Source organism: Sphaeramia orbicularis, chromosome 17 (assembly GCF_902148855.1).
Source record: "Sphaeramia orbicularis chromosome 17, fSphaOr1.1, whole genome shotgun sequence".
In the NCBI taxonomy this organism is placed as follows: domain Eukaryota; kingdom Metazoa; phylum Chordata; class Actinopteri; order Kurtiformes; family Apogonidae; genus Sphaeramia; species Sphaeramia orbicularis.
Genome location: NC_043973.1, coordinates 1,528,193 through 1,779,759, shown reverse-complemented (window position 1 = coordinate 1,779,759; position 251,567 = coordinate 1,528,193). Strand labels below are relative to the sequence as shown.

The window sequence follows — 251,567 nt, the reverse complement described above, 5'->3', positions numbered from 1 at the left end:
TTTTGTGCCAGATACAAGATATTGTTCTAAGCTACAGGTGGATCCAATTGGAGGCTAATCGGAGTGGTTTTGAATTTTTTATGAATTTTCGAAAATTGCTCAATGATGAGAGATAGGAAAATTGTAGATGTTGTGACCTTGCTGTGACCTTGAACTTTGGCCTTCTTGGCCCAAAATTTACTGGGTTGGTCCCAGGGCCTAGGCCTATCTGTGGGGAAGATTTGGGAAAGATGGGTGGAAGAGTTTACCTGTAAAGTTGCTAACAAACAAACAAACAAACAAACAAACAAACAAACACACAAAGCAAAGTGACCACAATACCTCCTGGTGGAGGTAAATATCAGATACATATCAGATTTAGGACCACATATGAAAGTGGTCCGGGTCAGATTTAGGACCACATATGAAAGTGGTCCGGGTCAGATCAGTGCTGTTCAAACTGTCTTTAACAGATCTGATCCAGGTCAGATCACTGCTCTGTTAACCCTTAAAAACCCACAACTATTTTTGTCACAACTTTCAAATGACTTCTTTGTCTTTCCCAAGTGATTTATCATCATATATTATAACATTATCCTCTGCATTTTGCATTTTTCCAACAAAAATCATGTATTTTCCTAAATTTAATTCACTGATCCTGTAGATGTTCAATGGAGCTCAGAGTAAATTCAAAGGTTATTGTATCAAAACAGAAAAAAATGAGGAAAAAGTCACTTTTTCAGTCCAATCTGTCATGAACTGAACATAAACCCAGTGTGTCCATCCACTGTCACTGATCCAACTCCATGGGTTTTACTGGTGAATCAATGTTGTAGAAGATGACGTTGTTTTCACGGTAACTACGGAGCCTCTGAACGTCCAAATGGGTCATATCTGATAACCATGAAAAGATGAAGAACTGTATTTTACACCAATTATTGACATGGATTGATAGGATTAGTGGATCAGCAGGTATTAAACAGATTAGATCAGTAGATGGTTTTGGTCGGTGGTGGATGTTTGGGTCTTTAAGGGTTAATTCAGTTTAAATGTGAAGTCTAATATATGCTGTGAAGGCAACAATGACGGAAATAATAAATTGTCATAAAAAAAGCAATAATATTACAAAAAAAAAGGACTTAACAAGTGAAACCAAGTAATAAATAGGTATCACTCGTGGCACTAAAATGCAAATTGTTTTGTTCCATAATTTCATGTTACAAAAGTTTTCATTTGTTCATTTATATAAAGAAATTTCATGCAGATAAAACAACTTTATTCTTGCATTATTATGACCCTTTTCTTTGAAATACTCTTAACCTCCTGAGACCCAGGAAATGTCAGTAAAGTACCAGCTTTTTTTTTTTTTTTTTTTTTTTTTTTTATTAAATCAGTGCCTATATTGGAAAAATCAAGATGCAACTGTTTTTTCAGATGCAGTTTTTAAAATTTGTATGGAATGTCCTTTGTGGTGGACAGTTGTCTTTTCTTTTCTTTTCTTTTTTTGTATAAAGTTGTGAAACTCTTGTCCACCAATGTGGACAGAAAACCCATAGCTGGGTCTGAGGAGGATATATTAGGACTTTATTCAAGTGGTGTTTTACCCAGAAATTATGATTTTACTGTCATGACATAGGTAATGGTTGTATTCTTATATTATGATTTTAACATCTTCATAGTTTCATTAGTAAAATCAAACAAAATGAGTTTAAAGTGAACTTTATTCTTGCATTATTATGACCCTGTTCTTTGAAATATTCTTAACTTTTCCTCATAATATTAGAACTTTATTCTAGTGGTGTTGATGCATTTGTTTATCAAAATCTTACATCTTTATTTTTGTAATACGATGGCGCTAAAATGTCAAATGTAAAATTCTGACTTTTTCTCTAAACATTATATCCATATTTTCATAACATCACAGCTTTTTGTGAAAACAATACAACTTTATTCAGATAATGTTCTGATTTTAATAATATGGCCTTTTTTCTCATAACTGAAGGCTGTCATTCTTCTAAAATTTCAACTTTATTCTTGTGATTCAATGATTTTACTGTCAGACTTATTGAAATAGTACAACTTTATTCTCTTAACATTCAGACTTTTCTCTTTAGGAGACTTAAGGACATCGTTCTGTCATATTACGACTTCAGTCTCACAATATTGCAACTTTTCTTCTAATAATTTGACTTTATTCTCTTAATATTGTGACTCTATTCTTGTAACTGAAAGATTCATTCTTGTAATATTCGGACATTATTACCTCAGTATTAGTACTGTCTCTTAAAATATTTATTTATTCTCATATCATTTGGACTTTATTCTCTTATTTATAAAACTTCATTCTCATAACTTTTGAATGTCATTTTTGCCCAGAAATTCTGATTTTATTGTCATGACATAGGTAATGGTTGTATTCTTATATTATGATTTTAACGTCTTCATAGTCTCATGAGTAAAATCAAACAAAATGAGTTGAACGTGTCCGTCTGTCTTTGCTCCTCTGTCTTTGGGTGAACTGGTCCCTACATGTTGATGTTGGAGGTACAGTTTTGGCTGCTGCCCTGACGCAGATCTGGACTTGAGTGTGTGAGTGAAAAGGCCGAGCAGTGGGAGGTATCGGAGGTATCAGGTGTTAAAGACACCTCGACTCATTACAGTAACACCGACGCCTGTACAAAAAAAGAGGAAGTGGAGAGCAGTGATGTCACCATGGTTACGGGGTTGTGTTGTTACAGCATCGATCCAAATGACATCCTTTAATTGAGGAAGTTTCATGTTCAATTGGAAAGGCATTACACAACACACACCCTTGATTAATAACATCCACCGACGACTAAGACCATCTACTGATGGAACTGTTGAATACCTGCTGATCCACGAATCCTGTCAGTCCATGTCAGTAATTGGTGTAAAATACAGTTCTTCATCTTTTCATGGTCATCAGATATGACCCATTTGGACGTTCAGAGGCTCTGTAGTTACCATAGAAACACTATCATCTTCTACAACATTGATTCAGCAGTAAAACCCATGGAGTTGGATCAATGACAGTGGATGGACACAAATAATAAATAAAATGAACAAAACTTTAACAAAATAATATGTAACGTGAATAAATAAGCAAAAAATAACTGAAATTAAGTAAAAAAAAAAGCATAAAATAAGCAAGAACATGAACAAAAACAGCCAAAATGATCAATGAAATGAACAAAATGAATAAAAAAATTGACAAAAATAATAAGCAACAAGAACAAAATAAGTCACAAACTGAATGAAATTGAAGAAAAAAAATAATAAACCCATGGAGTTGGATCAATGCCAGTGGATGGGCACACTGGGTTTATGTTCAGTTAATGACAGATTTGCTGATAAAGTCACTATTTTCTTCAGTTTTCTCTGTTTCTGATAGAATAACCCTCAACTTTAACCCATAAAGACCCAGTGCTACGTTTGTTTCAGTTCTCACATGATTTTCTTTTTCTCTATTTAACCTTTTTAAGCTATTTATCACCATTCATTTTAATATTATCCTCTGTATTTTCAATTTTTTTTTCAGTGAAAATCAGGAATTTTCTTATATTTAATTCACTAATCATGTAGATGTTCATAAAAGCTCTGATTGAAGTTGAAAGTTATTATATCAGAAACAGTGAAAACTGAAGAAAAAAGTGACTTTTCAGTAAAATCTATCATTAACTGAGTATAACCCCAGTGTGTCCATCCACTGTCACTGATCCAACTCCATGGATTTTACTGGTGAATCAATGTTGTAGAAGATGACAGTGTTTCCATGGTAACTACGGAGCCTCTGAACGTCCAAATGGGTCATATCTGATGACCATGAAAAGATGAAGAACTGTATTTTACACCAATTATTGACATGTATTGGTAGGATTAGTGGATCAGCAGGTATGAAACAGTTTAGATCAGTAGATGGTTTTGGTCGATGGTGGATATTTGGGTCTTTAACAGTTAATCTGAGCTTTTATGAACATCTACATGGTCAGTGAATTAAATACAGGAAAATACTGGATTTTTGTTGAAAAATCCAAAATACAGAGGATAATATTATAATAAATGGTGATAAATAACTTGGGAAAGACAAAAACATCCTTTGGAAGCTGTGACAGACATAGTTGTGGGTCTTTAAGGGTCAATATTTAATTTGTAAGGTGTATTTTTTTTTCTTGTATAGCATATGTATGTACTGTATTTTTTCAATATATCTACTGCTAACTTCCACTTTTTACTTGGCACAGTCTAGTCTTCTTTGGCTGCAGGCCTTCTGTTCAATACTTACTATTTACTCTTTATTATTGGCTGCATGTGCCACTTTGGTCTGTTATAAAACACAGCCTCACTCTGTTACACATGGAAATGACTATATGAGCAGAATTTACTTTATTTAGAGATATTTCCATTCAGTGTGACTTTTTAGTTCTAATGCACAACAATTTACTCAGTTACTGTGTTTACCTTGTGATATTACAAATTGCTGTTTAGCATACAACCATGAATATGATGTAAGATTAGAGAATTGCACTATTGACAACATGGAAATCCAATACAATTGTATTTATCCCATCAGGGAATGTCATGTGACCAGCAGCTCAATAAAACAGAATGACATAAACTAAATAATTAATTAAATTAGTCCATAAAGCATTAATGTTTTCATTATACAGTGATGTTATATGTAGTTGAGGGGTTGGATATGCTCAAAAATGTTAACAATTGACCAATAAATGTTAAATCATTCCTTCTTTTAAGTCTTAATGCTGATGTTGTGAGTGAAAGTTGAAGAGGCCAGATGGTTTTTGAGGTTTCAATTATTCATAAGTGGTGCCACAAGACAGAGAAATGCACTTAAAGTCTCTGATTTACCGATTATTTTGTTAATTTAGCTTTAATTTATTGTTTTAAGCCAGCATGTTAAAGGGGAATAAAAAAATCTGTAAAATCTGAATTTGTATTCAACATATGTAAATGATGTAACAGATGGACATTTGTAGTTTTACACTTCTTTATGGTGAGAACATGACAAACACTTTCACTTTAAACATTCAATGCAGTTCTAGTGATGAAATGTGTATCATCAAGATATGTATGAGTAAATTCAAGCAAAAAAAACACTAAATATTAGACATTTTGTCAGTGTTTTAGCCAAAAATGTGAAGAAGAGAGATGAAATAAAAATATTTATCGCAAGTCCTAAGTACAGTCTATATATAGTATATATCCAGAAAACACTTATTGTGCATAATTGTGGGGCTGGGCCATTTCAAGGGTCAAAGTTTAAGGTGACTTTATTGATACCTGTTGGTATATACTGATTTGTCCTGCAGTCTAGAGAGGACATCTCAAACGTTATACACACAGGAACAGGAGACTGAATACTGTGTTTCTGTTCCTTAAAGGTATTTGTATTTGTTTCATGTATAAATATCAAATGCTAAAATGAATTGTTTTGGTGATGATGGTTTTTATTTCTGGTACCATATTTTGAATTGAGATTTTTGTTATGTGAGGATGATATCTCAAGTAAGTAAGTAAGTACATTTTATTTATAGAGCACTTTTCACACACAGTCACAAAGTGCTTTACAGTGCAAAGTACAAATAAACAGTACAAATAAAGTACAATTAAAGTACCATAAAAACACAATACAATACAATTAAAATACAGTTAAAATATGATAAATACATAAAGTGCAATCAGCCCTAAGTCAGTTGGGAAATTAAAAAGCCTGCTTGAAAATTTTCCTTTTGTTATAATTATTAGAATAATAACAATAAATAAATAATAATTATTATTGTTGTGCAATTTTGTCAGTCTAATTTCAGTATTTTCTTCTTTTTTTTAAGCCTTAACAAAGAGACTGTTTTGTTGTGATCTACCGTATTACATAAAGCGTTAAGTACTTAACCTTGATTTAGAAACACATTATACAGTATCAAGTGCTACTCACTAAAGAGAATAAAAACTATGTGTTATGAACAGAGTACGGGCAAATCTGTTAAAAACTGCGATGTATTTCCTTTAAAGGGTGTTACATGTTGCATTTCTAATCAAAATCAAACAGATTACATATATTCATAAATTCACTAAAACAATATTACAATATCTTCCAAATGTTTTCCCATATTACTTACATAACTCTGCACTTAAATCATACTGAACATTACCATTTATTTTACACCTTACAGTTTAATTACTAGTTTTTTGTTTGTTTGTTTGTTTTTTTAAATCCAGGTCTATGTTTAAACTTCTTATTTAATTTGCATAGTGTGTTTATCTATCTATCTATCTATCTATCTATCTATCTATCTATCTATCTATCTATCTATCTATCTATCTATCTATCTATCTATCTATCTATCTATCTATCTATCTATCTATCTATCTATCTATCTATCCATCCATCCATCCATCCATCCATCCATCCATCCATCCATCCATCCATCCATCCATCCATCCTCAAAGACCCAAACATCCTCTGACACCAGAAGCATCGTCTGATCTAAAATGATGGATAACTTCTGAAACATTAAACTTATCAATACATGGAAAAAAACTGGTATAAAATGCAGTTGGATCAATGACAGTGGATGGAGACACTTGTTTACATTCAGTTATTGATACTGAAAAAGTCACATTTTCTACAGTTTTCTCTGTTTCTGATATAATAACCCTCAACTTTATCCTGAACTTTTATGAACATCTACATGATCGGTGAATTGGTTGCGTGTCTGTGTTTTCACCTCAGTCTCTTTGCCTTGTTCACTCTGTCAGAGCAGGTTAATGTGAACAACTGATGTTGTGCGGATTAGTTACTGGTATTATTTGGGTGGATGTGGTGTATGATATTCTGTTCATGATTTCTTTTCTTATATTCATCATTTAATAGGTTTTATGTATTTTATTTTTTTTTATTGTAGTTTTGTTTGTTTATTTTGTGTTTTGTTTTTTCTCTCTCTCTTCTGCCCAGTTTACTCAGTTCTGGTTGTACTTATTGTTACCGTTATAATTATCACCATGGTTGTTACTGTTTGTATTGTTGATACTTTTTTGTGAGGGTCTTTGCCACCTTCTTCTTTCTATCTATCTGTCTATCTATCTATCTATCTATCTATCTATCTATCTATCTATCTATCTATCTATCTATCTATCTATCTAAATATGTGATTTTCACTGCAAAATGCGAAGGATAATTAACAAATACTTAAACATCACTTGCTAATGGTTAAATGTAGTGATAAATCCATTTGGAAGTCTCCACAAAAACAGTTCTGGATCTTTATGGGTTAAGAAAGAAATATTAAAAGAAAATGGAGTTTGTTTGAGGCATAGAAATGAACTCTTGTGAGATTTTACAACACAAATCTTGTCGGACAGTGGGAGACTAAAACAAGTGATAAATATAAACACAAATGTTAGTTACCAGTAAAAATGTGATGTTAGTGTGTAATAAATGGTGATACATCACTTTAATTTGCTTTTTAATGTGGACCATGAGTCTGAAATAAAGCCTATCTATCTATCTATCTATCTATCTATCTATCTATCTATCTATCTATCTATCTATCTATCTATCTATCTATCTATCTATCTATCTATCTATCTATCTATCTATCCGTAATGTTTAGATTTCTGCCGGCATAGGAGCATTTACTTTTATATTTCCTTTTTTTAATCACCTTTTTTTTTTATCCTGGGGGGGCAGACAAAGCAGGCTCCTGCTCCAGAGTAACGGGACCACCGTGTGGTCATGGCTCCCAGTGCGGCCAGTAGGAGGGGCCATGTGCTGAGGTGTTCCAGAAGGTGTTGCCGTAAAAGCGGCCAGCGTGTCGCAAACCAGGTGTTCCTGCAGGGGGAAGGTGATGTCGTAAAACGGTCGGAGGAGGGGGGGGCGCGGTGAGAAGGAGGAGGAGGGGGGGAGGAGGAGTAGAAGAGACGGGAGGAGGAGGAGGAGGAGGAGGAGGAGGAGGAGGGAGGAGGTGACTTGCGAGCGGCTGCGTTTCAGACTCAGCGAAAGGATCATGGCGGATGGCCCCAGGTGTAAGCGCAGAAAACAGGCGAACCCGAAGCGGAGCAGCGGTAAGTACCTACTCCTCCGCCGCTGCCGCCGCCGAGCGGGCTGCTGCCGGGCTTTGGACTCGGTAAAAGTCCTTGTGGAGACTTTTCCGGGAGTGAGATGGAGCAGGTTTGTGGGAGTTTAGTGGGAAGTGTCGGTGTGTTCCTATCCCAGTGCGGTGCTGGACCGTTATACCTGGGCTGCTTCTCTCTCTCTCTCTCCGCCTAGCGGTGCGCGAGCCGCCCCGTCCACCCGTCCGCGTGAACCGTTATCCGTCCGCTAGCATAAACCTCCAGTCCGAGCATTATTTTTAACTTTCATACACTTTTCCTCCGCTTTGTTTCCACACTTTTCAGTCACTTTCCCACCCGTTGCAACACTTGGCGGCAGACTGCGGGGCTTTCACGGAACAACGTGGCCCGTGAAGCGCAGTTTTGTAGTTGACTGAGTGTTTTTTTGGGGCGAGGTTCGGAGCTGACTTCTTATGCTAACTTGCTACTCGGTTTCAGGTTTTTGACTCGGGTTTGAGGTGGATTCAACTTTAGCTGGATGGTTTTGTTTTGTTTTGTTTTTTTAACAGCAGTCCGTCCGGTTGAGGTGAATGCGTGGGCTTTTTTTTTTTTTTTTTCTGTTTCTCTGCTGCTCCGGTGATGTCAAAAGAGATGGGATGTTTATTTAATCTCCGCTTCTCCCTCCCTGCTTTACAACTGCGGTACCACATGTTTCATGGTTAAGGTAAGAGTGGAAACTAGCGCTATTTTCTCAAGGAATATCTACTTTTTAACACACTTATTTAAACAAATACGTGTATTTCCTCTTTGCACGCGCTGTTAATCCTGCTTTTACGTACACTCGACGTGGTTTTACTGTGAATTTTCTGCTAGCGCGTGCACCTGTAAATACATGCGCAGTTTTATCCAAGAATATTATTATTATTATTATTATTATTATTATTATTATTATTATTATTGACACATTGGACTCAGTCGTAACACTTATGTAACAAACTCGCTATATCATCTCTGAGAACGACGAAACCTCCGTGACGCCCGTTTGAATGTTATTTAACTTATTCTGTGGGCTGAGGCTTTTTTTTTTTTTTTTTTTTTGCGCCCACCTGTCATGAAATAAACCGAATAAAAATAGACTTAAAATATAGTGAACCAGCGTTTCTCATTGGACGCCGTCTCACCTGTGCTCTACCCCCTCTTAGATCGCATCAGCCAATAAAAAGTAAACCTATAAATACATATATTTGTATGAGGCATGATGTGTGTGTGAGCTGGAGGGGCTGGAAAGCACCTTTTTTCCTCCTTGCTGACGACACGACGGTGACTCGGTGCGTCCGTACAGGAGCCATCATCATCCCCCACCACCACCACCTCCACCACCACCATCATCATCATCATCATCGTCATAATGTTTACCTGAACGCGGATAACGGGGCTTGACCAATGGCCTAGAAAACAAAGCAGAAAATAACACCTGCGGCTCTCGACTAGTAAACGGATCCGGATCTCGCCTTTTCCGTCAAGGCTCTGCGTCTCGTTAGGAGCCTGGAAAAACCGCTCCAAATGTCAACTTGTGCAGGTAGAGATGATGATGTAGTTTTTTTTACTTCGCATGGATGCTCGCCTTTTCTCCTTCTCCTTGTCATTCTCGCGGGATTTATCTCACATTCACGCTATTTTGTGACACTAGTGCATGCTTTTATATTCCCCTTTCATTATTATGTGCTTTCTTTTTGCTTGATCGCTTGTCTGGTTTAATCGAGTGCAGCCTGCAGCTCTTGTTGTGTTTCTCTGACCGGAAAACAAGCCGTGCATAAGGTGGTTCCTCCTTTCATCCCCCACCTTGTGCACGCAGAGTAGTGCTTAGGTCTGACCGTCAAACCTCTCCTTTTCCATCTATTGTGTTGCGGTTAATTCGTTATACAATTTCCTCAGCCCTGTGCGGAAGGGAATGGCGGTCAGTACCATTACTGCAGTGAAGGCGGGGTTGCTGCTTTTTTTTCTGGACCGTAGACAGCCCAGGTACGCAAGGTGATGCAACACCTATAAAGGTGTATTTTTTTGCACATTTTCCTTTGATTTCGTCGCAGTGCAAGCCCCAGAGGACCCCCCTCCCCCCTGGAGCATCCTTACTGCCCCGTGTGGTTTCATTTGCAGACATGTACCGTTAAATGGACTTATCACGTGAAAGCAGAGCATCCTGATCTGTGCATCGGCGCACGATCAAGATGGCAAAAGGTGTTGAGATGCAGCGCGCCGCTTTCATCTGCTGCAAGTGGGACTCATCTGCCTCTCCCTTTCATTTACTCCCCCCTTTGACAAAGCAGAGGTGTATTTTTTATGAGTTTGCTCACCCCCAACCCGTTATTTCACTACTTTGAATGTGAAAGGAGCCAAACATTAGCCCCGTGCTAATGTACCATGACCTCCAGTCTATGAGCACTGTGACCATGCACACAGCTGCTGATGCTCCTACTGGACTGACACTAGAGCTGGAACCTGGAATCACGCTGAGTTTTGTTCTATAAAACTTATGAAGACATTACACTTGTGTTGCACATTAGACATGTCTACTTCAAATACTACCACATCCTTGCATTTGCTGCTATAGTGACAAGAGATGCTGTAGCTTTCATGTTTTTTTGCATATCTTTTACCACCTCACATGTCACATGGACCCATCCCCCCCTCTCTGAGTCGTAGGAGGGTTTAGTTGAATCTTATTTAATCACTACGCAATTCAGCCTCACCTATCATGAGGCTGAGTGCTACAGGTTTTTTTTTTTCTGTTACGTATAAATTATTTGAGCATATGACATATAAAATACTTAGCAAATAAAAGATGTTTAGTTGTATTTGATTTTTTTTTTCTTTTTTACAAATCAAAATTCAATTAAGCATCTGTGACAAAAGATACAATATTTGTTTACATGTGCACAGTTGATTAAAATTCAGTTCAGCTTTGCACAACTCTGTCATTTAAAGGTTCAATATGTCACAGAGTGGAGAACTGTGCAGTGTAAAACATGCAAAATTCAAATTTGCTTTCTTGCACTTTATCGTACCAGGTCATGTTTAGAAAGAAAAAACTTCACTTATGAGTTGAGCACGGGTGATAAAAGTGGTTTGTGTTGTTTGGGTAGAGTTTTTTGTCCATGTCACACTTTTTTTTATCCTAAACATGTGTAAGGTAGGCTTCGTATAATATGAAGTTAATAAATATACTGTAAATATGTTTGAACCCCATCCTTGCATCACCTGATTTATAGATTCACTTTCACATCTGGGATGGTTTCAGCTGGTCTTTAATCACCTCATGCGACAGGGACCCATCCCACTTTATGACTGTTACTGTTACATGGTTTTGAGGAATCTTATGTAATCACTATGCAGTTCACTCTTGTCCTGTTTAACTGAGGTTGACCAATAGCAGATGTAATATAATCATTATCATTTGGAGCAAGAAAATGCTGCCAACATCTACCAATATTTGTTTGAGCAGATTAATCGGCTAAATTTATTAATCTTAGCCGATTAATCAGTTTAGCAGACTAATCCCTTGTATATCACAAGACTAAGTACTGTTGGCTTTTACATGAATTACATATGATATATGACCGTGGTTCCAACCTTTTTGGTCCGGTGTACGCCAAAGAAATAAGTACAAGTAATCTGTTACTCACCTGCTGAATTCTGTACAGTAGGTATTTCACAAGTTACTTTACATTTACTAAAGATAAGAATGTCTCAAGTCAGTATTTCGGTTTAGGTATGCCAATACACACAAAATACATAGCATTAGCTTTAGCATTAGCATGTAGCGCATTGGGAGCAGTCAGCTTCCACTGAAGACCAACTTCAGATCTGACAGGACAATTAACCTATATGTACCTGTTTTTGAATCGAACCTGGACCCTTCTAGGAACTACTAATCATTATGCCATTGCACCACCCATCCCCACAACTGCACTCATATTTTTATCAAGCATCCTTTGCAAGTACCTGCTGCTGAAGTCCTCAAGGGAAGGGAATCATTATTCTAAGATAAAGATCTAAATCATGACATAGAAAAGAAGGACAGCTATTAAAGGGTACATTCACACCTATTTTTGGTTTTCACTGCCCCAGACCGTGATGTAAAAGTTGTCTTTCGTATGTGTTGTGCAGTTCTAGTTTGATGCTTAAAGGTATAAGTCAAGATAGGAAAAATCATGCAGGGATTCATCAGATGTAACATGCTGGCTTAATCTAATTTGTCTTAAAATAATTACAGTCTCAGTAACCTGAGCTGAAACAGTTTATCATTATTACCTTGTTTAGGCTTTACTACAGTCAGAGAACATTTGAAAGAAAAGCTGAATGTGAGCAGCAGCGCAGTCTGTCAGTTGTCCTTGGTCATTTTTAAAAGCATGAGCTACGCTGGCAGTCAGGTGTTGTTTACAGCCTTTTCAGTCTCATCAATTCCAATGTCTCAGAGTCAGTTTTTGTTGTTTTAGTCACACTACAGAGGAATGACTAAAATTCTGCATGTCCCCATTGCTTAGTATTGTACCCTCCGAGTGCAAATAGTAGTTTTTGTTGTTGTGTTGTTCTTTAGATTTATTATTATGTCTTGGTTTTGAACTCTCTTTCTCATCCGAATAGTTGTAATCTTGTTCTGCAAAGCCTTTTTGGCTGTAATTTGTGTAAAAGGTGCTGTATAAGTGAAATACATTGAAAAGTAGAAGTCCAGCAATAGATCAACACTCACCCCTAAATGACTCAACTACAGATACAATATGTACCAATATGTTCCTGGACATCACTAGGGATGAACGTCGTTAAGATTTCAGTGCTGCATAGACTCTAATGAAAACTTTATGTAATCACATGCATGAATGTTGACCTTTTTGCAGTGAAATTTTATGGTAAATAATACATTAGAAAAATGCATGTATCACTAAGTATATAAACGAGTGATATCTGTACTTGTTAAGTAGTTCTGAACAGTAGAGACATATTCATGCAGAACCAGGAGTGAAAGAAGACCTTTTTCTGTTTCAGTTGTCGGTGCAGTTGTACTGTAAATGGCAGGTGTCGGCGCTGTGCTCTGCCTGTTGCTGCTGCCTCCACTTTGGTCACAGCTTCATCATCAGACGCCTTTCCTCTCACTTTAAAGTGCTCAGTGTGTACGCACCACTCTCAGCTGGGCTGTAATCTAACACTGCAATTTAGGGACTACAGGAATGCGGCCTGGTGTTAACATACCTTGACAGGATAAACACAGCAGCCCATACTCTGGGCAGGCTCCGACTCCAGGGTCCGGCCCTCACCTTCTTTGCCTGCCTCTCGGACACTTTTGGAAAAAGTGTGTTCCGGCTGAGGAAAGTGGGCGGTGTTTTAGATGAAGTTACATGTTTTGTTCCTGGTTGTGCCTCCGGAGTGGATGCTGTTCTGTTCGTTTTTACACATCATCTCTGAGTTTATGTAAACTGAAGATGCTCATTTGGTTAAATTAGCTGTGGTCCATTGACATGAGAATGCTCAGCACAGCTTTCACATGACAGCAAAACAAACAGTTCTGCTTATGAAAGAGATTTGGATTTCAGTTTAATCAGTTTTCTAAATTCTTTTTAGTGATCGTGTTGCTGTCGTTTGATGCGTGAATGACATTTCTCTGCATCTCTGGTGTTGTTCAGTAGTCTTCTGAAGCACTGATGCATGGTTGGTGCCTTGCACACAGTACAGGCAAACTTTGCATCATCTCATAAGACCCGTTTCCCCTTCAGCTGAGCTTCTGGCTTCAGTTCATTTCACTGCTTAAGATTATATTCTAAACTCAGCGGCCCTAGTGTGATCACGTTCTCCAAGGAAGAAAAGCTTGAATATAAAAGCTCCAGCTTGCCTTGTAGGCCTCTTTTGTCCACACATATGAATGAACCATTTTCCTGAGGTCACCCTAAGGTGCTTGGTTAGCAGAGGAGTCATGTGAATTAGGTAATGCCACACATTTTTATTGTAGCAAACAGGAATGCTATAGGCAAAGTTTGTCCTGGGCCACTGATCAAATCAGTGCAATATCAACAAATAGATGTTTGAATGCATGAAACACTGGTCTACAAGTAAAATGCTTCCAGAATAAAAGTAGTTAAACTTTTACCAAATTTGAGTCACTTATAAAGAAAAATTCAGTCCAAAGTGCTGGTTGGTTTTAGTGTATAAGATACAGTCTTGGTCCAAACTGTGAAATTCTGAGAATTAATGAGAGAATGGGTTTTATTGAAAAGGAATATTAGTGTCAGAGCTACCAGATCTACCTCAAAACACTGTCTGCACGTGACAGTACATTCACTTTACAGGTTCTATCAGTGGAATGTTTATAAATCTATTGTATAAACGTGCATAAACCAACATATACTGTATGTGGAATAACATTTTATCATATATATTGAAAACATGAGCTAACAAGCACTTTGGTCATTTGTTTTCTGATTCATCTTTTTAAAGTATGTCAGATTTAGCACGTTTAATGTCTGAAACAGATATTTACTATGAAATTGTAGAGCAGTGGATTCACTGTACAAAGTCTAAGATTTGAATTGATTCACTTCTTTACATAGATTGTGTCCAACATATAAGATATGATATAAATGGTCTGGATGTGTTCTGTGTTTTTCTAAAAGCTGTGTTTAGGGCTGGGTGCAGTTCCACATGTACTAGCAAACAGATTCTCAATTGTAATCTCATGAAATAATGTGCTGCCTTTTGCTATTCTTGTTGTTTATTGATATTGTGGATAAACTCCACATAGTTTTAGGAAAGAAAATGACAAAAACATTGAGATTTAATTTCTTGGTCATATTGCCCTGCCCTAGTTCCATTTGTTACTTGAATTTACATAACAAAACCTGTAAGATATAAACTGTAAGAACTGCAAGACATAAAATATTATGCGCTTTGATAAAAGGTTTTGTGCCATCTTTAATAGCGTGAGGGAAATTGCTGTGGTTTTAGAATTGGTTTGTGGTCAACAGTAGCTGTTAATTGATCCATGACCACTGGTCATTCATGTTACTTTCTCCTTGTGTTTAGAGCCTGGGGCTGTGTGTGTCTGTGTGTGTCTGTGTGTGTCTGTGTGTGTGTTTTTCCCTTTGCACAAATGGGCCTGAGGAATGACAAAGCACTACAGGATGTCTTCACCGAGTCGGCCCCTCCTATTCCCTTTTATGGTCCAGATGGGGAGGTGCGTGTGGGCTACTGATGCTGCTGCTGTGACTAATTGAGTGATGTGTGTGTGTGTGTTTTTGTATTTGTGAGAATGTGTGTGTTTGTCCCCATGTACTGCATGTGTTAGCATCAAGGTGGGAAACAGCTACTTTCCTTGAGGCTTCACATAACAACAAAGGCCTGCTTGTTTGGATTTACATGCATTAACACGATGCCTGTGAGAGAAAAGCAGCAGCTCCTGCTGATACTATTGTGTTTCTATTAGATGATAGTGGCGATAAAGGCACCTTGACAGATCAGGCATGAAAAGTACAGGCAGATGACTCAATATGAACCAATAAATGAATCAGGTTAAACAGCATGTGACTTACACAATGTTTTTGCATATAAATGAGGTGAAAAAATTCAATCCTGACATGTGTTCTTTCTTATATTAAGTAATATTGTATTAAAAAAACTTCAACCCTTTTTGGTATTTGGGTAGTTTCTAAAGGTTTTATAGGCTAGACTTTACAACAGATGTTTAGCAGAATCACTTCATTAACTCACTTTCATATGCACAACGTAGACTCAAAGCAATAGCACATGACTGTCAAATGACTCAAAACATTCGCCCCCACAGTCCTGCCTCTTGTCATGAAGGTGTAACGTGTCCACGCAACTCAAGAGTCACTTAACAGAGTCTTATTTTTAGTCAAGGTGGAAGGGAAATGGTGCGCTGCCCTCTGATTTAATATGAAACTGAAAGCTTGTAAATGTGTCAGTGATGCCACACTTCAGTATTTAAACGTGAAATACACACAGTAGTGTGGCTTTTGAGTCAAAACTGTGTACTGTAGTGTTGGTAACACAAGTTAAAGTAGATTACAACCCCACCCTCCCCCTTCAGAGACCCAGTCTTCTGCACAAGGGTCAGAGGTCAAAGGAGCAGCCATGGAGCTGAGTTAAACCACAATGCACAGACACCACATGTGAGCAGAAGCAGTTTCTGACAGCGCTCAGTAGAGTTTACTGTTGGACACAAGTAAAGAAGTCTAATACAACAGTCTTTACTCTCCTCAATAAAAACAACTTGAGCTTCAGATATTTAAAAATCTTAAATGTCTTAGAACTGCATGAGAAGTCATGAAAGTTTGAGCTTGAATCTGGACATTGTGAGGCCTTCGTTTCCACAGTCATCGTCTGTCTAATCTCATTTATCCATCTTGTGATTTCATTGTGTAAAAGTGAGTCAAGCTCCTCTGTGTGATTATCCACCTATCTGATATGACAGAGCTATAAACTACTGAACACTGTCTGTTTACCTGATACTTCCTGTTTGCAAAATGCAACCTCACTCACTGTAATAACTACATTCCTGGGACCACATTTATACTACTTACTGTTATTTTTGGCTTTAATGCTTGAACAGTAATATCTAAAAAGCATTATATTTAAGTATTTGATCCATGTAGCCATGCTGACATTAGTTCTGTTTATAGTTGGAATGGAAATGGCCTAATTTCTCCTAAAGTACTGATGGTGTAATTTTTCCTGAGGCTGGTTCCAAATAAGTGTGCTCCTTCACATCTGGAGGGTGTAATTTGTAAGCACCAACATCACTGTAGCCACTTCTACACAGAGATCCCTGAAAAAAGGTCAGATGGTGATCCCACGTTTTTTCCACCATTGTCCGATTTCCACAGACAAAGGCGGAACAGAGGTGTGACAGGCTGGACTTTTACACAGTGGACCTGTGTTGTGGAATCAAAGGGGTGGAGACACAGCGTATAGTGGGACGTATAACTTGCGTGTTGGAAATACCCCGAGTATAGCGGTGTTGCTAACCTCTCCAGAGTCCACCGTTCCACAAGCGTTAGCATGAATAGAGTCCTCTGCCTGAAGTGACAACAGCTGGTGGTTCTGGGCATCTCCCCAGTTCCACATCTGTCTGGTGGCGTTGATATGTTTGTTTACTGTACACGGCCCACGCTCATTTTTTAAATCCCCCCGGTGCTGGGGTTGCACACGCAATACGTCATCAAAATGTCACACCTTGGTTGTGGAATGAGAGGTGTTCCTTTTCCATAGCGTTCCTGAATCCTTGTTCCACCTTTATCAGGTCTCTGTTCCTACCTCCAGAGGAGTTCCAGAGGTGGAACAAAATGATCCACCATTTCATTTACACAGACGTCGTTCCGGAATAAAGGTGAAATATTCCCAGAACAGAAATGATGTGGAAAAGGGGCTTGTGGCACCAAAAGGCTTTATATTTAATGGTGCATTTGTTGTGAAGTTTTCCACCTTTATCCAAAAATGGTAGTCTCTGTGATTTGGCACATGTGCATATTTGCATTTAAAAAACAAAACAAAAAAATTCAATTAATTGCTCAGCCCTTCATGAAATGAGAGAAACAACCTGACTGGTAGAAAGGTTTGTCATGTCTGTCATGAATTGAAATAAGATTATAGTCAATCTAAATCTTCCTGTAAACATACAATGGGGTTTAAAATCAATGTTATGGAGATGGAGTTTGCTTCCTGCCACCTACGCTCAAAACAAAACCTAAATGTGGAACCAGAACTGAAATTTCCCTCCAGCACTGAGTGGCGCATAAAATCACAGAGGAAATTGCCAAACTTGTCTTAGCACTTTCCTTTAAAGTGGCCTAACCCATTTCCACGAGTAACCTGCTTTGCCGCTTGCCTTTCATCATTCCCACACAGCCACCTGAATATTCATGTATTCAAGAGGCTCTCTGCAGCTTTAAACCTTAAAAACTTTAATCTGCACTGTGCTGCTAACTGAGGCTTAGCTCTGAAAGACAACCTGTGGTGAACGGACCATTCTTTCCTGCTCCTGCTGACCACCGTCCATCCCACCTCACACCATGCATGTGTGTCTGAGCTGCAACCTCATTTGCATGTGTTTACCATATTAGTTTAGTGTTAATATATTTGTTTGTTTCAGGGACTGAAATGTGTGTGTGTGTGTGTGTGTGTGTGCAGTGTGCGTCAAAAGAAAGAGTTCCATTCAGCGTCTTGCTTGTGTGGGAGAGGGGGAGCACTTTTTCACACTCAGCTGGTGGGAAACTCCTCTCCCTCTCTTTTGGTGCTGGTTGGATTTGCATATCCTGCCATCCTCTATTCTCTTTCCCTGCCGGTGCCTGAGGAGCAGAGCAGAGGCCAGCGGCTCCTTGAGCTCAGAGGAAAAGCAGTGAAAACTCAGCCCAAAAAAAGCAAAGCGCTGCTGAGCCACTGCCATGATTCTGCCGTACTTTAGGGACTAAGTCAATCTGTAATCCTGTGCATGTTGGTCATTGAAGTGGAGAGCCGTCTGCCTGTGATAGCCTGCACACTGTGATTCACTTCCAGTTAAATTGGGACACATCTCAATGGTAAACCAAAAAGAAAACAATTCTGCATGACAAAAAAAAAAGAATAACTAGTGAAAAGTCAATCTCAACAGCACTCTGCAGAAAAGAAGTGGATTTATGTGACCTATTAGTTTGTAGCAGTGATGTCCCGATCTGGATTTTTTGCTTCTGATCTGATCCAATTTTTTTTAGGATTAGTTTTGCTAATACTGATCTGATACCGATACGATACCTACTTTTTACAATGGAATTTTCAGTTGAATTTGGAGTCATTATTTATAGGTTATTATACTATTATTTTACTGTAGATCACAATTGGACTGAATGTGGAACCTGAACTAAAACAACTATGACACCTTTGACTCTTAATAACTTTAGTATAATTTCTGCACTTTCCAAATTCACACTGTGGGACAAATTAGAACCTTTGGCGGGCCGGTTTTGGCCCTGTATGTTTGCCACTGCTGTAGCTCATCTATGGACAGGTCCGTCCAGGTATTATATGGGGGTGCGTTCTGTGCTGTATGTTAGTGATTAGTGCATCAGCGGGTTACTCGCAGGTTGGGTTGGGGTGGGTCAAAAGAATGTCAATTTATTTGCGGGTCGGGTCAAATAATTCCACAAAAAAAACAGAGTTGCACATCACTACTGTACGTAGGCCTACCTCAGAATGAGCACACGCAGAGTGACAGTGAAACTTGCAGATGCTTTACTAATTCCTCTAAACCTCCTGCTGATGTGCAACTCATTTTCATTTTCCCTACCTTCAGAAACTTTCATTTGAGGGGGCAGGACATTTGTTTACCCCCCCAGAACCAGGCCCAGATCAGCCTGATCTCATGACAAAATCCAATCCAATCCGATCTTCTAAAAAATGCCAAATCACAAACCGATTTAAGACGACGTATCAGCAGATGGAGCCTCGCTGAGTCTTCATTCCAACTTGTGTGTGAAGTGCAGATGTCAAAGTAAAACTGTAAAGAATGGCCAAATAAAACCAGACTCATGATTCACAACAAAAAGAATTTTCTGTAATATTGTCATCACATTTGGTGCTGGAAGAGATGGTAAAAACAGGCTTCTAAGGGAAGTACTTATATGACAAAAAAATATGTCACTGTATTTAGTGGAAAAGTGACTTACATCAACCAAACAGATGTGTGGCATCTTATGATTGTTGTTGTAAATAGATGGATGTACTTTTCTGAGTTGTAAAATCCTTCATTGAACATGTTTGTGCATCATATTCTGACACCTGGTTGTTTTGTAAATAGTTGTGTATAGTTTTCTTAAAAAACGTCTGAGGCATCTTCTGCCTTTGCATGCAAGTAGTTGTATAGGACTTTATTTGCTTGATTTGTAATTTTTTTTAAAGTTTTCAATTTATTTGTGATTCTAACTTATAAAAATGGTTTGTTCAACATGTTTTGGGTGAAAAACAGTAAAGAATCTACCTTCTAACTCAGCTCCCCTACTTTACAGTGCAATTAATGCTAATATAAGCAAATATATGTAAGTTACACTGACAGACCAGGTATGTAGTGATGTCACAGTAAAAACTACTCTGCAGAATCCATTGACAGCCTTGTTAGTGTAACCACAACTACTGTCTGTCAGAAAAAAACATGCTCTATTCAATAAACCTCAAAATAACAAGAATAATAAAAAAGAACCCTCAAAATATTCACCCATGTGCAGTTGTCATGAATGGTTTTCTTCACTTCAACCTTTGAAGTACTATTAGGTAAAGATAACTTATCATTACAAGACAAAAACCTGAGTAAAATAGCAAAAGCAACTTTTAAAAAAAATACATAATAAAGAGTATGTTTCTTCAAAAACAGGTGAAACAATAAGTTTAAATGAAATTTGATTTAAAAAGTTACAGCGAGGAAAGAAAAACAACAAAAAAGTCAACATCCTTGTAATATCTGTTCCTTTGACAAAATGTGCTGCTGACTCAGTCAGATTTTTCTGCTGCTGTCTTTTGGCTCAGCTGCTTTGAGAAGGCTTGAAATGTCCAAAAACCCTCTGCGCTGACTTACATAAATTCCTCAGTATATAGTAATGGAACATTTCTCCTTAGGCAGGTACCATAGCATAATCCCTCTATGGTTTTACCGCACTAAAATGCTTTTTCCTAGAAACTAGATCAGACTCAAAGACCATCGTATAGTAGCATAAATCTTTCGAGCCAGAAAGGTTTAATTACAATCTGAGCATTTTTATTATAAATGTAGCTGCATAAAACAACCACACTCACCAAAAAGTGTAAATTGTTGAAGGAGCAGGAAAGGCGAGCTCCCAGCAGCCTCAGCGGTTTCAGAAGATGTAAATCATGAGCGGTGGACAGGTGGGTTAGGAGGGGCATGGACTTACTAAAGACCCCCCAGAGACCTGAGCATGTCCAGCAACGGCAGGACAGGTGGGAGTGGAATACAGGATGAGATTAACAGTCACAGCAGAGTGATTTATCTGTCCTCCATTCCACTGGAACTGCCTGTCCATTGGACTGCTTTATTCTGTCTGAATCAGGTTTCTTATTTGCATGTATTCTGCTTCCTCACCTTATTTATTTCTGTAATACGAAGACATAGAAGTCTCATATTTATGTATATAGTCGCAGTTATTGATTATTTTTGTAACTGATGAATCTATCGATTTTCTTCAATTCGATTAAACAATTATTTGAATAGGTAAAAAAAAGTGGAAAAATGTGGCAAAGACATGTTTGAAAATGACAAACAACTCTTCCTTTATTCCAGAAACAGCTCAAACAACCATAAAAAAGTATAAAAGTAAAAGGATATGTAGAATATATCTATATAGAAATAACAACAACAGTATGAAAGAATAAATGTATCATAACAACAATAACAACAGTATAAAAGTTAAAATAGCTATATATAATATTAACAACAATCATAACAATATAAAAGTATATATAAAAATATCTGTATAGAAAATTTTATAGCAACAACAGTATACAAGTATTTGTAAAAATATCTCTATATAATATATAACAATAATAATAACAGTATCAAAGTATATGTAAAAATATCTATATATATATATATATATAAAACAACAAAAATAACAGTGTAAAAGTATCTCTAAAAGTATCTATAAAAAAATAAAAAACAGTATATAAGTATATTTAAAAATATATATTATATATAATTACAACAGTATAAAAGTTAAAATATCTATATATATAGGGATGGGAATTGAGAATCGGTTCTTTTTGAGAACCGGTTCCCAGTAGCTTGATTCCTTGGAATCGTTTGCCTGCCTGCTTAACGATTCTGCTTATCGATTCCGCCTTTGTTGCGCATGGGTGATTACATCACGCGCACGCTGCATTGTTTTGGTCAGAACGTAGCCAACATGGCGTTGAGGCAGAAACGGTCTAAACAGACCACACCAGGTCTAAACAGACCACATTAGGTCCACTGGAACACTGTCAAAGCTTCAATGTCTTCAAAAGGGTGGAATCCCTCCAACATGCTCAAGCATTTGTCCACAGCATGTGATTCATTTACAGGAATGTCATGTATTTGATACGCTACTTAGCGACGCTTGTGAATGTAGCGGCAGAGTGAACACCGGGCCCAGTTCTGGTTCCGGTGCGGGCAACAAACGTTGTATCCAAATACAAGTTTCCGAAGGTAGGGGAAAGGAAATGAGGTGCACAACAATGGGAGACTGGCCGAGTTGAACCAGTTCCATGTAGTAGAAATGCGGCAATAGAGGAATTAGTAAAGCGTCTTTAGTTTCATTTTCACTGCAGCCCCCCCGAACCGGGCCCAGCGTCATCTGTTATTATTTGTCTATACTGTATATGTTATATTTTCTGTGCAGATGGAAATATAAAAGACAGTTAATGCAAACACAACCCATTTGTACTCTTTTATTCCCTCAACCAATGAGAATTGATAAGAGAATCGAAAAGGAATCGGATCGATAAATAAAATCGATAATGGAATCGGAATCGTTAAATTCTTAATGATTCCCATCCCTATATATGTAATATATAATAACAACAATAATAACAATAATAGTATAAAATTAAAAGTATCTATATAAAAATAATAACAGTATAAAAGTATATGTAAAAATATTCATACATATAAACAACAAACCAGTCCAGTTCCATCTCTACCCTCTAATCTGTCAGCTCAGTCTGAAACACATTTGGATCCAACTGACTAACTCAGACCAACTGAACATGGAACTAACATCCAACTGGGGGTTGGTCCTGGTGTCACGTGTGTCACAATAAGCGTCCGTGTGAAACACAACAGTGGAACCAATTTTTAACGTCAGAGAAAGCTTCAATTCAGGAAAATTATAAATGACTAGTTTTTTTAATCAATTCGAGTCAGTTAATCAGTTTCAGCTCTAATTAGAATATATTCAGCTTTCTGACCTTATTTATTTATGGAATATGAAGACATACTAGACGACTCAGGTTTATGTATAAGTGTTTCTTGGGGTTAGGGTTATTTATTGTGATATACGTGTGTACAGATGAGTTTACTACAGAGGTACCAAGGTATCAGATAGACACTGTTTTTCCTCTCCCAGAATGCATTGCGTGAAGTGAATGAGCAGAGGATTTGATTAGAAGGTGAGCAGATATGTGTGATGCGGTCTGAGTCTGTGTGTGTCTCCTCTGTCTGTCCTGTGTCCTGTGGGCTTGATTTGCAGTGCATTTAGCCACAGGAGTGATATATGGAGCGTCTAAAAGTGAACATGAGGAGGAAGGAGGGTGAGGAGGTGGAAGACGCACCTTGGCTCGCAAGCAAAACACGCAGGTCTCTGTAGATCCTTAACATACTGTCAACGCAGATTTAGATCCGTTTGTTGATGGAAGAGAACATTACGACTTGTCCTTTTTAAATCACGCAAGCAAATTCACTGTCAAGTGAAAAGAGAGAGCGAGAGAGCAAGGCGGAGAGGCTGAAAGAAAGGGAGTGTTGTTATTGAATTGCAGGTGATGGCTGCTAATTGGGCCCTCCAGAGGTTGTGTTTGTGTGAGATTTGGGTTGGAGTGTGTGTGTAGCTCTGGGGATGCAGCGTTGATGAAGCTGTTAGGGTAAAGTGCGGGGCCCCCGGTGTGATCCCTGAGTGCTTTGCTTTAGAGGCTGTCCTGTCCCTGCGGAGGAGCGCTAATGGAGGCCACCCAGTCCTGATGAATTACACCCAGCGTGGAGGATCGATGGAGGGACGGCGGAGCCGGGGGGTGACGCTGCTGTAATTGAGGCGAGGACAGCGCCCCGGCTTTTGATGAGCTGCAGGCATCAAGCAACACGTTTGCACCAAAGCTGGGACAATTTCCACATTACCACCCCCTCTGAGGTTTAGGGCCGGGCCTTAAGAAATACTCCATTAGCTTTATATCCGAATAAACGTTAAACCGCTACCTGATTGGTGTGACAGTAGACTTACTCAGCCCACATCCTCTTCACAGTGTGATGTTTAATGTCAGGTCTGTGCTTCTTCAGCACAAGGTGTTCTCAGAGGGTTTTTCCTTCTATTATCGGACTGAGGTACCCCTGATCTGAGAGAAACTTGCTATAGAACCTGAAGAGGCAGCGCTTTTTTTTCTGGAAATATCAATGATTAGTCTGGTTTTACTGATGCCCCTTTATGCAGTTAGCAAAATGATTACTTCAGTTCAGCATTTTACTCCATTAGTATGCACAGTTGTCATTAGCAGCCTGTTTTCTTTCTTTTTTTTTTGTAATTATCTTTTTATTGTTATTTTTTTCAGTCAGCATCATCTTAGCATTTTACATCTTTTACATGACTTCTGTGTATGTAAAGAAAAAACAAAAAACACAAAAACATACTCAAACAGGGGAGTATTGACAGAAATCGTACTATATAATACACCTTCTGCGTCCCATCGATGTTGCAGCACAGGAGGGCATTTGTACGGGTTTTCCTCAGCCTTCACAGGCCCGATCACCGCCTAACACACCAAATGAATAGAAACATTACCTGACTATCTACTAGGCACAATTTTATGTCCGTATTCAAATGTTGTGAGGTATGCTGGGTGATTTTAGCCTCTCACTACTTCAAATTCTTCATCCCTGCCACCATACTCCATTTTCGGAAGTAGTCATGCTGCCGTTCATGAAATTTCTACTGCTAGCAGACGATGCTACAATGTGAAGGCTGCATTTACAATAATGTATTGGCACTTCACACACAATGGCACTACAGGTACAATGCCGCTAGTAGTAAAAATATACAACGCAACACAAAATATAGTTAAAGGGAAATAACAAGTATATTTCATTTTCCATTCTTTTTCCCTGTATAAGATAAGCATTGAACATTTAACCCTTTCATGCATAGTGGTCACTCCAGTGGACAGTTATTCTACAGCTGTTCTCTTGTATATTCATGGGTTTTGTTGTTTTAGTTGCATATCAGCCAACACAGTGGATGCTTATGCAGCCATGCACCCATACACTGACATTCATACCATTAATGTAACTTTATGTTCTTGATAAACCTGATCTGCTCTAACATGTTTGAGTGTAAATCAACAAACAAAACATTTTTTTCTTCTTGCCTATTATCTCCATGAAGTGAATAATAACCAGTATTAGAGTATCTTAAAATGTGGGAAATTATCTAATAAGCAGCATAAAAGTGTTTTTATTGCATAGTTTTCCATATCACTTTGTGATATTAAGTTTTAAATACATGTTTCGTTGCTTAAAAAATTAAAAGCATGGTGTCCGGCTGAGTGGACATTTTTGTAACTCCTGAAAAAAAACAAACAAAAAAAAATAGGATCATATTGTTTTTTCATGCCTAAAGAGGAATAAAAACACTCAGAAAAAATATCTTGAGTAAGGTTCTCATAATTCATGCATGAAAGGGTTGAAATGTGTAGCACGAACCAAGGGTTTACATGGATCTAAATGCACATTACTCTTATCAAGTAAAATTGGCTCTGTAATAGTGTTATAAAATCAACCCAGAGCAGCCTGTTTTCTTGAGCCCAATACCTGACCCTGCCACTATCCAAAGAAAAAAAGAGGGAAAAGAGAATTAATTTTTTTAAAAACAATGCCAGGAAGCTCATAGATAAATAGAAGCATTGTAATGACCGTTAATCACCATAAAGTAGGCAGCCACTATGGTAATTGAAATAATTACAACAGCAATCAAAATGCCAAATATTGATCCCAGATTCTCACAGAAGAGAGATGTGTTTTTCTATGTTTATTTGATTGCAGTTCTATCCAGCTATAAACTGCAAAGCAAAACAAAGCATTGAAAACAAAAAGCATGTAGTGAGTAGAAGCCTGAGAACATGTGGGAGTTTGAGAACTATAAATAAAATGGATAAAATAAATAAATGGATTAATTGTTGGTTTAATTGTACAACAGTCATTGCCTTCACCTGGGCCTGTCACAATTGTTACATTATGTTAATTACCTTATCGCAGACATTTGAGTTAATAAGCAATTATTTAGCAGAATTGTAATACTGTGTTCCATTCAACTGAGCTGAAAGACCTTTAAATACAGCTGAATGGCACTTGGTTTCTTTTACTACAAAGACATACATAACCTGGCTTCAGCAAATCATGATATGAATTAAACTCAAATAGTTGTCTAATTACTGCAGTGATTAATAGGGCTGTGTATTGGCAAGAATCTAGCGATACAATACGAATGACAATACTAGGATCACGATACGATATATCATGATACTGTTTAAAAGGCAATTTTTTGTTTGTTTCTATTTTTAAAATGATTATTTGCTGGAAGAATTGAATTACACACACAAATACTAAACACATTTTTATTTGATCAGAACAGGATCTAATGCTATATCACAAAAATATTCCTGTGTTCAAACTTATATTATGTTTTATAGACATTACAGTTTAAGATCCTGTTCCAACGTTCATATTTTATTAGTTCAGAACTAACATCAGAACATTATTTTTGTACAATCCCAACAAAGGAACTAACATCTGCCTCTGAGTCAATAAAAATTTGCTTTTAGGGTGCTTCAAATAACCATTACTGAATAAATCAGTGTTAAATGATAATAAATAAGATACAAACAATAAAGAAAACTGAAAAACAAAAACGAATCTCCGCCATATCTGCATTTGAATAAATACCTAAAAATATCGATACAGTACTTTTTGATATTGATACAGTATTGTGAAATGAAATATCGCGATAACTTGCAGAACCGATATTTTCTAACACCCCTAGTGATTAATATGTTTCAACGGCAAGTTATTTATCAGTTTGATAGAGGGCATAAATATTGGATTGTGTTTCAATGGGAAAAGGTCATGTGGCAGATGAAGTGATTACCCATCATGCCTAGTGTCTACAGTACAAAGCAGTGGGGGCAGTGGTATGATCTGGAGTTGCTGGGGTTGGTCAGATCTAGGTTCAGTAACATTATGTGTCTAAAAATGATGTAAATAAATGTGTCATTGCATAAGCGTATTGGAACGATGCCATGACAGGTACACGTAATCAAAGACCAATGAAATATTAGAGGGTGGTACTGTGGCCAGGCTGTGGATATACACTGTATATGGACATCACATGGGTCTGTTATACTGGAGATTTTCTGTTTAAAAACTGAAAATCCACCTGTAGCTTTAGCGTCCCAGTGTCCATTACCACTTAATGGATGTTTTTTCTTCATTACATGTACCAAAGTACTGTTAGGGTCATACTATACTAGTGGCATCAAAAGGTAATTGGAATAATTCATACAACAATTCAAATTTTAGTCAAGTAAAATGTCATTATAGTGACTTTTTTAGTACAAGGACAAAGAGGAGGTCCATTAGCCAGAATACAAACAAAAAACCAGACACTGTTAGGTTTAGTGTTTGATATAGAAACCTTTATTTGAGAGCATAGTCCACAGGTGTCAAACATGCGGCTCGGGGGCCAAATCGGGCCCATCAAAGGGTCCGGTCCGGTCCGTGGGATGAATTTGTGAAATGCAAAAATTACACTAAGAAATGAACAATCCTTTTAGTTCAGGTTCCACATTCAGACCAATTCAATCTCCAGTGGGCAGGATTCAGTAAAAAACTATCATAATAACATAGAAATAATGACAACTTCAAATTTTTCTGTTTGTAAATGTAAATATTTTCATGTATTTACACTAAAACAAAGTATAATTTCGCAAAAAATGTGAATAACCTGAACAAATATGAACAACCTGAAATGTCTTAAGAGTTTGTTTTTTTTAATTTTACCAGTGTTCTGCCTGTTATTAAATGTTTTGTGTGTTTGTAGATCTACTGTGATCTGTAAGTTGTAATGTACATGTGTAAATGATAAACTGAGGCATGATATTGTTAAAATTACACTTATTTTTTCAGTTTGTTCATGTTATTCACATCTTTTGAAAGGACAGTTTGTAGATGTAAACCTTTTCATAATGTAAATTTACTTTTTTCATTCATAAAAAACAGAGAAAAGTTTGTAGTTCACATTATTTATATATTATTATGTTATTATTTTCTGGCCCACTTCAGATCAAATTTAGCTGAATGTGGCCCCTGAACTAAAATGAATTTGACACCCCTGGCATAGACTGAACCAGTACTCCCAGTCCCCCATCATAACTTTCCCATTGTGCAGCCGATGGTCTTTGTTGAGTCACGATAGCGCCCTTCACTGTGTGACTTAATGGAGTTCTTTAATATTGGATTTCAAATTGCATTTCCTTGGATATTTTCCAGGGAAGTGAATTTAGCCAATGGTTTTCATGATTTTAGGAAACTGGAGACTGCGTTCCATTATCAGCCTGAGTCTCTGTTTCATTTCCTTGTGCAGTTTCATTGGCAGCGCCCCCATACTAACGCCGAGTCTAAACTGATAGAAGGTTAAACGTGATCACCTGACTCTACTGTATTCCAGACACTGAGTTATCTGTAATTGTTTTTCTTTTTTTCTGCTGAGTTTCAGAATATGGGACAGACTGTCTCCTCCACTGAGAATAGCACCGTGCTTATCCACTTTAGTAGATTTCTGTTGATCAAAGCAGTTTTGGCAGCCGTGTTTCCACTGCAGTGTGATTGCTGAGGTGTCAGCTGTTCAGTCTACAGGAGAGAGAGAGAGAGAGCTGGAGCAGCCACACTGCAGCCTCTCTCTCACTTTTGTTTCTGTCATTGTGCTGCTCGGTGGGATTTTGGCTCCCTCTACCTTCACCGACAGAGACCTGTGGGCACCTACGCTGTGTTTGTCTGTTAGTGCTCAACAACATCACAGCTGTCGTCTGTACAGCAGTTTACATCACTGTTCTTATCTGTGGAAACTGGGTAAACGTTATAGGACTGCATTTGTGCACCACAGGCAGCTATGTAACTGTGTGTGTGACTATGTCATGTGTGTGTTCAAGTTTGTTTGTTTTGTTTGTAATGGCAGGATGTGAGTGGTGGATTGGACTGTGTGACCTCACGGGGTTTCCTCATGTCATACCCACACATGACCCCTCTGCTGTAGTGTTGTCACAATACAGGAAGTTGTACATTGAGAGAACAGTTTATTAGATTAAAAGAATTTTGATTTGATTTTATTCATAAGATAAAATAATCTGCTTTTATAACATGTATAAGCACTGATAAACTGTCCAAATATAGTTTTTATCAGTGGATTGTACAACTTAGTTTCATTGAAAATTATATATATATATATATATATATATATATATATATATATATATATGTATGTAGAGAGAGAGAGAGAGTTTGATTGTTTTAATACATGTAAATATTCTTTATTAAACATTAAAAAGTCAAAAAAAAAATGCAAAATCTTGTGTAAAGTTAGGGCAAAAAACTGTATTTTAATTATGGTAAATTACTATATTTTTATGAGATAGTTATTTAACAGGATTTTTTTGGTGCCCCAGCTGCCGGAATATTACCATTTTTTTTTTACGGGGTTTTTACTTTACAGAGCACAAATTCATCCCAGGGGCTGAATCAGACCCTTTGGTGGGCTGGTTTTGGCCTGCAGGCCGTATGTTTGACATCCCTGCTCTAGACAGCTGTCTTAAATGAACTAAGACCAAAACCAAACAGATCTGGAGCCACAGGACCATGTGTGTCAACAAACAGAGGGAGAAAGTGCAGTTTGTACCGGTTATCCATACTACCAAAAACGAGTCATGAAAAGTATGGAAAAATACCAATATCCTGGAAGCTTTCCTTTCTGAAATATTATCTGTAAATGGGAGCCTAGGTCATAGGTTGGCAACCTTTCCAATCTAAAGAGCCATTTTAGGACAGAAATAGAAAAAAAAAACTGTCTGGAGCCAAAACATACCTTTAGTCTATATGTTTTACCTCAAAGTGGTGACTGTTTAAAGAAGCTCTTTAGGATTAGTTTGTACGGAGTATGTCTAGAATAAATCAAAGTTTCTGTGTGTTTATAGAACTACAAAGAAATAACAGAAATACACTAAAGAAAACTGTGACTATTGTCAGTATTTTGTTGTGCAGCAAAACTCGACTGGAATGCGAAGGCTCATACAGATGAATACCGTCAGTGTCATGAAGTACAAAGCAAGGTTATAATAGTTTTGGATTTTTCATTATAGTTTAGTTTTATATAGTTTTAACTTTTTTTCCCCTCTAATTCAGTTAATTTTAATTAGTTTTTAAAGCAGGTTTGCTAGTTTTTATTAGTTTTAATTATTTTCTAAATGCTTAGTTTAAGTTTAGTTTTAGGTTTTTTTATATCTTTTATCTTCTCCGTTGTGTTCACATAAATCCCAGACAGACTCTGCTGCTTTCTCCCAACTTTAGTCTCCATGTTTCCAGGTAGCGTGGGGACCAGAAGACGCCTAAATGACTAGTGACGAGAAGTGACGGACCGTTAAATATCATATGGTGCCAGCAGCTAAAATTGCTTGAGGGAAATAAATCGATTTTGTATCAATCCGACATTGACAAAGACAAAAACGAAGGGAATTTTATCCAGAATTTTTATACGTTTTAGTTAGTTTTGTAAACACACAATACAGTTTCAGTTAGTTATCATTTTTTTTCTTTTAATTATAGTTTTAATTTATTTCAGTTAACAAAAATGTTTTTACAATTCTAGTTTTTGTCATTTCGTTAGTTTTTGTTAACGATAATAACCTGGGTACAAAGTAGTCTGCTTTACTACTACGACCTCTTTTTTTTTTTTTTTTTATTCATTTGGAGTGTAGTCTATATTTTTACAACTGCATAGCATCAAAATGACTTTATAGTTGTGATAACAAAAGAAAAATGTGTAAAAAAAAAAGAAAAAAAAGTGTTATTCATTTCCATAATAGTTTGATGAAGCCCCATGGAGCCATTTGAAAAGGGCCCAAGGGCCAAATGTGGCCCCAGAGCCACAGGTTGTCCACCCCTGGCCCAGGTAAATCATGACCTGACTTTGGACTGTCATGTACAAACATCAGATGTCCAACAGTGTGGACAGCATCCACAGCATCAGCGGCCTCTATGGATGATTTGACTTTTTGTGGGTCACACTTAATAATTGCACATCCATTATGTGCTAATAGGAGTTCTCCATCTCTAAAACCTACTGCTATGAGGGTAATTCTTTCCAGTGAAGCTTAAGCTAGTATTTTCTATTGGGTAAAGACTTTAATTTCCTGCATTCATCAAGTGTGAAGTCTAAGCAGAAGTGTGGCTAAGCTGCACTTTTCCTTTTTGGGTTATGGGTGTAAGAGAGCTGGCACAGGTGCAGCTTTTACGTCTTGACTGGGTTTCATCAACACTGTTAGTTTTGCTCCTCTAGTCTCATGCACCAGGCATCTTAATGTGAGCTCAAAGATACTCAGAGTTCATGTCACCAGCCTTGACCCAGGCCTGTGTGGAGGCTCATTAGCCCCCAGGCACTGCAGACTGAGCTGGACACCCCCAAACTGTAACAACGTCTTATTACAACTTAATAGGAATACATACTGCATGTTATTAAATGTGTTTCATGATATTCTGTAATGATCATTCAATTCAACTGCAGTTTAATCTGAAACTGTGAGCACATTTTAGGCATCATTACCAGGAGGTATTGTGATCACTTGGCTTTGTGTGTTTGTTTGTGTGTTTGTTAGCAACTTTACGGTAAAACTATTCCAACCGTCTTTACCTAATTGTCCCCACAGATAGGCCTAGGCCCTGGGACCAACCCAATACATTTTGGGCCAAGTAGGTCAAAGTTCAAAGTCACAGCAAGGCCACCAAATCTCAAATTTTCCTATCTGTCATCATTGAGCAATTTTCGAAAATTCATAAAAAAATCAAAACGACTCCGATTAGCCTCCAATTTGATCCACCCGTAGCATATAACAATATCTTGTATCTGGCTCAAAATGGTCCACATCCACTGTGGAATGTGGACTCTGTGGACATTTACATTTAACATTGAAAATCCCATTTACCACACATTTTTCATTAAAACTCAACAAATATTGTTTGGAATTTAATATAATTTAACATACACATGACTGGTACCAAGCTTCAACTTTGCACGAAATATCATTCCGCACCATTTCTCTTTCATGACGCTCAGTTGACTTTTGTTATTTTTTATTACCATGTTTGACCGCAATTTTTCTGTTGTATGGAACAACCTTGAAACTGTTTGATTTAAAAAGAAATAGTTGATCCGCACATGCACACCGTTCGGGGTGCTTGGCGGAGGTTTGCGTTCTCTGAACACTTGTTTATGGTTTTAAGTTTAGAAACAGACAGAGCTTTATCTTAGTCTTTGCTAATTATGCACCTGGAAAGTTGATTGCAATTCTAAATATCTTTACAACTTGTACAACCATGTGTAATTATTGGTCCTTCTCTGTTTCCAGTGAAATCTAATTACTCTAAAATCTGTCAGGAATGGGTCATGATTTTTTTAATACATTGCAGAAATTGAATATAACATTTTGATTAGTGTAGAATCATCTGGATTTTCACTTTCAGATGTTCATTGTTAGAGAATTGTTGCTACAATTCGTTTCCATGGGGAGGGGGTTGCTGTTCAGAGTCCACTGTGTTATGTACCACCAAGTTCCTACAGTACCTAGAAATGGACCTCTTCTTCTTCTGCTTCTGTTTTTCTGCTGTGTGACAGGTGGCATCCTGCATTAAGGTGCATTACTGTTGTCTGCTGTGTTTGAGGGTGGACCAGAGTTAATACCCCTTAACTAAAAACTCCAGAATGAATAGAAACACTGGCTTTAGTAAGGAACCTGTGCAGGTGCAGTCACATGACAGTGGATGGTCTTCATTAAGTCAAGACACTCAACCTATAAAAACAAACTGCCAACCACCAGAAGAGGAAAAGGCTACTCTCAGGCTCCTGTAGAGTTACACACATGTAGCCTGACATGTGTTATGGCCATTCGACCACATCCAAATATAGTTTTATTGTCACTGAAAACAGACCTTTTGGAAAATTCCTTCAATGGTGAAGAGATTTAGAAACTCTACAGTGTTGTCTTCTTTGTCTGACATTGTAACTAGAGCTACAATGATTAATCAATTAATTGACTATTAATTAATAAAAAAATTATTCAGTTACAATTTTCCTGAATTGAAGCTTCGTTTCCTTAATTTTGCTGTCATTAAACATTGGTTCCACTGTTGTGTTTCACACAGACACTTATTGTGACGCACATGACGCCAGGATTAACACAAACAGCAGAAGAGACGAGGACAAAAAAGGCAGAAGATATGTCTATATGTTGACTTTTCTCCATTGGAACCATCACTTACTTCTTTAAACTTTGAAGCTTTAACACAAACATTCTAAATCTGAGTGTGTGTTTGTTTCAGTTGGATGTTAGTTCCATGTTCAGTTGGATCCAAATGTGTTTCAGACTGAGCTGATAGATTATAGGTTGGAGATGCCATTGGACTGGTTTGTTGGTGTTTGTATGTATAGATATTTACTTTTATACTGTTGTTATTGTTGTAGTTACTTCTATATATTTTTTATATTTTACTTTTATACTTTTTGTGGTTGTTGTTTCAGCCGGTTCTGGAATAAAGGACAAGTTATTTGTCATTTTCATACGTCTGCTTCACATTTTTCCCTTTTTTTTGTACTATTATTCCAAAAATACTTTAAAATATTGAAAAAAAAAACCAAAACATTGACGGATTAATTGATTACATAAACAATAGATAGCTGCGGCTCTAATCGTACCATGCCACATGTTGTTGTAGCTTTGAGGTTGTGGTTGTACCACCTGATTTGCCATGTTCTGGACATCATCTTTGAGAACAAAGGTGTTAAAAGGGTTTGTGTGTGTTGGTTAAAGTGTAGATGGGTGTGTGTCAGGTTTTAGTGCGTGTGCATGGAGCCTACCCTTCCAGGTGTGCCTAAGCTTCAGCCCCATTACGAGTCCCATAAATACCACCTGACACCGTTAAAGCAGCCAGGCTTCGATATAAAACTGTCCTCCTGTGGCGTTAGCATGCAGCCCTTCAGCACCGTTCTAGTACACCTCACTCCTGCCCAGAACCTTCTACCAGACCAACATGTTCTCAGCTCAAATACCTTCTCTCAAGCTGTGTGTTATGACTCTGAATGTGAGCTGGTTTTATTTCTGTATTTACTGATTGTACCAAACCCTCTTTTTTTAAAAGCACCTATTGTAGTGTGCTTTTTGGGTAAAGCAGATTCTTCTCTAACAATTAGGGCTGTGTATCGGCAAGAATCTGGGATACGATACAAATCACAATACTAGGATCATGATACAATATATCATGATATATCACGATATATCATGATATATCATAATACTGTTAAAAAGGCAATTTTATAAAAATGATAATTTCCTTGAAGAATTGAATTACACAATTACATTACATTACAATCATTGTGGTGTGTTTTTTGACTTATGTGTGCCTCTTGAGCCCAAGCCTGCACCTAGAAGGGCCAAGAGGAGGATCATTACAGAGTCCACAGCCCAGGATTTCCGTGCCCTGTTTAACCCTAGTCTTCTTAATGAGTGTCCCGATGTTGATGAGTTTATCCAGTGCTTTGCCACACACTGCAGCTCTATTCTTGACCAGGTGGCTCCCGTGAAAACTAATGTCACTCGTAAGTGGTCTTGTCCCTGGATAAATGAAAACATCTTAAACCTAAGGAGAACTTGTCGCAAAACTGAGCGTCTTTGGAAATCAACCCAGTTGGAAGTACACAGGTTACATCTTAAAGATCTCATAACCTCATTAAATAAAATGATTAAGGAGGCAAGATCCAGCTACTTCCACAAACTTATAGCCACAAACAAGAAAAACCCCAAAGTGATCTTTGACACAATCCAGTCCATTGTGTCCCCTGCTGTCCCTGCTGCCCCTGTGCTCTGTAAAGCTGACAGCAATGACTTCCTAAACTTCTTCACAGACAAGATCAGGGATATTAAACACAATATCCCACCACCCTCTGGCCGTCTGACCCTATCTGATCCCCCTCTGCAAACCTGGTCCTCTTTCGACCCTGTGACACTGGAGGACATCTCAGCACTTTTATCCAAAACGAAACCCTCCTCCAACTCTGCAGACATCCTCCCCCATAAGCTCCTTGTCGGTGTCTTTGACACTATTGGACCATGGGTCACAAAGTTTTTTAACCTGTCGCTCTCAACTGGTTTGTTTCCCAGCTCCTTCAAACAGGCCATCATAGAACCTAAACTAAAGAAAACCACACTGGACCCCACAGACTTCAAAAGCTACTGGCCCATTTCAAAGCTCCCCCTATTGGCCAAAATCCTTGAGAAAGCAGTGTCTAAACAACTTACAGCTTTTCTGGAGACACACCAGATCTATGACACTTTTCAGTCTGGGTTTAGACAACGCCACTCAACAGAAACCGCACTATTAAAAGTGTCTAGTGACATCCTGATGGCGGCTGACTCCGGGAAATCCACGGTCTTGGTCCTGCTAGATCTCTCCTCGGCCTTTGACACAGTGGACCATACCATAATGATTGAGAGACTGAGGGACCTGGTAGGGATGTCAGGTCATGTGCTAGACTGGTTCTCCTCTTACCTGACCGGCAGAAGCTTCACTGTGTCAATAAACAACTTCCAATCTGACTCAGCGGATCTACTGTGTGGTGTGCCCCAAGGCTCTGTCCTGGGACCAGTCCTATTCTTACTCTGTCCTCCCACTTGGCCACATTATCCGACAGTACAGTGATGTCTCCTATCATCTATTCGCGGATGACATCCAGATATACTGCTCCTTTAACTCCTCTGAGCCCCACAAACTGAGTTCCTTAATCATCTGCTTGTCAGAGTTGAAGCAGTGGCTAAATGATAACAGCCTCCAGCTGAACTCCAGCAAAACTGAGACCCTCATCTTTGCCCCGGATAGTGCAATCCCAGGGATCAAACATCACCTTGGAGACCTGAGTTCCTCGGTAAAGACAAAACTGAGGAATCTGGGTGTCATCTTTGACCAGGACATGTCTTTAGAATTCTACTCCAAACACCTAGTCAAAAACTGTTTCTTCCACCTACGCAACATCTCCAAACTCAGATCTATGGTGTCCACAAATGAGCTCGAGATGATCGTTCACGCTTTCGTATCTTCTCGCTTAGACTACTGCAACAGCCTGTTTACATGCTTAAACAAGAAGGAGCTGGCCCGTCTACAGTTTGTCCAGAACTCTGCTGCCAGGCTCCTGACCCGCACAAACAGGAGAACCCACATCACTCCCATCCTTAAATCTCTCCACTGGCTCCCTGTTCTATATCGTCTTCATTTCAAAATTCTTGTGCTAACTTTCCGGGCCCTACATGGCCAGGCCCCTGCATACATTGCTTCCCTGATCCAGCCCTACAGCTCGACTCGTAGCTTGAGGTCTTCAGGACAGCACCTGTTGATGGTTCCACGGACCTGTTTTAGCACACGCGGTGACAGGTCTTTTAAAGCTGTGGCACCACGTCTATGGAATGACCTGCCTCTACACCTACGGTCCATGGACTCTGTAGAGAGCTTTAAGAAACACCTCAAAACCCTCCTGTTCAAAAAGGCTTTTTAGTCTCCCACCTGACCCAGGACCACCACAGACTGACTACACTCTATGTATTCATCATAACATACTCCATGTGTCACCCCCCCCCCCCCCCCCCCAGTCTCTCTATATCTCTATCGCTCTCTCTTTTCTCCTCCTTTACTCTCTCTCTCTCTCTTTAACCCCAACTGGTCAAGGCAGACAGCCATCCTTCAGGAGTCTGGGTCTGCTCGAGGTTTCTGCCCGTTAAAGGGAAGTTTTTCCTTCCACTGTCACCAATCACAAGTGTTTGCTCCTGAAGGATTCTGTTGGGTCTCTGTAAACTTAATTTGATTCTGATTTGAATTGATAAAGCACTTTGTGACTCTGTCTGTGAAAAGTGCTCTATAAATAAAATTTACTTTACTTACTTTACTTTACACCATAAATATGCATAAATACTAAACACATTTTTATTTGATCAGAAAAGGATCTGATGCTATATCACAAAATGTTCCTGTGTTAAAACTTAAATTCTGTTTTACAGACATTACAGTTTAAGATCCTGTTCAAATGTTCATATTCTGTTAGTTCATAACTAACATCATAACTTTATTTTTGTGCAATCCCAACAAAGGAACTAACATTATTTAATAAAAGAGTGTTAAATAATAAACTAAATATAAACAAAAAAGAAAAAACAGAAATGAACCTCCGCCATATCTGCATTTGAATAAATACCTAAAAATATTGGTACAGCACTTTTTAATATCGATACAGTATTGCGAAATGAAATATTGCGATATATTGCAGAACCGATATTTTCTTACACCCCTACTAATGACGGATGTGATGTTCATTGGCACAAATATTCATAGACTCTAACCCAGACTAAAACACACAGTCACTTAACTGCCCAAATATTTTTAAAACATAAAGACTAATAATAATAATGGATTAGATTTCTATAGCGCTTTTCAAGACACCCAAAGCGCTTTACATTATTGATCCATTATTCATTCACTCTCACATTCGCACTCTGGTGGTATTAAACTACGTTTGTATCCACAGGTACCCTGGGGCAGGCTGACGGAAGGCTGCCAATTCGCACCAAACGGCCCCTCCGATCACCATCAAACATTCATATGTTGTATATATTCTTGCCCAAGGACACAATGGCACATGACTAGGACAGAGTGGGATTTGGACGACCTGCTCTACCTCCTGAGCCATGGGCGCCTCATGTACATCAAATTTAACAGTTACTGACAACCAAAACCATCTACTGATCTAAAATGTTTTAATAACTTCTGAATTATTAAACTTATCAATATGTTGAAATAATTCATGTAAATTACTAGGGGTGTAAGAAAATATCGGTTCTGCAATATATTGCGTTATTTCATTTCACAATACTGTATCGATATTAAAAAGTTGTAATAGGCTGAGTACAAAGGCTGAACCCAAAAGCAAGACCACGAATTCCCAATAAGATTTAGTGTTTTTATTAAACACTTTCACAGAGGAAATGACACTACACAGAGAATATTTGACTTCTGTGGGGCCTCCGGTTCCGGGGGTAAACGTCTGTGCTGCGGGTGGGATTGACAGACGACCGACTCGGCCGAGCCGGGAAAACCCCCACGGAATCCCCACTAGGGACAGACAGAGGGTGGTCAATAAACAAGCCAGGTCATACACGGAAAGACAATCATACAAGCAACGGTACATGGGGGACAGGCTAACTCACGGTAGTAATCCAGGCGGAGGTCGAAACACAGGTGAACGTTGGAGGCTGAGGTATAAAGGGAGCAGGCAGAGACGAAGTCGGGTAAACGAACCAGGTCGAGAACAGGCAGGCAGGATAGGATCAGGCAGAATCGGTGGTCGAGGGACGAAAACAGGTCAAACACGGCAGACAAACGAACAGGATCCAAGAAACGCTGGTAAGTGAACACAAACGAGTTGTAGAGCACAAACTGGCAAACAAACAGGGGAAGACACAGGGTTTAAATACACAAGAGGGCGGGAAGACAATTGGACACAGGTGGAGACAATCCGGGAGGAGCCAGGTAATCAGCACAGGTGGACACAATCAGGGAAAGGAAGTAAAGACACCAGACATGACACATGAGGGAAACTTAACAAAATAAAACAGGAAATGACAAACAAAACAGAAAAGACAGACAAAGTCCAACAGCCGACATGACAAAAGTACTGTATCAATATTTTTAGGTATTTATTCAAATGCAGATATTGTGGAGGTTCATTTTTGTTTTTTTTGTTTTTCTTTTATTTATTATTATTTAACTTTGTTTTATTAAATAATGTTAGTTCCTTTGTTGGGATCGCACAAAAATAATGCTATGATGTTAGTTATGAACTAATAGAATATGAACATTTGAATAGGATCTTAAATTATGATATCTGTCAAACATAATTTAAGTTGTAACGCAGGAAAATTTTGTGATATAGCATTAGATCCTGTTGTGATCAAATAAAAATGTGTTTAGTATTTGTGCAGATTTCTGGTGTAATTCAATTCTTCAAGGAAATAATAATAATAATAAAAAAAAGAAACAAACAAAACAATTGCCTTTTTCACAGTATCATGATATAACGTGATATATCGTATCGTGATCCTAGTATTGTGATTTGTATCGTATCACCAGATTCTTGCTGATACACAGCCCTATAAATTACAGTTTGTCTTCTTTTCTCTTGCTCCGTAGCAAACCTGGAGACACAGTTGTCTTCTGCAACATGGATTCACCAGTAAAACCCATGGAGTTTGACAGTTTCAAACAGTTATTGATGTCTTTTTTCTTCAGTTTTCTCTGTTTCTGATATAATAACCCTCAGCCATAATTTGAGATTTTATGAACATCTACACAATTAGTGATCAAAAGTTTTGAAAATATCAGATTTTCACTGAAAAAATGCAAAATAACAGAGGAGAATATCAAAATAAATGGTGATAAATGGCATAAGAAAGGTTAAATAGAGACAAAATTAATTTGTGAACTGCCATAAAAGTAGCACTGGGTCTTAACTGGTTAGTGGTGCTTAAAAAAGTGTGAGGCCTACCAGGTTACTCTGTTGTGGTAAATCAAACCCTGCTGCCAGACTGTGTTGTAATTAAACATATTTGCCTGGATTCTGTTTGCGTGGACGCACCTTTGCAGAGTAGTTGAGATTAGCCTCAGTGCTGCCTTGCCTGGATGACATTTCGGTCGACGGCTGATCTAAACGTGCTTGACATTTTGCTAAACTGCGTTCGGAAGGTCCTGCCTGTCCCCGTGTTTTCCTTCCCCCTCCTCCCTGCATTGTGTGACTGGGTAAACAAGCACACACGCATATATCCTCCCTGAATGCCCATACATCTGAGGAGTTTGCTTTGTACGCCTGAAGGTTTAGGATTATGCCTTTGTCTTTATTGCCAGCCCCTGCGCTGAACAGTATCGAGCGGTTTATTTTTTTGATGTTTTCCCTTCGCACACCTGTAAAGGAACGTAGGCGAGTATCTCATTATGCTCTCAAAGCAGGCCAGTGTTTTTTTTTTGTTTTTTTTTTTACAGCCAGTACAAGAATGTTTTCTCCTTCACCTTAGCTCAGGGACTGCCTACTTTATGAGTTACACACACCGTGGAATGAGTCAGTGTTTGAACCAATGTGCTTGTCTTCTTGTCAAACACATAAACTACAAGATGTTCCCTTTAAAATGAACTCTAATGCAAGAATTTTATCTTGTGCTTGCACTCTAAGCCAAAGGAAACCCTAATGATAAGTTGTTTTCGATTCACGGTTCCTTTTTTAGACTCCTTACAAGAATGTTTTCTACTTCCCCGTCTCCATTCTGACTGACCAAATAGGGGGTTAAGGTTAGGGTTACATTTGTGGTTGAGGTACTTTTGCCACATGCTCAACACAAAGCATGCATTAACCCTTTAATGCCTGAATGTATTTACAAGTGTATAGAAATTTAGGTATGATGCAAATTTGCGATAACAGGCCTAATGGTCAGTAGTAATGAAAATGTAATCAAGTAGATTTTTCTGTCTTGTAAGAGGGAGATGGTTTTATTGATGCCATGTAGATATTAGGGGTGTTAGAAAATATCGGTTCTGCAATATATTGTGATATTTCATTTCACAATACTGTATCCATATTGAAAAGTACTGTATCGATATTTTTAGGTATTTATTAAAATGCAGATATTGTGGCAGTTCATTTTTGCTGTTTGGTTTTCTTTATTGTTTATATCCTATTTATTTTTTTTATTAAGCACTGTTTTATTAAATAATGGTAATTTGAATCATCCTAAAAACACTTTTTACTGTCTGAGAGGCAGATTTTAGTTCCTTTGGTGGGATTGCACAAAAATTATAATATATATAATATAATAATATTATGATGTTAGTTCTGAACTAATAGAATATGAACATATGAGCAAGATCTTAAACTGTAATGTCTGTAAAACATAATATAAGTTTTAACACAGGAGTATTTTGTGATATCGCATTAGATCCTGTTGTGATCAAATAAAAATGTGTTTAGTATTTCTGTATATTTCTGGTGTAATTCAGTTTTTTCAGGAAATAATAATTTTTAAAGAAGAAACAAACAAAAAATTGCCTTTTTAACAGTATCATGATATATCGTGATATATTGTATCGTGATCCTAGTATTGTGATTTGTATTGTATCGCCAGATTCTTGCCAATAAACACTCCTAGTAGATACTGAAAATGGCCGAACCAGCGTTGGGGGAATACATACACTATCTCGACTAATTCCGTGATGGAAACAGTTTGATGCAAATATTCCACAGTCGATGTTAAGGGGTTGATATTCATTTGAAAAGGATCATCTTCTGTGCTCTAACACTTTTGCACCACATTTATGATCTTAACTTTAAGTGTACGGAAGCTTTCACATACGGTTCTTAAAAGGCTAAAGATCATATGTGATGCTTTGTAGAAGACAATCCTGACATAGCTGTGAAAACCACACCTTCTGAGGGAAACAGCTGTACGTATGAAGCAGATCAGAGGTCTTTGAAATCTCCCCCCTATAGCTGAGCCTCCTCTTACCGTCCCAGAGCTTCAGTTGAACATTTAATCCAACGGCTACAAACATATGGAGATTGTTCCCCTGCTTTGATACTGTGCCACTCACACACGAAGCCATCCCTCTGCACTGCCAGCTTCCTGATACCGGCCAAAGTCTTTTCTCCCCAGCTTGGTGCTCGCTTCGATGACAGCCATTCAAAAAGCCACTGAGCTAGCTAGCTGCGCGGCACCCAGACGGCAGCGCATGGTCTTCATTTAGCGAGGACAAGACGGCCATGCCAAGCCAGGCTTCGTGCCAGAGTGCCTCCTGCCGAGCCCGTGGTGACTGCTGCCAAGTCCCGACATACAGTAGATGGGCTGGTTTGAGCTCTGCTTGCCAAAAACACTGTGCTCTGATTAAGTAATATGATGTAAGGTGGTGGGATGGTGTGAAGTAGCCTGCTGGATTTGGAGATAGAGATATCTGTCTGCTCTCCACCTGGATTCTGACGAGGAAATTACACAGACAACATAACCACTGATGAATGAATCTGGGGTTGTGTTTGAACCAACCAAGGTAAACTGTTAAGAAGATTGGATTTTGGATGCAAATTAGGTGTAGAAATCCAATACGGTGTACCATGATATTTCTATTTTAGTAATTGGATTTTGAGTGTATTTGTTCATGCTTGCTTTTCAAGTAAACATACCATTGTTAGGCTTCCAACTCCATGATGCTGGAAGCCTGACAGTGGAGAGCTATTGTTTTTGCTTGGGTTTGAGTAGAATTCTGCTGATTACGTTGGTTGTGGGGACTGAATTGAAGGAAGTGCAATGGTGAAATTGTAAAATATGATAACAGGACCGGGAAAATTTCCGTAGGAAAAAACCTGAATATTGTTGAGCCTCAAGGCGGTGTTAGAATAGACACATTTTTTATAATAATTCTTAGCATTGCACATTCAAATGCTTTATTTTGCTTTCATTTTTTTCCCACAAAACCACAAAAAATGCCTTTTTTCAAACTTGTCAGTCAATTTTAAACGTTCAGCACCCAGACCAGTGTCTAATATACAACATTCTGTGTGCTGGTTTAATAAAGTTCTAATGTCCACATATGCATTTGTCTCTGTATTCAGAGCCAATCTGGATATTTGTGAACTATGAACAGCAGGAAAAACTAAAGTTTCAAGGAAAAAACAGCTCCTGTAAACCACAGTATTTAGTGTGACCTCCCTTTTCACTTAACTTATCCTTAACCCTTATGTTCAGACAATATGAGATTCATGACATTAATTTTCTGATGTTTTATAGCAGGTTTCATTCAGCACATATCAGATGTTTCTAACTGTTTGTGCTGTTTCTTGTCATGGGGTCAGAGGTCACAGTAAATAGTGACTTTAACCGTTACAACACATTTAGCTCAGTTTTTTTGTGTGTCTTTTAAGGCTGTGCATATATTTCCTGTATCTTCTTGCTCTGTCTGAAGTAAAATAAATATATATGCTCATTTCAGCCCATTTCCAGCTCTGGATGTAGAATATTTTTATTTTTAAATATGCAGTCTTTGGTCCTAAGAACCACATTATCATAGTTGGTGCATATTAGCAAAATGTGGCTCCGTAATGACATTTTAAGGAAAATCTAAACTAGTCCGTAGTTACCACATAACTATTATACACAGAGATATAATATAGTCACTGAGGCACCTTAATTCCCAGTTTTGGAAAATGGAAACTAGAAAGAAATAGAGTGTATTGGACATGTGGTCTTTTGGACATGGATGTGGGATCATCTGAGAGATATAAACATTGCTTCTGTTCATATATATACTTCATATCAGATGCAGGACTAGGACATCATGTTTGTATGTAAGGACATTTGTCAGTGAGAAAAGGGCTAAGTGTAAGTGCAGAGCAAACATGTGGACTGTTGTTACCTCACAGATGACCTCGGTTTACCCATGCTGCCGAGGTCAGCGGTGTTTTCTAAAAGCATGTTTGACATGACAGCTATTGCCTAAGTGTGTTCTGGCATGTTTACCCAAAGCCCAGGGCAGACCGTTCGTCAAGCCCGCCTCATTGAGTGTTAAGCTAAGCGATTTAGTTTAGCATAGCCTAGCTTAGTCAAGTGTGCCGCAGACACACAACCTGCTCGGGGCGGTACACACTCGGACCGAAGACCAGCTTGTGTCTGAGGCAGTTATCTGCGGTAGAGACACAGCCAGACACGCAGATGTCACGTTCAGCACGTCACAATGCTCAGCTTTTACTGATGCTAAACAGCTCTTTGTGACCAGTGAAAGTCTATTGTGACCTGTTTCCCAAGGAGCTTTGAGCCAGAGAGCGACTGTTGTGTGATGTGAATACTGAGCAGGAGAGACGAGGACGGCAATGTAGGAGAGCTGGTGGTGAGGATGAGATCATGACCACAGCCGTGTAGCGATACCTGCTGGGGCATAAATCACCCTCATAGAGATTATTATTGATAAGACTGAAGTGTTTTTTTTTCCGTTTAAACAGAGGAGAGTTCTGGAAGGCCAAGAAAAAAACAGCTATTGGCTTAAAATAAACTCAACTATTGAATGTAACCACACAGGCCCTAAAGCAGTGTTTTTCAGCCTTGGGGTCGGGACCCTACATGGGGTCGCCTGAAATTTTCTAGTAATTGATAAAAATAAAAACTTACTAATAAAACATATATGGTGAGTCGAGAGAGACAATCATAATATATAAAAGACATGACAAACTGAAGCTGAAACTGAAGCACTGGGGTACTGTTTATGTTTCAAATGTTCATTGTGGTCAGTTTCTGATGCTGCAGCTCTTTCATACTTCATAGTTTGAGTTCTTGTTTGTTCAGTATTAGTTTGCATCCTTGTAAATCCAAGCTGGACTGACTGTACATATCCTGACCAAGGAAAATAAAATTCTTACTTTGCGCAGTAATCTACACCTGGATTTACTGCCTCCGTCCATAATAATATACATTATATAGACTAAATGTGATCTAAAATTAACGTTTATTTGAAACATAGTATAGCAAACTATTACATGATCAGAAACAAATTTATTTTAGCAAAAAAATGTCTCCATTTTGGATGTGTGGGGTCACCAGAAATTTGTGACATTAAAATGGGGTCGCAAGCCAAAAAAGGATGGAATCACTGGCTTAAAGTAAACTCAGCTATTGAATGTAACTACACAGGCCTTAAAGCCTAATCCTCCACGTTGATTCTCAACAGGGACAGATTAAGTGGTAAATGTATTAAGTCTGGTTTATTGATTCAGTGTATGATTATCTTCTGCATTACCTGATTAGTTCAAGATATGCTGTGTTTGGAGCCAGTTCAAGAATTTACGAAGTAATGGTATTAAATCAAGTCTTTTATCAGATTAAAGCTACATCATGTGTTTCAGGGTGTGGTTGGAACATAAAATACTCTGTTCTCTTATTATTGTTGTTCAGGCAGCTCTGAAGTTGTGTTTCTTCCATCATGTTTTATGGCACAGGTGTCAAACATGCGGCCCGGGGGCCAAATCCGGCCCGCCAAAGGGTCCAGTCCAGCCCTTGGGATGAATTTGTGAAATGTAAAAATTATACTAAGATATTAACAATCCTTTTAGTTCAGGTTCCACATTCAGACCAACTCAATCTCAACTGGGCAGGATTCAGTAAAATACTATTATAATAACATATAAATAATGACAACTCCAAATTTTTCTCTTTGTAAATGTAAATATTTTCATATATTTACACTATTTTCATATATTTACACTATTACACAAAAATATGAACAACCTGAAATGTCTTAAGAGAAGTAAGTACAATTTTAACAATATTCTGTCTGATGCGAAATGTTTTGTGTATTTGTAGATCCACTGTGATGTGTAAATGATAAACTGAGGAATGATATTGTTAAAATTACACTTATTTTTTCAGTTTATTCATGTTATTCACATCTTTTGATAGGATAGTTTGTAGATGTAAACCTTTTAATAATGTACATTTACTTTTTTCACTCTAAAACATAGAGAAAAGTTTGGAGTTGACATTATTTATATATTATTATGTTATTATTTTACTGGTTTGGCCCACTTCAGATCAAATTTAGATGAATTTGCCCCCTGAACTAAATTGAGTTTGACACCCCTGTTTTATGGTAATTATTCCGGTCCAAAAGGGGACCAGCAGTATGATGCTTTGTGTCAAGGCATCATAAGTGAACCTGGATGCAGCTGAAGGTGGGAGTGTCATGATCGGGATCCACTAGACACAAGGAAGGAAAGAAAACAGCTATAACCCTTTCATGCATGAATTATAAAAAAAAAAAAAAGTATGTAGATTTTTTTTTAAAGGTTGATGTCATTATTAAAATTGCTAAATTTTGCGGCTAAATACGGCTAAAGTTGAAATGCATTTTGAACATTTTTTTTAAAATGTGGTTTTATTAAGAATATATTTAACTTTATGAGATCGCAGAGCAGTCCAAATTCTAAAACTAAGATGATACTTGTTTTCATTGTATTGCTTATGTTTTATAGAGACAGCCTCCATGTGGTTTAGAGAATATTGCCTTTAGAAACCTTTGGAAAGCGAGCTTCAACTATGTGTTAAAATATAGGCATATAATTAAAGCAGCAGTGGTCTGAAGAGGAGTGAAATGTCTCCTTACGCTAAAACCAGAAATTATTTAACTCTTACTTTTGCTTTTGCAATACCTGCTTATAGGACTGCACCATTTTGGTCAAAAATAAAATCCAGATTTTTTTCCTCAAAAAACTCAATTTCAATTCAGGCTGGTGGTGGCATTTTAGCTGGCAAGTCGCTTCCGTGTGCAGCCCGCAATACAACACACTGCTCCCACTCTAGTGTATGATGATGTTAGAGGAGCTGTAATAAGTGGTTGTGTTGCTGTCTTTGACTGATACCACCTTCAGGCAGAGTTGGAGCGAGGGATGGTTTGGTCTTCATTGGAAATTCCAATTCCACACAACCGACTTGCTCTTGCTATTTTTAGCCACAAACTTCTTACTCTCCTTAGCAACGCAATTTTTGTAGTGGTGTGTGGAGACCAAAGAATGGTGGGACCGCCCTCACAGTTAGGGGGAGGAGCCTACGGTAGCCTGGAGACACTCTTTTTTAAACATCGTCCTAATTAAATAATCCGATTTCGATTTCAAATCAATTAATCATGCAGCCCTACCTGCTTTCAATCACCTTTTTAGGCACTTGGTATAACCTGATAGTCCATGAGTTGCAAGGTTATTATCGTTAACGAAAACTAATGAAATGATGAAAAGTAGAATTGTAAAAACATTTTCGTTAACTGAAATAAATGAAAACTTTAATTAAAGGAAAAAAATGACAACTAACTGAAACTGTATTGTGTGCTTACAAAACTAACTAAAACGTGTAAAAATTATGGATAAAATTCCCTTCCTTTTTGTCTTTGTCAATGTCGGATTGGTACGAAAGTGATTTATTTCGATGTAGCAGTTTTAGCTGTTGGCACCATACGACACTTGACGGTCCGTCACTTGTGTTCAGTTGTGGTTTCCAGTCGTCTTCTGGTCCCCACTCTACCTGGAAACATGGAGACTAAAGTTGGGAGAAAGCAACAGAGTCCTGTCAGGGATTTATTTGAATACGACGACAGAGAAGAGAAAAGATACGACAAAACTAAACTAAAACTAAGCATTTAGAAAAAAAATTGTAACTAATAAAACTAGCAAACCCGCTCTAAAAACGAATTAAAACTAACTGAACTAGAGAAAAAAAAGTCAAAACTAAATAAAACTAAACTATAATGAAAAACCTAAAACTATTATAACCTTGTTGGGTTGCATGTAAAAAGTGCAGAACATTCTCAGCTTTCAGATTCTTGATTTTGAAAAAAAGTCAAATAACTTGTGAAAACACACCTTTATTAGGTGTAAATGGAGATTTGGACGTTACAGATTGATTTAGTCATTTGGTTTGTTCACAAAAGTAGTGTAATGGATGAAAAATTAGGCAAATAAATAAACAATGGCTTTTTTTGTTAATTTTTTACTCCACTTTCAAGAAATCTAAAACTGAGTTGAAATGACACTGATCAATCAATCAATCAATCAGACACATAATCAAGCCATTAGGTTAACTTTGGTACATTTACAGTAATGTTGATGAATGTACATTGTCCCTGGGGGTAAATTAAATTAAATTAATTAAAAGTCAACAAAAAGTCTATGGATTCAGTTCTCTTTTTCTCCAAATTGAACGCTTATTGACTGAACATTGTGAACTGTGTATGTCCTCCTTTTATTCGTCATCTTCTCACATTTTCGATGCAGGCAGTCGTTTTTTGACAGATCTCCATGTTTCCTCCAAAATTTCAAAGCCACTCCCACAGCCCAGATTTGTCCAGTGAAAGCCCGTCTTGATAGAAAGCGGGTGAATATGGTGAATGATCATTGGTTCATGTATGATTGACAGCTGAATCCACGGAGACCAGGGGTGGGGGTGCATGGTGCCTTCAGGGTCCGGAAATCCTGAAACTAAAACAGACGACTTCGACACAAAACAATGATGTGAATTGATATATAAATTATTTCTATGCATGTTTCTTTTGGCTGGGACAATAACAGAAATGTGTGCGTTAAAAGTCAGAACCTAAAAGTAAGTTGCAATGACTACTCCGTCTGAATGTGTGTAAATTAACTCTCTAATTCAGGGGTGTCAAACTCATTTTAATTCAGTTCCACATTCAGTCCAATTTGATCTGCAGTGGGCCGGACCAGTAAAATAATAACAGTGAAAAAAGTAAGATTATATTATGATCAGGTTTACATCTACAAAGTTTCCTTAAAAATCTGAATAACATGAACAACTTGAATTGTCTTAAGAAAAACAAGTGCAAATTTAACACTATTAGGGGACGGTTTATCAGTTTATCATTTACACATGTGCATTACAATCACACAAAATATTTAGTAACAGGCAGAATATTGGTCAAATTGCATTTACTTTTCTTAAGACATTTCCATTTGTTCATATTTGTTCATATTTGTTCAGGTTATTCACATTTTTTGTGCAAGTATAGTTTGGTAATGTCAATATTTTCATGTAATTTTACTTTTTTGTGCTAAAAAAGACAAAGAGAGAATTTAGCGTCATTATTTCAGGTTATTATGATAATATTTTACTGGTTCTGACCCACTTGAAATCTAATCGGACTGTATGTGTCTGTATGTGGAACCTAAATTATAAAGATTTTGACACCATTGATTGTTAATATCTTTAGTGTAATTTTTGCATTTCACAAATTCATCCCGCGGGTCGGATTGGACCCTTTGGCGGGACCGATTTGACTCCCGGGCTGCATGTTTAACACCTGTGCTCTAATTGATCAATCTGTGAATTGTTTCAACTCTGCTAAAAGGAGTTAAAGATAATCCATGAGTTGTAATGGATGTCTTTTGTCACAAGTATTTGTCAAAAAAGCTTCATAACGTCTGACAGTTCGTACATTTGTATTCCAGTCAGCTATCATTTCATAGCTGCATCACTTTCACGTTCACAGTCACTGAATGAATAAGTACAATATGTGTGAAGGTAATTTGTGTGTGAGACGCAGGGCATGATTGTTCTGCTTTGTATGACGGTACAAAATATCACATCATTTTAAATACGGCATGACTGCTTCATTGTCGGAGATAATACATGAGTTTGACCTGGGGCACATTTCCATCTTCCTCTGACTAATAATACTCCGAATGTACCAAATCACCGCAAAAGTGTCACATTCATTTCATCCAACTTGTGCAGTTGAGTGTGATGCCCGCAGTATTCAACATCTAATTACATGGTTGCTCAGTTCAGGTTGTGTTCTGTTAGGTATTGTGTCACTACCGCTGAAGAATTTTCTTTTAATTTCAGGAAAGTTTACTCAGCACACAGATACAGCCCAGTTCACATTCATACAGCTGGAAAATGCCCAGTATAAGCACAGTCCTCAGATGGTTTCCACTCACTGACAACCTGAGAGAAGTTGGGACTGAAGGATGCTTTCAAGTTTAGGAATTTAACCCTTAGGGGTCTGAGCCTATTTTGGCCGGTTTTGAGTACTTTTGATTTAACCTTTATATACTATATAAAGAAATGTTTACTACACCCATGTTTGGGATCTTTTTTTTCAGCACAGCTTCATCTATCTCATTTGTCTGTTATTTTTTCACTTTAACCTACTATATCAACACAAAAGGCCAAAAAACAGACAAAAATATAAAATTCAATTGAAAAATGTATATAATAGGGATGGGAAGATTATTGATACACCGAAACATGCGTGCACGATCTGAGTGCGCCACTGGAGAAGCTGCGAGTGAATGAAAAGTTTGGAATGATATCAAGATGCATCAGTTATTGAATGTTTGTACTGATAAAATTCCACCTGTTCAATAGAATATATCTTTTACTCTCAGTTAAGTGTTACTATTTATTTGGGTAAAGTTTTTCTTTTCTGCGGACCCATGTTACCGTGCACTGTGGATTCGCAGATGTGTACACCACATAGTAACAGTCTGAGCTCTGCGGATACAGGCTGTAACGTCCGTATCTGAATCTGACAGACTCAGAAGGAGGTGATGATGTGTGGTTTCTGAACGTGTACTTTTTACTAGATCAGCTGTACTGAATACTGCCGTACATACCACAGATACTTCCTTAAACAGTCACTTACATATCCAACAGTGCATCCCAGAATACCTTGCGCAGGTGTCTCTTAAAGTGACAGAACCTTTTTCTGTTTTACCTACATTATAAATACATTACATTACAAATTGATTCAGCGAGGGAGCAAGAAGTTGAGTGTTAGAAACATACAGAGAAACAACTTTGGAAACAAAGTCCTAACCTTTTCACTGACTGTATGTGAGGCACATGTCCTGAAATCGCACAAAAGCCACTTTGTGAAAATTCATGGTCTTATTTGATAAATAAATAATCAGCTCATTGTCTTGCACTACATATTTTTTTACCAGAATGAATGTGTTGAGTCAGAATGTGCTTAATTGCTCTGTCTCGTGATTTGCATGTGAATCATATCATATTGCATTGCAAGGTGCCACACATGTATCTTTAATATATCGGATCAGAGATGCTGTATCGAGATGTGTATCGGCCTTACAACTGAGATTCCCAACCCTAGTATATAATTTATTGCATAAATAACACGAAGATGCTTAACGAACCTTTTCAAAGACTTCAAAAGTGAATATTGGTTCCAGATATTAGGTATATAAAATTAAAATTGTAATAAAGTAATGAAAATAAGATAATGAAATTTGTGGTTGAAAAATATCTTATTCATCAGTTGAAGTGGCATGTCTGACTATATCTAGTATCAGAAATTATAAAAACGAAAATAAATAATTGAACAAAAGGACATCTTTGGGGCGGAGTGGAAATAAATATGTTTTTACTTTAATGTGTTATCCGTCAGATTTGTTTTTTTCATGATAGTAATAAAAAACAGCTGATCCAGGAAGTTGTTTTAGATTTTCTTGGAAGGAAATAAAACTATGGCGCTCCGTCTTGTAGTGGAAAAAAAACAAAAAACAAAAAGTAAATCGTGACTATGGGTGTGGAATCCCATACTTTTTCCTTTCCAGGAGAATCTGACAGGACTTACTGAATCTTCCCTTTTTAAGTACTTTTACCCACAGATTATAAGCACCTGTCAGTAGATTATATTTCTGCTCTTTATTAATGATGCCTCTGTCTTTTGGTGTCTAACTGCACTCCTCTGCTGACATCAACAGCGTCACATCACATGTTTCCACTGCTGTGTTTTTGCTGTTTCTGTAACGCCACTGCTGACAGTTTGTTGGATTTCACCGCTGTTTAAGTTCTTATTTTACTTTCTGTCCGTTTTGGTGACATCTGTGAAATTGCTGACTCAGAGTCAGCTGTTATGCACACAGCACGACACATGGCTGTTTATGATGTTTAGTGGGTGTAACATGATGCTAATTGGCCACTGAATATAAATCAGTCCTATTGACATTGACAGTTTTTCATATTGTCTCTTTTTGGTCCATTTTGATTTTTCATATCGACTGAAAATGACAAATGTCGTCGTCTCCTAAGTGGACTGTAAGGTTAAAAAACGAACCAAACTGAAGAAAATGAAGAGAAAAATTAAACCAACAAACCAATAAATCAATAACTAACCTCAGTAACTGGTCCAGAGGGTCTCTTTTGGGTCCCTTTAGCGATTGGAACTGGGACATTAAATAAAACTAGAATGGACAGAGTAGAGTTCATTTGGAGTTCTAAACCGATTTAGGCTGTTTTTATTCTCACGTTTGTCTCTAGCACATTGTTATTCCTTTGTCCTACATCGTACATTTCAAATACATGAACATTTACAATTATGCAAATTAGGTGATGTTGTCATGTAACAGCTTCTAGCGACATTTACGACAGTCAATAGCTACTTTCCGTACAGAGGAGTTGCATCCACAGACTATGTGTGACTATGCCAGTCCAGGACGTCCACATCAGACATCCTCCCTGGGGTCCTGACCTTTGTAATATCATAACATCAGGCCATAGTGGACAGCCTTAGGAACTCTACATGAAGGAGATGCCTTGAAGTGTGTGTTGTCAATGGTGATAGTGATACACTAGATGCTGACTGGTTGTCTGACCTTCCACCCCTCCGCATCCATAGTACAGTGCTTGATAAATGTTTCTTTTCAAGATAAAACTGCACATTTTAGATTGTCCTTTTGCTGTGATAAACTTAAGACAAAACATGTCTAATCAGCACCCTGTCAGGACATGTCCGTCAGGTGGACAGAACATCCCAGCAAAGCAAAAGTGTTTGGGACCACAGATTTAAACACGTGTGCAAACAAAATTTCACAGGAATACGTCTGTTCTGTAAATAGAAGTTTAGATCAGTGTGTTAGGCAGAAATGGAGGAACAGGGTGTGTAAAAAAACAAACAAAAAAACAGGGTGTGTAATATTCTGGCGGGCGTAAAAGCAACACACACAGTGCAATGGCATCATGAGCCCCCTGCTGTGCCCAGACACATCCACCAGCTCTGGGGATATAACCCCTCCAGCGTGTCCACGCACGGATCCCCCAGTTTAAATAGAACCACATGGGGATCACTTATGTTATGTGGTCCACGCACACACGCACTCCCTGTCACTGACTTACATTGGTATCACTTCTGTGGGACCAGACACCCCAAAAAGAAAAAAAAAAAAAAACTCATTTTTTTAATTAATTTATTTATTTCTCTTACTTGCTAAATTTTTCATTCACAAATGTAAGTTCTGTAACACAAAACCAAATATTATTTATTTTTTGAAAGATGTTGAACTTTATTTAAAGGTGTTAGATACATCTGGAAACAAAAAGGCTCTAAAAACCATTAGTATTTGCTCTGATTTGGACATTGTATTGTAGAGTATTCCCCTGGCAAACTTATGTTATTTTCTGGTTGTATGCATTGTTTGTATACTCTACTTCATTCAATAAAGGTTTAATGAAGAAAAAAAAAAAAAACTTCTGTGGGTTCATCACATGACACCATCACAGATTTGAGGTAGGGCGCAGTGGCTTGCATTGTGGGCTGCTCACGAAAACGACATGCTGACTTCTGTTGTCTTTTAAAGTTTTACCCAAAAATCGAAATCGAGTTTTTAGAGGAAAAAATCGGGATTTTATTTTTTGCCAAAATCGTGCTGCCCTAGTACCACCCATGTTGAATAACACTCTAATAGTCCAACCACTTGCATTTCAACATCGTAATACTGGTGACAAGATAAGAGAACAATATATTGATAATTAGTGATGCACCTTTTTTTGGCCATGTTTTTTTTTTTATTTAACTGTGCAGATCTTGGGTGCACGGCGTGCTGTCAAATACACTGGTTTAGATTTTTGTATTGTATTGTAACAGTATTGATTTCCCACCTCTGTTGCCTTTTCATTATTGTTGTTTAATTGTTTTGTATTTCAAAGATAAAAGAAACTGTAAAACTCTGGATTGACTTGTAGATGTTTACCATGAAGCATAAACTTGGGGCCAAGGCTTTCACATGACATTTGGAAAATCATATTGTCTTGAAACTATGAGGTCAAATAGTCCAACCAATGCTGAGATTCCAAAACACAACACTGACCTAGATTTGCTTTCACAAATAGTTGACAGAACAACAGAGGGTCCTCAGAACAAATCTGTACCATGTATAATAAAATGTTCTGTAATAGAATGTCAGTGGCTGCATGTTTGCGTCTGCTGTTTGTTTGGCGTATATAGGCTCAGTGTCTTTGTGCAGCGCAGAGGGAGTTGGTGCGTAGGCACATTTTACAGGAATCCAAGACTGGATAATAAGATGGTTAAGAGGACGTCCTGCTGCAGATGTTGCACTAGGTCTGACAGATAACACACACCCACAGTACTATAGTGTATGTGTGTGTCGTCTGAGTTAACTGTCACATCCTGATAGATTGGGGTTAAGATAAAAAGGTGAACGAATCAACAAAACAAGTAAATATCCTGCTTCCACACAGACAAACACACACAATCAGGGTTGGTTGTGAAGTAGAACAAACTTCGATTTTTGTCTGATGGTGGAAATACACTTCCTTGTCTGCTGGTCATAGAAACACAGAGCACATGTGTGTTTAGAATATAAAAAAAAGAGCTTCAGCTTATTTGTTGATTTATATCCTTGTTAGCTTTTGTATTGTAGCAGCTCTTCTTCCTGGTGTTGTTCAGGTTACATTGTGACAATACTGAATACACAGCCATCACATTACACTAACATATACACCATGGACAGTTAATGTAGTACAAACACAAAACACGTTTCAATAGAATCATTACAGTGAAACAGATAAATAATATCTCTAACAAACAGAAATGCCCATGTGAACGCACACACACCCAAGGAATACTTAGGAATTAATGATAAATACACCGCGGCTCTTCCTCCTATCAGTGACAGCGGTCTTTCACACAAGTCTGTGGAATGACCACGGACGTTAAATCTGTTCATGGGCCTGCAGTACTTATAGCAATATAAGCTGTGGTTTCACACACGGATCCCACAACTGAAATATAACTGCATGGGGATCACTCATCTTCTGCTGTCCCTGATCCGTACCTTACTGTCTTCTTCCGGTCCGGGTCGCGGGGTCATCAGCCTCAGCAGAGGAGCCCACACAGCCCTCTGCCCACACACATCCACCAGCTCCACAGATAGAATCCCACCAGCGTGTCCTGGGTCGGTCTGTTCCACGCACGGATCCCCCAATTTAAATAGAACTGCATGGGGATCACTCATATTTAAATAGAACTGCATGGGGATCACTCATATTACGTGGTCCACGCACGCACGACTGATGCCTGTCACTGACTTACATTGGTATCACTTCGTGGGCCCAGATACCCCAAAAAATAAAAAATAAAAACTTAAAAAAAAAATTAATTTATTTCTCTTACTTGCTAAATTTTTCATTCACAAATGTAAGTTCTGTAACACAAAACCAAATATTATATATTTTTTGAATGATGTTGAACCTTATTTAAAGCTGTTTAGATAAATCTGGAAACAAAAAGGCTGTAAAAACCATCAGTATTTGCTCTGATTTGGACATTGTATTGTAGAGTATTCCCCTGGCAAACTTATGTTATTTTCTGGTTGTATTCATTGCTTGTATACTCTACTTCATTCAATAAAGGTTTAATGAAAAAAAAAAAAAAACTTCTGTGGGTTCATCACATGATACCATCACAGATTTGAGGTTGGGCGCAGTGGCTTGCATTGTGGGCTGCTCACGAAAACGACATGCTGACTTCTGTTGTCTTTTGTAGGTTAACCCAAAAATCGAAATCAAAAATTGAGTTTTCAGAGGAAAAAATCAGGATTTTATTTTTTGTCAAAATTGTGCAGCCGTAACTAAGGAGTTCATGGCCAGTAATCAGTCTATTCCTAATACCAATACATAATCATATATTAGAATCTAAATGTATTCATTTTTAATTAGGAAAATAAATATAGACTGATATATCTGGGATATATTTGGATCAGGCTCTGAGTCTGTGTGTTCAATAACAGACAGATGCATGTGATCGTATGGGTTCAAATCAATAACTGGGCTGTTTTTCTTTCAGTTGGACATAAATATTTTATTTAGTTCTGTGATGAGGCTGTTAGAGCTCCGTGTACTGCTCCTGTTAGTGCATGGGCTTTGTTTCAGCAGCGCTTTCATTTGGAAGTATTTCACTTAGTTGTAAATGTCTTTTGGTGGGTGATCAGACATACCGTGTGTTTCTTACACAGATCTATTTAGTAGCTGTTAACCTTCTTCTCTGTTTAGTACTTGAACCGTTCAATTCATTTGTGGCACTGGAGTAGTTTGGAGTGTGTGTGGGAGGTTTGTGAACACATTCTGTCTGCGGAGGAATGTCAGATCTCCTGTAGTGTCAGTGTGTTATTTGTGCTCCTGCGTCTGTTGGATATTTATTCGTCTCGTGCTGAATGAGCGTCGGTTACGAGCTGCCCTGCTTTCTTCTGTGCTTCAGTGTCATGTGGCTAACGGCCATGTGCTCACCCCTCCTCCTCCTCCTCCTCATCATCACCACCACACTGACCTGTCCTGCCTCCTCCTCCTCCTCCTCCTCCTCCTCCTCCTCCTCCTCCTCCTCCTCCTCCTCCTCCTCCTCCTCCTCCTCCTCCTCCTCCTCCTCCTCCTCCTCCTCCTCCTCCTCTTCTTCATGCTTTGTCGCTGCTCATTCCCAGCCTAGCGACCCTTGCGACCTCTTTAGTCCTGATTGTTGCTCCGTGGCTCTGAGGTTGGCTGCCCCCGACGCCTCTCTGGCCCCCGGTCTTACACTGACGAATGGCTGCATTTGTTTGGAACCCTGACTGTGGTGGTCGACCAGCTGCATTTTATCTGCGTCTGGTCTGAACTGAACGAGCTTAAAATGAAGAGAAATACCATAAATACTGACATCTGAATCAAGAGGCTTTAGAACAGAGGTGTCAAAATTATTTTAGGTCCGGAGGCCAAATACAGCCCAATATGGTCTGAAGTAGGCCAGACCAGTAAAATAATACCATAATAACCTATAAATACTCTATAAATAAATACTCAACTCTAAACTTTTCTCCATGTTTTAGGTTCAAGATTCAAAGTGTTTTATTGTCATGTGTACAGTAGGGGTGTAAGAAAATATTAGTTTTGCAGTATATCGCGATATGTCATTTCATAATACTGTATTGATATTAAAAAGTACTGTATCAATATTTTTATGTATTTATTCAAATGCAGATATTGTGGAGGTTAATTTTTGTTTTGTTTTTTTGTTTTTCTTTTTTGTTTATATTTTATTTATTATTATTTAACACTCTTTTATTAAATAATGTTAGTTCCTTTGTTGGGATTGCACAAAAATAATGTGATAAAATAAATAAAATAATAACTTTTTTTTTTTTTAGTTATTAATACTATGGAACATGGTTGCATCAGGTCATTTATCTGTAGTGTCTGGAGGGTTGGTACCCAAAATGTGTCATGCATGTATTAATTTGACTAATTTGTCTATTTTACACCATTTTTACAGAATCAAGTCAAACCGTTTTTCCTGAACAAAAATAAGAATTTGTTGAGATGGTGTTTTGATAGTCTAAAGTAACTTAGTCATGGTATTTTCTGCATTATAGCATTTGAAAAGTATTTTGTTGTGTGTTGGTGACTAGGGGTGTGGATTGGCAAGAATCTGGCAATACAATACAAAACACAACTCTAGGATCACAATACAATATATCACGATACATCTCGATACTGTAAAAAAGTAAATTTTTTGTTTGTTTCTTTTTTTTTTTTAATGATTATTTCCTTGAAGAATTGAATTACACCAGAAATCTGCACAAATACTAAACACATTTTTATTTGATCAGAACAAAATCTGATGCTATATCACAAAATCTTCCTGTGTTCAAACTTAAATTGTGTTTTACAGACATTACAGTTTAAGATCCTGTTCAAATGTTCATATTCTATTAGTTCAGAACTAACATCATAACATTATTTTTGTGCAATCCCAACAAAGGAACTAACATTATTTAATAAGAGTGTTAAATAATAATGAATAAAATATGAACAAAAAAGAAAAACAAATAACAAAAATTAACCTCCACCATATCTGCATTTGAATAAATACCTAAAAATATCGATACAGTAGTTTTTAATATCGATACAGTATTGTGAAATAGAATTTCTTGCAGAACAGATATTTTCTTACACCCCTATTGGTGACTAATATGATCTACTATTAAGTGTTGGAAGCAGCAGCTGACATTCTCTTGTGTATTTTTGTAATTTTGGGTTCTGTCTCCTCTGAGTCTTGTGCTGAATAACTTTGAGACATCCAGCTTATGCATCCATCTGCATAAACACTTTTTACTTTATAGACTGAAACATTAAGTCCAAAATATTCACAGGTGAACTGAGATTGAAGTGGTTTTCCTTTGGCATCCAGGTCTCAATGCTACAGAGACGCTGAGCCATAAGAGCAGCTTCCACTAGAGAAGGTGTTTCCTGCAGGTCGCTGTGGCTGCACTGCAGTCTATTTATGCTCATAATGAAATCAAACAGTCACATGCAGCTGATGTATGGCTAATGCACAACCTGTCATGAGCCCAAGCACACACTCAGTCCTTTAACAAACCAACTGGATTTAACCCTCAAAGACCCAAAAGCATCCACTGATCCCAAATGTTTAACAACCTCTGATCCACTTATTCTACCTCCCAGTACTTTTATTATTATTATTATTATTTTTCCAATACAGTACTCTATTTTACAAGTGTGTATGTGTCTGTCTGTGCAATAACAGTTATTTTTTTAAAAAAATGTTTTAGCTGTGTTTATGTTTTGTTTCTGTTTTTGGTCATGTCTTTTTTTTTTTTTTTTTTTAACTCCGTGACTCAGGGAAATGCACAAGAATTCCAATGTACCTATACTGCCATGTATCTGTGCAAATGGCAAATAATGTCTATTCTATTCTATTCTATTCTATTCTATTCTATTCTATTCTATTCTATTCTGTTCTGTTCTGTTCTATTCACTAATCCTATCAGTACAGTGAAATAATTCAGGTCAAATGCAGTTTGTCATCTTTTCAGCAGCGTCACGTGTCTGTAGTGAATGTGGAAACACCATCTGTAACATTGATTCACCAGTAAAACCTGTGAACTTTGATAAATGGCCGTGTTGTAGGTGCTTGTTTTTATGTAGAATTCTTAAAATATTTTTCTGAAAAACTACTGTTCCTTTCAATTTACTCTGTTTTAATATAATAGCATTTGAATGTATTCGGAGCTTTTATTAGAAACAACATGATCAGTAAATGAAATATAGGAAAAAAACATGTTTTTCACTGAAAATGCAAAGGATAATATTATAATAAATGCTGATAAATCACTTGGTAATGTTGAAATGTAGAGAAAAATCCATTTGGATGTCTCCACTGGGTCTTTATGGGTTAATATCTGAGTGTCTGTGAAAGTATGGACTTCTAAAAATCAAATTACTAAAAAAATGGAAAAGAAAAGAAAGTGCTAGTATGGCATTTTTTTTCTTGGCATGCACACACACACACACACACACACACACACACACACACACACACACACACACACACACACACACACACACACACACATCGTTGTGAGTAACAGCTGGGCTTCTTAGGTAAATTGAATCAGAGGCTCCCTGGTTGGTGGGCTCTTGTGTGGCCCCTGGCATTGAAATTCAAACTCTCCCATAGATTTTCCCTCCAGTACAGTCGGCTTCCTCCTTTGACCGCCCAGGGGCTCACATGTGGTCTCACTGGTCTGCCGGATCCAACAGGGAACCCAGAGGCCGTGTGCACACCCAGAGCTCACCATGTTCATCTCACCAAGGGCTGGACGATAGGGGAAAAAAATCATATTTCATTGCATTTCGTTTATTCCGTTCATGGTTGTGCATTTCATCAGCAGACATTCAACAATCATCAAGTGAACAAACATGTACGCACCCATGCTCGAAAAGGAGCAGGATGAAGAAAATCTTATATTTTCTGCCCCCTTTCTAAATAATAATATTCTTAATGATCATGTTTTTCATATCAGACGATATCGATATGTATCACGATTAGGGGTGCAACGATTACCGGTATAATGATCAACCGCGGTAAAATTCCCAATGGTTAGTATTACCGTTTAAATTCCAGTTATCATGATAACAATGTTTGATTACCGCACTTTGAAAGAGAAAGACAGAGAGAGAGAGAGAGACTTTAAAACAACTCAAACTTGATCTGGAAAATGGTCAAACAATGGCCATAAGGTTCCATCTTTAATGCACATTTGTATGTTTGATGTTTACATGTTAATATTTGAATGTTTCTGCCACAGAACGTACATTGTGCCTGTTATTTTATTTCATTTTTTTAGGGTCTTTTTTTTCAAAATACATCTTGGTTAAATTATTTCAGTGTGTGTGTGTGTAAGTACTTTTTGAACATTTTGAGCACAATTTCAATAATACCGCGATAATAATGATAACCATGATAATTTTGGTCACAATAACTGTGATATGAAATTTTCATATCGTTACATCCCTAATCACGATATAAATCAAATCACTATTTTTGTCCAGCTTAAGTTTTCCGTTCCTCATAAATTGGATGTGAAGACGTCAGAAGGTTATTTTTCATTTAAGTCTGATTTATTTTCTGTTAGAGGTTGAACGTGACAGATGTGCTGAACAACATTATCCAGCTGTTTCAGATCAGTAAAACAGGTCTATAGATTTAAAACTAAGCTAAAGTCTGACCAGCAGGAAAAAGATTTCAAGTTTTAAAAGAGAACACAAACTAAACAGACCACCTTCACGGAACAATGAACAATGTATATATGTGGGGTGCGTTCCTTAACTGGCATAAAAACCCAAAGTGAATCTTAAGGAAAGGTGAGTGTTTGCGTTCTTCACATAGGCTACATGTATTTGTTCGTACACCTCCGTATTGTATTGAAGGCCCTGATCCCAAACAGTTCCACTCTACTTTTCAGTAACCCGGTCGCCCAAGTTCTAAGTCCAGTTTTCTCCTGAGGGAACACTCCTGACCTCCCACTGCAGCCCAAACATTAGCCTGTGTGCTGCAGCTGCTTTTCCACCTGTGCTGTGTGCATCAACCTAACCTGCCGTGGCTCTAGCATGAATGGTTGTTCTTATGTCTGTCAAAACGTGGATGAATGAATTCTATCCAAATTGTATCGTGCATGTCTCATATTTCTATCGTGGAAAAGTTATTTTGTGATATTTATCGTTTTATTGCCCAGCCCTAATCTCACCTGTTGGATACGTCATCTGTGAGCGTCCGGTCCGTATGAGTGGGCGGGCGGTTGTGTGACGTGTGTGTCCGTGAACGTCCTCTGACAGTAACGCTTATGTAACCTCCCAGGTCTGTGATCCACACAGGTTTGCTTCAAAGACGAACAGAAAACGGGGTCAGACCAGCTCTGCTTCTTAATCGCTTATTCTCGGCCAAGGCAGCCTCGAGACATCTCACACACACACACACACACACACACACACACACACACACACACACACACACACACACACACGTATGTACGTCTCCATGAGCTATTTTCTGCCTGACTTCAGGTCCTGCCCTTAAACCTGGCCTCCATCTAAGCCCTTCAGGCTCAGGGTGGCTATTAAAGAGATATTTGCCCAAAATCCAGCCTCTTGTTCCCCCGGCTGTTCGTCAGAGGGCTCAGAGGAAGACACACCACACACTGTGATTAACCCACTCACTGACTCTGTGGAGATGTTGATGGATGTTAGACCAGCGAAGGCCTCAGAAGCCATGCTGTTTGTCCTAAGTAGTGGTTTGAAGGTGTTCTGGGACTGAACTGGAGAAGCTGTGATGGGGGGTGTAAGTGATGGACCTGCTGCATGTCTGTAGGTGCTGACACTACATTAAAACCCATAGGGAAACTAGGGCTGTGTATTGGCAAGAATCTGGCGATACGATACAAATCACAATACTAGGATCGCAATACGATATATCACGATATATCATGATACTGTTAAAAAGGCAATTTTTTGTTAGTTTCTTTTTTAAAATTATTTTTTCCTGGAAGAATGAAATTACACCAGAAATATGCACAAATGTTAACCAGATTGTTATTTGATCACAACAGGATCTAATGCTGTATCACAAAATGTTCAAACTGTGTTCAAACTGAAATTATGTTTTACAGATATTACAGTTTAAGATCCTGTTCAAATGTTCATATTCTATTAGTTCAGAACTAACATCATAACATTATTTTTGTGCGATCCCACCAAAGGAACTAACATTATTTAATAAAAGTGTTAAATAATAATAAATGAAATATAAACAAAAAAGAAAAACAAAAAAGAACCTCTGCCATATCTGCATTTGAACCACAGATGAACCCCTCTAACAGAGATACAGTGGCTTTTGACTATATACATGGTGCACAGTTTGACAGCTGAATTTCACTTTTTTTTTTTTTTTTTTTGAACAAGTTTTTGAAAATTTCAACTTAGAAAATTTTTCCAACCGATTTCTGTAACATTATTCACCCAATTCTTTTAAAATTTTCCACACATGTTCTTTACATTTCCATTTATTTCATTTTTATTTTTTTTTAAATACATTTTGGAAAAATTTTTGTAAAGATTGAAAGTTATGACCCCAAATGATTCCCTGGGTAGGTAGAGTATTAATGAGTAGGAGGGTTGTGCGACCTGGGTATTAATAAGCTCCGCCTACTTTTTCACTTGCTAATTCAATTAGCCTACAGGGTGGGGAAGCAAAATTTACAATATTTTGAGGCAGGGATTGAAAGACAGTGTATGACCAATTAGTTTATTGAAAGTCATGAGAATTTATTTGCCACAAGAAAATTTCTATAATAGAAAATGTTTTTATTCTATGTGTCCTCCTTCTTTCTCAATAACTGCCTTCACACGCTTCCTGAAACTTGCGCAAGTGTTCCTCAAATATTGGGGTGACAACTTCTCCCATTCTTCTTTAATAGTATCTTCCAGACTTTCTGGTAATAGTTTTGCTCATAGTCATTCTCTTCTTTCCATTATAAACAGTCTTTATGGACACTCCAACTATTTTTGAAATCTCCTTTGGAGAGTGCATGACGAGTGCATTCAGCAAATCACACACTCTTTGACGTTTGCTTTCCTGATTACTCATATGGGCAAAAGTTTCTGAAAAGGTATGGATAATAGTGTTAGGTATGATTATGACATCAGTATATGTTTGGTTTCAAAACAATTGACGTAGTGCCTCCTGAGAAAAAACAACTAAATGTTCATTGTAAATTTTGCTTCCCCACCCTGTATATTGTTCATGTAGATATGCAAACACCTACGCATTCCTTTCTGTCTACTTCTCTCTGATTTTTCAGAATGGTTTATATGTGATTTATATTTAATGCTGGAAAAATCCCATCACAAATTCCTAGAAATCCTCAAATGACATTTTGAATATGTTTTAATATATTCAAATATATTCAATACAGTGTTTTTTTTGCGTCTTTAGCCAATATAGAACCCCCTTAATTCTCATGTCAAGTATGTATTTATAGATTTATAAAGATCTATATAATAACAATAACATCAGTGGATTCAGTTTTAGTGATGGAACTCTTCCACATTGTTTGATTCATACTGACCATCTCACCTGTGAACTTACATATGTACATTATTTGAGCATTTTCACTGGTAATGAATAGGGCTGTGTATCGGCAAGAATCTGGTGATACGATACAAATCACAATACTAGGATCATGACACAATATATCACAATATATATATATATACATATATATATATATATATATATATATATATATATATATATATATATATATATATATATATATACAAAATATTACTGTGTTCAAACTTATGTTTTACAGACATTACAGTTTAAGATCCTGTTCAAATGTTAATATTCTATTAGTTCACAACTAACATCAGAACATTGTTTTTGTGCAATCCCAACAAAGGAACTAACATCTGCCTCTCAGACAATAAAAAGTGCTTTTAGGATGCTTCAAATAACCATTATTTAATGAAACAGTGTTAAATAATAAATAAAATATAAACAATAAAGAAAACCAAAAAACAAAAATGAACCTCTGCCATATCTACATTTAAATATCAATACAATACTTTTTAATATCGATACAGTATTGTGAAATGAAATATCGTGATGTATTGCAGAACTGATATTTTCTAACACCCCTAGTAATGAAAGTGTGTCACTGTATTCTGTACTTGTTTACAGTTTCTAATGTAGGATTTCTACCTCTGCTCTACTGTGTGTTGAAGCAAAATTGCAACAGTTTATTTGTGGTATATAATTGGAAATACTTGGGAAAATGTCAGAATCTTGCGATTGATTCCATACATTTTATAGAGTAAACAGTCATTAATGAAAGTATTTTTAAAGTTTTCTCCTCTTTCACAGAACCCCAGGAGTCTAATGAACATGTCAGATCGATCATATCTAACATTCGTTTTGTACTACAATAGTAATAATATTAAATGTACAATGTTATGTGCAGCTGTCTCATTAACCGTGACCTTGTGGGCCTTTGTCTGCAGCCTCATTCTGATCACTCACTTAATTAACATCCAGGAGTCTGGTGTGCAAACAGTAGCTGTGCCGAATATATCATGCATGATAGATTACTGGATGAAAGCCTTTAATCCAGGTGTAGAGCCGGTATGGATGGCCTTTTGGCAGACAAGATTAGTGCGTGTGTTAGCGGCAGATTAATGCATGTTCTGTAGTATTAAATTAAATGTAAGCTGTGTGCTGTGCTGTGCTGTGCTGAGGCAGGATGGGAGACGCCCTGCTGGAGTGCTTCTATGAGCCACGACGAGTGTGTGTTTGTAGACACGGGGAAACAGAGTGTGTGTTTGTGTGCGTGGGAGGCCGTTTATAAGTGTGTATGACAGTGCAGGTTATGTGATGGACTGCCTTCGCGGCTGCCTCATCCGTCACACACCTCTCACGTACTCAATGACAGGCTGTAGCTACTCACCGTTTTGAAGTGAGTACTCTTCCTCCTCCTGTGCATTTAAATAAAACTGGACTGGCAGCAGTTGGTTTCCACTCGCAGCCCGGTGCCATCAGTAATGGGAATCAGAGGTAAGCGGGGAGAATTCAGCTTCCCGTTTCATTCCCATAAATCATCCAGTGAAGTAGAGATTAGGGCTGTGTATTGGCAAGAATCTGGCGATATGACGCAAATCACAATACTAGGATTATGATACGATATATTGCAATATATCACGATACTGTTAACAAGGCGATATTTTTTGTTTGTTTCTTTTTTGAAAAGATTATTCCCTGGAAAAACTTATAGTGCAGCATCCTACTATAATGGACATTTCTGTGTCTGGCGCATGTTTGTCCAGTGTGTGTTTGTCTGATGTGTGTCCCAATGTTGCAGCACGGGAGGGTGTGCAGGTGCAATGCCGCTGTTGCACCACGGGAGGGCGCTATCGTACAACGGCACCACGGGTACAATGCCGCTAGTTTGGATAAATAAAGTTTTAACGCGCGGCTTTACCAGTGCAAAAACACACACACAAATAAATAAATAAATGTTTAACAGACATTACAGTTTAAGATCCTGCTTAAATGTTTGTATTCTGTTGTGAAAAGAATACATGATGTTCAGTCTCTGAATCATCCAACATCAGAGCATTGCTTTCGTGCATTCTCAATAAAAAAAACTAACATTTGCCTCTTTCAGACAGTAAAAAGTGCCTTTAGGATTCTTGAAATAACCATTATCAATTTAAAAAAAAACTACGTGTATGACCTGCAATATCACAATACTACTTTTGTAGTATACAAACAACAGAGCAAAATACCCATGTGAATATAGAAATAAAAGAGCACGATAAATCTGAAAAAAAAAAAACAAAAAACAAAAATGAATCTCAGCCATGTCTGCATTTGATTAAATACTTAAAAATATTGATACAGTACTTTTTAGTATTGATACAGTATCATGAAGTGAAATATTGCGATATATTGCGGAACCGATATTTTCTTACACCCCTGGTGGACATGTTGTATTTCTTGCTGTAGTAGTACTATCAAATCAATAGACTGTTATAAAGAACCCAGTGGTTTCAGGAGGTGCCTTCATGAAGCCTCAGGTCTGGCAGTTTGGCTAGCGCCATTTTGGTATTTGCGCGTCAGAATTGACCATATCTAGACAAAAGGCTGGAGCGGGTGAAAAGTAATGAGGCTTTAAAAGTGTAGGGCCTTAGTTTGTGATCTGTGTAGTATCACTAATGGTCACTGGATACTGACCCCACAAAACCCAGCTGCCATAGACTTCCACTGAACTGCCCCCGAAAGTTTCCTTCTGATCTCATTGTTTTTCTTTTCCTCTCATAAGTGTTTTGGTGGTCAGTTTGTAAAGGCTTGCTCTGCTAATAAGCTTTTATTGTGAATAGAAGCTTTTTTTTGCGGTGTCATTTGCGTCTTGGAGCTTCCAGTTCTTATTCTAACAGACTACTCTACTGTAGCTGTAGGTTAGAAGTTACTTTGACAAGAACATCATGTGACTTGAAGTTGGTTGTTTTACCACACATTTACCATGTGCATTTGTTCACCCATGACCTTCTCTAGTCAAGATGATGATGATCAGAACTTAAGACTTAAAAAAACAAACCAACTATTAATGTGTTTACTAGGGATCCAACGGTACAGGTAGCCCACAGTTCGGTCTGATCCTCGGTTTTTGGGCCACGGTTTCAGTTTGGTTTTGGTACGTGTTTTGTGTGTAAAGAGAACAGTTTTTTTCTCCCAAAATTATATTTTTTATTTTGGTTGTCAGGAAAAACTGAATTTCGCAGTAGGAACAAATTGTATGATTGTACTGAATAAAATAAATAAAACACTTTCTGTCCTAAACAACAGAACCCTGTCTTATTCCTTGACTACTTGTATACAGTCGTATAAAACAGACACATGCACACATAAGGCCCAAATGGGGCTTTTTTGAAATAAATGAGTTCCTGTTCTGCATAGAGATGTAAAAGAAAACGGTGGTGTAAAAACCCCACGGTTATCTACTGTACGCATTTCCTTGTAATAGCTTGTCACAGTATTGTATGTGTGTCAGAGTCCTGCACTGGGTCGGGTACACCGGGTCGGGTACACCGGGTCGGGTACAGGCACAGGTAGAATTCAACAAAATGCAGGCGGCTAGTGGGCAAGGAAGTGACAAAATAAAGCAGATTCATGCTTGAAAATAATTTGCAGGACATGTAATACTGATGATCATCTAATTTGATGGTGGTTGATCCACAGGCGGTTTGTTTTATTTTGAAGTGAGCTTCACCTTTGTTTATATCCACCCACAGATGGCATTGAGCAGCGCATACTAGAGATTTAATGATGGCGTGTGTTTTAGTCAAAAATAAAGCCCTTAGAAGTGAGCTACTGTGTTGACAATGTGTTTAATTACGGGTCAGGTTGCAGGTCTAATGTACGCGGATACGGGCAGGTGTGGGTTTGCAGGCTGACACTCCTGTTTCTGTCTGCTGTCTCTCACTGAGGGGCGGGGCTTCTCCATGTTGCATGCTCATGTGCATGTCCAGAGAGAGAGGGTGACTTGTGGGGGTGGGCTTTCGACTGCCAACACAAAATCAATTGCAAAACCAAAAACCTGTGGTCTATAAGGGCATATTTTCCTGTGCAGGGTGAACCGAATGGTACACGGTTTTCCCAAGTACCTGTAGTGTGTGTTACCATAGTCTGCCTCCCTTTTATATGGTCAGACTCACAGAGGTGTCACTACCACAGCGACCACACTGACAAAGTAACACTGTCATGTCAAAAACCACCAAGTAATGCAGTACACTTGACCACATACGGTTGTGTTTGACAGTAACAATCAGACAGGCTAGCTTACCTAATTAGCAGCCAATACTTATAATGTAATACCGTTACATTATAAATGTAAATGAATTAGCGAAGTGTAAACTGCACCTGACATGGAAGGCATCAACATCTTATTAAATCTTCTCTATTCTAATCTTTATTCTCATTAAAACTTCAGGTGGCAATATTTTTGGCTATTAATATTTTAGCATCCTGTCCTACCCTGTTGTGAGCAAGGAGTTTATGGAGCCAACATGTGGCCATCAGTGATAATCCTTTATAGGGATGTAACGATTACCGGTATAACGATAAACTGTGGTAACATTGCCAACGGTTAGTATTACCGTTTAAATTCTAATTATCATGATAACCATGTTTGATTACCGCACTTTTCCGGAGAAAACACCTATGTAAAGATCTGCTTTTATGTCAAATTTTTGAGTATAGTTTTAATTTATTACAATTTTAATTGTACATACCTAATATTTGGAACCAATATTCACTTTTAAAGTCTTTGAAAAGGTTCGTTAAGCATCTTTGTGTTATTTATGCAATAAATTATATACATTATTCAAATCGAATTTTATGTTTTGTTTTATTTTGTTTTCTGGCCTTTTATGTTGATACAGTAGGTTAAAGGGAAAAAAATAATAGGCAGTTGATATAAAAGAAGTTGTGGTGAAAAAAATATCCCAAACATGGGTATAGTAAACATTTGTTTATATAGTATATAAAGGCAAAATCAGAAGGACTGAAAAACGGACAAAATAGGCTCAGACCACTAAGGGTTAATATCTGAATGTTTCTGCAACAGAAAGTACATTGTGCCAATTATTTTATTTGTTTTTTTTTGTTGTTTTTTTTTTTCAAAATACAACTTAGTTAAATTATTTCAGTGTGTGTATCAGTACTTTTTGAACATCTTGAGCACAGTTTCAACAATACTGCGATAATAATGATAACTGTGGTAATTTTGGTCACAATAATCGTGATATGAAATTTTCATATGGTTCCATCCCTGTTCCTTTATGACACTAAGGTCCAGTTGGATACTTCAGTTTCAAGCTGTGGTTGTTGTTTCTTGCTTTAATCATGACAGTATAAAAACTCAATATCACAGGAAGCCACCAATTTGAAAGTGAAGCTCCAGCCCAGTCTAGGTGATTAAAGTGCATCACTGATCAGTGCTATCATTGAAATGGAAATGATTTGCAGCGGAGGTGGATCTGTTTTCAGTCTGTGAGTAGAAGGCTGCATTTAGAAGGGAAGGTGCTAAAGTAACCAGGAAGTGACCACTCACCACCTTAACCCCCCCCCCCCCACTTCCCCGTATGTCACGTCCTGTATGTGGCGGTGTGTGTACTGTAGGAGGGCTACATTAGTGACAGAGTGGGGGGGTGATGAATCCCCAGCCCCCCACTCTAAAGCTGAAGTGTGTGTCAGTGAAGAGAGAGATGTGCTTGTTATATTATAAGCGCTGATGTGTGATATGTAGGTCAAAGCTGTGTTTAGACTGTACGTCTACATACGTGTGTGTGTGTTCCTAACAGCACAGTGTTAATGCGTGACCCAGTTGTTGTCACAGAGCATCAAATGATTGTACACGTCACCCATGTGAAGGAGTGTGTGTTTGTCAGAGAAGCCAGGTGAGCGGCGCAGACTCATGTAGTCAGTGGTTTAGTTCAGACTCCAGCTGAGCGTGGAAGCAGCTTCACTGAGGAACACCGATGCACCAAAACGCCGCCTCTTTTGTTTTGCATTCCTCCTACACCCCCGCCTTCCTCCCACCCACGGAATCAGAGGTCAGAGGTCAGGGTCACATGCTGAGAAATGCCCTGGAAGTGGCAGCAGCACTTTGAATCTTCAATTATTCAGACTATTTCTGTTAGTATTAGCCATGTTCATTATCTTATACTGTATGTTCCTCTAGTTCAGGGGTGTCAAACTCATTTTAGTTCAGTTCCACATTCAGCAAAATTTTGTCTAAAGAACCAGTAAAATAATAACATAATAATATATAATTAATGTTAACTCCAAAATTTTCTCTATGTTTTAGAGTGAAAAAAGTCAACTTAAACAATGAAAATGCTTACATCTACAAACTATCCTTTCAAACAATGTGAATAACATGAACAAACTAAAAAAATAAGTGTAATTTTAACAATATTAAGCCTCAATTTATCATTTACACATGTTCATTGTAACTTACAGATCACTACAAATACACAAAACATTTAATATCAGGCACAATATTGTTAAAATTGTACTTCTCTTAAAACATTTCAGGTTGTTCATATTCGTTCAGGTTATTCATATTTTTTGTGAAATTATACTTTGTTTTACTATAAATACATGAAAATATTTACATTTACAAAGATTTGTAAGTTTTAACATAGGAACATTTTGTGATATAGTATTAGAACCTGTTCTGATCAAATAAAAATGTCTTTAGTAATTGTGCATATTTGTGGTGTAGTTCAGTTCTTCAAGGAAATAATCATTTAAAATAAAGAAACAATCAAAAAATTGCCTTTTTAACAATATCATGATATATCGTATCGTGATCCTAGTATTGTGATTTGTATTGTATTGCCAGATTCTTGCCAATACACAACCCTACTGACAAAACAGTTTTACTTGTACAGTGTACCAGTCGTTTCAGTTTTATTTCATGCCTGTCCTCTTTGTATTCTCTAGAACAGTGAAGTGAAAACACTGGCAGTCTTTTCTTTGTTTATGCGTCGGGTAAAAGTTGTAGCACGGTCTGAGGTGGATTCCTCCTGTCTTAAACACTGCTGATATATATCTGAGTAATACCAGAGCAATGGAAATATCTGCTGCACAAGGAAAATACAGGCTGGGTTCAGGTTGACTCACTCTGAACAGAAACAGAAACTAGATGTTCACATGAAAGGAGTTTATAGAAGTGTGAAACCAGTTGTGTCAGGTTTTCAGAAACAGTACAAATCTATTGGTGTCAAGTAGTTTTATTTGGCTTGGGCAAATAAAACAAGTTGGTTTTTGTTCATTTTAGGCTTTCTTCAATGTTATCATGACCATTTTCACACTAGTCCACATTAGGGGTGTAAGAAAATATCAGTTCTGCAATATAATAATAATAATAATAATAATGGATTGGATTTATATAGCGCCTTTCTAGACACCCAAAGCGCTTTACATTATTGACCCATTATTCATTCGCTCTCACATATATCGCAATATTTCATTTCACGATACTATATCGATATTAAAAAGTACTGTATTGATATTTTTGTGTATTTATTCAAATGCAGATATGGCTGAGGTTCATTTTTGGTTTTCTTTTTTTGTTTATATTTTATTTATTATTATTTAATATTGTTTTATTAAATAATGGTTATTTGAAGCATCCTAAAAGCACATTTTACTGTCTGAGAGTGGCAGATTTTAGTTCCTTTGGAGACTAAATTAGAAAAATTTTGTTATATAGCATTAGATCCTGTTCTGATCAAATAAAAATGTGTTTACTACTTGTACATATTTCTGGTGTTATTCAATTCTTCCAGGAAAAATGTTAAAACAAATAAGAAACAAAAAAAAATTGCTTGTTAACAATATCATGATATATCGTAATATATCGTATTGGGATCCTAGTATTGTGATTTGTAGCCCTAGTCCACATTAGGGCCACAACGACAGCCAGTCGACAAATAGTTGACGGTAAAATTAGTCGATGACTAATTTAGTAGTTGCCAGGTCATTAGTGATGTCATTCACTTTTGTTTAAGGAAAAATGTTTTTTTTACTGCTACTGATTACAACTCTGGAGTATTTAGTTGTTAAGTTGTGAAATTGGTAAGTATTCGATCACTGCTGCAGTATTTGTTGAATATTGAATTTAATATTTGTTTACCAACTTTGTTGTGCAGCAAATGTTCTTGTTAAAGGAAAAAAAAATATTACTGCAATAAATATAAATAAGAGCCATTGCTTTTTTTTTGCAGTTCATAATCTGCCTAGTCGACTCGTCGTTACTGTAGTTGATGACAGGTCGACTATTGAAATAGTCATTAGCTGCAGCTAGGGATGTAACGATTACTGGTATAACGATAAACCGCAGTAAAATTCCCGACGGTTAAATTCTAATTATCGTGGTAACCGTGTTTGATTACCGCACTTTGAAAACTAATGGTACTGCTCATTTCCTGGAGAAGCAGCACTCCAGGCACTATCTATCTATTTATCTATCTATCTATCTATGAAAAAGAAACTCAAACAACACAAACTTGATATGGAAAATGGTCAAACAGTTTCCATAAGGTGCCATCTTAAATGCACATTTGTATATTTGATTGTTTACATGTTAATATTTCAATGTTTCTGCCAACAGAGAGTAGATTGTGGCTGTTTAATTTTATGTATGTGTGTATGTATGTATGTATGTTTTTATTTATTTTTCAAAATACAACCTGGTTAAATTATTTCAGTGTGTGTATAAGTACTTTTTGAACATGTTGAGCACAATTTCAACAATATCGCGGTAATAATGATACCTGTGATAATTTTGGTCACAATAACTGTGATATGAAATTTTCATATTGTTACATCCCTAGTTGCAGCCCTAGTCGACATTGTGTTGTATTTGCTCCTTTTTGTTCATGTACCTGCCTGGTCAAACACCTGGTGTAAACGACAGTAAAGCTGTTCTACCTTTAAGTGTTTACTGGCTGAATATACTCCACATGCTTTTACTCCTTCATTTACGTCTCTGTTGTTATATTAGGCTGTGAACACTTCCAAGCAGCAACATATTTATTTTGGCATTGGTGGTTTTAATGACAGTTCTCCTTCTGGTTCACTGTTCACTTTCCTATTAAAAACATGAGATGTAATGATTGTGGCCTTTCCAGCTCTGTCATAGACGAGTGCTCAGTGCTGTTGGTGTCTTTGTGCTTTTGCTGTTCTGTTCTGTACAGACACAGAACACACACTGCACAAGTACAGCTCTTCAACTTGAAGCCTCACTTGAAAGTGACTAATGAGAACTAGAAGACTTTTGATATAAAAATCCTGCCCGTATCGGCGTCGTCGCATACATCCTGAGACGTTAGCGTTACCGTGAGTCACTGTTGAATTCCAGTTGATTAGACAGATCGTGATGTAGTGCAGAGGTGCAGTCAAATCAGGGTTTATTCTGGGCAACAGCAACACAACTGAGATCAGTGCTGAAAATGTTATGTAATGCCCCGGTGTACTGCCACCCCCTGTAGAATATGACTCATTACACACATAAAGCACGTACCACACTCAAATGTCTGATGCATTATGTTCACGCTGAAAAATTGACTGGATTTCATACAAATGCACCTTAATACACCCTTATTCTTTCAGTGAGTTGCTGTATTTAATGTTCATAAATATAGGTGATCACTGACGTACTGATGCTTGGGTTACTTTCACATCTCATTTGAACCAGACTATCAGCCTCAGTTTTCTGGTGTGAAACCACAGACAAAAAGTTGTTTTGCAGGTCAAATGGAACCATAATTTGGAGAGGAGGAGCAACTGATGTGGGATTTTCAGGGTCAAAACAAGACAAGCTTGATAACTAGAGCTGGTCTGTATCTTAAATATCCTCAGCTCATTTCAGCTTCATCTCCATGGGCTGTAAGAAAGGACTATAGTGGCAATAAGGCTGGGCGACATGGCCTCTAACTACTATTGAAATATTTTTAGGCTATATCAGGAAACATGATATACATCTTGATATTTTGAAATTTCCTATACATCACTCTGTAAGTGTTAAATTCAGCTCTTCAATGACTGAAGTTATACTTCCTCCAGCTCCTTTTTGAATGTTTGAATGAAGTCATATTTTGTTTACATGTACAATACAGGCCAAAAGTTTGGACACACCTTCTCATTCTTTGCATTTTCTTTATTTTCATGACTATTTACATTGTAGATTCTCACTGAAGGCATCAAAACTATGAATGAACACATGTGGAATTATGTACTTAACAAAAAAGTGTGAAATAACTGAAAACATCTCTTATATTCTAGTTTCTTCAAAGTAGCCACCCTTAGCTCTGATGACTGCTTTGCACACTCTTGCCATTCTCTTGATGAGCTTCCAGAGGTAGTCACCTGAAATGGTTTCCTAACAGTCTTGAAGAAGTTCCCACAGATGCTTAGCACTTGTTGGCCGTTTTGCCTTCACTCTGCGGTCCAGCTCATCCCAAACCATCTCGATTGGGTTCAGGTCCGGTGACTGTGGAGGCCAGGTCATCTGGCGCAGCACTCCATCACTCTCCTTCTTGGTCAAATATCCCTCACACAGCCTGGAGGTGTGTTTGGGGTCATTGTCCTGTTGAAACATAAATGATGGTCCAACTAAACGCAGACCGGATGGAATGGCATGTCACTTCAGGATGCTGTGGTAGCCATGCTGATTCAGGTTGCCTTTAATCTTGAATAAATCCCCAACAGTGTCACCAGCAAAGCACCCCCACACCATCACACCTCCCCCTCCATGCTTCACGGTGGGAACCAGGCATGTAGCATCCATCCGTTCACCTTTTCTGCGTCGCACAAAGACACGGCGGTTGGATCCAAAGATCTCAAATTTGGACTCATCAGACCAAAGCACAGATTTCCACTGGTCTAATGTCCATTCCTTGGGTTTCTTGGCCCAAATAAATCTCTTGTGTTTGTTGCCTCTCCTGAGCAGTGGTTTCCTAGCAGCTATTTGACCATGAAGACCTGATTCACGCAGTCTCCTCTTAACAGTTGTTGTAGAGATGTGTCTGCTGCTAGAGCTCTGTGTGGTATTCATCTGGTCTCTAATCTGAGCTGCTGTTAATTTGCGATTTCTGAGGCTGGTGACTCAGATGAACTTATCTTCAGCATCAGAGGTGACTCTTGGTCTTCCTTTCCTGGGGCGGTCCTCATGTGAGCCAGTTTCGTTGGAGCGCTTGATGGTTTTTGCGACTGCACTTGGGGACACATTCAAAGTTTTTGAAATTTTCTAGACTGACTGACCTTCATTTCTTAAAGTAATGATGGCCACTCGTTTGTCTTTACTTAGCTGATTGGTTCTCCCCATAATATGCATTCTAACAGTTGTCCAATAGGGCTGTCAGCTGTGCATCAACCTGACTTCTGCACAACACAACTGATGGTCCCAACCCCATCAATAAGGCAAGAAATTCCACTAAGTAACCCTGACAAGGCACAGCTATGAAGTGGAAACCATTTCAGGTGACTACCTCTGGAAGCTCATCAAGAGAATGCCAAGGGTGTGCAAGGCAGTCATCAGAGCTAAGGGTGGCTACTTTGAAGAAACTAGAATATAAGAGATGTTTTCAGTTATTTCACACTTTTTTGTTAAGTACATAATTCCACATGTGTTCATTCATAGTTTTGATGCCTTCAGTGAGAATCTACAATGTAAATAGTCATGAAAATAAAGAAAATGCGAAGAATGAGAAGGTGTGTCCAAACTTTTGGCCTGTACTGTACATGTATACTAAAGTAGGACTACTTCTGTTTTGTTGCATATTTGAAATAAACTAAACAGAACAGAAAACCGAATGACCTTGTCACCTGTTAGATTTTTTTTTCAATATGTGCACACTAAAAACAGAAAATCACAATGAAATTATTTTTTTAATTACCCCACCTCCCCAAAGGGCAGATGGGGTAATAATCTTCTGTTCTGCAAAAACACTGCTTTATTTATTCAATATCTATCAAAAATAAATCTTCAATTTTTGTATAGACTTGATTCATAGATATACATACTGTTTTTATAGGCAATACATACTGTTAATACCGTTAGTATGGGAAATTTGCCCCGTTCATATTTTGTGCATTTTTATTTTTTATTCTACTTAACTTTATTCTTATGTTACTAAGTAAACTTGTTAAAACATATTCTTATTTTTAGTTTATATAATTTTATATTTGCTCTATTCTTATTTCTGTAGTAGTGGTGTTACTATTGTTGCACTGACTGGAGTAGCACTTTCTGTTCTATTGTATTGTATTGTATTGTATTGTATTGTATTGTATTGTATTCTATTCTGTTCTAAGATGAAGCTGAGCTCACAGACTCTCAGGTGATCACATGTGACTTCAGAGCGAAGCCCACCTGGAGGTGGACAGTGGTCCTCAGCTGCTCGTATGTGCTTTTGAGATGAAACCATGGCTGAGAAGATGGTCTCAGAATGGCTGTTTTTTACATTTGATAGTATGACCTAGTGGTGAGCATTAAGACATCCGTGCACACATCCACATAGTGTGAGTGACGGCCCACTGGTAGAACGCCCTTGCCGGTGCAGACGGCTGCAGTGAGGTCAGTGGTTTGTCAGGTGTAGTCTGAAGCAGTCATCTGGTGAGTCATGGCTTACTTTGGCAGCAAATGAGCGCTTTGGGGAAATGACATCAGCCACCACGTTGTACCCCCTATCACCTGGAAGTCGCCTAATAACATCTGAGAAACTGATGTCAGAGTCACTGTGGACCTGGGTTCTGCTGGGATGGTTTCTAGTAAAATGTCCTGTCATGTATAGGGGTGTTAGGAAATATGAGTTCTGCAGTATATCGCAATATTTCATTTCACAATACTGTATCGATATTGAAAAGTACTGTATCGATATTTTTAGGTATTTATTCAAATGTAGGGTAACACTTTATAATAAGTACACACTATGAAGCATTAGTTAAGCATTAACAAATCCTGAATTCATTTATAAAGCATATTTCTGACATGAATACTCAATATATGGTTTATAAGCACAGTTATAATGGTTTTACTCATCATTAGTAAACTCATCTACAATGTGCTTAATGATTGTATTTTCATACTTTATAAATTATGGATTCAACATTTAAAAATGTAGTATTGCATCACTAACAAAACAGTTATGATGTGCATTTATGTTTGCCATTGTACTATAGTGCCCTCCCGTGGTGCAACAGCAGCATTGCACCCGTACGCCGTCCCATGTGGCAACATCGCCACACCGGGACACGCGTCGGACACAGAACGTCCATCATAGTAGGATGGTGTGAGCTCATCTAAAGTGTTTGCTCCAGGAAGATTCTGTTGGGTTTCTGTAAATTGGCTTAGAGTCTGGTTTCGACCAACTCGATATGTAAAATGTCATGAGATAACTTTTGTTATGATTTGGCGCTATGTAAATAAAATTTGATTGATTGATTGATTTGATGGAAGTGTGGACTATCTATGCCATATAAAGCATTTACAAATGAGATTTAAAGATTGGCAATGCCTAAAGACTCACAAAAGTCTCAGTTATTCTAATAAAGGAAAGACAGCACATGGGATTATCAAACAAACTGCATGATTGAATGATGAATGATTATGATTAGTAAAACATTTATAACTGTGCTTATAAACCATATACTAATGAGTGTTCATGTCAGAAATATGCTTTATAAATAATGAATTCAGTATTTGTTAATGCTTAACTAATGCTTCATAGTGTGTACTTATTATGAAGTGTTACCAAATGTAGATATGGCGGAGGTTCATTTTTGTTTTTTGCTTTTCTTTATTGTTTATATCCTATTTCTTATTATTGAACACTTTTATTAAATAATGGTTATGTGAAGCATCCTAAAAGCACTTTTTTCTGTCTGAGAGGCAAATGTTAATTCCTTTGGAAACTAGGAGAATTGGAAAAATGTTGTGATATAGCATTAGATCCTGTTGTGATTAAATAAAAATGTGTTTAGTATTTGTGCAGATTTCTAGTGTAATTAAATTCTTCCAGGAAATAATCTTAAAAAAAGAAACAACAAAAAATTTCTTTTTTTTTAACAGTATCATGATATATCGTGATATCTTGTATCGTGACCCTAGTATTGCGATTTGTATCGTATCACCAGATTCTTGCCAATACACAGCCCTAGTCATGTACTGACAGTAAAGAAAGGCCACTTCCTTCAAGAAACAGTGTTGTCCTGGAATGTATCAGTCTGTTTCTTGCAAGTTTAATGTACACATTAAACTTTAATTATGTTTGAGTGGATGAGTTTAAAGTTAATGCTTTTTTAGATAAATGTCCCTCGGTGCAGTATGTGCATTTTAAAGTAAGCTCCCGTTTTGGTGACAGAAACTGCAGTGGACTGATAACAGCCTGGTTGACTCAGGTGGTAACACAGTCCTATTGGACCTGATATATTAGACAGAATTAATGCCTATGCGCTGCTCTGTGGTAGATGTAATTATTTCTGTCTCAATGCTGATTGATGATCAACTGAAACCGAGGCTTAAAGGTGCAGCAGCTTGTTTATAAGCCATACCTGTTTTGGTCTTTAAACGGTGTACTGTACTGTAATGGTTTTTTATTCTTGTAAATCTGTCTTTTACACCAAGGCCTAATCCCAATCCACCCCTTGGCCCCTCCCCCTTTGGCCCTTGCACTTGGCACTACCCCTTGAAACACAGTTGTAAGGGGTAGTGGTTGAAACATTCCCCTGTGAAATGGTCCAACCCTTCCAGACCTGTTACATCATCAGCAGTCGTCAGTGCTGCTATAAACAGATGGAACAACTTTGTTAATGACGGAATTCCCCATGCCATCAGTAGGGGTGTGTTTTGGCAACAATCTGGTGATACGATACAAATTACAATACTAGGATCATGATATATCACAATATATCATATCAAAAAGGCCATTTTTTTCCTTTTTTTTAAAAATGATTATTTCCTCGAAGAATTGAATTACACCAGATATCTGCACAAATACTAACCACATTTTTATTTGATCACAACAGGATCTAACGTTTTATCACAAAATGTCCCTGTGTTCAAACAGATATTATATTTTGAAGACATTACAGTTTAAGATCCTGTTCAAATGTTCATATTCTATTAGTTCAGAACTAACATCAGAACATTATTTTTGTGCAATCCCAACAAAGGAATGAACATCTGCCTCTCAGACAATAAAAAGTGCTTTTAGGATGCTTCAAATAACCATTATTTAATAAAATAGTGTTAAATAATAATAAATAAGATAGAAACAATAAAGAAAAACAAAACACAAAACTGAACCTCCGCCATATCTGCATTTGAATAAATACCTAAAAATATTGATGCAGTACTTTTTAATATCGATACAGTGTAGTGAAATGAAATATTGCGATATATTGCAGAACCGATATTTTCTAACAGCCCTAGCCGTCAGCAGCTGTAACCATCTCTGTTCTATCTATCTATCTATCTATCTATCTATCTATCTATCTATCTATCTATCTATCTATCTATCTATCTATCTATCTATCTATCTATCTATCTATCTATCTATCTAACACATTGAAACGGCATTAAACGGCCGATCGAATGATTAAGTTGTTTATAAAGAAAATACGTACATTTGTGTTTTTCTTTCATCACTGCTGCACTTTTTTACTGTTTACCTCTGTCTTGCCGATAATTTGAACAGAATTATGGGAAGTTTCTCATACCCCTCTGTTTATAGTGAGGTCCTGGGAAATCTTTGTTTGGAGGGTCAAACAGCCCTCCCCCTTAGCCCCTCCCCTCTGACTCATAGAGAATTGGGACACCCCTACCCCTTCACGTGAACACACAAAATGGAGGGGGAGGGGCCAAGGGGTGAATTGGGATTGGGCCTAAGCATTGTCAGTAATGTAAGTGAGTGCATGGCCTTCAAAACTGTGACATTAAATATGAACACCAGGAGGCTTTTCCTGCTCCTTCACAACAAAACTTTGAAAAATGCTCACATTGATGCTCATGGCAGTGAACTAAGAGGTGTACCTTCTAAAAGAGTGTCATTGATCTCAATGGGACTAACCTAGATTCGTGGTGATTCCCTCACTCAGTGGGAGCTGTAGTCAGTCTGTCACAGAACCCTGTTGATAACCTGCCAACCCAGGCAGCAGTAAATAATACATGACCAAGATAAGGCATGTGACTGATGCAACTGTTTGGTCACTTATCTTATGCCTGGTTTGGGTGTAATTTGTTAAATGACAGAATATGATAAACTTGATTATAATTTATCAGATTATCTTTTTGAAAAGTGACTGTGTGTGAGTTGGTGAAAAATGACCCAACATATTTACAACTAACATTCCTAATATCAACATTAGTAAAACCTCCTCTGTCATCGACATGTTCTTCTTCTCTCAAAAAACTCTACTCTGTGGTATTTTGCCAGTCTGTTAATTCAGAGCAGCGCCCTCTGGTGGATCGATCACCAAATGCTCATTCTAATGCAGTGAACACATGGAAGTATTAAAGCAGTGACAGTGTTTGAAACGGATACCCCTGTTTTTGTACGTAAGGTGAACATAAATGGACCTTTAGACTCCAGAACAGAGCAAATGATACAGATTCACTACCCACTGTAAGACCGGATAAGTTGAGTTTACTTCAAAAATCTGAGGTAACTTCTTGTCTTACAAAATGTCAGTAATGACTAATAAAAACCTGAGTGTGTTGAACTTAAATCCTTGATTTGAATGGAATTGCTATTTGAAGTGCAACACACTAAATGCCAAGTTCATTTAACTTAAAATTTGTTGCTTTGTGTAATCATTAGACTTAATATCATCAGTTCATTGGACTCCATTCCATGAAAGGTTTTTATCATCAACAAAAACTAACGAAATGATGAAAACTAGAATTGAAAAAACATTTTCGTTAACTGAAATAAAAACTATAATTAAAAGAAAAAAAACAATAACTAACTGAAACTGTATCGTGTGCTTACAAAACTAATTAAAACGGATAACAACTGTGGATAAAATTCCCTTTGTTTTCGTCTTTGTCAATGTTGGATTGATATGAAATAGATTTATTTCGCTCTAGCAATTTTAGCTAGCGGCACCATACGACACTTTTTGGTCCGTCACTTGTGTTCACTTGTGGTTTCCAGTCGTCTTCTGGTCCCCACTCTACCTGGAAACATGGAGACTAAAGTTGGGAGAAAGCAGCAGAGTCCTGTCTGGGATTTATTTGAATATGACGACAGAGAAGAAGAGAAAAGAGACGACTAAACAAAATTAATACTAAAACTAAACTAAAACTAAGCATTTAGAAAAAAAAATAAAAATAAAAACTAGCAAACCTGCTCTAAAAATGAATTAAAACTAACTGAATTAGAGAAAAAAAAAGTCCAAACTAAATAAAACTAAACTATAATGAACTAGAAGCACTCGGAGAGCGCAGACCTCCGCCAAGGCTGATCAGTGGCCCCCCCCCCCGTGGGCCCCCCCACCCCCGATCACCACCAAAATGTAATCATTTCTTCCTTATCCCATTTCCAACAAACCCTGAAAATTTCATCCAAATCTGTCCATAACTTTTTGAGTTATGTTGCACACTAACGAACAGACAAACAAACAAACAGACAGACAGACAAACAAACAAACAAACCCTGGCAAAAACATAACCTCCTTGGCGGAGGTTAAAATCTAAAACTATTAGAACCTTGGTTCCAAGTTGATTTCAATTAAAATCTTTTGCAATATAAATTGCTTTGTATAATTATTCAACTTAATATATTTGCCAGCACAGGAAGTGCTTTTAATTTGATAAGGCATAAAGATTTGTATTGGCAAAGATCAATCCTATCTGAACAGTAAATCCATAGTTCTTCCTCTGGCTCTGACTCATGGTGCAGCTGTACAAAAATACAAAAACAAACACAAAAAGGCCAATAAACACTGACATACACACACTGAGTCCAAATGAACACTAACAGCACAACCCCGCTGAACCCCTGCGCAGAAAAAGAACACATTTACAACATGAACAATACCCACAATGCCATGCACAGATAAAAAGGTGTGGTCAGGACTAAAACTGAGTGATTTAAATCCATTCAACTGAAACTTTTTCGTGCTTTCGACTATGTCTACAAATTAGTAGAATATACTGAACATTTTATAGTAATGGAATAAAACTGAAATCATTTAAGTACATTGGCATTAAAGCATTTTAGTAAATACAAAGTCTGGGCTTACAGTGCATAGGTAATAATCTTACACACACACGCGCACACACACACACACACTTATGTATATGAGGTGGTGGTCTTTCTTGACCGTGTCTTTCCTGCTCATGTGTTCGTGGTCCAGAGGCTGTAGTTGGATTTAGCTAAAGGTGACTCCACCCCTCATGTCCTCTGTGTGTGTGTGTGTGTGTGTGTGGATGACGCAGTATCCGTCCTCCTTCATGACTTCTAACAAACACCTCAGAAATGACTCAGTGCTTCATAGTTAATAACTTCCAGGTGTGGTTTCGTGTGTCGGAGACAGTTTTAACGTGGATGGGACTTAAAGTGCTGGTGCAGACTGTCTGTTCAACACTGTCCGAAGGAACTGAACGTGTTAGCGTCTTCAGGAAAGGTGGAGGGCCGAGTATAAACAGTCCCTCTGGTGCAGGAAGACAAAGGATTTATGGGAAATGTCTTCACTTCAAGAAACACTGAAATATGATCATGTTTATGGGGACTATTCCACATTTAAGTTCAACGCACCGCCTCATCATGTAACACTTAATCCAGTTGATTCTGTTTAGTTTGGTGTCTTTTCTTTAGTAAATATTGGAGCTTGATTCATAGTTTTATTTATTATATGTGCAATATCACCAAATAGGAATAAGAAAGCAGCACGAGGAAGGAGGTTAATGTTTTAAACTATCTATTTTCAATTTAAAAAAAAAAAAAAAATAGGGAGAATGTAGAGAAAGCCTTAATATTTTTGAAACTTTTTTTAACCCTTTCATGCATAGCAGTCACTGCAGAGGACAGTTATTCTACAGCTGTTCTCTTGTGTATTCATTTGTTGTTTTAGTTGCATATCAGCCAACACAGTGGATACTGATGCACCATCTCATAATACACTGCAATTCATACCGTTACTGTAACATGCAGTTCTTGAGAAACCTGATCTGTAGCAACATATTTGAGTGTAAATAATTGCTAATTGTTATTAGACTATAATTAACAGTTTTTTTTTAACAGGAAGTTGTTGTGTTTTGTTGTTTTTTGCATATTATTTGAGTGAGTAATAACTACTATTATAGTATGTTAAAATGTGAGAAAACATCAGATTAGCAACATTAAAAAACACGTTTATTTCATAGTTTTCACACAGTATGACAGTAAATGCATGTTTCTTTGCTTCAAAAATTAAATGCATGGTGTTCAGGTAAGTGGACATTTTTGTAACTCCATGAAAAATAGGTAAAAAAAAAAAAAAAATTCAATCGCATTGTTTTTTTTTTTCATGCCTAAAGAGGAATAAAAACACTCAGGAAAAAAATCTTGTTCAAGGCTCTCATAATTCATGCATGAAAGGGTTAAAAACTGAATTAATTTAATATATTGCCCCGCCTTATAGTAAATAGCAGTAAAAGTACAATTAAAGAAGTAGATTCACATTTAATTGGACAAATGAGCAATTTATAGAGATCATGTTAAGGTTATTTTAAGAAATATACAGCAATTAAATCAAGTTATTGAATAAAATATGACAATAATAGTGAAAATTTGACAGATACTATACCTTTAAGACCGCAGAAAACCAAAGCAAAGCAGATGGTATTGAAGAAACCTCACTATACTGGACGAGGAAATGTGTGTCTGTCCCTTTAAGTGAGCTTTCTATCGTGTGTGTGTGTGTGTGTGTGTGTGTGTGACGGGCAAACAGAGGGGTAAAGCTGTCTGTCTGCTACTAGATGTGACCAGACTTTAACATGCTGAGCAGCTGCAGACACACACACACACACACACACACACACACACACACACACACACACACACACACACACACGCACACACACTGAGGTAATTGTCTGTTAGGGGTTTGGCAGATTTCCCATGATGCACAGCTGCACTGGGTCAGTACACACACACACACACACACACACACACATATCTGTGGTGTTGTCATGTAGTTTGTGTTTTCCTCATATTCAAGCCTAGATCATGAATAAAAGAGGTGACTGTTTTCACTCATGTACAGTTTTTTTTAGCTGCAGGAGGTAATTAATTAATTAATGACAGCATTTCAAACTCATTACTTATCTGTTACAGTTTAACATACAGATAAAAAAAATGCCATCAAGCAGCATTTTCAATCACTTTTACATTCCCACAGTATTTCGTTTTATTTCGTCATTCTATTTTGTGCGCTGCAGCGATCAATTATTTTTGTAATCAAGTAACGTGGATTATTTTTTCATTTTGACTTTATAAAACAATGACTTAAATAGGCCAAAAAAATGCTAATGATGTCAAAAAGACTTGTAATGTGAAAAGAACAGTAATGTGAAAAAGACAACCTATCCTTTATTCCAAACAAAAAAATCCATTTCTAATTTTATTTTTTTTATATTGGGACCTGAAGACCTGAAAGTTTCCTTTTACAAAAAAACAGTAATTCTAGCTCATAGATCACAGTAGAACTGCAGCTACTGATTATTTCAGTAGTTGATTAATCTATAACTTTCTTTGTTTTGATTAAATGATTATCTGAATAGGTGAAAAAACAAGTAGAAATATGAAGCAAACGTGAAAATGACAAACAACTTATCCTTTGTTCCAGAACCAGCTGAAACAACAACCACAAAAAGTATAAAAGTAAAAGGATATAGAAAAAATATGTATAGGTATAAAAACCACCAAACCAGTCCAGTTCCATCTCTAACCTCTGATCTGTCAGCTCAGTCTGAAACACATTTGGATCCAACTGAACATGGAACTAACATCCAACTGAAACAAACACACACTCAGATTTAGAATGTTTGTGTTAAAGCTGCAAAGTTTAAAGCAGTAAGTGATGGTTTTAATGGAGAAAAGTCAACATAGAGACATTTTCTGCCTTTTTGTCCTCATCTCTTCTGTTGTTTGTGTTGGTCCTGGGGTCATGTGCGTCACAATAAGCGTCCGTGTGAAACACAACAGTGGAACCAATGTTTAACTAGGGGTGTTAGAAAATGACAGTTCTGCAATATATCGTGGTATTTCATTTCACAATACTGTATCGATATTAAAAAGTACTGTACCGATATTTTTAGGTATTTATTCAAATGCAGATATGGCAGAGGTTCATTTTTGTTTTTTGTTTTTCTTTAGTGTTTCTAACTTATCATTTGACACTGTTTTATTAAATAATGGCTATTTGAAGCATGCTGAAAGTACTTTTTACTGTCTGAGAGGCACGTGTTGGTTCTTTGGAAACTTGAAGAATTAGAAAAATGTTGTGATATAGCATTAGATCCTGTTCTGAAATAAAAATATGTTTAGTATGTGTATATTTCTGGTGCCTTTTTAACAGTATCATGATATATCGTACCGTGATCCTAGTATTGTGATTTGTATCGTATCGCCAGATTCTTGCCAATACACAGCCCTATTTTTAACAGCAGAGTAACTAGAAGCACTCGGAGAGCGCAGACCTCCGCCAAGGCTGATCAGTGGCCCCCCCAGTGGGCCCCCCCACCCCCGATCACCACCAAAATTTAATCATTTCTTCCTTATCCCATTTCCAACAAACCCTGAAAATTTCATCCAAATCTGTCCATAACTTTTTGAGTTATGTTGCACACTAACGGACAGACAAACAAACAAACAGACAAACAAACAAACAAACAAACCCTGGCAAAAACATAACCTCCTTGGCGGAGGTAATTAAGGAAACGAAGCTTTGATTCAGGAAAATTACAAGCAAATTTTTTTTAACCGATTCAAGTTGATTGATAAGATAAGATAAGATATACGTTATGGATCCCCCAAGAGGGAAATTCAAATGTACAGCAGCACAAGACAATACGCATCAAATACTATAGAAAAATTAAAAAAATATATAAAATTTGTTAAAGTGACTAAAAATGACAAAAATAGTAGTAATAATAATAATAATAAATAAAGTAAAAAGTGTGCAGTAGGTGTCTTTAACAGATGCAAAGTGTTGTAGAGGTGATGTACTTGAGGCCAAGCTGCTGTTAGAAGTAACTCCAATGGTTATTTATTGATTGTTTACACTGAACAATCCTGGCATGACTTCACACAGCTGTTTGTGTTCTAATGGAGGAAGTGGCTGAAATGACCTGTTGACCTCCAACATATTATTTCCTAGTTTGCAGTCTGGTCAGTTTTTCACTAAGTTCATGTTATGATTGCAGTTTTCATCATCACTTTCCCAGCTCCACTATCTTACCCAAATATAAGTTTATCAGGCTCCAAATTAGAAGTTGGTGACAAAAGCAGAAAATCCTCAGAGTAATAGCTGACAGACGTATTCGACTCCGTATTGTGTCGGCGGTCTTCTTTTGTGCAGATGGAAGCGCTGCCGTCCGTCCTCATGTGCAGCCTCCCAACGCCGCCTGCATGGCTGCACACTGAGGTCAACATGAGTCTGACACACTGTACTCTGTATGTGCAGACAGATAGTAGTCTATTTCTAGAACTCACCCAGACCCCCCCCCGCCCCCCCCCCCTCCTCCACCACCACCAATAACAACACACAGTCCCCCTCCCCCACTTCCCACTGCACAGCAACTGACCTTTGACCCACATAGCAGGCCATGTGGTCCAGTCAGGGTTCTGTTGTGGTGGGTCAGACACAGGGTTTAGCTGATCGTTCTGGACAGTTAGAGGAAATCAGACTCTAAATACGACTATTCTTTCCACAGAGGAACTAGTTTTGAAAATGTATATTTCTTCATTTTCAGCAACATATAATTTAACCTTTAAAGACCCACAACTTTTGTCACAACTTCTTTCCCAAGTAATCTATCACCATTTATTATAATATTATTCATTATATTTAGAATTTTTCAGTGAAAATCTGGTGTTTTCTTATATTTAATTCACTGATCATGTGGATATTCGCTAACCCTATAATGCCAAATGTATCATATTTGATACATGAGTTTTGACGCCCTCAACATGATCAGTGTGGTATTTTTTGTCTTTAAAAACCTGATGTATACTATTAGATACATGCAATACACAGATAATCCACCAGGGGGAGGAGTTCATTCATCAGAGACCTTTCCAGTGACACTACAAGACTGTCATTAATAGGGGTGTAAGAAAATATCGCTTCTGCAATATATCGCAATATTTCATGCCACAATACTGTATTGATATTAAAAAGTACTGTATATATGTGATATTTTTAGGTATTTATTCAAATGCAGATATTGTGGAGGTTCATGTTTGTTATTTTTGTTCATCTTTTTTGTTTATATTTTATTAATTTTTATTTAACACTCTTGTATTAAATAATGTTAGTTCCTTTGTTGGGATCACACGAAGATAATGTTCTGATGTTAGTTCTGATCTAATAGAATATGAACATTTGAACAGGATCTTAAACTTTAATGTCTGTAAAACAGAATTTAAGTTTGAAGACAGGAAAATCTAGTGTAATTCAATTCTTCAAGGAAATAATCCTTTTTAAAAAAGAAACAAACCAAAAATGGCCTTTTTTAACAGTATCATGATATATCGTGATATATCATATCGTGATCCTAGTATTGTGATTTGTATTGTATCGCCAGATTCTTGCCAATACACAGCCCTAATCATTAATGAGGAGGGAGGAAGAAGGAAGAAAAGGAATTAACAATTTGTTAGACATGTTTGTGTTATATTATGTTTTTATTTGTTCAAAAATGATAATATTTGAGCATTGAGACCTGTATCAAATATGATACAAAATTGAAACTCATACATGGAAACTGATATTTGAAAAAAAATGTTTTGGGTTATTCAGAAGGACCAATAAACGTTCCACTTTTAAAGAACTGGTATTTTCTGTCAATGATTTAATGGTTCATGCTTTACAGGGTTAAAGCTCAGAGTAAAATCAAAGGTTATTATATCAAAACAGAGAAAACTGTAGTAAAAGTGTCTTTTTCAGTCCAATCTGTCATTAACTGAACATAACCCCAGTGTGTCCATCCACTGTCACTGATCCGACTCCATGGGTTTTACTGGTCAGTCAATGTTGTAGAAGATGACGGCGTTTCCACGGTAACTACGGAGCCTCTGAACGTTCAAATGGGCCATATCTGATGACCATGAAAAGATGAAGAACTGTATTTTACACCAATTATTGACATGGATTGATAGAATTCTGTTGGGTTTCTGTAAATTGGCTTGAGAGTCTGGTTTGGACCGGCTCTATATGTAAAGTGTCATGAGATTGCTTCTGTTACGACTGGGCGCTATATGAATAAAATGTGATCAATTGATTGGTTGGTTGGTTGGTTGATTGATTGATCAACAGGTATTAAACAGTTTAGATCAGTAGATGGTTTTGTTTGACGGTGGATGTTTGGGTCTTTAAGGGTTAAAAAGGTGGATGTGGGTTTGGAATTTTCTGGATATTGATTGACTGAGGTGGCTGTTTTGTTTGTAATTTTTGGGTGATTTGTTTTTCAGTGGTCATTGTTGTATATTTATGTTTATTTGAGGCAGTCTGTTTAATTAGAGGAAGGTTGAAGCAAATAAACCCAAATGAGATGTTCTGGATTTTAGGAATTCTGTACACTGATTTATCACCCTTTTTGTAATTAGTGCACCATGCAATTACAGCCTCATTGTTATGATTTTATAGTGTACTTCTAGTGTAAAACTGTACAAACATACAAACCATTGTACTACTATTACTTGGTTACTGTACTTCAGTAAATTTTTATGTATCTGTACTTCACTTGAACAAAAATAATAGTTTACGCATACTTTTAATTTTACCCCGTTACATGTACAGTACTGTCCATTCTACTCCATTACATTTGTACAATTTATGCCATTACTCGTTACATTTTATGAACACAGTTTCCTCAAACTCTTGCCTGATAAACTACTTCTCCAACTGATTCCGTTGTGGTGTTGTTTCCATTGTGTCAGGTGACTCCATTAGCTCCACTGATGGCATTTGGCTGAATCTTCGTTTTAATTTGTGCACATGTTAAACTAATACTGTGAAGTCCATTGATAGTAAGATAATAAGATATAGACATCTTTTAAAAAAAGTATTAAATTATGAAGTGTGCAATCAAAGTACGTACAAAATGGAGATATACTGTATGAAAGGCTAAAATTAAAAACTTGAAGGTAGTATAAAATGTGCAAATGTAGTAGTAGTAGTAGTAGTAGTGTAAACATACATATACATGAATTAATGTGCAAAAAAGTGCCAAAAACGTTCATTGTAAGAGTTATTTTCAAAACTGTGCGTGTGAAGTCAGTGTGTGATGAGCCATGTTATGAAATGCTCTTAATGAGAGAGATTGATGACAGGAAGGGAGGAATGTGATGGTCTAGACGTGGCTCTTCCTCTCGTATTTGGCCTCCGTCCGTCACAGATGTGGACTGCTTTCTCTGTCTCTCTCCCTCTCTTTGTTCTTCTCCTGCACGATTAGATTAGATTTACAGTCAGATCAGTTATTTTAGGGCTTCTCGTGTTTACATCCTCAGGTTTGGAGTCAGAGGTTGTCTTTCTTAGTTTTGGTGAGTGTGGTAGGTGCTGCCCCCTGCCTGTTGTTTGGGGTAACTTCACTGTGGTCAGAGGAGAAGACGCTTCAGGGGCATTTGATGTCATTTCAGTATGGGCTGTCCTCTGACTCATGTCTGCTGTGAGCTCATTGAAAAGTCTTCAGTTGTCTTAAAATCTAGTCCCTGCATATCCTCCTGAGACCCAGGAATGCATTTGTGTCCTCTGTAGGGGACAAGAGTTTCACAGCTTTATTGAAACAAACATAAACAAAACACTGATTACTGCAAAGGACGTTCCATAAAAATTTTTAAAAGTGCATCTAAAAAAATTTTCATTTGATTTTGAAAAAAATACTACTTTATGACTATAAATAATGATAACTTCAAATGGTTGTCTTTGTTTTAGTGCCAAAAAAATAACATTAAATTCTGAAAATATTTACATTTACAAACTATCCTGTAACAGTTAAATGTGAATAACCTGAACAAATATGAACAACCTGAAATGTCTAAAGAAAATTAAGCACAATTTTAACAATTTTTTGCCTAAGTGTTTAGTGTCTTCGTAGATCCGATCCATAATGCACATGGAGAAATGACCAGTTGAGGCAGAATATTGTTAAAACTGCACTAATTTTTCTTAAGAAATTTCAGTTTTGTTTTGTTTTTTTAGGTTATTCACATTTTTTTTTGTTTGGATAGTTTATAAAAATAAGTATTTTCATAATTTAATGTTTTGTTTTGTTTTGTTTTTTTTGGCTAAAACACAGACAAAAATTTGGAGTTGTCATTATTTATTGGTTATTATGCCATTATTTTACTGGTCCGGCCCACTGCAGATTTTTTTCAGGGGCCACATGAATGCGGCCCCTGAAAGAAAATGAGTTTGAGACCCCTGAATTAACCTTTCTTAAGTGATTTATCACCATTTATTATGATATTATCCTATGTGTTTTGCATTTTTTACATGAAAATCAGGTATTTTCCTGTATTTAACCCTCCTATTATCCTCAAATATTACTAACAGATGTTATCCCTGGAGTCAATCTGCTTGTTGATCAAGTTTTTGTGTCAGGCACTTTGTTTATCGTTATTGTTATTAATATTGTACTTGAGATGATCATTTTAGAGCAGAGGCATGTGTAGTTGGACAGACTTGCCTACACTGTCTTCCTCATTTTGGCAGGAGTTCACTAGTCCAGTTGTTTTCACATGTCCACACCAGCAGAAGGATCAGAGTTCTGGTGGGAACAGTTGTTTTCAAACCCTCCCCCCCCCCATGGTATGGATCAACTCAAAAGGATCAACTGTGCACCTGCAGGTGTGGGGATGTTAGCACACACACACTAACCATAACCCGAATTATTTACAGATATTGAAAGGATTAGTGGATCAGAAGTTATTAACCATTTCACATCTGTAGATGGTTGTAGCTGCCAGTGGTTGTTTGGATCGTGGGTTAAAGGAACACAATAGTTTTTTCTTCTCAGTGTGTGTTCGAACAGATAAACCAGGGGTGTCAAACTCATTTTAGTTCAGTACCACATTCAGCCCAATATGTTCTGAAGTGGGCCAGACCAGTAAAATAATAACTGTGAAAAAGTAAAGTGACATTATGATAATGTTTACATCTACAAAAATCTGAATAACATGAAGAACTGGAAACGTCTTAAGAAAAACAACTGCAATTTTAACAATATTCTGCCTCAGATTATCAGTTTATCATTTACACATGTGCATTACAACTTACATTACAATTACAAATGCACAAAACATTTAATAACAGGCAGAATATTGGTAAAATTGCACTTATGTATCTTAAGACATTTCAGGTTATTCACATTTTTTGTAAAATAACAGTTTTTTTAATAAAAACATTTTCATGTAATTTTACTTTTTTATACTAAAACAAAGACAAAATTGACTGTTTTCATTATTTCTAGGTTTAATATGATAATATTTTACTGGTCTGACCTATTTGAGATCTAATTGGTCTGTATGTGGAATCTGAATCAAAATGATTTTGACATCCTCGATTGTTAATATCTTCAGTGTAAATTTTGTATTTCACAAATCCATCCTACGGGCCAGATTGGATCCTTTGGCGGGCTGGATTTGGCCCCCGGGCTGCATGTTTGACACCTGTGAGATAAACTGCAACAGTGTTTAAAACTGTGGGAAATGTGAAAACATAACTGTTCACAGAGCAACAAATCCACATGATCCATATTGAGCCGAGTTCTGCGGTCCACAGAGAACACCAGTGGAGTATCCAGTCCATGTGTGGGATTCCTCACACATGGACACTTCCCTCCAGTTTGCATCAGGCAGCTTCTGCTGTTCAAGAACCACCGCTGTTCCTCTGAAAATACAGACCTTACTATTATTAGACCTGTTACCAGCCTGTCTGCTTAATAATGTGTGTTTTTGTCTTGATGAGGCGTTGTTGGTTTTCCCGGCTCCTGTAATGGTGTGTTTCAGCTGTTTGCACTGGGTTTAGTTTCTACACTGCTGATCTGTATTTGTCTAGACCACAGAAATCCACTCCAGTTATTATTTAGGCTCGTGATCATCCAAATATAGATGCACAGGTTACAGTCTACTGCCGGTGGAGCGTGACTGAAAACACCACTTAATTTAAGATCAGACAAAACTGGAAAAAAAAAAAAAAAAAGCACATGAGGAAGTCTAGACGAAGAGCATCTGTAAATCAAACATTTTCATCACTGATAGGGTGATTGTGGTCACATGTTTGCTATCATGTCACATGATGGCATTTAGAGCCAGTACATTTTTCAAGCAAAGGGAATGTTTATTGCAGATTCAGACTCTTTTTGTTATCTAATGGACAGCATTTATTCAATTTCATATTATCCACATACAAAAGGATATGCAGTCCTCAATCAATCTGTTGGATGTTTTAGGTTTTTTGCACATTTAGTGTAGGGATGCACCGCTCTGACTTTTTCACTTCAAGGTGCAGTGAATGCATCTCACTTCACAGTCTTTACATGAAACCAAAACACAGTAGAAAATTTCCATTTATTCAGTAGGAATATTTACCTGCCAGTGTGAGTGAAGATGTCCAATGTGTATAATATTTATTTACAGTACATTTGATCTACACCCAGGTTTGTGATTTTATTTTTTTATCGCCCAGCCCATATGTATGGATTCAAAACAAGCAGCAACGGTTGTAAAGGTCAAATGTCAGGTTTCTCTGTATGAATCAGCTTCTATTCAACCACAAAGCACAGCTCCTGCATGCCTTTTACTGCTTTGTTTATGGTGCTCTACATCTAACCCTACACATCGATCCAGACATGCATTGATCTTACACCACACACACACACATACACACACATACACACACACACACACACACACACACACACACACTCACACACACCTGCACACACACACATTTTTGCATTCACAGCGTCACACCTCTGTCTGGGCCAGCGACAGAAATATGTTTGGAAATAGGGCTGTGTATCAGCAAGAATCTGGCGATACAATACAAAGCACAATACTAGGATCACGATATGATATATCACGATATATCATGATACTGTTAAAAAGGCAATTTTTTGTTTGTTTCTTCTTTTAAATGATTATTTCCTCGAAGAATTGAATTACAGCAGAAATATGCACGAATACTAAACACATTTTTATTTGATCACAACAGGATCTAAGTCTATATCACAAAATGTTCCTGTGTTCAAACTGAAATTCTGTTCTACAGACATTCCAGTTTCAGATCCTGTTCAAATGTTCAGATTCTATTAGTTCAGAACTAACATCAGAACAGTATTTGAGTTCAATCCCAACAAACAAACTGACATTATTTAATAAAAGAATGTTAAATAATAATAAATAAAACATAAACAAAAAAGAAAAACAACAAAAATGAATTTGAATAAATACCTAAAAATGTCGATACATTACTTTTTAATATCGATACAGTATTGTGAAATGAAATATCACGATATATTGCAGAACTGATATTTTCTTACACCCCTATTTGGAAATACCTGCGCATGTAACTTTATGTGTGTATGTGTAGAATAGAATGTGTGTGTGTGTGTGTGTGTGTGTGTGTGTGCGTGTGTTTTAAGTGTGGGTGGGTTAGTTGTGTCTCATCTGGTCCACAGTGTGTGAGCAGTTAATGCCATTTGAAGGTACACACATTGACAGACACACTGCTTGTTCTGTGGTTTGAGACCTGTGTGTGTGTGTGTGTGTGTGTGTGTGTGTGCGCGCACCTGTCACCTGTGAACAAACAGCCACAGCTTTACTGCTCATTAGGCGTCTTCAGCACCTCTGTCAAGACACAGCGCTTCCCTGTGGAGAACCCACATACACACGCGCACACACACACACACACACACACACACACACACACCATGCACTCATTTGTGTTCACATGGAGCCGGGGCTGCACACACACACGCTGATGGCATAAAAGCAGCTGAACACTCACTGCACAGCGCTCATCACTCCACTACAGCTCCGTCATTCTGCCATCTACCACTTTTGTGCAAAACACTCTCCTCACATTTGGACTGGGGGGGGGGTTCATTTTTCACACTGTGTTTCCATTAAGAGGCTGCACCCCCACAGACAAACCCACCGACTGCAGCCCTGTGTAAAACACACGCAGGGCCATTTATCCTTTTTAATGTGTGCTCCTTGTACATGAAGAGAGGAAAGTTGTTTGTTCCATGAGTCACAGATTGACTGGTGTGGTGACGATTATGTTCGACACAGGTTGGAGATGATGACGCCTGGGATGTGGAATGTTTTAAAGCAGGGATGTCACACTCATTTTCTTCCAGGGGGGCCACATTCAGACCAATTTAATCTGATGTGGGCCAGACCTGTAAAATAACAGCATGATAGCCAAGAAATAATGACAACTCCAAATTGTTTTAGGGCAAAAAAATGGTTTTAGGAATTCGAATAACAATCATGTGTGACCAAGACGCAGCATCTGCAACTTGAAATTAAAGTTACTGCACGTCATTGGCATTCTGTAAAGTACATTCCACTGATAGCCAATGGAAACTAGGTCCAAAAAACCTTGGCTCAATTTAATTCCATTCAAAACCAACTCACAACATGTGTAGAAACACTGTCAGTATATTTTCCCCCAGGATTCCTTATGGTCTTATTCTCTTTATTTGGATTCAATAAAACGTCTACTTTTTTGTTCCTGTTACTACTACTAGGTTAATAAAATTTTAGGACTTTGATTGACATCTGTGTTTGACAGCTTGTTCTCCAGAGCTAAATCTTTTTTGTTTTTGTCCCTGACAGCACTGTAATGTAGTTTTTGTTCAGAAATCACACTAACAAGACTGACTAGAATCAGTCTGTCATGCATGTTTCATGAAAATTACCACTACACAATTATAACCCAGCCTGCTAGCATAGCTGAACCACATTTGCATTGTTTGTTATTACACACAGTCTGTCTCCTCTGTTATTAGACCTATTAGTGCCAGGTAGTGATGGGTGTCACCTCCTGTTTAACCCTCAGGGGTCTGAGCCTATTTTGGCCATTTTTCAGTACTTTTGATTTTGCCTTTATATACAGTATAAAAAAAATGTATATTTATACCCATGTTTGGGGCCTTTTTTTTCAGCACAACTTGATCTATCTCATCTGTCTATTATTTTTTCACTTTAACCTACTATATCAACATAAAAGGCCAAAAAACACTCAAAAAAGTTAAAATCCAATTTGAAAAAATTATATAATTAATTGCATAAAGAGCAAAAACATGCTTAATGAACTTTTTCAAAGACTTTAAAAGTGAATATTGGTTCCAAATATTAGGTATTTAGAATCAAAATTGTAATAAATTCAAACTATACCCACATATTTGACATAAAAGCAGATCTTTACATAGGCGTTTTCTACAGTTTTCTCACCTCCTTCCCCCCGGTCTTCCCGGTTTCCACATCCAGTTCAGGTGGGGGTCATCCTCACCCTTACCTGTAATGCTAATGCAATCTGGGGATTAGAATCCGCAGATTCGGTGAGTTTTTTCCGTTTTGAAAAATGGTCAGAAATATAACCCCCCCCCACCTCATTTTCATTCTTTTATACACGTTTGTTTGCTCCGGTTTCAAACCATCATATCTCCGCTTGTATTTGCTCTATTAACATCAAATAAAAAGTGGGAGAGTGTTTCAAGTCAGCATTTTCAAATGCATTTGTCTTCAGTGGTCTACATGACCAACTTCCGAAGTGTTGAAAATGTCATGTGATTCAGTCAGGGGGCCGTGACCGTAGACCCTTAAGGGTTAAATATTATTGCCTATGGCTGCCAAAGCGAAGTATCTGTGGGCCAAAAAGCCAAACTCATGGTTTCAAAAAAGTAATCCACAAACCAGTGAGTGACACCATGGTACTATGTCCTCTAGAGCAGGGGTGTCAAACATGCGTCCCGGGGGCCAAATGCGGCCAAAGGTTCCAATCCGGCCCCTGAGATGAATTTGCAAAGTGTATAAATTCCACAGTCAAGGCTGTGGACCTCATTGTAGTTCCAGTTTCACATACAGACCAATCTGATCTACAGTCAAATAATAACAGCAGAAGAACTGACTAGAAATAATGACTATATTTTCTTCTCAGTTTGATGTGAAAAAAAAATTTACATTATGCCGATAAATAATGACAACTTCAATTTATGTCTTTGTTTTAGTGCAAAAAATAATGTTAAATTGTGAAAATATTTACATTTGCAAACTATCCTGTAACAATAAAATGTGAATAACCTGAACAAATATGAACAACCTGAAATGTCTAGAGAAAATTAAGCACAATTTGAACAATTTTCTGCCTTGTTAAAATTGCACTTATTTTTCTTAAGAAATTCCAGTTTTTTCAGGTTATTCACATTTTGGATAGTTTCTAAAATAAGTATTTTTATAAATTAATTGGGAGGTTTTTGTGCACTAAAATAGACAAAAATTTGGAGTTATCATTATTTACAGGTTATTCTGTTATTATTTTACTGGTCCGGCCCACTGGAGATCAAATCGGGCTGAATATTGAACCTGAAAGAAAACGAGTTTAAGACCACTGCTGTAGACAGTTCTGACATTCTAATCAGGAGTAGCTGAAGGTTTGGAACTGGACTTGTCAAAATAAATAAACTGTTGTTCATTTTCATCCTGTTCAGGTCAAATGTTGCTCCTGCTGTTGTCATTTATGTTAGTCAGTAATTGTCATTAATTCTGTGAAGTCACATGCAAATGAGGATCTGATTACAGCAGCAGGGTGTAATCGCTCCTCAGGTTTAGGATGCAGGAGAACTGCTGTAAAACTGGAACCGCCAACGATTGTATCTATTAATATACAGAAACTGATTGACAGGAGATCATCCTTCATCTTCTTGTGTCTCTGTGTGTTGTCTCCACAGTGACAAATTTCAATAATGGCTTGGAGGCCAGCTCAGACTCAGATGATGAGGACAAGCTACATATTGTGGAGGAGGACAGCCTGCAGGACACGGAGGCCGTAGAGGCTGATGGGAAAACGCCGCAGGAAAGCCATGATGTCACCACAACAGTATTACCACACAACGGCTCCTGGAACGGAGGTGAGGAATCCTCTGCACACCAGGTTTCCAGTGGGGGGGGGGGGTCTGTGTGTAGCTAATGCACAGGATGGAGTATGTGTGTAAAAGGTGAATACAGGTTATCTACTCACAGGCTTTAATGAATATAAGAAGTAGGGATGTAACAATATGAACATTTTCATATCACGTTTAATGTGACCAGAATTATCAGTTATCATTATTATTGCGGTATTGTTGAAATTGTGCTGAAAATGTTCAAAAAATACTAATACACACACTGAAATAATTTAACCAAGTTGTATTTTGAAAAAATAAAATAAAATAATTGGCACAATGTCCCTTCTGTTGCAGAAACATTCAAATATTAACCCTTAATGCTCTGAGCCTATTTTCTCTTTTTCAGTCCTTTTGATTTTGCCTTTATATACTATATAAACAAATGTTTACTGTACCCATGTTTGGGATCTGTTTTTTCAGCACAACTTCATCTATATCATCTATTATTTTGTTCACTTTAACCTACTATATCAACATAAAAGGCCAGAAAACACAAAAAAATATTCAATCCGATTTGAAAAATATATATAGTTTATTGCATAAATAACACACAGATGCTTAACGAACTTTTTCAAAGACTTTAAAAGTGAATATTGGTTCCAAATATTAGGTATGTAAAATTTAAATTGGAATAAATTAAAACTATACTCAAATATTTGACATAAAAGCAGATCTTTACATAGGTGTTTTTTCCCCTAAAAGTGCGGTAATCGAACGCGGTTATCATGCTAATTAAAATTTTAATGGTAATACTAACCATCTGCAATTTTATCGCGGTTTATCGTTATAGCAGTAATCATTACATCCTTAATGAGAAGGATATCTTATTTCCTCTTTCAGATTCACACTGTAACACACATTTCCAGCTGGGTGTTGGTCAGTACACACACACTAGGGGTGTAACGATTACCGGTATAACAATAAACTGTGGTAAAATTGCAGACAGTTAGTATTACCATTAAAATTCTAATTATCATGATAACCGTGTTTGATTACTGCACTTTTCCAGAGAAAACGCCTGTGTAAAGATCTGCTTTTCTGTCAAATATTTGAGTATAGTTTTAATTTATTACAATTTTAATTTTCTATACCTAATATTTGGAGCCAATATTCACTTTTAAAGTCTTTGAAAAGGTTCGTTAAGCATCTGTGAGTTATTTATGCAATAAAGTAAATTCATTTTTCAAATCGGATTTTATATTTTTTTTGTGTTTTCTGGCCTTTTATGTTTATCTGCACTGCAACTCTTACTTTAATATGTGTGTGTTTTTATATTTTTGGGTTTTATGTGTTGTTTTCTTACTTGCTGTTGTTAATCACCTTTTACATGTTTCTTTTATAATGCTTTAAATGTGTTTCTTTTTCCCTTTTCGTTGTATTTCAATGTCCTGTGTGAAGCACCTTGAATTGCCTTGTTGCTGAAATGTGCTATATAAATAAACTTGCCTTGCCTATGTTTTTATAGTAGGTTAAAGTGAAAAAAATAATACGCAGATGATATAAATGAAGTGGAGCTGAAAAAACAGATCCCAAACATGGGTATAGTAAACGTTTGTTTATATAGTACATAAAGGCAAAATCAAAAGGACTGAAAAACAGACAAAATGGGCTCAGACCACTAAGGGTTAATATTTGAATGTTTCTGCAACAGAAGGGACATTGTACCTCTTATTTTATTTGTTTGTTTTGTTTTGTTTTTCAAAAAATAACTTTGCTAAATTATTTCAGTGTGTGTATAAGTACGTTTTGATCATTTTGAGCACAGTTTCAACAATACCGCGATAATAATGATAACCATGATAATTTTGGTCACAATAACCGTGATATGAAATTTTCATATCGTTACATCCCTAATACACACACACACACACACACACACACTTGTACCCTGAACAGCTTTGCAGTCTCACATGTGGACTTTTTAGTAAATGAACTCAACCTTTTTCTCAGCTGTATCCTAAACAGTTCTGGAACGTGTACACATGGCTCACATTAATTCTTCTCTGTGGGCTTGACTCAAACAGTAGTGGCAGATAATGCCTGATATTGAATACAAGTAGATTAAAATGCAAACAGTAGTAATAGATAATAGTTAGAAGAAGTTTTTACTTGAGTTGGTGATAAAGAAAGTGCCACAAAAGGCAAAGACTAGCAGTAAAACAACTTCTTTATAGATGCAGGAGGGTAAATCTAGTAGATTTCTCTAAATGTCATACATTGGACCTTTGCGATAAGTGAATGGATATTTTTTGCTGGTTTGGTGCCAGTGACTTGAATATTTTTGACCTTACCATTTAGTGTTCCATGGCTAGAGGAGGGTCATGTTATCCAGTGGTAACACAGTGATCTTTTTATACTCATGTCTGTGCTCTTCTGTTTCAGTAGATACATCAGAACAGGTGGTGAGATTATCCACGCATCAAGTGGAACCAAATCAGAAAAGCAGCAGACTGATGTTCACTGCTGTACATTGTGTTATAGTTAGGGGTGTAAGAAAAGTTGGTTCTGCAATATATCACGATATTTCATTTCACAATACTCTATCGATATTAAAAAGTACTATATCGATATTTTTAGGTATTCATTCAAATGCAGATATTGTGGAGGTTCAGTTTTCTTTGTTGTTTTTCTTTTATTTAAAATTATTTAACACTCTTTTATTAAATAATGTTAGTTCCTTTGTTGGGATTGCACAAAAATAATGTAATGATGTTAGTTCTGAACTAATAGAATATGAACATTTGAACAGGATCTGAAACTAATGTCTGTGAAACAGAATTTCAGTTTGAACACAGGAACATTTTGTGATAGAACATTAAATCCTGTTGTGATCAAATAAAAATGTGTTTAGTATTTGTGCATATTTCTGGTGTAATTCAATTCTTCAAGGAAATAATCTTTTAACAAAAAAGAAACAAACAAAACTAGAAAGGACTCAGAGAGCGCAGACCTCCGCCAAGGCAGATCAGTGAGCCCCCCCCATCATCACCAGAATTTAATCATTTGTTCCTTGTGCCAGTATCAACATTTCCTGAAATTTTCATCCAAATCTGTCCCTAACTTTTTGAGTTATCTCACACATGGACAGACAAACAAACAAACAGACAGACAAACCAACGCCGGCAAAAACATAACCTCCTTGGTGGAGGTAAAAATGGCCTTTTTAACAGTATCATGATATATTGTGATATATCGTATCGTGATCCTAGTATTGTGATTTGTATCATATCACCAGATTCTTGCCGATACACAGCCCTAGTCACAGTACAACAAAAGGCTAAAGTGCACGCTCAGGGCATTTTGTTAATTAAACAGTGTGATGGCAGGAAGAGAAAGAGGGTGACACACATGCACATACGCTCCAGTGTACACAAACACATGCATTTATAGATGAAAGCATTCTGCTGTGTGTGTGTGTGTGTGTGTGTGTGTGTGTGTGTGTGTGTGTGTGTGTGTGTGTGTGTGTGTGTGTGAGATGCTGAAGTCAGCTGAACACCAGCACAGTTCAGTGTGAGGTGACACTGCAGCCGTGAAGTAAAGACTGATCACACGGCAAGTCTGAGCGGTAGGAGAGTGCACCATGGAAAATGTGGAGCTGGTGGAAGCACTGACAGGAGGCTGAGGAACAGACATGCCTCAAAACTGCCTTTAAATAATGTATCATCTGGCTGGCAGTCATGCTGAGGTTTTTCACTGTAATCTCTGGCGCCTACATCCACCAAACCCGCATAAATCCCAAGCTTTTCCTAACAGGCTAACACAGCTGTCAGTAATACAGTCTCTGCCCTGGGTTCATTCTTACAGGCACTTCCTGCTGTGCACAAATGTGTCTGTCAGAACTCGTGGGATGAGGACGCTTTTGTTTTTTGGGGCTTGCCATACCACTTTTAAACTTTTTCACAAGAGTCAGATATGTTGGCTTGAAACCAAGGTTAATATCATTAACGAAAACTAATGAAATGACGAAAACTAGAATTGTAAAAACATTTTCGTTAACTGAAATAAATAAAAACTATAATTAAAAAAAAAAAAACGATAACTAACTGAAACTGTATTGTGTGCTTACAAAACTAACTAAAACATAAAAATTATGAATAAAATTCCCTTCATTTTCATCTTTGTCAATGTCAGATTGATACAAAATCGATTTATTTCCCTCAAGCAATTTTAGCTGTTGGCACCATATGATATTTAACGGTCTGTCACTTGTTGTCACTTGTCGTTTAGGCGCCTTCTGGTCCCCACTCTACCTGGAAACATGGAGAGTTGGGAGAAAGCAGCAGAGTCCTGTCTGGGATTTATTTGAATACGACGACAGAGAAGAAGAGAAAAGATATAAAGAAACTAAAACTAAATTAAAACTAAGCATTTAGAAAATAATGAAAACTAATAAAACCTAGCAAACCTGCTCTAAAAACTAACTAAAACTAACTGAATTAGAGAAAAAAAAAGTCAAAACTAAATAAAACTAAACTACAATAAAAAATCCAAAACTATTAGAACCTTGCTTGAAACTCAGGCTACTGGGGCAGAATCTGAGTGTAACACCAGATTACTGTAAGATTTCAGGGATGATACAAGCCTTGATTTTTGCCCCGTGGGCTTTGACAGGTGTGTTTTACAGCAGTGTTTGTGAAGTCAGACTAACAAGTCTGTAAAAGGATGGTGTTACACAAATGTTTGATGAAGCATAACTTAGCTACATCAGCTGATAGAATGAATTGGATCTAGTAATATGTGGACAGTCTAATTAGACCTAATTAGTGTGTTACATAACATCAGCTTTTCATTACTGTTATCAAACACAATAGTGTGTGTTAGCATTTCACAAGTAGCTAAAAGTACTAGGCATTTAACATAGAAGTGTTCTAAGTTTATGTTATAGCAGTAGGGGTGGAGCGGTGCAGTCGTTTGTACCGAAACGTTTCAGTTCAGAGCCTTCAGTACAATACAGAGGTGTACCCAACAAACACATGTAGCCTGTGTGAAGAACGCAAACACTCGCCTTAAGTTTCCACGTGAACATTGAAGCGGAACACACACAGTATGAGCAGAGTGGACTTAAGTGGACCCCATGTGCAGGGTTTCCCCTGTATACAGTGGTGTGCAGAAATATTAGAACACTGGTCAAATCTTCAGAAACTGGTGGTTTATTTTTTTCCCAGAGCCTGAATTTCACTTTTTTGCCGTTGCAAAAGGTAAAGGCAAAGGTACGGAGAATATTTCCTACAAATTTATCAGTGCAGTCCTTTTTTTTTTACATTTTACTCTAATATTTAGTGTGCCCCCCACCCCCACCCCCCTTCTTGGCAACAATCACAGCTTTTACCTTTTGGAGTGGCAAAAAAGTGAAATTCAGGCTCTGGGAACAAATAAACCACCAGTGTCTTAAGATTTGACAAGTGTTCTAAGATTTTTGCATACCACTGTACATTCAGCAGCGGCACCGCTGCAAAAAAACAAAAACAAAATACTTTATTCTGAGGCTGGGGTGCTGATAAGGGCGGGGGGGTGGTGAACATGACAACAGAGAGTGTAACAGAGGCACAGCAGGATGTTTAAAGCCTGTAAAGTTTCACTTTGGGTTTTCGGTAGATATGGTGCACACTCCCCATACCCCCCCACACACACACACACACACACACACACACACACACACTGGTCTCCTTCACTGTACCAAAAACACACCAAAGTTCCATCCCCTGCTCTTCCCTAGTTCGTCCAAATAAGATGAATCAACTCAAGAAGCCAAAGGACGGTCTGTTACACATGTATTTCATGAAGTTTACTAGTCCTTCACTACAGTATCCAGCTTTTTAGCATCAGTAGAAGTTAGTTAACAGTTGGTTAACATTAGATTTGTTCGTAAGCAGTGTGGTTGGTCTGTGTTTTCAGTAAGTTATCAGTCATCTTATCCATCTTCACACTTCCTCATCTCCACCCTTTGGTCCAACCGGTGTATGACCTCTTCTGGTTCCAAAATGCCCAAAACAGCATTAACCAAAATGCAGCCTCTATGCATTCAAACAGTAATACACAAACCACTGGGTCACAGTTCTGCGCATATCTGCGCTTCAACACAGAATATATGCTTTGCATTGCTTTGTAGTGTTACCATATTTGTTAATCCTGTTAACCAGTAGAAATGCTTAAATCTGGACTGGTGTTTTTTTTTTCCTCCCTTATTAAGAAAAGTATAAAAAGCAGCCATTTTCTTGGCTTTACATGTGCATACATCACAGCTGTGTGCATACTTAGATGTGGTTGTTTAGAGTCAGATACGGTGTGTGTGTGTGTGTGTGTGTGTGTGTCCATGTACCTGTTCTGTCTTTGATTTGTCTTTGATGGTGGTGCTGTGCTGTCCTTAGCTTTGGGGAAAGCCCCGTCTGAACAACCAGATGCTCTGCCTGTCTGTTTACATCACCATATGGTGTGACAACCTGGAAGTTGCCCCAAACACACACACACACCCTGTAACATGCATGTTGGCATCCAGATCCACGCCGGAAATTGTCACCACAGCATCGACACCTAATTCGCCCGAAGTTGGCGGCAGTTTTTAAATACCCCCCCCCATATCCGCATTCGGAGAGTGCGGCGGTGCGTTCGAGTCGGCACGACACGGAAGCGTCGGAGCAACAGCTCGTTAGTAGAGGCAAAAAAGTACGGCAGTTAATCCCGTTTACAACTCTGTTCATCTCCGCCCGTTTTCTCCCTCTGGTGCATCACATCCATCCATCTCACTGCAGCAAGACAGTCTCCCTCACACACCAGCAAACCAGCAGCAATAACCCGGAATGGATTACAAACTGACTGGACTGGACTGACTGACGGACTGACTGACTGCGACCATTGGAGTGTTGTGAGTAAGTTTTTTTTCTGCTTTCTCGTTTTTTTTAAAAAAGGCCTTGAACTGAACTGTGCGCTTGTTTTTTTTTTCTAACGAACTGAAATGAACTGAATGAATATTTTTTTTTCCCCTTTTTGATAAACTGAAAACCCGGAATGGAATTTTTTGTTTAAATGGACTGAACTGTTTTTTTTGTTACTTTCTTCTTTCAAAAGACTGTTTAAATTGTGGAAGATTTAAGTTCGAATTTTTGCTTGGTTGGTGGATTTTGTTGAGTTTGGACTTTGGGTTTTCTGTGGGTTGGGTTTTCAACTGTGGGTTTGAATTTGTGTGAATTTTTTTTATAATCATTGTTTAATACATGATTTTGAATTTTACATGGTTTGAATGTGTGTTCTTTTCTTTGTCATTTAATGTGTGGGGTGTGAGTTTAATTAAAACTCACATCCTTTGTGTAGTTTGAGACTCAAGCTAAAGACTGACTTACACTGACTAACCGAACATCTTATATGTCAGGAGAGAGACCTGGCTGGCACCCCTGAAAAATCAATATAATAAAATAATATAAAATAAATAAATTAAAGCTTCAAACTCAAACTGTCACAATGGCAAAGGCCAATCTATGCACAACACACACACACACACACACACACACACACACAAGTATATGATCAAACACAGTGATGCGCTGTATCCTTTCTCCTTCCCTCTTTCCTCAGACTGGTGTCGGTTTAGGAACGACAGGGTGAACTGCCTGTGTTTTCAGTCTTTTCAGTTAGAGTTTTGTGTAGATCCAAACCACGGTTCATGTTTTTGTTGTATTGTATTTTCTATATTTGATCCAGTCAGTTTTAGTTTCACACTGCACTGTTTAAATAAATAAAAAGGACCAGCTGAATTTCATTGGCTCCATACTGCTATTATTTTGGTGAATTTGCCAAATGAAATGAACATTCCTCTATAGATGACTGGATTTTAAGGCGCTTTGCTAAATAAATATTAACATTAATGCTAGGGATGCCAATTATCGATTAATTCATTAATCATTAGTTGGTTGACCTTATTGATCGATTAACGATTAATTGATAAGCGGCGATTTTCCTGAGAACCTGAATTTCTTTTTCAATACAGTCTATAAGAATAAAAGCTAAATATAGTTTATACACTTCATGAAAAAACCATGTCATATTCCTTAATGACTGATTTATTGAACCATTGGATACAGTCAGTGTTTCCTGTGGAATTCAACTGCTTGCGTTTCGTCGGTGGTGGTGGCGGTGTCGGGGGGGTCACTCGACCACACGTGCGCAGTACGGCCGGGGGATGCGTGCGTGTTGGTTGGTAACCGCGCGTGCGTGCGTCACTTTCCTATGGGCGGTGCAGTCCGTGCCCCCGCAGAAGTAAAAGTGAAACTTTTCACTCATTTATCTTTTCTCCACGTCCTGAAGCTTCGCAAATGCTTGACATACCTGTGTCCAGAATCAGGATCCTGGAGGATGTTTTCAACTTCTGTCTCACTGACCGTGGACTACACCAACCTCCAGGGAAAATGCTCTGATACCGACCCCGCATTTGTGCGTGTATTTAGTCGGGGGTGTACAAACAGATGGGCCGGTCTGTCTTTGGCTCCACCATGTCCATAACTCATCAACGCCATGATCCGGTTCAATGACCAGCTATCCCAGCCGCGCGGCGTTGCAGACAAAAGGTAGGACAAAAGGTAGCCTTCGGACAGCTGTAGACAGGTGGACAATGGCAATTAACCGACAACTGTTAATGTAATCGAGCAAATTCTTATCGACAATTAACCGTTGGTCGATTAATTGTTTACATCCCTAGTTAATGCTAATGATAATTTTTTTTTCTGAACCCACCAAGGTTATTATCGTTAACAAAAACTAACAAAATGATGAAAACTAGAATTGAAAAAACATTTTCGTCAACTGAAATAAATAAAAGCTATGGTTAAAAGAAAAAAAACAAAACGATAACTAACTGAAACTGTATTGTGTGCTTACAAAACTAACTAAAACATATAAAAATTAAGGATTAAATTCCCTTTGTTTTCGTCTTTGTCAATGTCCAATTGATACAAAAGCGATTTATTTCGCTCTAGTAATTTAGCTGCTGCTACCATACGACACTTCACGGTCTGTCACTTCTCGTCACTTGTGGTTTCCAGTCGTCTTCTGGTCCCCACTCTACCTGGAAACATGGAGACTAAAGTTGGTAGAGAAAGCAGCAGACTCCTGTCTGGGATTTATTTGAATACGACGACAGAGAAGAAGAGAAAAGAGATGACTAAACTACAACTAATACTAAAACTAAGCATTTAGAAAAAAATGAAAACTAATAAAAACTAGCAAACCTGTTCTGAAAACAAATTAAAACTAACTGAATTAGAGAAAAAAAAAGTCAAAACTAAATCAAACTAAACTATAATGAAAAATCCAAAACTATTAGAACCTTGGAACCCACTTGGAGTAGAGGTGCAGTAACAATTTTTACTCAGTTTTGCATCACTAAATCCGTTTCAGGACACACACTGATATAAAAGCTCTGTGTGTTTTGTTTTACATATTGTAAATAAAATAAAATTAAAAAATCAGAGTTAGGTATCCCTTTATGTTTAGGTGCACATACTGAACACGGACCAGTTTCTTATTGTCACAGGTATTATTTGCAGATTAGCTTTGTATTAGTCATTAGAAAGCACTCGTTAATACATAACCACCAACTACTGACTGAATGAGGAAGTGGTTGCATGACTCGGTCTCCTCCATGACACTATTTCTATGTACAGGGGTTGGACAAAATAATGGAAACACCTTCACCTCAAGATGATAATGCCCCAATCCATACAGCTAGAATTGTTAAAGAATGGCATGAGGAACATTCTAATGAAGTTGAGCATCTCGTATGGCCGGCACAGTCCCCAGACCTCAACATTATTGAGCATTTATGGTCAGTTTTAGAGATTCAAGTAAGACGTCGATTTCCACCGCCATCGTCTCTAAAAGAGTTGGAGGGTATTCTAACTGAAGAATGGTTAAAGTTCCTTTGGAAACAATTCACAAGTTGTATGAATCAATACCTCGGAGAATTGAGGCTGTAATTGCTGCAAAAGGCGGACCTACACCATATTAAATTATATTTTGTTGATTTTTTAAGGTGTTTCCATTATTTTGTCCAACCCCTGTAACTGTAATTGGTAATAATATCCAACTAAGTCTTCCTAATTTAGAACACGCTCCCCACTCTAAAGTGAGGTCTTATTTGTACTTAATTCACTTGTAGTATCACTTATTAACTACTAGTGGACCTATAAACTTAGTATCAGTTAACAGATAGTGGAAGGTTATTGAGGGAGGAAGTAAGTGCTTGGTTCTTCTGAAAACTGGTCGTACTGGTGTCCCTCATTAGCACTGCTGGAATGGGGGGGTGACTGTAGGGGCTCTCACAAATTAAAGCACAGATTTAGGCTACGTTCACACAGCAGGTCTTCATGCACAGTTCAAATTTTTTGTGTAAAATTTGATTTTTTTGTGTGTTCGTTCATATTCCACATTAAATGTGACTTCTGTCAGTTTTGAGTCTGAACTGAATGCGACCCTGAAGTGACCCACATGCACTAAAGAGGTCCTGATGGAATACATGACCATGTAGACACACACCCCAGCCAGCATGTCCATGTGGGCCCCACAAGGGTTACAATTAGGCTGCATAGAAGGGTCCCATGTGGGTTTGTCCGCAGTTTCCATGGTAACCCCACATGCGTTTGCCCAGATCACAGCCAGAATCTCTTTATTGTCATTGTACCAAGTGCAACGAAACGGAGGCAAAGCTCTCAGGTTCAGTGCAAGAATTTACAGACAGCCAACAAATATCAGTAAAACAACAACAAATATCGGAAAAACAACAACAAATATCAGTAAAGCAACAACAAATATTAGTAAAGCAACAACAAATATCAGTAAAGCAACAACAAATATCAGTAAAACAACAACAAATATCAGTAAAACAACAAATATTAGTAGAACAACAAATATCAGTAAAACAACAACAAATATCAGTAAAGCAACAACAAACATTAGTAAAGCAACAACAAACATTAATAAAGCAACAACAAATATTAGTAAAGCAACAACAAACATTAATAAAGCAACAACAAATATTAGTAAAGCAACAACAAATATCAGTAAAACAACAAATATTAGTAAAACAACAAATATCAGTAAAACAACAACAAATATTAGTAAAACAACAACAAATATCATTAAAACAACGACAAATATCAGTAAAACAACAACACATATCAGTAAAACAACAACAAATATCAGTAAAACAAAAACAAATATTAGTAAAACAACAACAAATATCAGTAAAAGGTACAGTTATTTACATAAAAAAAAGAAAAAGTATTGCAAACTCAGATATTTGTAAAACAGAATTTAAGTAGTGCAAATAACATGAAAGATAAATATCGTGGGGTAAATAGTGTGAAGAATAAATAATGTGATATATTCAGATCTCTGATTCTGATTCTGATCTGGGCAAACACGTGGGGTCACCATGGAAACTGCAGACAAACCCACATGGGACCTTTATATGCAGCCTAATGGTAACCCCTCTGGGGCCCACATGGACGTGCTGGTTTGGACTGTGTTTACAGAAGTAAATATGTTTATCCCACCGCTCCTCCTCCTGGGACGCAGAATTATGACGTTTGTCGCATTTCAATTATATAAAGGTCGGATAAATGCGACTTGGTCGTTCAGACTGAAGTCACATTACAAAATATCAGATATGTATAGGATTTAGGATCATGTATGAAAGTGGTCTGGGTCAGATTTAGGACCATATATGGAAGTGGTCTGGGTCAGATTTAGGACCACATATGAAAGTGGTCTGGGTTGGATTTAGGACCACATATGGAAGTGGTCTGGGTCAGATTTAGGACCACATATGGAAGTGGTCTGGGTCGGATTTAGGACCACATATGGAAGTGGTCTGGGTCGGATTTAGGACCACATATGAAAGTGGTCTGGGTCGGATTTAGAACCACATATGGAAGTGGTCTGGGTCGGATTTAGGACCACATATGAAAGGAGCCTGGGTCGGATTTAGGACCACATATGAAAGTGGTCTGGGTTGGTCTGGGTCGGATTTAGGACCACATATGGAAGTGGTCTGGGTCGGATTTAGGACCACATATGGAAGTGGTCTGGGTCGGATTTAGGACCACATATGAAAGGAGCCTGGGTCGGATTTAGGACCACATATGAAAGGAGCCTGGGTCGGATTAGAGCTGTTCAAACTGTCTTTAACAGATCGGATACAGGTCACATGGGCAAAAAAATCAGACTTTAGTAACATTTACCTGCAGTCATTGAGAATGTGTCCTGGTCCAGGTTTCATATGCTTTAAAAAGCATATGAAACCTCCTGTCACTTCTCTATCCTGCTGTCCTTCCTCTTAACCCTAACCCTTTTATAGTTCCAGGAGTTTCACCAGCCACAGGACGTACAAATGATCTTTTTCTGGCAGCTTTGCATCTTTATTTATTTATTTATTTATTTATTTATTTTCACTTTCAGATAGCTTGGAAAAGCTCTTTAAAATTCTTAAACCTCCAGATACCCTCAAGTAAGTTTGAAGGCTCAGCGCTTCCACTTTGAAGAATATGACACACCTTAGCATTCAAAACGAAACAGCGCTAAGTAGCACAAAATTTAATAAGCAAATGCAGAACGGGGTGTGCATTCAACAGCAGAAGTTGATTGGCTTGTGTTTACGCCGCTTCTCAATGGCCTTTTAATCCTCGATTCCCTGAAAACAGCTCAGCCTACGCAAGGATGTACCTTCATCTCAGCAGCAGTTAGTTACAGCCAAGCAGGAAATACTAAAACCATGGAGACAGCGGGAATGTGACACTCAGAGATATTGCTCTCGAGGCTGGTTTCATTGTTGTGAATAAAGCCTTACATGGTGTGATCGGTGCTCATGAGCGCTGCTCACTCTTTGACTTTGTTTCTCTCCTTTTCTCCTCACTACACGCTCTCTCAGCTCTTTCTATTCTCCTGCTCGGCTTACCTCTTGTATTATTAGCACTGCTTTCTTCTGGGTTTTTCCACTTCACACTTCGTCTTCTACCTTGGACTTACAGTTCCAACAAAGAACATTCTACCCCATCACCTCAAAAGACATTTTAGTGATACTGATGACACACAGTGACCATAAACCTCATTAAACAACAAAAAACAGTGATTGATAGAAATTTGAGTTATTGTAACAACAGAAGTTCACTAAACTTGGAAGTTCATTAGGTGCATTGGGGCTGCAACTAGTGACTATTTCAATCGTTAACTAGTCATCGACTACTGTAACGAGCAGGGCTGTGTATTGGCAAGAATCTGGAATTACAATACAAATCACAGTACTAGGATCACAATACGATATATCATGATATATCATGGTACTGTTAAAAAGGTAATTTTTTGTTTGTTTCTTCTTTAAAAATTATTATTTCTTGGTAGAATTGAATTACACCAGAAATTTGCACAAATACTAAACACATTTTTATTTGATCCCAACAGGATCTAAAGCTATATCACAAAATGTTCCTGTGTTCAAACTTAAATTCTGTTTCACAGACATTACAGTTTAAGATCCTGTTCAAATGTTCAGATTCTGTTAGTTCAGAACTAACATCAGAACAGTATTTTTGTGCGATCCCAACAAAGGAACTACCATCTGCCTCTCAGACAGTAAAAAGTGCTTTTGTGATGCTTCAAATGACCATTCTTTAATAAAACAGAGTTAAATAATAAATAAGATATAAACAATAAAGAACACCAAAAACATGCACTTGAACAAATACCTAAAAATATTGATACAGTACTTTTTCATATCAATACAGTATCATGAAATGAAATGTTGTGATATATTGCAACACCGATATTTTCTTACACCCCTAGTAACGAGTAGTCGATTAGTCACATTATGAACAAAAAACAGGCTCTTATTTATATTTACTGCAGCAATAAAATACATTTCCTTTCCTTTATCAAGAACATTTGGTTCATAACAGTTAGAATGAGTAACAAAGTTTGTTAAACAGATGTTCATTTCAATATTCAACAAATATTGCAGCAGCGATAAAATACTTTTTTCTCTTAAACAAATGTGCATTTTGTGTAGAACAATTCCAGTGTCTAACAATGTTTGACACACAAACAACTAAACACTCAAGAGTTGCAATCAGAAATAAAATAAACATTTTTCCTTAAACAAAAGCGCATGTCACTAGTGACCTGTCGACGAGTACATTAGTTATCAACTCTTTTTTGATGAGTCATTACAGCCCTGATGTGCATGTACAGTATTATTCAGTATTTGAAGTTTTGGGGATCATCCTTTAGCTTCTCTAACTTCTAACAAATGTTCTCAGTAAGTGCTGACAAGCTTCTTATACCTCTCAGTTGTATTCTGTTTCCATTCTTCACATGCAAAAGCCTCCAGCTCAGTTCGGTTTGATGGCCTCTGTGCTGCCTTCTTTAAATCCCAACAAAAATGTTCAATCAGATTTAAATGTGGTGACTGGAAAGACCGCTGCAGGGTGTTCCAGCATCTTTTTCTGGACCAAACTTTGCTTTACTTGTACTTGTGTGTTTGAGATCATTGTTTTCCTGGAAAGTCCAATAATCACCAAGATTTAATTTGTCAACAGAAGGCGATCAGTGACCCACCTCTGTGTTTGACCGTGGGTGGGATTAATCAAATTTAAATCGAAATCAGATTTTTTCATTAGGATGATTTTTAAAGAAGGGAAATCGTCAAATCGATTTTATCTCCCTTGTGCCTCCAGGCCACACCCCTGCAGGTTACTGTAGGCTCCTCCTCCAGGCTACCGTAGGCTCCTCCTCCAGCCTGCCGTAGACTTGTCCTCCAGGCTACCGTAGGCTCCTCCTCCAGGCTATCGTAGGCTCCTCCTCCAGGCTACCGTAGGCTTCTCCTCTAGGCTACTGTAGGCTCCTCCTCCAGGCTACTGTAGGCTCCTCCTCCAGGCTACCGTAGGCTCCTCCTCCAGGCTACCGTAGGCTCCTCCTCCAGGCTACCGTAGGCTCCTCCTCCTCCTATCTGTCACAGCGGTCTTTCACAGAAGTCTGTGTAATGACCATGGACCTTAAATCTGTGATGGGTCTGCAGTAGTGACACCAATGTAAGCCTTGGTTTCCAAGGTTATTATCATTAACGAAAACTGATGAAATGACAAAAACTAGAATTGAAAAAACATTTTCGTTAACTGAAATAGATAAAAACTATAATTAAAAGAAAAAACTATAACTAACTGAAACTGTATTGTGTGTTTACAAAACATAACAAAATTCTGGATAAAATTCCCATCGTTTTCGTTTTTGTCAATGTTGGATTGATACGAAAGTGATTTATTTCACTCTAGCAATTTTAGCTAGCAGCATCAAACGACACTTGACGGTCCGTCACTTGTGTTCACTTGTGGTTTCCAGTTGTCTTCTGGTCCCCACTCTACCTGGAAACATGGAGACTAAAGTTGGGAGAAAGCAGCAGAGTCCTGTCTGGGATTTAGTTGAATACGACAGCAAAGAAGATAAAATATACGACAAAGCTAAAATTAATAATAAAACTAAGCATTTAGAAAATAATGAAAACTAATAAAAACTAGCAAACCTGCTCTAAAAACGAATTAAAACGAACTGAATTTTAGAAGAAAAAGTCAAAACTAAATAAAACTAAACTACAATGAAAAATCCAAAACTATTAGAACCTTGGTGAGCATACTAAAGGTGTTTTGTTTTATTGTATTATTTTACATTACTTTTATTGTACATATTATATATTTATGTATCTTTTATTCTGTTTTCAACACTTTTTCATTCCATTGTTGGTTGTATGTGGGATGTCTGTTGTGATGGGTCAGTGTGTTTTTGTACTGCTGTCGTAACCAAACAATTTCCTGCAAAGGATCAATAAAGTATCTATCTATCTATCTATCTATCTATCTATCTATCTATCTATCTATCTATCTATCTATCTATCTATCTATCTATCTATCTATCTATCTATCTATCTATCTATCTATCTATTAAAAAGGGCATTAAAAAGCGTTAAATTAGATTTGCTGATACCTGCAGAAACTCTGTGAAAAGTTCTGCTATTTCTGGACATTATTCTCTTCAAATTTCAACACTGCCTCCATGGTTCCTGGTGGTACTGCTCCATATTCTTTGTCTGGGTACAGATCTGCAAACTACTGGAAAACAGACAGAATGACATACATAATGTACGCAGAGGACAGACATAATGCTCTGTCTGTGTCCGTCTGCGTTTTTAACGTACAGCATAAATGAGCCCTTAGGCTGTGGACGGGTCAGAGGACAGTTGACAGGCGATGGTCTGATTTCAAACACTGACAAAAGCCAAATCAAACAGTTCAACAACAGGCTGGAAGGATTAAACACAATGGTAGAAAATCTGCCAGAGGTGAGTTGTGGAGCTGTGGTTTATGTACTGTGGGTGATTGATGAGGCCCAGGTGAGTGAAGCAGGTGGAGCTGGTGGTTGGAAAAACAACTGTAGACGGGGGGGGTAGGAGGGAGAGACAGAACCAGCAGGAACTGGAGAAGATCCAACTTTAGTGTTACACAAGTATTTGTAAAGGTAGAATGTGTTACAAATAGAGCGTCAACTACCAACAGAATGAAGTCGACCAGATACCGTACTTTCCGGGCTATAAGCCACTGGTGTCCACGTTGTAACATGAGATACTTACACAGAAAGATGGTAAACAGAAAGATGATTTAAATATTTATTTCCATACCTTAACTGCTTTTTTCCAAACAGTGCCTGGAACACAGCAGGTTCAAAAACCCAGAACAGTAATTGATCTGTATCTTCATCTTCCTTCTGCTCATTGAACCACTGCAGTCGTCTTCTTCAGTGTTCTTCAGTTGAACATCTTCACAAAGGCTCCGTCACACTCCTTCCACGTCTCTCTTCCGTTGTCTCTCTCATTGTCTCTTCCGTGCTGCAGCTCTGTTTCCTTCTTCACAGACACATCGATTGCTTTTCACTTCAAAGCTGCATCGTATGCATTTCTTCGTGTGTTTTCCATGATGAGGGTTTGTGCACGACACGCAAAATGATTGTTAAAAGTTAAGCTTAAAACTTGTCCTCTTCATCACCTCCTCCACCTGTCTGTCTCGCTTGTGCACTTCCTGCTAGAGCGCCCCCTGGAGGCCGTTAGCCCGTGAAAATCTATACTTGAGCTGCATCGTTGTGTAAGCATAAAGAAAAAGTAGCGCCTTATAGTCTGAAAAATACGGTAGTTAAATAGCATCTCAGCAAAGTGAAAACTCCAGCTTTGCTTCGATGGTTCTATCGTTTATTTATTTTTTGTAACTGAACGCTGTGTTTTTTAGTGTTTCCACCATCCTTGTGCTGAGTGTTTAGGTCAGAATACACCCCCTACAGCTGATCAGATGTGGTCGTTGAAGGCTTGACACCTTTATTGACCTGTTTGTTGGCTCACAGACTGACACTTGGAGGCTGAGTTTGGAACTACCTCTGTAGATGAGGATGGTCTTTATATTTTAACTGTGTTTCTGTCACTATCGCAGCACTTTGTTTACTTAGAAGATGAGTAAGTTGTGACAAAGGGCAGCATGTACAGTACAGTTCATACAGTGTGTGTAGATGCCTTACAGCTACCAAATACAACTGTATGTGTTCACTTTGAACAAGGAGCTGAAATGACATTTAATAGCATGGCTAGTGTAAAGACAAGGTCATGAATTGTAAAGGTTTGCAAAGTAAAGGGCTACGGTTCTTCTTCTGTGTAGTCGTATACTGATGGCACCAGTGGATGCATTTAGAACAGCACTAAACAGATGTAGTCTTATGGATAAAATTCCCTTTGTTTTTGTCTTTGTCAGTGTCGGATTGATACGAAATTGATTTTTTTCTGTCAAGCAATTTTAGCTGCTGGCACCATACAATATTTAAGGGTCCGTCACTTGTGTTCACTTGTGGTTTCCAGTCGTCTTCTGGTCCCCACTCTACCTGGAAACATGGAGACTAAAGCAGCAGAGTCCTGTCTGGGATTTATTTGAATACGACGACAGAGAAGAAGAGAAAAGATATAAAAAAACTAAAACTAAACTAAAACTAAGCATTTAGAATATAACAAAAACTAATAAAAACTAGCAAACCTGCTCTAAAAACGAATTAAAACCAACTGAATTAGAGAAAAAAAGTCAAAACTAAAGAAAACTAAACTATAATGAAAAATCCAAACTCTTAGAACCTTGGTCTGGACGCTGGTTTCATAAAGTTGTTCATTCGTGGTGGTACCTGTTGTTTTTCCTCTGCACCTGCAGCAGGAACCAGTGTGTACCATCCTACAGAAAAACATGAACAAACCCAAAAGCAGGACCTTTTTGTGGGTGCAGCCATGTTGGAAGGAAGTCATGGAAAAGTCCTGAAATGTTTCAGCTGCGGTGGGAACCCTTCAAAGGCTTTGTGTGATATTTTTGGATCGTCTTGACTTTTACTCCTGTCTTTCCTCCCCTCGTCTGAGGCGAGACGAGAAAGCAGGGGAGAGCAGCTGGTTGTTGAAAGGGTCCTCTGGTGGGAGATTAGTGTGTGCTACTCCCCCTGCAGTCTGGGCCGCACTGCAGCGCCGATCCATCCTGCCTTATAAATTCAGCCCGGACTCACAATGACAGGTTCTGGCAACGTACAGGAGTGCAGTACTGTGTGTGTGTGTGTGTGTGTGTGTGTGTGTGTGTGTGTGTGTGTGTTTAGCAGATGCCTGCGTTCATGAATATGTTTTGTCAACGTATGTGTGTGCACGAGTGTGTCTGTGTGTGAATGCACCACATGATTTCCTGTTTTCATTCCATTGTGATATTCCACATGTGTGTGCGTCGCAGGGTCCTGGTTGTTATTACTGCGTGGCTTTTTTTCACAGGCATTAAGTGTAATTGTAGAGTGCGGTGGGAAAATATGCAGAGAGGTGTATCAGCGAGAGGGGAAGGAGGGGTCAGAACAGGGAGTGATGGAGGGGAAGGAGGAGAGAATGAAGGGAGAAACAGAGGAGAGAATGAAGGGAGAAACAGAGGAGAGAATGAAGGGAGAAACAGAGGAGACCAAAAGAGGGAAGTGAAGCTGGAAGAAAGGCAAAGAAAGGCCCAGAAAAGTGGACAGGGAAGTGGACAAGAAAGTGGACAGGGAAGTGGACAGGGAAGTGGACAAGAAAGTGGACAGGAAAGTGGACAGGGAAGTGGACAGGAAAGTGGACAAGAAAGTGGACAGGGAAGTGGACAGGGAAGTGGACAAGAAAGTGGACAGGGAAGTGGACAGGAAAGTGGACAAGAAAGTGGACAGGGAAGTGGACAGGGAAGTGGACAAGAAAGTGGACAGGGAAGTGGACAGGAAAGTGGACAAGAAAGTGGACAGGGAAGTGGACAAGAAAGTGGACAGGGAAGTGGACAGGAAAGTGGACAGGGAAGTGGACAGGGAAGTGGACAGGAAAGTGGACAGGAAAGTGGACAAGAAAGTGGACAGGGAAGTGGACAGGGAAGTGGACAAGAAAGTGGACAGGGAAGTGGACAGGAAAGTGGACAGAAAAGTGGACAGGGAAGTGGACAAGAAAGTGGACAGGGAAGTGGACAGGAAAGTGGACAGGGAAGTGGACAAGAAAGTGGACAGGAAAGTGGACAAGAAAGTGGACAGGAAAGTGGACAGGGAAATGGACAAAGTGGACAGGGAAGTGGACAAAGTGGACAAGAAAGTGGACAGGGAAGTGGACAAGAAAGTGGACAGGGAAGTGGACAGAAAAGTGGACAGAAAAGTGGACAGGGAAGTGGACAGGGAAGTGGACAAGAAAGTGGACAAGGAAGTGGACAAGAAAGTGGACAGGGAAGTGGACAAAGTGGACAGAAAAGTGGACAAGAAAGTGGACAGGGAAGTGGACAAGAAAGTGGACAGGGAAGTGGACAGGGAAGTGGACAGGGAAGTGGACAAGAAAGTGGACAAGAAAGTGGACAGGGAAGTGGACAGAAAAGTGGACAAGAAAGTGGACAGGGAAGTGGACAAGAAAGTGGACAGGGAAGTGGACAAGAAAGTGGACAGGGAAGTGGACAGAAAAGTGGACAGAAAAGTGGACAGGGAAGTGGACAGGGAAGTGTCAAAGTTATGTCTGCCAGTTTGAGTTGAATATCTTTATCAGGTTCTCCTTTTTTTTTACTTGACAGTCAGTCAGACCTGGGGCTGGGCTCAGTCCCACACATGTCCACCATTCAGACAACAGCCTTCCACTGACAACTGCTGTAATCGAATACTGGCTTTATCGACTTTCAAATGAGTAACATAGAGAAGCAGACGCATTAATGTTAGCATCACAAAAATACTGATCAGACTGAAGTCATGTTTAAGATTAATTCACTGCAACAAATCTGACTTCTGAGGATACTGAGTAGTATCCTGACTAATAGGATACTACTTCTATTACTAATACTACTTCTATTACTAATAGGATACCTATTACTAATAGGATACTACTTCTATTACTAATAGGACACTACTTCTGTTAGTAATCGGATACTACTGTCCTTTCCAATCTCAGCCCATCTGTAGGTGTCTTAAAGGGTAAAACAGATGCTTTCTTTATCTTCTTTCCGTTTTCTCTCTTCAAATACGACAGTAATAAGACAGTATGTTTTTTCTGGGGCTCCTTCTGACCTTTGACCTCTGTCTGTCACATGGGTTTGGACTGACCGCTCTCTCACCTGCTGAGTTGAACGTAATAACGACAACAACTTCTTTAATACAACTAAGGAATAAACTCTGAAAGGGAACAACGCAGAAGTTTGAGAAGAGATAAAGGGAGAAAGGAGAGGTGGAGGAAAGAGAGATGGAAGGGTGGGGGGGAGAAGAGAAGTATGGGAGACATTAAGAAGAAGAAGGATTAAAAAAAAAGAAGAAGAAGAAGAAGAAGAAGGAGGAGGAGGATGTAGACAGACAAAGGTGGAGACAGAACCATGGAAGGTAGAGTGGGTTTCAGCAGGAAGAGCTTTGGAAGGCTGCAGGATGAGATCATGGGAAACACAGAGGAGTGAGTTTAGAAGGAGGTCTGACACACACACTTCTACGACACCTCCTCCTACTTCCACCTCCTCCTCTTCCTCCTCCTTCTCTCCCTCTTCCTCCTCCTCTACCACGTGCTTCTTCTCCTCCTTCTCCCCCTCTTCCTCCTTCTCTTCCTCCTCTTCCTCCTACTTCTCCCCTCTTCCTTCTCCTCCTCCACCTCCTCCTCTTCCTCCTCCTCTTTCTCCTCCTCCTCCTCTACCACTTCCTTCTTCTCCTCCTTCTCCCCCTCCTCCTCCTTCTCTTCCTCCTCTTCCTCCTCCTTCTCTTCCTCCTCTACCACTTTCTCCTCTACCACTTCCTCCTCCTGCTCCTCCTCCTCTTCCACCTCCTCCTCCTTCTCTTCCTCCTCTTCCTCCTCCTCTACCACTTCCTTCTCCTCTACCTCTTCCTCCTCTTCTTCCTCCTCCTCTACCACTTCCTCCTCCTGCTCCTCTTCCTCCTCGTCTTCCACCTCCTCCTCCTTCTCTTCCTCCTCCTCCTCCTCCTCCTCCTCCTCCTTCTCTTCCTCCTCTACCACTTTCTCCTCCTTCTCTTCCTCCTCCTTCTCTTCCTCCTCTACCACTTCCTCCTCCTGCTCCTCCTCCTCCTTCTCTTCCTCCTCTTCCTCCTCTTCCTCCTCCTCTACCACTTCCTTCTCCTCTACCTCTTCCTCCTCCTCTTCTTCCTCCTCCTCTACCACTTCCTCCTCCTGCTCCTCTTCCTCCACCTCCTCCTCCTCTTTTTTATGACTGGCTCTGTGGTTTCAGCTCCACCTGTCCCTGACCAGGCTCAGCAGGAAGAGGCGTGGCCTTTGCCTTCATTTAAAATGATTGATCTCTATGGAAACATCCGACAGTTTCACCTCTGGGTTTGTTCTCATGGCACTTTACGTTTTTAGTGGGAACGCATGCCTGAAGTTTTCTGTAACTTCTGCTGTTGCTGAAGTTCCATCCACCTACATACTCAACCATCCATCCATCCATCCATCCATTACAGCTGTTACATGAACTGAAATCCACAGTCATTATGTAATTCTGTACTTCAAACATGAGTGGAACAAGCTGCAAGGAAGGCGTTTTCACTTGTATAGTTGTAAAACTCCTTAATCACAACTGTGAAATAAGCTTTTAGAAAAAACAAAGCATCATTAATGGAGTGTTTTCAGTTCACTAATCTTTCAGTATGAAAGAGACATTTTACTATTTTTATTTCTGAAGTACATTATGGGCTCCCTTAGAGGTGTGTAGAGTATTCAATGCAGAAGGAAAAGTCCGTCATCTACAATTCTCTGTCTTTTCAATTATTTAACTCTAACGTATAAAATGGTCATTCCATCCTGTGTAGATGATGTGAGTGTTTACAAACACAGTGAACTTTAGGATTATGCATTAAATATATGTTTAAGTTGCGTTTCAGCCACATGTGAAACATAGACCCTGCAGAAGGTTCTTTTTGTGCAAATTTGTGCATATTCACCTTGGACTTGTTCTGGTCTAACCATCACCCATATGTACCTGTGACAAGAGGTTAAAAGGTTCAGTTGTAGGGATGTAACGATATGAACATTTCATATCACGGTTATTGTGACCAAAATTATCACGATTATCAGTATTGTTGAAATTGTGCTGAAAATGTTCAAAAAGTATTAATACACACACTGAAATAATTTAACCAAGTTGTATTTTGAAAAAAAAAAAAAAAATTTATAGGCACAATGTACTTTCTGTTGCAGAAATATTCCAATATTAACCCTTAGTGGTCTGAGTCTATTTTGGCTGTTTTTCAGTCCTTCTGATTTTGCCTTTATATACTATATAAACAAATGTTTACTGTACCCATGTTTGGGATCTGTTTTTTCAGCACAACTTTATCTATATCATCTGCCTGTTATTTTTTTCACTTTAACCTACAATATCAACATAAAAGGCCAGAAAACACAAAACAATATATAAAATTCGATTTGAAAAATGTATGTACTTTATTGCATAAATAACACAAAGATGCTTTACGAACCTTTTCAAAGACTTTAAAAGTGAATATTGGTTCCAAATATTAGGTATGTAAAATTAAAATTGTAATAAATTAAAACTATACTCAAATATTTGACATAAAAGCAGATCTTTACATAGGCGTTTTCTCCGGAAAAGTGCGCTGAACAAACACGGTTATCATGATATTTAGAATTTAAACGGTAATACTAACCATCTGCGATTTTACCGCGGTTTATCGTTATACCGGTAATTATTACATCCCTACTCAGTTGACACCATTTGGTTTGTTTTGGAATTTTTTTAAATTTTATTTTTATTTTTTTACCTAACCTTTATTTAACCAGGAAAAAAGATCCCATTGAGATTAAGAACCTCTTTTTCAAGGGAGTCCTGGCAGCATGAAATACAACACACAATAATTTACAGGACAAGTCAAACTATGAAAAACAAGTGCAAGTCATCGAGTTAGTCTGTAGCCCTTTGAGTTTGGATTTAAAAGCATTCAAGGAGATCAGTCAAGTTCCAGTCTTTTAGCAACATATTCCATGTTCTAGGAGCAGAGTAGATGAATGCCCTTTGGCTCAGTTCTGTACGAACGGCACAGAGACGAACAAATGATGAAGAATCAACACTTCTTCTTGTTATTAAACTACAGATCTAGGAAGGCAACAGGAAATGTTGTTTAGGAAATGTCTGGGAAAAAAAGGAAGAAATTTGTAGCGTCGACATGAAAATTATATTGTATTATGGCGCTCTCTAGTGGTGAATCTGCAAAACAACACCAAATACAGGCGTTTACAAGGAGGAATATTATGAGGGAGGGTATGAACTGTACAGAAAGCCAATCCAGAACAGATATTTCTATGTCGGTTGAATTTCTGATATAGATTTGATCATGCCCAAGATACAAACAAAGGTATATAGCACAGGTGTTAAACATACGACCCGGGGGCCAAATCCAGCCCGCCAAAGGGTTCAGTCTGGCCCATAGGATGAATTTGTGAAATGCAAAAATTACACTGAAGATATTAACAATCAAGGATGTCAAAATGATTTAATTCAGATTCCACATACAGACCAATTAGATCTCAAGTGGGTCAGACCAGTAAAATACTATCATATTAAACCTATAAATAATGAAAACAGCAAATTTTCTCTTTGTTTTAGCATTTAAAAAAAAGGAAAATTACATGAAAATGTTTATATCAACAAACTATTATTTAACAAAAAATGAGAATAACCCAAAATGTCTTAAGATAAGTAAATGCAATTTTACCAATATTCTGCCCTTTATTAAATGTTTTGTGTATTTGTAATTGTAATGTAAGTTGTAACTCATGTGTAAATGAAAAACTGATAAACTGAGGCATAATATTGTTAAAATTACACTTGTTTTTCTTAAGATGCTTCCAGTTCTTCATGTTATTCAGATTTTTTTATTACCTGTTGTGATCACTTTGCTTTGTGTGTTTGCCTGTCTGTTTGTTTGTTTGTTAGCAAGAAAACTCAAAAAGTTATGGACGGATTCTCATGAAATTTTCAGGGAATGTTGATACTGGTACAAGGAAGAAATGATTACATTTTGGTGGTGATCGGGGATGGGGGGGGTCTGCCTCGGCGGACGTCTGCGTATTTTCTAGTCTTTATATTTAACTTTTCTTAAATGATTTATCACCATTTATTATGACATTATCGTCTGTATTTTGTGGTTTTTCAGGTAATGTTCAATATTTAATTCCCTGATCATGTAAATGTTCATAAAAGCTCAGATTAAATTTGATGGTTATTATATCAGAAACAGAGAAAACTGTAGAAAAAATGACTTTTTCACCAAAATCTGTCATTAACTGAACATAAACCCAGTGTGTCCATCCACTGTCATTGATCCAACTCCATGGGTTTTACTGGTGAATCAGTACTGTAGAGGATGATGGTGTTTCCACGGTAACTACGGAGCCTCTGAACGTCCAAATGGGTCATATCTGATGACCATGAAAAGATGACAAACTGTATTTTACAGCAATCACTGACATGTATTGATAGGGTTAGTGGATCAACAGATTTTAAACAGTTTAGATCAGTAGATGCAGTAGATGGTTTTGGTTGAAGTTGGGGTGGGGGGTGGGGGTGGGGGGGGTCAGATCTGTCTTGGCAGAAGGTCTGGGCTCTCTGAGTGCTTTCCTTGTTGTATTTGTAAACATTGTTATAATTTAATTTTAGTTTTGTCACTGTTAATATTTTACTGGTCCATTCCACTTGAAACCATACTGGGCTGAATGTGGAACTGAACTGAAATGAGTATATAGTGTTGACTGTTAGTGTGAAGGACCTCAAGCTAACTTTGACAGAACAGACGGCTCCAAACCGCATTTATCATCCTGTTCTAATGGTATATATATATATATGTGTGTGTCTGTTTCAGTGAAGGAAGAGTGTGCATCAGAAGAAGAAGAGGAGGCGGTGAATGATGCTCTAGTGGAGGAGATTCTCCAACAGGGGGACACAGCCATCATTTACCCAGAAGCCCCTGAGGATGAGCAGAGTCCTGCTGAGACAGGAGGCGCTGATGAGAACGGTAACAGCACAGCTCCTGTTAACGTCCACATTCAGTCACTGGGCTGTTTGATCAGTTTGGAACAACATGTGATGGCAAACGTTTCATTAAAGCTAGACTTAAATGACACCAGCTGATACAGAGCAAGAGTTCTAAAAGGGTGTGAATACATGTGTTTGAATTTATTTCACATTGAATTTTAGTTTTCTGTTTAGTTGTAGTTAGTGTAATAAGTGTGTTTGTCAGTTTAGTTTTTAGTTTCAGTGTTCAGTGTTAGGACTTTTAGATGATATGGGCCAAAATGCAATTATGATAAAATGACTGATATTAGATGATTGTTTTAATTATTCATAACAAGTATCAAAAAGATTGTTAGTTTTGAATTTAATGGCTGATTTTTGGTCCTGAGTGATGTTTGTAGATGGACAGGTTGTGCATTATAAACAAATATCATTTTAATGATGGTATAACATCTGAATATGGAACAAAAATGCATTTTTATTTAAAGAAAAGGTTTATTTTTTATTAGACAATGTTAAAATCAGTGTTATCCAAGGTTTTCTCTACAGTTATATCATGACACTTACTGAAGCTTTTTTGGGCTCCACCTGATCATCTAACACAGGGGTGTCAAACTGGTTTTAGTTCAGATCCACATTTAGCCCAATATGATCTGAAGTGGGCCAGACCAGTAAAATAATAACAGTAAAAAAAAGTAAAATGACATTTTGATAATGTTTACATCTACAAAAATCTGAATAACATGAACAACTGGAAACGTCTTAAGAAAAACAACTGCAATTTTAACGATATTCTGCCTCAGATTATCAGTTTATCCCTTACACATGTGTTACAACTGACATTACAATTACAAATACACAAAACATTTAATAACAGAATATTGGTAAAATTGCATTTACATATCTTAAGACATTTCAGGTTATTCACATTTTTTGTAAAATAACAATTTTTTTAATATAAACATTTTCATGTAATTTTACTTTTTTATACTAAAACAATAAGAAAATTTGCTGTTTTCATTATTTATAGGTTTAATATGATTCTATTTTACTGGTTCTGACCCACTTGAGATCTAATTGGTCTGTATGTGGAATCTGAATTAAAATGATTTTGACATCCTCGATTGTTAATATCTTCAGTGTAATTTTTGTATTTCACTAATTCATCCTAGACTGGATCCTTTGGCGGGCCAGATTTGGTCCCCGGGCCGCATGTTTGACACCTGTGATCTAACGTGACTTTTCCTACATCTAATGTGTGCCAGCTTTGTTTTTATGCCTTTTAGATGTTTAAACAATAGGCAACAATAAGTCCAGCAATATGTTAAATTCTAATCTTTTTAGTTTCTGGCCTCACCTGTAAATGTTCCACAAATGGCTGGAGCCCAAACAGCATCTAAACCAGGGGTGTCAAACTCATTTTAGCTCAGTTCCACATTCAGCCTAATATGATATGAAATGGGCCGGACCAGTAAAATAATATAAACTAGAAGCACTCGGAGAGCGCAGACCTCCGCCAAGGCTGATCAGTGGGCCCCCCCGTGGGCCCCCCCACCCCCGATCACCCCCAAAAGTTAATAATTTCTTCCTTATCCCATTTCCAACAAACCCTGAAAATTTCATCAAAATCTGTCCATAACTTTTTGAGTTATGTTGCACACTAACGGACAGACAAACAGACAAACAAACCCTGGCAAAAACATAACCTCCTTGGCGGAGGTAAAAATAGGATAAGAACTTTTCAGTGAAAAAAATTTATTCCGTAATGAAAACGTTTACATCTACAAATTCTACTTGAACATAACATGAACAAATAAGAACACCTGAAAATTCTTTAGTAAAATAAGTTCAATGTTAACAATATTACACTTAAGATTAGCATTTATACATGTGAATCACAACTTACAGATCACAGTGGATCTACAAATACACAAAATGTTAAATAACAGGGAGAATATTATTAAAATTCCACATACTTCTCTTAAGACATTTCAGATATTCACATTTTTTGTAAAAGGCTAGTCTGTAAATGTAAACATTTTTGTGTAATTTCACCTTTTTTACACTAAAACAGAGACAAATTTATAGTTTTCATTGTTTATAGGTTATTATGATAGTATTTTACTGGTCTGATCCACTTTAGATTGAAATGACCTAAAATTATTTTAACATCTTTGATTGTTAATATCTTCAGTGTAATTTTTGTATTTCACAAATTCATCCTAGGGGCCAGACTGGACCCTTTGGCGGACCGGATTTGGCCCCTTGGCCACATGTTTGACACCTGTGATCTAAACCATCAGACAATTTAAGGAAAACCCTGAAATCTCAAACTTATATCACATTTTTCATAACCAGTGACCTCCAAAAAAAATCTTTATGACAGAAGAATTATATCTATTTCATATCATATCTATTTCTTATTTTTTAACTTCCCCTTTAATGGTATTTATTGTACCCTGCCTGTAGCACTTTGAGGTTTTTAGATAAAAATTATATGGTGCATTACAAATAAAATGTATTATTATTATTATTATTATTATTATTATTATTATATCATGTAATAATGTGAAATCATAATGTAAAATCATGTCACTATAGCTCTGATTACTGTTTTATTGCCCAGCCCATAATGTCATGTATGGATGGATTGGTTAACACAGGTCACATGACATGCTGCCATCTGCTGGAATAAAAGAAAACTGCATTTGTATATAATTATAGTTTACTGTAGGTTTGTAAAGATGTGTTTTCAGTTTTTGGTTTTTTTTGGTTTTTTTACCCTCAGTTCTTAGAGGTTGTATTATTTATATCAGGGGTCTCAAACATGCGGCCCAGGGGCCAAAAGCAGCCCACCAAAGGTTCCAATCTGGCCCCTGGGATGTTTTTGGAAAGTCAAAAATTCCACAGTCTTGAATTGAATTAAGCAAAAAAAAAAAAAATAGCTTGAATTAAGGAAAAAATCTTGAATTAAGCAATAAATCTTAAATTAACATCTTAAAATTTTTTTCTTTGTTTTAGTGCAAAAAATAACATTAAATTATGAAAATATTGACATTTACAAACTATCCTGTAACAAAAAAATGTGAATAACCTGAACAAATATGAATAACCTGAAATGTGTAAAGAAAATTAAGCACAATTTGAACAATTTTCTGCCTGTTTCTCAGTGTTTAGCGTCTTTGTAGCTCTGATCCAGAATGCATATGTAGAAATAATAAGTTGAGGCAGAATATTGTTAAAATTGCACTTATTTTTCTTAAGAAATTTCATTTTTTTCAGGTTATTCACATCTTTTTTGTTTGGATAGTTTATAAAAGTCAGTATTTTCATAATTTAATGGGGGGTTTTTGCACTAAAACAGAGACAAATATTTGGATTTGTCATTATTTATAGGTTATTTTGTTATTATTTTACTGGTCCGGCCCACTGGAGATCAAATCAGGCTGAATGTGGAACCTGAAAGAAAATGAGTTTGAGAGCCCTGGTTTACATAAAGAATGTCCGAACTGAATCGTCATCGCATAAATGTCCTTCATATGTGTGTCTCCTCTGCCTCAGGAACCCCAGACTCCTTCTCCCAGTTGCACACTTGCCCCTACTGCTCCCGGGGCTACAAACGCAACGCCTCTCTGAAGGAGCACATCAAGTATCGCCACGAGACCAGCGAGGACAACTACAGCTGCTCCCACTGCAGCTACACCTTCACCTACCGCTCACAGCTGGAGAAGCACATGAGCCACCACCGGGGCACCAGAGATCAGGTACCCAAGACCAGGACCAAGACCAGGACCAGCCCAGGCCTGGTATGCACAGGGGTCGGATTAGTAGGGGTGTTAGAAAATATTGGTTCTGCAATATATCGCAATATTTCATTTATACTGTATTGATACTATACAGTACAGTACAGTACTATACTGTACTGATGTCTAAAAGTACTGTATCGATATTTTCAAGTATTTGTTCAAATGCAGATATGGTGGAGGTTCATTTTTGTTTTTCTTTTATCTATTATTTAATACTTTTTTATTAAAAAATGTTAGTTCCTTTGTTGGGATCACACAAAAATAATGTTCTGATGTTAGTTCCAGTGATGAAAGTGTTCCGTTTTTTGCCGGAAATCCGTTTTTTGGGTTTTTTTTCCGAAAACTGAGCATATGTTCCAGTAAATTAAACGTGTCCGGATCATTTCCGTCTGGTTTGTCAACATTTCGGCTGGAAAATTACGCATAAATCACTTCGAAAAGTATAAATTATGTTTATTTGGATCCATCTCATGGGCACGGCCATATTGCTTTCTTCTCCATTTGTCTTGACCAATGAGATGCTCGTTTACAACGTGGAACTTGTATCGACTGCTCTGATTGGTCCGTTAATGACACGTGGTCCGTTTTGCGTCTCGGGAGCAGGGATTAAAGTTCTCCGTCACCACGACGGATTTCCGTCAAATGGAAAAATTGAGGGGGGGAAAAAGTCATATTGAAGTAACTTCCTTACGTGTTTCCCGGAGTCCAGTCGGCACCGCGATCCTGTCCTGGGTCTGCTGTCCTGAATCTGCAGGTGTTGAACACAGGCACGCCACGCACAGGGGGCTGATAGGTTTAACAGTGATGATAATAAGATGACTTCTTTATTTTTATGTCGGGAGGAGAGATTGATGACTATTTTTTCTCTTTGGAAGGAAACGCTGCTCATTCTGTGCCTCAGAAACACATGGACAAGTTCAGCTTTACCGAAGTTCAGCCTCCAGACTAACTTTAGTTTAGTGCTAACAAGTAGCTTTCATTCTGAAAGAACCACAGCGAAGAGGGAAGAAGACACAACTGATCTACATGGACCTTCATGTCTGGGTTCATAGCTTATCTCCTCTTGCCGGTATATGACTAGTGTGTGTGTTTGTGTGTGTGTGTGTGTATGTGTGTGTGTGTGTGTGTGTGTGTGTGTGTGTGTGTGTGTATGTGCCCTTCCCGTGCGTGCGGCTGTGCGCGCCGGCGCCTTACACGGTTACGCGCCCGACTGCATAAGTGCTTTATTTTGACCCGTTTAGCATCTTATTTCTATCTGTGTGGTACAGTACAAAGATAAAATTGAATGAATGAGTAACACCCTTGGTATTTGCAAAGCCACTGTATTTTAAATCCCCTCAGAGAGGATCTGGAACGGAATAGAATTTCTGTTTCAGCTGACGTAATTTCTTCTAATCAAAAGAGAACATGATATTGGCGGGAGAGGGGTGTGGACGCAGGTTTGACGACGTACAGATTATTTTGGCTAGCATATACGACATCATGGACACGTTTGTAGAGGAAGGAGCTGAAGTGGGAACTATTGAGAGATGCGTGAAAAATAGATGGAGGTGGGCGTGGCTTGATGAGAAGGGAGACGATGGAACTGCAATTAGTAATTATTATTTTCACTTGCTTCAAAGGTTTTCATACCCTTTAAAATTAACCACAGAACACCAAAATTGACCTGAAGCTTTAAAAAGTTTCTGGGGGAGGACCCCCAGACCCCCACCAATACCACTCATGACATTTTTTCTATCCATGTTACTAATCTTCTACACCTGTACACTCTCCCATTCAGTGGGTTTTACAGTATTGCCAAATTTGACTATATAAACTTGTACGCTATAGTAGTATTGTATTGCATCATTTTTAATAGTGGCCAATGATTTTGACCAGAAGAAAATTTTCAGTCAGATGAAAAATTTTTGCTTTAATCCCTGCTCTGGAGACAAGATGGCGGATTCGCTTTGAGTATTTTACCGCCAATGTATTTGGTCTAAATATTCAGTGAAATCCTGTCAGAATTCCTGGTCCTTCAGCGTGGGGATGAACTGAAGTGTGAGGCAGGAATCCAAAAGAGGTTCTAGTGGTCCTGACTCCAGGAAACTGAGAGAAATGGAGATTTTCTGTCGCAGTACGTCCAGAAGACAAGCAAACCAGGTTTGATACTCAGTGAAGTCATTCAGTAGATTCTAGTATTTCAGCACCCGGCCGTGCTGTGGACAGGCATACGTTGTTTCTTTGTCTTCTGTATTGGGTAATTAATATTCTTGATGAGCCTCTTTTCTCATGTTTCTAAGAGACCAATGTTTTTACCACAGATACTGAATCTGTCCAGAATCTACCCATGACAATGTTTGAAGGACATGAGTAAGAGAATTAGTGGAACAGAATGTTTAAGTACAGATATCAAGATTTGATAAAATATTTGACCATATTCCTGTGTGAGATGTATTTTTTCATTCATTTTGAACCTTAATTCTTTACAGGTTTTTTCTCCCAAAGTGCACCAGAATGGACCAAGAGCATGAGAATGAAATGCTCAGAAAAGTTCTGGGTGTTTTTTCTTTCTTCACTTTTATCACTGTAGTTCTGATCTAACAGAATATGAACATTTGAACAGGATCTGAAACTGTAATGTCTGTAAAACATCATTTCAGTTTGAACACAGGAACATTTTATGATTTAACATTAGATCCTGTTGGGATGAAATAAAAATGTGTTTAGTATTTGTGCAGATTTCTGCTGTAATTCAATTCTTCAAGGAAGTAATCATTTAAAAAAAGAAACAAACAAAAAAGTGCCTTTCTAACAGTATCATGATATATCATGATTAGGGCTGGGCAAGTTAACGCGTTATTACTGTGTTAACGCATTCATTAAAAAACGCCGACAATTTTTTTAAACTCTAGTTAATGCCGTTTTCTTATTGTTCTGCCTTTCAAGCAAGTCTTAGTTCATGTATACATGCGGACTCTTATTTTGAAACTCATGCTTTTATTTTGGCGCTCCACACGCCGGTGCTGTGTGTTCGTGCCGGCTGAGAGGAGAGAAGAGCGAACTGTACAAGTAATGCTGAATCAAACTTTGTGTAACTCCTGCAGAAGCAACGCCTGTATGTATCAATCATTCTGTTGTTTGCTAAATAATTTCACATGTAAACGTGCCGTTAGAAACATGTTTATGACGTTATTTTGGATGTGTTTATTACAGTGTGTTATTAGCATGTTTAAGCTAATTCATTTATGCTAGCAGTCACAGATGGGTTACTAACTCTTTATGCAGGCTCATGTTAAGTTTATGTAAATTCATTGGTTGTGTTTAGGTCTAATATGCCAGCCTCTGAACTAACCTTTACTTATTTACCATGTGATTGTTGTATTAGCAGTCAATTTAGCTCGATGCTAACTCGAATGGGAAAATCCATAGACACGCTAACGATTAGCATTTACAGATTAATTTAAGATTTACAACGTCTTTTTATCCAGCAACAAGGGTTCACATCAGAGATATTTGATACTATTCATTCTTACAACAACTGAACATAAAATACTCACAGGCAAACATTTGTCAGGCCATACAAACAGAGTGAAAGAAACATGTCTGTTAGTTCCTTCTTATGTCCAAACTCACTACGGGAACACCGCAAGGACAAAACATACGTTAGTGCAACTTATTCTGACCACTTCAGGGCCCCCTTTGCTTGCTTTGAACAACTGAACATCACATATTATTGGGCTTATTATTAGTATTAGTACTGATTAGTGGGACTAAGACTCCTGTCATTCACTCACAACCGTAAATAAACTGGTGTGGACATAAACATGGAGGAAAGTATCAGTCTGTTCCATGGACATTTTCATTTTAAATGTCTTCAGATGGTGGGGTTGAGAAGAACACAGTGGTTTGGAAGCACTGACATGTGTAATTATTTTTATCACCGGAGTACTTCGCTGTTGATGCCAGCAAACCCCCCGCCCCATAACTATGTGATCAATTGCGAATAATCGCAGAAATCCATGCGATTAGCACTAATCATGATATATTGTATCGTGACCCTAGTATTGTGACTTGTATCATATCGCCAGATTCTTGCCGATACACAGTCCTGTTGATGAGTCTGAAGGTCTGTGTTCCACCTGACCCACATCACAGACACATGGATGTGGATCAGGAGGTAGAGCAGTGTGTCCAATAACTACAGGGTTGATGGTTCGAGTCCCAGTGGCACTCACTGGGATATGAGTGAATGAACAATGGATTCAGTGTAAGCACTTCGAGTATGTAGAAAAAACTATTACTACAGGCTGTTTGTTATTTCTATTATCAGTAATTCACTCCATATCATTCTCTCTAGTTGTTGTAGTATTTGTTTTTTACTTTTATTCCTTTACTGTAAACCTTCAGTTTCAGTCTGCAGGTTTAAGCAGAGTCAGTCATTATGTTACTGTTTGACCACATACAGAGGACAGTCTGTCTGTTGGACGACCTTTGTCACATAAAGGCCTATTTATGTTCACTTTACCTACGTAAATAAGTACGTTCATTTCAAACGTTGTCAACATGTACACTACCAGTCAGAAGTTTGGACTCACCTGGTTTTTCTTTACTTTTGTGACTGTTTCCATTGTAGATTCTCACTGAAGGCATCAAAACTATGAATGAACACATATGGAATTATGCAGTTAAAAAAGTGTGACATAACTTGAAGCATGTTTTATATTTTAGATTCTTCAAAATACCCTCATTTTGCTTTTATTACTGCTTTGCACATTCTGGTCATTCTCTGGATGAGCTTCATGAGGTAGTCACCTGAAATATTTTCCAAAAGTCTTGAAGGAGTTCCCAGTGATGCTGAGCACTTGGTATCCAACTGTGTTCCATCTAATACCATTTAAATGAGAAGGTGAGTCCAAACATTGGACTGGTAGTGTACATGTCCGTGGAGTTTCCTCGTATTGTGTAAACATCACACACTCATGAGAACGCTCATGCTGGAGTTAATAGTCAAAGTTTGTTCAGCAGACTCAGGGACTGGTCACTACAGCTGTAGATCACATACATATCACAGGTACTTTGAGTTTTTATTTTGGTTTTTAGATGAATAACATGGAGGCGGTGGGACCTGTACTGCATCCTGCCACCAGGGGGAGACCAAAACAAGTTTGACTACATTCACACTGCAGGCAGAAGTGGCTTAAATCTGATATATATATATTTTTTACTCATATGTGACTCATCTGATTTTTTTATGACAGTCTGAACAGCACAAAACTTATTTTGTCAAGTCAGACCCGGGACACTTTCATATCATTATCCTCATTATCCTCATATCATCAGAACTGCCTAATTCATCCACTATATAGACAAAAGTCTGTGGACACGTTGAATCCAGGGGTTTCTTTTCTAACAGGGGTCTGGGATACAAAACAATGACTAATGTCAGAATTAAGTTTTATTTTGGGATAAATATCATATTGATAATTAATACTGATGTTTCTCTGTCCGATCCTCATGAACAGGACATCTAACAGCTGTAGACATGATGTGTCCCAATATTTATGTCCATATAGTTTATACAGGGTTTCTGCAGGTCATTAAAAAGCATTAAAAGTCAGTAAATAGATTTTGTGAAAATTAAGGCCTTAAATGGGATTAAAAAGCATTAAATTCTATGTCCAGAGGTATTAAAAAATTAAATACACTTGATAGAAAAACATTGTTATTCATGATTTATTTTGATTATATAAACATTTATTAATTTTAATATGAAGTTTAGTGTTATGATTGACATGTAGAACCCTTTAATTGACAATTGTTTATGGCCGGTAAACCAAGTCACAACACCGATGCTTGGAATGTAACATGCTGTGAGTGTGTTCATGCTGCAGCAAAAAGCAGAGGGAATATTAGCAAATGTGGGAAAAATGGGAAAATGCAAGTTTCAGCAGAAGTGATTGGAGGAGGAACTGTTCAAACCTGGTTAAAGCCTGTGGACGTTAAAACCAGCATAAAACTATATATAAAAGTGTATCTGCAGTTGGACATGGGCAGTAAATTTGTTTACAGTGGTATTAAAAAAGGCATTAAATTAGATTTGCTGATACCTGCAGAAACCCTGTGATAAACATCAATATTTCCTTAAACTTTAATTGTAAATTTTTCTTCCTCGGTCAGATGTGAAGAAAGAAGATGGTTAATTGTGGTGGAAAATTATTATTTACAGTCAGAGCAGGAAAAATGTTATAGAAATTTAGAGGAAGAACATTTAAAATCAGTCATGGATAAAAAAAACAAAAACAAAATCAGTGTTGAGAGAAATTAAGTTAAAACCATCTCTGAGTCATTTTGGAAACAAATATAACAATTTCAACTAAACTAACCAATGCAATGAAATGTATCCCATAATATAAAGCTCTATTCTGACATTAGTCATTATTGTTTTGGATCCCAGACCCCTGTTAAAAAAGAAACCCCTGGATTCAATGTGTCCACAGACTTTTGTCCATTTGTGTCTGAGTTCGACAGTTTTGATCTGCGGTCCTAAATGGAAAACAAATCTGATTTTTTGCAAAGTGAGTTCAGCCTGAGCGCTCATGTGACATTTCATCTGACTTTCCCTTCATTGAAATGCAGCAGACGTTCCAGTTCATGCGCTGGAAGAGGCCGGTGGAGGAGCTGTTACCACGGCTACAGCTGTCAATGAAAAGTCAGATGTTTGATGACAGATGAGATGGAATGTGTCATTTTTATTTTCTGCTGTCGAGCCGTTTTGTTTTAGCTATTCTCAAGCCCCGCAGTCGATAAAAAAACTCCCATCAACTCTGATAAATGTGTAAAGTTTGGTGAGTTTTCAGGTACATTTATTCATTTCATTTATTTATTTCGTTCATGGATGTGCATTTCATCAGCAGACATTCAGTAATCATCTAGTAAACAAACATGTACACACCCATGCTTGAAAAGGAGCAGGATGAAGAAAATCTGATATTTCCTGCCCCCCTTCTAAATAATAATAGGCTTAATGGTTAGCCATACACAACTAGCTATAAAATCATACTGTATGAAATAAGGCTGCATGATTCTGGAAAAAATGTGAATCATGATTTTTTTGCTTAGAATTGAGATCACGATTCTCTGGCATGATTTTTTCACAAAATGTTTATTGCACCCAGGGATGTAACGATATGAAAGTTTCATATCACGGTTATTGTGACCAAAATTAACACTGTTATCATTATTATTGTGGTATTGTTGAAATTGTGCTCAAAATGTTCAAAAAGCACTAATACACACACTGAAATAATTTAACCAAGTTGTATTTTGAAAAAAAAAAAAAAAAATTATAGGCACAATGTACTTCCTGTTGCAGAAACATTCAAATATTAACCCGTAGTGGTCTGAGTCTATTTTATCCATTTTTCAGTCCTTTTGATTTTGCCTTTATATACTATATAAACAAATGTTTACTATACCCATGTTTGGGATCTTTTTTCTCAGCACAACTTCATCTATATCATCTGTCTATTTTTTTTTTTTTTTTTTACTTTAACCTACTATGAAACACAAAAGGCCAGAAAACACAAAAGAATATATAAAATCCGATCTGAAAAATGTATATAATTCATTGCATAAGTAACACACAGATGCTTAACGAACCTTTTCACAGACTTTAAAAGTGAATATTGGTTCCAAATATTAGGTATGTATAATTAAAATTGTAATAAATTAAAACTATACTCAAATATTTGACATAAAAGCATAACGTTACATAGGTGTTTTCTCCGGAAAAGTGCATTAATCAAACACAGTTATCATGATAATTAGAATTTAAACAGTAATACTAACCGTCTGCAATTTTACCGCAGTTTATTGTTATACCGGCAAAATCAGAAGATCTGAAAAACGGACACAATAGACTCAGACCACTAAGGGTTAACATTTGAATGTTTCTGCCAAGAGGAAGTACATTGTGCTTATTATTTTATTCGTTTGTTTGTTGTTTTTTTCAAAATACAACTTGGTTAAATTATTTCAGTGTGTGTATTAGTACTTTTTGAACATTTTGAGCACAATTTCAACAATACCGTGATAATAATGATAACCGTGATAATTTTGGTCACAATAACTGTGATATGAAATTTTCATATGGTTCCATCCCTAGTTCACATGTAGAGGGATACAAAAAAGTAAACATGTCTAGTCAATAATCGGTGTTCCTTTACTACCTCTGACCTTTAGGAAAAGTGAGCAGAATATAAATGTTAGTGGAGTTTGAGTGTGTCATCTGAAAGGTCGGAGCTTTTTAGACTGGATTGATTAGACTCCACTTCCATTACCGTCTGGACCACCTCATATCCATCCATGAATACTGAGCAGCCAATAAAAACTAAGTGCTTGGCTTCATCTTGCCAGTACTTTTCCACTCACATGGCCCCTCCCACATGGCCTCCAGTTACCCCCCCCCTCCCTGTGTGCTCTGATCACCTGATTCGCCACGCCCCTCCTGCACACCTGTCCTTTTTTTCAGTATATATCCTGCAGTGCACACGCTGTCCCTCAGACGGCCTTTGTGCTGCTTCTGCCGTCTTTCCTATCACCTGTTCGTCTCTGACCCCCCACCTCACCTGGTGGGTTTTTTTGGACTTCCTTCTTTCCTTCTGTGGACTTGTTTGCCTGCCTGCCTTCGTGGTATTTAACCTCTGCCTGATCAGAGTTTGCTCTCCGCAGTCGTCCGTCTCCAAAAAGGTGAACTGTTTATACTGTTAGTGGTGAAACAGAGCGTGTGCGAGGCAGGTTTTACAAACAATTCTGCTGCTAAAAGATTCTATTTTATTGAACTCAGTGCTCACTAGTGACACTGCCTGGTGAAAAGTGGTGAGGTCTTACTGGACATTACTTATTTTATTTATTACGTCCGCCAAGGAGGTTCTGTTTTTGCTGCCGTTGGTCGGTCGGTCTGTCTGTGTGCAAGATAACTCATAAAGTTATGGACGGATTTGGATGAAATTTCAGGTAATGTTGATACTGGCACAAGGAACAAATGATTAAATGTTGGTGGTGATCCGGGGGGGGGGGGGGGGGGGGGGCACTGATCTGCCTTGGCAGAGGTCTGCGCTCTCCGAGTTCTCTTCTAGTTTATTTATTTATTTATTTATTTATTTATTTATTAGGGACAGTGCATATTATTGAACATCTACAACACTTGCAGCTGTAAATATGCCAGATTGTTGCAGCAGTGCTATTTCCATCTGTAGTCCCTAGGCAGGTGACAACAAAGACAGTTGGCAAAAAGGCAAAACATCATAAAACACATCATAAAAAGACAGTTGACAAAATTGCAAAACATCATAAAACACACAGAACAACACAGTGAGGACAGTCTACTGATGGTCACAGGTTTGGTTTTCCTTCAGCCAATGTTCAAGTTGTGATTTGAAGGAGGTATATGACTGTGAGTCTCTTATGTTGAGCGGTAAACTGTTCCAATATTCAGTTCCAATGACTGAAAGTGTAGTTTGTCCAAAAGTACTCTTAGATTTAAGAGTTGTTTGGTGATTTCTCATGATGGTGGATACATGATCATGTGTGTTTGAGTGACCTCTGCCAGTGAAGCCTGAGGGGGGATTGGGAAGCACAGATTAAGGTGTTCAGGCTTTGGGATCAGATTTCACTCTGAAACCGTCTCTTCTTCACATTCCAAGGCCACAGCAGTCACACACACACACACACACACACACACACACACACACACACACACACACACACACGGCCTCTGTGAAGAACTGATGAGGCTCAGTGTACTTCAGTGTTCAGGTCAGTCTTTTATTGTGACACTGAACAAAGGTCCAAACTGCTGTCCCTGTGTCACATATTTGTGTTCATCAAAACTGATCATTTTAACATTTTGATCCAATATTGATCATAATTGTAGTTTAACATCAGAGCTAAAGCCCTATGTTTCATTCAGGATCCATTTATGATGAAATGTTTTGGACATTTGAATAAAATTTTAAGAAAAATGTTAGTTTTGAGTCCCTGTGTCACACAGCAGGGATTTAAGTGTTTTTACCCCAAATTTTATATCTGTAAATTGTGTCATGTAAAAGTACTTACTCAGACCTATTCATACATGTATTAAATATGGAGATCAGTTATTTAGTTTAAACACAGACACTATTGAACAGGTTAGGGCTGTGTATTGGCAAGAATCTGGCGATACGATACAAATCACAATACAAGGACCACGATACGATATATTGTGTTATATTACGATTCTGTTAACAAGGCAATATTTTTTTTGTTTGTTCTGTTTCTTCTTCTAAGAGATTATTTCCTGGAAAAAATTAATTATACCAGAAATATGCACAAATACTAATCTGATTTTTATTTGACCAGAACAGGATTTAATACTATATCACAAAACTTTCCTCTGTAAAAACTAAAAATGAATTTTTACACATAAATAAAAATAAAATTACTAGTACAAAACACACACAAATTGATCAATAAAATTATGTTTTACAGACATTACAGTTTAAAATCCTACTCAAGTGTTCATATTCTGTTTGTTGTGAAAAGAATGCATAATGTTCAGTCCCTGAATCATCCAGCCTCATAACATTATTTTTGTGTGATCCCAACAAAGGCACTAACATCTGCCTCTCAGTCAGTAAAAAGTGCTTTTAGAATGATTGAAATAACCATTATTTAATAAAACAGTGTTATCAGTTTAAAAAAACTGCATGCATGACCTGCAATATCACAATACTACTTTTTTAGTACAAACAGAGCAAAATTCCCATGTGAATATAGAAATAAAATGAAGAACAAAAACATGAACCTCATCTGTTGTAGACATGGACTGCTGCAGTTTAAATGTTGCACAGGTTGCATCTGTCTGAACTGAAGATGTCCAGGATGTTGCCTAGAGTGAACCCCCTTTGCGATCGTTGTGGCCGGAGCTCGGCTTCACTGGCGCACACATTTTGGACATGCCCCAACATCGCCACCTATTGGACTGAAACTTTACAGACCTTGTCTAAGATTTTTAAGAGACAGATCCCTCCAGACCCAGGAACAATAATGTTCAGTGTGGAACCAACAGGAGTGGACCTTAGGACTAAACAGTGTGGTTTCGAAGTTTGACACTACTGGCCAGACGCCTAACTCTGTTAAAGTGGAAGAACAAAAATCCTCCAACTCATCAGGCTCTGATGAAAGACATTATGCAACACTTACATTTGGAGAAAATCCGATTTTCACTAAAAGATCATGTAAAGTTATTTTATTCAATTTGGCAACCCTTTATAGATTACTTTTATGTTTAATAAGTAGACAGACCTCCTCCTCCCTTTTGTTTTTGTTTTTTTGTGTGTGTGTGTATGTGTACATGTGAGTGCAGGTGTAATTCTTGTTCAGACACACATTTATTGGATACAATATAAGACTTTTTTATGTTGTCATTGTTCTAATTTCAATAAAAAGAGTTAAAAAAAAACAAAAAAAACATGAACCTCCACCATACGTCCATTTGAATAAATACCTAAAAATAGTGATACAGTACTTTTTAATATCGATACAATATCATGAAATGAAATATCACAGTATAGTGTGGAGACCATCTTTTCTCCCACCAGTAGTCTCCAAGGTTCTGCTGGATCTGGACCACATGAGTCGTGTCTCCTCCGTGTCTCATCCGTGTTCTCCGTCCTTGTTGCTTTTCTGTTACAGCGTCATGTTTCGCCGGCGTCTGGAGGAACAGTAGGGACCGGAGGAACCCGGAAGTTCAAGTGTACCGAATGCTCGAAGGCGTTCAAGTACAAGCACCACCTGAAGGAGCACCTGCGCATTCACAGCGGTGAGTTGTTACCACGGCAACCGCCATCTTCTGTTTCCCATTTCAGCCCACGACCAGTTTAAGTTACTGTCTGAAACTGGTAAACTAGTAACCTAGTACCTCTGGTTGGAGTTGGTTATAGGTTCAAATCTATACATGTGTAAGAAGATGTTTGTTCAACTGTTTTATTATTAGAGGATTTTGTGATTTTTTTGTTTTTTTTGTTTTTTGTTTTTTTTATTCCGTGTTAGATTTAAGTTTATTGAAATGTATTCAGCAAGCATAATAAAGGTCAAGGGTGTCCCAGATGGACCGCCCACTACTTTTTGATTCATAACTTTTGAACCAGGCAAGTTTCAGACAAATATTCCACAGAATTGTAAAGGTCTAAATGCCATCTGAAACAGACTCAAAGGGAAACATTTAGTTTCAAATATTTTAACTGAAAAATATCAAAAACTACTGCATCACAGGTGAACAAAAAATTAACGTCTAGTTTTTGACAGAATTCCAAAGTTCTCCAAAGTGAAGTTCCTCTGACATTTTCATCCTCAAATGTATTCAGTGTAAACCTTAAACCCTCTATTTTACAACCCAATAATTGGTTATAGAGGAAAAACATATTTGATCGAACCTATATAGAAAGAGTTGAGACAAATGTCAGCGTCATAGATGGACAACAAAAGGAAATATGAAATTAAACATTTTTTATTTCAATTATCAATATCAAGTAGTTGTTTTTTTTACAATATTTACAACATACAAATAATAACATTATTCAAATGTATTTTGCATAAATATATGCATTAATTAATTGTAAACACTATGTTTAGAGTAGGACATAAATAATATAATCGTCAAATATCACTGTATTTGGAATAAATTTAGTTTATTTATGAGAGTTTATAAAATGAACCCAGAATGACGGCACAAAACTTTGTCACTTTCCAAACATTCACACTCAGAAAACTCCTCAAAATTTTTTCTTTCACAATTTTTTTCTCATTTCAAAAATACATTTTCCTGAAAATATAAGTGATTACCTACCCCAAAAATATAAGTTTGGTATAGATTATTGTAATTGAAATTTTTTGACTAGATATTAATCTTCCCTTGACTTTGCCCTGATGTATTATGGATTATTATTTTTTCATTGATTGAAGTTAAAAATCATGACAAAAACATTCAATATAAAAACAAGAGTGAAATTTAAAGACACGGGAAGCCAAGGGTGGAAGTGTTGACAGGAAACAAATAGGGTTGGGTAAAAAAAAATCAATTTAGTCGATTTTGGATCAATTTCTTTTTAGTTTTGCATAATCGATTCACGGTGGACGAGATCGATTTTTCAGAGCAGGACTGCGAGTAAATGACCCGGAAACCGCCGACACGGAAGCACAGCCGGCTCCGTCTCGCGAGCCCCTCGCGGAGACGGAGTCTTGGTCGTGCTTGCGACAGTTCTGGCGTGGGAGGAACGCGGAGGAAGGGTGGGGAAAACCCCTCAGTGGGAGGAAGGGTGGGGAAAACCCCTCTGTGGGAGGTCCTCCAGGCCTCTAACTCGAACCTGCAATGTGGAGGAACTGGCTGGTGGAGGTGGTTCGCAGAAACTGGTCATTCTAGAACTATTAACTTGGATCACCTGTGGCTGAGGGTGGAGTTAGACGAATAGTAAACCGAAAATCACGAAGCTCCGCCCACCCTCCCCCTCCTGTGAGTTTGTTGTACCAAGGGCCCAACATGAGTCTGTTTCAGGGGGGCCAAACTGGTGTCGATGCCCCAGGGTGACAGTAATGAGCCTTAAGGCTGGAAACAGCAGGTATAAAACAGAATAAAGATGAAGAAGAAGAAGTCTGTTCTGATCCACTGGAGAAACATGGACATGTTTGAGTCTGTTCATCATTTCAGAGCAGATTCATCTGTTTACTGATGAAATGTCAGATTTATTTCCTTTCTAATATCAGTATTGATTCTGTGTTGCATGGCTGCAGATGTCAAATAATCAAGTTACAACTCAAAATTGTACTTTGGTATCACTAAAGGAATCTGAATCAATCTAATACTGAATTGAATCGCAATTAATCGATTCAGAACCTTATGAATCAAAATCGAATCGATTAAGGACATTGGCCATGCTACCCAGGCCTAGATACAAACCCTTTGGTGTTGACACTATATAAACCTTACAAATACCACATCATACATTTGTCATATAAATACTTAAAACAAGCAACAGAGTTCAAACTCTAACACCACTGAAGAATAAGAGTGGGAGTCAGCCGCCTTCAGACCAACTGTTATTTAACCAAATGACTGAACACACACCAACACTGGATGTAAGGGGATGTGTTTTCTGTCCAGATGTTCCACTGACTCTGACCTTCAGTAGGACAGTGATCCACAGTGACTGGCCTTCAGTGCTCTGTTCTGCTTTATTTACCGGTGTATGTTGATAAATGAATACGTTCAAAGGAAAGTGATTAAAATTGAGGCTTTTTCCAGGTCTGGAGTAAAAATAGGTCATTAGTTTAGTTCATCTTAAAGAGAAAAGATCTGTTCAAAACAGATTTAACTGCAAGTTTCCATCTGTTGCCCCTGGGCAATTAAAAGTAGATGTCAGTCTTGGAAAATACATGTCATAACTCTAGGATTTCCTCAGGTTAAAGGAAATAATAATTATAATAATTATAATAATGATGATAATGATGACTGTGTGACTGAAATTAAAAATGTTCGGCGTTATCATGCAGCCTTAGAAAAAATACATTTTAAAGAAAAAAAAAAATTCTTTTAAAATGTAAATAAGTGTGATCAGCATTGGCAGCTGGGTAAAGTTAAGGTATCATTCCAGAGGCATAACAGTGTTGTCTTTAGGTTTGGAGGATAAATATAGAACAGACTCATCCTGTATTCATTTATTGATTGCTTATTTGTACAGGAATAAATATGTAACAGAGTATTTCCACGGACCAAAGCTGCTGTCATTTGTAATGCCTGTTTAAATTCAATGGAAAACTGAGGAAAGTCATTCCTGAGAAGTATTAAAAACTAGTATTAATAGGAGCTGATCGACTAAAGACTAACCTTACAGAGATTTAAATAGTGATCAGATCATTGTAAATAACTGACATCATCACACATTACACCGGTGGTTCCCAACCTTTTTTGGCTCGTGACCCCAATTTAACATCACAAATTTATGGCGCCCCCAAACTTTCAAAACAGAGACATTTTTTTGTGCTAAAATTATTTGTTTTTGATCATGTAATAGTTTTCTATACTATGTTGCAAATACTCAGTAATTTTAGAGGACATTTAGTCTATATAATGTCTATTATTGTGGACGGAGGCAGTAAATCCAGCTGTAGATTACTGCACAAAGGGAGAATGTGATTTTCCTTGGACAGGATATGTACAGTCAGTCCAGCTGTGATTTACAAGGACAATTAATACTGAACAAACAAGAACTGAAACAGAATTATGAAAGAGCTGCAGCATCTGAAACTGACCACAATGAACATTTGACACAGAAACAGAACCACAGTGCTGCAGTTTCAGCTTCAGTTTGTCATGTCTTTTATGGAATGGGATTGTCTCTGTCAACTCACCATAGATTTTGTTATTAGTAAGTTTTTTTTAGTTGTTTTTTTTTTTTTATTAATTACTAGAAATTTCAGGCGACCCCATTTGAATTCCAGGTGACCCCACGTGGGGTCCCGACCCTAAGGTTGAAAAACACTGCATTATAGTGATGTGACGTTCAGGAACGAATCGAATCTTTTGAACGGCTCTTTGAAATGAACGATGGGAACTGAGTCTTTGTAAAGAGCCGTTAATTTTTTTTAATTTTTAAAAAAATTTTTAAGGAGGGAGTGTCGGATTGCCTGTCAATTTAGCGTCACTGGGGGGGCATTGGGCAGGAGGAGAATGCTCCAGCAGAAAAAAAAAGAGTGCTGGCACACTGTGCATGTCTCATGGCAAGAAGTTAGCAAAAAACAACAGTTTGAAGCGTGAGGTGAGCATACTGGAGGAGGCGGAGCTGGAAGACTGGAGGAGGTGGAGAAAAGTTTGAGAGTGAGTGAGTGAGTGAGCGCCTGTGAGTAATGAGCCAAAGAAAAAGGAGGAGGATTTGGATGCACTTTTCAGAAAGAAAAGATGCACATGCAACTTGCAATATTTGCAAAAAAAGTATCTCTTTCAAGTCTGGATCAACGAATAATTTGCAGCGCCATTTGAAAACTCGGCACCGACTGTACTGGTGGAACAGCTCAGATGAAATGTCACAGTCACAGATGATATGAGTTCTACAGTTGAAAGTGACAATGATTGTGCAAGTGTGTCGTCGGTTTCTTCAGCTGTCGCATCAGCGCCTTCTCCGTCAGGTATTGTTCAGTCGGACCGTGAAAGTATTGCCGTGATGTTTTTTGTCAAATTCCAGCATTTGCCTAATGTCACCTCTCTGTCATGGGTTTAGCCCACACATTTGAACTAACTGTTCTTTTTTACAGTAAGATAATATTTACTGCTGTGCCAATTAGAGCCCGAGCGATATGGGATTTTTGGGGCCGATACTGATATTGGGGGTTAAAAAAAGCCGATATCCAATATATCGGCCGATATCCAATATATCGGCCGATATCCGATATTGGCCGATAACCGATATATTGGCCGATATATGAAATAAGAACACTGATCTACACAGGATATAATAATCTGATATTAGATAATTGTGGACAGGTGGATTAACAGTTGCATAAATCTTTATCTCACAAATATAATTGACACAACTTTTAAATGCAAACTGTGCAATCACAAAAATAATTAGAGCAAAAAACATGACTGAGCACACAATTATGTTTTCACTCACAAATTTTGATGTGTCTGCCTCACGGCACTACAACTTCTTATGTGGACTAAGGACTGAACTGAGCATGTGCACAGTGAGTTAGGTGAGTCCTAAGTGGTTCCTGATTGGAGCAATAGCGAGAGTTACAACTGATCCGTGTTACAACTGTCCCCAGTCTCCCCTACACTATTAACACCCAGGCCTGCTGTCAGCGCACGCGGTAGCAGTCCGTGATTTTCGCCAGGGGAGGGGGTGTAGCTCCATGATTGTGTGTGGGGGGGTGATAGCGGGCAGGAGTGAAAGTAAAACTAACTCGCTTTAAAGTTCCTCTTATTCTCCGGGAAGCACACACACAGGAGCAGCGAGCGACAGAATCTCTGCGCAGCAAAAAAAAAGTTAATATATTGGCTACATCAGCTACATATTGGCCGATGTTGATTAATTGGTGATACACTATAATTGGCCCGATTAATTGGCCAGCCGATTAATCGGTCGGGCTCTAGTGCCAATTAAACACCTTTAAAATGTAATGTCAATCATCACATGTAGCCTATTTAGTCATTAAAACATTGGTGTTTCAAAATAATGCAAAAAACATAAAAGCGCCAGTCTTTTGAACGGCTCCTGATTGAACGGCTCCCTTCAAAGAGCCAAAAGTTCCATCTCTACTGCATTATACAGAGAAGACACAGGTTTGATACTGAGGTTTACTAACTACATCGTACACAGTATAATTGATTGATGTTGAAGCTTCTTTGTTCACTGTAGTTGCTCTTTCTCTTTGTTTCTTCTCAGGTGAGAAACCGTATGAATGCTCCAACTGCAAGAAGCGGTTCTCCCACTCAGGCTCGTACAGCTCCCACATCAGCAGTAAGAAGTGTGTGGGGGCTGCACCGCCCAACGGTGTCACTCGAGCAACGATAAAATCCCCGGCGCCCTCTTCTCAGACTGCACCTGTTGTAATCGCTCCCGCACGCATGATCCTAAAAGAGAAACCTGAGAGCAAACCGCTTCAGGAGCAGCTCCCCGTCACCCAGATCAAATCTGAACCTGTGGAAGTCGAGTGCAAGCCCGCGGCCATGGCGGCGCCGGCGACGTCAGCCAGCGCCAACGGAGTGGTGAACGGAGGATCGACGCAGCCGGTCGTAGCCCAGGCCGCCACCCTGCCCCAGGGCGTAGCCATGGTGGTGCCCACGGTGGGCCTCATGTCCCCCATCAGCATCAATCTGAATGACCTGCAGAATGTGCTGAAGGTGGCCATGGATGGGAACGTGCTCAGGCAGGTGTTGGGGACGGCCAATGGGGTGGTTGCACAAGGGAAGCAGGGAATTGTAGTCCAGCAACCCCAGCAGCAGATCATCAGCCTGCCAGCCTTTGTGGACCACGACGGCACCACAAAGATCATCATCAACTACAGCATCAGCCCCGCAGCCACCGGTACCACTGCCGCCACCCAGCCCGCATCGCTTATCGTCAAGAACAACCCTCCTCCCGCCCCTGCCGTCGTCCCCGCTGCTGCTGCTGCTGCTACCACCCCTGCCTCCACCCCCACTCCCAACAAACCAGAAGAAGCCTCGGCCACAGAGGTGGACCTCACCATCGTCAAGGCCGAGCCAGAATCGGTGCCTGTCTCAGACGTGGAGCCGGCGGCAGCCAAACCGGCAGAAACAGGTCCGACTCCAGAGCCTAAACTAGCCCAGATGCCAAAAGCCAATAGCGCCAGTACTTGTTTACTCTGCGACGACTGTCCCGACAACCTGGAGGCGCTGCACCTCCTCCAGCATCGTAAAGCCGCCAATGGGGAGGCGGTGGACTCGGCGGCCCTGGACCCGTCATTTGCTGCTTTGTTAAGCGAAGCAGGAGTGACTCTGGAAGAGCCACCTGTGGACGACCTCCTGTCGCTCCTGAAGACGTACTTCGCCTCCAACGCCAACCCCAGCGAGGAGGAGCTGAAAAAGATCTCCGAATCTGTCAGTATTCCGGTGGATGTGGTTCAGAAGTGGTTTGCCAAGATGAACTCTGGAAAGAATGTCGGCAAGCTCTGCAACAGTGTTTCCAAACAGGCCGAAACCACAAAATCCAGCCCTGAAGTTGTCTCGACTCAACCTGAGGAGATGGAGGAAGGCGCCAACCAGGACGCTCCGGCCGAAGCCTCCTCAGAATCTCAGAGCACTTCTCCGCCACTAAGTCTCAACGGGGACCTGGTCATTATTAAAAGTGAACCAGAGGACATTGAAGTGTCCCAAGCAGAGCCTCTGGACCTGTCCCTTCCCAAGCATATCGCAGCAGCGTTGGCCAGCAAAAAAACCCCACCCCCCACCAAACAGCAGGAGCAGCCTCTGAACCTCACCTGTCTGAGGAAGGAGCAGGTGGAGGGCAGGACCATCTACGTCACCACGCCTCAGAGCGCCGGAGCCCCCGTCAACATCGTCACGGCTGCGCAGCTGCCCACCCTGGTGGCCATCGCCGGTCAGGGAACCGTGGGCTGCCTGAGCGCCATCAACAGCACCACCAAACGCACCATCCTCATCCCTCAGCTCACCTACACCTACGCCACTACAGCCGGCAGTGCCACAGGAGCCAAGACTGTTGTACTCAATGGCCATAAGGTCAGTACTGAGCATTTCCTCCAAACAGTAACTAGTGACGACCAGGAAACGGGTCCACGTAGGGATGGAACCATATGAAAATTTCATATCACGGTTATATGTGACCAAAATCATCATGGTTATCATTATTATCATTATTATCGCGGTATTGTTGAAATTGTGCTCAAAATGTTCAAAAAGTACTAACACACACTGAAATAATTTAACCAAGTTGTATTTTGAAAAAAGACCAAAAAAAAACAAAAACAACAAAAAAATCCCAAATAAAATAATTGGCACAATGTTCCTTCTGTTGCAGAAACATTCAAATATTAACCCTTAGTGGTCTGAGCCTATTTTGGCCGTTTTTCAGTACTTTTGATTTTGCCTTTATATAGTATATAAACAAATGTTTACTGTACCCATGTATGTTTGTTTGTTTTTCAGCACAACTTCATCTATATCATCTGTTATTTTTTTCACTTTAACCTACTATATCAACATAAAAGGACAAAAAACAAAAATATATAAAATCCAATTTGAAAAATGTATATAATTTCATAAATAACACAAAGCTGCTTAACGAACCTTTGCAAAGGTATAGAAAAGTATAGAAAATTAAGATTGTAATAAATTAAAACTATACTCAAATATTTGACATAAAAGCAGATCTTTACAAAGGTGTTTTCTACGGAAAAGTGCAGTAATCAAACATGGTTATCATGATAATTAGAATTTTAATGGTAATACTAACCATTGGCAATTTTACCAAGGTTTGTTGTTACACCGGTAATCGTTATCATTATCATTATTGCGATATTGTTGAAACTGTGCTCAAAATGTTCAAAAAGTACTTATACACACACTGAAATAATTTAACCAAGTTATATTACATCTACATTTATGCATTTGGCAGACGCTTTTTTCGAAGTGACTTACAGGGGAAAACCAAAAAGAAAAGAAAAATAAAATACAAGAACAGATTGAAGACATAAAAACAGCTGTAAAATTAAAAACAGTGAAATAAAACTACCAAGTTAAACAAGAGAATAAACATAAAACATTTCAAATGGAATGTTTGAAAGTGCTAGGACAGGAGGTGTTCTCTGAAGAACTGGGCCATTAAGAGCTCAGAGTATTACGTAAAAAAAAAACAAAAATGTTTTCAGAGGTCAAACTTTGTAAACTGGCATACAGCTGCTTCTTCAGGAAATGAGCAGTAACGTGAGTTTTCAAAGTGCAGTAATCAAACAAGGTTATCATGATAATTAGAATTTAAATGGTAATACTAACCTTCAGGAATTTTACCACAGTTTATCGTTACATGGATAATCGTTCCATCCCTAGGTCCATGTGTTTATTTTAGCGGACAGTTCAATAGCAGTCCGATACACAAATGTATTCAAATAGTGGGCACCCAAAGACTACATCCACTCAGACACTTCAGAGCCATTTCAGCCGCTGCACCGATTGAAAATCTATGTTATAGCACTATCTTACAAACCAAACAAACAGGTTTTAACATCGGCAGCTGCTGAGAGATCAGTTTGATTATTTATTTCCCATTGAATATTAGATGTCAGTATATATTAACTGTTCACATTTTCAGCTCATTTATACTTTAACTCTGTTCTAGATGTGGTAGTTTTTATGCTGTTGTGTATTCGTGCATGCTGTACTTGTATTTGTGCAGCAGTCACCGCCAAAGCATTCTGGCCATAGTGACGTGATTGTAAGGATATTGTATGAAAAATTACTAATATCTCCCAAAATACTGATCCTATCAACTTGCTGTTTTCACTAGTCTGTTCATTGACCAAAAATACAGAAGTATGACAAACTGCAGCAGTCAGCTCTGTGCAGAGGTAGTGTGAATCCACACACACACACACACACACACACACACAGAGGCCACTTGGCTTTTATAATACAGATACACTCAAAGCACTTATACAAGCTTAAAAATAAACCTACTGTACTTTCCAGGCTATAAGTCGCACCTGAATATAAGCCGCAGATGTCCACAATGTAACATGTGATATTTACAAAGAAAGAAGGTAAACGGACAGATTATTTCAATATTTATTTCCATACCTGAACTGCTTTTTTCCAAACAGTGTCTGGAACACGGCAGTAAACGTCAGGAACAGGCTGGTTCATAAACCCAGAACAGTCACTGATCTGTCTCTTCATCTTCCTTCTGCTCATTAAACCACTGCAGTCGTCTTCTTCAGTGTTCTTCAGCTGAACATCCTCAGAAAGGCTCCGTCACACTCCTTCTATGTCTCTCCTCTGTTGTTGCTCAATGGCACTTCTGTGCTGTGGCTCTATTTCCTTCTTTACAGACACATCGATTGCTTTTAACTTAAAATCTGCAAAACATGCATTTCTTTGTGTGTTTTCCATGATGAGAGTTTGTGCATGACGTGCAAAATGATTGTTCAAAGTTAGATTGTTAAAACTCCTCCTCTTCTTCACCTCTTCCACCTGTCTGTCTCACTTTTGCACGTCCTGCTAAAGCGCCCCCTGGAGGCCGGTAGCCTGTATAAATCTATACTCGAGCTGCATGGCTGTATAAGCCGCAGGATTCAAAATGAGAAAAAAGTAGCGGCTTATAGTCTGGAAAGTACAGTAATTATCTCAAGTTGAATGTATTGACATAATATGATTAATAAAATGCAGAGAAAGCCGTTCAGATATGCTGCATGCACTCACACCCACACTATACCTGTGTCAGTGTGTCTGAAACACAGCCTGAACTATTTCAGTTGAAGCATGGCTCAAATGGAAGCTTTACTCAGACTCAGCCTTAGGGTTCACATCCGACACAAGGGCACACTTATACATGTCGGCTCAGTCCATCTCAGATCACCCAATTAAATGGCATTTTTAAACCTCACCCCCTCCGATTTTTATGAAATTGTATTGTATATCCTCCTGAGACCCAGGAAATGTCAGCAAAGTACCAGCTTTTTTTGTTTTTTATTAAATCAGTGCCCATATTAGGAAACATCCTGATGCAACAGTTTTTTTCAGATGCAGTTTTTAAATTTTTTATGGAATGTCCTTTGTGGTGGACAGTTTTCTTTTTTTTTTTTTTTTTGGGATAAACTTGTGAAACTCTTGTCCATAAATGTGGACAGAAAACCCATAGCTGGGTCTGAGGAGGTTATAGGTGATTCATGGCCAGGAAAGCCAAAATTTCTCATTTTAACTTCATCGAATCAACAGTTTTTAAGATATGGTGATTTTACTTTTTCACTTTTTTGTGAAAAAAAAAAAGCCTTGGTAGCCTAATTCCAAATTGCTGTAACTCAGCAAACACTGTTGCAATTTTAAAAAGAAAGGTACTTCTGTAAAGGGCGTTCTTTTGTACATTTGGGTATGTTTGAGGTGGATGACCTTTTGATTTATATTTTGACCTTAAAATTGACAATGTGGGACAAGCCCCACCGCTTTGACACCATTATGAAAAATGTAGCCCTACGTGTCAACTATAACATATAAATATTTTTTAGATGTTACTGTTGAAATCTTGTTTGTAACCAAAATTGAAGTGTGTCCCATGCAAGGTTCCAATAGTTTTGGATTTTTCATTATAGTTTAGTTTTATTTAGTTTTGACTGTTTTTTTTTGTCCAATTCAGTTCATTTTAATTCATTTTTAGAGCAGGTTTGATAGTTTTTATTAGTTTTCATTTTTTTCTAAATGTTTAGTTTTAGTTTAGTTGTAGTTCAGTCGTCTCTTTTCTCTTCTTCTGTCGTCGTATTCAAATAAATCCCAGACAGGACTCTGCTGCTTTCTCCCAACTTTAGTCTCCATGTTTCCAGGTAGAGTGGGGACCAGAAGACGACTGGAAACCACAAGTGAACACAAGTGACGGACCAAAAAGTGTCGTATGGTGCTGCTAGCTAAAATTGCTAGAGCGAAATAAATTGCTTTCGTATCAATCTGACATTGACAAAGACGAAAATGAAGGGAATTTTTTTTCCATATTTTTTATACGTTTTAGTTAGTTTTGTAAACACACAATACAGTTTCAGTTAGTTATGTTTTTTTTCTTTTAATTATAGTTTTTATTTATTTCAGGTAATGAAAATTTTTTTACAATTCTAGTTTTGGTCATTTCGTTAATTTTTGTTAACAATAATAACCTTGGTCCCATGTGAGGGTGCTGACGTTGGTCATGGGCTCACGAAGAAAAGAATAAAATCTACCGAGACTCCTTTTTCTTAGTAAATCTATTTGATTTTACTGGTTTCTGCTAAATGAAGGTAGTTGCGTGCTCTTCCAGAACTGCAGACTTAAAGCTGTGTGTAAGGAGGAAGAAGATGGCTTTGACTCTTACCTCATCTGTTTACTTTTTTACCAACTGATCAGTCATTTACAGGTCAGCAAACAGTCAATCCTGCCAACTAAAATATTCGTTTAAAGTCTACTTTTAAGTACTTTTGATCTGCTCTCTTTGAAACCTTTATCCTTCCACTGCCACCTGGCCTACTGGTATCACAGTCTGATCAGAAGGTCCTACTCAAAGGTTTCCTTTAGTGTCACAGATGTTTACGCAGCAGGCGTTCAAACAGGTGAAGAACAGGTGTGACTGATTAACCAGGGCTCTGCTCCATGAAATTACCCACAATGCACAGCACCACGAACACACAGTTCAGAGTTACAGTCACAGAAAAGAGGATTTTGCAAAGACTAGGAGTCTGACGTGGTCACGAAACTGCAACTATATGATTGTTTTTGGTGTTTTTTTTCTTCTTTGGTTCTTCAGTGAATTTAATTTTAAAGGGCTCATATTTGTCTAAATCCACTGTTCTTAGTCTGTGGTTCTTTTATTTGTGTTTGGACCCTAATAGTTCATACTGTTTGAATTTGAACCCTCCAGCTGCTTCAAAACTATCTATATATTAACTCTGGTAAAAATTGAGTGTTTTTTTTTTCAACCTGTTTTAATTCCTGTTTAATTAGTTCTGTCTATAACTAGTTACGACATTTGCACATATGGGGTTTGTTGATTTTTTTTTTTTTTTTTTTTTTTTTCATTATTTTTGCTTGATTTTCATTCGGTTTTGTTTCCTTTTTTTCATTATTTGTTGATTTCTGTTCAGTTTTGTTCAATTTTTTCATTATTTTGTTTGTTTTCTTTCATTTGAATTCCTTCTTAATTAGTTGTGTCTCTAACTGGTTCCGTCTCCACATTTGCTCAAATCAGGTCCAGACTTCAGTCCAACATTTCTTCAGTATTTCTCCATAATTGTTTGTCGTCATCAGCGGTTGTAGTCCAGACTGAAAATATGTCCAAACTTGGAGCGCATTACCTCAAATGTTCAGTTGTCGGTTGAACAGGACAGAGCAGCACAGCCAACCTGGAGGGGGCGGGGCCTGAAGTGTCTCCTGTGCATTTAAAGGGCCAGCGCTCCAAACCACCTTTCTGGTGTCATTAATCAGAAATAGGGTTGAAGATGGACCTGTGGAGTTGAATGAATGAAGAATTCAGAGCCAAGCAGAGCATTTACAGTTTATGGAGACCACAGGGAAATGTGGGAAAAGGAAGAAGAACATTTAAAAAAGAAAAATATTACTCCTTTAATTTCCACATCACAGTTAGAATGAGGTGAGATCATCAGTTTTGAGGAGTTAGTGATGATACTTCAGTGCTATATTTGGTAGAGGTCTAAGCTTTTAACCCCAAATAAGTAAGGTACTCTGTGGAGGTGTAACAATATATTTAAATGACTGAATTATTCTGTTATGATAAAACCACCGAGAAAGACCAAGACGGAGCAGAACTTTGTTAGTAAATCAAAACAAGGTACAACAACAACAACAATAAAAAACCTTAGAATGAAGTTAAATAGGTTTGATTTAATGTTTGAAGAGCCTTAACTTCATCCAAACACTGTACCTAACAGTATCTGTCTGTATGACTGAAATATCTGGAATTTTTTTGGGCCAGAAGACACATGATATCTGTTACACCTGTGTGTTAACATTTCTGATGTTGACTGTGGAGAACTGAGTCACAGAAATGACCTGTGTTGTGTTCTGACTGGAGCTGAATTTGCCAAATTGATTTAGGAAAAAAAGAAAGTATTCCATTACAGTTTTCCTGAACTGAAGCGTCATTTCCTTCATTTCTCTGCTGTTAAACATTGGTTCCACTGTTGTGTTTCACACGGACGCTTATTGTGACGCACATGACGCCAGGATCAACACAAACAGAGAAGACGATGGAAAAAAAGGCAGAAAATATGTCTATATGTTGACTTTTCTCCATTAAAACCATCACTTACTGCTTTAAACTTTAAAGCTTTAGCACAAACATTCTAAATCTGAGTGTGTGTTTGTTTCAGTTGGATGTTAGTTCCATATTCAGTTGGTATAAGTTAGTCAGTTGTTATCTATATTTTTATATATACTTTTATACTGTTGTTATTTCTATATAGATATTTTTTTAATCAATCAATCAACTTTTATTTATATAGCGCCAAATCATAACAAAAGTTATCTCATAACACTTTACATATAGAGCTGGTCTAAACCAGACTTTTCTATGTCCTTTTACTTTTATATTTTGTGGTTGTTGTTTCATCTGGTTCGTCTTGTTTTTCATTTTCACACATCTGTTTCACATTTTTACTATTTTTTTCCATCTATTCAAATAATCACTATCGAACAACGTAATGGATAGATTAATGGATTACAAAAATAATCAGTAGCTGCAGCTGTAGTTCTGACATGCTGACGTTCCGTTCACAGTTGGAGAAGAAGCAGGAGAGCAGCTCCGACGGCGCCTCCGCCGCCGAGGAACAGAACGACTCGGACGGGGCTGCGCTGAAGAAGCGACGGCTGGAAAACGGCGTCTACCCGTGTGATCTGTGCTCCAAGGTCTTCCAGAAGGGCAGCTCCCTGCTCCGACACAAATATGAACACACCGGTATGTATTCATGATAAAGGCTGAGCACACACTAGGGCAGGGGTTCCAACCTTTTTAGGCTCCTGACCCCATTTTAATGTCACACATGTCTGGTGACCCCAGACATTCAAAAATGACTTTTTTTTTTTTTTTGCTAAAATTAACTTGTTTTTGATCATGTAATAGTTTGCTATACTATGTTTCAAATCCAGGTTAATTTTAGAGGACATTTAGTCTATATAATGTATATTATAATGGACGGAGGCAGTAAATCCAGGTGTAGACTACTGCACAAAGGGAGAATGTGATTTTCCTTGGTCAGGATATGTACAGTCAGTCCAGCTATGGTTTTACAAGGAGGACAATTAAAGGTGCTGTATGTAGGATTGTGGACAAAACTGGTACTGCAATCACACTCAAAACACTGCAGAGCGTGGTATCCTCTGCTCCTCCCCCCAGACTAGGGGTTCCCAGACCTAGCATGAGTGTCTACTACTAGTGTTTTCACTAATCCTTGCCACCACACCATAAATTTCATACAAAAAAATCATCACCAGACTTTTTCTATATCAGTCTAATATATAATAGAACAAGACAAACATCCTGCCCACTCAAATGAAAGTGTGCGAAGATTCAGGAGATAGAGAAAAGCGAAATGAGCCTTAAGTTTCACTTTTACTTCTGCGAAGTACCAGCGGCACGGATCGCAACTGCAGTGATGTCAAGACTGATGCTATTATTACTCAACATTTATATAATATACATAGATTGTCAATAAGAAATCAAATCTAAATGTAAACATGAATTTTTAACTGAAGCACAAAAAATGGCTGTAAAAAAATATATATAATTTTTTTTTTTTCCTGACACCTGGTTGTGTGAGCAGTAGTATCAGTGTGACATCAGTTTTTATAGACATGAGGTTCCTCTGATATTTTCCCTCCAGCTGGAATGTGCTATTATTTATCCATCTGAAGTTATCTGAGCAGTCTTTGTTCAGCAATGACATCATCCACCTAAACACATACCATAGTCACCAACTCACATGCACCTGTTCTGTTGCTCTGCTGGAGAGTTGGCTCAGTCTATTACATGAAAAACAACTTGAAGTACAACATATGTTATGCTGGTGTAGATCAGGGCTCTCAAACTCATTTTCTTTCAGGGGCCACCTTCAGCCCGATTTGATCTGCAGTGGACTGAACCAGTAAAATAATAACAGAATAACCTATAAATAATGACAACTACAAATTTTTGTCTGTGTTTTAGTGCAAACACCCCCCCCCCCCATTACATTATGAAAATACTTACTTTTATAACAAAAAAGATGTGAATAACCTGAAAAAAGTGACATTTCATAAGAAAAATAAGTGCAATTGTAACAATCTTCTGCCTCAACTTATCATTTCTCTATGTGCATTATGGATCAGATCTACAAAAACACTAAACACTGAGTAACAGGCAGAAAAGAGTTCAAATTGTGCTGAATTTTCTTCAAACATTTCAGGTTGTTCATATTTGTTCAGGTTATTCACATTTTATTGTTACAGGAGAGTTTGTAAATGTTAATATTTTCATAATTTAATGTTATTTTTTGACCTAAAACAAAGACAAATATTTGAAGTTGTCATTATTTACAGGCATAGTGTAATATTTTTTTCACATCAAACCAAGAAGAAAATCTGCAGTCATTCTTTTATGTCAGTTCTTCTGCTGTTATTATTTGACTGTAGATCAGATTGGTCTGTATGTGGAACCTGAACTAAAATGAGTTCCACAGCCTGGACTGTGGAGTTTTTACACTTTGTAAATTCATCCCAGGGGCCGGATTGGAACCTTTGGCGGGGCTGCGTTTGGCCCCGGGACGCATGTTTGAGACCCCTGGTTTAGAGCTTCAGTGTAATCACCACCTCTTAAAGACTAAAACACAAACCTGGTCCAAAAAGTCTCCACCAATAACTAGGATCATTCCATTAGACCAGGGCTGTCCTACTCATGTTAGTTCAGGTTCCACATTCAGCCCAAAGGGGTCTGAAGTGGGTCAGACCAGTAAAATAACAGACATCAAAACCTACAAATAATCATCCAAAATTTTCTTTTTAGCGTGAAAGTTCAATGTACTTTATGAAAATGTGAATAACCTGAACAACCATGTACACCCTGCAAAAAAAAAAGTGCCATTTCAACAATATTATGTCACAGCCAATATTATTAACACAATTTACAGATCACAGTGGATCTACAAATGCATATACAAAAGTCTTTTTCATGTTTCTCATATTGATATATAGATTTTATTGGGCTAAATCTGGGATCTCCACTACCAAACGTCGTGCCATCTCATGTGTAAACGTGCTCTGGCATTACAATAAAGATCCTTGAATCCTTGACATGCAGGAAACATTTGTAAGAGGCAGAATGTTGTTAAAATTGCACTAAAATTTCAGGTTTCTCATATTTGTTCAGGTTAGTCACATCTTATTGTGACAGAATTTGTAAATGTAAATATTTTCATAATGTAATTTGACTTTATTCACATTAAACCAAGGACAACATTTGGAGATATCATGATTTATTGGTTATTATATTATTTTACCTATTATCACATTGAGCTGTATGTGGCCCCTCAACACTACTGACTATTAATATTTTCAGTGTAATTTTTGCACTTCTGAAATTTATCCCACAGGCTGGATCGGACCATTTGTCGGGCCGTGTGTTTGACCCCCCCCCTGTATTAGCTAATTACTGCAGTGATTTAATATGTTTCAGCTGTAACAGGGTCTGTAGTGGATGCAGTGAGGAGCTTCTCATTTTTGAAACATCCATCAGTTTGACAGAAGCATAAAGAACAGACTGTTTAATGGATAAAGGTCACATGGTCTGATGAGTCCAGACAGAAGACAGGTGGATTCAGTCGGTCTGGTCTAGGTTCAGAAAAAGTCAAAACATGACGGAGGTAAATGTTGTGCCATTGTGTAAAATGATAATCTAGTGAATGCATCCCATAGTCAACGCTAAAGGCTGAATAAAACTGTAAATGGAGGGTCTGCACGTGACGTCACCACTAGCGGAAGTCACCCACTGAGTGTCAGAAAGAGGGAGATGAGTGACAGCGTTGGCTTCAATCCTGTCTAAACTGAAGAACAATATTGAATAAAGAATGGGGCAGAGCTGTTGTGAGATTGATTGTATTTTCAGGTTCTTAAAGCAGTGGGAGCTGTCGTTTTACAGACTCCGAAAGACAAAGAAAAGAGGAGATGGATCCACAAATCCAGGAAACCAAACCTAGATCTGTGGATCCTGTTTGGTGTCAGCTAACATTCATTGATGCTGTATTTTTGGGTCCAATCAGACCTGAAATGACCTATTGTTTTGGCTAACGGTCCTTCTTAGTGCAGCTCTTGGTTTCATGATCAGATCTTTCCTGGTTTTTGTCTTCATTTTGTGATTGTGAGCCTTGTGCTCCTACATGATTAGTAAACTAACTGAAACTGAGGACAACCTAGTTTTACAAATACGGAGGAACTGGAGAATAAAGCTACGACGGAGTATTAGGACCACAGAAGAAAAGAAAAACACTGGTCACTATGAGAATAAAGTCATAAAATATTGATATAAAACCTGTAATTTTATGAGAATAAAGTTGAATACTAAAAGAATCACAATGTTATGAGAATAAAGTCGTAGTTATAAAAAAACCTCATAATTCAACAAAAATGTTATTCGTTTATGAGATTAAAGCCGTCATATTCCGACAATAAAGCCATAATATTACAAGAATAATGACATAATTTAAAAACAGGTGGAAAAATATCACAATTTACAAGAATGCAGTCGTACCCTCATTCCCTCTATACTTATGAAACCCTGGTCTGAAAACACATGTATGTCTGCTGTGTTTTATGTAGAGAATACTGCAGGGAGGACAGAAATGGCTCAAAAATACATATGTAGTTGCTGAAACTTGTTTTCTTTTTGAACAACATTAAGTTATCATAAATTAAATCAGTTCTGCTCTCCAGCAGAGTACAGAATAAATCCAATCCAGTCATCGGAGTCCTAGACACTGACATGTCTAAAAATGTCTTCTGTACAGTTGTGACAGGACCTAAAAGTGTGTTAGTAACTAAACTGTATTTGTGAAAGTTGAGTGAGATCTGGCTCCAGAACATGTTTCAGCCTCAACTTTTTATCTGTTTTACTTATGTACTTATTTTGTTGTTTTTAATTGTATGGCTTTTTAAACTATTCTTGTATTTTATTCTGTTATTTGGGTTTTATGTATTCTTCTGTACGGCACTTTTTTCTTTTTTGTACAGTTTCTGTGTCTTCAAATCTCTTCTGCATTTTATTCTTCTGTTTTGGTTTCAGTTATTCTTCTGTACAGCCCTTTGGTCCGCTGCGGTTGTTTTAAAATGCTTTACAAATAACATTAGATTGGATTGGGTAACCTGTGTGCTTTCTCTGCAGGAAAGCGTCCCCATGAATGCAGCGTCTGTAAGAAGGCCTTCAAACACAAACACCACCTGATCGAACACTCCAGGCTGCACTCCGGAGAGAAGCCGTACCAGTGCGACAAATGCGGCAAGCGTTTCTCCCACTCGGGCTCGTACTCGCAGCACATGAACCACCGCTACTCCTACTGCAAGAAGGACGGGCTGAGCTCGGGCCCCGGCTCCGCCTCCGAGCCCCGCGGCAGGGCCCAGTCGGACCTCCTCGGCAGCCCCGGCGCCGGACCGCAGTCGGACAGCCGGACCACCACGCCGCCCTCCCAGCTGGACTCGGACGAGAGGGAGAGCGAGGACGAGGAGGACGACGAGGCCATGTGCATGGACGACATCCGGGTGGTCCAGGTGGACGACGGAGAATGCGAGATATACGAGGGGAATTTTGATGACGACGACGACGATGAAGAGGAGGAGGAGGAGGAGGAAGAGGTGGCGGAGGAGGAGATGATGATGACGAGAGGGCAGGCGGAGGATGACACGGTGTGCGAGGTGTTGGAGATCGAGCTCGGGGATGATCATGTAGACCCCGAGGACGACGAGATGGAGGAGGGGGGCGAGGAAAAGGAGGGAGGGGGAGGGGCGGATCCAGAGGAGGCGCGAGACTGTGAAGCAAATACGGACAAAAGCATCAGGGAGGGGTCGGAGGGCGCCCCACCCTCACAGGAAGAGATGGAAAACGCCAAATAGAGGAAGGATTTCTACGAGTAAGTTAAGACAAAACCGCATGTGGCCATCAGCCCACGTGGCGGCGGTTGCCTGATCTTATCGGTCCACTACTGTGTACAAAAACCCAGGTGTGCCTGAACTTGGAAAAAAAAGAAAGAGAAAAAAAAACCCCAGTGACTTTTTTTTTTTCTTCTTGTGGAAATGAAATATCAGTGTTAAATTGTTTATAGAAGTACAGATTTTAAAGCAGAACTCACCCTTCAACTTGTTCGACTTGTTACTGAAAACATCCCAGGTTGTTTTAGCGTTCGTCTGCTTTTATTTTGTCAGTGTTACTAATCTTGTTCTTGTTTAAAACATTTTAACCTGTAAAGATGAGACAGATTTCTATACCTTTTTATTGCCAATGAAGTTTCCTAAAATCAGTATTTTATTGAGTTCTACGAACAAAAACCTCTGCACTACAGTATTCCTGGTTTACCTATGGATACATGCCTCATGCATCGTATGCCCGTCAGTGTTATATACTAGCTAGCCAGATGTTGTTTCGTGTTAGTGTTATGTTAGTCTTTGCTAGCTAGCATTACTTTTGTTTTCAGTTTGACTGTTAGCCTTAAGGAAAACAAAGTATTCTTGGGGTGGGGGGGTGGGGGGGGGTCGTGGGCGGGACGGGGAATCGGGGATGAGAACGTGGCTTCTGTACGCCATAACCAAATTTGTCCAATCAGGGAAGGTAGAGTCACAACCTCAAAGCCAGCATATGACACTTGTGTTTTGAAACCTAATAGAGCGCTGCAGAGATGGTGGGGTTTTTTTGTTTGTTTTTTATTTTTGAAGGTGTAGTCTGACATTAGCATCTCCTGGTTCCTTTGAAAACCAACATGATTTCCCCTTTGGCCTTTGGATTATTTTACATGATTTCCACGGCCAACGTCAATGACACTCATGCATTCGTGAACCCAGTATTGTGGTTTATGAGGCGTACGTTACGTCCGTCACAGTCTAAACCAGGGCTGTCAAACTCAGTTCAGTTCCACATTCAGCTAAATTTGACCTGAAATGGGCCGAACCAGTAAAATAATAACATAATAATATATTAATGTCAACTCCAAAATTTTCTCTGTTTTAGAGTGAGTCAGATTTAACAATGAAAATGTTTACATCTACAAACTGTCCTTTCAAACAATGTGAATAACATGAACAAACTGAAAAAATGAGTGTAATTTTAACAATATTCTGCTTCAGTTTGTCATTTACACGTGTTCATTATAATTTACAGATCACAGTGAATCAATAAATACACAAAACATTTAATATCAGGAAGAATATTGTTAAAATTGCATGTACTTATGACATTTCAGGTTCTTCACATTTTTTGTGAAATTATACTTTATTTTACTGTAAATACATGAAAATATTTACATTTACAAAGAGAAAAATTTGGAGTTGTCATTATTTCTATGTTATTATGATCATATTTGACTGGTCCTGCCCATTTGAGATTGAATTGTTCTTAATGTGGAACCTGAACTAAAAGGATTAATTTCTTCAGTGTAATTTTTGTATTTCACAAATTCATCCCAGGGCCAGGCTGGACCCTTTGGTGGGCCGGATTTGGCCCCCGGGCCACATGTTTGTCACCTGTGTTTTAAGAGAAGTACATAAAATTTTAACAATATTCTGTCTGTTATTAAATGTTTTGTGTGTTTGTAGATACACTGTGATCTGTAAGTTATAATGAACACATGAAAATGACAAACTGAAGCAGAATATTGTTAGAATTACACTTATTTTTTCAGTTTGTTTATGTTATTCACATCTTTTGAAAGGATAGTTTGTAGATGTAAACATTTTCACAATGTAATTTTACTTTTTTCACTGAAAAACACAGATAAAAGTTCAGAGTTGACATTATTTCTATATTATTCTGTTATTCTTTTACTGGTCCGGCCCACTGCAGATTAAATTTAGCTGAATGTAGAACTGAACTAAAATGAGTTTGACAGCCCTGTTTTAGAGTGAGTCAAATTAAACAATGAAAATGTTTACATCTACAAACTATCCTTTCAAACAATGTGAATAACATGAACAAACTGAAAAAATAAGTGTAATTTTAACAATATTCTGCTTCAGTTTATCATTTTCACATGTACATTATAACTTACAGATCACAGTGGATCTACAAACACACAAAACATTTAATAACAGACAGAATATTGTTAAAATTTAAAAAAAAACAAAAAACTTAAGACATTTCAGGTTGTTCATATTTGTTCAGGTTATTCACATTTTTTGTGAAATTATACTTTATTTTAGTGTAAATGCATGAAAATATTTACATTTACAAAGAGACAAATTTAGAGTTGTGAGTATTTATAGATTATTATAATTGTATTTTACTGCTCCTGCCCACTTGAGTTTGAATTGGTCTGAATGTGGAACCTGAACTAAAAGGATTGTTAATATCTTCAGTGTAATTTTTGCATTTCACATATTCATCCCAGGGCCGGACTGGACCCTTTGGTGGGCTGGATTTGGCCCCTGGGCCGCATGTTTAACACCTGTGGTCTAAACTATACAATATCAGATTAGTCTCAGAAAAGGCACAGATTTGTCTGAGTATTCATCAGCTAACATTAAGCACCGAACATTAAATGCAACACTTTCCTTAAAAAAAAGGAATGTGTAGATGAATTGGTGAGTGGATGAATATTTGTTTTTCCTGATGTTCTTTAATGTCGGTGTTGTCGTCCTGTCTGGGCTCAGGTAAACACCCGTTGGTTCATTTACTCTGTCTGCCACAGAAACACCTGAGCTGGTGTAGACACGCCCACCCTGGAACTGTTTCAAATTATCAGAAACCTGATGCTCATCCCACTTATTTTTTTCCACCGTTCTGGTCATCACCAGACTGGAAACGCACTAATAGTTCAGTCACCTAGTAGAAAAGAAGTTCCATCATGAAGAACCAAAGGGTCTCATATCTTATATCCTCAAACTGTAACACAGATACTTTTAAACTGTTTTAAAGTTTTCCCACTAATCCACAGGTGTCAAACATGTGGTCCGGGGGCCAAAACCGGCCCTGCAGAGGGTCCAGTCTGGCCCCTGGGGTGAAGGAGTGAAATGTAAAAAAACACTGAAGATATGAACAATCAAGGCTGTTCAAATCATTTTAGGTCAGTTCAATCTAAAGTGGGTCAGACCAGTTAAATACTATCATAATAACCTAGAAATAATGACAACTGCTACTTTTTTCACCTAGTATTTATAAAAAATTTAAATCACACAAAAATGCCTTCCTTTACAGACTAGACTGTTGAAGCCAATAATGTAATAATAGCTGATAACATAATACATTTGCCATTTTTAAAATGTAATAGGCCAGTAACATAATAAAAGTCCTGAACCGATAACATAATAACTTTTGGCCGATAATGTTATAACTTATATCTTTTTCTGTTGCAGTTTTGTGTGATAAACCAAGAGCAAAACCTTTTCATCGAAAAACGAGAGTTTTGACAAAATTGTTGTTTTTTTCCATTAGGCAAATTTTTATGGGTAAGTTTTATTCACGCAGTTTGAGGATCAATGGAAAAGGAACTAATAATGACTAATGTCAGAATATAGTTTTATATGATGGGATACATATCAGTGCATTTGTTAGTTTGGTTTAAATTGTTCTCTTTGTTTCTAAAATGACTCAGATGGTTTGGACTTTATTTCTCTCAACATTAATGTAGTTTTTTTTTTTTTTATCCATGACTCTGATTTTAAATGTTCTTCCTCTAAATGTCTATCATATTTTTCCTGCTCTGACTGTAAATAATAATTTTCTTCCTCATTTAACCATCTACTGTCATCACATCTGACTGAGGAAGAAAAATCTAACATTAAACTGTAAGAAAATATTGATATTTCTAAACTATATGGACATAAATATGTGGACACATGTCTACAGCATAAAAACATCAATATTAATGCTATTTTTCCCATAATATCAAACTCTATCCTGACATTAGTCCTATTTGTTTTGGATCCCAGACCTGTTAGAACAGAAACACCAGGATTATAAGTTATTGGCTGGTTATTATGTTATTGGCCTGGTACAAAAAAAGAATTCTTTGCAAATGTAATAACTGAGTCAACATAATAAGTTATAATATTACTGGCCAAAATCTATTGCGTTATCAGTTCAGGACTTTTATTACGTTATCGGCCGTTATTACATTATTGGCTTCATCGTAGCCTTTTACAAAAACTGTAAACAACCTGAAATGTCTTAATAGAAGTCTGTGGAATTGTACCAATATTCTGCCTCTTACTAAATGTTTTGTGTATTTGTAGATCCACTGTGTTCTGTAAGCTGAGGCACATGTGTAAATGATAAACTAAGGCGTAATATTGTTAAAATTTCACTTATTTTTCTTAAGAACTTTCAATTTGTTCATATGTGTTCAAGTACAGTTCATGGATGTCAACATTTTCATTACAGAATTTGACTTGTTTCACTCAAACATTGAAAAATCTTTGGAGCTGACATCATTTCTGAGTTCTTATCCTGTTGTTTATGTTATTTTCCTGGTCCGGCCCACTTTAGATCAGACGAGGCTGGATGTGGATCTGAACTAACATGAGTTTGACAGCCCTGCTCTAATCTGTGTCTGCTTTTTGCTACTAAACAGCTAACATGCTAACCACTAGCAAGCTAAATTTGGTTCATATTTAGTCACTTGACTTCAGTTGTAGTTCAGAGGTGGGGGTGGTCTGGTCTTTGTAAACAGCAGACACACATGGCCCGCTGCCACCGCTGAACACCATCTGTATTTGCAGCAGATACCTGCCAGCGCTGATGTGCTTTTGGAGCATGTTTACCTAAAACAGTCTTTTAAGCTAACGTTGGCGGTGGGGGTTCACTTTTTTTTCGGGGAACCAGAATGCGAACTCCACCGGTGGGTGTTCAGACTCATTTGTGCGTCGCTCTATGATGACGCCTGAACGGTCGGAGTCCGGAGGCGGCGACGACTCCGCACGTGAGCGTCGTAGCCGAGGTTGAAAACACAAGCGCTCTTCACTTCCACAGCTTCTCCTTTTGGTCAGCGTTAGTCGTCGGTCAGTGTTATTTTTAGCGTAGAAATGAAGTCATACGTGACGGAACGGGCCTGTTTCCTGCTCCACCCCAATGCCTCCAGCCTTATGCAAGACCTGTGTGCTGTTAAAAGTGCCATTGAACAGTGTTCTCATATGTTGGTGTCACATGTAGCCAGTGTTTATGTCCCTGTGTTCCTTCCACCAGACTCCTGTTACTAATGTTTGTTCGTTTTTGCTCTGAACGGTGCTCAGTCAGTAGCGTTGGAACCAAACTTCCAGTCCAATTAGAGTGTTCTTTTTTTTTTTTTTTTTTCGGCCTTTTTAAAGTATTGGAACCACCACAAATTTTAGTGAACGTTGTGTTTTTAGTGATAAATAAACTTACAGATAATTTTTGGATTGGCTGTAAAACGTCCAGAATGACTTGGATGACGTTAACTGTTTGGTGTCCAGTTCAAACCAAAGATTCACGACCAGGTTTAACCCTTTCATGCACAGTGGTCACTACAGTGGACAGTTATACTGCAGCTGTTCTATTTATTCATGGGTTTTGTTGTGTTAGTTCCAGATCAGCCGACACAGTGGACACTTCTGCATCATCCCAAACACTGACATTCAGACCGGTGCTGTAACTTTGTTGTTCTAGATCAGGGGTGTACAACCCGTGGCTCCTGGGCCGAATGTGGCTCTTTAGTTTCTCTCTCTGGTCCCCTTGTTAAAAAACATAAGGAGCATTTGGAAATGAACTGAATGAACTATTACTTTTTAACATTATTATAGGCCGAAATCAATTCAAACAATGTTCATCTGCAAAAATGTGCAGGCTATACACAGGAAAAAAATAAATTTTTGACAGCATATTGTATTATACTACATTATTTTGTGCCAAATTTAATACAAGATACTCCGTTTGCATTTGTTAGTGGTTTGGCTGTTGAAAAGTCAGACCACATACATGAAAGTCCAGCTTTTTATCTATTACACAATGCAGTTTTGTTTGGAAATTGTGTATATCATTAGAAAATTGTACAAATCTTGAATGTTTTCTCTAATGTAGTCGTATAATTTCATAAATGCACCAAACACTGCGTTATTGTAGTGGAAGTTAAATACTTAAATAATAAACTAATCACAAATGGGCTACAGAAGAACAGCCCCCTCATGGTAAAATGTGCATGTGTTTAAATATGTTTTTATGGCTCCAGTCACATTTTTTCTTCTTTTTTGAGTCAAAAACGACTCTTTTGATTGTAAAGCTGGCAGATCCCTGTTCTAGATAAACCTCATCTGCAGTAACATGTTTGAGTGGAAATCAGCTGCTAATTATTCGGCTATTAGACCGTAATTAACAGATTCCTTAAACAATTTTTTTTTTTTTGTTTTTTTTTTTGCATATTATCTCCATGAATTGAGTAACAACTAGTATTAGAGTTGTTAAAATGTGAGAAAATGGTATTAGTGGCATTAAAAGTGTTTTTTTTCCGTATTTTTCACACAGTAGATCACGTTCTGATGATGAGTTTTAACCCTTTCATGCACAGTGGTCACTCCAGTGGTCACCCCAGTGGTCACCCCAGTGGTCAGTTCTTCTCCAGCTGTTCTCTTGTATTTTCATGGTTTCGTTGTTTTAGTTCCACATCAGCCGACACAGTGGACGCTTCTGCACCATCCCATAATACACTGTCATTCATGCCATTACTGTAACTATGCTGTTCTTCATAAACCTGATCTGCAGTGACATATTTGAGCATAAATCAACTGCTAATTGTTATTAGACTGTAACTAACAGGGTTTTTTTAAACAAAAACATGTTTTTTTGCATATTATCTGAGTGTAATAACTAGTATTAGAATATGTTAAAATGGGAGAAAATATCAGACTAGCAGCATTAACCCTTTCATTCATGAATTATGAGAATTTCCGTTGAGATTTTTTTTTTCTGAGTGCTTTTATTCCTTTTTAGGCATGAAAAAAAACAATGCAATTGAATTTTTTTTTTTTTTTTTTTTTTTAATGAACCTATTTTTCATGGAGTTACAAAAATGTCCACTCAGCTGGACACCATGGGTTTAATTTTTGAGGCAAAAAAAACATGTATTTAAAACCCATCATCAGAAAGTGAAAACTATGAAATAAAACCATTTTTCATGCAGCTAATTATGTTTTCTAAGATATTAACATACTCTAATACTGGTTATTACTTCATGGAGATAATATGCAAAAAAAAAAAAAAAAAAAATTTGATTACAAAAACTTTTAAATTACAGTCTAATAACAGTTAACTATTGATTTACACTAAAACCTATTTCTGCAGATCAGGTTTATAAAGAACAGTAAAGTTACAGTCATGGGATGAATGTCAGTGTATGAGATGGAGTTGGGTTGGATGAGACGAAACTAAAACAACAAAAGCCATGAAAATACGAGAAGAACTGTCCACTGGAGTGACCACTGGAGTGACCACTGTGCATGAAAGGGTTAAAAATGTTTTTCTTTCATAGTTTTCACACAGTATGTCGCTTCAAAAATGAAACCCATGGTGTCCAGCTGAGCGGACATTTTTGGAACTTCATCATAGATTCATAAAAAAATTTCAGTCAGTTTTTTTTTTTTTGTTTGTTTTTTTTTGTTTGGTTTTTTTTTCATGCCTAAAGATGAATAAAAATAGTCAGAAAAAATCTCAGAATTCGTGCATGAAAGGGTTAAATACATGTGTCTTCGCTTCTAAAATGAAACCCACGGTGTCCAGCTGAGCGGACATGTTTGGAACTCCATGAAAAACAGAGTTGTAAAAAAAGTTCAATTGCATTGTTTTTTTCACGCATAAAAAGAAAAAAAATCACTCAAGAAAAAACTCTCGCCTAAAGTTCTCATAACTGATGCATGAAAGGGTTCGACCTGTTCAGACGCAGGGAAACGTGGCAGGTTTCAGACGCTTCTGTTTGAGCGTCTGGTTTTTTCGGTCAAAGCCCGTCTCCGTACGTCTACAGACTCCTAGAAATGACCCCACTGCTCCATCTGCACCCTCCTGTTCAGGTTTTCGGCCTTTTCCTCGACACTAGAAACAGTAGCAGACAAACGACTTCCGCTTCATTATCGCGTTTGAAGATCCTCCAGATTCTGTCGTCTCACGTAACGGCGTCGATGTGAACTTTGTGGATGGTTGTAGATGGACTTTTAGAGTTTTCATGTGGTCTCGTTGTGAGTCTTTGGTGTGAACGGGAGCACCAGAACAGAAAACATTTATTTAAGATTAGAAGATACAAACAAAACTGAAAAACATGTACAACGGAGAAGTAGGAACCAGAAAGAGACGGTGTTTTAGCAAAAAAAAAAAAAAAGGTAAATGTTAAAGCAGAACTGATCGATTAAAGGTCCAGTGTGTGATTTTCAGGGACTGAAGAGGATGGGATTGTAAAGATAAAATATTCTATTTGTAATTATGTAAAAACGCATGAAAATGACAATGCCCTCGTATATCTGTGTTCAGCTCAGAGGAGACTTTTTTTTTTGTGCCTAATGTCGTGTATATCTGAACCATCTGTCCACATGATGCAGACAAATGGATTCATTCCAAACCCTTTTGTGAAAAACAGACTTTTTCTTTTTTTTTGCCGCAGATGTTTTTCGAGGGCTTTTTGTTTTTCAGCGGCTGTCGCTGAGAAGGTGGACGTTTGTCTGCAGTCTGTAATTGACCACTAGATGTCACTGAATATCACAGATTGAACCTTTAATCGACGTTTATCGCTATAAAATGATCCTGTTACACTTTATCAGTTCTTGCTGATGAGGAGCATTATTTTTTAGGCCTTGTCGCCAAAAAGCTGCTAAAATCTTCGACGTACAGATGCAGATGTCCTGTTTTTGTTTGGACTAGATTCAGACTGATCTCAGATGTGAATTTAACCGATGGATCTGGAAACGCTCAGATTCTCTGTGTGTGTCTCCAGATGGAATAGTTGGACTTTTACATGTCCTTATCCTCAGATCAGAACTGTTGAAGTCAGACACAAATGGACAAAAGTATGTGGACACGTTGAATCCAGGTGTTTCTTTTCTAACAGGGGTCTGGGATCCAAAACAGTAATTTTTTTTTTTTATCCATGACTCTGATTTTAAATGTTCTTCCTCTAAATGTCTATCATATTTTTCCTGCTCTGACTGTAAATACTAATTTTCTTCCTCATTTAACCATCTACTGTCATCACATCTGACTGAGGAAGAAAAATCTACCATTAAACTTTAGTGAAATGTTGATGTTTCTAAACTATATGGACATAAATATGTGGACACATCATGTCTACAGCATAAAAACATCTATATTAATGCTATTTATCCCATAATATCAAACTCTATTCTGACATTAGTCCTATTTGTTTTGGATCCCAGACCCGTTAGAAAAGAAACACCTGGATTCAACGTGTCCACATACTTTTGTCCATTTGTGGACAAAGTTAGACAGTTCTGATCTGAGGATAAGGACGTGTGCTTAAAAATACAAGTGTCTGATGTGAAACCTGCAGATTGTGGTGCAGAACGTCATAGGAAAAAGTCCAAAATACACAAAGGACAAAGATTTGGTCCAATTTGACTGATTTATTTTTATTTTTGTACCAGATTCGTGCACTTGTTTTCCCTCAGTTCATGACGGTGTGGCGCTGCCGTGCACTGGAGGTCACAAACATGAGTGAAGGCGGCGTCGCCCCAGTGTTTCCAGTTGGTTTTACTGGTCAGTGTTTGGAATACCAGTCTGTTCCTTTGGTCATGTGTGTCCTCTGTATGTTTTTTTTTTTTTTTCAACAATGGCAGTATTAGAACCCTTTTCACAGATTAAAAAAAAAATGTACCTGTTTAGTTTTTAGAAGACTTTTTTATATTTATGTGTCTTATTTTTATATTTTCTTTTACGGTTATTTATTACACATTGTAGTGTACATTACTGTAGTTTGAATTGATACAATAATATATTTTAGTATGAAAATAATCTCAAGACAAACATGAATCCCAAAGTGTGGTTCTGGGAGTTGAAGTTTGTTTTAACAAAAAACACCAAAAAAAAAAAAACATTAAAAGGAAAAAAAAACAAAAAAAAACATGTATTCTGTAAACATGAATTCTGTTTGAAAAAAATTACCGAAAAAAAGACAGGAATGAAGTGAGAATAGAAACTGTTACATGTGCATCCGCGTCGTTATGAAGCTACTGAAATCTAAAACTCTGTGATTTAAAAAGCATGAGTCGTCGCCATTTTAATGAAGGATCTTGTTATGAAGATGTTTCTCCTTTCTTTTTTTTTTTTTTATTTTATTTTATTTGGAAGCCAAAAGCGAAGCCTCCCTGAACCCGTTCTTTTCTGTTCTGTGCCAACTGGTTCCATCGTTCTGTCCAAAGGCTGCGTATGCTTGGTTCTCTCCACACCCTTTGTAAATCCACTGTCTTTTTGTATCCTTTATTTGAGTTTTGCTCCATTTTTATGACTCCCCATCACAATAAAATATCAGACCGCCTCTCTGCCTCTCACTGCTTATTTCAGCGTGGATGTGAGTGGAATTAGATGGGACGCATTTACAGGAAACCAGAGCTGCAGCGGCGGTCGGATCCGTGTTCGCTGCATTTACACACAACGGTTTCACGGTTCACAACGGTTGTCTCTTTCATTAAAAAAATGTACAAAAGTATTTTTGTGTGTTGAAATGAATACACATTCAGCCGATAAATCAATAAATAAATGATCATGTTTAATTCAACTTAATATTTGCTAAAACTATCTTTATCTGATTTTGAATAACTGTTGAATTTATGTCAATGATACAGTTTATATTCGTGAAACTCACTGTTGTTTTTATTATAATATCCTCATATTTTCATAAAGTTTTTCCAGTCTTCTTCAAAAAACCGTGAATCTAAAATCATTGAAGTAAATCTAAGTACGTTTGTAAAGTGAAAGTACGAAGCTCATCCAGAATTGAATCAGAACAGCGCCACCATCAGACCATAATGAAACACAACAGGGTTTAACAGAAACCATAACACACTAAACAACAGAGGACTCATGCACCTTGTTTTTAATTTGACCACATATATTTACATTTACGCATTTGACACATGCTTGTTTCCAAAGCGACTTACAGAGGAAAAACTAAAAATGAAAAAAAAAAGAATAGATTAAAAACATAAAACAGCTGTGCAATTATAACAGTGTCGTACAGAAGAATAAAAATCAAACTAACAGACTGAAACACAAGAACAGATTAAAAAGACATAAAAGCAGCTGTAAAATTAAAAACAGTGAAATAAAAATACCAAGTAAAAACCACAGAATAGACATGGAAATGCATTTAAAATGGAATGTTTGGAAGTGTATATAAGTAAATACATATATATCCTTTATATGCTGAATGTACAGGGTGGGGAAGCAACATGTACAATATTTTGAGGCAGGGATTGAAAGACAGTGTATGACCAATGAGTTTATTGAAAGTCATGAGAATGTATTTGCCACAAGAAAATGTCCATAATAGAAAATGTTTTTATTCTATGTGTCCTCCTTCTTTCTCAATAACTGCCTTCACACGCTTCCTGAAACTTGCACAAGTGTTCCTCAAATATTCAGGTGACAACTTCTCCCATTCTTCTTTAATAGTATCTTCCAGACTTTCTGGTAATAGTTTTGCTCATAGTCATTCTCTTCTTTCCATTATAAACAGTCTTTATGGACACTCCAACTATTTTTGAAATCTCCTTTGGTGTGACGAGTGCATTCAGCAAATCACACACTCTTTGACGTTTGCTTTCCTGATTACTCATATGGACAAAAGTTTGTGAAAAGGTATGGATAATAGTGTTAGGTATGATTATGACATCAGTATATGTTTGGGTTCAAAACAACTGACGTAGTGTCTGCTGAGAAAAAACAACTAAATGTTCAGTGTACATTTTGCTTCCCCACCCTGTATGTCTTCTCCTTTTGTCTATTTTCATTATTTTTTTTATAGTTTTGTACATTTTCAGTATGTTTTTTTATTCTTTCTTTTTGCATTTGAAGAATCTGCTGCTAAACTGAACAGAGCTGATAAACTGATTTGAATTGTTTCTGTAACACTGACAATAAACACTGATTCTATTGTATTTAAGCGATAAGTAACCGTAGTAATACTGACTAGAAAAACAGCAACAAATGACAAGAAAACAGTTAATACACAGGTGTTAGACATGCGGCCCGGGGGCCAAATCTGCCCCCCCCCCCCCCCGCCAAAAGGTTCCATTCCAGCCCTGCAGGATGAAAGTGCATAAATGAACCTGAACAGTCCAGGTTGTGCAAGTCCTTTTGGTTCAGGTTCCACATACAGACCAATGTGATCTACAGGAAAAAGAACAACACAATAAACCCAGAAATAATGACAACTGCACATTTTCTATGTGAAAAATAAGATTACACTGTGAAAATATTTACATTTACAAAACTATTCTTTCACAATAAAATGCAAATAAAAACAAAGATGAACAACCTGAAATGTGCAGTTGTAACAATATTCTGCCTGTTCCTAAATGTTTGGTGCATTTATGGATCCACTGGGATCTGCAGTTGTGTTCAGAATAACAGATGGAATATTGGAGAAACTGTTCAAATTTTAGTTCAAACTCCAGAATTTAAACAATATTCTGCCTGTTCCCAAATGTTTATGGAACACTGTGTATAAATGTACATGTAGAAATAAGAAGTCCAGGCAGAATAGTGTTAAAATTGCACTAATTTTTCAAATGAAATTTCTGTTTTTTTCAGGTTATTCACATCTCTTTTGTAAAATGTAAATATTTTCATAACTTGGTTGTTGTTGGGTTTTTTTGTACTAAAACAAAATGAAAAACTTGGACTTGTCATTATTTCTAGGTTATTAAGTCATTATTTTACTGGTCTGGCCCACTGCAGATCAAACTGGGCTGAATATGGAACTGAACCAGAATGAGTCTGACAAACCTGAGTTAAGAAAACAGACAGACAGTCCCACACATGTAGAACAGAAAAGACTGGAACTGTCAGAGAAACTGTACATTTAGCACAAACAGACCAGTCCAAAGGGGAACGCTCCACTCATATTCACCACTGGGTGGAGCTAGAAGACCATCCATGTCTTATTTCCAGCAGCAGAAGGAAATGAAAGCAGAGAAATCCTCCCAAACTGTCCACAAAGAATCCAACTATGAGCCGTGATGGTTCAGTGAAAGCAGTTTGGTCTGAATCTGCATCTGTGTCCAATATACGAAAAACAAACAGAACAGGTGAACACAGAGCAGGGGATCTGAACCAGGGCCGCACCCACACTGAGTGGACTGGGGGGGCAGGGGTGAAAAACAAAAACCCAAAAGGCCTAGACCTGACCTGGTTTTACAGACAGCTGTGGTGTTAAATGATGGAGGTAGAGGAGGTGGAAGGACGGAAACCAGTGCTGATAGAAACCCAGTGTGTCCATCCACTGGTACTGACCCCCCACCAGGGACGGAAGCCTATAGATCAGGACCTGGTTTAGGTTAAAGGGGGACAGTTGGCTCTGAAAGGGTTAACCCTTCCAGACCCACATGTCCACCTTTAACCCTTAAAGACTCAAACGTCCACCCTTAAAGACCCAAATGTCCACCTTTAACCCTTAAACACCCAAACGTCCACCTTTAACCCTTACAGACCCAAACGTTCACCTTTGACCCTTTACAGACCCAAACGTCCACCTTTAACCCTTACAGACCCAAACGTCCACCTTTAACCCTTTACAGACCCAAACGTCCACCTTTAACCCTTAAACACCCAAATGTCCACCTTTAACCCTTAAAGACCCAAACGTCCACCTTTAACCCTTACAGACCCAAACGTTCACCTTTAACCCTTACAGACCCAAACGTCCACCTTTAACCCTTAAAGACCCAAACGTCCACCTTTAACCCTTAAAGACCCAAACGTCCACCTTTAACCCTTAAAGACTCAAACGTCCACCTTTAACCCTTAAAGACCCAAACGTCCACCTTTAACCCTTAAAGACCCAAACGTCCACCTTTAACCCTTACAGACCCAAACGTCCACCTTTAACCCTTAAAGACCCAAACATCCACCTTTAACCCTTTACAGACCCAAACGTCCACCTTTAACCCTTAAAGACCCAAACATCCACCTTTAACCCTTACAGACCCAAACGTCCACCTTTAACCCTTAAAGACCCAAACGTCCACCTTTAACCCTTACAGACCCAAACGTCCACCTTTAACCCTTAAAGACCCAAACGTCCACCTTTAACCCTTACAGACCCAAACGTCCACCTTTAACCCTTAAAAACCCAAACGTCCACCTTTAACCCTTAAAGACTCAAACGTCCACCTTTAACCCTTAAAAACCCAAACGTTCACCTTTAACCCTTACAGACCCAAACGTCCACCTTTAACCCTTAAAGGCCCAAACGTCCACCTTTAACCCTTACAGACCCAAACGTCCACCTTTAACCCTTACAGACCCAAACGTCCACCTTTAACCCTTAAAGACCCAAACGTCCACCTTTAACCCTTACAGACCCAAACGTCCCCCTTTAACCCTTACAGACCCAAACGTCCACCTTTAACCCTTACAGACCCAAACGTCCACCTTTAACCCTTACAGACCCAAACGTCCACCTTTAACCCTTAAAGGCCCAAACGTCCACCTTTAACCCTTACAGACCCAAACGTCCACCTTTAACCCTTACAGACCCAAACGTCCACCTTTAACCCTTACAGACCCAAACGTCCACCTTTAACCCTTACAGACCCAAACGTCCACCTTTAACCCTTAAAGACCCAAACGTCCACCTTTAACCCTTAAAGACCCAAACGTCCACCTTTAACCCTTAAAGACTCAAACGTCCACCTTTAACCCTTACAGACCCAAACGTCCACCTTTAACCCTTACAGACCCAAACGTCCACCTTTAACCCTTACAGACCCAAACGTCCACCTTTAACCCTTAAAGACCCAAACGTCCACCTTTAACCCTTACAGACCCAAACGTCCACCTTTAACCCTTACAGACCCAAACGTCCACCTTTAACCTAAACCATCTCCTGATCTAAACTGTTTAATTCCTGCTGATCCATTAATTCTATCCATCCATGTCAATAATTTGTGTCAAATACAGTTCTTCATCTTTTCATGGTCATCAGATATGATCATATTTGGACGTTCAGAGGCTCCATAGTTACCGTGGAAACACCGTCATCCATGGAGTTGGATCAGTGCCAGTGGATGGACACACTGGGTTTATGTTCAGTTAAAGACAGATTGAAGTGAAAAAGACACTTTTTCTTCAGTTTTCTCTGTTTCTGATTAAAAGAACCTTTGAATTTACTCTGAGCTTTAACCTCCTCAGACTCAGCTCTGGGTTTTCTGTCCACATTTGTGGACAAGAGTTTCACAACTTTATACAAAAAAAAAAAAAAAAAGATAAGAAAACTGTCCACCAAAAAGGACATTCCATAAAAAATTTAAAAACTGCATCTGAAAAAACTGTTGCATCAGGATGTGTCCAATATAGAGACTGATTTAATAAAGAACAAAAAAAGCTGGTACTTTGCTGACATTTCCTGGGCCTCAAAAGGTTAATGAACGTCTGCATGATCAGTGAATTAAATATAAGAAAATACAGGATTTTTACTGAGGAAACTCAAAATAAAAGGATAATATTAAAATAATTGGGGATAAAACACTTATGATACGGTTAAATATAGAGAAATAATCATTTGGGAACTGACATAAAAGCAGTTCTGGGTCTTTATGGGTTAATACAGTGTTTTTCAACCTTGGGGTCACCTGGAATTCAAATGGGGTCACCTGAAATTTCTAGTAATTGATAAAAAAAAATGAATAAATAAAATTAAATAAAAAAAAAAAAAAAACTTACTCATAAAAAAATATATGCTGAGTTGACAAAGACAATCCCAATCCATAACAGACATGACAAACTGAGTGTGAAACTGCAGCACTGTGGTTCTGTTTATCTGTCAAATGTTCACTGTGGTCAGTTTCAGATGCTGCAGCTCTTTCATAATTCATAGTTTCAGTTCTTGTTTGTTCAGTATTAATTGTCCTCCTTGTAAATCACAGCTGGACTGACTGGACAGATCCTGACCAAGGAAAATCCCATTCTCCCTTTGTGCAGTAATCTACACCTGGATTTACTGCCTCTGTCCACAATAATATACATTATATAGACTAAATGTCCTCTAAAATTAACTTTTATTTGCAACATAGTATTGCAAACTATTACAGGATCAAAAACAAATTAATTTTAGCAAAAAAAAAAAATCTCCGTTTTGAATGTCTGGGGTCACCAGAAATTTGTGAGGTAAAAATGGGGTCACGGGTCAAAACAGGTTGAACCACTGGGTTCATTGGACTGTAAAATAACTGTGACTCTGTACCTTTGACCCCGCCCTTCGTCCCACCCTCTTTGTACAAATATGGTCAAAAGGCCAAACCAGTGATGGTCAGATGACACATCCTGACCTCTGTCCACTGATGACAGTAGATACATGATGTGACTGCAGACTTTCCTGCTTTATGTGTTTCCATTGAACACGACTCATAAAAGCAGGAAAAACCTGAAGCTGTCAGATGTAACTGAACAGGATGCAGTGAAATCTGGAGTTCATCATCAGTGAAGGCGTGTGCGTGGACGCTGTGGTTTGTGAATGTGTTCATGATGAGCCTGTCTGCTCTCCTACAGCTGTAGCTTCTGAACAGTTTCATCCTTAATGAATCAGGATGAGTTATTCCTCAGTAAAGTGATGAAAAGCCCAGATGGTCATATTTGAGGTGGGTTCTGATGCGTCTGTCTCCACGCAGATGTTTGGAGCCGTTCACCTTTAACAGCGTCACGTCGACGCCGGCGTCGCTGAAGTGAAACAAAGTGTCCGAAGTGTACGAGCTGAGGCTAATTAAAGCTCATTTCACGCTGCGGCAGTCGGCCACGCAGCTGCACACAGGAAGCAGTTTGTCAAACGTGTTCAGGGTCGCTGAGAAGAACAGCATCACACCTGTCAATCACTGAAGACCCTCCCCTGGCTGCTGATTGGCTGGTGTCTGGATGACTAACAGGTATTCACCCCAGAGGTGAGGAAGAAGAGGAAAAGGAGGAGGAGGAAGAAGAGGAGGAAGAAGAAGAGGAGGAAGAGGAGGAGGAATGCAGCAGTCAGTGAATGCATCACCATGTGCTGTGTGATGCAGTCACCTGAACGTCACATGGGTCTGTATCTGAGGATGAACACTGACGTATTGACATTAATTATTGACATGTATTGATAGAATTAATGGATCAGCTGGTGTTAAACCAGTGTTTTCAACCTTGGGGTCAGGACCCCATGTGGGGTCGCCTGGAATTTCTAGTAAGTGATGGGATAAACCTGTGTGTGTGTGTGTGTATGTGTGTGTGTGTATGCGTGTGTGTGTGTGTGTGTGTGTATGTGTGTGAGTGTGGTCCAGTCATTTGTTTGTCCTGCTGAATGACTTTGCTGTCTGTCATTAAAGTGTTGGAGCAGACAGTCTGCCTGTCTGTCTGTGTGTCTGTCTGTCTGTCACAGGTCCCTGTGTGGCTGTGCTCCTGTTCAAATGTCATCTTTGTGTTCAACTAAACAGGCCCAGGTTTCACACTGAGGAAGGAAACACAGATATTCCATTTGCATAAATATACTTCTGTGACATTTTAGTTTGGTGGTGTGCCTCAGGATGTTTCTAATGTAAAATATGTGCCGTGGCTCAAAAAGGCTGAGAAACACTGGACAAGACAAAGAGTTTAGGTTTGGACATGGACAAGGATTGGACTGGAAAAGACACATGGGACATGTTTGTGTTTTGGGCCAGTTTGGACAGTTTGGACTTGAATGTTCTCAGATGTCCAATGGAAACGGACTCACTGACCCACTGATACTGGTCACATGTTCATCTGTGGAACCAACATGTGTTTGTTGGACTAAAAAATGGAACTTTATTGTCATAGTTGTAGATAATTACTTATTTCCTATTTTTATTTGGATAAATACTGTCTCAGAGCAGTCTGGTTGAGTTGATTTGTATTATTCAAACAAAAATCTAAGTAATTTTTAATTTGAACAGCAAATTATTCAAGGAAAAGCAAAAAGTATTGGTACAATATTCATGTTTCTTTGAATAAAAGTTATAATTGCACCAGTGTTATAATGTTGTTGGGGTTGAGGGGGACTGGAGGTTTATGGTCCTCCAAAGGGGGGGGGGGGGAGGGGGACAGAACAGAGAACCCCAGACTTCTGATCAGACATGATCTCCAAATAAAGCCTAAAACACAGAACAGGCTTTCAACCAGCATGGGTTCAGAATGTTCTTTTCCAATTTAAAATGTGCTGACATAATTAAATTCTGCTAAACCGATATAAAATTGCATAAAAAGAAAACACATCCAAGTCTTCTTCTCATCCAATTCCTAAATCCCTTTTGGTGTACAAGAGTCATAAAACTCATGTAAAATCCCCGACTCTTTCATCAGTGCCAACACTTTGACATTTCTGGTTTTGTTTCATAAACTGCTGGATCGATTCTCGTAATATCTGTGTTCGCCTCAAACATCTGGAGTGAATCTTATTTGAAATGACCACAAACCTCCACAAATATTCCCATCAACCTGCTCAATATTAAATGATACAGCTAGAAATACTACAGTATAAACTTTATTATTATCATGTAATGTTAAAGGTCCCGTATTATGCTATTTTTCAGTCACGTCATATAGGTCTCAGAAGCCCAAAAACATAGTATTTAAGTTTGTTCGCCCCAAAATCATCCTTTGTTCGGAGTTTCAGCGGTCGAAAAAGTCACTCTCACCAGCCCTCCTCAGAACAGGCTGTTTCTGGGCCTGCTTCCGGGTATGCAAATGAACGCATCTGTCCACGCCCACTCCCCCTCCCCTCTCTGGGAGAGGACGCGGCTTACGCTAGCGGTACTACGCGCTAATGTTGACTGTGAAGCCATGGCTCTCTCGTCTACAATACACATGTCTCAGACAGAACGTCTTTCCAAACACTGGCTTTCTTTGCCTTGAAGCGTGATTGAGCCCCGACGCAAAATGGCGGTGTTGTGTCGGGTTCGTGGACCTGACACGGAAAGCCGCCTGCCCCCACTAATGCAGGCAGCTGCTAACAAGCCTGATGCTAACTGTACTGATGCTAACCACAAAAGGCCCGTGTCCACAGTAGTTCTGTTGAATGTCTCTGGATATTATCAGCTCTTGCATGTTAACGGGGACGCAAACGTTAGCAGCAGTAACCGAGCTATGTTAGCTGCCATGCTAACGTTAGACGTACACATCAACAACCCCCAGCTTATCCGTAATGTAGGGTTATGCAGTAAAGATACAAAAAAATGATCAGAACTTACATCTCCCACACTTATACTTGGGTCACGAAGCGTTGGTACTGCGTCCTTCTTGGTTCGGAGTCTTTGTGCTAAGCCGGAGCTGTATGGGCCCATGTTCGAAAAACACTCGTCCGTGAAATGCCGGGCACACACATACAAGCGTTTGGGAATGTTGTTTGGTCCATGACCATCACAGATAGAATCCAGACACTTTTTACGGAGAGGCTCAGAAGTGGGGAGCAAAACTAAACTATGGTGTTGGTGTGTGCAGCCAACAACACCACAACTTGCGTGCCTCGCCTTCACCATGTTTGTTGTCCAAGAGCTACTTTGCCAGGGTGGGGCTCGCTTTGACAGGGTGGGGGCACAGTCAGGGGGAGGAGTTAAATCCGCTTATGTCGTCATAAGCGGACCCAACTCAAACTGGGCCGTTTGAGCATTTTCACAAACTGTGGTGTAGCAAGGCAGGAGGAAACAGACAGTTTTCAAATTCCAACCTCATAATGAGGAACTGCAACACACACTACTGTAAGAAAACTGTCACAAAGTCAGATTTGCATAATATGGGACCTTTAAATGGTTTGGCTTGGGTTAACACTTCCTCTACATGGTTCTTTCTGAACTGTGGAAAACCTAAATATCATCATAAATATGTCCTAGAATGAAAAGAAACTAAATATTCAATGTTTCACTGTAAAAGTAGGTGTAAAAGCAGATGTAAAATGAAGGTATTTCTAGTTCTTAACATTCACTGTCATGCTTTTATACATAATTTAATATCTGTTTTGAAGAATTTGTCTTGGACTTACACTGCAAAAATCCAAATCTTACCAAGTGTATTATTCTCATTTACTCGTCCAAATATCTCATCACACTTAAAATAAGACAGAATCACCTACAGAGGAACTTGTAAGGGAGAGAAAAGAACTTATTTTTAGACAATAGATCTGGAAGATCTGATTTCAAGAAATCTTACCAAGATAATTTTCACTTGTTCCATTGGCAGATTTCTTTGATGAATTGAGAAAAAAAAAAAAATCTTGAATTAAGCAAAAAAAATCTGCCAATGGAACAAGTGAAAATTATCTTACTAAGATTTCTTGAAATCAGATTTTCCAGATCTATTGTCTAAAACCAAGTTCTTCTATCTCACTGAAAAGTTCCTCTTTATGTGATTTTGTCTTATTTTAAGTGTGATGAGATATTTGGACTAGAAATGAGAAAAATACACCTGGTCAGATTTAGATTTGTGCAGAGTATGAACACACACAAACTTCTACACATTACATCTGTATTTGCACTTCTATAGAAACTGAACGTCAAAAGAATCTTATCCCATATTCTATGTGATGCCATTTCACACCATTTTATTAAATATGAAAACAAATTCTTTCTTGTTCTTAAAAAAAACATTTAATTAACAAACAAAATACAACAAACAACAAAACAGTGGATGAGTATCCAGAGGAGAATGTAAAATATGACAAAGGGGAGTTCAACAAAGTTCACATTTAGCAACAAACAACATTATGAATCCACAGCACGTCACAGATCACAGTCCCATTGAACATCTGTGGGATATTCTTGTAGATCCGTGTATGCTCGGCGTCCACACCTGGAAACCGCCAGATGTTCATCCAAGCCCTTCAGGAAGAGTGGGACAACATCCCCCAGATAGGATGAGGAGGTGAATCCAGAGTATGAGCAGAAGGTGCACAGCCTGTGTTAGGGCTCAGGAGGACACACCCAGGACTGAGAACATGGATCTGGACCATTTGGTCCATCTTTCACTTGCTGTGGATTCATAATGTTGCTTGTTGCTAAATGTGAACTTTGTAATTGGTGGTTATTCGTTTTCATGTGCCCTTTTGGAAGTTTGAGCCCCTGCCCCTTTATGGCTCTCTGCACGGCCCTGCCTTTAAATATAATGGGTCATCATTTGACCATAACTCAGCGAGCTGATGACACCACACTCTTCCTCTAGAGGGCAGAGCAGATCCCTGTGGTAATTGATAAAATAGGTGATTTTTCTAAAGCATCTAGATTCTATTTAAACTTTAAAAAATGTGAGTTAATTTCAATACATGATTATCAACCAAGTGACTTGGATGGAATTCCAGTGAAAAATGAAGTGAAATATTTCGGAGTGACCATTACAAAGGATTATAAAACTAGAAAAGAATTAAATATCATGTCTGTCACATGTCTACTTGCACTGCTCTCTCTCTCTCTCTCTCTCTCTCTCTCTCTCTCTCTCTCTCTCTCTCTCTCTCTCTCTCTCTCTCTCTCTCTCTCTCTCTCTCTCTCTCTCTCTCTCTCTCTCTCTCTCTCTCTCTCTCTCTCTCTCTCTCTCTCCCAGCTGCTGTTCATTAGGCCTGGGCCTATTTAACCTCTGCCTGTCCATGTGTATTTCACCAGATTGTTCAACCCAGTTACAACTACACAGCGTTCCCTGTCTGAACCTCTGATCCAGAACCTGTCCAGATTCCCTGAACCCCCGCTCGTCTGACTACGCCTGCCTGTCCTCAGCCCCTGGTGTCGACCCGCCTTCGCCTGACCAAGCCTGTTCATCTCTGTCCTGGATATCGACCCACCTTCCGTCCTCTGACCACGGCTCAGCCTGCCCCCTCTGGATCTGTCTGGATTCCCCGGTTCATGACCCCCACCTGCCTCGACCAACCCACCGTCTGTTCCTTGTCTGTTACTAGTTCGTCTGATAATAAATTTGTTAAAAGACTTGAATCAGTGGTGCTGCTTTTGGCTTCTCCATGTGCTTGTGTCAATGTCTGTCATAAAGAAAAGTAAATCTATGTTCAACTCCTGGTTACAAAGAGATCAATTTTTGGTAGGATTTAGATCACTAAAATTGAAGCACTTTGTAGATTTACATATCCAGCTTTCTCTTTACCCATCCCTGATCATTTAATGAAATTAATTAAATAAATTTGAATTTTATTTAGGAAAAAATAAACATCCTTATTTGAGAAAAGGGGATGTGGTCAAATCATTAGATGAAGGAGGTCTAAATGTGACTGACTATGAAGCAATGAATGACATGATCAAACTCAAATGGCTGCAACAGTTTTTTAAAAATGTGGATGTTTTTTGGTTTCATATTCCTTCTAAAATATTTGAGAGATGTGGTGGAATAGATTTTCTGTTAAGATGTGATTTTTGTATTACCAAGCTACCAGTGAAGTGGTCCAAGTTCCATCCACAGGTCCTCCTGTATGGGAAACTAATTTCTCATCCTAACTTTACTCCACATTCTGTTCCTAAATGGAATAATAGATGGATCTGGTCCTGAAGAAAATCTTTGCTTTATAAAGACTGGGTGGAGGCAGGGATCTGGTCCATTCTGCATCTAATGGATTCCAAAGGGAATTTTCTGGAATATGATGTTTTTGTTCACAAATTTAATATAGTCCAATAAAAAACATGACTCAGTGGTGATCAAAGCCATTCCACAAGGCATGGCCAACATGGTCAAAGGAATGTTATTTTATGACAACAGAATACCAGGGTCTCATCACTCTTCATAGATGATATTAATTTTATGGGAGAAAAATGTACAAACAAATTCATGCGTGGTGCCCTCACATGTAATCTTTTCCCTTTACCATTAAAACAGAAAAATGTATTAAAAGATTTTCCTAAAGAAATTATAATCAGGATTAGAACCAAATACTGACTCTACCCATACCCCCGAAAGAGAAAGAAACTCATTTTAAAACACTAATGATATTTATCCTTGTAATGACTTTATGAGACAAAGATTTAATATTGAGAAAAATAACTGTGTTTTCTGTGAATTTTAGACGGCTCATACACCAGGACATTTTGAACAGCATTTCAAGAATGGACATCTGAGAAGGACACTCAATCACCCAAACTGGAGTATAAAGACATTAAATTCAGGATTATAATGAAAAACAAAAAAACGAGAAATTATGTACAACACTTTAATTATTATAGATAAATAATTTATGCACAGATGTAGATCAATGAAGAACCACCCACTGTTCTTAATTTATATAAATGAAATAAACTTCAAAACACTGAAACATGTAAAAACCAAACAAGAACTGATTGTGTATGAAAATTTAAATGTATTGATTTCTGATTAGACCTCTGACTTTATTTTGTTATTTATTTTATTTTAATTTATTTTTATAATGTTTTTTTTTTTTTTTTTTTTTTTTTTACAAATACTGTTCAAATAAGTTTGTTGTTGCTCAGTCTAAAAAAAATAAAAAATAAAAAAATTTCTATGGAATTTGTTTGAATGTATGACCAGACTTTAATTAATAAAGTTGGGGGGGGATTAACATATGTATTTATTTAGTGTTATACAGAATACAATAGGAACATGAAAAGTACAGTGCATTATCAATATAATAACATGAACAGAACAGAACGCAGCCAGGGTAGAAGGAGTAAGACAGAGAAGGCGGTAGTGTGAGCTGTGGTGTGGACAGCAAATGTCCAGTAAGAGAGCTGGTAAATACCCACCTGTTTAACCACTTATCTGCCCCACATTTATATTCTTGGACAGTTTAATGTATACATGTGTTTTCTGCTACAGTTATAGAGGTCTACTGAGGACGAGAGAGGGAAAAGAAAGGAGAAGTGAACCCAACTCCTGAATGTGAGTTGTATTGTTGTTGTCGTTAGCCTGTAGCTATTGTTCTTTGTTTTTCACGGTGCTCTGCTCTGATTGCCTCTGCTATATGTTGCCTAACGTGTATATATGTCTGTAAAATGCATGTACTTGGTGTATTTAACTGTGCCGCGGTCGCTATTTAGCGGTCGCTGGTTAGCGCTTAGCTTCGTAGCTGCTAGCATTAGCATGTTAAACCGGAAGTGCTATCCGCTAAACCGGAAGTGCTATCCGTAATCGATAAAACCTGTTTAATGTTCACTATGGACAAAAGTGACCATGCACTAAGAATATTGATTAAGTTTTGTATATTTGAAGTGAAATTATGCACTTTTAATAACTTTGAATTATTAATTTGATGTCAAAACTTGATGCAGCTGTAGATTTGTGATTTATTTGTGATTTATTTGAATGTGTTTGGTTTGACTAACCTTATCAAAGAACGAATGTAATTAAAGTCGGCCTTGTGTTATCCAGGCCAGGTTTTTTCCCATGGTTGGAAACCCCGATGGTGAGCTAAAAGAACTTGGATCTGATGAACTGAACTGATCTACCAGCATAGTAGGCCAGAGCCTACACACACACACACACACACACACACACACACACACACACACACACACACACACACACACACACACAGACAGCCCAGCCCAATTCCCTTATGTAATTTTGGACTCTTACCTTTTTTGTTTCGACTACAATGGACTACTTTTCCTGGATTTTTGGACATCTGACTTGGTTTGTTTCCCTTTATTGAATTGGAACTGATCGTAAACCTGTGTGAAAGTTATTTCATATGGATGAACAGAAAACAGATCCATCAGATTGAAACTCTTTAAGGTGCACCTAAATTAAGAGCTTATAAACAGTTGTTTTCTAAACAAAAGGACACAATAACATAACTGGTTAGTCAAACCTTAATTTGTTTTGTATAGGAAATATTATTTTGTCAATACATGGTACCACTTTTACTTGCAACTCATGCATTCTGTGCATCAGTTAAATCATTCTCTTGTGCTAGCCGATCGTGGAAAGCTTCTGAATTTTCTTAACTTTCATTGCTAAACTAGCCTATAGCAAAGCCACCTGGTAATGCAAATCATTCAAATCCTAATTATATAGCACTTACTACAACATCCCAGTTTATTTTGGACAAATGACATTCAATATGACAAGTACATTCACATCTTAAGACCCAGCTTTGGGTTTTCTGTCCAAGAGTTTCACAGCTTTATACAAAAAACGCCCCCCAAAAAACTGTGCACTGCAAAGGACATTCATTAAAAATAAAAATTAAAAAAAAAATCTAAAAAAACCTGTTGCATCATGATGTTTCCAATATATGCAATTATTTAATTAAAAAAAAGCCCAAACTTGTACTTTCCTGGGTCTCAGGAGGTTAAAATTTTACAAATGGCGTTTATACAAATAAATTATTTAAGGATAATTTAGGCGTTATTTTCGCTTGTTTGTTAGTTTGTATTGAACTATAAATGCTTTAACGCCTAAAAATCCACCTTTAACCAGAACCATCGACTGATCTAAACTGTTTAATACCTGCTGATCCACTAATCCTATCAATCCATGTCAATAATTGGTGTAAAATACAGTTCTTCATCTTTTCATGGTCATCAGATATGACCCATTTGGACGTTCAGAGGCTCCATAGTTACCGTGGAAACACCATCATCTTCTACAACATTGATTCACCAGTAAAACCCATGGAGTTGGATCAATGACAGTGGATGGACACACTGGGTTTATGTTCAGTTAATGACAGATTGGACTGAAAAAGACCCTTTTTCACAGATCTCACATGTATAAACTATTCAGATGTTACTAGTTTGTGCTTTTCTTCTCTGAGGGCTGGGTGATCTGGACTAAAGGACACATGATGATCTGTTGAAGCAGATTCACAGTCAACCTGGATTTATTCATAGATCAGTTTTATCAGGCTGCAGGGGCTTTGGTTGGTTTATGACAGAGAAACTCTGCATTTTTACATCATTTTCTAGAATATTTATACTATTTACTACATATTATTTATTAGACTATTGCAGTTTTAGATAAAAAAAGAAGAAACACAAGACAAATCTGTTTACAGTTTAATATATTTATTGAAGTTTTGCATTTAACAGAGGAAATAATATGAATATTTCCATCTGTTTCTTCATAGTTTACATGTAAATACATAGTTCAGATATTTGAGCAGAATCATCCAAATAAGTTGAAGGTTTGTGATTTATCAAATGGACTGATTGGATTTCAACTTCAGTAAATTTAATCAGAACATATTTGAATACATGATGAATCACTGCAATATATTTGGTCTTAAATATTATGGTCTAACCTCTGAGCAGATGTGAAAATAATTACAGTGTTTACAATAATTACATGTGTTTGTCTACGAACAAATAGAAAACAACTCAGCAAATATTTAATATTTAATTTTTTTTTCTTATTTCAAATGTAGACAGTATATGACTGTATTTATTAAAGCTGATGAACAGAATCTTTACTGTTATTATTGAATATTGAATTCTCTTGAACACTTCTATCATTTAAATGTATAAAATCAATCACATCTTGGAAACACATTCACAATCCCAACATTTGAATTCAAGTTCACATTAAAACACCATCATTATCATTGGATTAAATCACAGACATCAGAATGTGTCAAACCAGGATTATTATCAGCACTAATGTGAGTATTTCAGTGCATTTGGATCCAGATTCATACACGTTCAAACAGTTTACATCATCACTAAGTTTAGTGACTCCAGTAAATCAGAGAAAATCTGTACATCTGATGAATTTCTTACTCCGTGTCGACAGGAGTGATGATCAGAGGAGCAGAGTTTGTACCTCCATAATTAGGCCATGGACAGAAGAATGGGAGGAGTTTATCATTGAAGCAGCAGCCAATGAAGGAGTAGATGAGAACTGAAGAACCTACGTCATAAAAGGAGACCAGACCCTCCTCATAATCCACAAACACCCCCACCTTCTGAAGACCAGACTTCACAGACAAACGGACAGAAAAGTCAGCAGAAGCTTCATACTTCTTTCCATTACTCAACCTGATGGTCCAGTATCCGTTCTGAGGAGTCGCTGTATTCTCTCCTTTCCTGTTGATGGACTCTCTGGCCACTCCTAAAGTCCAGTCAGTCTTTCCTTTGACCTGAACCTCGAAGTAAAACCTGCCTGAAGAGAAACTCTGCATTCCAAAAACATTGCAGTAAAAAGTGAATCTCTGTGGTTTGTCTGGAAGGTTCTTCTTTTCATCACCATGATGAACCTGTTTTCCATCATCAGACAGGATGAGTGTAGGATAAGCTGTATCTGGATCCAGAGTCAGATCCACCTCATACTGTTGGACTCTCTTCAGCCCAGCTTTAACCACCATCTTCTTCATGTCTTCTCTGAGTTTGTCCTCCAGCTCAGACACAGCTCTCTCCACAGTCCCCTCATATGATGGTGGACGGACGCTGACCTTTGTCCAGGTCTTCATGGATGGAGCAGCTTTTACACATGTGAACCTCTGGACAAAGTGGTGGTGGTCTTCAGAGCCTGAGAGCTGCTTCACCTCAGTGCTTCTCTTCTCCAGCTCACAGATTTCCTGTTCCAGCTCTTTGATGAAGTCTTCAGCCTGTTTCTCGGTGCTCCTCTGCTTTTCTTGGATCTTCTCTAAGAGCTGGTCCAGACCTCTCCGAACAGACTCCATCAGAGCAGTGAAGACCCCAACACCTTCTGCTGTCTCTCTGTCTGCAGCGTTCTTACTGAGCTCCACTGACCGTTGGATCTCCTGGATCTTCAGTCGTCTCTCCTGGATCATCTGCTTAATTTCAGCCTCTGTCTTCTTCAGCTTTGGCTTCTGTTCTTCATGTTCGTCTTTCAGAGGAGTAACATCATGACCTTTGTGGTCTGAGTAGGTGCAGTGGTGACAGATACATGTGTGGTCGGTTTTACAGAACACCTCCAGAGGTTTGTCGTGTTTCCTACACATCCTGTCTTCCAGGTTCTCCACAGGGTGGATCAGCTGATGTCTTTTCAGTGCTGGAACTGTCAGATGAGGTTCCAGATGAGTCTGACAGTAGGAGGTCAGACACATCAGGCAGGACTTCAGGGCCTTCAGTTTGGGTTCAGTGCAGATGTCACAGGGAACTTCTCCTGGTTTGGCAGCTTGTTGGTCTGAGCTGTAGATGTTTGGTTCATGTTGAGCTTCATGTCTGAACTGAGCCACCATCTCTTTGATGAAAGTGTTGATCTTCAGCTGAGGTTTTGTGTTGAATTCCTCTTTACACATGGGACACTTATATGGAACATTAACCCTCCAGTGTTCAGAGATGCAGGATTTGCAGAAGGTGTCTCCACAAGGTATTGCAACTGGATCAGTGAAGACATCCAGACAGATGGAACACAGGAAATGATCTTCAGATCGGACACGACCGGCAGCAGCCATATCTATGGACCAACAGAACAGATACAACACTGAAATATTTGAATTATAGAATCAATGTTTATCATCATGTGATCATTTATAATAAGGAGACTCATAAAAGTCCTTTTTGGTCTTCAGATAAGTGTGACTGCTCAGTTACATGACTCTACAGCAGTGATAAAAATCCATGACGTCAGTCCAATACTTTGACTTTGAAATGTTCTGGAAGTTCATTGAAGTGTAACTGTAGAAAATGTTAGTGGAAACAAAAGCAGGAAGGGACGTAGAACCAAAGTCCAGACCATCTAAAGGACATGGGCTGTAATAATATAGAATCTGTGTAAATACTGGAGATACAGCGGTACTGAGGAAAACTGTGTACCATTGGGTTCACCCTGAACGGGACAATCTGCTCTTATGGACCGCAGGTTTTTGGTTTTGCAATGGATTTTGCGTTGGTGCTTTATATACTGCTGTACAGGTACTGAGTGTGTGTGCCTGTTTAGGCAGAAGAAAGCCCACCCCCACAAGTCTGTCTGTCTCTCTCTGTCTCTGTCTCTCTCTCTCTCTGTGCAGGGAAGCCCCGCCCCTCGGTGACAGACAGCGGACAGAGAAGTGCCTTGCCTTTAGACTCAGCACACATCAGAGTCCTGCACAGATCCACCACTTTTCCAAACCCACACCCTCCCATACCAACGAACATTAGACCCACAACCTGACCTGTGGTTAATCAAATCAAATCAAATCAAAGTTTATTTATGTAGCACTTTACAACAACATAAAGAAGCTCAAAGTGCTTTACATCTTAAAGCATGATTAAATTAAAAGATAGAAACAGGTTAATCAAGTATCATAAATATGCATAAAGCAATAGGACACAACACACAGTGATAAGAGACCACAGATTCAAACCTAATAGTGTCTCAGTGCTAAGGGTTAAAGCCAGTCTAAACAGGTGAGTCTTTAATCTGGACTTGAACAGGGGCAGGTCGGTGAGGACTCACGAGTCAGGAGGCAGCGAGTTCCACAGTTTTGGTGCAGCAGCAGCAAATGAACAATCAGCCCATTGTTTCTATGGGGACCTGGGGACACCCAAAACCATCTGAGAGGACGATGGGAGGGCTCTGCCGGGACGGTGAACTTAAAATCTCAGATAAATATGGAGGAGCTAGACCATTTAGAGCTTTAAAAACAAACATTCAAATTTTAAAATCAATGCGATGGTGGACTGGGAGCCAGTGGAGAGAAGAGAGGATGGGGCTGATATGGTTGAATCTGGAGGAGTTGGTCCAGAAACGGACAGCTGCATTTTGTACAAGCTGTAAGCGATGGGGTGAGGACTGAGTGAGACAATAATAAAGTGCATTACAATAGTCCAGATGTGAACTGATAAAAGCATGGATCGCTCTCTCCAGATCACTGCGAGAGAGGAATGGTTAAACACACCGTCCACACAGTAACTCACTTTTAAGTTCCGGCAGGTACCTGACCTGGTGCAGGACTCTGACACATACAATACTGTGACACACCATTACAAGGAAATATGTACAGTAGATAACTGTGGTGTTTTTATACCGCCATTTTCTTTGACATCTGTATGCAGAACAGGAATTTATTTATTTTAAAAAAGCCCCCTTTGGGCCTTATGTGTGCATGTTTGTGTTTTATATGACTGTGTACAAGTAAAGGAATAAGAAAGGGTTCTATTGTTCAGAACAGAAAGTTATTTTGTTCAGTACACTGATAGAATTTGTTCCTACTGTGAAATTCAGTTTTTGATGACAAACAAAATAAATATATAATTTGGTAGAAAAAACCTTTTCATTCTACGCACAAAACATGCACTGAAACCAAACAAAAACCAAAGTACGGACTGAACCGTGGACTACCTGTACTGTTGGACCCTGAGTGAATAATGTTGGTTTATCCATGTGGTTCAGTGATAGGAACCATTTCAGGAGAGTTGGTGTGAAATGAATACAGTTCTATTTGTGTGTTTGCAGTTGAAGTGTGCTGTTGAAGCTGTAGATCAGCTCAGGTGGACTCACCTCTGTTTGTAGAGACTCTGCTGAGACTGGAAACAGATCTGATGAAGTGGGTTTAAGGTTTGTTCGACAGTTCCACAGACACGTCTGCAGCTCTGCTCACACTGAGAACAACTTTAACTTTGATTTATGGGAAATGATCTTTGTTCTGTGGAATGTGGCTCCGCCTATGAACTGTTTCCTTGTTGATGTTTTGGTGAAATTCAAGTGTGTGTTGTTTTATCACAGAGCACAGACGGCATGTAGAAGGGTTCTGGTTCTGGTTCTTTAAATACATGTGTGGAAGTGTGGATGTTTAGAAACAGCAGTCAGAGCATTGTCTGTCCAGTCAACTGTTGAACCTGCAGTTTAGGTTCAAAAATATAAACAGGTTCAATTTATTTGTGGGCAGTTCACATGAATGAACACGTCTGTTACTGAACCGGTTTTTCATGACTGTCATCATTAGTGTGGAGTCACATGAGTTGGTTCTGTGTGAGTCTCCTGGACTTCAGGCCTGTTGGTCCTTTGTGTTGTGGTCTATTTAGTGGTGGTCTGTTGGTGTAAATATGCAGAATGCTGTCAGGTTTCAGGACACACACATGAACATTAACACAATATTGTACGATGTGGCATTTTTACACTTTTCTTTTATAATCTTAAAATGCTCCTAATAAGTGTGTGGCAAACTAAATGTAAAAGGTGTGTTGTTCTGGACAGTCGTGGGTTTGCTAGTATTCTGTCGAATGCATTCTGCGATAATTGAGAATTTGGTGTTATTCAGAGGCAGCAAACGCGTTACTGTGAAGGAGGATGACATGACAACTGAGAAAATGGTCCGGATCTTCCAGGTATTGTTGTTTTGTCTAATACAGTGGGTCCATGGGAGACAAGCTAAGGAGAAGACACTTCAACCAACACACATAGAAGTCAGCAACTTCTGGGTCAGACCAAATCAGGTATCAGAAATGTCAATATGAAACCCCACATCTGGTCTATTTAATTATTTTAGATTTTTAATTTGTGCATACAATTGAAAGCATGAAAAACAACAGTTTTTTTTTAAATTTTTAATTGAATAATGAAAAAACGAGTCATTTTTTCATTTTCTGATTGTGGATTCTCAGTTGAATATGAAAAGAATCAATGATACATGGATTTAAATGCAGTAACATTTCCATTCCTCCGTGACCACTTGGATCGTTCCATTTGTTTTTCTGGTTCTTGAATGAAATATGCTTCAGAGATTATTGAATCTTAAAGCGCTTTACAAATGTACACAAATCTGTGTATTGCGGATATTTCCGTTATTTCCTCACATGCAGAAAAGTGGTGGAGCATTGTTCATAAATACTCAGACAACACTCCACATGAAAGCACTTCACATACCTGTGTGCTTTTTTTCACACATCTTTAAAACACTTGAATATGAAACATTCGGTTCACTGAGTTTGACCTCCACAGAGCACATCAGCTGAGTATTCAGTCCACAACTGTATCCCAGGATGCACCCTGCTCACACTGCTGAGTGAACGCACACACACACACACACGCACACACACACACACACACACACACACACACACGCACGCACACAGTAGACTCGTATTCAATTAACTAAAGCTTATACTTTCATTCAACTGAATAAAGTTGGGTTTACTGTTCTTAAGTAATTTACTTCTTCATTTAATATTTTTTGTTGCATTTAATTAGTACATTATAGTTTTTGCTACTTAAATTAACAGAGTCAACTAATTTGTCCATCCATCCATTATCTTCCGCTTATCCGGGGCCAGGTCGCGGGGGTAACAGTCTAAGCAGGGGTGCCCAGACTTCCCTCTCCCCAGACACCTCTTCCAGCTCTTCCGGGGGGACCCCGAGGCGTTCCCAGGCCAGCCGAGAGACATAGTCTCTCCAACGTGTCCTGGGTCTTCCCTGAGGTCTCCTCCCGGTGGGACATGCCCAGAACACCTCCCCAGGGAGACGTCCAGGAGGCATCCGAAACAGATGCCCGAGCCACCTCAGCTCGCCCCTCTCGACGCGGAGGAGCAGCGGCTCTACTCCGAGCTCCTCCCTGGTGACTGAGCTTCTCCCCCTATCCCTAAGGGTGCGCCCAGCCACCCTGCAGAGGAAACTCATTTCGACCGCTTGTATCCGGGATCTTGTGCTTTCGGTCATGACCCAAAGCTCATGACCATAGGTGAGGGTAGGAACGTAGATTGACCGGTAAATCGAGAGCTTCGCCTCTCGGCTCAGCTCCTTCTTTACCACAACCAACCGATACAGCGACTGCATCACTGCAGACGCTGCACTGATCCGTCTGTCAATCTCACACTCCATCCTTCCCTCACTCGTGAACAAGACCCTGAGATACTTAAACTCCTCCACTTGGGGCAAAGACTCCCCACCGACCCGGAGAGGGCAGACCACCTTTTTCCGGTCGAGAACCATGGCCTCGGATTTGGAGGTGCTGATCCTCATCCCGCTCGCTTCACACTCGGCTGCAAACCGCCCCAGTGCACGCTGAAGGTCCAGGTTCGATGAGGCCAACAGGACAACGTCATCTGCAAAAAGCAGAGATGAAATCCTGTGGTCCCCAAACCGGACCCCCTCCAGCCCTTAGCTGCGCCTAGAAATTCTGTCCATAAAAATTATGAACAGAACCGGTGACAAAGGGCAGCCCTGCCGGAGTCCAACGTGCACCTGGAACAGGTCAGACTTACTGCCAGCAATGCGAACCAGGCTCCTGCTTCGATCATACAAGGACCGGACTGCCCTTAGGAAAGGGCCCCGGACCCCATACTCCCGAAGCACCCCCCACAGGATACCACGAGGGACACGGTCGAACGCCTTCTCCAGATCCACAAAACACATGTGGACTGGTTGGGCGAACTCCCATGAACCCTCGAGCACCTGATGGAGAGTATAGAGCTGGTCCAGCGTTCCACAACCAGGACAAAAACTGCATTGTTCCTCCTGAATCCGAGGTTCGACTATCGGTCGGATCCTCCTCTCCAGTACCCTGGAATAGACTTTCCCCGGGAGGCTGAGGAGTGTGATCCCCCTATAGTTGGAGCACATCCTCCGGTCCCCTTTCTTAAAAAGGGGAACCACCACCCCGGTCTGCCAATCCAGGGGTACTGTCTCCGACCGCCACGCGATGTTACAGAGACGTGTCAACCAAGACAGTCCCTGCACATCCAGAGACTTAAGGTACTCAGGGCGAATCTCATCCACCCCCGGTGCCCTGCCGCCGAGGAGCTTGCCAACCACCTCGGTGACTTCAGCTTGGGTGATGGACAGGTCCACCTCTGAGACCTCAGCCTCTGCTTCTTCTATGGAAGACGTGGCAGTGGGATTGAGGAGATCCTCGAAGTATTCCTTCCACCGTCCGACAACATCCCCAGTTGAGGTCAGCAGCTCCCCACTTCCACTGTAAACAGTGTTGGTGGCGTACTGCTTTCCCCTCCTGAGGCGCCGGATGGTTTGCCAGAATTTCCTCGAGGCCGACCGATAGTCCTCCTCCATGGCCTCCCCAAACTCCACCCAGACCTGAGTTTTTGCCTCCACAACCGCCCGAGCTGCAGCACGCTTGGCCTTCCGGTACCCATCAGCTGGCTCAGGAGTCCCACGGGCCAACAAGGCCCGATAAGACTCCTTCTTCAGCTTGACGGCATCCCTTCCGGGGTCTACCACCGGGTTCGGGGATTGCCGCCACGACAGGCACCGGAGACCTTGCGGCCACAGCTCCGAGCAGCCGCTTCGACAATGGAGGTGGAGAACATGGTCCACTCGAACTCAATGTCCCCAGCCTCCCCCGGGATCTGGGAGAAGCTCTCCCGGGGGTGGGAGTTGAAGACCGCACTGACATCAGGCTCTGCCAGACGTTCCCAACAGACCCTCACAACACGTTTGGGCCTGCCGAGTCGGTCCGGTTTCCTCCTTCGCCAGCGGATCCAACTCACCACCAGGTGGTGATCGGTTGACAGCTCTGCCCCTCTCTTCACCCGAGTGTCCAAAACACACGGCCAGAGGTCTGATGATACGACAATGAAGTCGATCATCGACCTCCGGCCTAGGGTGTCCTGGTGCCAAGTGCACTTATGGACATCCCTGTGTTCGAACATGGTGTTTGTTATGGACAAACTGTGACTAGCACAGAAGTCCAATAACAGAACACCACTCAGGTTCAGATCAGGGAGGCCGTTCCTCCCCATCACCCCCCTCCAGGTCTCACTGTCGTTGCCCACGTGGGCATTGAAGTCGCCCAGGAGAACAATGGAGTCCCCAGTCGGAGCACCATCCAGCACCCCTCCTAGGGACTCCAAGAAGGCCGGGTACTCTGCACTGCTGTTCGGCCCGTAGGCCGAAACAACCGTGAGGCACCTGTCCCCAACCCGAAGGCGTAGGGACGCGACCCTCTCGTTCACCGGAGTGAACTCCAACACATGGCGGCTGAGCTGAGGGGCTATGAGTAAGCCCACACCAGCCCGCCGCCTCTCACCGCGGGCCACGCCAGAGAAGTGGAGAGTCCAGCCCCTTTCGAGGGGTTGGGTTCCAGAGCCCAAGCTATGTGTGGAGGTGAGCCCGACTATATCTAGACGGTATCTCTCAACCTCCCTCACCAGCTCTGGCTCCTTCCCCCCCAGCGAAGTGACATTCCATGGCCCAAGAGCTGGACTCCGTGTCCGGGGATCGGGCTGTCGGGCTCCCTGCCTTCGACTGTCACCCAATCCACAAGGCACCCGGCCCCTATGATTCCCTCGATGGGTGGTGAGTCCATCGGAGGCAACTAATTTGTTTTAAGTTTAAATCCATTCAGACTCAGTGGTGGGCCGTCAGGGCCTGCAAGGCCTTCTCTGCTGGCCTAAAAAAATATCTGAATCACAGACTGATGTTAATTATATTTTGTCCATGAATACTTATTAAATAATTCCAAATGGTCTGCCTGTTTCCTTTCATAGCTTTTCCCCTGGTTGTGCTGCTTCCACACATGCATTTTCGTATTAAAGCATTTAACCGATTAAATTTCAGTCATCATTTGTTGCCAGGCAGGGTCACAGGCACAGAAATCTGCCTGGAGGCTTTCACAGTCAGTTCTACAGGCCCTCTAGCAAAACACAAGTTTCGATGAAACTGTTGCTTCAACCACACCTTGGTGACACCAAGGTGTGGTTGAAGCAACCGTTTCGATGAAACTGTTTAGTAACTGGAGTTACAGCAGTTATATAATAGTTGTGATTTCTGTATTTTGCTGATTTGCTCTCAGTTGTGTTTGAAGGTTTACAGGCTTCAAGGGGTAGAATGTGAAACACAGACAAAGGGACATAGATGAGTTAGTTTAGTTTTGAGGAGTGTGGAGGGTTTATTGTTTTATTCTTTTATTCTATATAAGGAGGACAGGGGGTGACAGCTGTAAGGTGGGGGAGGTGCAATGTTATTGAATGAGGCCAGAAAGAGACAACAGCCCATGTATGACTATAAAGGATGAGGAAGAAGGTTTGTCTGGGCTCTGGAGGACAGGGAGACAGAGAGATGGGTTCTGTGTTTGGAGACTTTCTGTCTGTGGGCCTGGAAAACTGATGCTCTGTAACCGTGGAAACCACAGATCTGTGGAAGTTTGATTAATGTTTATTAAATGATTGATTCATTGCTATTCTTAAATCCTGTTTCAGGTCTGTTTCACGATCAAGGTAAAAACCAATGTAACCAACATGGGGGACAGAGAATTGGAGTCAGATTTGTAAGTAGAATCCCAACAACTGCCTTTGTTCATTTTGGATGTTGTGTGTTACATTCTTGCATTTTTGTAACTGATTGCATGTTACGTGTTTGTCACTGATTTTTCACGTTTCTTGTTTCCACCCTGTTATGTTCCATTCCACCCTGTTAGGAAAAATGTTTTATTAAAATAATTTAACAGAATCATTAAGTCTTGTGAAAATGTTTGTGCTGGGACTTCCGGCCTGACCCCATCATGGCGGCAGCATAAAATGTGAGCTCCCCGACACTGAGATTAAAAAGGCCCTATAAACCTATCATCTTGAGAAAGTGAGTAAAATTATGGGAGTGTGAAAGTAAGGGCAATGATTAAGACTAGAGGAAAAAATCGAAAGTCGAGTAAAAACGCGGTGTTTGATCTCGAACAAGATAACGAACCAGCTAAGCTAATAGACGAGGTAGCTGAACTAGCTGAACAGTCAACCGAGTCAAGAAGTGATAGAGTGAAAGTTAAGCTAGCAACGCCACCAAGCCAAGAGGGAGAAGAAACACAACAACCGGCTAAAAATATGGCAGACTTGGAAACAATCTTACATGAGATACGAGAGTTCCGTCGTGAGAACTTTGAAAACCTGAAAGAAATCAAAGATGATATCAAAAAGACAAACAACAGGATAGATGACGCCGAAAAGCGGATCGTGGAAACAGAGCAGCGAACTCAAAATCTAGAGGAAGCCACTTTGGAGCTCATGGAGCTGCAGAAGCAGGTTGAGGCCAAAATGACGGATTTGGAGGGCCGTGCGAGGAGAGAGAATGTCCGGATTCACGGGGTGAAGGAAGGAGCAGAGGGAAACGCTCAATCGATGACCACTTTTGTCGAAAACCTCCTCAGGGAGAAGTTGGATTTACCCCCATCATTTGAGTTGAAGATTGAAAGAGCCCACCGGGCGCTAGTCTCGCAGCCTCCCAAAGAGTCCCCACCTAGATCCATTGTGATGAAGTTACAAAGTTATTGGAGTAAAGAAGAACTTATCAAGGTAGCGTGGCAGAAAAAGGGCTTCATGTACGAGGGGAGAAAGGTGTTTGTAGACCACGATTATGCGCCGGACATTCTGAGAAAACACAAAGAATACATGGAGGCAAAGAAGGTACTAAGAGAAAAGAATATACGCTTTCAGACGCCCTTTCCAGCGAAACTCCGGGTCTTTTACGAGGGAGAGACGCGCCTCTACAATACAGCCGAGGAGGCGACGAAGGACATGGTGGCCAGAGGGCTCCAGGTGGAGGTCGTGAAACCGGCGGAGAACTGGGCAGAGCGCATCAAGCGACTAATGTGGACGACGAGCCGTGCGAAGAATGGTAACGGGACAACGGAGACACAGCAGAGGTATAAACAGAAACTACAGGTCTTCAGGAGAGACCGGGATAACTGACGGAATACAACATTCTAAGGTGAAGATTAGACTGTTTCCAGGAAATATCCCAAGTCTAGCAGGATAACTGAGGTGAGATACATGAGACTTTATCTTTTCAAGATTGTAGTGACTTGTTCGGGTTTTGGTTGAAAAACTTTTCCTCCATAAATTATGGGAGTCGGGGCAGCACTTAAAGCTGTTGTGGACTTATGAACAGTACTGACTTTATTAATGAGGGCCCCCTGCCCTTCAGGAGCAGAGGACATCCCTCAGAGCGGACTGAACATCAGAGCTCAGAGAGGGCCAATAATAAGACCTCACTTAAGGAAGTTTGTTTAGTATGTTGTTCCTTGTTAAACTTCTGTTATGCGTTGTTTATTGTTCATTGTTGTTTCTGTAGCAAAAGGGTTAAACATGAAAGGGAGGAGAGGAGAGAGACACAAGGCAGGAGAAAAGAGAAAAATGGTAACACCCCAAGGCTGCATTAAAGTAGCCTCATATAATGTAAATGGTGTACTCAACCCAATCAAAAGAAGTAAGATACTAAGTAAGATGAAAAAAGAGGGAGTTGGAGTGATATTGTTGCAGGAAACCCACCTGACGGAAAAGGAACATGCAAAGCTTAAGAGGAATGGTTATAACCAAATATTCTCAGCCTCTTATAAATCAGGACATCGGAGAGGGGTTGCTGTTTTAATTTCGGGGAGGATTTCATTTGAAAAAATATCTGTTACAGGGGATAAAGAGGGAAAGTTTATTATGGTTAAGGGGAAACTAGAGGGAGAGATGGTAACTTTTCTTAATATCTATGCTTCACCAGGCTCGGATTGGAGATTCTATAGACAGCTGTTTGACCTGATGACATCAGAGGCAGAGGGAATTTTGATTACTGGAGGTGATCTGAATCAAAGACTTAATCAACAGCTAGATTCCTCAGCAGGAGGAATACAAAAAAGTGCAATAAGTAAAAAAATTAAAGATCTGATGTCTGAACTGGGAATTGTAGATGTATGGAGGGATCTGAATCCCACGAACAAGAATTATACCTATTACTCGTCACCACATAACATATATTCAAGGATTGATTACTTCTTGATGTATAATAAAGACATGCATAGGGTACAAAAATGTGATATAGGAATAATGGACTTATCAGACCACTGCCCCCTTTATTTAACATTACGTCTGGAGAGCGAGAAAAAAACAACAATCTGGAGATTAAATTCAAATATATTAAAAGGACACATGAAAGAAGAAATAGTGAAGGAACTTCAGATATATATAGAAGAAAATGATAATGGTGAGGTATCTCCGTCAGTGCTGTGGGATGCGTGTAAGGCTGTGATGAGAGGGAAGATAATAGCCAAAACAGCATATATTAAAAAGGTAAAACAGTTAAAACTTGACACACTAAAATCAGACCTAAAAAAACTAGAAAGTGAGCATAAGGATAACTTGAAAGGACACATAAATCAGGAAATTAAAAAAAAGAGAGCAGAGATAAATGAGATCTATGCGCAGGAGATTCAAAAAAATCTACTGTTCACAAAACAAAGATATTATGAAGTGGGGGGCAAATCAACTAAATTGTTGGCATATAAACTGAAAAAACAGCAGGCAAAAAACAATATTTACAAAATAAGGGACCCACATACAAGAACAATAGTGGATAAAACAGAGGAAATTAAAAAGTGCTTTGAAACTTACTATAAAAATCTATATGCTCAACCAAAAACTTATAATAAATCCCACATGGAAAAATTCTTAGACAATTTAAATTTACCACAAGTAACAGAAGATCAGAATGAGGCGTTGACTGCCGAAATTACAGATGAGGAAATAAATAAAGCAATCTCAAAACTTAAGGCCAACAAGTCACCGGGTGCTGACGGTTACACCGCTGATTGGTACAGAACACTAAAGGTATCATTAATCCCACTTCTGCGAAAGGCATTTAACTGGGTGTTAAAGAAGGGAGAAATTCCCCATTCATGGAGAGAAGCTATTATCTCTGTAATACCGAAGGAGGGCAAGGATGAGAAGGAATGTTCCAGTTATAGACCTATTAGTGTCCTTAATCAAGATTATAGATTGTTTACAGCTATTTTAGCAAGACGTTTAGAAATAATTCTGCCAGAAATAATTCACTTAGACCAGACTGGATTTATAAAACGAAGACAGACACAAGACAATATTAGGCGCACCCTACACATAATGCAACATGTAATTAAAAATCAGATAGAGACTGTGGTGGTGGGAATAGATGCGGAAAAAGCCTTTGATTCCGTCAGATGGGGTTTCCTATATGCAGTGTTGGAGCTGTTTCGTTTCCATGAGACATTTATAAAGGTCATACAGGCCCTGTATAATAAACCGATAGCTAGGATCCGGATCAATGGGAGTCTTTCAAAAATTATCACATTAGAACGAGGCTGCCGTCAGGGCTGTTCAGCGAGTCCTCTTCTCTTTGCCATTTTTCTGGAACCCCTGAGCACTTGGATAAAACAAAATGAAAATATAACAGGGATAGACATGGGGGGTGGGATACAAAAAATAGCATTATTTGCGGATGACGTATTAATATATTTGACGAACCCGAATAAGTCAATTCCTGCTCTTATGACAACTCTTACAGAATATGGGCATTTATCGGGCTACAAAATAAATATACAGAAAACTCAGGTTATTACTTTCAACTACAGACCAAACCAAGCGATTAGGGACAAGTACAAGATCAGTTGGGATTTAAAATCAATAAAATATTTGGGAGTTAACCTACCTCAAGACTTAGGACAATTAAAATCCATCAACTACGATCCATTGCTCAACAGAATTAAATCTGACATTAGCAGATGGAATCTGATACCTTATATGAGCATTACACAAAGAGCGGAGGTGATAAAAATGAACGTGCTGCCAAGGCTTCTGTACCTGTTCCAGAGTCTACCAGTGGAGGTAACAGAAAATGAATTCAGGGACTGGGATAAAATGATCTCTAGATATATCTGGCAGGGGCGGAGACCGAGGATCAGGTACAGAACACTGCAATTACCTAAAAACAAAGGAGGGCTAGCACTTCCTTGCCTGAAGAGCTATTATCAAGCCGCACAAATAAAAATATTGTTGAATATATACGACCCTTCCTACTCAGCAAGATGGAAAGAAATTGAAGCCAGCACAACAGATGGAACTCCTATACAGGCTATAATAGGGGACAATGACTTAAGAAAACATATTAGAGAAGGGACAAACCCATGGTTGGATGTATCATTGAAGATTTGGTTTGAATTAATTGTGAAAAATGACTTGAGAATACAAAGTAGACTATTAAAATGGATTGGATTTGACTCAGAATTCATACCAAACAGACCAGATAATAGTTTTAAAAACTGGGATAGAGGACCTACGATACTCTGGGAGCTTTTAAGAAAGAAGGAGATTAAAAGTTTCCAAGAGATAAAAGACCAATATAGTCTAACGAATCTGGATCAATACAGATACATGCAATTAAGGCATTATTTAGAGCAAACAATGAGGGGAACCACTAGGGGGAAGGGGTTAGAACTCATTAAAATGTTTACTTTAGCATATGAGTCAAAACTGAAAAATAAATTGATTTCAAAATTATATAAGGGAGTGGAAGACTTAAAGGGAAATGACACGGTGTATATAAAAAAGAGGTGGGAGAGGGAGGCAAATATTGTCATATCAGAGGATGAATGGGATGAGATAAATGAACAGCAGTGGAGAACAACTTGCTCATTATCATGGAGAGAACACGGGTGGAAGAACATCATAAGACTCTTTAGAACACCAGCACAGACAAAGTATCATGACACAAAGTGTTGGAGATTATGTGGGGCTGATAAAGCTGACCATTTCCATGTATTGTGGAGTTGTCCCTCCATTGGTAGTTACTGGCAGGAGTTGAGGAATTGTATGGAAAAAGTACTGAAGGTGGACCTTCCATGTACATTTGAGGTACTATATCTGGGGAAACTGGACGTAAACTTTTCTAGATCTGGGGACAAACATATTTATAGAATAATGCTGATTGCAAGCAAAAAAGCAATTACCAGAAAATGGATGAAGAATGAGGTACCTAAGGTTGAGGACTGGGTTGAGGTAATACACAATATTTATGTGATGGAAAAACTAACTTTTTCTCTGAGACTGGAAGTGGATAGATTTAAAAGAATTTGGGAAAACTGGATAGAGTATATCAAACCAATTAGGTCTGATTTTATCTGAGATGTATATTGTGGAAAAAAAAAAAAAAAAACCCTAGTTCATGCTACAGAGGTTTAGTTTAGTTTTTTTTTTTTTTTCTTGTTAATTATATTTGTATAATTGTTTTGGTTTAATATATTCCCTGCACTGGTAACATAGTAAAACATTGTTAGAGTAATCAGGCAAAATGTATGGTGGAAGGTATAGAACCACGAAGCCCCGGGCACAATTTTATTTGCGTACTTGGAAAGGAATGGTAATTCCCAAATTTGATTTAAAGTAAAAGAATGAGGATGTTTTTATATATGTATGTATGTGTATGTGTGTATATATATAAATGTATGTGTATGTGTGTATGTGTGTATGTATATATGTAAATATATGTGTGTGTGTGTATGTATGTATGTATATATATATATATATATATATATATATATATATATATATATTTTTTTTTATGTATATGTATGTATGTGTGTGTATGTGTATATGTGTATGTGTGTATATGTATATGTATATGTATGTGTATATATATATGTATATATATATATATATATATATATATATATTTATTTATTTTTATTTTTTATTTTTATTTATTTATTTATTTATTTTTTTTGGTCCTATATTTTCTTTTTTTTTTTTTTTTTTTTTTTTTTTTTTTTTTTTGATTGTCATGATTAATTTAAAGATATTAAATTTGGAGGAGAGTGGAAAGAGATGGAAAAAACAAAAACTCAGCCATTGTGTACCAGCTGTATGTGGAATCTATTTTATAAATGTTCAATAAAAAGTTAATTATAAAAAAAGAAAATGTTTGTGCTATGTTGGAAAGTCAGGAACAGTAAATGCATATATATGTGTATGTTTTTAAAACTGCCAATATTTTCCATGTCATCAGTAAAAATGGGTCTAAAAAACAGTTTTTTGTGTAATTCAGAGATAGATAGATAGATAGATAGATAGATAGATAGATAGATAGATAGATAGATAGATAGATAGATAGATAGATACTTTATAGATCCCGAGGGAAATTCAAATTCAGACATATACTGTTTGTAATTAAATGACCTGTTACAGTTTCAATAATAAAACATGTTATAACAAAAAGGACATACTCCTGAGGAAAAAGTCATTATTGATCAATATTTACATGTTTAACTATTTGTGGTCTATATGTAAATGTCCATAACAGGATGGAACACAATCAGAGACGATGTTAAAGAAAACTACTTTATTATTTTATTATTTAAAATATTATATTAATATTTATTATAGTATTATTATTTTATCCACCTCTGAGCTGGACCACTCTGCATTTCCTTTAGTTAAACATGTCAGTGCTGAAACAAAAAAATTAAAATGTAAACATTAGTCTTTTTTTTTCTTTCAAAAGTTATGAAGCCAAAATATTACCACAAAAAGAGAATCACCCTTTTAGCATTTTTACAATCTTAGTATTTTAGTTTTCTATAATCCTCTTGCTGCACTGACAGATAATTTTATTTCAAATAAGACATTTTAACCCAATAATGAGTTTAATTTTCTTATTTTTGTGCAGGCCTTTTTTACAGTGTATTGACTTGGTCATCTTTAAACATTTGTGTAGCTATGGTCCTCTGCAGCAGGAGTTCCCAAACCTTTAAACTCACTACCCCCAAAATAACGGTGCCAGAGACTGACGACCCCCACTATCCCCAAGTGACTGAAACATTAAAAAAACATGAGTCACACACAAAAAGGTGTATCCAAACACAGGCATAACACAAAAGAACAGAACAGCCTGGCAACTAGGGCTGCAGCTATCCAATATTTTAGTATTCGAGTATTCTACTGAAAATTCCTTCAATTAATCAAGTAATCGGATAAAACTTATTTTTGCTTGGTTAAAGAGCATTTATAAATACACAAGAGGAAATAAGGTATTTGACTTAATAATGGAGGACCAATTGGTTTCCTGTTTTTTGGGACAATTAACAGTTTTATTTGTTACATTCATATTGTGCATACGCAACAAATGCATTTTCTTGACTAGAAACATTTCCACAGAGGCAACTGCAAATACATATAAAAATAAATAAAATTTAATTACTTTCAACTTAGTATTTCTTGTAAGTATCAAAAGTGTAACGCATTAATAAATAAATACATTTTAAAAAAAATACATAAACATTACCTTTTTGTTGTGCAACTGAACTTTGGCCGCTGTAATTTCAGAATTTTCAATTTAGACAAAACAGGAATGTGTTGTGTCATAAAAGAGGTAAGAACATTTGAACGGGAACTGTGAACGACTCCATGCATGAACACTTTCACACATTTCTGCGGCATTCAGGAGAATCAAGGCAATGACCCCCCCCCCCCAATCTGTCTGTCTCATAACCTATAACCCCCCCCCCACACACACACGTCCAGTTAATTGATGATTCGTTTCATTTTAGCAAAAAGTAGTTGGATTTTGCAGAAATTTGGCTGTGACAAGGTAAGAGAAAACTTTCACCAACCTGTGCACTATTTCTTCCGTGCTTTTGGGAAATGAACCGTGCAAATCCCGGGTGCACGGCCCACTGCCTAAATCTGTGCTCGTCACAGTCGTAATAAACACGTTGGACAGTTCCATAATGAACACAAACCTAACCCCTCTGCAGGGCTAATGTTATGTTAGTAAGGTACATTAACGTTAATCTCATGGATTTGCACTGCGCTAATTTTATTTTATCTGGGGTCCTCTGCTCCATTCTGGGGGTCTTATGAGCAGATGCTCCATCACAGATGTGCTGTTGTGGTCTGGAAGGGCAGTGTTACAACAGATACATGTCACGGCGTTCACCTTACTGTTCAGTCTGAAATGCGTCTACACTTTCAACATTTTCTGTCTTTTTTTTGTGTTTTTTTGTCTTTCATCATCGTTGCTGTATTCACTCACCTCTTCCATCTTCCCACTGCTTCAACCAAACACTTCTGCGTCCTCCGTCATCTTCCTTTGTGTGAGTAACGTAAGCTCGGTGTGCCACATAAAGTAGTCCGTTCGAACTGCCATGCTGTGAGCTTTACAATAAAATAAGCGATTCCTCGAGGCAGAGAAAATTCCTCTATTAATTTTTGTAATCAAGGTACTCGAATAACTTGAGGAATCATTTCACCCGTACTGACAACCATGATTTTATGTAGGCACGTGCACAGACGTTTTAGGGGGCAAGTGCTCAAGCCAAAAAAAGGGCATAATAATCAAACGGGATTTACAGAATCTCAATAAAGCTGAGAACACAGTGCACACATTTTTTTTTTTTTTTTTTTACTGTTTTCTGACAGTCGAAGCATAAACATTGCATTAGTAATATACCACAACATACCTCACCAGACTGTCATGTAGCTCAGCGTAAGACCTACCTTCATTTCAGTAATTACCATTTTAAATTAAACAAAACTAGTGAACGTGTCTGATTTTCAGGACAGTAAAACAGTCTTTACATTCTCTGCCTGCCTGCTTGTCTGTATCTCTCTCCCTCTCTCTCTTCATTAAACATGACCAACACCAGTAAACAGCTGATCAAGGCCTTGAAATCATGGATTTTGTGAGAGGGTTTTTTTGTTTGTTTTTTGTTTGTTTTTTAGGAAACTTCAGGCCAGTAGTGACATAATATTTCCAGTGGCGCTAATGTTATGGTTAATTCAGCACCAAACAATGTCAAGGGATTGCACAAATCCTGTCATTAGCTGTTTGTCTGATGCTGCGGGTCAGAGGAGAAGTAGGCTGCAGCAGTTTGGCCTGACGTTCAGCACTGCATGAGCGCTAAGAGGAGGAGGAAGAGGGAGGAGCTTGTGAGTGTCGCAGAGCAGGTTGGGGCAGAATTCTCACAAGATCTCAAATAGATGCCAGCCCCGTCAGATATCAAAAATACATTTGGGGGAAGTGATGACAGAGAGTATTTTTTATTCTTACATACTGATGAATGAAGAAACAAGTGGGCTCCAGCAGAAAGGGCACTTTTCTCATCCAGGACAAAAGTGCAGGTGTTTGAGCACCACCAGGGGTCTATCTGTGCACCTGCCTGATTTCATGTATAACATACACCTACACACCTAGCATCGAAAACATGAACTGTGTTTAAGAGACAAAGTATCTGTACTTACTGACTTTCCACCTCTGTAGAAAGTTGAAGTTGTGTTGTTAAAACATCAAACGGGATCCTGAAGTTGTCAGAGTCCAGAAAATCCTCTCCCTCCCAAAGCACCTGACCCCTGCTCATCACCCAGGGAGACCCTGTACATTACACCACCGTCACGTCTCAGTCCACTGAGCCGCTGTTGTGGGATCCTTCGACCCTTCCACTGGAGGAAGACGAACCAGTGGAGCTGCTGAAGCCTGAAGACGAGCAACACAGCTGACACTAGTTCCCACTCCTGTCCTGCTGAAACACTAACACCACTCCTCTGACAAGTCAAATATGGGGGGGACGGAACGCCATTGGTCCGACTGACGGCTTTTACAACTCCTGTCAGGTGCAGTGGATTTAAAGTTGTTCTTTTCTGGCCTTTTCTTTGACTCTGACAGGTTAAAATGTCTTTTTTTTTTTTTTGTAGGTTAAAACTGCATTATTTCTTTGAAATGTTCTTCATGTTCTTCATAAGTCTATTTGTTTTCAGGTATTATTGTAGATTTATATAATTTGGTACTGAAGTACACAGGTTCAGTATAATTACATTTATATTGAATTGAGAGAAAATACAGGTTTATATAAATTTAATATTACATTTAAAATGGTTATTACAGTCATTACATATTTTGTCTAAAAAGCTAATGCATTAACAAATATTTTATTTTAAACTAGCGATACACAGTTGTTCGACGTTTCATGTCTGATCGATTGATACTGTCTAAGAGGAAATTGTACACGTGTGCGTCGTTGAGATTTGTATTGTAATGGCTGCCGTTGAATAAAATACGGATGAGTGAGGACACGTAGCGAGTAGGGGTGTTAGAAAATATTGGTTCTGCAATATATCGTAATATTTCGTTTCACAATACTGTATCGGATATTAAAAAGTACTTTATTGATATTTTTAGGTATTTATTCAGATGCAGATATGGTGGAGGTTCATTTTTGTTTTTTGTTTTTCTTTGTATTTTATTTATTATTAGCTAACACTGTTTTATTAAATAATGGTTATTAGAAGCATCTTAAAAGCACTTTTTACTGTCTGAGAGGCAGATGGTAGTTCCATTTTTGGAATTGCACAAAAATCCTGTTCTGATGTTAGTTGTGAATTAATAGAATATGAACATTTGAACAGGATCTGAAACTGGAATGTCTGTAAAACAGAATTTCAGTTTGAACACAGGAACATTTTGTGATATAGCATCAGATCCTGTTGGGATCAAATAAAAATCTGTTTAGTATTTGTGCAGATTTCTGCTGTAATTCAATTCTTCCAGGAAATAATCATTTTTTAAAAAGAAACAAACAAAAATTGCCTTTTTAACAGTATCATGATATATCATGATATATCGTATCGTGATCCTAGTACTGTGATTTGTATCATATCGCCAGATTCTTGCCAATACACAGCCCTAGTTGCGAGTTTGTGGTTTTTCAATAACTCACACAACACAGTCATCTCCCTCGAACACCCGGGCAGACAGCACAACAACTCCATCCACTTTCCTTGTGCCTTTAGCTGCGTTTGTGCTCTGGCCTCATGCAGCTGCAGCCTCAGTCTCATTTCTCTGTCCAGTTCTTCTTCACTCAGTCCGGTCCTGTATGTCGCCACACAGATAGAGGAAGATGAGCCAAAGAAAGGTCAGAAATTCTACCAATTTTGAGCAACAGAATGTAACAAATGACCTTGTACAAGTGTAACATAGTTGTTATAGTGGTTTTAAATCCTGATAAATTGGGACGTAGCGCCCCCTTGTAGTGCAAGATATTTACAAACTATAAGTTCATTAATGCGAATAATAATGTTATTTTTGTAATTATTCTTGATTGTTCTTTTAACTTAGTTGTAACCTGGCATTGCTTTAGTTGTAGTTCTGTGTTTTGTTTTGGTCCTCTATTGTTGTCTGCATAGTAATCGAGTAGATTGAGTATCGACACTAATTAATTGTACGTACATTTGACGGGTAAAGTAAGTGCATGTGTGAGAGCATGCTAAGCGCTGTCTTTTTCATTATAATTTAGGGCTGGACCACAGTCAGCACTTATTGTGTTTTAATTTGCATATTGCCAGAATAAACGGAGTGTGAGTACTATTTCCTCCTCCAATCACAACATTGTGTCCTGCAGGTCCGTTCTGCATCACACCACTGAGAAACACAACGCAGAGACCATACCACCGCTCACTAGGGATGGGAATCGAGAACCGGTTCTTTTTGAGAACCGGATCCCAGTAGCTCAGTTCCTTGGAATCGGTTGCCTGCTTAAGGATTCTGCCGTCGTTGCACATGCGCAATGACATCACGCATACGCTGCATTATTTTGGTCAGAACGTAGCCAACATGGGGTTGACACAGAAACGGTCTAAACAGACCACACCAGGTCTAAACAGACCACACCAGGTCCAAACAGACCACACCAGGTCTAAACAGACCACACCAGGTCCAAACAGACCACACCAGGTCTAAACAGACCACACCAGGTCTAAACAGACCACACCAGGTCCAAACAGACCACACCAGGTCTAAACAGACCACACCAGGTCTAAACAGACCACACCAGGTCTAAACAGACCACACCAGGTCTAAACAGACCACAGCAGGTCCAGTTGAACACTGTCAAAGCTTCCATTTCTTCTAAAGGTGGAATCCCTCCAAACTGTTCAAACATTTGTCCACAGCATGTGATTCATTTACAGGAATGTCACATATTTGATTCGCTACTTAGTGGTGCTTGTGGATCTAGTGGCAGAGTGACCACCATGCCGTCATCCGGGCCCAGTTCTGGTTCTGGTGTGGGCAACAAATGCTGTACCCCCTCAAGTACAAGTTTCCAAAGGTAGAGGAAAGGAAATGAGGTACACAACAACGGGAGCCGAGCCGAGCTGGTTCCACGTAGTGGGAATGCAGCAATAGAGGAATTAGTAAAGAGTCTGTAGTTTCATTTTCACTGTATGCCACCACCCCACCCCCCCACACCCACCCCACGAACAGGGTCCAGCATCATCTGTTCTTATTATTTGTTCATACTGTATATGTTCTATTTTCTGTGCAGATGGAAATATAAAAGACAGTTAATGCAAACACACCTGTTTGTACTCTTTTATTCCCTCACCCAATGAGAATCGATAAGGAATCGGATCGATAAGCAAAATCAATAATGGAATCGGAATCGTTAAACTCTTATTGATTCCCATCCCTACAGGTCACAGAAGAAAGCAGCAAATTAAACATAGTGCGCATGAAAATGACTAGACTGACATTTCAGTTTCACCACATTTTTTTTGCGTCTTCGTGCAGTCAAACATTTTCATATGAGTGTCTCTGCACACTGGGGGCTGATGTGGCTGATTTATGAGGGGCTGCAACAGGGATCATATTTTCTTTGCAGTCAACACATGAAAAATGGAAGTGTTTGGTCACATAAAGCCTGAAGCAGTGACAAAAACCTGCTGCACTCTATTACACTGACACAGCGCTGCACTTTTCAGAAAGGCCTTAGTTATCATGGTCAAAGAAAACCTTTAAAAGTGTCCAGCAAGGTTATTATCGTTAACAAAAACTAACAAATGACCAAAACTAGAATTGTAAAAACATTTTCGTTAACTGAGATAAATAAAAACTATAATTAAAAGAAAAAAACAATAACTAACTGAAACTGTATTGTGTGTTTACAAAACAAACTAAAATGTAGAAAAATTATGGATACAATTCCCTTCGTTTTTGTCTTTGTCGATGTCAGATTGATACAAAATCCGTTTATTTCCCTCGAGCAATTTTCTCTGCCGTCACCATACGACACTTGACGGTCTGTCACTTGTGGTTTCCAGTCGTCTTCTGGTCCCCACTCTACCTGGAAACATGGAGACTAAAGTTGGGAGAAAGCAGCAGAGTCCTGTCTGGGATTTATTTGAATACGACGACAGAGAAGAAGAGAAAAGAGACGACTAAACTAAATCTAAGCATTTAGAAAAAAAATAAAACTAATAAAAACTAAACTATAATGAAAAATCCAAAACTATTTGAACGTTGGTGTCCAGAACATGTCCCTTCAGTTCTTACGTCTGTACATCTGCATGCAGACTTTTGTGATTCCATGTTGTACTGGGACTTAGCTACTTGTTAATGTTGGCTAATTACAGTTTCTAAGCTAATGCTAGATGGTGTTACTCACTTGCCCTGAGGTAAAGGTGCAGAGAGAGACGATTTCATGATTAACTGTATAATTTACATTCCTGTGTTTATGTCTTAGCTTTAGTGTGAAGTGCTGTGAGTCAAAAAGGACACTTGCAGGAAGATGACATCACTGCGGTAACATCTGAAGAAGTGGGAGTGAAGAGACTGATCTCATGAAATGGACTTGTATGTCACGCCACTTCTTATGGCATTTGGCGTTCTATACCCACGCATTTTAGACCTTTTTGCGTGTTGTTCAACGCCATTTGATCATGTGTCAATATATGCCATGATCTCTGGTTTACATAACTCTAACTTTAACTGTCAGTGTGTGGTATTTGACGCAATGATTCAGGTTGGACAGAGGGATAATAACAGCATGAACAGACACATGGAAAACTTATAATGTGTCTGTGATAATTAAGTACCCACCAGATAGACAGACAGACAGACAGACAGACAGACAGACAGATAGATAGATAGATAGATAAAGGATTTTCACGTAAACACATTAAATAAGTGCTGCAAACTGAATTTACATGACAGCTAAAAAGTATGATCGTATATTCAAGGCCTTGTATTTAATAATATTTCCTGGACTTTGAAGCTTTTAACAACAAAATTACAAAATTTCGGTGGGATGGATGGATGGATGGATGGATGGATGAATGGATAGATAGATAGATAGATAGATAGATAGATAGATAGATAGATAGATAGATAGATAGATAGATAGATAGATAGATAGATAGATAGATAGATAGATAGATAGATAGATAGAATTGTTCCATAAATTGGACAGTACATACAGTGGACATATGTTAATAAGTTGGTTTGAACCTCATGTGATGTGACATTTAAATCACTGACGCCTCAGTGGGATTTCCAATCTGTCTAAAATGTAAAACGTAACAAATTCAGCAGGAATTCAAACAGGTTGTAGAAATCCACTGGATTTTTGTCCAAATGAATGTAAAGATAGTTTAGCAGCAGCTGGAGGGTTCAAATTCCAACTGTCTGAACTATTCGAGTCCAAATACACAAAGAAATGAAGCCCAGACTAAAAACAGTGGGTTTAGACAAATATGAGCCCTTTAAGTCGCCGTTTGTCAGACTCAAAACTTCCTTGACTCACACTGACAACAGACTTGACTTTGACTTGAGTCAGATTCAAAGTCATCTCGCTCAGGAACATACTGAGAAGTCACATGGGATTTTTGATACATGATTGGATGATTTGTAAAGGAACATGTGTCAATCATTGCAAACAGCCTCCAAACAAGAATAAGAAGAAAACAGTGGATTATTGGAACCCTGCGCTCCACTGGTGTTCATTTGTGCTTGTAGTTGATGGCTGTAGTTTCCATGATCATCAGAAGTTTGTGTAAATTGGACTCATCAGTTGGATGACCTCAACAATGACTTGACTCACAGATTCAGACTCCAGACTCAGTAGTTTCTTTTTCATTGGGCGTATGTGCAAAACTTTCCTGATATTTACTAAATGTCGTAAGAACAGAAGTGCGTAATGTCAGTTTTTCCATTAAATTACAAATGTGATGATTTGTTATTGAATAAATCATATTTTTCTCCCTGACAGGCAGCTCCACTGTCATTGGGTTCACCACTATTTTATTAAAGGAGTAATATTTTGTCTTTTTTAAATGTTCTTCTTCCTTTTCCCACATTTCCCTGTGGTCTCCATAAATTGTAAATGCTCTGCTTGGCTCTGAATTCTTCATTCATTCAACTCCACAGGTCCATCTTCAACCGTATTTCTGAGGAATGACACCAGAAAGGTGGTTTGGAGCGCTGGCCCTTTAAATGCACAGGAGACACTTCAGGCCCCGCCCCCTCCAGGTTGTTGGCTGTGCCGCTCTGTCCCGTTCAACCGACAACTGAACATTTTCAGTAATGGGCTCCAAGTTTGGACATATTTTCAGTCTGGACTGCAACCGCTGATGACAATTATAGAGAAAAACTGAAGAAATGTTGGTCTGAAGTCTGGACCTGATATGAACAAATGTGGAGACGGAACTAGTTAGAGACGCAAGTAATTAAGGAGGGATTCAAATGAAAGAAAACAAAAAAATTGAGTAAAATAATGAAAAAATTGAACAAAACTGAACAGAAATCGACAAAATAATGAAAACAAATTAACAAAACCGAATGAAAATTGAACAAAATAATGAAAAAAATGAACAAAACTGAACAGAAATCGACAAAATATTGAAAAAAATCAACAAAACCGATATGTGCAAATGTCATAACCAGTTACAGATGGAACTAATTAAGAAGGAATTCGTATGAAAGAAAAAGACCAAAAATTGAGCAAAGTAATGAAAAAAATGAACAAAACTGATGTGCAAATGTCGTAACTAAGTTGTAGATGGAACTAATTAAGAAGGAATTCGAATTAAAGAAAAAGAACAAAAATTTAGCAAAATAATGAAAAAAATTAGCAAAACTCCACAGGTCCATCTTCAACCCTATTTCTGATTTCTGACAAAAATCGAGCAAATTAATGAGAAAATTGAAAAAAACTGAAGAGAAATCGACAAAATAATGAAAAAAATGAACAAAACTGAACGAAAATCGAGCAAAATAATGAAAAGAAATGAACAAAACCAACATGTACAAATGTCATAATTAGTTGTAGACTGAACAAATTAAGAAGGAATTCGAATGAAAGAAAAAGAACCAAGATCGAGCAAAATGATGAAAAAAATGAACAAAACTGAACAGAAATCAACAAAATAATGAAAAAATGAACAAAACCGATATGTGCAAATGTTGTAACTAGTTATAGACAGAACAAATGAAGAAGGAATTTAATCAGGTTGTAGAAATCCACTGGATTTTGTTCAAATGAATCTAGAGATAGTTTATCATCAGCTGGAGGGTTCAAATTCCAACTGTCTGAACTATTATAGTTCAAATACACAAAGAAATGAAGCCCAGACTAAGAACAGTGGCTTTAGACAAATATGAACCCTTTAAAGAAAACCTTCATAAACGTCCTGTTGGTGTTTAAACTCCTTACCTGTACAGGTAGTGTCCGTTTGTCATATGTACATATTTTCATTTTCTCCTCAGAAACATGGATCACATCCAGTGTAATAAAAGAACAGGCTGACGCTGCAGCTGAACCACAGGTTGAAACTCTTCCTGTTTTTCTTCTTTCCGAACACACGTTGTTTGAACTCCTCCCTCCTCGGGTCTCCGTCTCTGCTTGTATTCTTCTTTTGAAGTGGATGAGGTGAGGGTTCAAGGACCAGACCTCAGACTCCTGAAGCGTCCCACAGAACCCCCCCACCGGTTCCACCCCCCCACCGGTTCCACCCCCCCACGCCCAGACCTCCTGCTCCAGACGGGTCCACATCCAGTACCCAGGACTGTCAGTCATCCACATCCAGCAGTGGGCTTCCTCTGGTTTCCACCTCAGGCAGAGAAACCAATTAGTGTGTGTGTGCCAGTCCGATGCTGCTGCAGTTTCCTCCCTCTGTCTGTGTTCTTCCTCTTCTGTGACCTCAGAACAGTCTGATCTGTTGTCAGTGCAGGTCAGACCGAGGACAGACGCTGCAGAACCAGCTTCATTTGTCCTTCAACCAGGGGGGGTCAAAGTCATTTTAGTTCAGGGGCCACATCCAGCCCACACTGTAAAAAAAAACAAAAACAACCCCAGTAATATTCCGGCAGCTGGGGCGCCCAAAAAAACCCTGTTAAATAACAGAAAATAACCATCTCATAAAAATACGGTAATTTTCCATAATTAAAATACAGTCTTATGCCCTATCTGTACATGACATTTTGCTTTTTTTTTTTTTTTTTTTTTTTTTACTTTTTAATGTTTACTAAAGAATATTTACATGTATTAAAACAATCAAATTACATATATATATATATATATATATATATATATATATATATATATATATATATATATATATGTGTATATGTCACAGTAGAGATTGAAATCCAGTAGGATTTGTAATCCTACTAGGACAGATAGGAATTTTAGTGTGTCCTAGGACACACTAAAATTCCTATCATACATACATACATACATACATACATATATATATATATATATATATATATATATATATATATATATATATATATATATATCTCCATCCATCCATCCATCCATTATCCACCGCTTATCCGGGGCCGGGTCGCGGGGGTAACAGTCTAAGCAGGGATGCCCAGACTTCCCTCTCCCCAGACACCTCCCCCTTGAACTGCCACCTTATCGTGGTGGGGGAGTTTGAGTGCCCGAATGATCCCAGAAGCTCTGTTGTCGGGGGCTTTATGCCCCTGGTAGGGTCTCCCAAGGCAAACAGGTCCTGGGTGACGGGCCAGACTAAGAGCAGTTCAGAAGCCCTTATGACCAAAAAACATCAGAAGAAAGTGACGTCGCCCAGTATGGCGCAGCCGGGGCCCCACCCTGGAGCCAGGCCTATGCCCACGGGGTCCGGCCGGGCCCAGCCCAAAGGAGCGACGTGGGCCCGCCCTCCGATGGACTCACCACCCATCGAGGGAATCATAGGGGCCGGGTGCATTGTGGATTGGGTGGTAGTCGACGGCAGGGAGCCCGACAACCCGATCCCCGGGTGTGTGTGTGTGTGTGTGTGTGTGTGTGTATATATATATATATATATATATATATATATATATATATATTTATTTATTTATTTATTTATATATATATAATTTTCAGTGAGACTCAGTTGTCCAATCCACTGATAAAAACTGTATTTGGACAGTTTATCAGTGCTTATACATGTTATACATTCACAAAAATACATTTATTTAACAGTTTTGTTGTGAAACCTCCTGTAGTTACACAAGATATTTGTCAATTAACAAACAAGTCTGGTTCAACTGACAGAACTAATACTTCTTTTACGGTTAATTGTCAGTAATTTTATCACATTTTATTTATTTATGTTTTTTTACAGTATTAAACTTTAAATTAACAGTTTAAATATTTGTGAAATTACAATACATTTGCAAATGTATTTTAACTGTATGTATTTTTCTGTGAAAAAAGAAAAAATTTCTTTAAAAAAATGGAAATTTTATGGTTATTCATAGTTTTTTTGTGTTATTTTACATTTGACATGTAAAATCACAGTCTGTTTTTGTCATTTCATTGATATTTTTCTGTATCTTCAAAATACAGGAAAAATTTGTAAAATAAACAGTGAAAATTCTGTTAAATTACAGATTTTTTTTTTTTTTTTTACAATACAATTTAATCTGAAGTGGGCCGGACCAGTACAATAATAGGATGATAGTCAATAAATAATGACAACTCCAAATTGTTTTAGTGCAAAAAATAACATTCAGTTATGCCAATATTTACACTTAAAAACTATCCAAACAAAAAGGATGTGAATAACTGGAAGAAAATGAAAGTTAAGAAATATGAGTACAATTTAATCAATCTTATGCCTCGATTTATCATTTATACATATGCATTACAGATCAGATCTACAAAGACACAAACATTTAGTAAAAGACAGAATATTGTTAAAATTGTACTTACTTCTCTTCAAACATTTGAGGTTCATATTTGTTCAGGGTCTTCACATTTTTTGTGAAATTATACTTTATTTTCGTGTAAATACATGAAAATATTTACATTTACAAAGAGAAAAATTTGGAGTTGTCATTATTTCTATGTTATTATGACAGTATTTGACTGGTCCTGCCCACGTCAGATTGAATTGGTCTGAATGTGGAACCTGAACTAAAAGGATTGTTCATATCTTTGGTGTAATTTTTGCATTTCACAAATTCATCCCCTGGACCAGACTGGACCCTTTGGGGGGCTGGATTTGGCCCCTGGGCCGCATGTTTGACACCTGTGCTCTACAGTCTTACATGTTTTCATGAATTCCAGTTCTTTTCAGATGTTTTTTAAACAATGACAAAGAAGATGTTGAAGAAACTGTATTTTACACCAATTACTTCCATGTATTGATCCGATTATTGGCTCAGCAGGTTTTAAACAGTTTAGATCAGTGGATGGTTCTGGTTAAAGGTGGATGTTTGGGTCTGTAAGGGTTAGTGTTTTTTCTTTTTCCATTTCTTCTATTCTCCAGCACAAGCTTCATGTGTATAAAAGAGAAGGTTTCTGTCCATCATCTGATTTCACTGTACAGTGAATGCAACGGTGGAAAAAAAAAAAAAGCCTGGAGGAAAGTAAAAATAAGGGTGAGGTGTTGTTCCAGAGAACAGAAGACAATAAGAAGCAAACTCACTTTAAGGCCTGGGGCAGAAAACAAAAGTTGGACAAATTGGAGAGAATCGAAACTGAAGACATGGAGATACAGACACTTCAAACAAGACTTAGTCCAAATGCACAGTTCTTCACCTTGAGTGCTTTTTTTTTTTTTTTTTTTTTAACCAGATTTCTTGTCATTCCTACCTTTTCCTGCCTCTCCACTCTGTCAGTCATCTTTCCTTTCATCAGCCACTCCATCCCACTTTTTTCAGGTTTTCTTCTTCAGTCTGAGTGTTCCCTCATGCTTCCATCCTCACAGAACACACACATTTAGATAAATACTGTCAAACAGGCAGTTAACAAGATCCAGGACCGATTTAGGACTGAAGATGAGCACCAGCTGCTGAAGTCAGGAACTCTGAACTCATACTTTTAACTCAGTGTGTTAGACTTCTAGCTCACAGGTTTTTTATGCTCTCAGTGTAAAAGATGTGGTTTCAGATCTTAAAAGACGGAAGTTTAAGGATTTTTTTACAACGGCATATTAGGGCCACATGAGAAAAAAAAACAACGCTTGTCATTACGAGAATAAAGTCGTTATTTAATGAGAATAAAGTCATAGTTTTAAAAAATTAATGATTTAACAAGAATAAAGTCGTTATTTCACAAGAATAAAGTCGTTATTTAACAAGAATAAAGTTGTAGTTTTAAAAAAGCTCATTATTTAACGAGAATAAAGTCTTTTATTTAACAAGAATAAAGTTATTTGACAAGAATAAAGTCATAGTTTTAAAAAATTATTTAACAAGAATAAAGTCGTTATTTAACAAGAATAAAGTCGTTATTTAATGAGAATAAAGTCGTAGTTTTAAAAAACTCATTATTAGACAAGAATAAAGTCGTTATTTAACAAGAATAAAGTTATTTGACGAAAATAAAGTCGTAGTTTTAAAAAAAACCTCATTATTTAATGAGAATAAGTAGTTATTTAACAAGAATAAAGTCGTTATTTAACGAGAATAAAGTCGTAGTTTTAAAAAAACTCATTTAACGAGAAGAAAGTCGTTATTTAACAAGAATAAAATCTTTTATTTAACAAGAATAAAGTTATTTGACGAGAATAAAGTCGTAGTTTAAAAAAACTCATTATTTAATGAGAATAAAGTTGTTATTTAATGAGAATAAAGTCGTAGTTTTAAAAAACTCATTATTTAAGGAGAATAAAGTCATAATATTTTGAGAATAAAGTCATAATATAATGAGTATACAGTCGTACCCACTCATGGAATACTGCAGAAGTGTGAACATTTAGTTCAGTTCTTCTTTCATTTGGGGTTTAGACACAAAGATAAAAAACACTGAGTCTGTCCTCCAACACATTAACATTAGTTTAAGGACTTTGAAGACAGTTTGCACACATTTGGGTTTGTTGTAAGAACTGAACTGATTTGTAGTGAATTTCCTCTTTTGTTTCGGACAAACTGCTGCAGTGTTCGTCTGTAGGACTGTCAGTGGAAACAGCAGAACTGAACACAGAGGGTTTGTGTTTCTGAACAAACTGAACATTCTACTGTCACTTTTTCAGTCCCAGGGACAGGGACAGGTGCTGCTTCGCTTGTTGCCTTCGCTGTAAAACCAGAAACTGTCGAATTTTCAAAATATTATGATTTTAATCTCATAAAAGTACGACTTTATTCTTGTTAAATAACGACTTTATTCTCATTAATTAACGACTTTATTCTCGTTAAAAAAAATGAGTTTTTTTTAAAATATGACTTTATTCTTGTTAAATAACGACTTTATTCTCGTAGTGACGAGGGTTTTTATTTTCTTATGTGGCTCGTCGTATTTTTTCATGTCCAGTGCACATGCAGGAGCTGTCCAATATCAACAAATGAACTCGAACACAAGCACACAGGACCTGCAAATCTTACTTCTAACACAATTCTCACTACATTTTTTAAACTTTTCTTATTTCAGTCTGAGGTTACTCTACCCAACCCATGCCCTGAACACACCACAACGAAATCATGTCAGTCCACAAAAGTTTACAATGGTTTGGGTCTTTGGTCACATGACACTGGGGTTGTCGGTGCCTGAAACAGTATTTTTGGAGAACGGGTCCCAGAGCAGAAAAGTCTCACAACACCACCCTCGTATTGCCGTATAAATTAAGCAAAACCCCACTTTAAGGAAATGATGATGTCATAGTACCATGTGACCAGAAGAAGAAAACCCAGGACTTTGAATAAGAAGGACCTCCTGCACATGCTCAGTGTGTTCTTCTGTGGTTTGAGCGTATCCTGCCGTCGGCTCTGTCTGTGTTTGTGGACACCAGTGGTTTACAACGTTTTTTAACTCCTGAACCCATTTTAACATCACACATTTTTGGCGACCTCACACATTCAAAATGGAGACTTTTTTTTTTTTTTTGGCTAAAATTAATTTATGTTTTATCCTCTACTAGTTTCCTATACTATGTTTCAAATAAAGGTTAATTTTAGAGGACATTTAGTTTATATAATGCAGTGGTTCCAACCTTTTTTTGACTCCTGACTCCATTTTAATATCACACATTTCTGGTGACCCCAGACTTCCAAAACTGAGACTTTTTTTTTTTTTTTAGCTAAAACTAATTTGTTTTGACCATGTAATAGTTTGCTATACTATTTTGCAAATAAAGGTTAATGTTAGAGGACATTTAGTCTATATAATGTTTATTATTGTGGACAGAGGCAGTAAATCCAGGTGCAGATTACTGCACAAAGGCTCAGGATCTGTCCAGTCAGTCCAGCTGTGATTTACAAGGAGGACAATTAATACTGAACAAACAAGAACTGAAACTATGAATTATGAAAGAGCTGCAGCATCTGAAACTGACCACAATGAACATTTGACACAGAAACAGAACCACAGTGCTGCAGTTTCACAGTTTGTCATGTCTTTCATATATTGTGATTGTCTCTTTCAACTCACCATATATTAGAGTAAGTTTTTATTTTTATCAGTCACTGTAAATTTCAGGCGACCCCACATGGGGTCCCGACCCCAATGTTGAAAAACACTGTTACAGGTAGATGTAGACCTGATCAGACGTGTAGCTGCCTGCCAATCATCCTCAGTCCGTGCGTTTCCATGACAACTTTTCTTCCTGGTTTAATCTGATTAAAGGTTGGATCCTATTTCAGATGTCCATGTAAACACCTGATTCCAGATGAAGAAGAAAAGTTCAATTAAATTTAAACCTGATTAAAGATTAAAGGTTTAATCCCCTTTAGAATGCGGTCTAAATTCTTCCTGGACATGTAAAGCCTTTATTCCGTTTGGACTTTATTCCTTCCATTCTGCACATGCTCAGTGTCTTGTCCTGTGGCGATGACGCACACATTCTGCGCTGGTGGAAGAATCTGCACTGCAGTCTAGTCTTCCCAAAGCGTTCCAGTGGAATATTCTGATGGGATCTACCAGCCTGGAAAACCCTGAAGGAACAGTTCAACACTGGCTTTGGATTCATTCATTTGTCCTGAACTAATGAGTTCCACAAGTGGGACAAACAGTTTGAACTGCAGCCCTAATGTTAGCTTAGCTTAGCCTAGCTTAGCATAATGGCTTCATTCCTCTGCTCAGACGTAGCCAGACTTTTTTAGGTGATTTGTAGTATTTTAGGAGTGATTTGGGTCAGTTCAGTTCTCCCTAATCATTCCTTTAGTCCGCTGGGGTCAATATGATCACAAACTGAGGCTCAGATCATGGTCATGTGACTTACTGCAGGAAGAAAATCTGGGAAATAAAAACTAATGCAAAGCTAAAACGCTAAAGCAAAGCTAATTTAGCGCATGCATCCCTTCAACAAAAAGATTTTCCAACTTCCATCAACACAACAGTCCACAGATTGTATGAGTGCAGTAAGTCGCAGATCTGAAGAAATAATTAGAGAGAATCGGATTTGACAAAATCACTGACAAAAGACGACAAATCACCTTTAAAAAACTGGCTACATGTGACCATGGAAATGCAGTGACTATGCTAAGCTAAGCTAACAGAAGGGCTAAGCTAAGCTAACAGAAGGGCTAAGCTAAGCTAACTGAAGGGCTAAGCTAAGCTAACAGAAGGGCTAAGCTAAGCTAACAGAAGGGCTGAACTAAGCTAACAGAAGGGCTAAGCTAAGCTAACAGAAGGGGTAAGCTAAGCTAACAGAAGGGCTGCCAGAACTGAATAAACTTTTGTCATGTAAACCTTTACTCAGGTTTAACATTTCCATGTAAATAAAAGAGAAAATACTTTAGTTCTGGATTAATTTCTTCTGGAAAAATATATTGGATTTAAAAAACCTCAAGGAACCATACCCAATATTTTCATTTTTTTTTAAGTCTTTTTCCCATCTATGAGAGATGTCTGGTAAAATAATAACACTTTTAAATGCAAGTAAAATTATATTCTATTGAACGGATTGAATTTTATCGATGCAAACATTCAGTAACCGATGCATCGTCATATCATTCCAAACTTTTCATTCACTCTCAGCTTCTGTACCGGTGCACTGGGATCGTGGACGCATGTGTCGGTGTATCAATACGTATCCGATAATCTTCCCATCCCTAATTTGTACACATTTCTTCACCCAACACTGGTTTTTTCCTATTTCTTCCTGCGATTGAAAAGCCTTTCGTTTGGTTCCTTTTGTAAGTGTGTCTGGTGTTAGCACAAACTGAAACGATTTCTTCTTTCACTCACTTTAATCAGTTGATTCAGACCTGGAGAGTGTTTCCTAATCAGCACTTCAGCCAAATACAGAAATAATGACAGGATTTCAGCAGGAGCTCAGTGTGAGTTAATGAAGACTGAGAGAGGCTGAATTCACGGTTCACACCAGAGGATGACGGTCCAATAATGAGGAAAGACACCTGGCCTGTCTGTTCACTCCAAATGGATGAAAGAAAGATTACCCATGAGTCTCTGGGGCCGGTCTAAAACATGCAGATAGAGTCATGGAGGGTCAGACTAATAAGCTGTGAACCAGTTGCAGGTGGTCAACGGCCTCATGACAGTCTGAATGAGAAACAGCACTTCTGTCCAACTCAAACATGTGGGTTTCAAACACAGAACCAAAAAGGAATCATCCCCTGAGCTTTGAAAACAAATAAGAAAAAGAGCACAGAAGTACTAGAGCTATTACAGCAGTGCAATAACTGGATTATTTGTTGGTCCATATGTTCTGTGTGTGGGGCTACAGAGTAATGAGAAGGTCTGAGAAAGCGAACAGAAATGACCCAACCAGGGCTGAGCTGCACAGATGTCAGGCTCCTGGGAAATCAACATAACCAAACCTTGTCACCTCCAAACCCAGAGCGCCACGGAGCAGAGTGATTGGCTTTCATCTGGTCGTCCGACTCCAACGGAGAAATGAGGTGGACAAATACACTGAGCCCTGAATGAGGAGGTTTTTAACAGGAGGGGCAGATCTACAGAACCAGTGGAGGTGTTGGGTCTGTGTTGAACTGGAGTAGAACTACTGTAATGGTTTAGTCATCTGAAGGAGCACACAGACATTTACTGTAGACACATGTGGGTGTTATAGAACAGACTTCCAGGACTAACATGTCCCAGCAGAGCTCATACTGGGGCTGAAACTCTGTAAATGTACTGAAGCCTTCTGTTGAATGGGCTGAACATGATCAGGTGTACAGTGGTGACCTCCAGAAGTGACAAATAAAGCCAACACAGAAGAGACCAGACTAACAGATACGAGGGCCGTTCAATAAGTTCATGGCCTCACCCAGAACAGAACAACACAGACTGATAATTTATATTTTATTTTTCAACATAATCTCCATTTACAGCAATGCACTTGGTCCATGGATGTTCAAGCATCACTATCCCATCACGAAAGAATGTAACATCCTGTATTATAACAACCAGTATTTCTGGGTGAGGCCATGAACTTATTGAACAGCCCTCGTACTGATGCAGACTCCAGAAGAGAGTCAACAAGCCCAGACCAGGAGGTGAAAACTGGTTTACATGTTTACAGTCTGATGATGACGCTGGATGGATTTTATACAACTCATTTTAATGTCATGTAGAATTTGTGCAGGTTTTAAGAGCCATAATCACCAGCATGGCCTCCATGTTTACTGTGTGGACCAGTGTTGGCTGCTCGTCTTTCAGACAGGGGAAACTCGTTGTCGGCTTAGATTAAAAAAAAAAAAAATTGGCAAGTTATTTAAACATAAATTCGTCCTTCGTTCCTTTTTAAGAAAATGCTCAGTGACCTTATCGTACCAAGTAAACAAGAAAACGTTGAAATTATGTTAAATTGAAACAAGGAAGAACAATGAGTGTGTTTTATTTCCAGGTCAGTAAATGAACAGTTCATTTGGTTTCTGTGATTCCACAGCAGAATGTGTGACGGTATTAAACTGAACTGTGTCAGTGAAGGAGCAGATCTGAAAACAGCTGTCAATCAAACAGGATTCAGCCTTTGGACCCATCCTCCAATCAGCACGTGGAAGCTCAGCGTCCAGCCCGGCCGAGCTCCGCCCACAGCTCCATTCACCCCCAGAGACGCCGAGCGTCCGGGGGCGGGACAACATGGTGTCATTTATCCAATTAGTGTCCAGTTTAGAGTCAGTGAAAAACCCAGTTCCACTCAGTCCCACTGAAGGTCATGGACGCTGAGCGTCTACGACAAATGCACTGAGCAGAGATGGAGGAGAAAACACAGACACGGGAATGGAGGAGAAGTGAACAACATCCAGTCCACTGATCTGGGATCAAACTGATTCTGAACCAACTGGTCTGAGAGATGAACGTGTTCCAACACATTTGGAGTCAATGAAATGAAAACAACTGAACAGATTTGAGCATTTAATTTTCATAATTTTAGGGGAAGCTGAGCTTCCACTGCAGTCTGAGAGAAATCACCTCTGGTGTGAACTAATTACCAGCTCCTGCATATATATTTTTTTAAATTATCTTTTTTATTATTTTTTAAATCTCAAATTAAAATCTGATAAAAACATCATAAAAAATATATTAAAAAAAGAAACATGTCACTCATTGATTAAAAGCCAATGAGAAAAAAGTGTGTTTTTAGACGTGATTCAAAGACAGGCAGAAACTGAGCCTGTCGAACATCTAAGGACAACTGGTTCCACCTTTGGGGCGACAACAGAAAAGGTAACGGTCCACACCAAGCTTCTGTTTAGTTTTTGGAACCACAGGCTGCAGCTGATCTGACCCGAGAGCACGGGGGGGGTTCCATTTATAAAAGGAACGAACAACTACAATGGGATTATTAAGGACTAGGATCAGTACTCGGTATCGGCAAGTACTCAGATGGAAGTACCTGTACTTGTACTCGGTCTGGAAAAAAGTGGTATTGGTGCATCCCTATAAAAAAATCAATAACCCATGTGTGACTTGATTCCCTTTGTTCTCGTCTTGTGTTTATGTTCACACCCCCACCCTCCACTTTCATGGTGTCACAGGTTTTTATGGACCAAGAACCACAAATAAGAGAACAGTCCGATTGTCCATTTGTCACAAAGGGGTAAAAAAAAAAATCCAATTCCCCTCCAAGTTAAGAGTTAAGAATTTTTTCTACAAACTTAGAATATTGTATCTTTATTATTATTATTTTTTTTTTAAATTTGCAAAATGTGCATAAAAGCGTGGCACACAAACAGACCCAGTGTTTTTTAGGAAGTGTATCCCCACCAGAGTTTCTCCATCCTACAGACGTTCTTTTCAGATAAGTTCTAGTCCCTTGTTCTCAAAAACAGCACTTTCTAGAAACTTCACATTTCTGATGTCGCAGTTATTTCTGTTACTATCAAACTGTGAAAAGCCCCACGGAGCATTAAGCCGCACCGACTCTTATCAAACCACAGGAGACCGAAGCAGAAAACAACAAACCACAGCAGAGCCACAGCGGAGGTTTGACGGAACACGCTGCTTTAGTGTGGAGGTGTGTGTTCAGCCCAGGCCTGGATGAACATGAAACACTCGCAGCACAGTCTGGATGGTTTTCTTTCCAGGTGAATCCTCCTGAGACCTTTTTTTCTGCTTTCACAACAAAACACTGAACAAAGCTGCATAGTCAGACAGCGGCGCAAACACAAAAACAATAGTTGGCGAATGATTTCAACTGGAGTGACAAGAGAAAAGATAAACTAAAGTGGAAGAAGACTGGAAAAGCTCTGTGTATTATCCTGGACATGACAGTCCAGTCAGTTTAAAACATAAGAGTGACTGAGGCTCTAACTATTACCTCCATCATTTTATAAGCATAAAAAGAATGCATATATGAACAAAATATAAACTCAACACTTTTGGTTTTGCTCCCACTTTGAAAGTAAAAACATACTACCTGGGTAGATCAACACTGTTGTTTTTTTTTTTTTTTTTTGTATTTTATTTTGTATTTTTTGTCTCAGAGCTCTGAGGTCATTTTTATATATTTTTTGGCAACTTGATTTAATAACAAAGAGGACATTGCAAATGAGAAAAAATTGTTTATGTTGAATTTAACGTGGTGTTAAATAAATACCAGCTGTTGTCACTCTCATTTATCTCCTCCTCCTTGAAAAGTTCCTTGAAAATAAGGCCGTTTATTACTTTCACATTATATACTGAGCATCCTCCTTACATAATCCTCCTTACAAATGCTTCTTCCATCCCCTTTTCAAACCATGTGTTTATTGGTTTGTCCAGTTGTCATCTGTTTAGTGTTAAACTGTGATAGCAGGTTTGAAAAAAACATATAAACAACAACAATACTGGTGTATTTTTTTGTGGGTTACCAGTGCTGTTCCTTTAGTGCAGCTGTGGTCTGAGCCTTCCACTGGGTGGCGCTCTAATAAATGTTGTCATTGATGAGCTGTCAGCTGAGGACAGATAGACCTCCAGGTGATGCAGATTACAGTAGTGCTGTGAACCAACAGGGTGCTTTGTAGAGTTTAGAACAGGGGTGTGGGGTAAAGCTGGTGCAAAATATTCATGTGCAGAAGACAGAAATGTGTGCATATGAGTCTGTATGTGTGCAAAAAGAAATATTTGTAAACTGTTGAATGAGTTCAGTCAGACATTAAATGTATGGTGTGTGTTTTATCAGAGTAGGAATGAAAAAGTTTAGACATGAATTACAAACATGAAACATTCCACAGACTGACCATGAGTTCAGGTCCTCCTCCACAGTCACAACACTGGACGAATGGTAATCCTGCCTGATCCGGACCTGATCCGGACCTGATCTGGAGCCTGATCCGGACCTGATCCGGACCTGATCTGGACCTGATCTGGGCCTGATCTGGGCCTGATCTGGACGCTTAACTCATGGTCAGTCTGTGACTCCATGGATCCTCTGCTCCAGAAATAATGTCTGTGAAGTGGGGACAGATTTTTGACGGTAGAGTCTCGTTGGTGAATTTGTATTCATGATGGAGAAAGAATAATTGTAAAGTTATATTTCATACTTGTAATTCTTGTCCAAACATATTCATTCGTATTCTGATAAAATACACACAGTACATTAAATGTACGACTGAACTCATTCAAGTTTACACATATTTATTTTTTGCAAAACTATATTTATTTTTGCACAACTCTAGGCTGATGTGCACACACATCTGTCTTATGCTCTAAGGGTGGGCGATACCTCAAATAAGGATATAGATTTAACATCTATCCTTAGCGTCCAGCCAGTGTCAAAGTGCAATAAATATGTATCTCTACTGTTTCTTGGTTGGTGACATGCTTGTTTTTATTCTGTATATATATATTTACACTTTTCTTTTCTTCTTTTAAACTGTTTTGCACTACGCACCATTAGAGAGTTGTCTCTTTTAATTTTGTTGTACATATGTATAATGACAATAAAGGCATTCTATTCTATTCTATTCTATTCTATTCTATTCTATTCTATTCTATTCTATTCTATTCTATTCTATTCTATTCTGTTCTATTCAATAATGGGAATTTTTGTATTGATCTGATACCAAGTAAATCCAGGACTAGTGTCACCAGTACCGATACTTTTTACTTGAAATGTCATGAACAATGAATAATTTTGTGACTTTGCCTTTAGTTAGTGGATTATGATAAAACACAGGATGAAGATTTTAGGCAAATAAACATGTTTTTAAATTAACTAACTACAATATAAAACAATTTAACAGTATAAAAATAATAAAATAATTTCCCTTTTAAATTTGTGGTGTTATCCCAGTGGTGAATGACTTCATTACACACGTCACATGTGGCAGTTTTCCTGAATAAGCTCCACATTAGGGATGGGAATCAAAAACTGGTTCTTTTTGAGAACCGGATCCCTGTAGCTCGATTCCTTGGAATCATTTGCCTGCCTGCTTAACCATTCTGCTTATCGATTCTGCCTTCATTGCACATGCGCGATGTCGTCACGTGTACGCTGCATTGTTTTGGTCAGAATGAAGACAACATGGTGTTGAAGCAGAAACGGTCTAAACAGACCACACCTGGGGCCTCATGTATAAAGCATGCATATGCACAAAAACCTGGCGTACGCCCTTTTCCACGCTCACGTTCAGATGTATAAAGAGTGAAATGACCGTGGAAATGTGCGCTCCTTCACGCCAACTCCACAGCTGGTGTACGCACGTTTCTAGTGCTTTGGAACCTTTGGCGACACTTAGAGGTGACACTGAGAAACTGTTAATAATGTGAAAAAGGTCATTCCTCCGACTGATGTGCACATCAGAGATACACAGAAGAACAATAAACACACCGACACGTCATCCTACTGTCAGAGCAGCACATCCACCACCAGAACCAGAACCAGAACCAGACCAACCCTGGACCCATCAATGCCAATCCTGCCTGGGAGGACATTAAGCAACAACCACATAAAGAGACAAGGACACAGAATTCATTGGTTGATAAATATAGTGTTCATGTCTGTGAGAACATTTATTAGTCGGTCCAGTCGCTCATTGACTCCGCCCATTGTCCTCATGATGTTCTCTTGTGACTCGGGTCAGTACAGACCCATGTCGGTCGGATGGGCATCAGCAGTGGGCTGTGGCGGACTGGAGGACCAGCTAACGCTGGGGAGTCAACAGAAGCCTCTGTGACAGGAGGATGATACTGGGTCTGACTGTCTTCTGTCTCATTGTTGGAAAATAATAATTTGGGTGATTAAACATGAGTCAAAGTCATTGATTTCCTCTTTGATTTCCTGACATGATCACACATGAACCTTTATCTAGTTTAGCTGTGATCAGACTGTTGTATGACCCGTAGAATGAACTAATGTGTGACTTACACTAATACTAAATATCTATTTATCTTGGGGGTGATCCGCATCAGCCCTGTAAGAAAAGTGTCACAATATCAGCGACTCTTTCCTCAAACAGTCTCAGTTCGTCTCTTTTCTTCTTCCGCCTGTTTTGGCCTCCGCTTCGCGTCCACCTTGACGTCATCATCTGATCATGCAGACAGGGGAATCCCAGAGGGAATCCCACCTGCAGACCCCATTTATGCTGATTTGCATATTTAAATGTGGGCGTGGAGAGGGAGGAGTCAGGTACTCCAACATATGCGCTGAATTCCACGCTGATTGGGATGAATAAAGGAAATGTACTTGGATTCGGGCGTACGCACAGTTTTATACATCTGGATTTTTTTGTGTGTACGGACTTTTCTGGATTTGAGCGTACGCCAGGTTTCAGTGTGAAATCCACACAAGTCTTTATACATGAGGCCCCAGGTCCAAACAGACCACACCAGGTCCAAACAGACCACACCAGGTCCAAACAGACCACACCAGGTCCAAACAGACCACACCAGGTCCAGTTGAACTCTGTCAAAGCTTCCATTTCTTCTAAAGGTGGAATCCCTCCAGTCTGTTCAAACATTTGTCCACATGTGATTCATTTAATTCTCTACTCAGCGGTGCTTGTGAATCTAGCGGCAGAGTGAACACCAGGACGTCATCCGGGCCCAGTTCTGGTGTGGGCAACAAATATCGTACCCCCTCAAATAAAAGTTTCCAAAGGTAGAGGAAAGGAAATGAGGTGCACAACAACGGGAGACGAGCAGAGTCGAACCGGTTCCATGTAGTGGAAATGCAGCAATAGAGGAATTAGTAAAGAGTCTGGAGTTTCACTTTCACTGTACACCCCCCCCCCCCAAACCAGGCCCGGCATCATCTGTTCTTATTATTTGTTCATACTGTATATGTTTTATTTTCTGTGCAGATGGAAATATAAAAGACAGTTAATGCAAACACACCTGTTTGTACTCAAGAGTATTCCCTCACCCAATGAGAATCGATAATGGAATCAGAATCGTTAAATTCTTATCGATTCCCATCCCTACTCCACACAACGCTTCACTTTCTGTCCGCCATCACAGGCTGCTCTCAGTCAGTGCTCTGACTCTCTGCTCTCTGGCAGAGCAGGGGGAGGGGCAAAGTGTGTCTGAGAGAGAGAGAGAGAGAGAGAGAGAGAGAGAGAGAGAGAGAGAGAGAGAGACAGACAGACAGACACAGACAGACACAGACAGACAGACAGACACAGACAGACAGACAGACAGACAGACAGACACAGACAGACAGACAGACACACAGACACAGACAGACAGACAGACAGACACAGACAGACACAGACAGACAGACAGACAGACAGACAGACACAGACAGACAGACAGACAGACAGACAGACACAGACAGACAGACAGACAGACAGACACAGACACAGACAGACAGACAGACAGACAGACAGACACACACAGACAGACACAGACAGACACAGACAGACACAGACAGACAGACACAGACAGACACAGACAGACAGACAGACAGACAGACACAGACAGACAGACAGACAGACAGACAGACAGACACAGACAGACAGACAGACAGACAGACACAGACAGACAGACAGACACAGACAGACACAGACAGACAGACAGACAGACAAACACACACAGACAGACACAGACAGACACAGACAGACAGACAGACAGACACAGACAGACACAGACAGACAGACACAGACAGACAGACAGACAGACAGACACAGACACAGACACAGACACAGACAGACAGACAGACACACAGACACAGACACAGACAGACAGACACACAGACACACAGACAGACAGACAGACAGACAGACAGACACAGACAGACACAGACAGACAGACAGACAGACAGACAGACAGACAGACACAGACAGACAGACACAGACAGACAGACAGACAGACAGACAGACAGACAGACAGACACAGACAGACAGACAGACAGACACAGACAGACAGACACAGACACAGACAGACAGACAGACAGACACACAGACACAGACACAGACAGACAGACAGACACACAGACACACAGACACACAGACAGACAGACAGACAGACAGACAGACACAGACAGACACAGACAGACAGACACACACAGACAGACACAGACAGACACAGACAGACAGACAGACAGACACAGACAGACACAGACAGACACAGACAGACAGACAGACAGACACAGACAGACACAGACAGACAGACACAGACACAGACAGACAGACAGACAGACACACAGACACAGACACAGACAGACAGACAGACACACAGACACACAGACAGACAGACAGACAGACAGACAGACACAGACAGACACAGACAGACAGACAGACACAGACAGACAGACACAGACAGACAGACAGACAGACACACAGACACAGACACAGACAGACACACAGACACACAGACACACAGACAGACAGACAGACAGACAGACAGACACAGACAGACACAGACAGACAGACAGACAGACAGACAGACAGAGGTGTGCTGTTTGCTCAGACTTGGACAGAAGCTTCACTCACATGAACTCTGAGGAAATGTCAGTCATTTCCTGGACGTACAGAAGAGAAACTGCAACAAAAGCATTAATCTCATCACACTAGTATTGATCCGATACTGATCCTCACCTTGGAATCGCTGTTATCCATATTTAGATGGATCCAGCTCTATTATGCACATGGTTGTTTCGACAGCGTCCGTAGTCCATACAGGTCCTTGACTGTCCGTCAGTCGGTGTTCAGGGACGTACTGTACTCTGAGAACAGTTCAAAGATGATTTACTGAAGAAAGAGTGAAGTTCATTGGGTTTAAATATGGTTAACAGTAGGTCTGTGTGCAGCATCTGTGGAAGACAGACGTATAAATAACTTATAGAAGAAGTGAAGCTGCTGTCCACCCACACAGACGACCAAAGGCTTCATGCATGTGGTGATGTCACTGCAGCGTCTGGACAACAAATGCCTCTGCGCTTCCTGTGACCGCTCAAGTGTTTGAGACCGGGGTTCATCATCCCAAACAGTAAAACCTGTAGGTGTTTTTTCATTCCCTCCTCTTTGATTTTTCAGAGAAACCAGCCTCTATGATTCCTCTAACGTCTGTCTGTGTGTGTTCAAATGCATGTAAACTAATCCTCCATGTGTGCGCTCTGCCCTGGGGGGGGGGGGGGGGGGGGATGCTCCGTCACTGATGGCTTTCATTGACACAGAGTGAGTAATGGCACATGACCTTCCACACCAGCCTTCTGCCTTCTGCAGCTCTAATGCAGATCCCTGTGGGCTCCGAGTATGGATGTGATTATAGATCTGACACCCAGGGAGACGATGCTGGGAAAGAAACTGAAACCACCGAACGCAGAAGGTTTAAGAACATGACAGCTGATGCAGTCTGCTGTTTGAACTGAACACAATCTAATTATGACTAATAGGATTTCACGAAGGAAAGACAGTGTGGGTGGGAACCACGACGCTTCAGTGCATAAAACAGATGGTTGGTTTCAGACAAACTGACACTACGATGAAATCACAACTGAACATGAAAAGCTTTTGATGCACCAGTAAATGTATGCACTCCTACAGTTCTCATCCTTTCAGAGGAACGCTTGTCTTAGATAATCACACGACTGTATGCTGCTCTTGTGTTACGCTTTCACAGCTTGTGGTTTTTATTTATCCTTTTTCATATCAGGATGGTCCCATTGAAATACATGATGTCTTCTTTCAGGATGATTGTGATGATTCTATGAGTTTTACTGACAGTGAATGAAACATCCAGTGCATGAGACTTTAAGGGATTTTAGGAGGATTGAATCAGAGATGGAACATGATATCTAAAGGGTTTCATGAATGTGGAATCTGTAACTATGAATTATGGCGTTAACATCAGTTCAACACTTTATATTCAGAGAGCGAACAGAAACATGAGGCTCCATCATGTTTCTACAGTGAAGCGGACGTGTCAGTTCTACTGCTGATGGTGAAAATGGACACTGAGGAAATCAGCTTTTTAACCCATAAAAACCCACTGCTACATTTGTGGCGGCTCCCAAATACATTTTTCTCTATATTTAACCTTTCTTAACCTCCTCAGACCCAAGAAATGTCAGCAAAGTACCAGCTTTTTTATTTTGTATTAAATAAGTGCCTATATTGGAAACATCATGATGCAACAGTTTTTTCAGATGCAGTTTTTAAAATGTTTATGGAATGTGCATTGTGGTGGACAGTGGTCCTTTCTTTTTTTTTTTGTATAAAGTTGTGAAACTCTTGTCTACAAATGTGGACAGTGGGTCTTAGGAGGTTAAGTGAGTTTGAAAACAAGATACATACACTAACAATTCTAAATCTAAGTTTGTTTGGATTTTTTGTAAGAACCTAATAATTTTCTTTGATGTCATTTGTAGTTCATGCAAAATGTAAACTTTGATGATTTTAATTATGTAAAACTGATATGCTTGTGATGACCTGTGACCCAGTGCATTGATGCCAACTTAGCACTTCTTAACAGCTTTTCACACTGCCTTACTACCCTACCCTTTTCAGACTAACGTTACTCAAACCCTAAAACCCATTTTCCTCTAAATGAACCCAGCTGATGTCCTGTTCCAGTCGTATAAACCCAGGGTCTGTCTGTAGATGGAACAGTCAGTGTTTCACATTTAGACCCTTAGTTATTTAGTGATTTTTCAGACCCTCTACAGACTCTTTATCCAAATCCATCTCCTTTTTCTGCTATTATTGCAGAGTTCTGGAGACTCTGACATGAAAACACATATGGCTGTTTGTCTAAAATAAGTCACTGAATATAAATCAGGCAGTGGCTCTGCTTGTCTTTCAGACAGGGGAAACTCATTGTCAGCTTACATCAAAAAAAAAAATTGTCAAGTTATTTAAACATAAATTCGGCCCTCCATTCCTGGTGATTTGTATATTTGTGTATTTACAGTGCAAGAAATGAACAAGTAATTTGGTAGTTTCTCTGATTTCCCAGCAGAATGTGTGACGGTATTAAACTGAACTGTGTCAGTGAAGGAGCAGATCTGAAAACAGCTGTCAATCAAACGGGATTCAGCCTTTGGACCGATCCTCCAATCAGCACGTGGAAGCTCAGCGTCCGGCCCGGCCGAGCTCCGCCCACAGCTCCATTCACCCCCAGAGACGCCGAGCGTCCGGGGGCGGGACAATATGGTGTCATTTATCCAATTATCATCCAGTTTAGAGTCAATGAAAAACCCAGTTCCACTCAGTCCCATTGAAGTGCATGGACGCTGAGCGTCTGCGGACAAATGCACTGAGCAGAGATGGAGGAGAAAACAGACACGGGAATGGAGGAGAAGTGAACAACATCCAGTCCACTGATCTGGGATCAAACTGATTCTGAACCAGGCCCGGACTGGGTAATCGGGAGGACCGGGACAATTCCCGGTGGGCCGGTATAATATTTAGGCCGCGAGGGCCGGAGTTCACTTTAAATATATATATATATATATATATATATATATATATATATATATATATATATATATATATATATATATATATATATATATCAGTCATAGCACTGGGTTGATCACATAAACTGCAATCGCTGTTCCTGGGCCCCACCCCCTGTACTAACAAGCAGATGCACCGTGACCTGACGTCATATGTCCTTACATACAGTTAGTAGCTCTGTACTGTATCTGTGGAGCAGATACCATCTGTGCTCTGTAGGCTGTGGATGCTCAGCTGTGTTTACTGTTTGAAACATGGAGAATAGAAAGAACAAGGGTGGCACGGAGAAGGCAAGAATTAAAAAAGAGGAAAGCTCTGGAAGCAAACGCAGCCAAATGTGACAAAATCTGCAACTTTTTCACAAAAACCACCTCCGGTTGGAAACAACTAATGAGGACAATGAAGCGGGTAAAGCACCTTTAAAGTGAGTTAATTATGGAGTCAGTGAATTGTGTGGCATTGTGGCGTGGAACATAACATTATGTCATTTAAATAATAGTCTGATGCGACGCCACAGAAGTGGGAAACTTTGTCTTGTAGCTCCTCAGAGTCTGAAAGCAGATCCAGCAGCAGACAGCAGCCATGAGCCCACAAGTCCAGAGTGGGCAGGTAGGACTGCTCAGAGAGGGAAGAGGATTAGAAGAACTAGGCTCCAATGAAGAGTATGGTGTAGGCCTGTTCAGTATGAAAGGTATCTGAGATGATCCAGCACTACATGAATGAAACTGACACCAAGGCTTTGGAAACAGAAGATCTGTGCTGAGAATTCTGAGCATTTAAACTGTGCTTTAGTGTCAGAAGCAGAGCCAGGAGCCAGTAGTGATGAGGGGATTGTTCCTGTCAGGATGGAAGGAAAAGGTGAGCTGTTGGAACAGACTGTGTCAACAAGTAGTAGTTCCACTAAAACCACTGTCTAGACCCAAACCATAGTCCTGACCTAGTTTATTTTTTATTATTAAAAGTGAGACAGTAAATACACAAAGCCCACAACTGAAAGGCAATAGCACAAAGTCATATTAAATAAACCTGCATATTTAACCAATGTAAACATCTGAATTGGTTAAGATAGTCCAAATGTCTGTAGATATTATTTTTTACTGTGATCCAGGTGCAGGAGAGTCTAGAGAAACTGTAGGAAGTGTGAAAGGGAGAGCAGAGTCTACTGATGACAGAGGAGCAGCTCAGCAGCACAACCTGAACCACTAATGACACAGATGAACAGGAGTCTGTTGTTAGCTTTGATTGGTTTGCTCACCCTCAGTCACAGGACATACAGTTTTTTTCTTATCATCCTCATCAAACCCCTAATATCACTGTACCAAAAGTTTTCAATAGCAACGATGGAACAAACTGCAAGTAAGTTGTGATGGAAATCTTTTGTTGCAGAGGATACAAAAATGATAGAGTTATTAGAAATTGCAGCAGGCTTTATTTTTTGTATTGTTTTTTTATTTAATATTTTTATATATTCTTTTATTTCATTTCAAACATTTTAAAGGTTTGAAAAATGTTAACGCTTATAAGAACAAAAATATAGATTCTGTTATTGTTGTGTTGTGAGGAATAATAATGTTGGAGATGTGGATGTGCACTCACTGTTGAAATAAATCCACATTGTGAAGCAACCTTTACTTGTGCTGAATTGGAAATATTTTAGAAAATACACTGAATTAGAAGGCTTTGCAGAACAGTGTGTAGACCTAACATGTAAGGTTATAATTCCATGATTTTAATAATAATTGGTCGTGATCTAAAGTGGGCCGATCTGAGGTATGAAACTCCAGGGCTGAAAATGAGTCTCAGTCCGGCCCTGTTCTGAACCAGCTGGTCTGTGAGATGGACGTGTTCCAACATGTTTGGAGTCAATGAAATGAAAACAACTGAACAGATTTGAGCGTTTAATTTTCGTAATTTTAGGGGAAGCTGAGCTTCCACTGCAGTCTGAGAGAAAACACCTCTGAAATCAGGGTCACTGACATTGACAGTTTTCTCTATTGTCTCTTTTTGGTCCATTTCGATTGTTCATGTTGACTGAACATTCCAAATGTTTTGGTCGTTTTACCATAAGTGGTCCGTAAGGTTCAAAACCAAACTTAACAGGAGGGTGGGAATTGTGACATAAAAAAAAAACAAACTAGAACTGACTATAACTGAGTATAAACAGATTTAGGCTGTTTTTATTCTCACTTTTTTGTCTCTAACACAATGTTATTCCATCGTTCATTACAAGTAAATGAAGATTTACAGTTTATGTACTTGTGGGTCAGCCATGGATCAGAAGGTAGAGCAGGTGGTCCAATAACCGAAGGGTTGGTGGTTTGAATCCTGCTCTGTCCCAGTCATGTGCCATAGTGTCTGTAGAGGACCAAACAGAAGGACCAGGACAAAGGTGGTAAAATTAGGAAAAATTATAATTGAATAAAATTGGAAAAATGTTAAGACAAGCTTCAAAAAATGTCAGTGAACAAAGATCAATTAAACCAAACTGCAACAGAACAAAAACTGACTGAACCAGACAAAGAACCACGGTGGGCTTAACCTCCTAAGACCCAGGAAATGTCAGTAAAGTACCAGCTTTTTTTGTTTTTTATTAAATCAGTGCCGATATTTGAAACATCATGATGCAACAGTTTTTTCAGATGCAGTTTTTAAAATTTTTATGGAATGTCCGTTGTGGTGGACAGTTTTCTTTTCTTTTCTTTTTTTTGTATAAAGTTGTGAAACTCTTGTCCACAAATGTGGACAGAAAGCGCATAGCTGGGTCTGAGGAGGTTAAATAGAAAGGAACTAACCCAAATCAAACACAAGGGGGAAGCATTACACTGAGAAATTAAACCGAACCATTAACTTAGTCAAAATAACATAAAAAACAAATAATCAGAACTAGATACAAAATACTGTGTGAAACCAGTGTGATTTAAACCAAGAATTTAAGCAACTAAATTAACACAAAGAAACAAACAGTGCCAGTTGACGGTTTTGTTCCTGTCAAACCTTAAACACAGTTTAGTGAGTTTGTTTTTCCTGATGCCAGTTTGTCTTCTGCACAGACCTGCAGACGGTGGGTGAGACATGGACTCTTTATTTTGATCTCCAAGGATTTTCACAGTTCAATCGTTTCCAGCTCAATGAGGCGGGTGCGTCTGTCCGAGATGATACACCATGAAATGCCAAATTGGGAGCTCAGTCTTTTTGTAGACACTTTATCACAGATGCAGAATCAGCTTTCTTACAAGGCCACACATCCACATCCACAGACTGCTGCCGTCCCCCTCACAGTTTGACACATGAATAAAGACCATGTGCTGAAACGTCCTTTTGCTGAGCCGTGTTTGAACCGCTCACTCTTAGATCCTGGACGTCCTCTGTCACTGTTTCCTCCTGACAGCTCTGCCTATGCAGGAAGACACTCGGATAACACAGAACCAGAAGATAGAATGCACGTGTCACTGATGTTCACCTCAGCGGTCCTCAGCTATCTCTACCAGTTCAGCAGCATCACACGTCTTTTTGCATCTTTCTGTCCTGTACGCATCTGTCGTCTCTGTAGTGAACATGGAAACACCACTGTCTTCTGCAACACTGATTCTCAGTAAAACCCAAGTAATTTGACCAATGACACTGGTTGACACTTTTTTTATGTAGAATTAATAACAATAATAATAATAATAATAATAATAATAATAATAATAATAATAATGGAAAGAAAGAAAGAAAGAAAGAAAGAAAGAAAGAAAGAAAGAAAGAAAGAAAGAAAGAAAGAAAATGTTTCAGGAGGGAGGGCATAAATTAAGGGAAATGACAAATTTTAAGATACAAAGATGTTGAGCCACAAAGAAAAGATTCTTTTTATAATCAGATAATGGTGTCAAGCTATGGAACAGACTGCGTGTGGAGCTGAAACAATGTCTAAACATCAAACAGACCAGACTGGAACCTTTGGCGGGCCGGTTTTGGCCCCCAGACCGCATGTTTGACACCTGTGTCTTCTAGCCTCTGGTGGGACGGCTCGGGGACACTGCCGCTGTAGTGGACAGCCTGATGAAGTCAGGTACTGTAGGGAGAATCAGCTATTGTATTTGGGCAGAAAGTAAATCACCATGATGCAAAATATGACTTCCACCAGCCCTGTCATCCACACAGACGGTCAAAGACACCTGGCTGTGGTGCAGCATTTCCTAGTATTGTATGTATTGTTGTATGTGGTGACCCTTTGGATACAAACACTTCTTCAACAGCCCTCAGTTGGCATTTCAGTCACATAGTCCAGTAGTCCCTGTCAAGGTATTGGACAATAGAAAGACAGACATGATGTGTAGCCAATCAGAGGGCAGAGTCGAAAAGACAAAGAAGAAAAAGGTTGTATGAACACACACGGTTAAGACTGTTCACCTGCGTGTCGATAATAAAACAGGGCTGGTCCAAAATTATGGAATTATATTTGTGCCAGCTTCTTGAGCAAGCAATGATAGATTCTGAGCACACAATTAGAGATTTTGAGCACATAAAAATATATTTTGCAAGCCCATCAATTATATTTCAAAAAGAAATTACGCTTGAGCAAACAAAAATTGATATTGTGCCCCATAAATGCGTTTGTGTGTTAGTTTTACTCATAATGTTCTCTCACAAATTCTTTCCATGGCGCACAAACACACCGCTGCGCTCGCTCACTTTCCCCTTCCCTCTCTCGCTCAACCTCCCTCTCCCTGTGCGCTCAGGTTGTAGTGTCCGCACGCTCAACTTGACACACACGTTACAATTGTGCCACAAAACCAACCAATCGGAGAGCTTGCGGAAGTACACTCTGATTGGCTGTTCGCTCTCCAATTAGCTCGCTAGTTACATTTACCCGAAAAAAAAGCGCTGGATGAGACAGACACGGACCGGAAGAGGAGGAATTGATTCTACACAAACTTCGGTCAGTATTTATTATTATTACGATTATTGTCTCGGGTAAATGTAACTAGCGAGCTAATTGGAGAGCGAACAGCCAATCAGAGTCTACTTCCGCAAGCTCTCCGATTGGTTGGTTTTGTGGCACAATTGTAACGTGTGTGTCAAGTTGAGCGTGCGGACACGACAACCTGAGTGCGCAGGGAGAGGGAGGTTGAGGGAGAGAGGGAAGGGGAAAGTGAGCGAGCGCAGCGGTGTGTTTGTGCACCGTGGAAAGAATTTGTGAGAGAACATGATGAGTAAAACTAACACGCAAACACATTTATGGAGCACAATATCGATTTTTGTTTGCTCAAGCGTAATTTCTTTTTGAAATATAATTGATGTGCTTGCAAAATATATTTTTATGTGCTCAAAATCTCTAATTGTGTGCTCAGAATCTATCATTGCTCGCTCAAGAAACTGGCACAAATATAATTCTATACAAAATAAGCTGAATCGGCCACAGTTTATTTTGACACGGTGTCAGAAGTGCTCTAAGAGAGAGAAGACCAACGCCACGGCGAAGTTTAAACCGACAGATAACTTCAGCTTTGAGCGGCCCACAGACTGGCCTGCCTGGTGACACAGATTCCCCCGGTACAGGTCTGCTGCTAAACTGAACCAGGAGGACGACGAGGTCCAGGTGAGTGTAACCCATGTTAAAAAACCAGGAAATATAACACATTAAAATGCTGATAAACTTTATTAAAATATGCAAAAACAGGTTAAAATCTATTAATAGGGTTAAAATTCATAAAAGCATTGATTAAAAACCTGTTAAATATATTTTGATACCCCTTTAATTAGATTGATTAAAATTATGCTTATGTAAAATGAGTGCGACACTTCCCCTTTAAGGCCCAGCATGCACCTGGGCCTGCGCACTGCGAAGAGAGAGGAAGAGACACAAAAGAGAAAAGCAGAGGAGGAGTGCAGTACGGGAAATCGCTGAGAAAGAGTTTTTCCTGAAAAAAACTAATACTTACCCTGTTGTAGATACACAACAGCCTTTTTCACTATCTAACCGCAACGGTTTTGGTGAGTTTCATGTTGTTGTTTTGTACTTTGATTAAGTGAGGATTTCAGTGTGTGTGCAGGACGAGGCCCGTACGAGTGACAAGATGGCGAACCGGATCCATGGACCACGATGCTAGAACTCCTTCACAAACATGGGTCTTACAAACGTACAGCATTCCACATCCATATGAGCTGGCTACAACAACTGCAGAAGACACGCAAACTCGTGGCAGAATCAGAAAAGCACATGTAGGAGAACTGGTCAGCAGATAAAAAACACACACAGGCAGCCGGTAACATCTAACAACTCCTGAACACTTCCCTAAGCATGCAGTGTATTCTGGGAAATCTCTTAAAGTGGAACAGTCCATTTGAAACATTACAGCCCCCAGTCGTTACAATATTCTGCTGTAGAATCATTGGAACTGTCTGATATTCAGTGGAGGTGTTTCAGATCACATGCTCTGAACTGACAGAGGTTTTTGTTATTGGAACCCTGCACCTCTACCCGCGCCACGCAAAAGTTTCATGCATGAAACCGGTCCATGGTACAAAAAAAAGACAGGGACCACTAGGGATGGGAATCAATAAGAATTTAGCGATTCCGATTCCATTATCGATTTTGCTTATTGATCCGATTCTCTTATTGATTCTCATTGGGTGAGGGAATAAAAGAGTACAAACAGGTGTGTTTGCATTAACAGTCTTTTACATTTCCATCTCTACACAGAAATATAACATATACAGTATGTACAAGTAATAATAACAGATGACACTGGGCCTGGTTTGGGGGGGTGGGTGGGTGGGGGGCTACAGTGAAAGTGAAACTCCAGACTCTTTACTAATTCCTCTATTGTCTCGTTTCCACTATGTGGAACTGGTTCCACTCTGCTCGTCTCCCATTGTTGTGCACCTCATTTCCTTTCCCCTACCTTCAGAAACTTGTATTTGAGGGGGTTCGACATTTGTTGCCCGCACCAGAACCAGAACTGGGCCCAGATTCACAAGCACCACTAAGTAGCGACTCAAATACATGACATTCCTGTAAATGAATCACATGTGGACAAATGTTTGAACAGATTGGAGGGATTCCACCTTTAGAAGAAATGGAAGCTTAGACAGTGTTACAAGTAAGTGGACCTGGTGTGGTCTGTTTGGACCTGGTGTGGTCTGTTTAGACCTGCTGTGGTCTGTTTGGACCTGCTGTGGTCTGTTTGGACCTGGTGTGGTCTGTTTAGACCCGGTGTGGTCTGTTTAGACCCGGTGTGGTCTGTTTGGACCCGGTGTGGTCTGTTTGGACCCGGTGTGGTCTGTTTGGACCCGGTGTGGTCTGTTTGGACCTGGTGTGGTCTGTTTAGACCTGGTGTGGTCTGTTCGGACCTGGTGTGGTCTGTTTGGACCTGGTGTGGTCTGTTTAGACCTGGTGTGGTCTGTTTGGACCTGGTGTGGTCTGATTAGACCTGGTGTTGTCTGTTTGGACCTGGTGTGGTCTGTTTAGACCTGGTGTGGTCTGTTTGGACCCGGTGTGGTCTGATTAGACCTGGTGTTGTCTGTTTGGACCCGGTGTGGTCTGTTTAGACCTGGTGTGGTCTGTTTGGACCTGCTGTGGTCTGTTTAGACCTGGTGTTGTCTGTTTGGACCCGGTGTGGTCTGTTTGGACCCGGTGTGGTCTGATTAGACCTGGTGTTGTCTGTTTGGACCCGGTGTGGTCTGTTTAGACCTGCTGTGGTCTGTTTAGACCTGGTGTGGTCTGATTAGACCTGGTGTTGTCTGTTTGGACCCGGTGTGGTCTGTTTAGACCTGCTGTGGTCTGTTTAGACCTGGTGTGGTCTGTTTGGACCTGCTGTGGTCTGTTTGGACCTGGTGTGGTCTGTTTGGACCTGGTGTGGTCTGTTTGGACCGTTTCTGCCTCAACTCCATGTTGTCTTCGTTCTGACCAAAACAATGCAGCGTACATGTGACATCATCGTGCATGCACAACAAAGGCGGAATCGATAAGCAGAATCGTTAAGCGGGCTGCCGAACGATTCCAAGGAATCGAGCTACTGGGATCCGGTTCTCAAAAAGAACCGGTTCTCGATTCCCATCCCTAGGGACCTCTGACACAGAGTACTACATCTGTCTCTCTCTGGGATGCAACAAAGGATCTGAAGCTGCAAGTTTCTTGTGGCCGTTTAGAGATCTGGTGCATGAAATTAACGTACGTAAAACTCTTGTATCCAGCTGCCTATACTCTATATGCGATTTTAATCTTTACTTCAAAGGAAACCCACAAGGCTGTGAGCGGTTTAAGTGGCATAAATAATTCAAGTCCATGTGTAGGTGGATGGTTGGGTAGTGAGGGGCACAGAGTTTGTGATCATGAGGCCTTTGTAGAGCGCTGGGAAACAGAAAAGGTGCTAATGGCTTTTCTGTTTGAGTCCTTCTTTAAGGTAATAGGCCAAGGTAGAAAGTTAATGGTTCCTGTGGAGGACGAGAGAGACTGAAGACAATACAACGATGTGAAGAATCAAAAACAACACTGAAGTCTAATGAAGCAAGCTGTGTCCATTTATAGGAGACGATCATTTACAATCTGACTGAAGGCCGTTTCCAGGTTAGCTGAGAGCAGTTTCAAAGAGAAGAGAGAAGATTAAAGCCCAGGTGATAATTATTTAATGATGACATCGTGGATCAAGGTCAAGGTGTGGTTTCGTCAGCAGGGGTTTGATCACTGCACCCTTGAAACTAATAGGACAGGGGTGTCCAACATGCATCCCGGGGGCCAAATGCGGCCCCCCCAAAGGTTCCAATCCGGCCCATGAGATGAATTTACGAAGTGCAAAAATTCCACAGTCCAGGCTGTGGAACTCATTTTAGTGTCGGTTCCACATACAGACCAACCTGATCTACAGTCAAATAATAACAGCAGAAGAACCGACAAAAAAGAACGACTCAGTGTTTTCTTCTCAGTTTGATGTAAAAAAAAATAACATTACATTATGCCTATAAATAATGACAATTTCAAATTTTTGTCTTTGTTTTAGTGCAAAAAATAACATTAAATTATGAAAATATTTACATTTACAAACTATCCTGTAACAATAAAATGTAAATAACCTGAAAAAATATGAACAACCTGAAATGTCTAAAGAAAATTAAGCACAATTTTAACTATTTTCTGCCTGTTACTCAGTGTTTAGTGTCTTGGTAGATCTGATCCATAATGCACATGGACAAATGATAAGTTACTACTCAAAAATCACCCAAATTCACCCAAAAAGTACGCTAAAACCATCTAAAAATTACCCAAAAACCACCTAAAAATCACCCAAAAAACACACCTAAAAATCACCCCAAAAATGACCCCAAAACCACCTAAAATTACTCAAAAAACACCTTAAAACCACCTAAAAACCACCCAAAAATCACCTAAAAACCACCTAAAAATCACCCAAAATTACCCACAAACCACCTCAAAACCACCTAAAAATCACCTCAAAACCACCCAAAAACCACCCAAAAACCACCTCAAAACCATCCAAAAAACACCCAAAAAACACCTCAAAACCACCTAAAAACCACCCAAAAATCACCCAGAAAAACACCTAAAAATCACCCAAAAATTGCCCAAAAATCACCTAAAAACCACCTAAAAATCACCCAAAAACCACCTTAAAATCACCCAAAAAAAACACCTAACATTATGCCTATAAATAATGACAACTTCATATTTTAGTGCAAAAAATAATATTATGAAAATATTTACATTTGAAGAAAATGTAAATAAAACCATCTAAAGAAAGTTCAGTCCAGTTTGAACTCTTTTCTTCCTGTTCCTCAGTGTTTAGTGTCTTTGTAGATCTGATCCAGAATGCATGGACTAATGAGAAGTTGAGGCAGAATATTGTTAAAATTGCACTTATTTTTCTAAAGAAATTTCACTTTTTTGTTTGGATAGTTTATAAAAGTAAGTATTTTCATAATTTCATGGGTTTTTTTTGCACTAAAACAAAGACAAACATTGTCAGTTGTCATTATTTATCGGTTATTCTGTTATTATTTTACTGGTTCGGTCCACTGCAGATCAAATCGGGCTGAATGTGGAACCTGAAAGAAAATGAGTTTGAGAGCCCTGTAATAGGAACAATGTCAGTTGAAAGAGAAGTTAATTTAAAGCATTAATAAGTCCTCGGAACAGCCACAGATCCTTAAAGCTTAGCAGGTTTCAGATCCAAATGGCAGGTGGTAGATTTAGCAGCTGATATGATCTTAGACGGGGCTTTGAGAGATAAAGCCTGAATGTCAGGAATTTCATTGTGTGTCACTGATTCTGCACGAACGGCTTCAACTTTTGATTTTGTTTGTAATCTTAGTAACTCTGTTGCTGAAGTGCAGAAACTCGTAGCTCATGAAAGGCATTAGATGGTGGCTTCTCAGGGAGTTCTGCTACTTTGTTAAAAAGCCAGGATTAATGAGGAGAGGTAGGTTAGACTGATGAAGCACACAGACAAACGGAGTGTATTCACAACGTATGTTTGAGTTAAAGCACTACCTTCGACAGTAACAACAGGCTTTTGCGTAGCTCAGCTTAGAGGTGCAACGGAATAGAATATTCTGGAAAGGACTAGTTTTGATTCCCTAGTACAGTTCTACAGTTCCAACTGTGAACAGAAGACTGAACAGTTCAGGTTTGATGGGTCCAGTTGCAGCTAAAGCCATTGCTGAGACTTCAGAATCAGAAAAAGAGGCGTGGCTGGGCCTTGAAACACCGCCAGTGGAACTACTGAAGACTGGAAGAAGGTGTTATGGACTGATCAAACCTGCAACTGGAAGTCTTCTGTTCACAGTCCAGTAGACACAGAACCCAGGGTTCTGCTGGGCTGGTGTGGTCACAGAGTCAGACAGGGAGCCACTGGAGGGAGTATGGAACAGGTGTGATGTGGACGTGTTTACGGGTGTTTGTGAGGAGACGGGCAGCAGCATTCTGCAGGAGTTATAGACGGTGCAGAGTCCAACATACAGAGGGTTGGAGGAAAATAAAGAAGAGAAGAGCTTTTCAAAATCACTGATGAAAGGTTTCACTTTTGCTGATAGGCTGAGTTGATAAAGTGTGTCCTGATGACTGAGGCAATTTGTTCAGTTTTAAATCTGTGTCTAAAGTTACTTCCAGATTTTTAACCCCCTGACTAAAGTGGGGGAGGGGGGGAGCAAAGGAACAAGGCCAGGGGCTGTACGGGGCAGGTGGGAGGCACCAAAGAGGATGTGTCGTATAAGGGGCCGTTTACACGGCGTCGGCTTCAGTCGACTCCGGGAAGATTTCATAGCGGGTTAGCCTTCTGTTACCATGGAAACGGTGCCTAGAGTGCCTGAATCCGGAAACTTTTGATACCAGGGTCCAGGGTGGAATGTTATCGATACTCTCCGCATTTCAGCTCCGTGTTAACGCGAATCGGAGCGTTCCGGGGTAAAATATGACGTCACCGCATGCGCGCGCAGCCAAGAACCGCCAGTTAACCCACTCCAGGCCAGTTGGTGGCGGTAATGCGCCTCCAAGCTGGTTTGCCAGCCTCTATGACACAATAAAGCTGCAGAAAAAGAAGGAACAACCACAACAACAATGGCCGGTTTCAGAACAACATACGTGCTGCTAACTGTGCTCAGCTCGTCTGTCCAGACAAAGAAGTCCTGCGTCTTTGTACGACCACTCCCCATTGTTGTTTGTAAATAGTATTGTCCGCCTCCTCCTCTTCTTCTTCTTCTTCTTCTTCTCCTCATTTAAAGGCTGTCTAAACCGGAAATTGTTTGTGCGCAGGCGCGTGTTTTACCGCCACTGTTTCACTACAGCTCTACATCTCCACCTACTGGTCTGGCATGGCCACTACAGCGTATTCAGCCGTCCTCGCGGACTCATGTTAACGCAGATCGTTATCATAGCGGCTTCGTCTTAACGCAGAATGATTTTATAACGCAAAGGAGAAATCTTTGCGGAGTGTTGCCATGTAAACGTACCCTCAAATTTACGACTGCAAGTGGCAGACATCTCTGGTCTGTTTGCCGGTCTTCCCCAGTTGCATTTACGTCTCTGTTCTCCCATCTCAGTGGAGCTTCGTCCAGTAACAGTCACGCAGAGCCAAAGATAAACTCAGAGATCGAGCAGAATTGGAGCCGCATGAAGTGTTTATTCATACACAAAATAAACACTATGTTGAAATCTGCAGAAACAACTGACTGGGAGACCACTTTTGTATTGTCAAAAGTAGGCTGGGTTTAGCTCCAAACCAAACCCATTTTTATCATATGTTGAACATTAATCTAGTCACATTAGAAACCCCCCTTTTCAGCTTGTCTCCAACAGGCTAAGGTGTTTTTGGTGTCTGTCAGGATTGGTCCAAACATATCCATATGCAACTAATTCCCAGTATTTGATTATCATATATAAATATGTAACTTTTTCCCAGAAAATGAAAAGTACTTCCCAGAATGTTCAAAAATTTCCACTCACGTTTACTTCTTTTTTACACCACGTTTTCCAAAACTTTCTATGAGCTCACATGTTCTGTCTGCCCCCCCACCCCCCCGTTTTGTAACTTTCCATAAATTCACGTGTTCTTTCGATGGCTACACGTGTTCGTTCTTTTGTGGGTCTCCCAGGAAAAAAAGTCAACTACTCTGTTACAACCATCACATTACACTGAAATGTAACTTCTGGCATGCAAAGGAATACTTTTGAATATAAACTGAATACTTTTGATTCAAATACTGGTTTCTAATACTTTGATTAAAATACTGGTTTCTGACACCACAGATGTACTCAGAACTTCCTCTGTCTGAACGAGAGCAAGACAGAGACAGCCACAGTTTTTTCTCCTCCCCCCACCTGTGGATGGACTGGACTGAGTCTGTTCGGTGCAGGTAGATTAGAAGGTCGTCTGCATACAGAGGGAAACAGGTACCGGTACACTAGTGACTGATGTCAGATTAAATGCCCACAACAGTCCTTTGGAGTTTCACCTGTGATGGTGAGTGTGTAGAAGAGGCGGAGCTTGTGTTTTATCTGACCTCTTATTTCTGGTGACCTCCAGTCGTCAGAACTGTTGATGGGAGTAACAGGCATGTTGTCGCTATGTTCTTAATTTTCTACAGTCTTAACTTTTGTTTCTCTCTCCTTATACACTTGGTAACCCTCAAATGCTCCACACTTCTCTACTTTTTAAATCGATTTCCTTACCCAACACCCCCACCTCCCCTGATTTTTTTTTTGTCATTTATGTAATTTTTTGTTTTGTTTTGTTTTGTTTATTTTACTCAGTAATTTGCCTGAAACCAGTGACCAGTGATATTTGGTGATACAACATTATCAATTCCTATCAATACCCTTTATCCAGCTGTCATTATTATCATTATTTTTATTGGTTATTTAGGTTTTTTTTAAATATTTTTGTTCATTATGATTTCTGTTAATATCATCACTATCATTATCACTGTTGTTAATGACAATGATTTTTTTGTTAATTATCATTTATTATTACCAATTCCTTTGTCTTTTCTTTCATTTCTCTCTCTCTCTCTCTCTCTCTCTCTCTCTCTCTCTCTCTCTCTGTCTCTCTCTCTCTCACACATACCAATGTATAATGATGAACATGTAATTAGTATGTGTTTTTGTTTTGTCTTATTTGTTGTCTTGTCTTTCACATTTTGTCATGTACTGCATCACTTGGAAAAAAAAGTCAGCACTTTTAAACATGATTTACTGCAGCCTTCTGTGGTCTCAGGAACATTCGTCTAAGGCGGCAGGATCCTGGACCTGCACGTATTCCCACTGTGTTTCCAATTACCACAACTGGTTCTCCAGTTGGTGTGTATCTGAGAGAGAAATCTGTTTGAAACAGGAGCCGGTGTCGACCACATGCTGTCATGTTTCTGACACATACTGAGTCTCAGCTGGACTGGTTTTCTGAGATCTGCTAGAGCTCTAACAGGGGCTCTAACAGGGGCTTTAACAGGGGTCTAACAGGGCTCTAACAGGGGTCTAACAAGGCTCTAACAGGGGCTCTAACAGGGGCTCTAACAGGGCTCTAACAGGGCTCTAACAGGGGTCTAACAAGGCTCTAACAGGGGCTCTAACAGGGGCTCTAACAGGGCTCTAACAGGGCTCTAACAGGGGTCTAACAGGGGTCTAACAGGGGGTCTAACAGGGGTCTAACAGGGCTCTAACAGGGGTCTAACAGGGGGTCTAACAGGGGGTCTAACAGGGGGTCTAACCGGGCTCTAACTGGGCTCTAACAGGGGTCTAACAAGGCTCTAACAGGGGGTCTAACAGGGCTCTAACGGGTCTAACAGGGGTCTAACAAGGCTCTAACAGGGGGTCTAACAGGGGGTCTAACAGGGCTCTAACAGGGCTCTAACGGGTCTAACAGGGGCTCTAACAGGGGCTTTAACAGGGGCTCTAATGGGGGCTCTAACAGGGGTCTAATAGGGGCTTTAACAGGGGTCTAACAGGGGTCTAACAGGGCTCTAACAGGGGTCTAACAGGGGTCTAACAGGGGTCTAACAGGGCTCTAACAGGGGTCTAACAGGGCTCTAACAGGGGTCTAACAGGGGTCTAACAGGGGTCTAACAGGGGGTCTAACAGGGGTCTAACAGGGCTCTAACAGGGGTCTAACAGGGGGTCTAACAGGGGGTCTAACCGGGCTCTAACAGGGCTCTAACAGGGCTCTAACAAGGCTCTAACAGGGGGTCTAACAGGGCTCTAACGGGTCTAACAAGGCTCTAACAGGGGGTCTAACAGGGGGTCTAACAGGGCTCTAACAGGGGTCTAACAGGGCTCTAACGGGTCTAACAGGGGCTCTAACAGGGGCTTTAACAGGGGCTCTAATGGGGGCTCTAACAGGGGTCTAACAGGGGTCTAACAGGGGCTCTAACAGGGGCTCTAACAGGGGTTCTAACAGGGGTCTAACAGGGGTCTAACAGGGGTCTAACAGGGGCTCTAACAGGGGTTCTAACAGGGGCTCTAACGGGGGTCTAACAGGGAGTCTAACAGGGGCTCTAACAGGGGCTTTAACAGGGGTCTAACAGGGGCTCTAACAGGGGCTTTAACAGGGGTCTAACAGGGGCTCTAACAGGGGGTTTAACAGGGGCTCTAACAGGGGGTCTAACAGGGGGTTTAACAGGGGCTCTAACAGGGGCTCTAACAGGGGCTTTAACAGGGGCTCTAACAGGGGCTCTAACAGGGGGTCTAACAGGGGCTCTAACAGGGGCTTTAACAGGGGTCTAACAGGGACTCTAACAGGGGCTTAACAGGGGCTCTAACAGGGGCTTTAACAGGGGTCTAACAGGGGCTCTAACAGGGGCTTTAACAGGGGCTTTAACAGGGGTCTAACAGGGGCTCTAACAGGGGCTTTAACAGGGGTCTAACAGGGGCTCTAACAGGGGCTTTAACAGGGGTCTAACAGGGACTCTAACAGGGGCTTTAACAGGGGCTCTAATGGGGGCTCTAACAGGGCTCTAACAGGGCTCTAACAGGGGGTCTAACAGGGCTCTAACAGGGGCTTTAACAGGGGCTCTAACAGGGGTCTAATGGGTCTAACAGGGCTCTAACGGGTCTAACAGGGGTCTAACAGGGCTCTAACAGGGGTCTAACAGGTGTCTAACAGGGCTCTAACAGGGGTCTAACAGGGCTCTAACAGGGGTCTAACAGGGAGTCTAACAGGGGGTCTAACCGGGCTCTAACAGGGCTCTAACAGGGGGTCTAACAAGGCTCTAACAGGGGCTCTAACAGTGCTCTAATGGGTCTAACAGGGGTCTAACAGGGGTCTAACAGGGGGTCTAACAGGGGTCTAACAGGGCTCTAACAGGGGTCTAACAGGGGTCTAACAGGGGGTCTAACAGGGGTCTAACAGGGCTCTAACAGGGGTCTAACAGGGGGTCTAACAGGGGGTCTAACCGGGCTCTAACAGGGCTCTAACAGGGGTCTAACAAGGCTCTAACAGGGGGTCTAACAGGGCTCTAACGGGTCTAACAGGGGTCTAACAAGGCTCTAACAGGGGGTCTAACAGGGCTCTAACGGGTCTAACAGGGCTCTAACAGGGGCTTTAACAGGGGCTCTAATGGGGGCTCTAACAGGGGTCTAACAGGTGTCTAACAGGGCTCTAACAGGGGTCTAACAGGGGTCTAACAGGGGGTCTAACAGGGGTCTAACAGGGGTCTAATAGGGGGTCTAACAGGGGTCTAACAGGGCTCTAACGGGGCTCTAACAGGGGCTATGCTAGGTTGGTCCACTTCGTTTACTGGATCCGATCTCGTTAGCTCAGATAATGTTTCCACTTTTCTGTTTGTGATTGTTCTTAAAACTCAGTTACATTTCTATTGTCCATGGGGACAGGTGGCTTTTTATGTGTGTTTTTTCTGGTCTTTTCTGTATAAAAACAACATTTTTTATTGTCTTGACATGTTTTTCGATTATTGTTGTCAAAAACTCAATAAAAATAACAGAGGGGAAGGAGGAAACACAAAACGTGGCCCCCTGTATTACCAATGGCTGTTCCACTTATGCATAATCCTCACTAATGCAGACATTTTAGATTACAGAGGTTTTAAAAACACTGTTCAAAGCAAACATTTATGAAAACTCCTCTTCCTGTGAATACGTGTAGATATGGAAAACACAGAGAATGGAAAACCCTGTCATCACATCCCCTGTACTGTCGCTCAGGTCTGCTTTTGTGTTGTGCAATGAAGCTGCATCTGAACCATGACGTCCAGGTGTGTAGACCTGCAGCAGACTGGGCTCAAAGAGCTGGAATAAGGACGAATACTTCAGCTGGACTGAGTCACAACTGTCAAAGAGTGGAGATCCAGATTAGGGAGGGGTACCAAAGCACCATTTTAAAGAGGCCACAGAACTTAATTAAATGAAGACCGGAGTATTGATAAACTCAAACGTTAGCGCTTTCCCTTTTTTTTTTGTGTGTGTTTATAAAATTAGCACAACTTCGAGCAGATCGTTACCATGGCTTCACGTTGTTCACAGGAAGGAAAGAAACTCACTGACCCCGTGTTTCCATTCACCTCCATCCGTCACTCAGCTGCTGTATCTGCGTCTGATCCTCACATCATGCTCGCTGCGTTTCTGATTAGCTGATATTGACGCGTTAATCTGTTTGTCGAAATTTATATCTTATTAAATGTCAGCGGCTGACAAAAGGGACCAATACCACCTCTGCATTTGGTCTGAGGACGAATATGAGCCGGTCCCTCAGCTCAACATTTTCTTTGCACATGCTATATATATCCTGCAGAGATGGGGAATACTTTCTAAAACCCTCATTTCAACAGGACCATTTCTGCCCGGTGGGGAAATTAAACTGTGGCTGTCAGCTCCCCCTCAGCTCTGCAGCTCCCTGTGTGAACACACAAACGAGCAGAAAACCTATCTCTGTTTAAGTAGATCCATTTGCAAATACATTATTCATGTTCCCCTGGTAAGAACTAATATATTTTTTTACCTGCTGCTATGTTTAATTCATTACCTGGGGACATTTCTCTTGCTCAGTAAATAAATTGTAAGATATGTTGTGTGATATTTCACAGGTTGTTGTGTCTCCACACTGTTTATTCCAACACCAGAAAAATCAGCCTTAGTTTAGCACTAAATGGATCTCCAGGGTATATCAAATTGGGAAGAAATACAGGAGGTGCAACTGACAGTTTGTAGCAAACCTGTAATTAAAACTGTTCCTCTACAGCCAAAAGTGTGAGTGGAATCTGCCGACTATTTCATCCAGGTGTCCAGAATGTTTGCAAGAATCCAAAAGTGTAAACTAAATTGCTTCCCTTCCTATGTCGATGCTAACGTCCTCACAACCATAGGAATGATGCTTCCATTTTGTTCCATTCAGCTTAATTTATCATCAAACAAACATGCACATTTACGTGAAAAACATTTCTGGTTTTTATCCTTATTTTGAAAAAGACTAAAGGTTAGAGCTGGGTAAAAAAAATTGATTTGATCAACTTTTGATCAATTCCTTTTTAATTTTCCATAATCGATTAATGGTGGATGAGACTGATTTTTCAGAGCAGGACCGCCAGCAAATGACCCGGGAACTGCTGATGTGGAAGCACGGCCGGGTCCATGTCCGCGAGTGACGTCTTGGTCGTGCTTGTGACGGTTCTGGCGCGGGAGGAACGCGGAGGAAGGGTGGGGAAAACCCCTCTGTGGGAGGAAGGGTGGAGAAAACCCCTCTGTGGGAGGAAGGGTGGAGAAAACCCCTCTGTGGGAGGAAGGGTGGAGAAAACCCCTCTGTGGGAGGAAGGGTGGGGGAAACCCCTCAGTGGGAGGAAGGGTGGGGGAAACCCCTCAGTGGGAGGTCCTCCAGGCCTCAAACTCGAACCCACGGTGCAGAGGAACTGGGCGGAGGAGGCGGGTCATGGAAGCCAGTTGTTCTAGAAATATTAGCTTGGATCACCTGTGGCTGCGGGCGGAGTTAGAGGAATAGTAAAGTGGAAATCATGAAGCTCCACCCCCCCATCCCCCCATCCCCCCACCCCCCCTCCAGTGAGTTTGTTGTACCAAGGGCCAAACATGAGTCTGTTTCGGCGGGGGGGTGGGGGGGCGGTCAAACTGGTGTTGGTGCCCCAGAGTGACAGTAATGAGCCTTAAGGCTGGAAACACCAGGAATAAAACAGAATAAAGATGAAGAAGAAGAAGTCTGTTCTGATCCACTGGAGAAACATGGACATGTTTGTGTCTGTTCATTATTTCAGAGCAGATTCATCTGTTTACTGATGAAATGTCAGATTTATTTCCTTTCTAATATCAATATTGGTTCTGTGTTGCATGGCTGCAGTAGTCAAATAATAATAATAATAATAATAATAATAATAATAATAATAATAATAATAATAATAATGGATTGGACTTATATAGCGCCTTTCTAGACACCCAAAGCGCTTTACATCATTGACCCAGTAATGTAATCAATAATGTAATCAAGTTACAACTCAGAATTGTACTTTGGTATCACTAAAGGAATCTGAATCAATCAGTTAATACTAAATCAAATTGAATCGCAATTAATCGATTCCGAACCTTATGAAACTGGAAACTGGCCATGATTCCCAGGTCTACTAAAGGTGTCTACATATCTAATGCAAACGAATATTGTGTTGTTCCATCAGTTTTCCTTTTCTGAAATAGTGTCCTGTAAACTCTGACCAAAACTAGATTTCCTTCATAGTTTCTGGCTGCCTCTGGTGGTGGGCACATCCAGCCTTCTACGTTCATTCCTTCACCCACCTTGAAAACATCAGCGCTGTGATATTTATGCACAAACATAAACCTACCATCGTTATGATACTCTAAATTAGTGCTTTATAGTTATTGCTATAGTTATTACTGTAACGTGTGTTGCAACCTTTGGTAAAAACCTTCACTAGGATGGATATAATTAAAAACAAATCCTCACAGAATCAGAAGAGGCAGATCCTGCAGGTCTAAATAATAAAATGTTGAATTCAGCTTTTGGTTGATTACATGACCTGCATCAAATTCAGAATGCAATCATTTTTACAGTAATAGTGAACATTAGTGTGCATTTTTCATTCATTTTTAAGTGGGCTGAAGTTGACTAAACCCTCACAACACTACTCTACAGTTTGGCTCAGATTTACCAAACTGCCAAAAGTGTCCATCACTGCATTTTATTCAAATCCACACTGATCAGAGTTCAGATTCACAGACGGCAGAGAGAAGCACGAAACAACAAAACCACAAAAGTGGTTTAAAAAAACAGAGAACACTGATGATGGTAGAACAAAGAGGATGGGACGAAGGAGAAAGCTGAGCTGAAAATAGCTTCAGTGTGTGTGTGTGTGTGTGTGTGTGTGTGTGTGTGTGTGTGTGTGTGTGCGTGTGTGTGTGTTTGTGTGTTTGTGTGTGCAGGGAACAGAAGAATGGGACTCCAGTGTAAATGTGGGAGTGTGGGAGGGCTGTGAGACCACCACAAGGACTGGAGCTGTTCAGAGCTGAGCAGATGATGTACCCAGACAGAAGTGCTTTAAGGGAATCAAGTGAAAACACAGTCAGAGATGAGGTTCAGCGCTGAAGAATGGTGACGTGGAAATACAGTATGTGCTGTAGATCTAACGACGGCGTATTACAGGGCTGTCAAACTCATTTTAGTTCAGTTCCACATTCAGCTAAATTTGATCTGCAGTGGGCCGAACCAGTAAAAGAAAAACAGAATAATATAGAAATAATGTCAACTCCAAACTTTTCTCTGTGTTTTAGAGCAAAAAAAGTAAATTTACGTTGTGAAAAGGTTTCCATCTACAAACTATCCTTTCAAAAGATGTGAATAACATGAACAAACTGAAAAAATAAGTGTAATTTTAACAATATTCTGCTTCAGTTTATCATTTACACATGTACATTGTAAGATAGATAGATAGATAGATAGATAGATACTTTATTGATCCAGAGGGAAATTATATATATATATATATATATATATATATATATATATATATATATATATATATATATATATATATGTATATATATACACAAAACATTTCATAACAGACAGAATATTGGTTATTTTTCATAAGACATTTCAGGTT

The 251,567-nt window shown here is 38.8% G+C and overlaps 2 protein-coding genes across 3 annotated transcripts; one reads left to right on the top strand and one right to left on the bottom strand.

Moving 5' to 3' along the window:
• The first annotated feature begins 7,993 nt into the window (after positions 1-7,993).
• Positions 7,994-157,782, top strand: LOC115437781 (zinc finger E-box-binding homeobox 1-like). 2 transcript variants are annotated; one of them, XM_030161122.1, is made up of 8 exons: positions 7,994-8,079; positions 96,669-96,848; positions 122,316-122,468; positions 126,029-126,231; positions 137,989-138,115; positions 143,733-145,546; positions 152,291-152,468; positions 156,921-157,782. In XM_030161122.1, the coding sequence occupies exons 1-8, from the start codon at positions 8,022-8,024 to the stop codon at positions 157,643-157,645; spliced, it is 3,438 nt and encodes a 1,145-aa protein (XP_030016982.1). In that variant the 5' UTR covers positions 7,994-8,021; the 3' UTR covers positions 157,646-157,782. The 2 variants fall into 2 exon arrangements, with proteins under 2 accessions (XP_030016982.1, XP_030016983.1); XM_030161123.1 differs by lacking the exon at positions 7,994-8,079 and adding an exon at positions 9,354-9,646.
• A 26,626-nt stretch (positions 157,783-184,408) lies between these two features.
• On the bottom strand, positions 184,409-188,365 carry LOC115436681 (E3 ubiquitin-protein ligase TRIM39-like). Its single transcript, XM_030159586.1, has 2 exons — positions 188,268-188,365; positions 184,409-186,242 (listed from the first exon to the last, which is right to left on the bottom strand). Exon 2 carries the CDS (start codon positions 186,238-186,240, stop codon positions 184,597-184,599), a length of 1,644 nt encoding a protein of 547 aa, XP_030015446.1. The 5' UTR covers positions 186,241-186,242; positions 188,268-188,365; the 3' UTR covers positions 184,409-184,596.
• Between the last annotated feature and the right edge of the window lie 63,202 nt (positions 188,366-251,567).

Coding starts and splice junctions, on each gene's coding strand:
- LOC115437781 (XM_030161122.1), top strand. CDS start 8,022: ATGGCGGATGGCCCCAGGTGTAAGCGCAGAAAACAGGCGAACCCGAAG. Junction 126,232..137,988: donor ACCGGGGCACCAGAGATCAG/GTACCCAAGACC, acceptor TTTCTGTTACAG/CGTCATGTTTCGCCGGCGTC. Junction 152,469..156,920: donor ACACAAATATGAACACACCG/GTATGTATTCAT, acceptor CTTTCTCTGCAG/GAAAGCGTCCCCATGAATGC.
- LOC115436681 (XM_030159586.1), bottom strand. CDS start 186,240: ATGGCTGCTGCCGGTCGTGTCCGATCTGAAGATCATTTCCTGTGTTCC.